This window comes from Lynx canadensis, chromosome A1, assembly GCF_007474595.2.
Source record: "Lynx canadensis isolate LIC74 chromosome A1, mLynCan4.pri.v2, whole genome shotgun sequence".
Classification (NCBI taxonomy): Eukaryota; Metazoa; Chordata; class Mammalia; order Carnivora; family Felidae; genus Lynx; species Lynx canadensis.
This window is the reverse complement of record NC_044303.2, coordinates 25,370,435-25,658,792: the sequence shown is the minus strand read 5'-3', so window position 1 is coordinate 25,658,792 and position 288,358 is coordinate 25,370,435. Positions and strand designations below refer to the sequence as shown.

At 41.1% G+C, this 288,358-nt stretch overlaps 3 protein-coding genes, 1 long non-coding RNA gene and 2 other non-coding genes across 6 annotated transcripts; 1 reads left to right on the top strand and 5 right to left on the bottom strand.

Annotated features, from left to right (window-relative positions):
- The first annotated feature begins 77,186 nt into the window (after nucleotides 1–77,186).
- GTF2F2 (general transcription factor IIF subunit 2) lies at nucleotides 77,187–233,100 on the top strand. Its single transcript, XM_030311128.1, has 8 exons — nucleotides 77,187–77,402; nucleotides 91,013–91,086; nucleotides 101,312–101,330; nucleotides 102,682–102,826; nucleotides 162,471–162,552; nucleotides 204,154–204,253; nucleotides 217,093–217,236; nucleotides 232,429–233,100. Exons 1-8 carry the CDS (start codon nucleotides 77,337–77,339, stop codon nucleotides 232,546–232,548), a joined length of 750 nt encoding a protein of 249 aa, XP_030166988.1. The 5' UTR covers nucleotides 77,187–77,336; the 3' UTR covers nucleotides 232,549–233,100.
- KCTD4 (potassium channel tetramerization domain containing 4) lies at nucleotides 144,379–145,932 on the bottom strand. The gene has a single exon (XM_030311121.1). It carries the CDS (start codon nucleotides 145,806–145,808, stop codon nucleotides 145,029–145,031), a length of 780 nt encoding a protein of 259 aa, XP_030166981.1. The 5' UTR covers nucleotides 145,809–145,932; the 3' UTR covers nucleotides 144,379–145,028.
- A 6,047-nt stretch (nucleotides 233,101–239,147) lies between the features above and the next one.
- Nucleotides 239,148–246,445, bottom strand: LOC115510819. The gene is made up of 3 exons (XR_003967847.1): nucleotides 246,381–246,445; nucleotides 241,114–241,210; nucleotides 239,148–239,195 (listed from the first exon to the last, which is right to left on the bottom strand). It is a non-coding gene; the product is annotated as an uncharacterized LOC115510819 (long non-coding RNA).
- A 29,621-nt stretch (nucleotides 246,446–276,066) lies between these two features.
- Nucleotides 276,067–276,200, bottom strand: LOC115526849. The gene has a single exon (XR_003972779.1). It is a non-coding gene; the product is annotated as a small nucleolar RNA SNORA31 (small nucleolar RNA).
- A 781-nt stretch (nucleotides 276,201–276,981) lies between these two features.
- TPT1 (tumor protein, translationally-controlled 1) lies at nucleotides 276,982–280,820 on the bottom strand. Its single transcript, XM_030311053.2, has 6 exons — nucleotides 280,638–280,820; nucleotides 280,302–280,375; nucleotides 279,563–279,753; nucleotides 279,038–279,143; nucleotides 278,176–278,292; nucleotides 276,982–277,189 (listed from the first exon to the last, which is right to left on the bottom strand). The coding sequence occupies exons 1-6, from the start codon at nucleotides 280,663–280,665 to the stop codon at nucleotides 277,187–277,189; spliced, it is 519 nt and encodes a 172-aa protein (XP_030166913.1). The 5' UTR covers nucleotides 280,666–280,820; the 3' UTR covers nucleotides 276,982–277,186.
- On the bottom strand, nucleotides 277,261–277,390 carry LOC115526845. Its single transcript, XR_003972777.1, has one exon. It is a non-coding gene; the product is annotated as a small nucleolar RNA SNORA31 (small nucleolar RNA).
- Nucleotides 280,821–288,358: the final 7,538 nt, after the last annotated feature.

Below are 288,358 nucleotides of genomic sequence, written 5' to 3'. Positions count from 1 at the left end.
GAAACAGACACAAATACAAAGAAGGCATTTCAAGTCAGTGAGAAGGAAAATAGATTACTCAGTAAGTGATGTTGAGACTCCTGGGTAGACATGTAGGGGGAGAATTGGGTTAGATCTCTGTCTCTCACTGTAGATCAAAACAAATTCCAGACAGATCACATATTTTATAATGTCAAAAAAATGAAACCATAAAAGTACTGGAAGAAAATGTGAGAGAATTTACTTTTATAATCTCAGAATTGGATTGCCAAAAAATAAGTTAACACCCAGAAGCCTTAAAATAAAGCATTGATAAATGGAACAATATTAAAAAAAAATTCTGTATAGAAAGCAGTCAAAAGACATATGAATATTTGCAACTCACATCATAGGCAAAAGCATAATTTCCTTAGCATTTGAATAACGGACAGAAGTCGGTAAGAAACTCAACAATGGGGCACCTGGGTGGCTCAGTCAGTTAAGCATTGGACTTCAGCTCGGTCATGATCTCATGGTTCGTGAGTTCGAGCCCCACTTCTCTCTCTCCCTCTCTGCCCCTCATGGGATTCTCTCTCTCTCCATCTCTCTCTCTGCCCCTTGCTCACTTGCACCCTCTCTCTCAAAAAAAAGTAATTCAACAACAACAAAAAATCAACAAGCCAACAGATAAATGGGCAACAAATATGAACACAATTCATAGAAATAAAATAGTTTAAGCTTAAATATATGAAGAGAAACTCAACCTTGCTCATAAAAAAGAAATGCAAACTAAAACTACGGTAAGAAGTCGCTTTTCAATTAATAGATTCGCAAAAGTAAAAAATATTAAAATACCCTGTTGGCAAGAGTGGTAGGAAGTGTGTTCTCCACATTGCTAGAAGGATGTAAAGTGGTGTGGCCTTTTTGACAACTTGTGAATATTCATAAAAATTACATACAACAGAGGGACACAGTCGGTTAAGCGTCTGACTCTTGATTTCCGCTCAGGTCATGATCTCATGGTTCCTGAGATTGATCCCCAAATAGGGCTCTGCACCGTCAGTGCTTGAGATTCTCTCTCTCCCTCACTCTCTGCCCCTCCTCTGCTTGCTCTCTAAATAAATAAATGAACATTAAAATTTTTTTTAATTTTTTTTATTTTTTTTTAATGTTTATTTATTTTTGAGAGCATGACAGAGCATGAGCAGGGAAGGAGCAGAGAGAGAGGAAGACACAGAACCCGAAGCAGGCTCCAGGCTCTGAGCTGTCAGCACAGAGCCAGATGAGGGGCTCAAACCCACAAACCGAGATCATGACCTGAGCCATAGACGCATAACCGACTGAACCACCCAGAAACCCATATCCTTTTACTTCTGTGACCCTATTCCCTAGCTTTGCCTCCTACTGGTTATGCTTCATCTAAGTCACTCTATAGTATTAGGATGCAGCAAAGGTCAGAAGCCCAATTCAAATTAAGAGGCGTTTGTGGGAGACACTCCCCATCATTCAGAAGTAAACGCAGAGCTCAGGAAGGGTGAGGGTGCCTGCAATCAGCATCTCCAGCCCTGCGGACTCTTTCTTTTCTAAGTCTGCTCCCCTATGAGTTCCTGTGTCATCAACCTCAGGCCCCACAGGCTGATCTTCTCCATGTGGAGAAGAGCGTGGCCATTAACAGTTTTGAATTGGACATCTCACAGCTTTAGCCACACCAAGAACACTGCCTCCTTCTTTCGTTTCAGCACGCAAATTGCCAGGGAGGACAAACTGGCTCTCCCCCATCTCCACTCCAGGCCCTGGCTACTGGAGCAGTTCATCACGGCTGGTGCCATGCTCTAGGCCGCGGCTGTGACTCACGTCAACCGCCTCCTCTCCCGTGACCCACAGGTGTCACACGAAGGGAGATGGCCTGCGGGACCGTGCTGCAGAAATTGCCTGCCGGCAGGTGAGCATCTCAGGTAACATCTCCTCCATATAAGCTTCCCAGGTCCACCTCTTGAAAGGCTTTGAGCCGTGCAAAACCTCAGTGCCCCCCGTGCATCAACACCTCCAGAAACTGACCCCAAGTGTGCTCCAAGATGGGGCGTCAGAGACCTAGTACGCTTGCTACATTTGGAAAGATGATTGTATTCTCCTGGGGTTCACCAACAGACCTGCCTGCTTTGCCAGACAGAAGGTCTTTGTGTCTTAAGGGTGGACAGGAGACAAAGGAGCAGAAGGCTTGCCTTCCTGGTTGAAGGTTGTTTGAGCTTCGAGGGAGAGTGAGCCCTCATATTTGGATCCTGATGTCGAAAGCTCAGGATCTGGGCCTTCTGATGGTCTTTACTGGGGGGGTGAAGGGTGACTCAGCTATCTACCCTCTCCTTGGGGACAGGGAAAACTGAGTACTCCCCACCCTGTCCCCAGGCCAGGGTATATGAATGCTAGAGCTGGGTATTGAAATTAAAAGAAAAAATTTTTTTAATGTTTACTTATTTTTGACACAAAGAGAGCATGAGCAGGGGAGGGGCAGAGAGAGAGGGGGGACGGGGATCCCAAGTGAGCTCCGCACTGACAGCAGCGAGCCGGACGCGAGTCTCGAACTCACGAACCGCGAGATTATGACCTGAGCGGAAGTCGGTTGCTCAACTGACTGAGCCACCCAGGAGCCCCTGAAATTTAAAAATGTTTTATCTCCTAAAAAATAATAATTTCTAGGGAGGACTCAAGCTTGGCTTGGGTCAGCAGCCCACCCCTGGATCAATGAGCTGTAGCTGGAATGGAGGAGACACTTCTTTCTGTTCTAATCTGTGTTAGGAGCTCACTAGGCTGGATTGGTTTGAGGATGTCAATTCAAAACAACATGGCAGCTTCTTCAATAAACATGGGGGGGGGGGCAGTTGTAGAAGAAGGACCAGTGTTGAACAGTCAGTCCCATATGTCCACTACAGGCCTTCACAGGTGTCTTTTTGTCTACTTCCCCCTTAAATACGGTTGTTCCTCATAGTTGTCCTCTCTTCCCATTCTGCTTATTCTCCTATGATTTTGCTTTTTGTCTAGATACCCATGACCCTCAACGCTAAATCTCCAGGCAGACTGCTTTCTTTAATTCAAAATCCTCTGCTTGCTGGACATATCCATGTGATGCCCCTAGGCCCTACATGACCAAATAGAATTCACTATTGGCTTTAAATTGAAATATGCTTGTAGAAGCAAAGAATATCTCTGGGAGAATACACAAGAGACCAGTAGGTGTAGCTTCCATGCTCCGACCTCTCCTAGATTCCCTCTTTTTTTTTTTTTTTTTTTTTTTCTGGAAAGAGAGAGAGAGAGCAGAAGAAAGGGAGAGAGAGAACCCCAAGCAGGCTCCTCACTGTCAGCATAGAGTCTGATGCGGGGCTCGAATTCACAAACTGTGAGATCATGACCTGAGTGGAAATGAAGAGTTGGACACTTAACTGACTGAGCCACCCAGGGACCCCTAGATTCCCTCTTTCTGTGAACAGGCACCACCATCAATGAAGTCTCCCGATCCAGACCCCAGGAGTCATTCTTGAACTTAGTTATGAACACAACACCATTAGAACAACCTTTGTAATTCATAAATTGGATTATGTTTCTCCCCTACTTAAAGTCTTTCAATGACTCCATAGCCTTCAGACTCAAGTGCCCTGTCTTCGGACTAGCTCACGAAGCCTCTGCTGCAGGTGGGGGTATGTCTGTACCTCCCTCCCAGCCTCTTTTTGTGCATCTCTGCTTACTCACACACCCCACCTTCTGCCCAGGGAACAACCTGGTCCTTCCAAGAGGTGCCTACCAACTCAGCCAATGGTGCTGTGCTGGATTGACTCTACTACTGACACCTTCTCAGGTTTTCCCACCAGCACTGTCTTTGTACCTGCTTCTGACCACAGAGTAGCAAGCATATGAGCCCAGATAAAGGTGGGTGTTACTGAATTTTGTACTCCAGTTTATTTTGAAGACAGAATCCCCTGCTTAATGGAATATTGTCTTTATTTCATCCTTCATCTTGAGGGACCGGTTTTTTGAACATCCAGCTCAAAAAGGCGCTTCAGTTTCCAGCTTCCCCGGCTTCCCCAGCTGGTGGGTCCCTCCCTCTGTCATGGTCCCATTTGCTTTTTTATTACCGGGAGCTATTCACCTGTTTTGCCCCTTCCCCACACCGCGTGGTGAACTCTGTGAAGGCAATATCCTCTTCTTTCTTAGTACTATTTCTAGGGCCTAGCCAAAACGTAATGGATACCCTGTAACTTTGTGAGAAGGAAGGAGAGAAGGATGGATACGTGAATCCATGGAGAAAGACAATTTTTCCTTCCTAGATACTAACAGGAAAACATTGGGGGGTGGCGGGGGGAGCAGTTCCTACAGGATAAGGTAGAGCTAGAAATGTTAGAGATGCCACAAGGAGGCACTAGAATTCCACCTGGGCTCCCTCTGTCAAGAAAAGCCAGCTCCAATGACAGTGTCTTGACCTGGACTGGTGCCTTGTAACAGATGCCTGCCTGGTTGAGCCAAAATGGTCCAAGAGAGATGATTCGAAATGAGGAGCATGGGGGAAATCAACACAAGAAGGCTACAGCGCTGTCATGGCAGAGAGATGAATTGGTCACTCTAAAGGGACTCTAATGTGGAAGAATTCCCCCTCCACCTCTGGCCAACATCCCCTCTGCCCCCAGGGAGCCAGATCCAGACAAGAGCGTATTGTTCCCTTACCTCAGTTCTCCTCCTCCACTAATTAAGCAAAATGCTCAGGCTCATAATATAGGGATATCTTTCTACCGCCACAATAGGTCCCCATTGAATCCTTTCTTCCTCATTCAATGATAGATTGCAACTGTCACAAATATTATTACCATTTCCCCCTTTCCTTCCCAAGAGGTCACTGAAACTTTCATCTCAGACCTTCGGACCCTAGATTTCTGTGTAGGCTGGCGGGAGAGGGAAAAAAAAAAAAAATCCTTTGAAATTTCACATATATCTAACTCCTGCAAGGGACTGGGAAATGTAACCATGGAAACCAGAGCATGCCTGTAACCATAGAGACCCATTTAAACCAGCTGGGCCATTACCGGCTAGAAGCTGGTGGGGCTTGGCTGTTAGAAGGATAGTTAATATGGTCGAGTGATTTCAATTGTTTAGGTGAGAATTTTACAGAAATTTTAAGCAATTTCTAGGTAGTGCCAATACTTTAAAATGTTCGAGAAAAAGCCTCTGTTAGACTAATTTCTAAAGGATCCTCCAAATATCTTCTCCGCCCTCTTACCACACCTCCAGAGCCATCACTTAATCAGACATCCATTCAGCAAACACATGCTAATCACCATGGTGTGCTGGGCACTCTGCTGGATCCCACCATATATGTGTCCCAGATAATATACTCTGTCTGTTCCATCAGCTTTAATGCTGAGCCAAGTCCTTGAATAAAGGGTCTATTTATCAAAAGCCTTCTTTACCACAATGCATCAGAATTTGGCTTTGTGGGAAGGCTGGGTGGCTCAGTCAGTTAAGCACCAGAGTTCAGCTCAGGTCATGATCTCAAGGTTCGTGGGTTTGAGCCCCGCATCAGGCTCTCTGCTTTCAGCGCTGAGCGCACTTCCTATCCTCTCTGTCCCTTGCTCGCTTTCTCTCTCTCAAAAATAAATGAACATTGGGCGCCTGGGTGGCCCAGTCGGTTAAGTGTCTGACCTCGGCTCAGGTCATGACCTCACAGTTCGTGAGTTTGAGCCCTGCGTTGGGCTGTCTGCTGTCAGCACGGACCCCACTTCCGACCGATCCTCTGTCCCCCCTCTCTCCGCCCCTTCCCCACTTGCCCTCCCCCATAAATAAATAAATAAACAAACAAACAAGCATTGTGTTTCCAGTGAGATGTGAACTAGCCTTTTGTCACTTGGAGGAAACTTCCACTAGCCATTGTCACAGAAGTGCTTCACAAAGCCAGATCCTTCTGTCTGTCCTATGTCTTTTGTTCTTGCCCTGCACCACAGATAACCCCATCGCTGCCTGGCAACCACAGCTTCTAGTTTGGTTTGTGAGCTGCTTCGTGGTGTGTTTTGTACCCCATTGTGGTTAAAAGACAGAGCTGGAGTCAAATCACTTGTTCCTGCCAGCTTACCAGTGTGTGACCCTAGGCAAGTCACTGGAATTCTCTGAACCTCAAGTGTCCTCTCTAGGAACAGAAAACAAAGCCTGTCCCTTTAGGTTGTTTGGGGACAAGGTCACACAGGCTAACAGTTTTATCTCCTGGTCTTAGCTGCATCCCCCAGTATCACTCAGCAAACTTTTAAACTTTCACGTTCTTTGGTCCCTATTTTACTCAACAGACGGTCCACATCTTTACAACCTCCAACCGTGCACCAGAGACCTTTTGGCTCAGCAGATAGCGATGGTGACAATGACAGCAGTAACAACAGCTGTTACACGCCGCCTGTTGTACACCTGTTCTAAGCCCTTCGCATATTGTAACTCATTTGATTCTCACAGCAATCCATTGCGGATTCTTGTCCTATCCGTTAGGCAGATGAGGAAACTGAGGCACATGGTGTTTGGGCGTTTGCTTCTCAGGGTCATAAGCTAGTGAACGGCAGGAAGAGAACGTGAACTCCAGCCGTGCCTCCAGAGTCTGCCCTCTCCACCATTATGTGGTAGCTGCCCTCTCTCCAGTGACTGTGTCAGGCCCTGGCTCACTGGGAATAGAGTCCATGGGCACAGAGCTCAGATGTCTCCTGTTCAACCCCTGCACTCGCCACACTACCCACATCTTCCTCAGCACCTGTCCCGACAGCCTTCCTCAATGTTTCTGAGGAAAGGATCAGCCTTCCTCTAATCGTCCACCCGCCCCGCCTCAAGTTCCTTGCTCCCCTGATTATTCCCCTTTTCCTGACCCCCAATCCTTCCTCTCATCTGGCGCTTGCCTCTCAGTGGGTGGGTCAGTCCAAGGCTCTCTTATCTTATTAACAAAAAAAGAAAATGTATCTCTCTCTGCTTGTCATCCTCTCCTTATACAGCCAAGCTCCTGGAAAGTTTCTACCTCGTCTAGGCTTCCTGACTCAACGCTCTACTGAAACTGCTCTCCCAGTGGCCCCTCAAACTTCTAGAATAAAGCATCTTGTTAAGGTGCTGATCCTGTTCATCCCTTGTTATATTCCTTACATCTGGAGGTCTTTAACCTCTGTCACCTCTCTCTGGGGACTGTCCATGTCATGTCTGTATATGTAGCCGTAACTTTTTCTGAATCTCAGAGCAGTTAATGAAAATGAAGGTGGATCATTGTGACCTAGAGGATCCTCAGGCTCCTCATGGTCGACGGCCCACTGCCATCCACCCAGGAGGCCATCCCCAAACCGGAAGTCGTCCTCCAGTCCTCGCCTCTCACCCATCTCACCAGGACCTCTTACATGTATATCTTAAATATCTCTTCTTTCTGTTCCTCATCTCATCCCCTCCACCATTGCCTTGGGCCGGGTCCTCATCCTTCACCGCTATATTAAAATTTTTTTTTTCAACGTTTATTTATTTTTGGGACAGAGAGAGACAGAGCATGAACAGGCGAGGGGCAGAGAGAGAGGGAGACACAGAATCGGAAACAGGCTCCAGGCTCTGAGCCATCAGCCCAGAGCCTGACGCGGGGCTCGAACTCGCAGACCGCGAGATCGTGACCTGGCTGAAGTCGGACGCTTAACTGACTGCGCCACCCAGGCGCCCCTTTCGCTGCTATATTAAAGTCACCTCCTTACCTTATGCCTCAAGTATAATGATATCAGCAAGGTCTTTCTAATATCAATCCATTGCTCAAAGTTCCTCAAGGATCCTCAATGACAACGTAATGAAAACGAATTCCTTATGCCTAACAAGGGAGGCCCTTCATGACCCTTCCTCTCTCCAATCTCATCGGTTGTCTCTCTGCGCCCCTAACCTCTGCCTTTCTAGCTCTGTGACTACAATGCTGAACTCCAAATGTAGTAATGGCCCCAGGCATTTCACGCACACTTCCTTGCTTGGCGCATTCCACCCCTTCTTTCTAGAACTGCTTTTTCAATTTGTTTATCACCACCATCAACATGAGAAAGCACCTGCCAAATGCTGTCAATAACTGAACAAAAAGAGTTGACCATGCAGCAGACTAGCGCCACAGGGATGCATTAGTACAGATACCCATGTGTATGACCTAACCCAGTGGCACAGAGACATCCCCAATTCACACACCAGGTGACGGGTTGTACTAGGTGATTTCTAGGGTCTCATCAAATTCTGACATTCTGTGAACAAAGGCACGAAACCAAGACATCCAGTCAAATCAACCACCACACGAGCGCCTATTATGTGCAAGTTATTTCACTAAATGCTATCATAAGTGGGTAAGAATAAACCCCAGTATTTAGATCAAAGATAAATCTAATTAAAGGCCATTTACATGTGAGATCGGGGTGGTCAAATAGGGAAAGACAAAGGAGGGAGCTCATTCCAGTGTTCGGCTAACACTTGTGAGGGCCCAGCTCCGCCAAGTTCCATGTCGGGAACTGGGGCATAACAACAAAACCATGTGCTTGCTGCCCTCAGTGCCTGGCCTGGTGAGGCAGACAGACATCCAGCCATCAAACGCAAAAGGCAGGGGGGAAATGGTGTGATTGCTTCTTCCTAGAGAGAGAGAGAGAGAGAACACGGGATGGGGCATAGACCGGGTATAAATTTCCCAGGCGTGGCATTTGGTATGGCTCTTAAGGGGCTAATGAGTTTTTTCAAGTGGGGAAGGGAGAGTTCCACAGCGAGAGAACAGAATGAACAGAAGAAGCACATAGAGTTCGCAGCTGTGGCGCCTTGGAAACCATTGATTTTCTCCAGGACGTGCACAGCAACAGCTGAGCAACTTGCTCCGAACTCCAGGGGCTCCTCCGGGGCCCGAGTGGAGGGGTAGCGTGTAGTCCTGTGTGGCTGGAGAACACAACATTGGTTGCAAAGCAGAGAAATACAGCAGGGTCACAAAAAAGCCAACACAAATTTCTCCGGTATGCAGAAGGAAAAGCAATTTTGAATTTAATCTCTCACTGATCTAGCCTTCCTTCTCTGCCCTACCCACACCTTTGCCAAGAACAGAAGTAACTAAGTAGCTAATACAATAATTTCACCATCCATGTAGGTAACATGTGTCTCTCAGTAGCTCACCTTGCCCTCTGCTTCTCTATCCAACAGAGCGCTGAGGGCTATGGTTTTTACAACCCCATGGTGTCCAAAAAGAGTTGGGGTCTTTTTTTTTTAATTTTTTGATACATTGATTTATTTTTGAGAGACAGAGAGAGATAGAACACAAGTGAGGGAGGGGCAGAGAGAGAAGGAGACACAGAATCCGAAGCAGGCTCCAGGCTCTGAGCTGTCAGCACAGAGCCCGACGCGGGGCTCGAACCCACAAACTGCAAGATCATGACCTGAGCTGAAGTCGGACGCTCAACTGACTGAGCCACCCTGGCGCCCCAAGAGTTGGGGTCTTAAGAAGCTATGATAGCACCTCTTTCACCTTGGGTGCTGCCTGCCATGCTGGCATTTGAGGCTGAAAGTCCCTGGTTACTCTGGTCTAACTTAGCCGGACCCAGCCAGCCAGTAGCACTCTCGACTCTGGGCCCCCCCCACTCAGAGGTCTGGGATTTCCAATCAAGTCTGGCTTGGGTGCTCTTCCCTACACAGGTCTTCGCTGTAGAACAACCTCCTCACCACATCTTGAGCTCCTCAGCTGAACTCTACATTTCACCTGTGCCACACTGGAATCAAGGACATCTCTGGCCATTAACCCTCAGAGATCCCCTCTCCTTAAGCAAGATGAATAGTTGCACCCAGGAGCAATTCAAAATATTTACATTTCTTAAATGTTTATTTACTTATTTTGAGAGAGAGAGAGAGAGCATGAGCAGGGGAGGGGCAGAGAGAGAGAGGAAGAGAGAGAATCCCAAGGAGAGATGTCAACACAGAGCCGGATGCGGGGCTCAATCCCACGAACCACGAGATCATGACCTGAGCCAAAACCAAGAGTCAGACGCTCAAGTGACTGAGCCACACAGGCACCCCGCAACTCAAAATATTTCAAAGCCCTTGAAGAGATATCTGCACCCTCATGTTCATAGCGTTTTTCACTACAGCCAAGATGTGGAAGGGACCCAAGTGTCCATGGATGGATGAATGAATAAGGAAAATGTGGTATGTACATACAATGGCATGTTATTCAGCCTTTAAAAGGAAGAAGATCCTGTCAGGTGCTGCAAAATGAATAAACATTTAGGGTATCGTGCTAAGTAAGACAAATGCAAAAGGACAAATACTCTAGGTTTCTACTTACACGAGCTCTCTAGAGCAGTCAGATTCACAGAAACAGAAAGGGGCTGGAGGAAGGAGGAAAAGGGGAGTTTTCTTTAATACATACAGAGTTTCAGATTTGCAAGACTAGTAAATTCTGGAGATCTGCTGTACAACGATGTGAGTACTTAATACTATGGAACTACATTTAAAAAGGTTAAGATGCTAGGGGCACCTGGGTGGCTCAGTCGGTTAAGTGTCCGACTTCAGCTCAGGTCATGATCTTGCGGTTTGTGAGTTCAAGCCCCACGTCGGGCTCTGTGCTGACACCTCAGAGCCTGGAGCCTGCTTCCGATTCTGTGTCTCCCTCTCTCTCTGCTCCTCCCCTGTTTGCCCTCTGTCTCTCAATAATAAATAAACGTTAAAAAAATTTTTTTTTTTAAAAGGCTAAGATGCTAAATTTTATGTTATGTGGGTTTTTTTTTACCACAATAAAAAAACCCCAAAATATTTTTTAAAAATTTAATGTTTATTTATTTTTGAGAGAGAGACACACACAAAGCACAAATGGGGGAGGGGTAGAGAGAGAGAGAGAGGGAGACACAGAATCCCCAAGCAGGCTTTACCAGGAACGGTGAGATCATGACCTGAGCCAAAGTCGGATGCTTAACCGACTGAGCCATGCAGGTGCCCTCAAACCAAAACATTTTAAAAACCAGTAAAGCATAAACACCACACAATCCAAATGGACACTGGTGTTTACTAACCGGATCAGGCAATCAGAATGGGCTGTGAACCACCAGGACAGCTCCACCAGCGCAGACTGGCACAGGAGCACCCTCGAAGGCCTCCGGCCCCCGCAACTTACCTACATTCCATCTCCTGTCCAAACCCATTCCCGCCCACCCTCCTCTCCTATCTCCCGCTCCTCTTGTTCTCCTCTCCATAATTTCTCATGCCTAGGAAGACTTTTCTTTCATTTATCGCTCATAGTTTTCAGGTGCAAGGCACAGAACCAACTCTGGCAGAGTGAAGGGGCAAAGGGACTCATCAGAAGGCACTGGAGAGCCGGCAGGATCCCTGGGAGAGCCAGAACCAGGCGCCGAGGCTCTGCAGTGGGGAACAACGCTCACAACAAGGCTTTAGAAACACTGCTGTTGCTATGGACACTGGACCCCGCAGGTTCCTCCACTGACAACACTGGACACCGTATGCAGCCAAGGTCCCTGTCATCACCCAACACCAGAACACCTGCTTCTTCGAAGTCCCAGCTTCCTAATCAATGTCAAGGTACATGTATATATCTGACTGGCACATGCCTCACTTATATTCAAGGGAAGCTAGGAAAGCAAGTATCTGTGATAGTCTCGTTTCTTTTTTTAAAGTTTATTTATTTATTTTGGAGAGACACAGAGAGAGCACAAGCAGGGGAGGGGCAGAGACAGAGGGGGACAGAGGATCCGAAGCAGGCCTCCGCTCTCTGACAGCAGAGAGCCCAGTGCAGCGCTTGAACCCACAAACCGTGAGATCATGACCTGAGCTGAAGTCAGAGGCTTAACCAACTGAGTCACCCAGGCGCCCTGTGTCTGATATTTTCTGATTCCATAGCGGGTGTGGTCTCTGGTCAAAGAGAGAAAAGGGCTTCAAAGTTTGTACAGTCAGTATGACTATCATGCTATAGACTCCCTCACATCTTATTTTCCTACTTTATGGTATTATTTGCCTCTCTGCCCTGGAAATTAGGCTTGCCAGGCTTAGCAAATAAAAATACAAGATGCCCAGTTAAATTTGAATTTCAGACAAACAAATAATTTTTTAGTGTCAGTATGTCCCGTACAGTATTTGGAACACATTTATGTTTAAAAACTTTTCGGGGTGCCTGGGTGGCTCAGTCAGTTAAGCGGCCGACTTTGTCTCAGGTCACGATCTCGAGGTCCGTGAGTTCGAGCCCCACGTCGGGCTCTGGGCTGATGGCTCAGAGCCTGGAGCCTGCTTCCGATTCTGTGTCTCCCTCTCTCTCTGCCCCTCCCCCGTTCATGTTCTGTCTCTCTCTGTCTCAAAAATAAATAAAACGTTAAAAAAAATAAAAAAAAAAAACTTTTCATCGTTTGCCTGAAATTTAACAGGGCAACCTGCATTTTATCTAGCAACTCTCCTTGGGCTTCTTTTCTATATGACGCTACACTTTTCTACACTATACCAGGGCCTGGTTCCTAGGTACGCTAAAGATGTTAACGTGCAAAATCCATATTCAAGACAGGCCTGACTGCCTAATCCTGGTTTTAAATGCCAAAAAATGGAAATTACCCAGCCTTTCCCTTTGCACCCATAACAGATTTTCATCTCCTTCAAATCAGATACATGCCTAGAACCAACTAAGGGGAAAATTATGTCCTTGGGAAAGCAAAGGAGAGAAGCACATTAATATTCTAAAAACAATCACCCTGTTGCAGTAAGAAAAGGTGGAGTAAGCAATGCAGAAAGATGGGCTCTCTCAAATTCTAGGACCTCAAGTTGACGCTGACTCACATTTAACAGGGCTTTAATAGGAGGTGAAACTATAACGTAATGAAACTGGTCTTCATGTGCTGTGTATGGAAATGAGTCTTGTGACTCAATGATTACTGCAGCTCTCACCTCCCACGTGGCAAGGTGGATCCGTTACCCAACTGTCAATTTGTTCCTTTGATGTGAAAAGGCAAATGATTTTCAAAGCCACCACATTTCCATTTCCATATATTCCAGAAAATTACGGGACGATTTTGTAACGTTACCTAAAATCATAGATAACGCAAATAAGGGGCACAACTTTGTCAAATTCTTCTAAAGCAACACACACAAAGCTCATTCACTTGGGTCTCACTGAAAGAAAAAATTAGACCTTCCCAAACCAATGTCAGCTTTCTCTGGGCTGCCAGCTGAACCACAGTGGGATAGTTCCAAGCCCCCCAAAAATAAATGGTGTGTCTGAGGGCTGATGCACATGTTACAATATATTTTACTAGCCAGCCTGGGTCCTTGGGAAGAGAACTGATTTACGTATTTGCTTAAATTAAACCTTTTTGCGATTCCTCTATTTCGGAGGTTTTTTGCACGTTGTTCCCTCCTCCTAGAACCCTCTTCCTTGCTTCTTCTAGTGAATCCCTTAGACCTCTGCCTCGGGAAAAAGTCAATCTTCTGACCCCTCAGACCGGATCAGGACTCCTCTTTATAGTTTCCCAGTTTGCTCTACCATTGTATCACAGTTTATTAGGATATAGTTCTGAGAGTTGGGGGGTAGTGTCTTATCTCCTTGTCTTCCTCAGCAATGACAGTTTTAGCTGCTCATATACCAGCCCCAGACCATTTTTCCCAGCCTCCCTTGCAGCTAGGTGTGGCCATGTGACTAGCGTCTAAGCTAATAGGAAAAGTTCACCTTCGAGTGAAGTCTCCCCTTTCCTTTTTCTCTCTCTCACAGGCTGGAAGGCAAGTAGGTGAATGGTCTTCACCTTTGCAGGGATAAAGGGATGAAAAGAACTTGAGTCTCCATCACCAAGAGCCATCAGACCAGCCCTCGACTGACGGTCAGGATTATTACTTGAGAAGTTAAACTATTTTCTTATTTAAGTCACTGTTTTGTGTCTCTTATTAAAGCAGCTAGCTATAACCAGCAAATGCAGAGTTGAACCCAGGGCCACTTGACCCCAGAGACCAAAACCTGAACCACCACAATATGATGTTTTTTGTTTTTTTCTTTAAATGTTTATTTAGTTTTGAAAGAGAGAGAGCACACACGCATGAGCAGGGAGGGGCAGAGAGAAAGGGGGACAGAGGATCCAAAGCAGGCCCCCCGCTGACAGCAGTGAGCCCAATGCGGGGCTCAAACTCACAAACTGTGAGATCATGACCCGAGCCAAAGTCTGCTCAACGGACTGAGCCACCCAGGTACCACAACAACATGGTGTTTTTCCACACCACCCATATACCTTATAATCATCTATCATACACCTTATGTTATATATCACAGATGATATAGTGGAACACTTTGACAGAGGTGGTTCTCACTTCCTGAATTTATATTAGATCCCAAAGTGAATAAAAGATGGTACTTTATATATTTTTTAATGTTTTTATTTATTTTTGAGACAGAGACAGACAGGGCATGAGCAGGGGAGGGGCAGAGAGAGAGGGAGACACAGAATCCGAAGCAGGCTCCAGGCTCTGAGCTGTCAGCACAGAGCCCGACGCGGGGCTTGAACTCACGGACCGCGAGATCATGACCTGAGCCGAAGTCAGACGCTTAACCGACTGAGCCACCCAGGCGCCCCAAAAGATGGTACTTTAAAAGACTATAGATAAGCAATTTGGCTCCCCACATGCCAGGCAGCAGGCCATTCCTCCAGTTAGGAGAGACGGGAAAGCCATCCACGACCAAGAGTCATCATGTCTCTTACGGGTCAATATTGCCTAAGGCTGTCTTGTCCCTCTGCCATTAACATGAGTTGATGGCCTCAGAGGTGAAGAACCCTTACCCAGGGAGGAGACTAGTTAGCTTTGACTGCATAATTTTGAACTTAATTTTTTTTCTACGCCACACATAATTTTATGTATATGCAAATCGTATGTGCTTTTATCATCTCTACTTTGTTTCCTCCTTCCTGTCTTCTTCTTCTTGCTCCCCTCCGACACCAGACAGTCCCACAACAACTCACCCGACAACTATGCGTGCTCTCATATTTTCCTCCATGCTCACAAAATTGGAAATAGAGATTTGAAGGGCTTTTTAACTCTTTTTTTTTTTCCTTGCAAAAGTGGAATATATGTGTGTACATTATAGACACTTTTCTGCACCGTTCTCTTCTCACTCAACAACACTTCATGGAAATCTCTCCAAGTCCGTTGATTTAGATTTAATTCAGCCTTGTTAATGCCTGGATAATAACCGATGGTGTTGTATACTATAAATTATTCAGTCACGGGCTTTGTTTCCAGCTTTTTGTCACAGCAAGGAATGCTGCAATAGCATCCATGTACATGTGTCTCCATGAACTCGTGGTTTTGCCTCTGTGGGATATTCCCAGGTATAGGCTTTCAAAAGATATATGAATTTTTAATTTTAATGAGTATTGTTTTCAGTTGCAATTGCTCGCTTGCCTAGAGCCATCTTTTTTTTCCCTCCCCTCCCTACAGGTGTCTTTCCCCACTTGCCTGTTATATCCTTCCTTTCTTTTATTTTCTGTAACTAAAAGGCTGATGTGTTTATTTTAGGTCAAATCTAATAGGCTAAAATGTAAACTACTTGTGCTAAACTACGAAAATACAATAAGTATTATTTCTAAAATTCATCAGCATATTAAAAGGCTCAAAAGGGAGAATCCCTCCTCTGCAAGGGACAGAGTGATTAAGAATGTAGCTATAAAGGGGCGCCTGGGTGGCGCAGTCGGTTAAGCATCCGACTTCAGCCAGGTCACGATCTCACGGTCCGTGAGTTCGAGCCCCGCGTCAGGCTCTGGGCTGATGGCTCAGAGCCTGGAGCCTGTTTCCGATTCTGTGTCTCCCTCTCTCTCTGCCCCTCCCCCGTTCATGCTCTGTCTCTCTCTGTCCCAAAAATAAATAAACGTTGAAAAAAAAATTAAAAAAAAAAAAAAAAGAATGTAGCTATAGGTATGGGCCGCCTGGGTGGCTCAGTTGGTTGGCTGAGCATCTGACTCTTGATTTTGGCTCAGTTGGTTGGTTGAGCATCTGACTCTTGATTTTGGCTCAGGTCATGAGATAGAGGCTTGAATCAGACTCCACCCTGAATGTGAAGCCTGCTTGGGATTCCCTCTCTCCCTCTCTCTCTGCCCCCCGCCCCCCCTTTCTCTCTCTCTCAAAATAAATAAATAAGCATTAAAAAAAAGAATGTGGCTCTAGGTATGTAACGTGATACTCATTTTTCCTCTCTTTCTATATTTAATCAAGATACGTGTTCACAAATGCCCAAGTACTATGACAACTAAATATTATCGATAGCAAACTACGCAATAATCTGCCAATGTTTCTTAGGTAATTCGTTATATGGGGTATTGCTTTCCTAAGGCATAACCTGCCCCCCAAATCCCACTCCCAGGACTATTAATGCCTTTGACAAGTATTTGTGAAGTTACTGCTACATGCTAGGCACTGTGCTAAATCATGGGCACATAGCAGTGAATAAGATCCTACTGGGACAAGATCCCACTCTTACAGAGCTTATCTTCTAGCTGAAGAGAAAGATGTTAAACAACTAATTACACATGTGTTTGGATAATATTTTTTTGAGTTTTTATTTATTCATTTAAGTAATCTCTACACCCAATGTGGGGCTCGAACTCACAACCCCAAGATCAAGGGTCGCATGCTCTTCCCATTGAGCCAGCCAGGGGCCCCTGAATAATATTTTTATTCTGATAAAATATACATAACATAAAAATTATTTAAGCCCCTATATTGTGGCTCGTATTAAAGTTGCCTGTATCCAATGAATACAGATTTAAACATTTTTAAGTATACAGTTCAGTGGCATTAGGTACATCCACATGGCTGTGCAACCGTCAGCAACTTCCAGCTCCAAGTAACTCTTTTCATCTTGCAAGACTGTAACTCTGTACCCATTAACTACTAACCCCATCCCCTCCTCCCCAGCCCTTGGCAACCACCATCCTGCTTTTTGTCTCTATGAATTTGAGCGCACTAGTGTAAGTGCATCATACAGTGTGTCTTTTTTGTGACTGGCTTACTTCACTTATTATAATCCTGTCAAGGTTCATCTAGGTTGTAGCATGTGACAGAATTGCCGTTTTTTTTTTAAGGCTAAACAAATCTTATTCTCTGTACAGACCATATTGTGTTTATCTGTTCAGTAGTGGACACCTGTGTTTCTTCCACCTTTGGATACTTTTAAACTTTCTTTTCTTGTCTTCTCTTTTTAAACTTTCCTTTCCCCTCTCCTTTCCTTTCCTTTCCTTTCCTTTCCTTTCCTTTCCTTTCCTTTCCTTTCCTTTCCCCTTTCTTTTCCTTTCCCTTTCCTTTTTTTTTCTTTTCTTTTCTTTTCCTTTTCTTTCCCTTTTCCTTTCCTTTCCTTTCCTTTCCTTTCCTTTCCTTTAAGAAGCTTAAGCTTCTCACTAGACTGGTAAAGATTGGAAAATTATTTCTCCCACATAACTTTCACTACTCATTCCCAGACGGAGTAAATATGTGTGTGTGTGTGTGTGTGTGTGTGTGTGTGTGTGTGTGTGAATACTATTTTAAAAATATTAACCAGGGGGCACCTGGGTGGCTCAGTCAGTTAAGTGTCCGACTCTTTGTTTTGGCTCAGGTCATGATCTCACAGTTCATGAGTTTGAGCCCCACGTCAGCTCTGTGCTGACGGCTCAGAGCCTGGAGCCTGCTAAGGATTCTGTGTCTCCCTCTCTCTCTGCCCGTCCCCTGCTGTCACTCTGTCTCTCTCCATCTCTCAAAAATGAATAAACATTAAAAAAAATAACAATAAAAGAAATAAAATCGTGAAACTGTGTTCATTGTCCCAGAGGAGGTGTGGCAGGGCCAAAAGCTTTTCCAAGGGTTTCTCTGGTTGCTGTTGCCCAAGAACCTAGGTACTTAAGGAAATAGAACCAGATAGGACTCTAGGTATCTTAATAGTCAGCTTCATGGACAGATAACATTAAGACAAAATGGTCACCCTCTAATAACTTCTTTTCCTCCTCTTCTCCCTTCAACTACAGAAACTTACTCCTGGGGGGCCTGGGTGGCTCAGTCGGTTAGGCATCCGACTTCGGCTCAGGTCACGATCTCACGGTTTGTGGGTTTGAGCCTCATGTCGGGCTCTGTGCTGACAGCTCAGAGCCTGGGGCCTGCTTCGGATTCTGTCTCTCTCTTCAGATTCTGTTCCTCCCCCACTCATGCTCTGTCTCTCAAAAATAAATAAACGTTTAAAAAAAATTTTTTAAAGAGAAACTTAATCCTACATCTCTATAGAACCCTTTGCAACCCCAAATTGACTGAAATTATATTTCTACCACCATGGTTGAATGTATAAATTAAATTACATTTCTTGCTTAGGCAGAGAGAAAGGGAGACACAGAATCCGAAGCAGGCTCCAGGCACTGAGCTGTCAGCACAGAGCCCAACGCGGGGCCTGAACTCACGGTCTGTGAGATCATGACCTGAGCCAAAGTCGGACGCCCAACCAACTGAGCCACCCAGGCGCCCCTTTAGGAGCTTTATATTGAGAATTCTCTAGACATTTTAAGATACTATCTTAGTGATCTTTGCAGCTTATCTTCGGAACATCTGAGCATTCTTCGTACAGCACAGGCATTATCAGCTCACATGTGTTTTTCCTAGCAATCTTCATATTCAATCCTAACACTCTATCCCTTATCAGAGAACCGTCATGTTGAGAAGCAAATAAAAGAAAACTATTTTTCCCCACATCATTAATTACTCCATTTTTAAGCAGACACAAACACTTTTCCTCTTTGGATTTGGGAACAGCTACTATGGTGGCCAGCTGGGACTCCTGGGGGCTTTAAGAGCGTTGATCATCACCAGACTAAAGCTTTGTTCTTTTTTAGACTTTTCATAAGACCAAATTAAAGGCCCACTCAGATATCTTTCCCCTAGTTAGAATAGGCACAAAATTTGGTGACGAATTTCTCATATACCCACCAGTGATTCTTTTTTCCAGTTACTTTAATTTTAGTCAATTTCTACTGAAATATAAGCAAATTACAATTTATTTAGTCTAAATCTATTTTCTAGCTCCAAACTCATAACCAATTATCTATTACATCTCCCTTAAATATCTCACGGGCATCTAAAGAGGAAAAAAAGGGGCACGTGGGGGGGCTCAGTCAGTTGAGCGTCCAACTTCGGCTCAGGTCATTATCTCGTGGTCGGTGAGTTCCAACCCCGTGTCAGGCTCTGTGCTGACAGCTCAGAGCCTGGAGCCCACTTTGGATTCTGCGTCACTGTCTTTCTCTGCCCCTTCCCTGCTCGCCCTCGGTCTCTCTCTCTCTTTCAAAAATAAATAAATGTTAAAAAAAATTTTTTTTAATTAAAAGGAAACAACATTTCTACACTCAGGATTCTGACACCAAATGCGTGGGGTTTTCTCCACACCCAGAACTTTCCTAATTCTCTATGGACACCAGCTAAGTGTCCTACAACTCAGTTCAGATCTGACACTCTCTATCCAGAGTGAGCCTCCGATGCCACAGGTTAAGGGCTGCCCCACAAGACTCTCCCTCCTCAGACACCAAACAAAAGTTCTAGGCTGCTACCTGTACTTCTGACTGAGGGATTCTCCTGACCCTCTTCTCAGGTTTGATGACCGGCCAGAATGGTTTGCGGAACTCAGAGAGACATTTCACTGTTCGCTGTTACTGGCTTGGTATGGAGGGATACAACCCAGGAACAGCCAAAGGAACAAGATGCATAGGACATGGTGTGGGGGAAGAATGTATGGGGGCAGAGGTTCGGGGCCCTCTCTGGGCATGCCAGCCTCTGAGTATCTCCCTGTACTTACTCACCAGCCCAGAAGCTCTCCGAATCCTGTTGTTCAGGGTTTTTTGTGGAGGCCTCATTGCATTGGCGTGATTGATTAATTCTTTTTTTTTTTTCGGGGGTGTACGGGGAGCTTTGAAAGTTCCAACCCTCTGGCAATCAGCCCCCGTCCTCTAAGTGTTATTGTGAATAACCTCCTCTCACCCTATGACTCGGGAAGCTACAAGGGTTTTAGAAGCTCTGTGCCAGGAACTGGGAGGAGACACCAAATGTGTATTTCTTTTTATGTCACAACATCTCAAGGTAATCATGTCCCAAACTGAAGATTCGTGATCTTTCTCCCAAAATTGTTTTTAAATGTTTATTTGTTTTGAGAGAGAGAGGGAGCGCACATCATTGGGGCAGAGAGAGGGGGAAGGAGGATCTGAAGTGGGCTCTGTGATGGGTGCCTGGGTGGCTCAGTCGGTTAAGTGGCCGACTTCGGCTCAGGTCATGATCTCGCGGTCCGTGAGTTCGAGCCCCGCGTCAGGCTCTGTGCTGACAGCTCAGAGCCTGGAGCCTGTTTCAGATTCTGTGTCTCCTCTCTCTGACCCTCCCCCATTCATGCTCTGTCTCTCTCTGTCTCAAAAATAAATAAATGTTTAAAAAAAATTTTTTTTTAAATTGAAGTGGGCTCTGTGCTGACAGCAGAGAGCCCAGTGCGGAGCCTGAACTCAGGAACCGTGAGATCATGACCTGAGACAAAGTCAGATGCTTAACCCACTGAGCCACCCAGGGGCCCCTCTTTCTCCCCAAATTACTCAATATTGTCAATATCCACCCACCCACCCAGTATTATCTGGACCCTGGGAGGCATTTACACACGCCATCCTCCTGGTCTAGAATGCTTCTCCCTACTCAATACGTGATTGGCTTCCCCTCATCTTTCAGACTTCAGCTGAAATGTCACTGTGTCAAAGAAGCCTGCCCTTTCCCGATCTAAAGACCCTTTCCCAGTCTAAATGATATTCTCACATGTTCCCTACACTTCTTGATAGTACTTATCTCAGTTTTTAATAATGTTTGATGATGATTTGTTTATTCTCTGGCTCCACAGCTAGTACGAAGTTGTGAAGAAACCGTGGTTCTGACTCTTCCTATGAGTGCCCAGCACAGCACCTGCTGCTAAGTGGCCACCCTGTGTTTGCTGGAAAAATGAGTAAGTTGTCTATATATATATATATATATATATCTGTATTTTAAAAAAAATTTTTTTTAATGTTTATTTATTTTTGAGAGGGAGAGACAGAGCATGAGCGGGGAAGAGGCAGAGAGAGAGGGAGACACAGAATCTGAAGCAGGCTCCAGGCTCCGAGCTGTCAGCACAGAGCCCAACACGGGGCTCGAACCCACAAACCGTGAGATCATGACCTGAGCCAAAGTCAGACGCTTAACCAACTGAGCCACCCACGCGCCCCTATATCTGTGTTTTTTAAAGTAAACTCCCCAGAAATTGTTCTCCTAGATGATAATATATGTTTCCTCCCAGAATGGTTGTGTGGTCAAATAAGTTTGATAAATAATGAGTTAACGTTAAGCAGGTTTCTATACTGCAGGATTTCACAGAGTCTATAACTTTTACACAACATTATGAATATAGTACTTCAGAGGGGAAATGAATATGAGGTTTCTCCAACAAGTCAAATTATAGAACCCTTATTTCACAGACTGTCTTCCAAGATGAGTGTTCTGTGGGCCATATCAGGGGAAGTTCTAGCAAACAGTAATTTACCTTAATAAATATTCTTTTTAGGGGCACCTGGGTGGCTCAATCAGTTAAGCATCCGACTTCAGCTCAAGTCATGATCTCACTGTTCGTGAGTTCGAGCCCACGTTGGGCTCTACACTGAAAGCATGGAGTCTCCTTGTGATTTCTCTCTCCCTCCCTCTCTCTCTGCCCCTCCCCAGCTTGCTCTCTCTCTCTCTCTCTCAAAAAATAAACATTAAAAAAAATTTTAGTAATAAAAATAAATAAAATAAATATTCTCTTTAAAAAGTATAGAACTGGGGCGCCTGGGTGGCGCAGTCGGTTGGGCGTCCGACTTCAGCCAGGTCACGATCTCGCGCTCCGTGAGTTCGAGCCCCACGTCAGGCTCTGGGCTGATGGCTCAGAGCCTGGAGCCTGTTTCCGATTCTGTGTCTCCCTCTCTCTCTGCCCCTCCCCCGTTCATGCTCTGTCTCTCTCTGTCCCAAAAATAAATAAACGTTGAAAAAAAAAATTAAAAAAAAAAATAATAATAATAAAAAATAAAAAGTATAGAACTGTGAGCTCATAAATGAAGGTTGTTTTAAGTTGCTAGGTTTGTGCTAATTTGTTACATAGCAATAGAAAACTATTACATGCATGAAAAGGGAATAATAATAATACCAGAAAGCTTTCATGTCAGACATGCTGCTGGGTTGCATGTGGAGCTACATCTGTCTCCACGTCAAGGTATTTTTATATGTGCAGATAATGTGGAAGATTCTGGAAGAGTCTGTAATATTGCATAGTAAAGAGCTCAGTTTGGAAATTTAAGTGACCAGATTTAAATCATGACTCCACTTCTTACAAGTTGTTTGATATTCCATAAATTACGTAACATCTGGGGACATTGTGAAAAGTAAATGGAATATACATACCTATTAGAATGGCCAAAACCCGGAACACGGATAAAACCGAACATTGGCAAGGATTTGGAGCAACAAGAGCTCTCCTTCATTGCTAGTGGAAATGCAAAATGGTACAGCCACTTTGGAAGACAGTTTGATTGTTTCTTACAAAACGAAACATTTTTACCATGCAATCCAGTATCTACACAAAAGAATCGAAAATGTCTACACAAAAACCTGTACATGGATGTTTTTAGCAGCTCTATTTGTATTGCTGAAACTGAGAAGCAAGGTGTCCTTCAGTAAGGTGACTGGGCAAATAAACTGGGGTCCATCCAGATACTGGAATACTGGCCAGCACTAAAAATAAATGAGCTATCAAGCCATGAAAAGACATGGAGGAACCTTAAATATATATTACTGGGTGGACAAAGCCAATCCGAAGAGGCTACATACTGTATGATTCCAACTATATGATATTCTGGACAAGGCAATATTGTGGAGACAATAAAAAGATCAGTGGCTGCCAGAGTTGAGAGTGTGGGAATTGATGAATATACAGAGCAGAGAGGATGTTTAGAGCAATAAAAATACTCTGCTCTCTGGGACGCCCAGGTGCTCAGTCAGTTGAGCATGTGACTCTTGATTTCGGCTCAGGTCATCATCCCAGGGTCATGAAATCGAGCCCCGTGTTGGGCTCCTTGCTGAGCATAGAACCTTCTTAAGATTCTCGCTCTCCCTCTGCCTCTCTCCCTCACTTGTGCTCTCTCTCTCTCTCTCAAAATAAAAAAAAGCAAATAAATACTCTGCACTGTATGATACTATAACAATAGATATATGTCATTATACATTTGTCTAAACCCATAGAAAGTACAATAGACTGGAGCAAGGTGGACATCTTCAGTACCATTCTGATTCTTGGCTCTATTTTTGTCCTGCTGAGGAATAACAAAGAACGTTAACATTTAGTGGGTTAGTGGAAGAAGAGGAGTCCATGAAAGTATCTGAATAGGAATAAACAGAGGAAAAGCGGTTAAAATTTTTTTTTAACTTTGGAAGAGAGAATTTTATTTTAAAAAAAAAATTTTTTTTAACGTTTATTTATTTTTGAGACAGAGAGAGGCAGAGCATGAACAGGGGAGGGGCAGAGAGAGAGGGAGACACAGAATCCGAAACAGGCTCCAGGCTCTGAGCTGTCAGCACAGAGCCCGACGCGGGGCTCGAACTCACGGACCACGAGATCATGACCTGAGCCGAAGTCGGACGTTTAACCGACCGAGCCACCCAGGTGCCCCGGAAGAGAGAATTTTAAAGAAGGAGTAATTACTATGTCTAGCACTACACTGAGTGCACCTAATGTGTCCTTTGCATTTGGAAATTGCAGCATTACTTTCAGTAAGAGGAAATCACAAAGAGATTAGAAAATACTTAGAGATAAATGAAAATGAAAACAAATTTGAGCTTGCATATTTGTTGCAAGGGGAATTAATAGCTTTAAACACCTTTTAGAAAGAAGAAACCTAATAAGCTAGGCTTTCACCTCATGACACTGGGAAAAGAAGGGCAAATTAAACCCAAAACAAGCAGAGAAAGGAAATGATCAGAATTAGAACAGAAACTAATTAAGTAGACAATAGAAAAACAATAGAGAAAAGCAATGAACTCAAAAATTGGTTCTTTGAAAACATCAACATAATTGACAAATCTTTAGCTAGAGTGGCCAAGGGAAAAGAATGGAGATTCAAATTACTCGAATCAGAAATGAGAGCGCTTGGGTGGTTCAATCAGTTAAGCTTCCAACTCTCGATTTCAGCTCAGGTCATTATCTCCTGGTTGTGAGATAGAGCCCCATGTTGGTGCTTGAGATTCTCTCTCTCCCTGTTCCTCTGCCACTCCCCAGCTTGCACTCAAGAAAGAGAGAGAGAAAGAGGAAGGAAGGAAGGAAGGAAGGAAGGAAGGAAGGAAGGAAGGAAGGAAATGAAAGAAAAAAAGAAAGAAAGAAAGGCATTATGGGGCACCTGGTTACCTTCGTCAGAAGATCCTGCAACCCTTGATCTCAGGGTTGTGAGTTCAAGCTTCACGTTGGGCATAGAGCTTACTTTAAAATAAATAAATAAATAAATAAATAAATAAATAAATAAATAAATAAAAAGACTGACATTTAAAATTAAAAAAGAAGGGGCGCCTGGGTGGCGCAGTCGGTTAAGCGTCCGACTTCAGCCAGGTCACGATCTCGCGGTCCGTGGGTTCGAGCCCCGCATCGGGCTCTGGGCTGATGGCTCGGAGCCTGGAGCCTGTTTCCGATTCTGTGTGTCCCTCTCTCTCTGCCCCTCCCCCATTCATGCTCTGTCTCTCTCTGTCCCAAAAATAAATAAACGTTGAAAAAAAAAAATTTTTTTAAATTAAAAAAGAAGAACAAGAAAGAAGGGACTTTGCTATTGACCCTCCAGAAATGAAAGGATTGTAAGAGTCAACAAATTAGATAACTCAGGATAGTCAAATTCCTAGAGACAGAAAAGATCAAAACTGACTCAAGAAGAGCCAGCCGTGAGGCTAAAAGCCTGATGGGTGTCAGGAAGGTGAGGAAGGGCAGATGCTCAAGGACTATTCTTTGAAGAAGGTTGGCTCTGAAGGGAAAGAGACAGATGTGGTTACTAAAGTGGGGTGTGGCCCACAGAGTCAGGGTTTCTTTCTTTCTTTCTTTCTTTCTTTCTTTCTTTCTTTCTTTCTTTCTTTCTCCTTCCTTCCTTCCTTCCTTCCTTCCTTCCTTCCTTCCTTCCTTCCTCTTTCTTTCTTTCTTTCTTTCTTTCTTTCTTTCTTTCTTTCTTTCTTTCTTTCTTTTGGTTCTAAGACCAGGTTGCAGAAACTAACATCCTTCCTTCCTTCCTTCCTTCCTTCCTTCCTTCCTTCCTTCCTTCTTTTCTTCCTTTCTTTTTTCTTTCTTACTTTCTTTTCATTTTAAGTGGGCTCCACACCCAACGTGGGGCTTGAACACGCAACGCAGAGATCAAGAGTTACATGCTCTGCCGACTGAGCCAGCCAGGCGCCCCTAGGATGCAGAAACTTGAACATAGTTGGATAATAAAAGACCAATGGAGAGGAGAGGTTGAGGACATAAGAGGAGAAAGAGGAACAGGAGGTGGCATGGGGTGGGATGGTATCCAGAAGGAAAAGTCAATGCCCTGCCTGCCCTCAGCCACAAGGACCAGCTGCTGGAAGACAAATGGCCTCTACCTGGAAGGTCCACAGGGAGGCCACGTCTCCAGGAAGAGTCAGGTTTCTGGTAAGGCAAGAAGGTGCCGGGCGTACAGACTGAGACTGTGTTTTCAGATAAATAGATGTCTCAGAGGACATAGAGAGAATGATTAAAACAGAGGCCAGGAGTAGTAGCAGGTGGACGTACACTTGGGTCTCGGTCATCATCGAAGCCAAACAGAGCTATAATTCATGTCCACTCTGGGCAGAGTGCTATTCTCCACATCTTTCTCTTTCCCCGATACTCCAGACTAGGTTGAGTGACCCTGGCCTACACATATACTACCCTGCGATATTTCTATGATAGAGCTTAATCACATTGTATCATAGTTGCATGTTTACTTTCTTATCTCCCCTACTAGACCATGACAGTAATTAGTATAATCTTTACATAACGGCTTTTGTAGTTTTCTTTTCTCGCTTATTTTTTTAGATCTCCAGGTCAGTAATTATAAAGAAGAACTTTTAAAAAGCTCTTACTGTAGAAAATTTTAAATATACACAAAAGTATAGGGAATAGTATAATGACCCTTCTCATCACCCCGATTCAACAATGATCAATTCATGACCATTCTGCCTTCATTTATGCTCTCATCCACTCCCCTACCCTGATTATTTGAAGCGTATCAGGGACGTCGTATTTCTTCTGAAATGTTTTAGTGTCTGTTTCTAAAAGATAATTCTCTTTTTAAAAACATAACCACATGGGGGCGCCTGGGTGGCTCAGTCCGTTGAGCCTTGACGCTGGATTTCCGCTCAGGTCATGATCCCAGGGTTGTGGGATTGAGCCTCGCGTGGAGCTCCTCACTGAGCATGGAGTCTGCTTAATATTCTTTCTCTCTCTCTCCCTCTGACCCTCTACCCTGCTCATGCTCTATCTCTCTCTAAAATAAAATAAAATAAAATAAAATAAAATAAAATAAAATAATAAACATAACCAAATGTTATTACTATATATATTTTAAAATTAGTAAGTTCTTAACTTCACCAAATATCAGATGAATGTTTGAATTTCCTCATTTGACTCATAAAAAATTGTAAACTTTAAAAAAATCTGTATTTATTTGTTTTAAAATATGACTACCTCATTTTTTTTTTAATGTTTATTTGTGGGGTGCCTGGGTGGCTCAGTTGGTTGAGCGACCGACTTTGGCTCAGGTCGTGATCTCGCAGTTCATGGGTTCAAGCCCTGCGTCGGGCTCTGTGCTGACAGCTCAGAGCCTGGAGCCTGCTTCTGATTCTGTGTCTCCCTCTCTCTCTGCCCCTCCCTCTTCACGCTTGCTCTCTCTCTCTCTCTCGGTCTCAAAAGTGAATAAAGATTTTAAAAACATTCTATAAATGCTTATTCATTTTTGAGAGAGAAAGAGTGAGAGAGAGCACACACTCACGAGTGGGGGAGGGGCAGAGAGAGGGAAACAGAGGCTCCAAAGCAGGCAGCAGAGAGCCTGATGCAGGGCTTGAACTCATGAACACTAGATCATGACTCTAGCTGAAGTCGGGTGCTTAGCTGACTGAGCCACCATTTTATGGTATAAAAAATACCTGTATTTTTATTTATTATTATTATTTTTTAAGATTTTATTTTTAAGTAACCTCTACACCCAATGTGAGGCTCAAACCCACTACCCTGAGACCAAAACTCGCATGCTCCACCGACTGAGCCATCCAGGCACCCCTTAAGCATCTTTTTAATATAGAAATTCCCTCTCCCTCTGCTTACTTCTCCATGCAATTTATCTTTTGAAAATATTGGACAATTTATCCTAAAGCGTTTCCCACATTACGGATTTTGCTTATTGCATTTCCATGGTGTTTTACATATTCCTAAAGAGGATTTTTTTAAAACATAGTTTACCCTGTTAAAATACACAGCTTAATTCTCATATTCAGTTGTAAACATGTTATTTTAGAACTGTGTGTCTACAAATAATGAGAACCAACCCAAGCTGTCCTAAGCAAAAAGATGGGACTTTGAAAGTAGCAAACTAGCAAAGGCTGCTGGCTCCCTCTCCTCCTCTGGCCCTGCCCTAATACAACTGGGTTATGACAATGACTGAACAATTTCATACATTTGCTAAAATTTAAAAGGCTTAAGTTCTAGGAGGAGTGCCTGGGTGGTTCAGTCGATTAAGAGTCCAACTCTTGATTTCAGCTCAGGTAATGATCTCATAGTTTGAGGGATCAAGTCCCACGTGGGGCTCTGCACTGACAACAGAGGAGCCTGCTTGGGATTCCCTCTCCCTTTCTCTCTGCCCTTCCCCGACCCCTCTTTCTCAAAATAAAGAAATAAACTTTAAAAAAATAAAAAATAAATCAAAGGCTTACATTCTAACAGGGAAAGAGAAATAATAAGTAAAATATATAGAATGTTTGATGGTAAAAATGCTACAAAAAAAGTGTATGAATCTGGATATTACAAAGGCTATGGAAGAGAGCTCTTTTCCTCATCTCTTTCAGAGAGAAAGGGATTGTGATCTGGTGCTGGGGGCAGACTGCAGGGGGGCTCTTTTCTTTCTTCCTGTGATTAAAATCTAGAGCTAAGCCAAGATGATTCCTAGCATGTTGAGAAAGGGAAGCAGGGTTGGCCAGAAACCAACCAGAGGTCAATGAGGATATACTTATACTTGTCTTATGTGGGGAGAAGATAAAGATCTAATTCATGTAAGAAAGTGATACAACTCAACAGTAAAAAAAAAAAAAACAAAACAATCCAACTTAAAAAATGGGCAGAAAAATAACAGATAATAAAGAATAACATGTTCTAGATATGATGATGATTGAACAGTTCTATAAATTAACTAAAACTAAAAGAACTCACATGATAATGCAGGGAAATAGGCAATAAAAAATAAAGAATATGTTTGATGGTAATAAATATGCTATATTTATTATAGCTATAGCTATTATTAATGCTATAGAGGAAAATAAAAATAAAGCAGGGAGAGGAATGGAGAGGGTTTGGAGAAGCTACAAGTTTCGAGGGTGTGGGCAGGAGCCGTTGGAAGAGGAGGACTGGCTTTGTGGAACTGAGGGAAGATTATTCCAAGCAAAAAATAAGAAAACAACCCAACAAGCAAAAACCAAAATACTATAAACAAATGAGCTGAAGAAATCAGAAAACAAGCAACAGGTCATACCCAAGGAAACCCAAAGAAAGCAATAAAAATAAAAGCAGAAATTAAGCAGAGAAGATCAACGAATCACACAGTAGAGAATATCAATGAAGCTAAAACCTGTTTTTTAAAAAATAACTGGAGGGGCGCCTGGGTGGCTCAGTCGGTTGGGCGTCCAACTTCCGCTCAGGTCATGAACTCGCGGTTCGTGAGTTCGAGCCCCGTGTCGGGCTCTGTGCTGACAGCTCAGAGCCTTCCTGGAGCCTGTTTCAGATTCTGTGTCTCCCTCTCTCTCTGACCCTCCCCCATTCATGCTCTGTCTCTTTCTGTCTCAAAAATAAATAAACGTTTAAAAAAATAAATAAGTAACTGGAAAAACTAATGAAGAAAACATCAGACAAGAAATAATTACAGACTAGAAAACAATAATAGAGTTTAAAGTAATAAAAAAATAAAATGAGTATTGGCAACCTGGATAAAAGAGATACATTCTGAAAAAAAAAAAAAAACATAAAATGCCAAAATGGATACAAGAAGGAAAAGAAACACAGAGACTACTAATAAAGAAATTGACATGATTATTAAGGACATCCTCAACCTTGCCTCCAACAAAAAGGCCCCGCTCCTAATGATTTTACTATTGAGTTTTGACAATTCTCAAGGAACAGAAAACAACTATACAAATCATGCCAGAAAACAGAATTAGAGGGATAACCTCATTTCTTGAAGCTGGTGTTTCTTTGACTTCAAACCCAAACAGTGTCAGGACAAGAAAAAGAAATTATGAGCCTTTTCACTTCTGAGTATGAATGCAAAAATCTAAAGAGACTATTAACTATCTGAACCTACCAGTATATTACAAATAAGAATCATCATGACCAAGTATTTATCCTAAGAAGGCAAAAACAGGGCAACATTAAACTATCAGTGAGTGACTACCTGGCATATCATAATGCTTTGTAAATATTAGTTATTTTTTGGCTATTAATGACGGTGCGCATATGAACTTGTACAATTGTTGTCAGGTGAACTGGGGAGATCCTGGGCCCTGGGGCCTCTAGCCAGAGAGAGCCAAAGGACTTGCGGACGGTTTTTGGTCAAGGGAACCGATTCAAGGACAAACACGCAGCACAGCGCATGAGTGACACAAGCAGGCAAGTTCATTAAAGCAAAAAAGCACACTCTCGAGATACGAGAGCCGGCGAACTAGAGAGGGAGGCGGGAAGGACCGAGGGAGACCTAGCGAGCGTGCGCAGGTGCGCAGGCGCGCAAGCGGGCGGAAGAGCATGAGCGAGCTGCACGCAAGGTGGGGATGTTTCTATCTTTTATTGACAGTTGTTAACTAGCGAGTGGAATACGTATTACTTGGGCGGCAAGCAGCGTTTCAAGCTTTTTCCTCCTAATTTGGTCAGAGGTTGCTTGTCGTGGCACCTGCCATCTTAGTTCTGCCTGGGTAGATCCGGCTTCTTGAGGAGAGCTGTCAGGACCCGCCTCTGACCTTCCCGATAGCTGGCCGTGACTTCCTCGTGCTGGCCTCCAGGTATCGTGTTAGAACCTAACTGCCTACTCTAACACAATGACTTTAGAAAACGATTTGATATTGTCTTGTAAAGTTGAACATGTGTAGTGGGTAACTTCCAGCTCTGCAGTTCCACTCCCAAGAAATACACCCTAAGGATCGTTACTTATACGCAGTTGTAGATATATATAATATTCTTTGTGGGTTTTTTTGTGAAATATTGAAAAAGAAAGAAAAAAAAAAGGAAGCAACTTACGCCTCTATCCATAGGAAAAGAGATAAATCACTTGTGCAGTAATCACACGATGGCCTGCTATTCAGCTGTGGCTTGGAGGTAAGCAAACGGAGGTGGAAGGGTTGAAGATGAAAGAGAAAAGTAGTCACAACTGTAACCAAACCAACGCGTGTTGGCTCCTTGGTGAGTCATAGAAACTGCACCAGGTCAGTTGTCCCTTACAGGAAACTTTATTTGCAGCAAATAAGGAGTCCAAGCTTCCAAATAAGGTTTTCCTTGTGCGACAACTCACTTGGTGCAGTTTCTGTGACTCACCAAGGCGTAAACGCCTGTTGGTTCGGTTACAAATTTGGTGACCCAGATGGGACAGCTGTCCTGAGGTTCTGCCCTCCAGTCAGGCAGTGGAAGCTTGCTTGGGCTAAACGGTTCAAGCTATCAGGACCAGGGGCAGATTCCTTGGAGGAGATTCACCCTTTCTTGGTGCTTGTGACCACTGGCGTGCCATTCTGTCCTCATTTGAAATCCAGATCTCATTTGAAACCCTGATTATATTTACCCGAAGGATTTCTGTTGGGATAAATTATGCCAGGTCCGTGGCAGAGATCTTAGAAGTAAAACTAAAGCTCTCTCACAAAGTCTGGGCAAGACAGCAGAACAGTCAGAATACACTGGGTAAACAGGGCCTTTCTGGTAAACACTCTGGGAGGTTGAACACTGATTAGGGTCCAGTGTTGAGTCTAGACATCCCCAAGTGACAAAGGATCACACGACCCAGCCATTCGGAGGGTTGGATGCTCCAGCCTGGCGAAACGGGAGTGATCTAACAGACTGATCTAGGATCTGGGAGATTGAAGAAATCACTCTCCCACTTGGTTGTTTGGTTTGTTTGTTGTTGTTCTGTTTGTTGTTGTTCCCTGTTTAAATCCACCCTGGGGGCGCCTGGGTGGCTTAATCCGTTAAGCAGTTAAGTGGTTAACGGCAGACTCTTGATTTTGGCTCAGGTCATGATCTCACAGTTCGTGAGTTCAAGTTCCGCATCTGGCTCTGTGCTGGCCGTGCAGAGGCTGCTTGGGATTCTCTCTCATTCCCTCTATCTGCCCCTTCCCCGCTCATGTGCATGCACGCTCTCTCAAAATGAATAAATAAAATTTTAAAAATTATTGGGCCAAGTTTGTTAAAACTGGACTTGTTTTCCAAACACATTAATACTCGTTTGGGCTATCTCTGATGGAAATGAGGGTGATTTTAGAGAAAAATTATGTTCCAATAATATATCTTTGTGGATGTTAGATTTAATTCTGATTGTCTTAGTGTTTGTTGTTTGCCTATAAACCTGGATCCTGAATTCTGGTTTCCTTGAATATCTGACTATGGCTCTCCAAACGAAGATTTCCGGTTTTCTTTGATTCTCTTGACTTGGAATCAAGTCAAGACTTGGACTAAAACTGTCCCCCCCCCCCCCTTTTTTCCTGAAGCCCTGCAAACTGAAGCTAGGCAAGTAAAGCCCTATTTATGAAGCTCCAGCCTTAGCATTCCCTGATTTTGACAAGCTGTTTGATTTGTCTGTACATGAAAGGCAAGGAATAGCTGTAGGGGTTTTATCCCAAATGCTGGGGCCCTTAAAGAGAATGGTAGCTTCTTTTTCTGAACAATTGGACATGGTGGCCAAGAGGAGCTGTGGCAGCCAGTGCCTCTTGATAAAAGAAGCGAAACAAACAAACAAAAACTCCCCTAGAAGTCAGCCTATGCCTGTTTGGACCATGTTTCCAGGGTTTGTTTTTTTTTTTTAACCTAGGAACTATCCCAAAACAAAATGTTATAATCTCAGGCCATGCTGACAGATAGATACTCCCAGATACAGCTGCCACCCTACCCCCCAACCAGGAAGTACTTGATCAGATTCACTCTGGCTACAAAGATCTCCAGAGTGAACCTCTGTCCACTGCAGAGGAAATCTGACTTCTAGACAGCAGCGGTGTTGTGGATAATGGACTAGGAAAGGCAAGATATGCTGTCGTATTCCTAAAGGCTCTCATGGAGGCCAAAAGACTGGGCCCACACACCTCAACCCAAAAGGCAGAAATAATTGCACCAACCAGAGCATTAGAATTGAGTGAAACAGGGGCGCTTGAGTGGTTCAGTTGGTTGAGTGTCCGACTTTTGACTTTGGCTCAGGTCACAAATCTTATGGTTTGTGAGTCCGAGCCTCTCATTGGGCTCTGTGCTGACAGTGCAGAGTCTGCTTGGGATTCTCTCTCTCCCTCTTTCTCTGCCCCTCTCCCCCCGCTCAAAGTAAGTAAATAAACTTTAAAAAAAAATAAAAGAAAGGAACTGAAATTAAGGTCAGCCAAGCCTCCAGGTATCTTTCTCCATCTGTCTGTCACCTCTGCTTCTCCATATGGATTTGTTATACGCTTCTCTCTCCGTGGACTTCATTCCTCTGCATCCTCTGCAGGTTCACAGTGAAAATGGCTGCCTCACAGTTGTTAAACTTACAAGTTGCAGTTCCAGACACATAATGAATATGACCTAATTCTTCCTGGGTCCCAATTAAAAATTTCCAGAAAAGAGAATTTTACAGGGTGTCAAACACTAGCTCTAAAATCTGTGGATCCTGTGATACAAATACAGCTGCCAGAGGTCCATTTTTGTGTCCACCAAGAAAAAAAATCACTGAAAATTTAATCAAACGGGCATTTAAAAAAATTTTGTTTTTGAGAGAGAGAGAGAGAGAGCTTGAGTGGAGGGGGCACAGAGAGAGAAGGGCCAGAGGGTAAGAAGCAGGTTCTGTGCTGACAGCAGTGAGCTCAAACTCACGAACTGAGCCGTGAGATCATGGCTTGAGCCAAGGTCAAATGCTCAACCAGCTGAGCCACCCAGGCACCCTGAATCAGATAGCCTTTTAGTTAGGCGGTTAGGATTGCAACTCTGGAGACAAAGATGTAGGTGGGAACCTGACTCTTTTTCTGAGGAGGACAGAGAGGGGCAGGGTTATAAAGGCAAAAGTTCACAAGTGCAGTTGTCATTTAGGCCCTCTATGCAGAACACAGATGGAAAATATGTGACCTGGGATTGACTGAGTTAACATTCAAACGAGGGATTGAAATTTGTCGAATCCTCTTGGCTCCTTTTGGAGTGAAGAATGCTAACAATTCAGGTGTCCTGGTGAGGAGGAGTTAAGTCCAGGCTGAGGGCTTGCAGCTGGCACAACATTTATGGTTCCTCCGATGAGGGTGGGCATAAATTCTTCTTGGTTTATGGCCTCCCGACCGTTTTTGTAAAGAAACTCTCTTATGTAGGCTTGCTTCCTCCTTTTACGCCCGAGACAGGTGGATCAAGGTGGCAGTTCCCAAAAGAGGGGAATCCTTGTGAGCTGGGCAGGTGTCTACTTGCAAATGACCAATGTTAGAATCAAACCAACATTCACGTACAGGTCAAAGGACAAGGACACTCTGACTCCCAAAACCTGGGTTTCCAAGCAGAGTCATTTTTTCTACAGCCCCATCCAATTTGTTATTTAAAGTGATCCAGAAAAATTTGCCAGGGAGAGTGTAGGGAGAGCAGTCTCAATGGAAGAAACAACATTGTTAGAAATAAGGAGGCATTGGGGCGCCTGGGTGGCTCAGTCGGTTGAGCGGCCGACTTCGGCTCGGGTCATGATCTCGCGGTCCGTGGGTTCGAGCCCCGCGTCGGGCTCTGTGCTGACAGCTCAGAGCCTGGAGCCTGCTTCAGATTCTGTGTCTCCCTCTCTCTGACCCTCCCCCGTTCATGCTCTGTCTCTCTCTGTCTCAAAAATAAATAAACGTTAAAAAAAAAAAAAAAAGAAATAAGGAGGCATTAACATGGGCATAAGTTATATGGACTGGCAGGCCCCTGTTGTGGCTGTTACGTGGCTTCCATATCAAGATCCCAAATGGGGGAAGAAAAGCAGGCAGAGTAGGTGGTATTAGATTGTGAAAAGCTTTGTGTGCCAGACCTTTGAATTTTATCTTGAAAACAGAGGGAGCCACTGAAGGTTCTAGAACACATGATGTCATGTGTCATCTACAGCTTAGAAAAATAAATGCAGAGGGTGAAGCCTTAGCGTTGTTACTAATGCTAAACTACTGAAAACAATCATGGTTGCTGATGGAAATTATTTCTTGAATTTATTCTGGTTTTCAATTTAATGTATATGTATCCGCAAGTATCTCCAGGATAAACCAGAGAATTTGTTAAGCAGTCGCTGACCTCGGCCAGTAAATATGCAGTTTATTCACAGAATCCTCCTCCTCACCACCTGCAGAACAGAAGGCACAACACTGCACCTTCACCCTCAGCGTGGTTGGAGGACATTATAAATAAAGATCCCATGGAGAAGGTTCATCGTATCCCCCAGGAAGTCAGCGTATTGTGAATTCCAGGCAGCCGATTTATGGACTATGAGTAGGAGATGCTCTGAAAGTAAGTGATATTAATGTGAAAATGTTGGGGTTTGGCGTGAACAGTAAAGAAAGAATTCTTGAGGCATCTTTGGTGCAAAAGGGTGGTTTTTTTTTTTTTTAATGTTTATTTATTTTTGAGACAGAGAGAGACAGAGCATGAATGGGGGAGGGGCAGAGAGAGAGGGAGACACAGAATCGGAAGCAGGCTCCAGGCTCTGAGCCATCAGCCCAGAGCCTGACTCGGGGCTCGAACTCACGAACCGTGAGATCGTGACCTGAGCCGAAGTCGGACGCTCAACCGACTGAGCCACCCAGGCACCCCAAGGGTGGTTTTATTAAAGCACAGGGACATGACCCTTGGACAGAAAGAGCTGCACTGGGGTTGTGAGGAGTGGCTGGTTATGTACTTCCAAGTTGGGAGGGGGTTAGGGATAGCGTAAGTCTCTGAAGAATTTGAAAGTAAGGTTTCCAGGACCTTGAGGGGGTTAGCTATTATTGTTAGGAAAAGGTCACTTACTACTGTCTAGTAAAACCTGAGTCAAGAGACCCTTCAGATGTCTATCAGGGAACCATATACTTGGGGGATGATTGCTCACCTGTATCTCAGGGAGTAGAGATAAAGGAAGTTTCCAAAGGAATTTTTATATGTTAAAGGAGATTTACAGGATCCTGGAGGTTGGGCTAATCTTAAGCTAAGTTTGCCTTTTGACTTTAGCAAAGTCTTAACATGAAGGCAGTTGAGTTCCCAGGAGATCACTCTGCCTGTCTCAGAACTTGTCAAACGGCTGTAAGTTGTAAGGACGTTTAATTCTTTTTATCTTTGTTCTCCCCATCAATATGAACGAGCCATACCGCAAATGAGATGTTCTTTCTAACTGTGCTTTACTTCTCTCTGAATGCCAGTATTTCATCCTAATCCATTTATGAAGGCAAGCTGTTCTCTCTCTGCTGCTCATCTTCCCACACTTCCGTATTTAACTAACATCTGGTTTCAGTAAGGTTTCACAGCCCATTGACTTTTGACTGGTTGATCACGCTCCCATAGGGATAATACTGCCCATTGTAGGTATGAACTCTTCTTATAGTTTATTCTTATTTCAACTAATATCACAATTTATGTGCAGCCGGTTGCCCAAGCAGAACTTGATTTAATTGTGTGATTCTAAGTAGCTGATGCGTAGCCAAGGTTCATCAAAGGGAAAATAACCAGAGCAAAGCCAACACATTGGTGGTTGGCGGACAAATAGGGCAATTAAGACCCCTCTATGCCGTTTTGCCACTTCTGCGTGTGAAGCCGGGAATGCACCTCTTACTTCTCTTTCCTGGTTCCCATATTTCCTCCCGTCGTAGGCAGGAGGGCAGCTTATGGCCCCTGCGTAGTGAAGACAGTCAAGACATGCAGATGTATTTTACAAATAGAAATAATAACAGCCCTCCTTCCCTCCTCACTGAGTTATTGTGAAGATCCACTGAGAAGTCGTTACAATTCCTTTGTAAGCTGTAAGGGGCAAAACTCTGCTGCCGCAGCCTTGCCTAAAACCCTCCAATCTCTCCCCCTCAGGACCTTGAAATGAAGTCCAGAGTCTGTACGTACATGGCTTAAAGATTCTTCCTGAGCGGGCTCACCTCTGCAGCTGCCCCCTGTCTCTGAGCCACCTCCTGCTCTAGGCTTCACCCTGTTCAGATCCCCCACTGGCTGTGCCCCACAGGCCTTCACTCAGGCCGCACTCTTTCTTCCCTGCTGCTCCCTTTCACCCTCATGTGGGCTGGTGCACCTCCCTTTAGCAACATCGGCTTCTGCAAGGAAGCATTTCTTTTTTTTTTTTTTTAAACGTTTATTTATTTTTGAGACAGAGAGAGACAGAGCATGAACGGGGGAGGGTCAGAGAGAGAGAGGGAGACACAGAATCTGAAACAGGCTCCAGGCTCTGAGCTGTCAGCACAGAGCCCGACGCGGGGCTTGAACTCACGAACCGCAAGATCATGACCTGAGCCGAAGTCGGACGCTTAACCGACTGAGCCACCCAGGCGCCCCTCCAAGGAAGCATTTCTCAACAGCAGCACAATTGACAACCGGGCCGAATAATTTTTATCGTGGGGGGCTGTCTTTAACCATCATAGGGTGGTTGGCTGCAGGGATGGCCTCTATCCGCTAGATGCCAGTAGCACCCCCCCTCAAGTTATGACAACCAAAAATGTCTCCAGACACTGCCACATGTCTCCCTGGGAAACAAAACTGAACCTGAAAAATCTCCACTCCAAGGTGTTGCTTTTAATGGGGCCAATTATACTGTAGATACATCCAGATGCTACAAGAATCACAAGAACAAGAAGAAGAAGAAGAAAGCTTTCTTTATTTGCTAATGGTGGTCTCATCTTGGGCTCAAGCCACCATCACCCTCCTGAGGGATAACACTTGATCTTGCTAATTAAAAGTACCCTAGTCTCTTCTGGCTTAAAACCATCTCTTTCATTGTCCTCCCACCGCGTGAAGGGTGAAACATTCTCAGAAATCTGATTCCATGCTTACTCATGACTAGCAGCGGCTCACAAGTTCTTCACTTACTGAGTAAATCATAAGTTCGCTTCTGAACAAATAAATATCCTGAAGGTTTCTTTTGTCTTGTGCCTCAGAAGAAGAAAGTGGGACCAAATGAGCTGGCTGTGGATAAGATTGCAGACAGCAGAGCTGAGCAGGAGTGGGGGAGGAGGGACGGGGATGCTGTCTCTGATCCTCCCTCTGCCTAGATCCACAGTTTCCTGCCTCAGCTGGGTAGGGGCTGGATTTCGCATTCTTTTAAGGACACTTGAAAATTTCCCAGTATTTACCCATAGAAAAAAGGAGCAATGTCCCCTTACTCTAAAATCTCCCCCAAATTTCTTTTTTTTTTTTAATGTTTATTTATTATTGAGAGACAGACACAGAGGGTGAGCAGGGGAGGGGCACAGAGAGGGGGAGACACAGAATCCAAAGCAGGCTCCAGGCTCCGAACTGTCAGTACAGAGCCCGATGTGGGCTCGAACCCACAAACTGAAATCATGACCTGAGCCGAAGTCAGTTGCCTAACCAACTGAGCCACCCAGGTGCCCCACCCCCCAAACTTTCTGGTTATTTAAAACCTCCCTCCTCTCCCAACTTGGGGGGAGTACCCATGGTACATCATCCCCTCTTTCTTCTTCCTCTGCCTTTCCTCTTAGAAGCAAATGGACTTTTGTTTTCCCTTCCCTCCTTACCTGGAAGGGATTCCCCCCTTGCCCTCCCCCACTCATGTCCTCCTCCTTCCCACATTCTCTGTTTCCCCTTCCCAGCAGGCATCGTGGCAGCAGACCTGCAGTTGAAGAATCCTGCTCGTGATGGAGTGGCAGAAGCACTTAAGTCAAGCACTTAATTCAAAGTACTTAACTCAAACGTACTACTCCTTTATTCGTTCGTCAGATAATAGTTAGTTGTCTATTTCCTTGTTTGTGTTCCTAGAGGGCAGGGTTGTGCTTGCCTTGTGAACCATTGCATCCCCAGCACTCAGCATGATGCTGCGTAACATATTACCTGGAATATAATGGCTTAAAATAATGCACATTTATTATCTCACAGTTTCCACGGATCAGGACTCCTGGCGTGGCATAGCTGGCTCCTCTGCCGAGGGTCTCACAAAGCTGCAACCACAGTGGCACCGCCATGAGATGGGGTCTCATTTGAGGCTCCAGGTTCTCTTCGGACCTTCTATGGTTGTTGGCAGAATTCATTTCCTTGCAGTTCTAGAACTCCTAATGACCTGCTTCCAAGCCAGCAAGAGACTGTTGCTGACACTTTCAGGGCCACCCAGGATAATTTCCTTTTTGCTTAACTCAAAATCAACGGATTTGCAAAATCCTTTCAACTTTGCCACAATACACAACTTCAGCACAGGAGTAACATGCATCATAGTCACAGATCCTGCCCACCTTCAAAGGGAAGGATTACACAAGGGTATGGGTCATTGGAGGTTATCTTAGAATTTTGCCCAAATCTTGCACTCCAAAATATTGGTTGAGTGAGTGTGTGAAAGAAGGAGGGCAGGCAGGCATCCTGTTTGTCTTCACAATAACTCTGGGTGTAGGTATTATCGCCTTTACCTTATGGAGAAAGACATTCAATTCAGAGGCAGCAAATGATTTGCCTTCGTTCAAAGACATGAAATTGCAGGATGAGGCTCCAGACTGAAGCCTGTCTGAGTCCTTACCCTTTATGCAGCAAAACACTCTCTGAAATCTCAGTCCTGCCACCCTGTCTCTGGCCAGAGCCCTGACACCAGCAGGGCCAACCTCTCTGCTTCTATTCACCTGGCAAGAGCAGGCCATGAGGTGGAGACAGAGGCCCACGGGGCCAGGACACTTCCCGTCCTTGCCATAGAAGGATTCCCTGGGCATCCGTCAGCCCAACAGACTCCAGAGGCCAGTGTGGGCCACGCCAGGGGTTCTGTGCACTGAGGGAGAGCAAAGATCAGTTTACTCCTACCCAGAGGTTTTGGCCCCAGTCCATGCCCAGACCTTGGCACGTGTAGGTTCTTTTTGTTCCAGCATTCTCCAGGGGCGGAGAATGGGAAGCTGGTGAGGGATGTTTTCTGCACTGCCTCCTCCCTCTCAGAGGCCTAGTAAGCTGTTCCCCTTGCTCTAGTGGGAACGGAGTGTGAACAGTGATGTCCAGACCACAGAGGACAAGAATCCGGGGAATCCCTGGGAGAAGCTATGGGGTTAGTTCAGACAGCAACGATATACAGTGTTTTATACAAGTGAAGAATTTGTGCAGTGTGTGGCTGGCTCAGTTAAAAGAACATGCGACCCTTGACCTTGGGTTGTGAACTTGAGCCCCCTGTTGGGTGTAGAGATTAAACAAACGTAAAACTTGTTAGAAAACAGCAACATAGGGGCGCCTGGGTGGCGCAGTCGGTTAAGCGTCCGACTTCAGCCAGGTCACGATCTCGCGGTCCGTGAGTTCGAGCCCCGCGTCGGGCTCTGGGCTGATGGCTCAGAGCCTGGAGCCTGTTTCCGATTCTGTGTCTCCCTCTCTCTCTGCCCCTCGCCCGTTCATGCTCTGTCTCTCTCTGTCCCAAAAATAAATAAACGTTGAAAAAAAAAAAAAAAAGAAAACAGCAACATATTAGGCTTCTCTTTTCATCTGCTTCCCATTCACTCCTTTGCCCTTTCCCTCTGACTGTGCACCAGATATTCAATACCTTCTCTGTGTCAGGGCCACCGTGGCTTATTTTCTTCCCTGCCTCTTAATTTTTCCTAGTCTACTTGTGATCTTTAATAAGCAGTACCCTTTCATCTGTCTTTGTGTCGCCAGACTTCACATTTTTACCACATGGAAACACCGTATTATAAAGTCTCTGCACTATAGTAAAATCTGCATAATGCATAGGCAATCATATCCCGCCTTGTGGAACCTCACAGCACGCCAGGAATAAATCCAAGGTGGGAGATGTTTGTTTGTATATTTTCATAATCCACTTTAGGCTTTAATTACAATGAGACAATAAAAGAAAGATAGGAAGGCATTGATCTTGTGGCTGGCACCTTTGTTATTCACTTCATGTTGACAATTCCCATTGAAATTCGAGCATTCCTCCTCCTTAGCCACTGTGCCTCAGTCTACGGAGAGCATTCAAAACAAATTATCTGCAACCTTATGAATATCCAGCTCATTCTGTCCCACTTCCTTCTCCTGAGACACAAAACAAAATAAACCTTTAGGATATTTATGTGCTCAGAGGCAAGTTTATAATTTACTCAAAGGTGAACAACTTTTGCAAGCAGCTGCTACTCATGAGTAAACATGAAATCAAATTTCAGAGAGGAAATTTTTACATTCCACACAAATAAACCTCCTAACTGCCACTTACATAAAGCCAGACAGAATGGTAAAGGGGCTTCCCGAACAGAGCTGGGTAGTCCAAAAGAAGCTTTTATTGATGAAATACAAACATTTGGAGCCAGAGAGCCTGTTTGTCCTATCCAATAAACCTATTTCCAACCACCGCTCCATCCTACTGATTTCCTTCCACCATCCAACTTGATTAAAACTGAAAGGGGGAGCTGCATATACAAAAGCATGGAGGCCTGGAAAACCTTTCATTTGTGGAAGTGAAAGCAATTAATTCCACCTTTGAAAGATGGTGGGGACACCATTATCAAAGGCCTTCCGTTAAGAAGTTTGCTCTCTCCCAGGGGCACGTGGGTGGCTCAGTCGGTTGAACGTATGACTTTGGCTCAGGTCATGGTCTCACGATTCGTGAGTTAGAGCCCCACATCGGGCTCTGTGCTGACCACTCAGAGCCTGGAGCCTGTTTCAGATTCTGTGTCTCCCTCTCTCTGCCCCTCCCCTGCTCATTCTCTCTCTCTCTCTCTCTCTCTCTCTCTCTCTCTCTCTCTCTTTCTCAAAAATAAATAAAAACATTAAAAAGAAGAAAGAAGAACAAGAAGTTTGCTTTCTCCCAGAGACCCTCTGAATGGGTTCAATGGTAGATCTCCAAAAAGATATGCTCACACCCTAACCCCTAGAATCTATGAATGCTATCCTATTTAAAAAGACAAGGGACTCGGGTGCCTAGGTTGTTCAGTCAGTTAAGCCTCTGACTTCGGCTTAGGTCATGATCTCACAGTTTGTGAGTTCGAGCCCTGCATCAGGCTCTCTCTTTGCTGTCAGCAAGGAGCCAGCTTTGGAATCTCTGTCTCCTTCTTTCTGCCTCTCCCCCGTCTTTGCATGCTAGGAAGTTCAGGGGCGCCTGGGTGGCTTAGTTGGTTAAGCGCCCAATTTTGGCTCAGGTCAAGATTTTACTGCTCGTGATTTCGATTCCTTCATCAGGCTCTGTGCTGACAGCTCGGAGCTCAGAGCCTGAAGCCTGCTTAGGATTCTGTCTTCCTCTCTCTCTGCCCCTCCCCTGCTCATGCTCATGCTCATGCTCTGTCTCTCTCTCGCTCTCTCCAAAGTAAATAAACATGAAAAAAAGAAAGATAAGGGGCACCTAGGTGGCTCAGTGGGTTAAGCATCAAAGTCTTGATTTTGGCAGGTCATGATCTCACAGTTTCCTGAGTTCGAGCCCCACACGGGGCTCTGTGCTGACCTTGCGGGGACTGCTTGGGGATTCTCCTTCGCTCTCTGCCCCTCCCCCACCTGCACTGTCTCTCACAAGATAAACTTAAAAAAAAAGTCTTTGCCACTATAATTGGTTTAAGTATCTTGAGGTGAGATCATGCTGTGTCATCCAGGTGGGGTCTAAATCCGAAGACTTGTGTCCTTAAAAGCCACAAAAGAGGAGAGGGCCGCGTGAAAGTGAAAGCAGAGGTTGGGATGGTGTGGCACAGGCCAAGGGAGCCGGCAGTCATCGGAAGGAGGAAGAAGCAAGGAATGGTGTCTCCCCAGAACCTCCAGGTGGTGTGCCAACACCTTGAGGTCTTCCGGCCTCCAGAACTGTGAGAGAATACATATCTGTCGTTGTAAGCCACCCGGCTTCGGGTCACTTGTTACTTCAGCCTAGGACAGATACACCTGTCCACACCTTGGGCTGCGTGGAGATCTACTCTTCGCCCTTCAGACTTAGTTCAGGTGCTGTGCTGTCTGTGGAGGCTCCCCTGGCCGGCCCGGGTAGAGTCAGGCCCTCCCTGCCCTCAGCTCGCGGCTGTCACCTTCTGCCTGGTGTTTCTCCTGTTGCTCTTGTGTCACTGCCTGGTGACACCCAGCCGTCCTTGGCCTGCTCTTCACGACACCGAAACCCTTCAGGGACAAGTCACCCCTCACCCCTTTCACTTGCTCACATGGGTCTTGAAGTGAGAGTAAAACGGATTTAGATCTGTTACCTAAAACGGCACCTAGAGCAAGCCCCTCGGCCGTGCTTCGTCATCCGTCCGCGGCAGCCTCCCCTCACCTTCTCCCGCTCTGGCCGTCAGAAACGGGCTTCCCTGGTTTCTCTTCACTGTGTTGAAACAACTCACGGGAGCTGTGCAGCCGCCTTCCTGGGAGAAAGGCCAGAACTAATTGACTCACAACATCTCTAATAAGAGGTTAAACACATATTCTGAGGCACAATTAAAACAAAGGGGAATTTTGTGAACTCTAGGAAATGGTACATTCGTTTCCAAAATCCCTTTCTACTTGCACTGCGTCTGGCATTTAGCTCCCTGTCCTTCCCCATCCCAGGCTTGTCGTCACTGGCTTCTGGGTCTTCCTGTCGGGCTCCCCATCCCACCCACCAACTTGTAGCTCTCCCCTCTGTAGTGCAGAAGGTTCCGGTCCGTGTCAGGGCTTATTCTGAAACATGGGCTCAGCGAAGCCAGAAGCCCATCCTCTCTGGAGAGTTACTCACCTGAACATCATGTCAGACGATAATCGCCCCTCACCAGAAGCAGCCATCCATGTACATGAATCAAACACCCACAGTGCCTTCCTTAATAGGTCAAGTGAAAGACATTTTCTCCATCTCCCAAAACATGTCAATTTCATAATCAGAAAAATAACCAACAAAAACTAGATAACGTGTGTCAAAGCGTGAATATCCTACTCAGAAAGAAATCAGTGTGCTTAAGAGACGAGCTGACTGTCTCTCTTTTAGGGAGTTTGCCACGATCTGTCAGTATTTGAATATGCTTTCTCTTAGACCTAGAAATCCTCCTCCTAAGACTGCCACAGAAAAATCTCTCCGAAGTGTACTTGGGCACATGTTCAAGATGCTGGTGTAATAGCAAAATACCTGGGAGAGATTGTTTACCAAATATTAAATAAGGAAATAGTTAAATATACAGCACAGGGAAGATAGTCAGTGGTATTGTAATAGCATTGTACGGTGACGGATGGTAGCTATCACGTAATGTACAAAGTTGTCACATCATCATGTTGTACACCTGAAACGAATGCAACATTTTGTGTCAGCCATACTTCAATAAGAAAGAAAGAAAGAAAGAAAGAAAGAAAGAAAGAAAGAAAGGACGAATGACAGTACACATACAAAGAGGGCAGCAGCTGTTACAAAGAATGCCTTAGGTGGGTATATTCTGACCCTAAAGGATGTTTAAGGTACATTGTGGAGCGTTTGGTTTTTCTTCACTCATCAGGCTTGTGAATTCACCTACACTACACTCAGGTGTATAAATAGAGTGTTATATTATTATATCCCATTATAGATCTGATCTGATGAGCTCTCATCATTTGGGGTAGCAAGGGTAAAAATTTAGTCCAAAACCACAATTGTAACCCAATCCAGTGATACCTTTACTCTTTAGTTACTCTTTCTCTGCTTGGGTAACTCAGGCAAATGCTCAGACCTACTTCTCTCCAAGGGGAGTCTGGGTCTATGGGGAGGGATGAGGGTCCTGGCATGAGGGTCAAGGGGCCTGGCTTCTTGGTGGCTCTCGTGGGGTCTCATAGAGTGTTTGCAGAGGTGTGGTGTGTTCATTCCTAATCCCTGGACCCTCTTCGGGCATCAAACCCCTTCCTTCCAATTTGTACCTTCATTGCAGCCACATTGATCTTTCCACAACTACAAGTCTAATTTTGCCATCTCTTTGTATAGGAAAACTTAACCACCGCCCTCCCGTTGCCTTAGGAGAAAGACACAAACCTGAACACCATCTAAGAGCCCTTGCATGTGTCACCTCTCACTCTCCTGCCTCAACCGGTACAACCCCCCACCCCCACCCCAGTGCGCATGAGCCTTCTTTCAGTTCCTTGAATATGTAAGGCCTTTGTACCTGCCATTTTCCCTTCTCTTTGTTAATTCCTATCATTCCTTCAGATCCTTTCCTGAGATTCATCTTCCTTGAACTCCTTGATGTCCTCAATTCTCTGGCTTATGTGCCACAGTACCTCTCTCTGCAAAGCCCTGATCACAATTGTGATTTTATATTTGTGACACGTATGGTACCTAAAACACATCAGACGCTCTATCAATATTAGTTTCTCCTCTTTCCTGATTTATAATTTAGGCCTACACACCAGGTTGGTGCTCCCTGAGGGAAGACCTGTTATCCTGCCAGACATTTCTTATTGTAGATGAATAAATTGAAATCTGAGTTTATAAAACAGTTTGTGAATTTTGGTTAGAATGAATCAGCTTCCCAAAGCTCAGTTGCACATGAGACTGCAATGTCGTGGTAGTATCCTGGGGCCGTGTAGCAAATTACCACACACTTGGATGCTTAAAACAACAGAAATTTATTCTCTCACAGTTCTGGAGGCCAGAAGACCAACATCAGTGTATCAGCAGGGCATGCTTTCCCTGGAGGCTTTAAGGGAGGATTCTTCCTTGCCCCCTCCCAGCTTCTTATAGTTCTGGGCTTGAAGGCACATCACTACAATCTCTACCCCCATCATCACATGGTGTTCTCCTGGTGGGTCTGTGTCCAAACTTCCATTTTCTTATAAGGACATCAGTCATTAGATTACCACAATCCATAATCACCATAATCCAGATGACTTCACTTTGATTTAACTAATTATGTCTGCAAAGACCTTATTTCCCAATAAGGTCACATTCTGAGGTTCTGTGTGAATCTGATTTAGAAGACACTATTCAACCCAGTACACACATCCATATGTCTCATTTTTAGGCTTTTTAACATGCTTAAAACCAAAGGAGTAAAGATTCCTTTCCCTAGGCCCAGCACATGTGAGATAATAGGAAATAATAAAGTCATATAATAAACCCCCAAACAAACTTAACTCTTCTTTAATAATTAAAAAAAATTTTTTTTTTTATTTGAGAGAGAGAGCAGGAAAGGGGCAGGGAGAGAGATACAATCTAAAGATACTATCGCTTTAGATACAACTTTTTACGACAAGCATATGTGTATTTAATATTTTATATTTGATCAATGATAAGCTTTTTCTTACAAACCCCTGAGACTAGTATTTTCTTACTTGCATTGCTAAAGAGAAAATCAAAGCACAGAGAGGTGGTGTAGCTTGGGTAGAGCTTGGCTAGAGTGATCTACCTGAACAGCCAGTCACTTGTCTCGCTCTACAGAGGTGAGGGCTCTTACTGCTGACATAAGAATGACTTCTGGACCCTTGAAACTTCAACCAAATCTTCTTCTTCTTCTTCTTTTAATTTTTTTTAATGTTTATTTATTTTTTAGAGAGAGAAAGAGTGTGAGTGGGGGAGGGGCACAGAGAGAGGGAGGCACAGAATCCGAAGCAGGCTCCAGGCTGTCAGCACAGAGCCTGACGCGGGGCTTGAACTCACAAACTGTGAGATCATGACCTGAGCCGAAGTCAGACGCTTAACCGACTGAGCCACCCAGGCACCCCAATATTTCTTCTTAACAGACTCCTAAGGACAATTTTAAAGCCTGGTGTTTTCTTAGCGCACTGTTTCTTATCATTCTTATTATTCAACTGCTCAAGATAAAAGGAGAGTTATGGGACATACCAAGCAGTAACAAAGGTCTGATTCTAGATTGAATCTTGGTATGGAGAAATTAACTGTAAAGGGCATATCTGGAATAATTAGGGGAATCTGAATGTGGACTGGGTGTTAGGTAATGTTAAGGAATTGTTATTATTTTTAAGGTGCTGATGTTATTTCAGCCACATAGGAAAATGTTCTTAAACTTTTAGCAATGTATACTGAAATTAAGAAATTATTTTTATTCATTTTTTTTTTATTTTAAGGCTCCATACCCAATGTGGGGCTTGAACTCATGACCCTCAGATCAAGAGTCATGAGCTGTAGCAACTGAGCCAGCCAGGTGCCCCAGAAATAATTTTTTCCTCCTTTTTTTTTTTTTTTTTTAAAGTAAGCTGTAGGCCCAACCTGGGTTTGATCTCACAACCTCAAGATCAAGAGTCACATGCTCTATTGACTGAGCCAGCTAGGCACCCCACAAAGAAATTATTTTTAAGCAACATTTTGAAGTTAAAACTTAACTGTTAACAATTGCTACGCTTAAGGAGTTGGAGAAGAGGCAAATTTTACCTATACTTTTATGTACTTCTCAGTTTGAATTCTTTGCAACATATGTGATACATATGTAAAACTATTCCCTCAAGAAACATCCAAATAAATCTAGATTGACATTTTATTTTATTTTATTTTATTTTGATGCTTTTTTTAAATTTATTTTTGAGACAGAGAGAGACAGAGCATGAGCAGGGGAGGGGCAGAGAGAGAGGGAGACACAGAATCTGAAGCAGGCTCCAGGCTCTGAGCTGTCAGCCCAGAGCCCGACGCGGGACTCCAACTCACAGACCGTGAGATCATGACCTGAGCTGAAGTCAGACGCTTAACCGATTGAGCCACCCAGGCACCCCTAGATTGACATTTTAAAAACAACTGGCTTGTATCCTTCGAAAATGTTGAGGTTATGGAAGATAAAAGACAGACTGAGGAGCTATTCCAGTTAAGGGAGACTAAATTGGTTTGACAACTAAATGCAACTTGTGAGTCTGAATTACATCCAGACCAGAAAAAAATATATTTTTAGTTTACTATTGAAAAAACGTTATTGGGGGGTCGCCTGGGTGGCTCAGTTGGTTAAGCATCCGGCTTCAGCTCAGGTCATGGTTTCATGGTTTGTGAGTTCGAGCCCCACATTGGGCTCTCTGCAGTCGACATGGAGCCTGCTTCGGATCCTGTCCTCTTCTCTCTGCCCTGACTCCACTTGTTCCTTCCTCTCTCTCTTTCTCTCTCAAAATAAATTAAACTTAAAAAAAAAAAAAAACATTATTGGAACAATAGGAAAAAGACAAAGTCTGTAGATTAGAGGATAGTGTGGTATCAGTTTCAAATTTCCAACTCTGATCATTGTACTGTAATTGTGTAAGTAATGTCCTTGTTCTTCGAAGATACACATCAAAGGGGCATCATGTCGGCAACTTACTCTTTAATGGATCAGAGAAAAAAAATTGTGTGGAGAGAGGGGTTACAGAGAGAGAAAGAGACACAGGAAGGGATAAAAGATAAAGCAAATGTGGTAAAATTTTAACAACTGGGGGTCTAGATAAAGAATACACCAGAATTCTTTGTTCCATTACTGTGACTTTCTGTGATTAAAAACGTTACCCCCAATTTTCCTTCTCTACCTTCAGAAAAGATTGGAAAGTCGCTTCCTCATCTGGTAATAGATATAAATAATAGTAATTATTTCTTGGCCATGTGATGATTAAATTAGGTAATGTACGTAAAGGGCCTAGGATGTTACAAGACAAAAATTGAACTTCTGAAGTAGTTAAGAATAGAATCCTCTCTAACTAGTTTAAGTACAAACAGATTTATTGAGGGGTGGAAAGAGCTCCCAGAACTGTTGAGAGGGGAAATACAAAACCAAACCCAAAAAACCAAAAAACCTAGACCCACAAACCAAACCACACTAACCAAAGAACTGGTCTGCCAAGATGGCTGCTACTCCTGCGGCCATTAGGAAGCTGCAACTTAGGGGCGCCTGGTGGCTCAGTCGGTTAAGTGTCCAACTCTTGGTTTCAGCTCAGGTCATGATCTCATGGTTTCGTGAGTTTGAGCCCTGAGTTGGGTCCAGGCTGACAGCACGGAGCCTGCTTGAGACTCTTTCTCTCCCTCTCTCTCTGCCCCTCCCCTGCTCTCACTCCCTCTCTAAATACATACATACATGCATACATACATACATACATACATACATACATAAAAGCTGCAAGCTCATGAAGCTACAGGCACAGCTGCTGTCTGACTATACTGCATCCACTATCATTCAAACCAGCCAAGAGATGATTCATAGCCTGCCTCTTTCTCCATGGTCTTCATTCCAAGTGAACATTTTATTTGTGTTCATCTGATTAGGGAAGCCTAAAATGTATCTAGATCCTAACTGCAAAGGATTCTGGGAATATGGTTCTTTGTTTCCCAGGCTTGTGGTATAGACAGCCATACCAGCAGTTGGTTGGAATGGGTGTGGAAAGTACAACTGAAGCTACCTAACTAACCTCTGAAACTTCTCATTCTTGAATTTCCACACCACAAAATACCTGCATAACCTAACTCTGTCTCCTTCTCCCTCTAGTTAGAAGCCCAAAGCCACATGAGTCCCTGCATCTATCTCTAGAGGATTTTTATTCTTCTCCTAGTTTAATCACATACCATCTTGATATCCTGTAACCCGGGAACTAAATTAAAATTCAATCAGGGCAGCTGGGTGGCTCAGTCATTGAGCATCTGACTTCATCTCAGGTCATGATCTCACAGTTCATGAGTTCAAGCCCCATGTCGGGTGAGCTCATGCCCCACTTCGGGTGAGGCATGCTTTCTCTCTCTCTCTCTCTCTCTCATTCTCTCTCATTCTCTCTGCCCCTTGCTCATTTGCACCCTCTCTCTCTCAAAAATAAAATAAAATAAAATAAAATAAAATAAAATAAAATAAAATAAAATAAAATAAAATAAAAATTTAACCCAAACCAAAACATTTATAAAGCAAAAAGGGAAATTGGTGGCAGGAGAGGAAGTGGGACAGGACAGTGGAGGGAAAACCATGTTAACAGGTATGAAAATATATACCTAACAGATAGAGTTAACAGATAAACTGGCTGAATGCTTAGTGGCCAAATGTTAAAATAAATACTTTGACAAAGGCAAGACCAAAGCTAAATATTACCAGCATAGGATGGACTTCTTGGACATAAGAATCAATCTGAAATATTATCAACATGTTTATTTTTATAAACTTTGGTGGCCCTCTTGAGAGTTATCACAGGGCAGAACAACATTCTCAGGTCCTGGGTACCTCTCATGGTCACCATACGCACATTAGGAATAGTAACTCATCACTTGCTTTCTCAACAATAGCCAAACTACGGAAAGAGCCCAAGTGTCCATTCACTGATGAACGGATAAAGATGTAGTGTGTATATATATATATATATATATATATATATATATATACACGATTGGATATTACTAACCATCAAAAAGAATGAAATCTTGGGGCATCTGGGTGACTCAGTCAGTTAAGCCTCCGACTTCTGCTCAGATCACAATATTGTGGTTCATGAGTTCGAGCCCCATATCTGGCTGTTTGCTGTCAGCACAGAGCCTGCAGCGCTTTGGATCCTCTATCTCCCTCTCTCTCTGCCCCTCCCCTACTCGCAATCTCTCTCTCTCTCCCTCAAAAATAAACATTAAAAAAAACGAAATCTTGCCATTTGCAATGATGTGGATGGAGCTAGGGTATATTAGGCCAAGAGGAATAGTCAGAGAAAGACAAATACCATATGATTTCACTCACATGTGGAATTTAGGAAACAAAACAGATGAGCATATGGGAAGGGAAAAAAGGAGAGAGAGAGAAGCAAACCAGAGGGAACAAACTGAGGGTTGATGGAGGGAGGTGGGTGGGGTGGGGGAGGACTAAATGGGTGATGGGCACTAAAGAGGGCACTTGTTGGGATGAGCACTGGGTGTTGTATGGAAGTGATGAATCACTGAATTCTACTCCTGAAACCAATGTTACACTACATGTTAATTAACTAGAATTTGAATAAAAATTTGGAAGGGAAAAAATAAATCGTCACTTGCTTTCAACTGTAGTCGGAAGAGCAGCAAGAATCTTTTCTAGCTTTACCAGTAATCTTTGCCTGATGGGATATTACCACTGAAGTGGAAGCTGTCCTTCTCTAATCACAATTGACTCAAGTAAAGACTTCTTTGCAACTCCTGGTCTTGAAGCACAGTAGATCATGACAATGCACTTTGCCTAAAGCAGCCTCACAAACTGAAGTCCTGTGTACTGTTTGGATATGCTTTCTGCATCTTTTTAGAAGTAGAATTAAGATTGTAGTGGTGATTTATGCTCTTCTGTTTCTAATATTTCAGTACGCACTTTCAGCTTCAAACAATCCCTTGAGAAAATTCTGTCCTTAAATATTGGAAGTAGAAATTTTTTAGTGGAAAGTATAGTTCATTTGAATAATGAGAACAAAATGTGTTTTCTCCACCCACCTTCTTCTCTTCCTCATACTTTTTCTGTTCTTTATTATTCATGGATCACAAATGATTGTCATGCTCCATGTGATTTTGGAGTTTTTTTGCTGGTGAAATTTTGAGGTGGCAAAGTTGATATTCTATTTTAAAATTAAAATGCAAAGGGTGCCTGGATGGCTCAGTCGGTTAAGCATCCTACTCTTGACATCAGCTCAAGTCATGATCTCGTGGTCATGAGATTGGGCCCGAGATGGGCTCTGCACTGAATGTGGAATCTGCTTGGGATTTTCTCTCTCTCTCTCTCTGTGTCTCTCTTCCACTCCCCCATTCTCTCTCTTTTTCTCTGTCTTTCACAATAAGTAAATAAATATTGAAAAATAAAATTAAAATGCAGCCTCACAAAATGTGAAGAAATCTCTAGTAGAACTTAAAGCAAACAAACAAGAACCATGGCCTAAACTTAATTAAATACAAAAAAAATGATATACATTCTTAAAGGAAACACATCCTACTGCCTGCCATTATGCATCAGCCCATTATAAGGGGAACGTGAGAAAGTGGCAGTAAAGACAGAAGACAGTGAGACAGGTGTGGGAGTGGCAGATGGCCAGACATCTATTCATGGGGAACTAGATGCTGGGGAGCAGTGAGGTGCTGAGCTTGCACTTGAGAGTGCCTCCTTCAGTTTTGAGCCCTGAGCCCCTTGCTTGCCTCACCCTAAGTTAGCACTCTCGAGTGTCCATTAGTATGAAGCAGCAAGGACATAAGTTGTGAGACGGTGGTCCTCTGTGGAGTTGTTGTGGGCCACGGTGACCCTACAGCCGAGGCTCAGGATGCACTACCGGGAAGGTGTGTAGAACAAAGGACTTTGCAGAAATTCAGGGACTGAGAAGGTGGAGTGAGCCAAGGCTCCCCAAGAGCAGGTATTTCTCTTATTATTCCTTCTAGCAGCTCTGCACCTTCTGCTCCCGTACGGACTAGTCTGAAGCCACATGTAGAGTTGTCACTGTGTGATTTTCAACACCCTCTCTCCTGTGTTGGGCCCCTTCTATCTCATGGGTTTCTTCTTATTGGTGTACTACTAGAGAATTTTAGAGAATATCCTCTAATAGCTTTCTGAGAAAAGGTGCATGGCAGGTTCCTTTCTGAGACTTTATACGGCTGAAATGTGTTTTATTTCATCATGAAGTCGTATTAATCATTTGGCTGGGAATAGAACTCTGTATTAAAAATCATGTCCTAGGGGCACCTGGGTGGCTCAGTCAGTTAAGCATCTGACTTCAGCGCACGTCATGATCTCCCAGTTCGTGGGTTCAAGCCCCACATTGGGCTCTCTGCTGTCAGCACAGCAGATCCTCTGTCCACCCTCTCTTTCTGCCCCTCCCCCACTGGTTCTCTCTCTCTCACAAAATAAATAACAAATAAACTTTAACAAATAAAATAAAATACAAATTATGTCCCCCCAAAAAGAAAAGAAAAGAATGTCCTTACGGTATGTTGAAAGCAATGCTCTTCTGTTTCCAATGTGGTTGTTGAAAAGCCAGAAAGCATTTTTGTGTCTTATGTTTTATTTCTGGCCTATTCTCCATCCCAGCTATTCTCCAGAATCTATTATTATTTTTTGTTAGAATTTACTCTTGATATGTACCATTTCATATTTACTTTGCTGTCCTCTTTAAAAAAAAGTTACTTGTTTAAGTCTGTTTTTCATGTTGGAGACTTTAATCAAATACTTGGTAATCCCAAGGTATCCATTCGTGATAAAGAGTGGAGCACTAAAAATCTGACTGCCTTCATTCTGGCCACAATGCGGTGACAGTGACCAGGGTTACTCTTTTACTTGAAACAAAGACTCGCATACAAATGTTCATACCACTTTATTTTTTAAATGTTTTTTATTATTATTTTTTTTGAGGGAGAGACAGAGCACAAGCGGGGGAGGGGCAGAGGGAGAGGGAGACGCAGAATCTGAAGCAGGCTCCAGGCTGAGCTGTCAGCACAGAGCCTGACGGGGGGGGGGGGGGGCAGAACTCGTGAACTTCGAGATCATGACCTGAGCCGAAGTGTGATGCTCAACCGACTGAGCCACCCAGGTGCCCCTAGCACTTTATTTTTAATATCCCAAATGTCCATCAGTCAGTACATGGATAAACAAATTGTGGTATATCCATATATGATAATGGGATCCTACTTGGAGATATAACAGGGCAAATTAGTAATATATGCAACAATTTTGATGAATCTCAAAATTATTATCATGAATGAAAGAAGTGAGATGAAACCTGTCAGAATGGCGAAAATTAACAACTCAGGCAACAACAGATGTTGGCGAGGATGTGGAGAAAGGGGAACCCTCTTGCACCGCTGGTAGGAATGCAAACTGGTGCAGTCACTCTGGAAACCAGTGTGGAGGTTCCTCAAAAAGTTAAAAATAGAACTATCCTACCACCCAGCAAGTGCACTACTAGGGATTTATCCAAAGGATACAAAAATGTTGATTGCACTCCAAACATTTGCACTCCAATGTTTATAGCAGTGCTATTGGTAATAGCCAAAGTATGGAAAGAGCCTAAATCCAAAGTATGGAAAGAGCCTGTCCATGGACTGATAAGTGGATAAAGAAGATGTGGTATATATACAGCCCAGATCCATATATAATATATATATAATGGAATATTACTCAGCGATCAAAAAGAATGAAATCTTGCCATTTCCAACAAGGTGGTTGGAACAGAGTGTATTATGCTAAGCTAAATAAATGAGAGAAAGATAAGTATCATATGATTTCACTCATATGTGGAATTTAAGATACAAAACAGATGAACATAAGGGAAAGGGAGCAAAAATAGTATAAAAACAGAGAGATAAATCATAAGAGACTCTTAAATACAGAGAACAAGCTGAGGATGCTGGAGGGATGTTGGGTGGGGGGATGGGCTAATGGGGTGATGGACATTAAGGAGGGCACTTGTTGGGATGAGCACTGGGTGTTATATGTAGGGGATGAATCACTAAATTCTATTCCTGAAGGTATATATATAATTAAATAAATCAAAAAAAGAAAAAGAAAGAAAGAAGTGAGACTGGAAAAAGTACATATTATGTAATTCCAAGTATATAAAATTCTACAAAGTACAAATTAATGGAGTGGGAATTTGGGAGAAGAAATAGGAAACCTGTAGTTTGATTAGTATATGATTAGTCCTTCAGTAAAGCTCCCTGCTCCTAGTGTTCCCCACCTGGTCTATATTCTAGTTTTAGAAACCTTTCTAAAAAAAAATCTTGGGGCGCCTGTGGGGGGCTCAGTTGGTTGGGCGTCCAACTTTATCTCGGGTCATGATCTCAGGGTTCCTGAGTTCGAGCCCCATGTCGGGCTCTGCGCTGACAGCTCAAAGCCTGGAGCCTGCTTCAGATTCTGTGTCGCCTCTCTCTGCCCCTCCCCCACTCATGCTCTGTCTCTCTCTCTCTCTGTCTCTCTCTCAAAAATAAACATTAAAAAAAATTTTTTTTAATCTTTCTAAATTACAAATTTTACCATGGTTCTCATGTACTTATGTTATGCCCAGAATTCGTGATCCCCAAAGACCAGTAGGGAGCCGAGTCTGATGCAAAAGCAAAAGAGCCTTTATTCGAGCTAGCTCGAGCTCAATCCCCTACCTGCACCAAAGCAGCGGTGAGATACCAGGGAGAGAGAGCGAGTTTCAAAAGGACAAAGGTTTTATTGGGGCCTAGGGGCAGTTGGTGAGATAATGGCTATGGCCTCAGCCGATTGGCTGGGGAAGGGTCCGAGTCCTGTTAGGCAGGTGAGGGGGGGGGTTACTCAAGGGGAGGAGGTGTGGTTAAGGTGAAGGACACAGAACAAGATGGAGTCGACCGACCGGCGTAGGCCCGCCCTTTTTCACTTAAATCCATTTGTTTTTGTTACAACGCAAAAGAGTAATTGTGAGTAGCCCTAAGACTTGAAAATAAGAGCTTACCTCCACATGGAATGGATGTGATTAGCAATTTGTTCTAGGATCCTCATATATTGCCCTGAGAGGAAGAACGAGCCCATCATCTCAGAGTGCCCACCTTTAGAAAATCACAGGTGCAGCAAGCCACCTTGGCTAATAGATGTGTTTTGTAACCCTGGATATATTGCAGATGAAAAGGTGAGTAGCAATCACTGTTTAAAGCGATTTGTGCAAAAGGGGAGAGGAGTGGAACCAAGAAGAGGTGAACAAGTGACATGTGAGGTCAGGAATGAGCTTGTTTTTTCACATGACAGAAAACAGCTGGACAGAGTGAGGTTTTTCAGTAGCGAAGAGTGAAAGGTAATAATAGTGATTGTACTGTTCACTGTGATGTGTACCAGAGACAGCCTCAAGCTAATTAGTTCCTTCAAGAATTACCTGAGCTGTGTAGAAAAAGGTCATGCACCTTCTTGGGGCAGCCCAGATCCAGTAACTGACAAAGGGTATCTTAGCCTGGACTGTTATAACAAATGCCGTAGACTGTGGGGGCTTGAACAACAGACGATTATCTTCTCATAGTTCTGGAAGTCGAAGTCCAAGGTCAGTGTGCCACCACAGGTGCTTGGTGAGAGCTCTCATCCTCACTTGTACATGACTGCCTTCTCGTGTGTCAGTGGGGAAGGAAAGAGCTGTGGTCTTTTCTTCTTTTTATAAAGACACACTAATCCCATCATGGGGCCCCACCCTTGTGACCACATCTAAACCTAATTGCCTCCCAAAGCCTCAGCTCCAAATACCATGCAATGCTGGCGATCTAGGCTTCGACGTAGGAATTTGGGGAGGACACAAACACTCAATCCGTAAGGGGTTGGGGGGAAGGCCTGGCCATGCCAGCCCTGTTTGGGACGATCCTGGAGCGCCACGCTAGCCTGGGAATTCATCTGAGGGCTGGCTGCAGTCGTTGTTGGAGCGCATCTATTCACAACTAGATTTCTCCCTGTACTCAGCCTGCTTTCTTCTGCAGGTGCTGATCCTAAGGGCTCCTTAATAGACAAGCTGGCAGTGAAACTCCTAAAGTTGGCCTGGGGGAACCTCCCCTGGGTCATGAACTTAGCCCTGCTTTGCAATTTACATGTTTTCATGATCTCCTCTAATCCTCATGAACAACATTATGAGGTATCACTATTTTTCTGCTTTAAGGATAAGGAAACTGAGGGTCAGAGAGCGGACTTGCCCAGGGTCAGATGTTAGAAACAGGGCTGGAAAATAAGCGTGGTCTACCGACTCTGACGTTTAACAGGGTAAGTTGCTCTGCAAGGAAGGAAGGAAGGAAGGAAGGAAGGAAGGAAGGAAGGAAGGAAGGAAGGAAGGAAGGAAGGAAGGGGGGGGGGGGAGGAGGGAAGGAAGGGAGGAAGGCAGGAGGGGAGGAAGGGAGGGAGGGAGGGAGGGAGGGAAGGGAGGAGGAAAAAGAGGGAGGAAGGAAGGAAGCAAGGAAAAAGAAGGAATAAACAACAAAACAGGCCTTTGTCACAGGCCAGGTCAGAGACTTTGGTACCCACAGCCTAACTATTCATGGTATTTTCTATAACAAAGCTGCACTGTCATTTCTGAGGCTGTACTCATTTAGATGCCAACATGTTCACAAGTTACGCTCCAGGGCCAAAGGCACTCCAAACATTAAAGAGACCAGTAGAATCTTAAAATGTTGGCTGCCTTAATGAGTTTTCAGGTTTTCTCTCTGGGAAAGTAACAGGCAAAACTGATGTAATTCTTTCCAAGCAATATGGTACCTAGGACATAGAGATGCCAGTAGTCTCCTTAGCAACCAGGAGTTGCTAGAAGATGAAATCCTGATCTTTATTCATGCAGCAGATCACATGGGGTCAGGTACTATTTATCGCTCCAGCAGAAACCACAAGTCACTGGGATTTTAATTGCATCCTTAAGATCAGTAAGAAAAGAAGTAAATGGGAGAAATGAGAAGAGTTACTAATGAGCATGTAGTGAACATAAAACATTCAGTTAGCTTCTTTGAAGCATGTGCTTTTGTTAAGTGTGCTTCAGAAGCCATTGCTTACACACACACACACACACACACACACACACACACAGGCTTTAGGGCTTCAAACACTGCCTTCTCTTCATTAAAATTCTAAACTCACAAACTGAGCTCATTATGTGAATGTTTGGTTTGGGAGGATTTTCCAGCTACATACCACTTGACCATTATATGTTTGCCTCATCTAGCATTGCTTTTAACAAACTTGCCTCCCAAAAGACCATAATATTGAGCAATCCTGGAGCCGAACTGCAGCTAAAGGATACAAATCAATGTTATCCCTTTTCATTAAAATAGCCTTGTTGAGGTAGCAGGTGGTGACTGGTCATAAAACCAACTGCTGAGTCCTTGACAGATGGGGTCTAAATTACATTTTTCGTTGTCTTTCTGAGTTCAATTCCATGTATTTATTTAACAAATATTTATTGCTGTGTTCTTGATATTAATATGTATCAGGCACTCATTAAGACTTAAAAGTACTATACACAACGGCATAATTAGCTTACCAAAATTTCTCCAAACGAGCCCTATTGATTAATCACGTTTATGTAAATTTACAGGACTAGAGAGGTTACAGCAGAATAGCACCCTGTTTCTCATATGCATAAAAGGAGTAATAGTATTTTCAAGAGTCCCAGAGAGAGCGATTTTATAAAGTTGACGAAGTATCTTGTCTTACAAATCAATTTTTCCCTTCAACCTTTGAAAGGAGCCGCTTTTGAAATCTGACCTCTGAAGGAAAGGAAATGACATTTAAAAATAATAGCTGTAGCTTTTTCTTTACTGGCTGCTAAATGAAGGAGCCAGACCAAAGGCAGGCAGCCTAAGGCACCAAGGACCACTGAACAGGAATAGGAGGTTAGTCCTAATGGTACTATACTTCTCTCTTTCCTCTTCTTTTCCTTTTATATATTCTTTTATTTACTTCCCCCATTTTCTTTTCTCCTGGCCAAGTTCCTATTAATGGAATTTAAAAGATAAAAATCCTTCTAGCTCCATGGCCAGTGGCAAATATCATTTTAGACAACCTCTGTCACCTTTTCTAGCATGCCCCATAGGTTATTGTTACAGATGCAACGTGGGAAGACACAATAGTGGGTGCTTGACATGCTGTCAGAATCTCACTGTTTCCAAAACACTGTGAAATTTCCCAGGGATTTGTGGAGCAATTTTGAAAGTCAAGTCAGAGAACCTTGGAATTCGTATGCAGGCAATTTGTACCAAGTTGTCAGCACCAGCAGTGGATGTTTTAATGTATGTGCACATAATTCTCCCATTTTAGGTAAGTAAAGTTCTGATCTTAAAGGAATATTCCCCCCATTCTCTCTGGCACCTGTCTTCCTGTTTGAATGATTCTGTAACTACTATCGCATAATGATAGCAGAGAAGCCAGAGAAAAATAATTCTACCTGTCAAGGAATTAGATTTTAAAAATATAAAGCTCCAGAGCTGGAAGGGAATTGCAAGTTATTCACTGTTGTATTCCCAGTGCAATGCATATTCAAGGAATATTTATTGAAGAACTGAATGTATGAATTAACCATCCCCACTCCCACCCCCATCCTCAGAGTTTCATGTGCATATGAATCACCTGGAGATGTGAAAGTGCAGATTCTGATTCAGTAGGCCTGGGGTGGGGCTCTAAATTCTGCGTTTTTTGTTTTTTTTTTTTAATTTAAGATTTTATTTCTGAGTCATCTCTACACCTAGCGTGGAGCTCAAACTTGCTCTACCAACTGAGCCGGCCAGGTGCCCCTAAATTCTGCATTTCTAACAAAGCTCTTAAGTGATGTGACCTTGTTCTTTGGAGGGCCACTTTGATTAGCCAGGTTCTAAACCCTAGATTTCAAACTTCCCCTTGGTTTTTCCATCTTAAAACATAGACAACTGATTTTTCCTTCAGTAGCAGCTATTTTGTTTTTTAGACTGGCAATGTAAACATTGGATTGTGCTATAATTGGCCTGGTTGCACTACACATGAGCATTTTGGGGACTGTAAACGAAATAAACAGACTTCTCTAGTTGCTAAGAAGCACGGTGAAGAGTTTGTCATCGCTTCCATTCATGAAGTTGTCATTTCTTTCATACTCAACAAAATCATGGCTGATTTAGGTTTCCCTAGGCGCCTACTGCTAGAGGCACACTTATTTTCCCAGCTATGACCTCGTTCGCATTTTGGGTGTTAAGAAGGGATCCGGAAGGGAGCACGGGGCTGTGGGTGTTTTTACCAACACCCATGCATCTGCACGTTGAGAGGAGGAGCCTGTATTAGTGATCTATTGCTGTTTGCCTCTGCTTAATGGTATCTGGGGCCGCAGCTGGAGGATGCAAAGACCTGGAGGCTGAAACCATCTACAGGCCTGATGGAGGTGGGAGGAGCCGCCTCAGGGAGGCTCACTCGGGCTGCTGGCTACTTGGTGTCGCTGCACCTGAGCCTCTTTATACAGGAGCATGTCGACCCGGGACACATTCACCAGGCTGCTGGAGCGTCAACATGGCGCTTAGCTTCCCCCGGAATGAGGTTGCTGACCGAGATAAACGCAGACCTCTCCCCCTTTTCCTGAACCTGCCAACAAGGCAGGCCCTCCAACATGATCCTTCGACTTCCTATTCTTTGCCTCATATTTGATTAGGTAAAATTAGAACTGCTTTGTTCCTTTGTAAGCAGCTCACCAGAAAAAAACTTTTCCTCTTTGGATAACTGACTGAGGCTTCTGCTGGCAAATAAACCACACCCAGACTGTAAATCTGTAACTTGTTACCCCTCCGTATAAAAGTCTAAGATAAAACCATCCTGCTGAGACGCTCCCGGTCTTCAGCTTTAGTTTCCACTATTGCAATAGCCTGAATAAAATAATTGGGAAAGAGAGAGGGAGAGGGAGGAGCAGGTGGAAGGCTATTCTTGTTATGACCTAGTCATGGAAATCATAGAACTACTTCACTTCCACCACATTCTATTTGTTTGAAGTGAGTCGATGGGTGTGGCCTATATGCTTTATGGAGGAGGAGCCTACTAGGCTTCACATTTTGTAGGAAGGAATATCAAAGAATTGGAATATAAGAAAGAAAAAGAAAAGGAAGGAAGGAAGGAAGGGAGGGAGGGAGGGAGGGAGGAAGGAAGATGTATTTTAAAACCACCCCAGAAAAAGAAAAGGAAGGAAGGAAGGAAGGAAGGAAGGAAGGAAGGAAGGAAGATGTATTTTAAAACCACCCCAGAAAAAGAAAAGGAAGGAAGGAAGGAAGGAAGGAAGGAAGGAAGGAAGGAAGGAAGGAAGATGTATTTTAAAACCACCCCAGAAAAAGAAAAGGAAGGAAGGAAGGAAGGAAGGAAGGAAGGAAGGAAGGAAGGAAGGAAAATGTATTTTAAAACCACCCCAGAAAAAGAAAAGGAAGGAAGGAAGGAAGGAAGGAAGGAAGGAAGGAAGGAAGATGTATTTTAAAACCACCCCAGAATATCAAAGAATTGGAATATAAGAAAAGGAAGGAAGGGAGGGAGGGAGGAAGGAAGGAAGGAAGGAAGGAAGGAAGGAAGGATGTATTTTAAAACCACCCCAGAGTTGTAGCCAATGGCAGCAGTGGGAGTTGTCCAAGAAGGTAGGTAGTAACTCACACCGAATAGTAGGTTAGTCAGGGATTCTCTCAATGTAAGTTACAGTTTTAACTTTTCTTGCCTGATGGAACTTAAATAACACATAGAAAGTTCATCTAAATTCAAATCGTACTATAGCAGGTGCAACACATTTGTTCTAGTCTGCCGCTTCACACAAGAGGATATTGGTTACATCTGTCTGGATATGGAAAGGAATTTTTATCCTAGCATTTGTCTCTCCACCACCTGCCAACCCCACCACCACAACCAATACAGAAAGTCAGGACTGTTAAGTGCATTCTGTAAATCATCAGTGACCCACACTTTATACTGACAAGAGAGAGAAGGGTTTTAGTCATTGAAGAAACATTTGTTGGAACTGAAGACTCACATAGTTAACCAACATAATGAATAAGCTGAATCAAAAGATTTGCAGTAATTATTTCATTTAGAAGATGTCAGAAGAAGAGAAAAAAAATCTACTGAAAACAAATTTGCTTTAGAGTTAAATAAATGCTCAATTATAACTCTTGTAATACTAATGGTCAATTCTTCTTCTGGGTTCTTAATGGCTATTGGATTTGTGATTTACAGAGAGAATGTCTGACCCCAGGGAAAGCAGTTAACATCCCTTTCACCACAAAGTATTCATTGCTTAAGGTTTCTGAAAACTGAATGGAATTGTAAATGGATCACTATAATAAAATCAATTTTAAAATGTGATTTACATAATACCCTTTGGATTCAGGCAGTAGGCAAATTCTGATTATCTCATTAATGAGAGATACATAGAAACAAAAGAATATACAATGATAAGTAACTGCTAAGGGTTTTTTTTTCCCCAGCTGTAGTTAAATCTAAGCATTGAAGCCGGAAAAATAGATAGCAATGGAACAGAAATATCACTACCTACAGTCTCCTCTCAGAAGTCATTCCATATTGATCAGTTCTGTCCTCCCAAGTATAGTTTGTTTACCAATCCTGAGGAATTACGGAAATGTGTCCACATGGGCCAGCTAGTTACAGAACAAAGACTTGCGACCCAGCCTCCTGTATCCCCACACAGAGCTGAACTTGTGTGCACCCCAAATGGGCACTTAATTCTCTTAGTTTAGCAATCAGAGAAGAAAGGTGGTGCCTTTCTTTCTGGATGCTGGACAGACAAGTTCTGTAGAAATCCATTATATCTAGGAATAAAAACAATGAGGCAATCAGCCGGTTGCAAATTTGGGGTTTCCAATTTTCATGGGCCATGTAGCTCTTCTTGACAAGTGATCAAAGGATGTTGTGGGAAAAATTAAACAACAGCAACAAAAAACTATGGCTTTGGGAATGAGAGACAAAGAGGATGTGAGCCGGGGAATCAGAGTATTGCAGATGGATTGCAAGCTGCTCTCCCTGAGGCCCTCTTCCAGTGCTCAGGATCTATTCTTTCAATCCAAATACCCATTGGCCTTTTACACATCCTTCACATGATGAAAACCTCACTCACTGGCCTTCACTCAGATCTGTGCCAGAATCAAGTTTTGATCTTTCATCTCATGGGAATGATGCTGGAATTTTTTTCCAAAGAATAAATGACAAGATTTGAATATAACAATTTTGTAATCCTAATGAAATGCTGGGTCTACGAATAATCAATCATCAATGGCTGCCAACATCACAGAAAGAAAGAAACCTAGACATGATGCATCTCATGCTGACAGTGCACAAGAGTGCATATGAAGGAAATAGTCTTCACCTCCACCAACATAGAACCTAGGTCTGATTATACTTCAAAATCTAAGTACCAATTTGTAGGAAATCAAAGGGAAGGAGGCACATCAGAAATGACACCCTGAGGATACAATCAGCAAAATACAGAATGCAGAAAAATATACAGGAAAACGAATCTAGTTTTAAAAATTTGTTTAAAGTCTATTTATTTTTTAGTACTCTGTACACCAACATGGGGCTTGAACTCATGACCCTGAGATCAAGATTCGCATGCTCTTGCTGACTAAGACAGCCAGGTGCCACCTTTTTTTTTTCTTTTTTTAATAGCAATGAGAGAGAAAGAGACAAAGTGGAAACTAGAAGATATCTCAACCAATCACAATGCGGGTGACCCTTGGATCCCAATCGGAACTATAAAATTTTTTTATTTTTTTTAATATTTTAGGTGTTTTTAAAACTTGTGGTAAAATACATATAACATAAAATTTACCCTCTTAACCATTTTCAAGTGTATATTTCAGTGACATTAAGTACATGCATATTGTTGTGCAACCATCACCACCATCCATCTCCAGGAATCTCTCATCTTGCAAATCAGATGTTCTTTGCTCATTAAACAGTAGTTCCTCATTCCCTCCTCCTTTAACCTCTGGCAACCACCATTTTACCTTTTTTTCTACCATGTTTTTATGAAGTTGACTACTCTAGATACCTCATATAAGTGGAATCACACATATTTGTCCTTTTGTGACTTGCTTATTTCACTTAATGTAATGTCCGCAAGGTTCATCCATGTTGTAGCATGTGTCAGAATTTCCTTCCTTTTTTTTAAAGCTGAATAATATTCCACTGTGTGTGTGTGTGTGTGTGTGTGTGTGTGTGTGTGTGTATACCACATTTTGTTTATCCTTTCTTCCTCCCATGGACACTTGTGTGTGTTGCTTCCACCTTTTGGCTATTGTGAATAATGTTGCTCCGGAAAAAAAAAAAAATATTTTTAAGCTCTAGACAAAAGGAGGTATAAACCTTCTTCCCCTTTCCCTTTTCCTGCTGGTTGGAACATGCAGACATCGTGGTCCACCATGTAGAAAAGGGGAGCACTTCAGTGATGGTGAAATAGTAAAATGGAAGCACCCTTGGCCCCCAGCCCCTCCATGGAACAGAGCCATTATCAACTCAGCTGTTTATATGAGACAGAAGTGAAGGTTGCATTGACAAAGCTGTGGCAAGAGCTCTCCTTACAGAAAGCAGCCTTAAACTGAACTTTTCTCAACCCTACCCACTGATGGGTGGGGGTGGGGACTGTGCTTGGTTTAGCTAACATTTTCACCTAACCCTGCCTGTGAAAATTAGCCTGCCCATGATGTTTGTGTACTGGGAGTAAAAGTCTGATGCATTAATAGGGAAACCCTTAGATTTTGCTCTCGGCAGGAATGTGGACATGATTCCTCATCGATATTCAGCACGTGTGGCTTCTCTGGCTTTGAAATCTGGGCATTAGTGAGGATCCATCTGTTTAATATGGTATTTTAGGACTTACTGTTATTTGTGATTTTTACCTGGGTCCTTTGACCAAGTATTTCCATGCTGTTTCTTAGCTACAATTTTATTTAATATATAAAATGTGATATAAAAGTTTTGGTAAATTCTATATGAAAACAAATTGGATTTCATGACAGCGACCCCAAATTAAATTTTCCAATGCTTTATTTAACACTTTATTTCCAGAGTAATCCCTAATGGACAATTCAATTGACTTACTGACAATGAGGGCTTCTTGTAGGCCACAGCAGCCATATGTTACATCATACATAAGACACTTAACAGAAGCAATTCAACTGCTTTGTGTCATCTGGTCGGGCAAAATACATCCAGAGCCTTGTCTGATCTCCCAGAAGGAATGATACTATGTGCGTGCTGACAGGTGTGTTTTGTTTCCTTGTACTGAGTTATCACTTGTCAGATGGTCCTATTCTGCTACGCAGCGAGGAATCACAAAGCCCTGTCAACTCTACCTCTTGAATCTATCTATATGTGTCCAATTCATTTACCTCTCTTCGTCTCCACTGCCACCTTCCTAATCCAAACCACTGTCCTCTTCCACTTGCATTAGTGCAATAATGTCTGAACTGGTATCTTAGTTTCCTTTCTGCCCCCCCCCCTTTTTTTTTTGCACATCTACTAGAGGAATCTTTTTTTTTTAAATGTTTATTTATTTTTGAGAGAGAAAGAGACGGAGTGTGAGCGGGGGAGGGGCAGAGAGAGAGGGAGACACAGAATCCAAAGCAGGCTCCAGACCCTGAGCTGTCAGCACAGAGCCCAACGCGGGGCTGGAACCCAAGAACGGTGAGATCATGACCTGAGCCAAAGTCGGACACCCAGCCTACTGAGCCCCCCAAGGCGCCCCTGGAGGAATGTTTTTAAACACGTAAATTGAGGAGCGTCTGGCGGGTTCAGTTGGAAGAGTATGCAACTCTTAATCTCAGGGTTGTGAGGTGGAGCCCCATGTTGAATATAGAGATTATTTTTAAAAATAAACTTGGGGTGCCTGGGTGGCTCAGTTGGTTAAGTGTCTGACTCTTGATGTTGGCTCAGGTCATGATCTCCTAATTCGTGAGTTCTACATGACTTTGAACCCAGATCAGGCTCTGCACTCATGTGGAGCCTGCTTGGGATTCTTTGTCTCTCCCTCTGTTTGCTTCTGCCCTGTTATCACTCTCTCAAATAAATAAACTTTATTTATTAAAAAAATTTTTTTTAATGTTTATTATTTTTTTTTAATTTTTTTTCAACGTTTTTACTTATTTTTGGGACAGAGAGAGACAGAGCATGAACGGGGAGGGGCAGAGAGAGAGGGAGACACAGAATCGGAAACAGGCTCCAGGCTCCGAGCCATCAGCCCAGAGCCTGATGCGGGGCTCGAACTCACGGACCGCGAGATCGTGACCTGGCTGAAGTCGGACGCTTAACCGACTGCGCCACCCAGGCGCCCCTTTAATGTTTATTTTTGAGAGGGAGAGAGAGAATGAGTGAAGGAGGGACAGAGAGAGGGAGACAGAGAATCGGAAGCAGGCTCCAGGCTGTCAGTGTAAAGACCTACCTGGGGCTTGAACCCATGAACTGTGAGATCATGATCTGAGCCGAAGTCGGAAGCTCAACCGACTGAACCATCAAAATAAATAAATAAACTTAAAAAAAAAAAAAAAACTTAAAAAAATATGTAAATCTGATTATTTTGTACTCAAGTTTTAAAATCTCTTGCCAGTTTATTTTTTCGTTTTTTAAAATATTTTTAAATGTTTTTATTTTTGAGAGAGAGAGAGAGAGAGAGAGAGAGAGAGAGAGAGAGCAGGGGAGGGGCAGAGGATCTGAAACAGGCTCTGCACTGACAGCAGAGAGCCTGATATGGAGCTCAAACTCCAAACCGTGAGATCATGACCTGGGCTGAAGTCAGCCGCTTAACCAACTGAGCCCCCCAGCTGTCCCTCTTCTGCCAATTTATATTTGATCGAAAAAAGGCCTCCGGGGCCTTGCATCATCTGTTTACCCCCCCATTGCCTCTCCAACTGATGGCACCGGCACTGCCTCCCCATTCAGTCATTGAACCCTGCCCATGGGCATCCACTCTGTTCCACAGACACAAACAGGTCCTTCTCCCTTGAGGGTTTACAGAGCTACCCCCTTTTTCCAGAGCACTAAACAATTAAATGTGTTACACACCAACCTAATAAAAACCCCAAACTCATCACTTCCTATTTTACTATCATGTATGCTCTTGAAGGTATTTACGTCTAATGAATCCATATGGTGAAATTCTGTACGATGGCATGCTTCAATGCATCTCATCCGACTCTACACTACAAATCAGGCAAACACAACCAACCGGGGCTTTTCCTGGGGGTTAGGAGAAGCCACCTGTGAAACATTCACCAGCACACCACTGCCTGTAATAAATCTTTTGTGTTTCCTTCCCATTATTTGACCCAGTATAATTAATGCAGTTACCAAATAGTTTTCACATCATAGCGTTAAATCCTTTTGATTTGTTTTCTCATTTAGTCAAGTAAGAACCTTACGAGGCAGGTATAGTCACCCCATTTTATAAGCTAGGAAATAGGTGTGGAGATGATAAAAGAAGTAGGCTACCATGCAGCAGGGCTATGACTTGAAAATATGTTTGACTCCAAAGCCGTGCTTAACAATATGGAAGCTATTTTAGGGAGTGTTTCTTTTTGATCGTGCATGACGGAAAAAAGAAGGAAGGAATCTCCCAGGGAGGAGGGGTGAACTGATGTGGGCGAGAAAACGGATGAGGCAGAGGGAAGCACCGGGGGAATTTAGAGATGGGGTTTTATAGCCTTGGTGTGAAACCAAAGCAAAATGATCTACCTATGACATCACTAACATACGGGAAATCTAATTAATTGCCACATTTCAAATTCATTTGTAAATTTTGAATGAAAAGCTTTTTAAAATAATGTTTTCTCGGTTTTTAATGTTTATTTATTTTTGAAAGTGAGAGAGCACGCACGCACACACTCGAGAGGGAGGGGCAGAGAGAGAGAGCAGGAGAGGATCCCAAGCAGGCTTCACACCATCAGCAGTGACCCTAATGCAGGGTTCAAACTCACAAACCATGAGATCATGACCTGAGCCAAAGTTGGATGTTCAACCGACTGCGCCACCTAGGTGCCCCTGAATGAAATCTTTATATTAATAACTGATATATAGTAAGTCTAGCTTTCTGAGAAGAATTCTATGGTGGTGTTCTTGCCATGCTAGAATGTTTCTGAGTATGAACAAATAGACTCTCTGGCCTAGAAAGATACTGGGCCCATGTGGGATGGCCAAGGACAAAATCTGAGAGTGGACTTATAAGCAGAAAGAGTTAGGGTCCACAGAAAAAGGAATGGAGACATCACTTTTGTGACACAAGTCATTTTAGGTCCCCAACTGTTTCTGTTATCTATGCCCTGCCGTCTCTACTTGCCCTGGCACACTTCTTGCAGAACATTCTAATAGATGTCAAAATTACAAAGAAATGCAAAAACCTCACCCAAAGCAATCTACATATTCAACGCAATCCCTATCAAAGTAACACCAGCATTCTTCACAGAGCTATAACAAATAATACTAAAATTTGTATGGAACCAGAAAAGACCCGAATAGCCAAAGCAATCTTGAAAAAGAAAACCAAAGCAGGAGGCATCACAATCCCGGACTTCAAGCTATACTACAAAGCTGTAATCATCAAGACAGTATGGTATGGGCACCAACGTATGGGCAACTAATCTTTGACAAAGCAGGAAAGAATATCCAATGGAATAAAGACAGTCTCTTCAGCAAGTGGTGCTGGGAAAACTAGACAGCGACATGCAGAAAAATGAACCTGGACCACTTTCTTACACCATACGCAAAAATAAACTCAAAGTGGGTGAAAGACCTCAATGTAAGATAGGAAGCCATCAAAATCCTCGAGGAGAAAGCAGGCAAAAACCTCTTTGATCTTGCCCGCAGCAATTTCTTGCTCAACATGTCTCTGGAGGCAAGGGAAACAAAAGCAAAAATGAACTACTGGGACCTCATCAAAATAAAAAGCTTCTGCACAACTAAGGAAACAATCAGCAAAACTAAAAGGCAACTGACAGAATGGGAGAAGATATTTGCAAATGACATAGCAGATAAAGGATGAGTACCCAAAATGTACAAAGAACTTCTCAAACTCAACACCCAAAAAACAAATAATCCAGTGAAGAAATGGGCAAAAGACATGAACAGACATTTCTCCAAAGAAGACATCCAGATGGCCAACCGATACATGAAAAAATTATCAACATCACTCATCATCAGGGAATACAAATCAAAACCACAATAAGATACCACCTTACACCTGTCAGAATGGCTAACATTAACAACTCAGGCAACAACAGATGTTGGCGAGGATGCGGAGAAAGAGGATCTTTTTTTCATTGTGGAGAAAGAGGATCTTTTTTTCATTGTTGGTGGGAATGCAAGCTGGTGCAGCCAGTATGGAGGTTTCTCAAAAAACTAAAAATAGAGCTACCCTACGACCCAGCAATTGCACTACTAGGCATTTACCCAAGGGATACAGGTATGCTATTTCGAAGGGACACATGCACCCCCATGTTTGTAGCAGCACTATCGACAATAGCCAAAGTATGGAAACAGCCCCAATGTCCATCGATGGATGATTGGATAAAGAAGATGTGGTGTATATATACAATGGAGTATTACTCGGCAATCAAAAAGAATGAAATCTTGCCATTTGCAACTACGTGGATGGAACTGGAGGGTATTATGCTAAGTGAAATTAGTCAGAGAAAGACAAAAATCATATGACTTCACTCATATGAGGACTTTAAGAGACAAAACAGATGAACATAAGGGAAGGGGAACAAAAATAATATAAAAACAGGGAGGGGGACAAAACAAAAGAGACTCATAAAAATGGAGAACAAACTGAGGGTTGCTGGAGGGGTTGTGGGAGGGGAGATGGGCTAAACGGGTAAGGGACATTAAGGAATTTACTCCTGAAATCATTGCTTCACTATATACTAACTAATTTGGATGTAAATCTTAAAAAATAAAAAAATAAAGTTAAATTATAAAAAAAAAAAGAAATGCAAAAACCTCAGTAGTTAAGAATTTTAATGTAACAAAACAAATGTAAAAAATGAACAGTCTCTACAGAGCCAGGAAATAGCCTAACCACACGAATGACAACTAATCGATGGTAAAACTCCCAGTGCTGTTTCAAAAATAAGTAAGGCCCTGCATTCCTTGTCTGAGAAAAGGAGTCCAAGACCCCCATCCAGTTTATACTGCTCTCAGAGCGTGTCCATAGCCCCAGGGTTTCCTCTGCTTCATTAAAATGTTAAAGTCTCCGCCCAAGGAGGAACACAAGCTCTATTGTCATTAACACAGGATGCTCAGGTACGCCTGCACAAGCTAATGCCTGCCTTTACAAATCTCCCCTTTCTGAATGAATATTCATCCCGAACCTAAATAAAAAGACCCTGCTCACCCCTCCCCGCCCCCACTTGGGGAGTCACGGCTTTGAAAGTTACTCTCCTTGATCATCATATTTGTTGCAAATAGAGCACTTTGTGTGAAAACTCCACCTGATACGGTGTCTACCTCTAACTCATCAAGGCGCTCAGGATAGTTTGGTTACAAAACTCAGCTACAGTTAATATTCTCATTCCCTCAACCCACTCGTTGCATCTCCTCTAATGACTATGCTGCTTATACTCCAGCGGCTACAAGATAGAATTGTGGTGTTCTGAATTACAAGCCCTGGGGGAGTTTCCTGCTGACTTCTTGGAAAAATTTCAACCAGCAGTGAGTTGAGTCCTCTCTCCTTGGCTTGCATCTGTGCCTTAAAAGATTTAATGAGACCTTGATGAGTCAATGATCTGCGAGAGCAGCGAATTTTGGAGTTAAGGGTACCTGGGTGGCTTAATCGGTTAAGGGTCCGACTCTTGGTTTGGGTTCAGGTCATAATCTCATAGTTTGTGAGAACGAGCTGTTAGTGTACAGCCTGCTTGGGATTCTCTCTCTCCTTCTTTCTCTTTGCTCCTACCCTGCTCAAGAGTATGCTCTTTCTCTCTCTCTCGCAAACAAATAAATAAACTTAAAAAAAAAAGTTATCTTTTGGGGCACTGTATACAGAACCCTGTATCTATGATGGTCAGGTTTTTTTTTTTTTTTTAAGATTTATTTTATTTATTTATTTTTAAAGTTTATTTTATTTATCTTGAGGGAGAGTGTGTGCCTGTGAGTTGGGGAGGGGCACAGAGAGAAGGAGAGAGAATCTCAAGCAGGCTCTGTGCTGTCAGTGCAGAGCCGGACCCAGGGACTGGATCTCACCAACCGCAAAATCATGACCTGAACCGAGGTTGAGTCAGATGCTCAACCAGCTGAGCCACCCAGGCGCCCCTTAGGATTTTATTTCTAAGTAATCTCTACGCCCAAGGTGGGGTTCAAGCTCACAACCCCAAGATCAAGAGTCACAAGCTCGGGCGCCTGGGCGGCTCAGTTGGTCAGGCGTCGACTCTTGATTTCACTCAGCTCAGGTCTTGGTCTCGGGGTTGTGAGCTTGAGCCCTTCCTTGGGCTCTGCGTTGGGCGTGAAGCCCACTTAAAAAAACAAAGTCACACACTCCACTGACTGAGACAACCAGGCGCCCCTGTGATGGTCAGTTTTATGTGTCAACTTGACTGGGCCTCGCGTTGCCCAGATGTCTGGTCGAACGTTATTCTGGGGGTGTCTGTCAGGATGTTATTGAATGGATTCACATTTGAAACAGTAGACCATGTAAAATACATTGTCCTTCCCCTGTGAGTGGGCCTGATCCAATCCACTGATGGCCTAAATTAAAAAAAAAAGATCAGGAGGGGAGAATTCTCTTTCTCTGCCTGTCTTCAAGCTGGGACATTAGACGCAGACTGGTACTTACACCATCAGTCCTCCTGTCTCTCAGGCCTTTGGTCTCAGACTGGAAGTTTACCATCCACTCTGCTCATTTCCAGCTTGCCAGCTGCAGGTCTTAGAACTTCTCAGCTGCATAATCACATGTGCTGATTCTGTAGAGTGGGTCTCTGTCTCTCTCTGCATTTAAAAAAAATTTTTTTTTGAATGTTTATTTAGTTTTGACAGAGAGAGACAGAGCATGAGTGGAGGGTGGGCAGAGAGAGAGGGAGACAATGAATCCGAAGCAAGCTCCAGGCTCTAAGCTGTCAGCACAGAGCCCAACGCGGGGCTCGAACTCAAGGACCGCGAGATCATGACCTGAGGTGAAGTCGGACAATTAACCGACTGAGCCACCCAGGTGCCCCTCTCTCTGCATTTATATAATTCAAATAAAATTGCAGGCCCGAGATGGAGTCACTTTGCCAGGCCAAGTTATCAAACCAGGGTTTAATACACAACCTAACTGCAGTTTCGACCTCCCTCAGAAATGTAGTTTTAACTGATCAGTCAGGAATTTTTTGGTTGGCACCAACGAGGTAACTGTGGTGTCTAAATGGTGTCTCTTGATCAATTGGATGGTGGCCCCCACATGTGAGGCAACGATCGATCAGGTGGAAACCAGTGAGATGGGAGGTCAAGAATTCCCCTGAAACCCAACAAAGGAGATAGAATACACCAGAAGGGAGGGCGGACAGGACAGCAGAGGAGAGGCTGTCTACAAGGAGGCAGTGGGAGGGGGTGGAGAAGGAAGGAAGGTGAAGAGGCTTGGCGACCCGAATGGAATTTTCCCTGTTTGGGTGACTGTGCCTGGTTTAAGTAGCCCATTGGTCAGTTAGGGCCTATGGATCTTTTGGGGTGGGTTGCCTGATGGGCGTGTCTGTATTCAGCCAGGTGGTCATTCTGGCTCCTTCCACATTCCATTGCTCAAGCCTGTTTGCCTAAAAGTGGCCTCCACAGCAATCTCTCTGTCCCCCAAAGGAGGATCAGGTCTTCACTTAATAAGACCTCCTGCGCTTCCCTCTAAGGAGAAGTGAACTTGCCTGGAACAACTCTTTTTTTCTTTTGCCAAAAACGTCCTTGTTCTACCCTCCTTCCTATAAAAACCTTCCATTTTGTGCAACTCCTGAGAGCTCTTCTCTACTTGCTAGATGTGATGCTGCTCATGCTGAATTCATGAATTGCTTAGTAAAGCCAACTGACTTTTCTCAGCTGAATTTTTTTTTTTTTAAACCATGTGTGTGTGCACCCTTGTGTGTTTCTCTGGAAAACCTCGACTAATACAGATTTTGGTATTGAGAGTGGTTCAAGAGGAACTGTATGTTAAGGATGAATTTTCTTTCTTTTTTTTTTTTTAATTCAAATCCAAGTTAGTTAACATATAGTGTAATAATGATTTCAAGAATAGAATTTAGGGATTCATCACTTACATATAACACCCAGTGCTCATCCCAGCAAGTGCCCTCCTTAATGCCCATCACCCATTTAGCCCCTCCCCCACCCCAAACCCCACCAGAAACCCTCAGTTTGTTCTCTGTGTTTAAGAGTCTCTTATGGTTTGTCTCCCTCTCTGTTCTTATATTAGTTTTGCTTCCCTTCCTTTATGTTCATCTGTTTTGTACCTTGAATTCCACATATGAGTGATATCATGATATTTATCTTTCTCTGATGGATTTATTTTGCTTAGCATTATTCACTCTAGTTCCATCCACGTTATTGCAAATGGCAAGATTTCATTCTTTTTGATTGCCGAGTAATATACATATGTATATATACCACAATCTTCTTTATCCATTCATCGGTGAATGGACTTTTGGGCTCTTTCCATAATTTGGCTATTGTTGATAGTGCTGCTCTAAACGTTGTGGTCCATGTGCCCCTTCGAATCAGCACTCCTGTAAGGGATGAATTTTCTGAATTGGTTCTGGGTTTCCGGAATTGGGTCTCTAATCTGATTAGATTTAAAGATGCTAATGACTCTATTCACAGTAGTAAAGAGAGCACTGATAGTCCATTGTGTCACTGGGCTATGTTGATACATAAAATAGCTGCCTGTGCTATACCTAACTGACCACTTATAAGAAGCAAGGATCTGGGCGACTGTGACTTTTGGAAAAGTAGCAAACATAAAGAGATTCGCTGGCTGCTCCTAATGTTGCTGGACAAAGTGGTGATAGAAAAGGGCAAGCAAGCTCAGGGATTTGAACTCTCTCAGCTCAAGCACTGCATACATAACCCGAAAGCTAAAAAGTTAAAGACCTTTATCTCCTGTAGCTGCTGGGCTAAGATGGCTAGAAATCAAACACAGATGCTCCTTCTGGGACTCAGTTACAGCACAGGTTGAACTCCCAGCCTCAAAGGGTGTCTACTGTTAAAGTAAGGGCATTGGTTGGGAAAAAATGAAATTCTGTGTGTTGGAATGGGGATGTGTGGGAAAACCCTGATGAAGCTGGGAACGTTGAAGTCCTAAATTCTGCTGAATCTTTGTTGTCAGTAGAAGTGGCCTTCCCCCCCCACTCCCCGTAGAAACAACCCCCCAATCTCAAGTGGTAGAATGCCCTAAATTCCCTAACCTCCTCTGAGAAAACTAAGGAAGAAATTCTAATAGCTTTGCGTAAGGCAGTTGTCTTGCTCCACAATCCTAATTCTCCTCCACTCACCACCTCTCTTTGCTCCCAGACCTGTAACTAGACACAAGTTTCAAAAGACCCCAAGGGTGAGGAACAAAATGTGACTGAGGAGGAAGTGCACTATACTTCAAAAGAACTACTTAAGTTTTTTTTTTAATGTTTATTTTATTTTTGAGAGAAAGAGAGAGAGAGAGAGTGACAAAGCACGAGCAGGGGAGGGGCAGAGAGAGAAGGAGACACAGAATTTGAGGAGGAAGTGCACTATACTTCAAAAGAACTACTTAAGTTTTTTTTTTAAATGTTTATTTTATTTTTGAAAGAGAGAGAGAGAGAGAGAGAAAGCATGAGCAGGGGAGGGGCAGAGAAAGAGGGAGACACAGAATTTGAAGCAGGCTCCAGGTTCTGAGCTGTCAGGACAGAGCCCGATGTGGGGCTTGAACTCACAGACTGCAAGATCTGAGCCGAAGTTGGCTGCTTAACCGACTAAGCCGCAGAGACACCACAAACTACTTACGTCTTACAGACACCGCAAACTACTTACGTTTTATACAAGTAGAAATCCAGGGCACATGTGTGTTTGAGAGTGGATATTAAGGATGTGGGATCATGATGGAAGGAGCACAAAGTTAGATCAGGCCAAAATTATTGCTGTCTGGCATATAATGGGCCCTCAGGAGGGAGAAAAATCTCACTGTGATACCTAATACCCTGCTGGTCACCACAGTGAATCTGTGAATCTGGTTCGCAGTGTTAGAGGCAGTTAGTTAGGTTCTAACAGGATGGCTGGAGGCCAGCAAAGGGGGAGTCAGGGTCGTTATCATGAAAATCAGATACCTTTCCTGACAGCACTCTCTAAAACAAAACCACAGGGGCACCTGGGTGTCTTGAGTTGGTTAAGCATCTGACTCTTGATTTCAGCTCAGGTCACAATCTCACGGGTTTGTGAATTTGCAGTTCTGTGCTGACAGCACAGAGCTTGCTTGGGATTCTCTCTCTCTCCCTCTCTCTCTGCCCCTCCCCACACTGGTGCACGCTCTTGTGCGTGTGTGCTCTCTCTCTTTCTCTCTTCCTAAAATAAATAAACATTAAAATAAAAAAAACAGAGCCACACGAAGCCGAATCAACCAGACAGGCCTGAGAGGAGGAAGACCAGAGACCCTAATCAAGTAAGGGAGAAAAGGTGCAAAACCCTGCTCCCAAAGAAGTCCATCCCCTTGGTAATATTCCATCCCCTTGGTAACAACTGTCAATGAAAGATAGGGACCCAAATCCCAGGGCACACGGCTCTCCCTTGAGCTCCCCTGCTCTCACATCTCGAGAGTGGACTCTCATTTTATTTATTTTTAAAGTTTATTTATTTATTTTGAGAGAGAGACAGAGTGAGATCATGAGAGGGGGAGAGGTAGTCAGAGAGAGGGAGAGAGAAGGAGAAAGAGGGAGAGAGAGAGAGAGAGAGGGAGAGAGAGAGGGAGAGAGAGAGAGAGAGAGAGAGAGAGAGAGAGAGAGAGAGAGAGAGAGTGCCAAGCAGGCTCCTCGTCAGCAAAGAGCTTGACTTGGGGCTGGATCTCATGAACCATGAACTCAAATCAAGAGTCGGATGCTTAGCCAACTGAGCCTCAGCAGGTGCTCCTGGACTCTCTAATCAACTCTTCATTTGCACAATTCAACTACTGTTTCTGGTCTGGTCCTGATTTCTTTCCTGCAAAGAGACTAAGAGCCTCCAACAACATCCCAGGGACAGGCTGGAGGGGAGGCTTCAGTGCCTGGTGATCTCCCCAGTCCACCTGGCAATGACAGAGCCCATGTCCTCCTTTTCTCTCACAGCTCATCAGCATCCCTTTTCAAGCTGGGAGTTTGAAAAGGAGAGATGAAACTTTAATCCTTGGGGATGCCTGAGTGGCTCAGTCAGTTAAGTGTCCAACTCTTGACTTTGGCTCAGGTTGTGATCTCACACCTGGTAGGATTGAGCCCCCCATAGGGCTCGGCACTGACAGTGCGGAGCCTATTTGGGATTCTCTCTCTCTCTCTCTCTCTCTCTCTCTCCCTCTGCTCCTCCCTCTCTTTCTGCCCCTTCCTCTCTCTCTGCCCCTTCTTCTTTCTCTCAAAATAAATAAACTTAAAGAAAAAAAAGTTTATTTCTTGTTCAACACTGTATGGGGATGGGGTGCTAAATAGTTTTTTTTACCCTTCCCTATGTAATCACTTGTTTGTTTGTTTGTTTGTTTGTTTGTTTAGCTCTACACACAACCTGGGGCTTGCGCTCACAACCCAGAGATCAAGAGTTGCATGCCCTACTGATTGAGCCAGGCAGGTGCCCCGCCCTATGTAATCATTTCAAATTCTTGCACTTTTTTCTTCTCTCGCCATTTCTTCTTTTCCCATTTGTTCTCCCTCATTCCCTGTACATGCACCCATCCACACACACACACTCATATTAAGTCTTCCTGTGACCCATAGATCAAGGTCTTAATCCTTTTAAGTCCATTACTAGGGTGCTCCAGGCTCCATTTTCTCATGGTCTCATATCTCAATCTATTCCTTCTATTTGATCAAGATCAAAGCTCAAAGCAGGTCTCTTGACCCTTTATATGTTTTAAGACCCTTTTGTAAGCTGTGACACAAGAATGTAACCTTCCTTCTCAACCCATGCCTGGTCTCCCATCTTTCCTATTAGTTTTCCCAGCTGATTACAGAAACCTGATAACTTTTCCTGGCTCTGTGCTGCACAGACACAGAATTTCCTCAATTGTGCACATGGCTCTGATGCATGATTCAATATATTACTTGCCATTCTTACAGTGTTTTACTGTTTGTTTCTCTTCCAGAAAATGTTCATTCAGCTAAAGCCTATTGAAATCTGACAATGTGTCAGGCACTATGTTAGCTGTTGTGGATATAAAATGAATAAAACATTATTTCCACCTAGGAGGAGTTCATAGTCTAGAAAGCAAAGGCAGCATGTAAACATGTATACATAGTGCAGGGTGATAAGTATCACACTGTGATGTGAAGAAAAACCAACTTCCTCTGGGGAAGTTAATAAAAGGTTTCATAGGAAGTGACATTTCCATAAGTCTTGAAACCCAAGTAGGAGTTTGCCAATCAGAGGACACTGGTGAGAATGAGGGTAAGGGAAGAATAGAGCATCTATTTATGAGTAAAGGGCATTCAGTGTGCAGAGGCTATGAATAGTTGAGGAAGAAGATCCTGACCTGTTTGGAAGGTCTGATGGTTGCATGTGGTTGGATGTGTGATAGATCGAGTGGCAGAGATCAAATAAGGAGGGCCTTCATAAAGAGGATTGAATTTTATGCTAGAGGCGAGAAGACAGAGAGGAAACTTTTTAAGCTGGGTATTTAACAATCAGGTTTATCTTACATGTCTACTGTAACTGACCTAATTATATAGACTCGGGGTTTTGAAATCTAAAAGGGCCGCTCTCTGCTTGTTTAATTGGAAGTGCTCAGGGTAGCCTCTCACTTGAGACACTCTTACTTTATTTTATTTTTTGCGGGTGTACAAACAATGTTTTCAGTATACCCAAGGCTACACAGTCCGATCACAGTGCCTACGTGTGCTAATTAACTTATTCTTTTTATTACTCTGACCCTGGCCTCCAAAAGTGTTTCTTTTTCCTTGACCAGGGTTGGACATAAATTTACAGCCTTTGTCTCTTTGAACCCCATTTTTCTGTTTTGATGCTGTCTTTTTTCACTTATGCTGACCTGGTCTTCAAATGTATTGTGGACATTTTGTCTCCTCCCACCCTGTGTCTTCATCATTCAGACACAACCAGCTACCATAACCACGCCCACTCAAGAAGGTGCCTAACCAGGAAGTTTGTCCACACCGGCGCGCCGTATTGGCGGTGGCAGTGCGCAGGCGCAGTTCCCGCCTCCCAGCGGCGTATTTCTCTTTCCGGGGATTCCCAATATCCTGGCGGGTGGACTCGGCTTCTTCAGTCAGCCTCTGGCCGCAGCGTACCGGGTTCTCCAGTCCTTCGTGCCGCAGGACCCCAGCTTCCCGGGCCGCTGCTCTGGCCGGTTCGCCTCTGCAGTCAACAGACCCATGGCCGAACGTGGGGAACTCGATTTGACCGGCGCCAAACAGAACACCGGAGTGTGGCTCGTCAAGGTGTGTGCGCGCGGCTCCGGCTTGCGCTCCTGCTAGTTTAAGTAGTTTAAATAACTTGAGACTGTCCCACTCCGTGCGCCTTTTAAAGTTCTCTACAGCCGTCTCGTTAGAGCCACACACATCTTCGGAGGCAGGAGTCGTTGTGCTAGTTTGCAGACGAGGAAGTTAATTGAGGGACTTTTTCAGTGTCTTTGCGACTTTGGAGTCCGAACCTGCCTGGTACGGATTCCTTTTCCCACCATGTCGTTTTTATGGGGTCCTGTCCTGGTGTTCTCCGACTTGAGTGGTGTATTGTACCCCAGACTGAAGAATTTCTGTATCTTCTTTGGGTGAAAGTGATTTTAGTCACGAGTCTGCATAGAGAGGTTGAGTGAAAGCTTCTGTACAGTTTTCTCGTCCAGAAAGTAGAACGGGTCCCTGTTGGCCCTTAACGTGTTCTTTTAGGTTGATGGCCCTTATTGGAGTTCCCAGGAGAGCTGAGAGAGCTCTGAACTCACGGAAGCAGAGGCCATTGGAGTGTTCTTCTAGAGCACCGCCGTCAATAAGTGTTTTGGTTTTTTTTTTTAACAGCAGTCTTGATTAGCCCCGAGTGAGCACAGTATTTGTGCTTTCCTTTTCCTTTTTTTTTTTTTTTTTTTTTAAGATTATTTATTTTGAGAGAGCGAGAGCGCGCGTGCAAGCAGGGGAGGGGCAGAGAGAGTGGGAGAGAAAGAATCCCAAGCAGGCTCGGGGCTGTCAAGCGCAGAGCCGGTGGCAGGGCTGGAACTCAGGAACCGAGAGATCAGGACCTGATCTGAAATCCAGAGTCCGGCGCTGAACCGACTGAGTCACCTAGGCGCCTCCCAAAGTTTATTTCTTTGCTTTACTTTTACGTATTGAAGAGTGTTGCCTCTTAGGGGAGCTTTAGACACATGTATGTTCAAAATGTGATAATGATGGTCTTTGAAGTGTAGGACCTTTGGTTTAATTTTTTTTAACTTTTATCACATGGCTGGGTATTCATCAGTTAAATCAGGCGGTTCCTGTCCACCTCTCGAAAATAGCTCCCTTATGATCAGTTGGTAGCATGTCAGACCTGTACTATATTTTTCAAAGCACTTGTCACAGCCTAAAGTGATTGTGTACTCATGTGTTCGGTGTTGGTTACCTCCTTCTCTCTAGTGCCGGTGCAGGGTGCACTCACACAGTGACATTCCATGAAAACGGAATCTTTTCTTGTCTCAACCAGAATTGTGTTTGGCACATGGAATTGCTCAACATATATGTAATGAATGAATGAACAGTCTCTTAGTTTTTTTTCCTCAACTCCAGCTTTACTCTCTGGTGCTCATTTGATCTCACAGCTATATCAGTATGACCTAAAAGGCCTGGGTAAATTTCTCCTATTGTATTTCTCCTGTTGCATGCCCAATGGAGGAGAATCATTAAGGAGGAAATCTCCCTTGCAGACTGAAAGAGCTTGAAAAAATAGTGGAACTTGAGATGATGCATTAGTTCTTGGAGCACAGTAAATGCTCAGTGAATATTGTTTGCCTTACACGATTTGGATGGGTGGCCTGAGGCATTAACATAGTATATTACGGAGAGTGGAACAGAAGTGCAAGACTGAAAATGCATGTTAACATGGTGTGTCCTGTAAAACAAAGGAGATTATTATGCCTAGACAAGAGGGTTTGTGTAAAGAAAGTTGGGACCATATACTTATCCTATTGTGAAATGGGGATGTCTTAACTTTAGTCTACAGGAAGTGAGGAACCTTTTGGAGGGTTTTGAGTAAGGCAAAGATGCAGATAATTCAGGGGGGCAGGGGAAGCTTGAGAGGAAGATTAGCAGAGTCAAAATTTTAAAAAATCACATGGGGCGCCTGGGTGGCCCAGTTGGTTAGGTGTCCAACTTCGGCTCAGGTCATGATCTCATGGTTTGTGAGTTTGAGCCCCACGTTGGGCTCTGTACTGACAGCTCAGAGCCTGGAACCTGCTTCAGATTCTGTGTGTCTGTCTGTCTCTCTCTCTCTCTCTCTCTCTCTCTCTCTCTCTCTGCCCCTCCCCCACTCATGCTCTGTCTCTGTCTCTCAAGAATGAATAAACTTTCAAAATAAAATTAAAAAAATAAAAATTATCACGGCATCATAGGTATGTGATAAATCTGAGGAGTTAGGGAAACTTTTTCAGTAAAAATTGTCGGGATATGGTGACTGACTAAATGAAGATGTGAAAGAATACAGTCTAAAATGAAATTTAAAAAACAGTATTTTCTCATGTATGGGTATTTGAATACCTTTTATCTGTTTAAAAAGAACTCAACAATTTGTACTTCTTTTTTTTTTTTAATTTTTTTAGCGTTTATTTATTTTTGAGACAGAGAGAGTCAGAGCATGAATGGGGGAGGGTCAGAGAGAGAGGGAGACACAGAATCCGAAACAGGCTCCAGGCTCTGAGCGGTCAGCACAGAGCCTGGTGCGGGGCTCGAACTCACAGACCGCGAGATCATGACCTGAGCTGAAGTCAGACGCTTAATCAACTGAGCCACCCAGGCGCCCCTCTTTTTTTTTTTTTTTTTAAATGTTTATTTATTTTTGAGAGACAGAAAGAGCACGAGCTGGGGAGGAGCAGAGACAGAGAGGGAGACAGAATCTGAAGCAGGCTCCAGGCTCTGAGCTGTCAGCACAGAGCCTGACATGAGGCTCGAACTCACAGACTGCAGTCATGATCTGAGCCGAAGTTGGATGCTCAACCGACTAAGCCATCCAGCCATCCCTGTTCTTGTTTTGTAAAGTTAGTTGTTACATTACTTATTGTTTGCAGTATCACAATTTCTTCCTGTCAACTTGGCATACAGTATATCTTCTTTTTCTAATCTTATATATTAAAGAAAATAACAGGCTTGCACATAGGTCTTTCCAGGGTGTGAAAGGACTTTCTTGCCAGTTCTTGTCCTTTACAAATTTATCTCTGAAAGATGATGAGAATTGGTAGCAAATGCTTTCTGCGCTATAGTCTACTCATGTTCTTTCTTTGACAATTTTTTTTAAAAAAAATATTTTTTTATTTTGAGAGAGAGAGAAAGCAAGCAGGGGAGAGACAGAGAGAGAGGGAGACAGAGAATCTTGACCAGGCTCTACACTGCCAGTGCGGAGCCTGAAATGGGGCTCGAACTCACGAACCATGAGATCATGACCTGAGCCGAAATCGGGAGTCAGACGCTTAACTGACTGAGCCACTCAGACACCCCCTTTGACAGCTTTTGTTTCTGCTCCATTAAAGGAGACCCAGTAGACAGTGGGGTTTGATTTGAACAGCTCTCAGGTATTTTGAACTTGTTTCATTTGCCCCGGCCTTAGTATCCAGTGTGATTTTCATGCCCATACTTGAGCATACTTGGATTTTCATCTCTGAATTATAGGAATAAATTATATGACTACATCAAATTGTAACGGTCAGTTTCATTTTCAGCTTTCCTTGTGTGATATTAAAATATAACGTATTGATTAGAAAGCGTGTCTTTGTTTTTATCCAGTCAGAATTTGTGAATAGAATTACACACCAATTTCAGGTCTGAGGTGCCTGGGTGGATCAGTTGGTTACGTGTCTGACTCTTTTTTTTGTTTGTTTTTTTTACTGTTTTTTTTTTTTTAACGTTTATTTATTTTTGCGAGACAGAGACAGAGTGTGAGTGGGGGAGGGGCAGAGAGCTAGAGAGAGAGACAGACAGACGGACAGACAGTATCCAGAATGGGCTCCAGGCTCTGGACTGTCAGCATAGAGCCCATTGCAGGGCTCGAACCCATGAACCGTGAGATCATGACCTGAGCTGAAGTCAGCTGCTTAACTGATTGAGCCACCCAGGTCCCCCGAGCGTCCAACTCTTGATTGTGGCTCAGGTCATGATCTCACGGTCATGGGATTGAGCCCTGTGTCATCAGGCTCTGCACTGACAAGGCAAAGCCTACTTGGGATTCTCCCCCCTGACCTTTCCCCACTCATTCTCTGTCACTTGCTCGCGCGCTCTCTCTCTCTCTCTCTCTCTCTCACTCTCACTCACTAAAAATAAACTTAAACGATTTCGGGTCTTTTCTCTTTATGTTAATATTTTCACTATAAGTAATACTTTGAGTTCTGTTCTTTGAGGATCATTTGTTGCAAGATATGTAAATTTCTTTCTAGAGGGTCTCAAAGTTTATGGGCCATCTTGTACCTATTAATTCCATCACTAGAAAGGCATAAAACAGGATAAATACAGTAAGGTATATACACCTAAGATCTGTGACAGTTTTGAGCAGGAAAATAGTTGTTTTTCTGGCTGGAACAGGGGAGGCTTCATGGGGAAGTTTACATTTAAGAAGAGCTTATGAAATTGATAAGTTTAGGAAAAACTTCCCAACACTGCTGGGGAGAACTAGAGTGTGTTCCGGAAAAAGCAAATGTAGTAGAATGTGTCCCAGAATATCCAGTACCTGTACTGTTCTGGCTTCATGAAATGCCATTTCTGGGAGCTTTGAAAATCTTCAAAGACTGATGATCCAAACAGGTTTTGATAGGTAATAGACACGATTGAATTTAACTTTATGATAGATGTCATCTGCTAAAACATAAAGTCACAGTTTTTACCTTGTCAGGAAGCTAGTCCTTTGTAGTTTGCATTACCCTGTTCCTGTTGCCCAGTCTGTGCTACTGTTAGGTTGGCAACTGGTCACAACACTGTTACACACCTTATACCAAACCATGATTTAAAAATCATAGGATGTTTAAAAATATTTTAGCCTAGTTGTTTGGCTTCCATATTTAGACTTCTGGAAAAATCATCTCTAGTTATGGTTGGCTGGAGGGTAAGGTACATGATGGGAAAAAAGGAGATAAAGCTAGCAAGGTTATTAGGAGTGGTGGGATTTTCATAAGTAGTGAATATCATACCGAGACCTGAGTTATAACAAATGCTACCTCTTTTTGGGGGAAGAACAAGTGGAGGTATTTAGAAAGTTTGCAGTAGGTCTAAGCAACAGCTTTCTAGCCAGGAAAAAGATGTGTTTCTAGCACAATCAGTCTTCCTCTTTTAGGCATTTTGACTCATGTTTGTTGGAGAAGAGGATCAGGACAGAAGGGATGGACATCATCCCCAGTGAATATTATGTCCTTCATTCAACAACTGAAATGCCAGCAAGTACAGCTTCTGTTTTTTTCATAGATAGGTAAACCATTGGACATTAGTGGCCAGAGAGAAAGCTGTATACCAGAGAGAGATGCTACTGGAATGGGTGATACCCCTAACCCTTGCAGGAGTAAAAGGAACTTACCTTTCATATATGCCTAATATTTTATACAAAGCAAACCTGGGAAGTAGATACTTACTGTGTGTTTTTCAGACGATGAAATTGAAGCTTAGGGAGGTTATTTTACTCAACCATGGTATAGTGATTTAAATTTAGAGATCTGTTGGGGTGCCTGGGTGGCTCAGTTGGTTAAGCAGCTGGCTTTTGATTTCGGTTCAGGTGATGATGCGGTTTGTGAGATTGTGTGTGGAGCCAGTTTGAGATGCTCTCTCTCCCTTCCTCCCTGCCCCTCCCCCACGCACTCTCGTGTGCGTGTGCACTCTCCATCTCAAAATAAATAAATCAACCTAAAAACACAAACAAATTTAGGTCTCTTTATATGCTAAGATGGGAAATGTCCTTTTTACAACTTAGGGCTCTTTTATGCGTTATCTCCCTGGGGAATAGAGGTGATGTGGGGATTTCATATCTGTGACCTTGGGTCTTGTCAGCTCCTTATGGTGATCTTCAAAAAACATGGGAGTAAAAGCTGCCTGTCATAGATTGGATTTCCTGGGAAGCTGATTCCAAAATGATTAGGTTTAATAGGGAGTGCTCTTGGGATCATCACCTGTGGAAGGAAAAAAAAACAGAATTGGGCACAGGGTATAATGCAGTCTGTAGGAGAGCTGAGGAGGATTCCATAGGGAGCCCTCCAGGTGTCATGAGTTGGGGTGAGGTATACCCTGTATTGACCAATCATTGCATGTGGTTTGTCCCAGGAAGAGTGCATGAATTTGGCAAAAGGGCCTCTCTTCAGTGAAGGCAATGTGAAAGAGGGCTAACAGCTAAGGGCTAACTTGTGGCCACACTCCCAGTAGCTAGGAGGATAAGGCCTTTGGTCCTAAATGGGGAAATGGTTGTACTTACAGTGTCCATTGCAATGCCCTTAATTTGCTTGTATTCTGGGAGAAACAGGGTTTGGAGACTAGTAGTTGGGGAACTGGACATTTGCTGAAGCAAAGTTGGTAGAGAAGCTTAGGGGAGTAATGTCTATACATGTCACCTTAGCACCTTGGCTCCAAAGTCATGGTTGACCTTAGTACTCTGCCTGCCAGGACTGAACCGGTGGGTGAGTATATTCATCCCACAAGCTTTGATTGCTGGCCATTGTGCCAGGCTCCGAGTCTTTTATGGTGAGCAGAAAAAGACATGGCCCGTGCTCTGTGAACTAGGATTTATAGTCTACCGCAGGAGACACACATCAATCAAATATTAGTCCTAATGAAAACAGTTACAGACAGATAAGGACACCGAAGCCCCGAATACTGTTCTGTCGGTGTGGATAATAAAGGAATTTGACTTAAAGGGTCAAGGGAAATTTCCCTGAGGAATTATTGCTTAAGTGAACCATTTTCTGTCGCTGTTTTTGGAAATCGGAGAAAACATTTCCTTTTGTGCCTATTATCTTGTCTCCATCTAATTATCTTTAATGAATGTGGAGACGGTGGAAACAACACATATCTCATACGTGACATGTTGACAAGAGTGTTTTGGGAAAATGTACAAGAGAGTAGAATTCGGGTGTTCTTATAAAAGAATTATGTGAGGACATGATATGTTAATTAGCTTGACTCTAGTAACCAGTTCACTATGCATATCAAATAATCATGTTGTATACCTTAAATATATACAATTTTGTTAAAACATAAAAGAAAAGAAAATGTTTTAAAACTTCAACCCTTCAAAAAAAAAGTTTTTTTAGAGGCTTGGGACCATATCAGTTTTTCTTCCCCGTCTCCCTCCCTTTTTTCCAGACTTAATGCTGATGGGCTGGAACTCCTGGGAAGCTCATTTCCATAAGTTCTTGCTTTTGAGTTATGTGTATATGATTGACATACTATCCTCATTGTGTTCTGTTTTTCATCAAAAGGGTATAGAATTTTGGCAATCTTTTGAATTAAATAAGCTGGTGGGGTTCCCTGGGAATTTACAATTTTATTATAATGTTGACAATGTAGTATGTGTTCCAAACTTATTTTTATCAATTAACTTCTGAAGCATATTCTTTTTTTAAGTTGTCAGTTGCTTCGTATTAGATACAATGTATTGTAGTGAATTTGATTTCTTTAAGAGAGAGAGTGATGCAAATGGGGTAGAGGCAAAAGGGGAGAGAGAGAGAGAGAGAGAGAGAGAGAGGGAGAGAGAAAGAGCATATCTCTAGCAGGTTCCACCATGCTCAGCGTAACCCTGGGATCATGACCTGGGCAAAAATCAAGAGTCGGATGGTCAACTGACTGAGCCACCCAGTCACCCCTGAATTTGATTCTTAATTTGTTTTAGTGTATGATGTATATTGTACTTAGAACTTCTGGTTGTTTGGTGGCCTAAATTGTCATCTTTAGCAGTTTGATCAGAGACTCTTCTGACCTGGTTAATGTAGTAAAGAAGTGTGGTCCCCTCAGGTGTTTCTGTGCTCTAAAATATTTTTGTCTTTTCTTTATCTTAATAGCATTTCAGAGAACCAGCAATAAGGGACAGAGGCAAACTGGAAAATGATGTACTTCACTATTGGTGTCTTTCTTCCTTCCCCTTATTCTAAGGTAGATCTCTGAAATAGGTTTCTCTCTGAGAATGCCGTGAGGTATATTAAAATTAAATTCTGTATTGTAGATGTATCCCAGTAATGCCACCATTGTTAACTGCTGTCATTTTTATTACATTAACATTAGCTCATGTTTCTTCAATATTCAGTTATTAAAATAACTCCTTCTGCAAAATGCCAGGCTATTCTAGCTGCTAGGGATATAGCAGTAAACAAACAGACAAAATATCTGCCTTCTGTAGATTACATTCTAATGGGGAGGGAGAAGAGATGGTAAACATACATATATAGCAGGTGATAAGTGCTCTGAAGAAAAATAAATAAGGTAAAATGTATAGAAAGTAGCTGGGGGTGCTGTTTTAAATAGGGTGGGGAAAGGGCCTCACTGATAAGGTGGTCTGTGATCAGAGACCTAAAGGATATTATGGGGGCATGCCCTCCAGATATCTGGGGGAAGAGTTTTCCAGAGATAACAGCAATTCAAAGGCCTGCAGACACGAGGTGCTGGTCCGTGTGGTTAGAGTCAAGCGAGTGAGAGAAAGTAGAAGGAGATGAGGCCATGGGCTAGCGGGGGCCTGAAACATGCAAGACGTTATAGGATTTTTACTCTGAGTGACATGGGGAGCCAGTAGCCGTAGAGCTGGCAACGTGGCACGGTGATTATGGAGCTAGACTGCCTAGGTTAGAATCCTGGCTTCACTAGTAATTGTGAGAACCTTGGCAAATAATAACTCTCTGGTCTCATTTTCTTTATCTGCAAAGATGGGATAATAATAGAGTTGTTCTGAGGATTAAGTGAAGTAACATTTGTAAAGTGATTAGAAAAGTACCTGGCTTGTAGTAGGCACTATGTACATGTCTATTAAATAATTGAAAAGCTTTGAGCAGAACAGTATCATTTTACTTAATGTTTTAAGATGATGACTCTGGCTGCTGTATTGAGAATAAACTAGGTGTGGACAAGAGTGGAAGGTAGGAAATTGGATAGGAGGCCAGTGTGATTATATAAAAAGTGATGGTGGCTTGCATTAGGATGGTAAGCCTGGAATTGGTGAGAAGGGGCTGGAGTCCTAATACAATTTGAAGGTATTGCTGACTGGATATGTCATTCAGTTGGATGTGGAATGTGAGATAAAAGGAGCTATTCGGAGTAACTCCACGGAGTTTCAGCCTGAGTACCTGGAAGAATGGAGCTTTTGCTGAGACATGGAAAACTGCATGAGGAACACGTTTATGATGGAGAAATTAGAGTTCTGGTATGGATATTTTAAGTTTGAAATGTCTAGTGAATATTCAGATGGAGAGTTTGAGTAGGCAGTTAGATATATAAGTTGGGATTTGGGGGGAGAGCCTGGATTTGCTCTAAATTTGGGAGTTGTCATACAGATGGTATTTAAAGTCACGAGACTGGATAAGATTACATAAAGTTGAGTGTGGGTAGAGAAGAGGAGTGGTCTGAGGACTGAAACCAGAGCCTTTTAAAGGTGAGAGGCCAGGGAGATGAGAATCTAGATGTGTCGGGACCTAAAAGGAGAGGCCAGAGAAGTATGAGGAAAATCAAGAGAGGTTGTGGTGACTTGAAGCCAAGTGAAGAAAGTGTTTGAAGGAGGAGGAAACAGTTCTCAAATATTGTTGAGTGGCGTTAAAGATGAGGATTAAACATTGACTTGGCAGTGTGGAGATACTTGGTCAGTAGGGTCATCAGTTTCAGTGGAGTGGTAGAGAGTAGAGCCTGTCTATAGTAAAACAAAATGGCAAGGGGGGAACTGTAGTCAGCCAGCAGAGACAATGCTTTCAAAGCGCTTTGCTGAAAAGAGAGGCAGAAAAATGGGACAGTGTGTAGAAAGAATTATAGATTCTGTTCTTAATAGATGTGTGATCTTGAAATTAGCAAATTTGCTCATCTTCCTGTGCCTCAGTTACCTCATTTGCAAAATGACTCTGTGGGTCAGGAGTCTTGGCAGGGCTTAATTGGGTCTCCTGCTTCAGAGTCTCTCCCAGGTTACAGGCAAGGTGTCAGCCAGGGCTGGAGTCTCATCTGAAGTAGTAACTGTGGAGAGATTGTTTCCGAGTTTTTCTCTGGTTGGCAGAATTCAGATCCTCCAAGGTTATTGGTCCAAGCATTTATGTTTCCTGCCTGCCTGTTGGCTGGAGCCTCTCCTTAGTTTTTTGCCACCTGGGCCTCTCCAGCTTGGCAACTTACTTCATCAAAGTGTGCAGACTAAAAAAACAAGGAGAGAAGCAACACAGAAGTCACCATCTTATGTAACCTAATCACAGAAGTAATGTCCCATGTAGAGAAAAATGAATCCTCTTGCACTGTTGGTGGGAGTGGCCACTTTGCAAAACAGTATGGAGGTTTCTCAAAAAGTTAAAAGTAGAACTACCCTATGACCCAGTAGTCATGCTACTGGGTATTTACCCAAACAATACAAAAACACTATTCAGAGGGATACATGCACCCCTTTGGTTACGGCAGCATTATTTATAATAGCCAAGATATGGAAGCAACCCAAGTGTCTATTGATTGATGAATGGGTAAAGATGTAGTATTTATATACACAATTCAATATTATTCAGCTATAAAAAAAGAATGAAATTTTGCCATATGCAATGAGTGACATGGATGGAGCTAGAGAGTATAATACTAAGTGAAACAAATCAGTCAGAGAAAGACAAATACCCTATGATTTCAGTCTATGTGGAATTAAGAAACAAAACAAATGAGCAAATGGTGGGGGGGGGGGGTGGAGAGATAAACCAAGAAACAGACTCTTAACTATAGAGAATAAACTGATGGTTACCCAGAGGGGAGGTGAGTTGGAGATAGAGGTGATGGGGATTAAGAAGTGCACTTGTTTTGATGAGTCACTGGGTGACTCTTGATCTCAGGGTTGTGAGTTCAGGTCCCATACCGGGTGTGGAGCCTACTTAAAAAAAAAAAAAAATAGACATGAACAAATTTTGTAGCCAAAAAAATAAAAATGAATGGAAACAATTAATTAAATAAAAGAATAAAGGTATCCTAGCCAAAGGGGAAGGGGAGTAACATCCCATCACCTTTGCTATATTGTATTGATTAGAAACAAGTCACAGGACCCCTTATCACTCAACAAGAGGTGATTACACAATGGTGTGAAGGTCAGGAAGTGAGTATCATTGGGGGACATCTTAAGAGTGTTCCTGCCACATGTGGTAAGCACTCTAGTGTCAACGGTCATCGTCGTCGTCATCATTCTGATGGGGGGATGATTAGAGGAGAGAGGAAAGAGAGGGTAGAATTGAAGGAAAGATGTCCTTGATCAGACTACAGGGGAAGAAATTCAGGGCACAAGTGGAGGGATTGGCCATTGTTCATGTATTGTTTTTAGAGGGGAAGTCAGGATAAACGGCTCCTGCTTTGGCTACCTGGTAGATTTAGAGGTGCTCTGGATCCTCTTTCCCAGTTGGTAGAGGAAGTCAGGTTATCAGCACAGAGGGAGAAGGAAGGGAGGGAGAGGTGTTGTGGGTTTAAGAGTGAAGAGAACCTGTGACTCATCTGCGGTGGGAGAGTGAACTGACTAGGCAGATGGAGTTATTAAATTGCCAAGCATCTTGAAGGGCTAACTTGATGTTAGTGGCCATATATTGCAAGTGAGACTATTTGGCATCACTGTGTTTTTTTCCAGTTGCTCAGGTGCAGTGTGGAGAAGTAACACAAATCAAATCAATAAATTAATTAATAAAATAAGTAGCAGATAGATTGGCTTTAATGAGGATTAAGTTTCTGCCAGGCCAGTATGATGGAGGAGATAGGGGCAAGGAAATGATTGTAATGATGGGCTGTAAGTCCTTTAAGGAGCGAAGACAGGACATAGGCAGCTGAGGAACAGTGTTTAGAGTCAGTGATTTGAAGGGATGAAAGAACTGTTGAAGTACTGAGGAGAGAGCCAGGAAGATAGGAGATAGTGATTAGAGTGATTGCTTGAAATACAGATTGTGGAAGGGACACTATTACGGTCAGGGAGGAGGTCTTATGGCATCTATATATGTAGAGGGCTCATTTGAACCAGGAACTTGGAATATGATGGAGAAAAGACACCAGCTTTCTCCTGTGGACTTTATTAAAGAATATGGCTAGTCTTCGATAAATTTTGGTGTAAAGAATGCATTCATAATTGAAGAAGTACCATTAGGATCTTCTTTTGACCCTTTTGTTTCTGATTTTTTTCTACTGTATATCCAAACAAAGCACTATAATTTGCTTGATAGTTAAGTGGTTCTCTTTGCAAATGAAATCTTGGTAAATAGAATTTTTTTTCCTTTCTTGTTTGGAAGCTCTGACTCAGTTATGCATTGACGTTCGTTCGTGTTATCATTCCAAGATTACTGGGGGAGATAACAGTTGACACCTGACACTCATTGAGTACTTGCTTTGTGTGAGGTATTATGCTTCATGTGGTATCTCATTCCTCACAGCAGGCTAACCTTGAAGGTGTGTACTGATTCCAGAGTTTAAATTACCTCTTAGAAGAAATAGTAATGATTCTAAAAAAAAAAAAAAAAAAAAGGGGGCCGCCTGGGTGGCTCAGTTGGTTAGGTGTCCAACTTTGGCTCAGGTCAGGATGTTGCAGTCTGTGACTTCCAGCCCCACATCGGGCTCTGTTCTGACAGCTCAGAACCTGGAGCCTGCTTCAGATTCTGTCTCCCCACCACCGCCCCTCCCCCACTCCTGCTCTCTCAAAAATGAATAAATGTTAAAAAAAAATTTTTTTTAGAAATAGTAGTGATTCAGCATGTATTCTCTTAACCTTTTTGGGAATTAACCCCCCCTCCCTTTTTTTAAAATTATGTTTATTTATTTATTTTGAGAGGCCAAGAGCGAGCGCATGCATGTGAGCACAAGCAGGGGAAGGGCAGAGAGAAGGAGGGACAGAATCCCAAGCAGGTTCTGTGCTGTCAGTGAGTGCAAAGCCTGATTCAGGGCTTGAACTCACAAACCTCGAGATCATGACCTGAGCTGAAACCAAGAGTCAGACACTTAACCAACTGAGCCACACAGGTCCCTGGGAGTTAAATATATATCTAGTTACAAATAGATGCTGGATCCAGACTGCCTGGGTTTGAATCCTGACTCCATCATTTACTAATTATATAACCTTGGCTAATTTATATAATCCCTGGGTGTCCCAGATTCATACTCTGTGAAATGAGGGTAATTAACAGTACCTACCTTATAGAGACATGAGGATTAAATGTGTAAAGGTATGGAAAATGCTTATAACAGTGTCAGGAAAGTAGTAAGTATTATATAAATGTTAGTCGTGATATTTAATCATTTATTTCAGCAGATCCTTTATCTTTGGTCAGAGTTATAGTCTTAAGCACAATAAAATTTGATTTTTGAACTCATCTTGAACTTGGTGGTATCTCTGAATAATATCATGTTAGAGTGTTATGCCCCTCTGAGAAACATTTTCTGGTGTAGCCTTTCTCATGTCTGAACTTTAGGACTTACTTGGGAACATAAGTTAGCACTTTGTTTTGTTAAGTTTTTTGACTAGCTTTAGTTTTGTGTCACCAGCTTGACTGACTTCAAGCTCTTTGAGAATTAAGATGATTTCTTAGTATCCCTTATAGTGCAAAATGTATGAGAGTGTGATACTTAATGATCAGTTATTACAGGCAGAAAGTAACATAGAAACATTATATCATTTTATGTTTAAGAAGTTTGTTAGCATCTAAAACATAGTCTTATTAGTGTTTTACTTATTTTTGTAGGTTCCTAAATATTTGTCCCAGCAATGGGCTAAAGCCCCTGGAAGAGGTGAAGTTGGGAAACTGCGGATTGCTAAGTAAGTTATTTATTTTTGACATCTTAAAACGCTGGTTTTTGAAATTTTTATAAATGCTTTTACAAGTCATAACAGTTCTTTTTCAGATGGGGAATTTACCTGGAAAATGAGAATGAGCACATCAAGGATTGTCAAGAGATGGTTAGGTGCGCTGTGAGGAGTTGTGTGTGCACATGTGTATTTGTGTGCATGTGTATAGATGTGTGTGCACGCACACACACACACCCCTCTCTAGTGATAGGTGTAAATATAAAGTCAGATTTATTGGTAAAACTTACTGGCAGTGAAGCAGCAGAGTATGTAGTTCCCTCATCCCTCCATCTTCTCCACATCTTGTGAAGATGGATGCTTGGGTTGGGCATAACTAGATGTACCCAGTAAGTGCTTCAGTAGAAAGACTTTGCCATGGTGTCACCATGTCTATCTATAGAGGTATTGGAAGAGGGTAGGGAACACCTGGAAAACAATGTAAAGGTTTAGTTTCCTGATTAAAGAAATGACCTTGTTAGAAAGGGAAGCCTCTTTCAAAGCTCAGCTGGTGTCAGCCAGAGGCCTTGCATTCCACTCTGTTCATTCAGTCTTAACTCTAATCAGATTTTCCTGCCTACTACTCCATTGGAAGAGCTCTAGTTGGTCTCCAGTGCCTTCCTGTTAGTTAGTTAGTTAGTTAGTTAAGTTAGTTTTTGCTTCACTACAAATCACCCCCAAATTTAGTGGCCTAGAACAAAAACCTTATTATTTGCTTATAATTCTGTGGAGCATTTCTGTTTGGGACTGACCTGGCCTTCCTGGCTAGAATGGCTTCACTCATGTGTCTAGTGGTTGGCTTGCTCTCAGCTGGGACAGTGGCCGTGTGTGTTTTATCTGCAGCGTGCTCATTCACATGATGGTGAAAACTCCTAGAACGAAAGAGAGAGAAGTCCCAATACACAAGCACTTAGCAAACCTGTGTTGGCATCATGTTTGCCAGAGTCCTCAGGATGCAACTCATAGCCAAGCCCAGGTTCATGGGGAGAGCAATACAGTCTACCTCCTGGTGGGGGTCACTGCGAAGGAGTTGTAGTCCTTTTTTGCAATCTGGCACATCTATCTTCCTAAATCTAAGAGTCACCTGTCAGCCTTCTTAATTGTCCTTCAACAGAATTTTGACACAGTGATTATTCCAATCCTCCAACCCTTTTTTTTCATTTCACTTCTGGGACACCACTCCTGATTGTCGTCCATAGGGGACTGTTCCTTCTCAGTCTAATGCTGGCTTCTTCTCTTCATCTTCTCAATCTCTAAATGTTATTTGACCCCAGGGTTTTCTTCCTAGTTTTTTTTTTTCTTCCTTACCTTTGTTCTGACAGATCTTTTAACCCTTCATTTTGTTTCAACAAGATGTTGATTGGAAACAGGCATGGTTTTATATCCAAAGTTCTAAAGTTAGGTAAGGACAAGTAATATCTTATTTTCTCAAGAGATGGTTACACATTTAATAGCAGAACGAGGGGCGCCTGGGTGGCGCAGTCGGTTAAGCGTCCGACTTCAGCCAGGTCACGATCTCGCGGTCCGTGAGTTCGAGCCCCGCGTCGGGCTCTGGGCTGATGGCTCAGAGCCTGGAGCCTGCTTCCGATTCTGTGTCTCCCTCTCTCTCTGCCCCTCCCCCGTTCATGCTCTGTCTCTCTCTGTCCCAAAAAATAAATAAATGTTGAAAAAAAAAATTAAAAAAAAAAAAATAGCAGAACGAGGCTTGAATTCAGGCCTTGAATTGTAAGAAAACTCCAGTAGGTTTCTGTTGTGGCTCTGTCACTTACTATCAGTGCGATTGTACAGGCCACTTAATCTTTTGAGTTTAGGTTCCTTATGCCTAAAGTTGCCTGTTTTGCAAGGCTTTTTTATGAATCCAGTGAGATAGTATGGAAATAGTTGTCATTTATTTGCATATATAACTAGAAAATTAACATATTTCTGGAAAGTTGTAGATAAATAACATTTTTTGGTGAGTTATCATACTTTTATTGAAAGTATAAGGGAATGCAGACTTTGCATACTTTTAATTGAAATCTGGGGTGATCTTTTTTCTTTTTCAACATGGAATCCCTTGTAACGCAGATAATTACCTACTATTTCAGTTGTGGACTTCAGAATTTCTTATAATTGGCTTTACTGAAAATGGGAGCCACTATCAAGATTAAATCTTAGCAATATGTCACTGAAGAAAGGCAGACTACAGGAAAATGTATTTTAATGGTGAACCATGTTGTTTTATGTAATAACTATACTAGAGCTCAAGACCTGGGTTCTAGTCCTTACTGGCTATTGATAATTATTTGGCCTTAGCTATCTAAACCGTAGCTTTTTTGTTTGTAAAATATGGATAATAATGCCTTACCAACCCATAGAGTGTTTTTGAGCAAAAACAGCTTAGGGTTTGTTAAAATGTTTTGTAAACTCAAATGTTGTCCTTTTTCTGCCGTGAATATTGTGTTCCTCAAAACCTCTGTGGGAAGAAAATACCTGGTTGAAGAATGTACATTTTTTGGGGGGGGGCGGTGCAGGGAAGAAGGGACTAGTATGGGAAATGGGATAAAAGCTGAGGTTCAGGAAACCTCTGCGAGCTCTTTGCTCCCTGAAGTAAAGGCAGCATGCTAAATCAGCAACGGTGGGTATGTTGCAGTTTTATCAACCTTTGCTGGGGAGAAAATTTCAAGATCTGCATGGTGCGGTTGTTCATTCATTCCTTAATTTAAAGCAGACAGTTTACACAGTTGCATCTAGTATAGGGTGGCCATACCCCTGGGTTTGCCTGGAATAGTCCCAGTTTACATGTTTTCCCTATGCAGTTATTAAGTGTCCCCGCTTTCACTCTCTTGAGTATCCTGGTCTTGACAATAAACTCTTTGCTTTTAATGTTATCAGGTGTGCATGTATTTTTTTATGTTAGCTAAAGGACCTGGCAGATCATCTACCTAACATGAAATATAATCAGTCTTGTCTTATAGAGCTAAATCCTTTTAATGATAAGAACAGCTTTATGGTAATTACTAACATTGCTATAGAAATGCTTAAAAACAGCTTGTTCCATGGTAGGTCTCCTGGCTGGCTGTCTTGTTTGTGCTATTAATTCTCTTAGTTTTCATTCCTTATACTGAGTTACTAAATTCACTATTAAATGTAGGGTGATGAGGAATGGCTTTGCAGTGCCTGTGACTAGGTTCTCAGGATTTTAATTGGTTTAAAGTAGATATGAGTCATAGGGTTATGTGGCTATAAACAAAAGGCTCCCTTAGTAGATGTTTGTTGTTTAGGATGAAGTGGGATGATAATCTCACTCTTCTCTTTGCCACTTAGCATATGGTGCAAATATTAAGTTCAGTTCTAGTGCTGTACTTAGAGACATGGACAGATAAGTTCCTTTAGTAGAGTGAGACAAGGACAAAGAAAAAACTAAAAAACTCAGTGTCCTTTGAGGAATATTTGAAGGTACTATGGCTGTTGAGAGAAGATTTAAGGCAGACCAGGTGAAACCATCTTCAAATATTTTTAAGGCTAGGAGATACATAGTCAAGTATGGATTCTTAGAGGAAGACTAACCAGTTTATGGATGATCTGTGTGACAAAAAAAAAAAAAAAAAGTATATTTGGGTAAAGCATGAAAACAAGGTTTTAAAGAGCCAGTGTGACATATGGCTATGAGTATGGACTCAGGAGTCATTCAGCTCTGGGCTTTATCTAGACCTTGTTAACTTACTAGCTGTGTGACTTTCGGTAAGTTGCTTACCCTCTCTGTTTCCTCATCTATTAAAAGGTTGTGGTATTAATACTTCAGGGGTTCAATGCATGTAAAATAGCCAGTAGTGTTTACCTACTGTTGTGCCACATACTGCATAGTACAGACTCTGTGTTGTGTATGATGTGTGGGTAGGGACCTCCCTTCCCCGGCACATCTCCCAAAGGTAAGCAGCAGCAGTTTGCAGTGCCTTAGATAGGCCAGAAGCCAGGAAGGTCTGTGTGGTGCGGTTGTTCATTCCAGCAGAGACAGGGCTGTGGAGTAGAGGAGTTGGGAGAGGCAGAGGACGGGGAGAAGACATGCAGGTGGGAGTGCAGCTCTCCCCAAATTGGTTCCGTTTACACCTGAAAACAGGAGAATCCAGCCTGTTGTAACAGCTGGTGACATTTGGGCCATTTCTCTTAGGCAGTGTATGCAATGTTTCTAAAGCATTGCACTTGGATTATTTTTATACCTTTGGACGTGTGATGTGTACTGCGTTTCAGTTAGCTTACGGTTTTACTTTAGGTTAAGTTTTATTTGTTTTTTTTTTAATTTAAAAACTTTTTTTAATGTTTATTTTTGATAGAGAGAGAGGGAGAGGGAGTGTGAGTGGTGCAGGGGCAAAGAGAGAGGGAGACAGAATCTGAAGCAGGCTCCAGGCTCTTGAGTTCTAGCTTTATTTCTAAACACATTTAACAGGGTCATATGGGGGCCCACTAATAAAAAATATGTGGACAAAAAAATCAATGAGATAGAATTTTCCTGTTATAAAATTGACTAAATTTAGAAACCCTTACTGTTGATAGGAGTTTAAATAGGTGCAAACTTTCTGAAGGCCAGCCTGGCAACATATATATGTGTACACATACATATATGACACACTCACATGTATTCACACACACATTACTGCCCAGAACAAAGTAGAATAATAATCCTGCTGTTTTCTCTGCCAGTTAGCTACAGTGCCAACAGTTCAGTTCTTGGTGCTGCCCTTATAGAAAGACATGGACAAACTCATCCAGCAGTGTGGGACTGGGATAATGAGAAGGCTAGAAATATTAATAATAAAATATTCATGCCCTTGACCCAGCATTTTCATGGCACTTAGCTTCTAAAAGAAATGTTAGTGATGCAGAGATTGAGGATATTCATTTCATCATTGTTATAGAGAAAAATTAGTAACATTCTCAAATTCTGTAGCAAGGAATTAATGAAGTAAACTGGGGACATTTTGAAATTATTTAATACTTTTTTTTAATTTAAAAACTTTTTATTTAAAAAAATTTTTTTTAATGTTCATTTATTTTTATTTAAAAAAAATTTTTTTTTTTTTAATTTTTTTTTTTTCAACGTTTATTTATTTTTGGGACAGAGAGAGACAGAGCATGAACGGGGGAGGGGCAGAGAGAGAGGGAGACACAGAATCAGAAACAGGCTCCAGGCTCTGAGCCATCAGCCCAGAGCCTGACGCGGGGCTCGAACTCACGGACTGCGAGATCGTGACCTGGCCGAAGTCGGACGCCCAACCGACTGCGCCACCCAGGCGCCCCTAAAAAAATTTTTTAATGTTTGTTTATTTTTGAGACAGAGAGAGAGAGAGTGCAAGTGGGGGAGGGGCAGAGAGAGGGAGACACAGAATCTGAAACAGGCTTCAGGCTCTGAGCTGTCAGCACAGAGCCCGACGCGGGGCTTGAACCCACGGACCGCGAGATCATGAGCTGAGCTGAAGTTGGACACTCAACCGATGGAGCCACCCAGGCACCCCTAATGTTTATTTATTTTTGAGAGCGGGACACAGAGTGTGAGTGCGGGAGGGTCAGAGAGACAGGGAGACAGAATCTGAAGCAGGCTCCAGGCTCTGGGCCGGCCACACAGACACCAACGCGGAGCTTGAACTCACAAACGGTGAGATCAGACCTGAGCCGAAGTCGGATGCTTAACCGACTGAGCCACCGCCCCCAAAAACTTTTTCATTAAAAAAATATTTATTTTAATTTTTAAGTAGGCCTATGCCCGGTGTGGGTCTTGGACTCATGACCCCGAGATCAAGAGTCCTGTATGTTCCACCGACTGAGCCAGCCAGGCACCCCAGTATTTTCATTTTAAAACAATGTCAAGCTACAGAAAAGTTAGTTAGAAGAACAGTATAAAGAACTTTTGTGGTTCTTTGGTGACTACAAAAAGGACATTCTCCTACAACAATCACAGCACACCCCTCCAAATCAGTAGGTTAACATCATATGGTACTGCCTAATCCTTAGACTTTATTCAGGGTTTGCCACTTATCTCCAGACTGTTTTATAGCAAAAGGATCCAGTCCACAACGTTGAATTACATTCTGTTGTCCGTTCTCTCAGTTTCCTTAAATCTAGAACATTTGGAAGTCTTTGATTGACTTGTATACTGTATAAGTGTCAACATGCTTGATGTTTACAAGGCTGTTATTTTATGTAATTTGAGTTTGATGTTTCTTCATGATTAGATTGGGGTTGTATACCAGGTGAAACTGGGTTCTTACTGTATTTTAGCAAGGTTTATGTGTTTTCATTTTGTCCCATTACTGGTAGTGGTAACTTTGATCACTTGATTAAGGAGCGTCTTCTATGCTTTTTCACTGTAAGTTTACTCTTTTCCCTTTTATAATTAATATTCTGTGAGGTGGTACTTGGAGACTATGTATATATTCCATGTCTTTTTTTTAATGTTTATTTATTTATTTATTTATTTTTTTAAAATTTTTTTTTTAACGTTTATTTATTTTTTTGAGACAGGGAGAGACAGAGCATGAACGGGGGAGGGTCAGAGAGAGGGAGACACAGAATCTGAAACAGGCTCCAGGCTCTGAGCTGTCAGCACAGAGCCCGATGCGGGGCTCGAACTCACAGAGTGCAAGATCGTGACCTGAGCCGAAGTCGGACGCTCAACCGACTGAGCCACCCAGGCGCCCCAATGTTTATTTATTTTTGAGAGAGAGAGACAGAGTGCAAGTGGGAGAGGGGCAGAGAGAGAGAGAGAATGAGAGAGACAGACAGAGTAGAATCCAAAGCAGGCTTCAGTCTCCAAGCTGTCAGCACAGAGCCCGATGTGGGGCTCGAACTCACAGACTGCAAGATCATGACCTGAGCCAAAGTTGGACACCTAACCAACTGAGCCACCCAGGCGCCCCTATGTATTCCTTTCTCATCAGATTTTCCACTTTATTAATTTAGCTATGTTAGTGTGAACTCATGGATTCCAGTTTTAGTCAGTGAGTCACAGTTTGTTACTATCATCATTTATTCTCATGTTCAAATTGTCCAAAATGCAGCCACTGGAAGCTCCTCCTAGCCCGGTTCCCATGTCCCTTTGTACAGGTGCAGTTCAGTAGTGCAGCCCCATGGCCTTTTGGCATGTCTTCATCATTCTTTGAGCACTTACTTTTTGTCATAGAAAAATGGTTTTGGACTCACCTTGCGTATTTCTGTCAGAGCCTGGAGTCAGGCATTTCTCCATGGAGTCCTAATTCTTCTTCTTCTTCTTTAATGTTTATTTATTTATTTTGAGGGGTGGGAGGCGGGGAAAGAGGGAGAGAGGGAGAATGAGAATATCCCAAGCAGGCTCCACGCTGTCAGCACAGAACCTGACTTGGGGCTCCATCTCACGAACTGTGAGATCATGACCTGAGTGGAAATCGAGAGTCAGATGCTTAACCCACTGAGCCACCCAGGCACCCCCCCACACCCCTTTATTTCCTGACCCCGCTAGGTTCTGACACACTTCTTGTTGAAGCATTCCTCTATAGGGATGCCTTCCTTACCCTCCTGGGTGCTGACACCTCGCCCCAGGCTATCCCCTCAGCCCCAGGCACTTGCTTTCCATCCCATTCGGGTTATGCTGCCTCTTCTCAACCCAGTCTTCAGATACCCACCTTCCTTGGCTCCATCTAATGGTTTTTGAGCTGGCTTTTCAAGAAGGGAATGTATGAATAGGAATTAAAACAAAACCAACAAAAAATCCTGGAGCACAGTTAAAGACTTGGTATTATTTGGTTGATTTTTTTAACCTTCAAAAAGGGGGTGTTTTATTGGCTGTCAGTAATTAGTGAAAAGTCTCCTCCCATTGATGTCAAATCTGAGAAGTATTTAAAAAGTGTAAGAAAAAGACAATTTTCTAGAAAGGCCAGAGGAACTGGATTGGAGTGTGAAGAAATAGTGGCGGGGTATTGAGAAGTGGACTCAGAGTGATGAAGGACTGACTGCACAGCATTGTGAGGCATTCAGTGAAAGGGTGGGCTACATGTTCACTGCGTTCATTTCTGAGGATATTACCGTGTTTTACAGTAGTTGATGTTTATAATTTTAACCACAGGTTATCATGAAAAAGATATACTTTATTGGTAATATTGAATGACAAAAGGTCGTGTATACTTCATACATTTATATGCCAAGAGAAAATATCTAATCCTTTAAAAATAAGTCTTAAGTCTTTTTTATTCTAGAAAATTAACTCATCCAGAGTTCATCAATCTCTTATCATTCCAGCCAAGATGATGTTATAAATAAATATATGAAAATAAAATTGTCATCCCCTGTTGTGTTCTCTAATTGCATCTGGGTGATTTTCTATCCCCCAGACTGGAAATGTCAGCATGATCTTTAATCAGTCCTTTTCCCCTTGCTGCCTACTTCCAATCATTTCTTCTTCTGTCAGTTCTGACAGCTCAGATATCCTGCCACACACTCCTCCTCTTTGCATTCTGCCATTGCCTGGTTAAAGCCTTCATTACTTTTTTGTGAGTTTTTGCATTAACCTCAATTCAATTCAGTAAACATTCTGCAAGTGCTTTCCCTGCATCTTTGCCTTTATTTTGATTGCGGCACCTCTGTCTGAAAGGTTAGCTTAATTAAATGTCCCTAGAAGCCAGGTCCAGGAGTAATGGGGAAGGGACTGCAATGAATTCATTGCCTGTCTGTGCATGTCAAAGGGATTATTGTCATACTGAATTGAGGGGTGGGTGAGGGCACTATCGATGCCAAATCTTCCAGTCTTTTGAGAGGAGCTGCAAATGCATATTTTTACATGAAATCTTAGAATTTTTTTACTTCTCTTTTAGGTGCTTCCCAACAAAAGGGTGATCAACATTGCATTTTAATATGTGAAAGACTCTGAGGAGTCCTGCAGTAAACAAATCTGTTTAAGATTCTGGATTCCTTAGTCTGGCCCAAGAGGCTCTTTACCACTTGACTCAAGCCTACCATTCACTGATGTTAGAAAGAATGTGCTAGATCTTCTCACTTCTGTGTTTAATTGGATTACTCTCTTAACCTGGAATGCCTCTGTGTTGTTGACCTCATCTCTCATTTAATTTGTCTTTTGCTAGCTTTCTCATCTGCATTTTCCTGACAGCACGTTGTACCTGTCATAAAGTTATTATCCTGTTTATGGTGTTCATGGATCGAATCGTTTTGCATTAAACTAGGACCTTTGAGGACAAAGACCTGTATTCATACTGTATACCATGCACTTGGCACAATGCCTAATGTTTGTAGACACTTCATCACAGAATGAGTGGTTGAGCCTCTGAGTGAAGGCAGGTTGGAACTCAGTCTGGTGTTAGGGAGAAACAGTAGTTTTCTAACTGGTCTTCATATCCATTTTATATATATTTTCTGGTGCAAGTTTCTAGGAGCATATTTTATACTGTATTCTTTTGTTCATGCAATACATGTGGCTCTCCATTGCCTAAGGAATAAAGTCCATGCTCTGCACTGTGATATTCAAGATACTCTGTGGTCTAGCCTCAGTTCTCCTTTATAGTTCATCTCCCACTATTCCTTAGTTTGTACTCTCCGAGCCAAATGTGACTACATTTTCATGATCAGACTCTTTGTGGCTTTGCTCAGCTGATACGTCTGATACTATTTTCCTGTCTCAGACTGTTGAAATCCCAGTACCCTTCAAGACTTAGCTCAGGCTTTCTCTTTTGTTAAGCCATTCCTCAACTCCTAGAATGGAAGAAATGGTCTCCTATCTGATCCTGGCACATTGGGATTCTCTTAAACATTAATTAAAATTTATCTCTTGTAGTTATGGATATAGCTTTTATATCTTCTGGCTGGGAAGAGATATTACATCCAGTACTTTGCTTAGAGTAGATATTTAATACATGGTTTTTAAAATTAGACTATTATATAGTATGCAGAAATAAAGGTAACAGTAACAAGATCATTACTTGGATAAACTGTTATTAGGACAGGTTGCAATAGTGTTAAGTGATATAAACTTATAACATGTACACAGGGGATTAATGTGGTTTTTATTTTTACCAAATGATTACAAGTAGGTTAGTTGAGGAGAGCCAAGGGTAAATATTAGTTGATCTATGTAAATGCTATATTTTATGTAAATATGAAATAGTGTTATTTCTTTTAGTTCTTAACATACATTTGAAGAAAACATGAAATCTAAATAAAATTCTTTCCTTTCTTTTAGGAATCAAGGAAGGACTGAGGTAAGATTATTTCTATGAATATTTTATTGAAAACGTGAGATTATTTTACCATGTATTAGTAATAGTAAAGAGAAGGTGGTGTTTGCATTCTGGAAAACTACATCAAAACACTGGCTGATGGTGAGGAACACGTAACAGTATAAATGTCACTTTTGTGTGAATGAATGGACTCCTTTCTAGTCGTTCATTCTTAGCATTTTTCTGCTTTGACCCAAAATATCCCTTCACTGGGTACTATGAGGCTTATTCTTGCTTCAGTATTACTCGAATATTATTTCAGTGTGGCAAAGGCATTTGGTCTGGATTTTTCAGGGCTTTAGGTTTTGACCCATTAAGTCCAGGACATAATTGTGGTACCTATCACATACTAGAGAAGTATTTATTAAATGCTTTATGGCCTTTCCTTTGTGGTTGGGAGATTAGTATTTTATGTTTATAAATCCCTTTGATATAAAATGTGAGGTTCCTTTGGGGAGAGCTGGTATGTAGTAAAAATCTTTGTGAAAAAACGTCTACTACGTCTTTTTTATTCTAAACCTCAATATTGAATTGCCTTTGTAAGTATTTATTTGTATTTGTTAAAGTATTCAAAAATAAAACAGCACCATGTACTCCTACAGCAGTCATTAAGACCTAAAAAAGAAATACATCCCCTGCTTATGGGAATGTTTAAGCTTTCTAGTAATAGCTCACTTTTTCCCCCTTTAAGTACAGTCACCTTTTAAATACTCTTGTAATACTCATTCATTAAGCAAATACTGTTTTCCTTCTATGTGCCAGGCCCTTTGCTATATATTTATTTATATTATATATTTAAGTATATACATTTGTAAGGATATAAATGTAAGAAGATAAAATCCCTTGACTTCAGAGACCGTAGGGAAAAAAATTTATTCCTGTTTTGGAGCTAGAGTTTCTTCAGCCATAAACCAGAGAAAAACATTTGAAAGCTGTCACCCATCTTTATAATGGTAGATTAGCCCCATTATTCTGACAAATGGGAATAGATTCTCTTTTTATGACTAAGTATTAAGGATTTTTTGATAAAGTTTTAGAAAAATGTTGAATAAAACTGAGGGCTGATGGGAGGTGGGAGGGAGGGGAGGGTGGGTGATGGGTATTGAGGAGGGCACCTGTTGGGATGAGCACTGGATGTTGTATGGAAACCAATTTGACAGTAAATTTCGTATATTAAAAAAATAATAAAATAAAAGAAAAATGTTGAATAAAATGACTAGAAATTGAGGTTCATATTTTTAAAAAGGTATTTGATTTATAATCAGAATTTCTGTGAAAGATACTTTGAATACATAAGTCTGTTGTAATAAGCTTTTGTTAATGTGTCTGTTAGGTGTCATTTACTTTGAATGAGGATCTTGCAAATATTCACGATATTGGCGGAAAACCAGCTTCTGTCAGCACCCCTAGAGAACATCCATTTGTCTTACAAAGTGTTGGAGGACAGACATTAACAGTCTTTACTGAGAGCTCATCAGGTAAGTGGGAATAGAATTATTTAATGTGATTCCAGTACTTGTTATATAGATGCTGTGTCTCAAATTACACTTTAAGGTCATTATCAAGGCTGCTTTACCTGTTGTTCTGTCTACCTCTATTATTCATTTCATGCTATTTGTTTCTCTACTTTCCTGTGATTAATGAAATTTTGGCTGTTACTCGAAGGGTTTAATTTCCATTTGGGGCATGAAGAAATAGAACAAAGCAGATGGAAGAGTCTGGTGCATCAAGCTGTCTTCTAGGATGTTGAAGAAACAGTATTCTGAGTTTTGCCAAGATAAGGTCATACTTTCCTGTTTTGGTAAATTCATATTCAGCAACTATAAGTTGTGTTTAAAAAAATACTGCTTAATATTAGGGAATATTTTAGTCTGAATTTTTGCCTTTGTAGGTTTCAGTTCTAAGAGAGCCTTTTTAGTACTGAGATTTGAACTGTTTTTACTTGGTTTTGACACTCAAGAAGCTCTGTGTTAAGTACAGTTTGTAAATTTTGTGTGTTTGCTCTGATATTCTACCAGTTCAGTAAATCAGGAGCAAGTGTTTCAGTTTGTGCATTAGAGAGGGAGATTTTTTTGCAGCATATGTATATGTTTATTTTCATTGTTTCTTGATTTTTAACCTTCTCTGAATGTAGAATATTACTATTAATGTAGCAGGGCAACTCATTTTAATGGAGCTAATTTCCTATATCTAATTTAAAAAGTTTGTTGGTTGTGTAAGGAAAATGATTTGTGATTTTGTCATATCTGCATTAAACATTACAAAGAAGGCTATAAGAAATTATAGTATGTTAAGGATGTTACTGTTATAAAAAAAGAATATGTTCAGATAAATTTTTTGTGATGTCTTAGAATACCAGTAGCTATAAAAACTGATCTAAAAAATATTAGTATTTTCCCCCACTTTTAATGTAGAATGTAACACAGGGGTAAAATAACTTTTCTGCATGTGGTTTAGGGTAAAAGTTTTGTTTTATTGCATTATTCTGATGCTACAATAATATTGATACTATAATAATGTGTAGTATTATGGGAGGTAGAAAGTGTTAAATACTTGCATTTTCTCTTGGAGAGGATTCAGTCATTCAACAAATATTTATTGTATGCCATGCAGGGCATAGCGCAGGTGCATCCAAGGAATCTGGTGCTTGTCTTGTGATTGATAGGATTTAATAATACCTATTGAACCTGTGGGTTTTTTCTACTTTTGTGTTGTCCCTGGAGTAGAAGAGGCATAGTACCAAGATCGTAAATAGGAGGCAGAACTGTGAAAAAGTTTGAGGTAGGAAAATTTTGAACTACTTTTGTAGAAAAAGGTATCCTATTTCAGCCTTTTTACATTTTACTAAATTGCTAATTTTTTCAACATGTGATTTATTACTTATATAAAAGACAGTGATTTAGCAGGCTCTGTGCTGACAGCTCAGAGCCTAGAGCCTGTTTGGATTCTGTGTCTCCCTCTCTCTCTCCCCCTACCCCACTAGTGCTCTGTCTCTGTCTCTCTCAAAAATAAATAAAACATTAAAAAAAATGAAAGTTTTAAAAGACAGTGATTTAGAACGATAAGGTTTGTTATCCTCAAAATTTATCTTCCATTAAAAAAATTTTTTTTTTAATGTTTATTTATTTTTGAGAGAGAGAGAGAGAGAGAGTAAGCATGTGCAGGCAGGGGAGGGGCAGAGAGAGAGGGAGACACAGAATTCGAAGCAGGCTCCAGGCTCCGAGCTGTCAGCACAGAGCCTTATGTGGGGCTCGAACTCACAAACTGCGAGATCATGACCTGAGCCGAAGTTGGACACTTAACCGACTGAGCCACCCAGGCACCCCTTTATCTTCCATTTTTAATCTCGTAAATTCTTTAGTTAGTATTGTTCTCTTTTTGAACATTTTGTGTTCACATTTCTGGTTACAGTGTACTCCAAAGTGAATATGGTATTATAAGGATTATCTTGGCAGGGATATGGAAGTGGATCAAGATTGTCATCCTTCTTCTGGAGTTTGGACAATATGTTCTTGCTTTGTAGAGCTGTGGTAATACAAATGCAAGTCTAAGTTGCTGCTAGATGCTGCACACTATAAGGAAACTTTTTTCTTATTAATAGCAGTCATTTCGGTTTAAGTCATTGTTCCTTGGTTCTCCTTGCACTTTTCTGGGCTTTGTTTTCCTTATTTGTGAAATGGGATAATAATCATTTATGTTTATGTATAAATAGGAATATATTTAAAACACAACAACACTCTACATAATAAATGGTCAGTGACTATTAACTGTTATTATTAGATTTTTTTTTCTTTTCTTTTTTTTTTTTAGCTCTAGCTATCTATAGATGTATATATTTTTTTAAGTAAGCTCTGGGCCCAATATGTGACTTGAACTCAGCCATGACCCCAAGATCAGGTGTTGCATACTCTACTGACTGAGCCAGCCAGGTGCCCCTATATTAGATCTTGTTTTTAAACACTTTAGGTTTCAAGTTTATTTTAAGCCATGTGCTTGCAGTTTAGCTGTCTGTGTGTATACCATTTGATGAACTTCAGCCAATAGAGATTTTTATTTATTTATTTATTTATTTATTTATTTATTTTTTTTACTGCTTTATTTATTTATTTATTTATGAGAGAGAGTGAGCGAGTGCACATGTGTGTGCAAGAGCATGAACAAGGGAGAGGCAGAGAGTGAGGGAGACACAGAATCTGAAGCAGGCTCCAGGCTCTGAGCTGTCAGCACAGAGCCTGACACGGGGCTCGAACTCGTGTATCGCGAGATCATGACCAGAGCTGAAGTCGGATGCTTAATCGACTGAGTCACCCAGGTGCCCCCGTTCAGTATTTTTGGATTGCCTCAATGACCGAGGGGGGAAAAAAAAAACAACTCCATAGAGTTTTTTTTTGTTTGTTTGTTTGTTTTTTCAACGTTTATTTATTTTTGGGACAGAGAGAGACAGAGCATGAACAGGCGAGGGGCAGAGAGAGAGGGAGACACAGAATCGGAAACAGGCTCCAGGCTCCGAGCCGTCAACCCAGAGCCCGACGCGGGGCTCGAACTCATGGACCGCGAGATCGTGACCTGGCTGCAGTCGGACGCTCAACCGACTGCGCCACCCAGGCGCCCCCCATAGAGTTTTTTAATGAACCACTGTTTTTAATGATTCAATTTTATATGTTAGAGTTTTTTTGTGAGGATGGAATTAGAGGGGACTGATATGTTTTACATTGTCTTCTTAATTAAACCATTCTGCATTTCTTGAGTGTTCTGTGACCACAATTTGTTTCTAGTTGAGTATTCCTGTCTGAGGGAACATGTTTTATTTTTAAGACTATTTGGGATTTGACTCTTTTTCTGCCTTCACATTTCTCTGTGAAATTCTAAATCTATTTCTCTATTAAATATATTTTTAGCTAGTCTTCTTATCTCTGTACCAGTATCTAGAGAGAAATGCCTGTGTTCAGTCTTCACTTTTTCCTGCTTGGATCTTTGGTTTAGTGTTTTTATCTACTATTTGTTGGAAATTAAATAACTTATGTTTCTTTTATAATTTACGCCCTTATGTTTGTTCGAACTTAGGTTTTATTCTTTATAATTGCAAATCCTAGACTAAAAGTTGCTATTCATTCATCTGTTCAGTAGATATTTAATTCTAAGCTCTGTTAGAGTAAGACTAGACTTTTGTTCAGTTGGGCAACTGGTATGTGGAAAAAATAAGTGTTACAGAAAGTACTGTCATGGAGCTATGTATAAAGAAGGAAAAAGAGTATGCACTTTAATTGAAGGAACTGGGAAAGACTTCAAAAATGGAGATAATATTTGAGCTGTACCTTAAAAGTATATGAATACTTATATGAATAAGTGTGCCTTGAATAGGAGGAGGGAAAGTAAAGATAAAAAGCATTTTTCTTGCCTTCAGATACCCTATTCTTCTTCACTTTGCTTTCTCCTCCCTGTCATACTTTGTCATAATCTATCTAAAATCCATTAAATAGTCCTTGTTGGATCAAAGCAAAAAACTAAGTTGTGGACCTGATAGTCTAGTTTACAGACAAAAAAGTTTGAACTGGTGCCGCGGGAGTGGAAAAGAATATCCTCTTCGAGAGATAACAGAGGTAATTTTGACAGCTTTTGGTGATGAATTGACTCGGACAATTGGATGAGTGAGAAGTCTAGAATGGTTTCTAGGCTTTTTTGGCTTGAGCATCCGGATAAATGGTGAGATCATTACGGAGATAGAAAATATTGGAAGAAATGGGTAGGATTAGAGCTGATAGAACCACGGTGGCATTTGGTGTTCTAAGTTTTCATTACCTTTGACCCTTCTGCAGCAGTTCATTAATTCAACAAACTGATGTTTGTACCTGTTGTTTGCAGGACCTCTTTTATTTAGAGTTGGGGTACTTCAGTGAGCAAAATCCCAGCCTTTATGGTGCTTACATTTTAAGTAAGAGGAAATAGCAACAAATAATAAACATAATGAGTAAATTGTATCTTAGTCTAGAAGGTGGTAAATTATCTGAGAAAAAGGCAGAGTGGTGTCAGGAGTACTGGGTTGAGGGTGGGGCTTGCAAATTTAGTGTGGTCAGTGTGGGTCCATTGAGAAGATGGGATTTGAACAGCCTTGAACTCCGTCCGGAAGACGTAGCCATGTGGTGTTAGTAAGCCAGCTAGGAGTTCTCAAGGCAGAAGCAACAACACATTTGCCCTGAGGTGGGAGCAAGCCTAGCATGTTCCAGGAGTAGCAAGGAGGTCAGTGTAGGGTGGAATAGATGGGCCAACGGGAAGAGTAGTGGGCTAGTGGTAGTAGGAAGCTGGAGCAGAAGGGAGTTGGCAGTGACCGGTCATAAAGGAACTTGTAAACTAGTAACAGTTTTGGATTTTATTCTGAGAAAAGTGGGGAGCCACTGGATGGTTTTGAACAGAATAGAGATTTGATCTGATTTACATTTTAAAGAATGACTCTGGCCAGCAAGTAGAGAAGAGACTCTGAGGGCAAGCGTGGGAGCTGGAGGCTACTGCAGTAATCAGGGGAGAAATGACAGAGGACTTGGACCTCTCAGTGGTAGCCGTGACAAAGGTCTGGGCTCTCATCTGATGTCCAATCCCATCTTTTTTTTTTTTTTTTTTTAGTTTTTTTTTTTTTTTAAATGTTTATTTATTTTTGAGAGTCAAAGCATGAGTGGGGGATAGGCAGAGAGAGAGAGGGAGACATAATCCAAAGCAGGCTCCAGGGTCTGAGCTGTCATCGCAGAGCTCAGTGCTGGGCTCGAACCCACAAACCATGATATCCTGACCTGAGGAGAAGTCGGACACTTAACCGACTGAGCCACCCATCTTTAGTTGTCTGAACAGATAATCCACTTGGATTTTTTGTTAACAAAAGTCATATTGATTTTTCCATTCGTTTATTCTCCAGATATTCATATTTCTGTCAGTGATAACATCATCAGTCTTTTATTCTCTTGGCCATGATAATTCTTAGACTCCTTTTACTCACACATTTAGTCAGGTGTCTCGTTTCATCATTTCTGTTGGAAAAATCCCATGTAAATGTTTGTGTGGTCCCCTGAAGCAGTCCTGTGAAAGCTTCACCCATCCTCTCTACCCTCTCTGGTTCAGTCTGCTGGAATCCCTTTTACAGTAGCTTCCTGGCACCTGCCCCTGCTTATCCCCTTTGTGTCCCCCCTCCCCTCCCCACCAAGGATTTGTTTGCCTTTTTTAGTTGAAGCCACCTTCCTTCGGTGCTCTAGTCTTGCTTGATTCTTCTTTCTTGGTAGTAAGGTTTGTTTTACTCATTTTGCCCCTGAATTAAACCTTGTGGGTAGGATACTGTGTCTCATGCTTATCTCCATAGTGTCTGGGCTAGGATCGAGCAATATAGTGGGTGAGCAAAGGTGCTAAAATCATTTATTTTCTCTTAAGAATTACTACTCCAAAGGTACATTTTAGAATAGTTTTTAAGGGAGATGACTTATTAGTGACAAAGGATGGGCTTTCTTCTTCAGAGTTTCTTAAGACGTTTGAGGTTCAAAACTGAATATTAAATTCCTTTGTTTCTCACTTTATTTCTTGCTCGTTATATTTTAATTTTGGCACAGCTGATTCTTTTACTTTTTTTTTTTTTTTTTTGCTAATCAGAGTAGTTCAGCACTGTGTGCTGTAACACTTGGTTAACCACTGCACACATTATAATGAGACCTATTCCCTGGATAATATAGCAGCTGAGATAATTGGAAGTATGAGAATTTACTTGGTGGTGGCTTGCCTTATTTTAAGCTTGAGTTTGGTAACATACACCAACACATATTTATCTTAGAATGTATTTGAATTTGAAGTAAAATGTATATCTGTGGGAATGCTCCTTGAAGATGGAGAATTACTAGTCATGTTGGAAATACTGTAGGATTTATAATCTGCCTTATATGGACTGTCCCGCAAGTATGGTAAATGAAGCCCTAATATAGGTAATCTTTTTATTTCAAGTTGAATTTTTGACTGTTAATGAGAAACATTAACTTGGTGCATTTCCCCCATTTGTTGAGGATGGGATATTGTATAATTTTCAGAGGTGTGAATTAAGCTTTATATATGTGTATATGTGGTTGTTAGCACTCAAACTACAGCTCTTTTTTGTTGAATTTTTTTCTCATCACTGCTTTTAAACATGACTTACACTGTGTTGCCTAAATCATCACCATATGCATATTACTGATTGCCATGCAATGGGACTCTGAGGTTTTATTTAGCCTTATCTGTCATAATTGTAATGATTTTATATCACTTTAGTGCAGTGGTTCTTGAACTTTTTGGTCTTAGAGCTCCTTTATACATTATGTGTTAACATAAATCACATATATATGTGAAAAAGCCTTGTTTTCAAAAAAAAAATAGGGTGAAATGTGGCATTTTGTAAATCACATTAATATCTGGCTTAAAAGACTAGCTGTATTCTCCTGCCCACTTCTGCATTCAGTCTAGAGCGGTATGTTGATTTTGGTTAAGTATCTGAAGAAAATCTGACCTCTGACAAATTATGCAGTTAGAAAACAGAGGAGTAATTAATGACATTTTCAGATAATTGTGAATATTCTTTTGATACTACACCAAAATTTTACTAAGTGGTAGTTTCTTAAAGGTTTGTTGCAGCATAGAATTTGAAATCGGATCAGTAAACTTTTTATAGTCTGTTACATTGAAATCCACAAGGTTTATTCAGTAGTTTGAATGGATCTTTTACCTATGCATGATTTTGTAACATCACATGTGCATCATTTTGAGAATGTTGGTTCACTGAGTTGTGCACTTCTTCCTCATGTTGCCATGTTTCCTTACTCAATATTGAAATTTTGCATTCATTAACATCACTGTGTTAATCAGAAGATCTTTAGGTATTAGAGTGCTGTCAAATTTATGGTGATGGGTATAAGTTTTTAACAAGGGCTAATTTTCATTTTAAAGGTTGAATTTTAATTCTTAAAAATTTTTAATATTTATTTTTGAGAGAGAGACAGAGCACAAGTGGGGAGGGGCAGAGACACAGGGAGGCACAGAATCCGAAGCAGGCTGCAGGCTCTGAGCTGTCAGCACAGAGCCCGACATGGGGCTCAAACTCACGAGTCATGAGATCACGAGCCGTGAGATCATGACCTGAGCCAGGACTGGACGCTCAACTGACTGAGCTACCCAGGTGCCCCTGAATTTTATTAATGGTATCAGACACTCTCAGTTGTTTCTTTGAAAGGATGGGCTTATTCCATTCATTTTTGAGAATTTCTTCCAGATACTTGGAGCCTGATAACCAGAGTTTGTGTGGCAGCCACCTCTAAGTGTCGTCCGCTTTAGCAAGTGCACCGGGCTTTCCACTCTTCCAGTGAGTTATGTGCAAAGACGCCGGTGGCAGAAGTCGGGAAGCCTTATTTTCTCCTTACTCTTGAGTAATGGCCATGCTACTGAACATTTGGGATCATATCAGTTTCTGGCACTTTTATACTTGTCAGGAAGAACAAACTGAAGCCAAAATGTATGACCTTAGTGTTTTGTATATTTCCCGAGCTGCCACCAAGGTTTGTGGCTGACTGCAGAGGTTCAGCTTTGAGATTTCTGCCAACTGCCTGAGTTAGGCCTACTCTCTGGAAAGTTAAACCTAATAGCAGAAAATGTTCCTTTATTCAGTGGTTGGAAAAGAGAGTAAAAGGCATGTTTATACTCTTTTCATGTTCAGGTATTCATGTATAGATACATGGTTGTTACATAGTGTGGATTTCATAATTTGGGGATGAGGGTGAGGAGGAGAAAAAGGAAAACTTGTAAGAATAACATTAAGGTTTGGAATCACAAGCTAAATCCATTAAAGCTGATTTATTTTTTTAATGAAATATTTCAAGCCTGTAGTAAAGTGTAGAGAATAGCGTAACTTGTGTGCAACATCTCTATTTCATAACTTGATATTTGCCATATTTTTTAAGGATATAAAACATTTTAGATACAGTTGACATCCCATTTTCTTTTTCCTGGTCCCATTCTACCTTCCTTTCCAGAAGTAACCATTGTCCTGGAGTTAGTGTATATTATTGTGAGAGTTTGCAATTCCTTACGACAAATTCTTCACAATATTAATGAAGAAAACAAAATTCTTTAGAGATGGTTTAAGCAGTGTCATCTGAATTTCTAACAATTAGGGAAATTCAGTGTTTAGATTGAATAGAGATTTTTTAGTGTAGAGTATTTCTTGACAAGCCTTTTTTTTGTTCTTTTGTTTCTTTACTGCATGAATTTTTTAAATTTCCTAGAATTTAACATAAGTTATGTGATCAAGGGGCACCTGGTTGGCTCAGTCGGTTGAGCATCTGACTTCGGCTCAGGTCACGATCTCACAGTTTGTGGCTTCAAGCCCCACGTCGGGCTTTGTGCTGACAGCTCGAGCCTGGAGCCTACTTCAGATTCTGTGTCTCCTCTCTCTGCCCTTCCCTGCACGCTTTGTCTCACTCTGTTTCTCAAAAATAAATAAATGTAAAAAAAATTTTTTTTTAAATTATGTGATCAAAAGTAATTATTAATGAGAAACTTAAAAACTCAATCCCATGTTTTCTGGTGAGAAATACTGATTGATTGGTGAAAACTATGAGGATAAAAGAAAATATTTGAATTTTGTGTTAGCCTTGCCACTCATGCATTTTTTATTTTGGTAATGCAGTCTTCTGTATCTGTATTGTGATAAGCACACTGTCAGTGTTTTGAGTATGAGTTAGGTAATATAGTATTATTTCTCAGAAGAATTGATGTATAATTTATGCTAGGAATATCGGCATGTTGGTTTTTTGTCAGTTTTAGTCATTGCTATGAATTTGTTAAAGTAACCTAACTTTAGAAAGCATCTTCAAGTTTTTATCTTTATTGTATGTTGTGTTTACTCTTCCTAAAATTCTGTGATGCTCAGTTTTTATCCTCAAACCTCTCATTTCCTTTTGGTAAAGCAGCTGAGAAGAACTTGGAAGGTTTTTATTATGCCTGGATGTACTGATAGGCTATACAAACATGTTTCTCCTTTTTCCTTTTAATTTTCTATAGCTTCCAGGTTATAAAGTTGGTTCTTTGTTTTGATTCATGTATACTTAGGAAGAACCTGGCTTCTTTACAGACATAGTAAAATCAGTTTTACAGTGCATATTATATTACTTTAAGTATTAAAACTAGGTCTTGAAACAGTGTTAATTTAAAACTACCAATGTTTTTCAAAAAAAGTAAAACCATCTTAATTTTTTAAAAAATCATTTTCTTTGGGTGTTTCAAATAACTTTATTGCCATTTAGTACAAGCAGGGGAGGTGCAGAGAGAGAGGGAGACACAGAATCTGAAGCAGGCTCTAGGCTCTGAGCTGTCAGCACAGAGCCTGGCATGGGGCTTGAACTCATGGACCGTGAGATCATGACCTGAGCAGAAGTCAGATGCTCAACCGACTGAGCCACCCAGGAGTCTCTATTGCTATTAGTTTTTTAAACCTTATGCAAGACTGTTGCTCACAGACATGGTTTTGTCTCTGGTTCTTTGAGCATAAGTGTATTATTCTTATATCAATATTTAAAATGGAGAAAATGCCTTACAACTGATTTTTCTTTTTCTGCCACACAGCCTTTCATTATGGAAAGAGAAGACACATTACTTGGTTGGCTTTATACTTTGAGTGCTTAAAAGATAGTACTAATACAGTAATTCCTTACAGAAAAAAAGAAGCTAAGACTTTAAATTTGGTTTATTACTTTAAAAAGCAATTCATACTCTATTTTATTTTATTTTATTTTAATTTAATTTTAATTTTAATTTTAATTTAATTATTTTTTAAGTAGGCTCCATATCCAGTGTGGGGCTCAACCTCATGACCCCGAGATCAAGAGTCCCATGTAGTACCAACTGAGCCAGCCAGGCACTCTTCATGTTCTTTTTTTAAATTTTATTTATTTATTTTTTATGTTTAATTATTTTTGAGAGAGACACAGAAAGACAGAGTGTGAGTAGAGGAGAGAGAGAGGGGACACAGAATTTGAAGCAGGCTCCAGGCTCTGAGCTGTCAGCACAGAGCCCAGCACGGGGCTCGAACTCATGAACTGTGAGATTATGACCTGAGCCGAAGTCGGCTGCTTAACCGACTAAGCCACCCAGGCACCCCTCACATTCTTTATTTATTTGTTTTTTAATTTAAAAAATTAATGTTTATTTCTTTTTTGAGAGAGAGAGACAGAGTGCAAGTTGGGGAGAGGCAGAGAGAGAGAGACACACACAGAATCTGAAGCAGGCTCCAGGCTCCTAGCTGTTAGCACGGAGCCCAATATGGGGCTCAAACCCACGAACTGGGAGATCGTGACCTGAGCCGAAGTCAGATGCTTAACTGACTGAGCCGCCCAGTCGCCCCCACATTCTTTATTTTATAAAACGTGCATGGGGCACCTGTCTGGCTCAATCAGTAGAGCATGGGACTCTTGATCTTTGGTTTGTAAATTTGAGCTCCACAGTGGGTGTAGAATCTTTAAAGTGCTGTCCAATAGAAATAAAATGCAAGTCACATACATATTTAAAAAAATTTTTAAAGATGCATAGGACACCAAAGGCTTTCATGTAAAAAAGTAACAGCCACTTCTCCCACGGCCTCACTAGTCCCACTTATAGGATACCAGCCCTGGTAAAAAGCTACATCACAACAGAATAGGAAGGGCTACCAAAATGAATTTGAAACCTACATTTGAACTATATTCTTTTTTTTGTTTTTGTTTTTGTTTTAATGTTTATTTATTTTTGAGACAGGGAGAGACAGAGCATGAACAGGGGAGGGTCAGAGAGAGAGGGAGACAGAATCTGAAACAGGCTCCAGGCTCTGAGCTGTCAGCACAGAGCCCGATGCGGAGCTCGAACTCACGGACCGCGAGATCATGACCTGAGCTGAAGTTGGACGCTTAACCGACTGAGCCACCCAGGCGCCCCTGAACTATATTCTTGACTACACAGGTTGTGATGCAAAGTGCCTTGTGTCATTTTATATTCTTGTAACTATTTGGTCTGGAAGAATTGAAGGAGGTTTTTATTAAGGCATAAATATTTACAACATTTACATCTTTCTTACCATTAAGCAGTGAAAGGTAACAGAAATAGGTAATCTCCAAGCACGTATTTTGTTGACTATGGTGAGCACTTTACATGAATTATTTCCTTTATTTCATGCAGCAAGCCTGAGGTAGGTACCATTGTTATTTTATTTGATTGATGAGAGAAATGGGCTTTACATAGGATATAGCTTGACTAATATCATGCAGCTTATAAGCTTGTGCCCTTAATCCTCATACTAGTGGTTTTCACCGTGACCGCAAGATCAGTTTCCTGATTAAAAGGTAACATTAAAAAAAGAAAGGGAGAAATAGAATAGAAGAGATTTAACTTTTTATTTTGTATTTCACACATACACTGATGTAGAATAATAAAAAGAATCCTGTATATCTTCACCCACTTTTAGGGATTTATGGTGCATTTTGTAACATGCTGTCTGTGAAAAGAGCTACTTCTATAAACAGGTATAAGTTGACTTTATTCATACACATTTGCACTCCTGCCCCATCATTGCCCTGCTGAATTTTACCTCCCAAAGTTCTATAAGGCTCTATACCGCTGCTTTTGTTTTGGTTTTTTATCACAGTGATAGTTTTACTTGTTGTAAACCTCAGTTCCTTCTTCAATTCCCTATTGGATTTGCCTTGCAGAATCAAAAATAACCTGTCTGATCATCGTCTGTAGATTATGAATATATTTTTAACCTGCCACCTCCAGGTATATATCTTTAATAACTATCTAGTGCAGTGGTTCCTACCTGGGGACAACTTTGGCAGCTTTTAGAGATGTGTTTGGTTGTCACAGTTGACTTGTTACTGGCATCTAATGAGCAGGAATGCCACCAGATATCCTACTGTGCACAGGACAGCCCCTTGCAACAAATAACTACTGAGCCCAAAATGTCAGTTAGTGCCAAGGACAAGAAATCATGGTCTCATAAGAGAAACTGTTATTTTCAGCAGACAAGCTATTTGATATAGCTAATGATGATACTGAGGTCATGAAATAATTTTTTTTTTTTTTTTGAAGGAGCCAGCAGCAGTGACCAAAACCTGTTCACCTCCCTGTAGTTGCTTTTGTTCTCTGCTTTCCCTCCTCCTCCTGCTGCTCCTCCTGCTGCTTTTCTTCTGTTGTGTCAGAAGAAATTTGTGTGCTTTTAGGGGACTGCCCTTGAGGTTTTAGCTTTATATGGATGTTTAAGAATTTCCTATTTTGTCCTTAAATTTTTTTTTTAAAGTTTATTGTTTTGAGAGAGGGAGAGTGCCCGAGCCTGATGGGGGGAGGGGCAGAGAGAAAGGGAGAGCGAGAATTCTAAGCAGGGTCCACCCAGTCAGCACAGAGCCCTAGATGGGGCTTGATTTCAGGAATCAGGAGATCAGGACCTGAGCCAAAATTGAGTTGGATGCTTAACCTGCTGACCTACCCAGGTAACCCCAAAATATCTACTCTTAAGCACCATATTTTTTTCATTAGCCATTGTTTATCAGATTACTTCTTTAAAACACTTTCGGGTATTTACTGTGACCACAAAAGTACATTTTTCTTTGTGTAAGTTCTAACTGATGAAGGATCGTAGAGCAAAAAAACATGGTGATTTAAACATGGCTTTTTATTGCCCCTGAAAAAATTCTTACATTTAAAGGGTTGTCACCTTCTGCCTCATCCACTCTAATTCAAGCTTGATTTAATTCTAAATTTTTTTTTTTTAACGTTTATTTATTTTTGAGACAGGGAGAGACAGAGCATGAACAGGGGAGGGTCAGAGAGAGGGAGACACAGAATCTGAAGTAGGCTTCAGGCTCTGAGCTGTCAGCATAGAGCTTGATGCGGGGCTAGAACTCACGGACCGCGAGATCATGACCTGAGCCGAAGTCGGCCGCTTAACCGACTGAGCCACCCAGATGCCCCTCAAGCTTGATTTAATTCTTAAATTTCAAGCTTGAAAGTTTAGGTTTAGGAAGGAGAAAAAAGCAGTACAAAGTTGAAATGTGGCAGATTTCTCACTTATATATCAGTGTATTAGTAGAGAAGAATTATCTATAGGGCTTTTCATGATAAAAACTTACCAGGAAAGAAAACTAAACTTGTTTTTCTCTTCCCCACCCCCATATTTTCTTTAACTTTTCATTGTGGAAAAATTTTAAGCATATACAAAAGGAGAGAAATAGTATAGTCAGTCTTGTTTCAGCTGTACTACAGCCACTGCCCTTTGTACCTCACAGGACTATTTTATTTATTATTTTTATTTTTTTAATGTTTATTTTTGAGAGAGAGAGAGAGTCAGAGCACGAGCTGGGGAGAGGCAGAGAGAGGGAGACTCAGAATCTGAAGCAGACTCCAGGCTCTGGGCTGACAGCACAGAGCCCAATGTGGGGTCGAACCCATGAACCGTGAGATCATGACCTGAGCCAAAGTCAGATGTTTAACCAACTGAGCCACCCAGGCACTCCAATGTTTATTTATTTTTGAGAGAGAGAGTCAGAGCACGAGCGGGGGAGAGGTAGAGAGAGAGGGAGACACAGAATCTGAAGCAGGCTCCAGGCTCTGGGCTGTCAGCACAGAGCCTGATGTGGGGCTCAAACCCACAAACCATGAGATCATGACCTGAGTCGGAGTTGGAGTCGGACTCTTAACTGCCTGAGCCACCCAAGCACCCCAGGAGTATTTTAAAGAAAATCTCACACAGTATATTATTCTCTCCTAAAATTCTTCAGTATGTATCTCCATGAGGATTCCTTTTTTTGTAAATAAATAACCACAACATTATTAGGATACCTAAAAAAAAAAAAAAAACCAACAAAAACCCAAAAAACAGTAATTCCAATATCATTATAGATCTAGTCATTGGGAGCTATAATGCTCAAATTCCAATGTTTCCTGATTTTTCTCCTCTTCTGATACATGGTTCAGTTCTATCTGAAGGCACAGTGATTTGCATCTGCACAGCTCACAGTGTTCACTTGTAAAGGTACCACTGGAGAAAATATAATTCATCAAGTCATTTATATTACTGTGAAGGCATGAAGCACTCTCTGTAGAACTGTCTAAGGAATTTGGCTGATAAAGAAGTGACAGAACATTGTGTGTCAACTAAAATAAAAAGAAATGACAGAAAAGAAATCATTCTAAGTTGTACTGAGGTACTGATGTCTAACTTGCGACATTGTTGCTGGGGGGTATACTTAAGCAGTGTTTATTGAATGTGTTTGGGTTATTTTCAGATTGTATATGGTTAAAGTTACATACAGTTAACCAGATACATTTAGGAAGAAGGAAATCTTAATTCAGTCTGCCCAAACTCTAAAGAAAGAGGGCTTTTAAAACAAAGGTTAACACTAAAATAGGGGTGCCTGGGTGGCTCAGTTGGTTAAGCGTCCAACTCTGGATCTCGGCTCAGGTCATGATTTCACGGTTCATGAGTTCAGGCTCTGCATCAGGCTCTGTGCTGATGATGCAGAGCCTGCTTGGGATTCTCTCTTTCCCTCTCTCTCTGCCCCTTCCCCTGTTCATGCTCTCTCTCCCTCAAAGTAAATGAATAAACTTAAACACACACACACACACACACACACACACACACACACACAAAATAAAAGCAGGTGGTATAAGAATTTATGTGATGAATGGAATAAAAAAATATTCGTTAATTTACTACATATAATATGGATAGGGAGTGTATCCCTATCTGTCAATATAAACAATGGGGATATTATATTCAGTTTGTATATAAACCTTGATTTAGAATATTTCTTGCAATATAAAAGAGATTGATGAGGAACAGAGAAACCTATTTCCTTTAAGTTGAATTTAAGTTTAAAATCTCTTGAAAGTAACTTGAATTTATGTGTCTTTAATGCAAAACAACTCAGTAAGACGTTTTTAAGTTCTGAAATAGAAACTCCTTCCTCTGTGTTCTTACCAACTGTTAGAACTCGACAGCTGTGGCCTGGCCAGAGGTGAAACACTGATAGAGAGCCAGCATGCTCTAAAAACTGCTGTGTTTGAAAAGACATGTAGCTGGTGATTATTATTTTTTTAAGAACTCTATGTGTATTGGTCCACAATTTCTTGCTTACACTGTACCATTAGCTCTTCCAGAAGAAAAAGGGGGGGAAACCCTACGGACACATTCAGTGTTCACATTTTCCCCCCTTCCCCCTCTAAAAGAGTCCATCTTTCTTGAGACTATTTTATGGTTAGAAGTTGTAGCCTTCTCTGCTCATACAGAAAAACAGCACAGTGCGCAGGATTGTTTACAGCTTCGGTTTCGTTTTCATAACTGAGGCAAACCTTAATGACTGTGAGGATCTTGCAGGTTTTTCCTTACTGTGTCACTTGTCATGTACCATAGCTCAACAGTTTCTTGAGAGGAACACCTATACTGTTTAGCAAAGGAAAATGTCTGGTGATTTAGAGCAGTGCACAGTCCTTTTTCTGCAGCTTCTAGGTGAAGGGTGATTTTTCTTACATTCCCAAATTAGGGACAGTGTCCCACGGATTGGGGATTATGGCATAAATACCATGATGCTCAGTGCTTGCCCGTAGTCTTTCTTCCCTTGCCATTTCTGTGCACACTGGCCAACTTCTAGATCTCAACATCTGTGTGTCTTCCTGAATGTTTTCTCTACTGCCAGCCACTCTGCCTTCATGGAGGGCTAGTCAGAAATGCTAGGGTGTTAACACTCACTCTGAGAACCGCTCTCAGCCAGTATCTGACAGGAACTGGTGGGTAAATACCCAACTCCCTTAACCCTCAAGTGGGGTAACTCTGGACACATGTCCTACAATGTCTGTAGCAAGATTAAACAAGTTTTCCACAGTGATACGTAGTTGGTACCAATTTTCTAGACTCATCTCTTAAGTAATTTCTTTCCTCTTCCTGTCTCTTTTCCCCAGCCATCTTTCACAGTTTCTTGGGATCATCTCACAAATAAGTTACCGGAACTTTAAAACCGTGTCTTAGAGTCAGCTTCTGGAAGAATCCAAATCAGGATTGAGAGAATAAACTGTAGCTTTACCTTTATTTAGAAATTGGAAATTGTGTCTTTATAGAGATGACCTTGACATATACCCCACCTTTGAAAAAATCATGGACCAAATGTGGTATTACAATTTTTATTAAGTTACTTAGTGCCATACTTCACAACTTGCTGTATAACTGTAACTGTAGAAGTGTAACTCACTAGTATAACTGGAGCTGATGTGTTCTTTGACCCTCGGCTTTTTGAGTGTCTGTGCGCCCAAATGGCTTTAAACCCTACTGTGATTCCTAGGGATACTGCACATAAAGCATACTTTAATAGACCCAAATATCCTAAGACTGAGGTTCAGGAAGATGTAAAGGAGGAAGCCGAGATGTACTTTTAGAACACATTGTTGTTTTTCATGCTGTGTCCTTGCAGACATTTTCTCTCCCCTCCTCATTGCCTGTTTCTGCTGCCCTCTCAGTCAGCTGCCTATTCCCATTCTGACCGACCGTCTTCCTCACCTACCTCTGCTCCCACCCGGTATGACTGACTCTGCTTCACTAGGCTTTCATTAGTTCCCCTAATGGGACTCAATCTCGCTGTGTGATAAACACGTCCTTCCCATCCCTACCCTTCTATTCATTTGGACGTCTCCAGTGCCTCCGTGAACTGTTGTTACGACCTCAAGAAGATGCTCTCGGATGCCACCTCTGATTCTTTTTCTGACTTCAGCCCCTAGTCTTTTAGATATGCACATTCTCTGTTTCCAGCTTTTGGAAATAACTACTTCAAAGTCATAGAACTGTCCCATTGAATATACTTTATTCAAGAAGACAGTTGCAAGGGGAAAATATGTATACACAGTACCTCATTAGCTGAAGAAACTATCATTTGTGAGAAACTGTCTTATTCCAAGACTATAAAATTCATGAAGATTAATTCACATAAATTAACTGCATCACTGATTCAGCTGACATTCACCTTCCAGCAAAGCTTTTACTTGCTTCTAAGTCTTGTCAGAAAAAAAAATATTAAAATGTTAAGTGGGAGAAAGAAAAACTAATTGGAAACTGTGTAATGGTAAGTTTACCAGACTGTCTCACAGAGATAACTGTAGTCTCTTTGTGTTAAAGAAAAATCAGTAAAATCTTCAGTGCTAGAACCATGATTCTGGTTTGCTTGTTTTTAACATATTAGTCCTTATGAAGTTTAGTATTTCTAATACTGCAGTATTTCTAGATGGGTTATGTCCACAGTAAGACTTATGCTTGAAAGTTAAACAATTCTATTAGAAAGGAAACAGTGTCACTCATGATATGTAAGAGATTGTATAGCAAATTCTGTAATGAATGTATGAATTCAGAATCAAAGCACAGCTTTCAGTGTTCTACATTTTGATCTGAGCAGTGGTTATAGGAATGTGTTCACTTTGTGAAAATTCATCAAAGCTATAAACTTATGACTCGTGTACTTTTTTAAAATTTAGGTTATATTTCAGTAAAGTTTTTATTAAAGCAAAGCACAAGAAGAAAACACATTTTTCTTTTTCTTTTTTCTTTGAGAGAGTGTGTTTGCGAGCAGGGGAGAGGGGCAGAGGGAGAGAGAGAGAGAATCCCAAGCAGGCTCCATGCTGTCCCACAACCTTTGGATCATGACCTGAGCTAAAATCAAGAGTTGAACACTCAACCGACTGCGCCATCCACGCACCCTGAAAGCACATTTTTGTAAAAATCTGTGAACCAGATCTCCTAGTTGGTTCAGAAAATTAAATTACAGGTATTAAATCACATTGTGTGAGTTTGTTAGGGTGCCCTAACAAAAAGGACAGACTGAGTGGCCTAAAGAACACATTTATTTTCTCACTGTTCTGGAGCCTAGAAGTCTAACATCAAGGTGCCAAGGTGCCTGAGTGGCTCAGTCGGTTAAGCATCCGATTCTTGGTTTTGGCTCAGGTCTTGATCTTATGGTTTGTGAGATTGACCTCGGGCATGGAGCCTGCTTGGGATTGTTTCTCTCTCTCTCTGCCCATTACCTCCTCATGCTCACATTCTTTCTCTCTCTCTCTGTGTGTCTCTCTCTCAATGAATGAATGAATGAATCTTGAAAAAAGTAAAATGAAAGTGGCAGCATGATGGTTTCTTCTGAGGCCTCTCTCTGTAGTGTGCAGATGGCCACCATCTTGCTGCTGCTTCACGTGGTTGATCCTCTGTGCACAGACGCCCCTGGTGTGTGGTTCTGTGACCAAGTTTCTTCTTAGAAGATCACCAGTCATTTTGGATTAGGGTCTACCCTGCCTGTAGAGTACAGTAAAACTGTAGAGTTAACATCTTACTATCTCTGATTTGATTTGGATTTCCCTAGAAGCTTACCATGTGATATTTGATTGGGAACCTGAGATTGACTCTGTAGCACAAGATGTGTCTGTCCTGTGGTTTACATATCATTGGAGAGTGGTACATCCATGGCTACTTCAACCAGTAGAATCATCTTGGCTAAATTTACAGAATTAGAAGGAGTGCTGTTTAAATAGTAATTTGCTGACATTAGTGGAGGAGACTTGCCTTTTGACCCAGACCATTTCCAAATAGGAGGATTATATGTGTGTGTGTGTGTGTGTGTGTGTGTGTGTGTGTGTGTGTGTGTGTGTTGTAGGATATTGATCGGAAGAGAACTCATTTTACTAATAATGGTAACTCAGACACTAAAGATAGTGACTGTGCTGCACAGATAAAAGGAGAGTATATTGGGAAAATAAAAGAGTCATAGACTGTTGGTGGAGTTTAAGTACTAGACCAAAGATGTTTTAGGACAAAATATTCAAAGTTACTGGTTCATTATTCAGAGTAAAATAGGGGCTGGCAAACTCTGTTCTATTGAAAATGATCTCTCCCAGTTGTAGTGTTCTCTAATTTGGAAAACATGGCTCTTATGGTTCTTTTCTTTGAGTTTAATTTTAAAGGTAGAGGAAGTGCTTAAGCGTTACTGAGTTCAGGGGTGAATTCAGCAGTATAACACAAGAGTTTATGTGTGTTATAGCTCCTAAAATAGTGCTGGGGTAAGAAACTGAATCCAACCTGTAGGCCTTTTTTATTTGCTTGCTTTCTGTTTTGTTTTTAATTTTTTTTTTCAACGTTTATTTATTTTCGGGACAGAGAGAGACAGAGCATGAACGGGGGAGGGTCAGAGAGAGAGGGAGACACAGAATCGGAAACAGGCTCCAGGCTCTGAGCCATCAGCCCAGAGCCCAACGCGGGGCTCGAACTCACGGACCGCGAGATCGTGACCTGGCTGAAGTCGGACGCTTAACCGACTGCGCCACCCAGGCGCCCCACTTTCTGTTTTGTTTTTAATGAACTTTGATGATTTTAAGCAGGGCAATCATTCTCAGGATGGTTGGACTGGTAGCCATTATTCCTTATTTCGTACTCACTTGTTTCACATGCTTCTCTTACCTGCCCCACACCTGACAACTTGTGGGTTTGAGATAGTTTCCTTTTTCTGAGGTAACAGATTACTTTGAATGATTTTGAGAAATAGAACCAGAGACCAGTTTCTTTACTTCACGCCCATGTCTTTCCTGCGATGGTAAGAATAGCAAAAAAGTGAAGAGGTGAGTAAAAAGACAAGTTATGTATCTTTGGACACAGGACAGAATGATAATGGGCTCTGTAGTTCTTGCTTTAGGAGTCTAGACGAAACTAAAAGAAATAATTGTAAGTAATTTGGCGGTCCTGAATGACTGTTGCAAAGCATTCTGATATTGTGTACCTCTTAAGCAAATTATAAGGAACCACTTTGGAACACTGTAGATTTTCCTATCCATTTGAAGTTAGAGGAAATTAAAAAAAAAAAAAAATTCCCAGATGGAGAACCTTAATATTCCTGAAGGTTACCATACCCATCTTAGGAATGGAATCTCATAGCTTATTTGGTTAGGGAATTAAGAAATTAAGTGGTAGAGGGGCACCTGGGTGGTTCAGTCGGTTAAGTGTCTGACTGTTGGTTGCGGCTCAGGTCATGATCTCGCTGTTTTGTGTTTGAGCCCCGCTTTGGGCTATGCACTGTCAGTGCAGAGCCTGCTTGGGATTCTCTCTCTCCCTCTCTCTCCCTGTCTCTCCATCTCTCTCCCTCTCTCTCCCTGTCTCTCCCTCTCCCTCTCTCTGCCTCTCTCTCCCTCTCTCTCCGTCCCTCCCCCGTTTGCACTCTTTCTCTCTCTCAGAATAAATAAATAAACTTAAAAAAATTAAAAAAAAAATTCAATGGTAGAGACCAGTGGGGTGTTTGTTTTTTTTCAACTATAGTTTCAGATAAAAAGCAGTGGTTTACTGTCTGAAAGATAAGTTTAGCCTATAAAAGCATCATTTGCACAGTGCTTTACGAAATACTTTCTGAATAAACTATCACGTGATCCTCAAAAATTCTGGGAGGAAAAATAGGTACCATGATGTGGGGTGAGCAGATTTAATTTGACCACCCTCTATGAGATCGCTATTACCCCCGTGTCCTGAGAACCAACTGTTTTGAAAAGATACAGTTCCCATCCTCAAAGAGTTAGTGTCTAAAAATTGGGTGGGAGGGGGAAGAGGTTCCATGGGAGCAAGAGAGGAAGCAGCCATATTATCTTGAATGAGACGGAAGCTTCACTGAGAACCTAGCGTCTGAGTTAGCACCTGAAGTATTAGTGTGGGTATGCACAAGCAAGCACAGCATGCCTGTTGCGTGCTGAAGCAGCCTGTGCAGAGGCCGAGAGCATGATGGATCTGGAACACTGCCAGAGTGGAAAGGCTGAGGCACGGAGCGAGGAGACATGGCACTAGATACAGGTACGCATTGGAGAGTGGATCAAGCTGTGATGATGACTGCTTTCTGCTACTTTGATAAAGGAAAATGGTAGCTCTTGAAAGTGTGTCAATCTCGGTGAACACGCTTTGGGAGTGTTGAAGGGTGGCAGCGTCTTCACAGTCTAGGAGGTAGGGGCTGCTGTACAGGGCGTCTCAAAGACTGACAGTGCTATTAGAATGAAGGTTTGGAAAAAGAAGGGGAGAAAAGTACTCCCTTGGAGTTACTTCCAGTAACCCTTGGAATCTGCCAGGCCCTCATGCTTTTTTGGGCTACCATGTTCTCATAAGAGACTCAGTTTCATTTTGAAGTTGTCATGCAGCTATAAATATTTTATATACATTTTTATTTCATCTTTTATTGCTCATACTGAAGAATGAGGAATGTTTTGATCTCTTTTGGGTATAGTATTTTTCGAAAGACGGCTATTAGCTTTGTTCACTCTAGCAGGCAAGTACCTCATTCGCTACTAGTGACTGTTTTATATTCTCTCCCGTTACTTTTATTCACACAATACACAGTACTTCTCATATCTTAGCACTTAAATATTTGTCATTTAATTTAAACTTAATTTGCTTTGAATACGTTTGTGGAGGATTTTTTGCATTTTAAGATCACTGTTCCATGCGGTTACTCTTAAGTGAAAAGAATTAGCTTTAATAGTGTTTATAATTCTGTATCAGTTCCTTTCAGTTGTATTAATTAGTAGCCCTTACTTGGAGTCAGTTTTTAATTGTCTTGGTATATTGTCTGATTGACTATGCAGATTTTTTTTTAAAGTTTATTTATTTATTTTGAGAGAGACAGAGAAAGCATTAGGGGAGGGACAGAAAGAGAGAGAATCCCAAGCAGGCTCCACACCATCAGAGCACAACCTGATGTGGTGCTCGAACCAATGAAACCGTGAGATCATGACCCAAGCCGAAACTGAGAGTCGGACGGCTTAACTGACTGAGCCACCCAGGTGCCCTGACGGTGCAGATTGTTACCTGAGTGTAGTGATGTTTTATAAATAGTAAGAAACAAATCTTAGTCTGTTTTAGATTTAATCAGACAGTGCATATTTGATACAAATTGTTAAGAATTTCCATTATAAAGTGCACTGCCTTATTTTGAGGGATACTCTGGTGCTGTGTAAGGTCTTCAGAAAATCAGATTTATTAGAAAATTGATTTTTATGCCATTTCTGTAGAACCATAGATATCTTTGTAAAACTGATTTTCTAATATTTTAAATAATTATTTGTCTGGAAGTTTGGTTCTTAAGGTTATACTTTTAATTTCTTTAATGGAAAATTTCAAACACAGTAGAGAGAATAGTATATGAATCTCTATATACCTTTTACTCCCTTTTCTACCTTCTTTATCAACTGCTGGATTCCTTTAAAGCAAATTCCACGTCTATTACTTCATCTGTGCATACCTTAGTATGGTTCTTAGATCCTACTCTCTCTTTATGGATTGCTCTTTTCTCTCCCATTAAAAAAATAATAATATAAAATAAAAGCTCCAAAATGAAAACTGTCTGTTTTCTGCTTAAGCATAATATTTCTGAATTTTTCATAATTTCCTATTTCATCTGTAAGTAAACTTAATATTATTTGTCTTAAAAATGAAAAGGAGTATTTTCATTATATTGTCTTTGTTTATATAACAGCTTTATTGAGGTATAATTCATATACCATACAACTTACCCATTTATTTTTTATTTTTTATTTTTTTAAAATTTTTTTTTCCACGTTTATTTATTTTTGGGACAGAGAGAGACAGAGCATGAACGGGGGAGGGGCAGAGAGAGAGGGAGACAGAATCAGAAACAGGCTCCAGGCTCTGAGCCATCAGCCCAGAGCCTGACGCGGGGCTCGAACTCCCGGACCGCGAGATCGTGACCTGGCTGAAGTCGGACGCTTAACCGACTGCGCCACCCAGGTGCCCCAACAACTTACCCATTTAAAGTCAGTGTTTTTTGGTATATTCAGAGACATGTACCCAGCACCACAGTCTTTTTAAGAACATTTTTATCACCCCCAAAAGAAACCCCATATATAAGCAGTCACCTGTTATTCTCACTCCAGTCCCCTAAGCCAAGGCAAACACTAACCTACTTTCTGTCTTGCTATATTTAACTGTTCTGGACAGTTCACATAAATGGAATCATACAATACGTATTTGGTCTTTTGTGACTGGCATTGTTCACTTAGCATAATATTTCCAGGTTTCATCCATGATTTACCATTAATGCTTCAGTTTTTTATTGCTGAATAATATTCCATCATATGGATATGCCATATTTTATTTATCCATTCATTAGTTGATGGGCATTTGGATTGTTTCCACTTTGGGGCTATTATGAATAATGCTGCTTCAGAGCGTTTGTGTACAGGTTTTTTATGAACTTATGTTTTTGGATCTCTTGAGTATATACCTAGGAGTAGAATGCTAGGTCATATAGTAACGTTATGTTAAACCTTTTGAAGAACTGCCAGACTTTTCCATGGCAACTGCGCCATTTTTCATTCCCACTAGCAGTGTATGAGGGTTCTGATTTCTCTACCTCTTCACCAACACTTGATAGAGTCTGTCCTTTTTATTACAGCCATCCTAGTGAGTGTGAAATAGTCTCATTGTGGGTTTGATTTGTATTTCCCTGATAGCTAATTCCATTTCTATAATTTTATCATTTAAAAAATTATGTAAGTACTTTTTTTTCCCGCTTAAATTCCCTGGAGATTCATCCAAGGTTTTACACGCTTCAGTAGTTCATTTCTTTCTTTCACTGGGTGTTCCATGGTATGGATGCACCACAATTTAGTCACTCATTGAAGGACATCTGTGTTGTTTCCAGTTTTTTGCTACTACAAATAAAGCTGCTATGAACATTTGTGTATAGATTTTTGCGTAAGCATAAGTTTTCATTTCTCTGGGATAAACACCCAAGAGTGCATTTGCTGGGTCGTATGGTAATTACGTGTTAAATTTCATAAGAAACTGCCAAAATTTTCCTGAGTGGCTATTTCTAAAAATAAGAATATAGATAATTTAACAAACATTAGAAAAAGCAAACACTAACACATGCAGAAAAGATACATTAACATAAACAGTTGGAATAGAACAAGACCAGTTCTTCAGAAGCTGCTGGGTATCCTTCCTCCATCATAGTACACTCCTTCCTCCACAGAGGTATCCGTTATCATTGACATTTATGATAATCAGTTTGATTTTCTTTCATGATTTTAGCATTTAAGTCTTCATCCCTATTCTGTATATTTTACTTTGTTTATGATCGTTAAAAAGGAATCCTACAATATGCACTCTTTTTTAGTTTGGCTTTTGTCACTGAACATTGTTTTCTAAGACTGATCTACATTGTATATATATATAGCAGTAGCCCCCCTCTCTCTCTCTTTCCCTCCCTCTCCATATATATATATATATATATATATATATATATATATATATATATATATATATATATATATATATTTAGTGTGTGTGTGTGTGCGCGCGCGCGCGCATCCTGTATTCCAAAGTATATATTTAACGCAGTTTATCCATTTTTACTATTAGTGGATATTTGCCGTGTTTGTAGTTTGTGGCTCATTATCAGTGCTATCATATTTTTGTATAATTGCCCTGGTGCATACATTTTTAAAAGGCATATTCGGAAGTGTGGACTCTGTTTGGTCACAGGGTATATTTATTTTTTCTTCTAGTTGATAAGCCCAAACTGTTTTTCAAAGGAGTCATACCAGTTTATATTCCTGTCAGCAATGTACGTGAGTTCTTTTTGTTTCAACTCTTCTCCAATAGCATTGTCTAATTTTTGTTTTTAATGTTAACTGTTACAATGAATGTGTAGTAATTTCTCATTGTGGGTTGATTTGACATTTCCCTGATTTCTTTTCTTAAGTTTATTTTGAGAGATCATGCACACTTGTGAGAATGCAAATAGGGGACAGGCAAAGAGAGGGAGAGAGAGAGAATCCCAAGGTTAGCACAGACCTGTATGTTGGGCTCATGAACCCTGAGATACATGAGCTGAAATCAAGAGTCTGACACTTAAGTGACTGAGCCACCCAGGGACCCCAACGTTTCCCTGATGTCTAGTGGAGTCCTTTTCACGTGTCTGTTGTCCATTTGGATTTCCTGTTTTATGAAATGCTTGTTTAGATTGCTTACCTAGTTTTTACTGGGTTGACTTTTTGTTTTTTGAGTTGTAGTTCTTTATATGCCCTCAGTTATATGGGTTACAAGTGCCTTTTATTCTGTGGCTCCCCTTTTCATTCCCTTAAATGTGTCTTTTGATGAGCAGAAGTTGTTATCTTTGGTACATTCCACTTTATTAGTCTTTTATGGTTTGTGCTTTTTGTGTCCCATTGCAGTATCCAAGATCATGAAGGTATTTTTGTATCACTTTCCAGAAGCTTTTCTGTCTTGTCTTTCACATTTAGATCTACAGCTTACCTGGAATTGTTTTTTTCTCTATGGTGTGAGATAGTGGTCAAATTTTATCTTTCCTCCATATGGAATATCGTGTACCTTTTAAAAGACTATGAGTTTTTGGGGCACCTGGGTGGCTCAGTTGGTTGACTGTCCAACTCTTGATTTCGGCTCAGATCGTGAATTCACAGTGTGTGAGTTCAAGCCCTATGTTGGGCTTTGTGCTGACAGTGCCTGGTGAAGATTCTCTCTCTCCCTTTGTATCTGCCCCCCCCCCCCCCATCAATAAATAAAAATTTAAAAAAAAAAAAAAATATCATTTTCTCAACTGTTATGCCATGTCACCTTTGCCATAAGTTATTTATTGAAGCAGTCTGTTTTTAGACTCCGTATCTGTTCCATTAGTTGATTCATTTATCTTTGTGCTTTACTGAACAACTTTCTTACCCTATCATATAGTAAGTCTTGATATCTAGGAGAGCCAGCCCCTTCCCCCCTTGTTCTTCAGGAGTATCTTAGTTATTCTTGGCCCTTCTGCATTACTATGTAAATTTTAAAATCAGCTTGAAATCTTCCATAAACACTTGACTGATTTATTTTTTTTATTGGAATTGTATTGAATCTGTATAGCAACTTAAGAAAAATTAATGTCTTAAAAATGACTCTTGCAATATATGAATATTTGTGAGGCCTTTAATTTTTCTTGAAAATTTTTATAGTTTTCTCTATAGATATCTTATATATTTTTATTATTTCTAGATATTTGATTATTTTTGACACTACTGTGTTATGTATCTCTTTAAAAAGATTGTCATCACTTTGTTTCTGGTATATAGAAATACAGTTGAATTTTAATGTTGACCTTGTATTCATCAACCTTGCTCAACTGCCTTATTCATTCTAATAGCTTATCTATAGATTTACAAAATTTTTATATCTACATTATCATAAAAATCTGTGAGTAAAACCTCGGTTTTGTGTCCTTCCAAATATCATACCTTTTATTTCTTTTTCTTGCCTTATTGTACTAGTTGGGGGTAGTAATGGGGTCATGTCTATTTAACATTTCATTTTTAGGTATGTTTGCTGTAGGTTCTAGATAGTTTGTTGTTTTGGGTAGGTAGTCTTCATCAGATAAGGGAAATTCCTGTTTCTTCCTAGTTTTGCTCAGTGTGTCAATGAATGAATGATGAATTTTATCAAATATTTTTTCTGTATTGAGAGCTAATGAAATTATAAAATTTATCTTATTTGGAAAACTGTGTTGATTTTTAAAATTGCTCTTTCATTCCTGAAATAATTCTAACTTGGCTTTGATTTATTATACTTTTAAATATTGCTAGATTCAGTTTGCTTATCTTTTGTTCCATATTTTTACATTTGTATTCATGAATGAAATTGGCCCATAAATTTCCTTTCTCCTAATGTTTTTATTAGGTTTTGGTATCAAGGTTACACTGTCATCATAAAATGAGTCAGGAAAGTGATCTTTCTTTATTCTTGTAACCAAGAAGATTTTTTGTAAGACTATAAGATTTTTTTTTTTATCCTTAAATATTTAGTGGAATTTGCCAATTTGTCTAACTAAGAAATGGAATTTTTTTGGTGGGCAAATTAAAAAAAAATTTTTTTTTAACATTTATTTATTTTTGAGAGAGAGAGAGAGAGAATGAGCACGGGAGGGACAGAGAGAGGGAGACACAGAATCTGAAGCAGGCTCCAGGCTCTGAGCTGTCATCACAGAGCCCGACATGGGGCTCAAACCCGTGAGCCGTGAGATCATGACCTGAGCCAAAGTTGGATGCTTAACTGACTGAACCACCCAGGTGCTCCTGTGGGCAAATTTTTGATTATGGAGTTGAAAGCAATTCTTTATAGCATTTCTACATATCATGTGATCGTTCTTGTCTTAGGCTATCCTTTTAAGGATGTTTGTATAACAAAAAGCCTTGAAATCCAGAAATAGGGTCTCCCTACAGGGCAAAGGTTTGTTAGGTTTGCTGGCAGCCTCCATGAGATCGGTGATTTTCTAAGCTTGGGGTTCCTCAGCGGTGACACAGACCCTCTGTGTGCATATTATCCACCTGAGCCTCTTGTAGGTTGCTGCCATGTGCAGATAGCAGGGATAAAAGCAACTGATAAAAAGTAAGAACCATGCTGTTTTGTGGTTAATAATAAAGTCCTTTTCCCTTGGCCTAAGAATGTCCCCCTGCTAGCATCTATGAAACTGTGGCAGGATAACTTGTTAGTTTGCAAGTAATTTGGGTGAAATGTCAAACCCTTCTCAGTTCTCGACATGAAGTCAGTTTATTTGTTTGTAGGACTTTTGGGATCTCCTATATCTTCTTGTGTCATTTTGGTCAGTTTTGACTTTCTTCATTTTATCTAAATTGTCAAATTTATTTACATAAATTTCCACTTGTTTTCTTTTAAAATGTCTATAAATTTGTAATAATGCCTTCATTTTCATTCCCGATACTGGTAACTTGTGTTTTTGCTGAGTATAGAATTATAGGTTGGCAGATACTTTCACTCAACCATCAAAGATAGTTGACAGCCTTGAGTTGTTTTTGTCATGGAGAATTCTGCTTAGTTTTACTGCAGCTTCTTTGAAGGTAATCTTTTTGTTCTCTGTGGCTACTTAACATTTTTTCTTTACATTTAATTTCTAAAGTTTTAATATATATCTAAGTCCCAATTTCTTTTTATATAAGGTACCTGAGATTCATTGAGACTCTTGTATCTACTGATTGCTAGTTTTCTTCTGTTAAAAAATTTCAGACACCATCCCTTTAAATGTTGCCTTTGTTCCATTTCTTTTTTTCCCCTCCTTCTGAGATACGGATTGCACTACTAATATTTTAAACATATGCTCAGCCTTTCGCTCTACATTGTATATCCCTCTTCTGATTTTTCCACCTGTATTCTTTTCATGCTATGTTGTGGAAAGTCTATTTTTCTTATATTTCAACTCACTAAAGTTTTCTTCAGTTGTGTCTAGTCTGCTGTTTAAACTCATCCAGTGAGGTTTAAATTTTACTTATTGTATTTTTTGTTTCTAGATATCCTATTTGGTTCTTGTTGTTGAATCTATAAGAATTTTCCTTATTCAGAGATGGAGGACTTGATGTCATCTTCAGAGACAGTCCACTACAGCCACTCTTACACCGTGTTTAATTAAGCCTTGACATTTTTTGATAGGGTAGCCAGAGGATTGAAACTAGAGCATCGTTAGGGTGACCATGTAACATACCATCCACCTGGAGCATTTTTGATAGTAAATACAAGTGTCATAAACGAGAATGTCTTTGGGAAACTAGGACTTGGGGGTCATCCTGGTTGTGGTTCATCATGGATTTTTCCACATCCTGTTTACCCTCTCCTTGAGGGTATGGTCCTTTGGAATTTTAATTTTTTTATGGTAAGAGACCCCTGTTAGGCTTTCCACCTTGTGCAGCTCTGGGTTTTGATTTCTGTTCCTTCCTCCTGCTGCTTTCTTTTGGCGATTATCTAAACACAAGGTTTCATTTTTTTCTCTGGATTGACCCATAACCTCATGGATTCTGATTTTCCCTATATTTGGAGATTACCTATTATCTTGTGGTCTTTTTGATACTTTTAAGATTTTATTCAGCTTTTATAGTTGTTTTCAGTGGGGGCTTTGATTTAGCCCATGATTATAGGGAGTAAGAACAAGTATAGTTAACTTACTTGAAGTGAGAGAAGAAAGAGAATGGAAAGAACTATTGAATGTCAAATAAATGCTTCTTTCCCATAAAAAATCAGAGTTCCCGAGAGCTGCTTCTATAGTTGGAGGGTGGGGCTGTAGATTTGAGAAGGGAGGACCTCGGGGATTGGAGTCATTGTGTTTGTTTGTTTCAACTCCAGGTTCCACTTTTTGACAAACTTGTTAATTCTCTTTTATGAAGAATTAGAAAGTTATTTTTCTCAAAACACAATTTCTCAGTATTTAGTGGTTAATTTTCATTTTATTGAGGCTTTAAAGGTTAACATTCTGTTTTACAGCTAATTCCCCTGCTGTTTAACCTTAGTATTAGTTGTAAAATCCATTATGTTTTTTTCTAGTTTTCTGATCATGCCATCTTATTCCTGAATTATTTTTCAGTTATCTCTATATTGTCTAGATTTCTACATTAGAGCCCTTTATTTTTTTTAATGTTAATGTATTTATTTTGAGAGAGAAAAAGAGAGAGACAGAATCCTAAGCAGGCTCCATGCTCAGTGTGGAGCCCGAACGTGGGTCTCAGTCCCACAACTCTGGGATCATGACCTGAGCTGAAATCTAAGAGTCGGACACTTAACCACCTGAGCCACCCAGGTGCCCCAGAGCCCTTTATTTTTAAAACTGGTTCATGGGTGACTTTTACAAAATACGCAGGTTTTTTTTTTTTTTCAGTTTCATTGTAGAATGTTTGTCTCTATTTTAGACTCAAGATTATGTGTCTATTTTAGGTGTATAGCTAAAATTTTATATATGTAGAAATATATATATGTTTTATTCCTCAAAAAGTTCTAGGCAATTGATGAATGTTTATTTTTAAGCTGGCTACATACTTATGTGGAAGAATTGATCTACATATTGAACCACACTTTTCTCTCCATGCTTCTTTATTTCCTTTGATGTTGAAATCTAATTTTTTTGAAATCTAATTTTTAATAAGTACATTTTCTCTTAATGATACACTGATTTAATTTAGTCAGTATGGTTTATTTCCTGTGAAAAGTGGCCATTTTAGTTGGTTTTTTTGTGTGGGTTTTTTTTTTTGTTTTTTAGTTTTGTATGTTTGTAGTGAAGTGGATTGAATTGTTATTTTGTATGTGTGTATTACTGAGGCCTATTAACTTTTTTAATGTACTACTTGAACAAATTTTTATTCAATAAAATTATTCAATTATTTTCACATGTCTTAATATTTTCTTTAGAAGGATATAGTTACATGCAGAAAACATGACTTTTTTTTTTAGAAATACATTTTTGTATTGGTGGATTGTCAGTCTCTTCAGTGATCCTTGCCATGGATAGTCATCAAAAAATTAAAATGATATGACATCAGTTCTCTTTATGTACCTCCCTCCCTTCTTGCTGGCTGCCTCAAAAAGGAAAGGGTCACACGTTTCATCTAAAGGCAGCTTGGAATTTATTTTCTTATTCATAGTGGTTTTAAGAAAAGTCATTATTATTCAAAATAAGAAATCAGAGGAAAAAAACTTGGAGGTTTTTGGGGAATCTTTGAATGAATAGCTGAAGAAGTTTTAGATGTATCAATTACTTACATATATAAACATTTTGTCCTACTGTTTCTTAAAAAAAAAAACATTTTCAGGTAAGTTAAACACTTTACCTCTGAATCACATTCATATTATAAGGTTGTTTGATGAACACTTTCTCACAGATGGAGGGGAAAAAACAATTTTCCAACTTTTCAAAATGGATTGAAAAGAGAAATAGAGATTGACAATGTTAGGTTGTATTAGTTGAGAGTGGGTTCTGGAACCTGGCTGTTCAGTTAAAACCCTCCTCAGTCTCCTGTTAGGAGCTCTGAAACCTTAGGCATACTTTGCCAAACTTCAGTTTTTCCATTTGTAAATTAGATACAACAGTAAGAAAAGTGCCTGGCACAAGTTAATGCTTAGTAAACATTAGTGACTTTTCATTCTTCTTTATTTTATTTTTTTATTTTTAGGTTTATTATTTACCATTATTATCATTTTTTATTTGTAATATGAGCCAGTAATTGTGTGGGCTAGGATTTTGAAAAGAGATGAGCAGTAGACTTAAAGGTGAGGGTCTTAGGCTACAGAGACGATTTTAAATAAACGTCTGTTGCAAACGTGTTTTTAAAAGAAGGATCTAAGATGGCCCACAGGCACATGAAAAGATGGTTAACATCGCTCCGCATCAGGGAAATACAAATCAAAACCACATTCAGATATCACCTCACGCCAGTCAGAGTGGCCAAAATGAACAAATCAGGAGACTATAGATGCTGGATAGGATGTGGAGAAATGGGAACCCTCTTGCACTGTTGGTGGGAATGCAAACTGGTGCAGCCACTCTGGAAAACAGTGTGGAGGTTCCTCAAAAAATTAAAAATAGACCTACCCTATGACCCAGCAATAGCACTGCTAGGAATTTACCCAAGTGATACAGGGGCACTTGTACCCCAATGTTTATAGTAGCACTCTCAACAATAGCCAAATCGTGGAAAGAGCCTAAATGTCCATCAGCTGATGAATGGATAAAGAAATTGTGGTTTATATACACAATGGAGTACTATGTGGCAATGAGAAAGAATGAAATATGGCCCTTTGTAGCAACGTGGATGGAACTGGAGAGTGTGATGCTAAGTGAAATAAGCCATACAGAGAAAGACAGATACCATATGTTTTCACTCTTATGTGGATCCGGAGAAACTTAACAGAAAACCATGGGGAGGGGAAGGAAAAAAAAAAAAGAGGTTAGAGTGGGAGAGAGAGCCAAAGTATAAGAGACTCTTAAAAACTGAGAACAAACTGAGGGTTGATGGGGGGTGGGAGGGAGGGGAGGGTAGGTGATGGGCATTGGAGAGGGCATCTTTTGGGATGAGCACTGGGTGTTACATGGAAACTGATTTGACAATAAATTTCATATAATAAAATAAAAGAAAAGAATGATCTAAGAAAGTGAATTGTTTTGGTAAGTATATTGCATTTTAACTTAAAATGTAAAAGAAATGTATCATTAATGTGAAGCCAAGCAGAAGATATTATTAGCAGCTTTAGTTAGGTGTGTGTTCAATTCAGAAAGATTGACCAAGCAGTGCCATTGGTCCGATTCTTCTCTATTTGATTTTGTAAAAGATTGGTAGGAACTAGGTTAGCAGGCATCGTCCTTGAGTGCTTTAGAATAAGAACATTTCTCAATCTGTCTGCATTCTGTTTCATTACATTTAATAGCTATAAGTGACCAGAAGCTAAAAAGATGCCTGGGTTCCAGGGCAACGTTCAGGATTGTTTAACTGTATTGGTCTTAGTTAGGTGACATCTTTGACATCTTTTGCTTATCAGTTTGCCAATTTTCAAAATACTTTTCCTTTCTAATGGACAATTCCGTGTGTATTCTCATGTTTAAGTCTTCTAAGGATTTATAAGTAATTTGGCTCTCAGCTGTGTAAAATAAGGTTTTAAGCAACAGTAACTTCGTATTTTATCTTTTAAACCTGTGTAATACAAAAACACTACATATTTAGAAGTAAATGTAAAATCTAATGTGTGGATGAGTGAGTGTTGTTCTTAAAAGATCATCTGTTTCGAGTTGTATAACCAGAACAACAACAACAAAAAAACCTCACCTGTTGTCTTTTGGGTCACTTTTTATCTTATTATTAAGAAAAAAAAAAAAAAAGCATGTGAGCATTAGCATCAGTGCTCCAGTATTTTAACTTAAAGTGTAAAACAAGCCAGCAGTTGTTTTTCTTGATCCTTCTGTTGACATGTTCTTGGGGAAAGTGTCTAATTATTTGAGTAGTTTACCACAAGCTTATTAATTGGGAAAATTGAAGATAATAATACTGGCTACTTAGGAAACAATTGGCTGTCCTGCTGGTTTAGAGCCTCAGGCCCCTCTGTCTGGTGATAGCTTCTTACGTAAGGAACTCTTTCTGCATCCATGCCTTGCTTTACTAAGAAATTGGCCATGTCCATCTGCCATCTTCCACCAGTTCAGTTTTTCAGACTACATTTCTTCTTCCCAGTTTTCTTCCTCTCAGAAAACTCTAAAATGGAGCAAAGAAGATGCTTTTTGATCCTATGTATTTTTTTCGATTGTTTGATATTACTGGGAAACGGAAGAGAATTATGCTCTTTTCAGCCTACACTCTTACTCCTCCTCCACTCCCAAAGTGGAGGGCGGGGGGTATAGTACAAAAAGTTGACCATATCGGGCGCCTGCGTGGCTCAGTCGGTTGAGTGTCTGACTTTGGCTCAGGTCATGATCTCACAGTTTGTGAGTTTGAGCCCCGCGTTGGGCTCTGTGCTGACAGCTCAGAGCCTGGAGCCTGCTTCAGATTCTGTGTCTCCCTCTCTCTGCCCCTCCCCCACTCGCACTCTGTCTCTCAAAAGTGAATAAATATTTAAAAAAAATTTGTTTTTAAAGTTGACTGTGTCTCAGAAATATGTAAAGTTGTTTCTTTGTTTACTTAAAAACTTTTTTTTAACATTTATTTATTTTTGAGAGAGAGCATGAGTGGGGGAGGGGCAGAGAGAGGGGAGACACAGATCCAAAGCAGGCTCCAGGCTCTGAGCTCTCAGCACAGAGCCCGATGCGGGGCTCAAACCCACAAACGGTGAGATCATGACCTGAGCTGAAGTCAGACACTCAACCGACTGAGCTACCCAGGTGTCCCTCTTTGTTTACTTTATATGAATGCTGTCTCCCCCCCACTCCCCTCCGTTGTGTAAAGATATTCTACTTTTTCTTAGATGTTCCCTTAGAAGAATTTTTAGCAATCAGTTTGATGGTTATTCCCAGGGAGCTAGTTATTCTTCTGGATTATTTAATAATTATTCTGTACCTGAATAAGGAAAATCTCCTTGGCTCACAGAGGTTTCTTTCCTGGTTAGACATACTCTTTGACCTGTCAGTCACCCCTTTTCCTTAATGTGGTTGTGGTTCAACATGTCTCAGAAATGGATTCTCTATCCTAGTTTTTTCTTACAGCAAACTCACCAGACTGGCTGGATTCCCTTTTGGTTAACCTCGACATCTTCCAGTATTTGAAGCCAAGTCTTAGCCTACCCAAATGAGTGGAGGTACTCACCATCTTACATTATCTTGCCCATTTTCAAGTCTCTCACTGAGTTCTCTGTGTCAGGTCCGAAAGTGGTTTCGTGTAAGTGGTTAGGAGCTTGGCACTTGGAGGTTTCTTTCGAGCTGTGTACCTGCAGCAAGTTGCTTAACTCTGAGTCTTGTTTCCTCATCTGTAAAATGGGGATTGGGCCCACATCCATCTGTTAGGATTAACAGACATCCCAAAATATCAATGATTTAAACACACTTTTCTTCTTTGTAAAGGAATTCTGAGATAAAAAGTCCAGGTCTAGTATGATGGTTCCATGGTCATTATCAACCATCTGCTATCATTAGTTCGTGGCTTCCATCCTCCGCATGATCCAGAATGACTTCTGCACTTATAGCCACCACGTCTGTATCCCAGGAAGCAAAATGGGGTCAATAGGGCAAGCCTAAAGGTTCACCTGACTTTGTAACCCTTTAGAAGACATTATCCAAAAGGTTTTTTTTGCTTACATTGCTTACAAGTTTTGCTTACATTCCATCGGTCAGAACTTTATAGCTTGTACACACCCAGCAGCAGCCACAGAACACTGGAAAATACAGCCTTTGTCTGGGTACAGTTGTCATCCTGAATCAGGACTTGATTACTAACAGAAAGAAAGAGTGGGTATTGGGGACATAAGTAGCAATCTTTGCATTATGTTTTAAAGGAGACAATGCACATAAAGTACTTAGAACTGTACCTTATACTTGGAATTTTATTTATTTGTGTGTTTATTCTTTACTTCGAATTTTAAATCCTCAACTGCTCTTCTACTGTCTTGAACCCCCAAAGACCAGTGTTTGATACATGCTCATTATTTAAAAGTTAAAAGGGATTAAAAGTAATTCTACTTTAAAATACTTTATTACATCCTTTAGTTAAATGGAAAGTCTCAGGGTGAGATTGGGAATGAGTTTACTTAATGCATAGCCTATGGTGTCGCTAAATATGTCAGTGTTAACTGCCTAAATTATTTTTTTAATTTTTTTAAATGTTTATTTATTATTGAGAGACAGAGAGAGACAGTGTGATCAGGGGAGGGGCAGAGAGAGAGAGGGAGACACAGAATCTGAAGCAGGCTCCAGGCTCCGAGGTGTCAGCGCAGAACCCAACGCGGGGCTTGAACTCACAAACCATGAGCCAAAGTCAGACACTTGACCGACTGAGCCACCCACGCGCCCCTTAACTGCCAAAATTAAAAAAAAAAAAAAAATTTTTTTTTAATGTTTATTTTTGTGAGAGAGAAAGAGAAAGCGTGAGAAGGTGAGGGACAGAGAGAGAGGGAGACACAGAATCCAAAGCAGGCCCCAGGCTCTGAGATGTCAGCACAGAGCCTGATGTGGGGCTTTAACTCATGGACTGCAAGATCATGACCTGAATTGAAGTCGGACGCTTAACCAACTGAGCTACCCAAGTGCCCCTTAACTGCCAAATTTTTATATCAAGCTTTGTTAGTTTTCTACAAACTCATTATCTTGTGAGTTTTACAACATAAAAAATTTTTGTTCTAAAATAGTAAGAGACACAGTACCCCATTTTCTTGCCTCTTGTAAGTATGATCTGCCTTATATCCAAATAATTTAAATTTGATAAGGTAGAAAGAAGAGGGGAGGGAAATATAGCTGGCAATCAAAATGGCATTTTAATAAAGCCTGCTTCCAGTTTTCAAGGTAGCTGTATATTTACATACTGAATCCCAATGTGTTCTTTTTGGGCTGCGTTGTAACAAGTAAAGGGGTATGTATCATAAGTGCAAGTGCCTGTGGTTGTATAATTTGATTTTGTTGTTTTATAGATTAATCACCTATGACTTTTAGATTCTTTTGTTTTGTGTTTCTCTCCAGTAATCACCCAACGTTTACTAATAATTTATTCCTGCACGTAGCTATATATAATAGTCTTTCCTTTTTCTTTCTACGTGGGTTTCTTTAAAAATATATATGGATAGAAAAAATATGCAACAGTCAAAACAGATATGAGATCATGGGTATCTGCATTCATACTTATTTTTAATGTTTTTTAAAAATGAATAACAATTCAGCAAATGATCTATCTAAAGTAAATGCTAAATAGTCTCATTTTTTGGTAAAACCTCATTAAGTCACAGAAGGTTATTAAATTTAAATAACCACTGAGATTAAAGTTAATATCGTTCAGTAATTCTTAAGAACCTTAAAAATTAGTTAATATCTGTTATAACAAGACAAAATCAGTGGAGTGGAATTAAGAAGAAATCAGGGGGCGCCTGGGTGGCGCAGTCAGGTTGGGCGTCCGACTTCAGCCAGGTCACAATCTTGCGGTCCGTGAGTTCGAGCCCCGCGTCAGGCTCTGGGCTGATGGCTCGGAGCCTGGAGCCTGTTTCCGATTCTGTGTCTCCCTCTCTCTCTGCCCCTCCCCGTTCATGCTCTGTCTCTCTCTGTCCCAAAAATAAATAAACGTTGAAAAAAAAAAAAAAAAGAAATCAGACTTGTTCAATTTTACACTAATGATGTAGAATATATGTCTAAACATCCTTGAAGATAGTAAGCAGAATTACTTTTTGAAAAGTTGAACCTGTCTTCAAAACGGAATTTTCCACAGTTAATGAGATCTTTAAAAAAAAAAGAAAAGAAAAGAAACCAAACTACTAAATGTTGCTTTTAAATGTACCTAAATACTCTGGAATCTTGGGTTTGGAAAAACTCGTTGTGCTACTAGGTTGACTGTTATATTTTATGCTAGGGAACAGTTTTTTTAAAGACCTACAATTATTTCACTCTTTCATATCCAATTCAGTATTTTTTCTAAAATAATTAGTGATTAAAATTAAACTAGAGTTTCCACATTTTATATACAAAATCCTTAACATTGCACATTTTTTTTGCATTGTTGGAAAATTTTAATTAAATGGAGGTCATTTATAGTAGCTTATGTGGTGCATATCAGTGATTTTTGTTTGATAGAAACTTTTACTCTTGTGCATTTTTTAAATATATATGGATGAGTGATTTATTATATAGTTGTCTGTATTTATTATTTTAAATGTTTATTTTGAGACACACACACACACACACACACACACAGTAGTGCAGGGGAGGGGCAGAGAGAGAGGGGGAGGGGCAGAGAGAGAGAGGGGGAGAGAGAATCCTAAGCAGGCTCTGTGCTGTCGGTGCAGAGCCCTATGCAAGGCTCAAACTCACAAACCATGAGATCATGACCTGAGCTGAAACTAACTGAGCCACCAGGCACCCCCTATTGTATATTTTGTTCAAGAAGTAGAAACATAGTCACCTTTTCATAAATTATTTTAGGTAAATTTAAAATTTCATCTTAGATATTTCCCTCTGCCTGGCACACCTCCCTTTATCACCACTCCCTTGGTGCTTGTTCACTGAAGCAAATTAATTTTAATACTAGCTTAAGCAAAATATGATTAAGAAGATCAGTCAGCTACAGAAGTAGCCATATATATTTCAAAGCTAAATACAAATAATTTCTAAGTTGCATGCTCTCTGGGATAGTCCATACTACACTTCTGCTTTGTTAGCAAGGATAATTATGATTCAGATGCTCTGATTTTAACCTTGACTGACATCATTGTAGTTTAAGACATTTAACCAGAATTTATTAGATGCGGGTATCTCTGGGATTGTGTTATCACATATATTACTGCTGACTGGTTTTATACTGCTGATGAAACAGCTGCAATGATTATTTGGTTCTCGTAGATTTTGTACATGAAGGTAGAATATAAAAGTCCCAAGAAACTCGTATGTATTTTTAAACTAATACCAATGAAAACTATGTTTGCCGGTAGCAATTTAAAGTATATTCTTGTATCTTATAGCATTCATCAAAGTATTAGGCATTGCATTTGTTAAAAGTTCTGCATTCTGTTTATGTCTAGGTTGAAAGCCTAATAATTGTAAACGTACATTTTTGTGCATGTTATTCATGGTTGTGTCATGAAGATATCTTTACACTGGATAAGATAATAACCAGTGCTTATTGAAAGTCTACAGTGGGTGAGGCCCTTTACATGTAATTTAATTTAAGCCTTATAAAGGGTCTATCAACTAATCATTATCTCCATTTTGCTCAGAGAATATTGAAGTTCAAAGAAGTGAAGAATCTTGCTTACATTATGTAGGCAAGTTAGTGGAGGTTAATTGGATTTGAATCCAAGTCTGACTTCAGAGCTCATGTGCGCTATATTTTTTCTTCATAATATGTCAGTTCTGTGGACTGTACAGGTCATAAAAAGTTAATCTCCTTTTCCACAAACCTGATATGTGAAGATCCAGATTTGTCAATAGACAAATTTAGGCTATCCTTTATTGTTGTGAGATGATTGATCTCAAGTTCTTTAAATGACCCAACGTGACATTAAAAATTTTATTTGCTTTCCCATTAGTTCAGTTTTTCACTCATTTTACAAGAACCTGCATTGTGAGATTTTTTATCAAGTGAGGCAAACCTGTATTTTGGTATTCTATGTTGAGCCCATACTTCAGGAATGCCTGTTTTATGCCAGGTTTTAAGTGTTAGAGATGTAAGTGGCCGGCAAAAGCACACACAGTTCCTGGGCTCTGAAGTTAATGTACCTGGCCGGTTTTGAATCCGGCCTTTGATTCAGGTTTTGAATCCTCTTTTACCTCTTAATAACTATATGATTGTGAAAGAATGATGGTACCTTCCTCAATGTCATTGTGAGGATTAATTAAGATAATGCATGTTCATAGTGCAGTATCAGGCATGTAATAAAACAGTAAGGGTTATCTTTTATTATCTTTAAAATAGAATTGAACTGTAATTAATTTTCTTTAAAAAATAACAAGTTTCATTAGTATCATTACCCTCAGTCTGAGTTGGTAGTCATCTTTCATCATTTGAAAAGTCTCATTAAGTGTTTCATTCGCTCTGCACACAGCCATATACATTTTAGAAGTATAGTACACTATAAGCTGTGTTTTTATTTTTCACATTTTAAGGACAGTGCTAGAAGCATTGTGTGGGTTAATTCCAAATATGGGACTATCTATGTTTGGCTTGCAGCAAGTATAGTAACCTATTTTTTTTTATTACCTGTCTTCTGAAAAAGAAGATAAAGCGTCACTTTGTGACTTACTCTGTGGAGCAGTGAGAAAAACAAGAATTTTTTTGTGAAAAATTTGAGGAAGAAATTCTTCATTGACTGCAAACAAAAATATGATATCACCCTGACTTATGATTGGCATTTTGTATGATTTCTTGAGTTTTTTTTAATGGGAGGCATTTCTAAATATTTTAAGAAATGGTGAAATTGAAAATGATATTACAACACATTATTTATGCACTTGATGTATAAACCCAAGTGCAACTGGCTGAATTTAAAAAGCTACACTTCTAAAAAGTTACACAAGAATAATCAATCTGGTCAAATATCCTTCCAGATTATTAAATCGTTTTACAATATCATGGTTTATCAAAAGTTTGAGGATGAGTTAAATGCATCCAGATACAATTATTTTAGAGACATTTATCAAAATGATTAATAGATTTATTTAAGTACTGGTTTCCATCAGTAATGATTTGTTGTAACAGTTAAATTCTCTTTTTGTGAATTCATGCAAAAACTTATAATACTTCTAAGGAGATTTGTTCAGTGATATCTCCTGTAATAAGATATGTCAAGGCTGTATTCATTATCTGTAATGAAATCTTGTTAGAGAAAATCTTGCTTTGACATTAAGTCACTATCATTTTTTTCATTACCAAAGTCCAAATGCCAAGGAAAAGTCAACTCATAAGCTGGAGACGCATGTAAACAGTTCAATTATAGTAACAGCTAAAATAGATTTTACTGTATTTTTCTGTTTTCATAGTTCCTTTAACTCTTAATTAAGCCATGTTAAAGTATGTAAGAGATAATTTGATGTTTTATTAGAAGCATCTTTTTTCTTGTTATATATAAAAAGATTGTGTGGTTGATATGGAGTTTTAAGGTGTTTTTTTTTTATGTGCATTTTTTAAAGGACTTTTTTGTATGATAGATTTTAAAGTATTTCCCTTAGTATGTACAGCCAACTTTTGCATTACCTTTGATTTTATAACTGGAAATCAGAGTTCTAAGAATGAATTAGCTTTGCTGCTAATTCCAAGTTTTTATGTTTAAGCAAACTTTTGGCATTTATGTTAATTTATGTAACCTCAGTCAAGGTTTTCAGAAATTTTTGTTGAATTTTATTAAAATCAAGATTTAGTTACCTGTTTTAATGGTTAAATTTGTTTAATAATGGTTAAATTTTAAAGGGGCAAATTTAAGATCTAATTTGTTCTTAGAAGCCAAAGGAAATGAGAGGCATATTAATGATTTAGCTGTTCTTTGGGAGGAAAAATGCACTCTAACTTAGCACTTAGAGCTAAGTTTCTGCATTATCTCATTGAGACAGCCATATATGAAACTTAATTTAAAAAAATAACTTCAGCATGAGGTTAAAGAAATTAACACAATTCAGTGAATCTGAGATTTAGCATCAAAATAGGTACTGAAATGAATAAAGTTCTTTCATAAGAATAATGTCTAGTGATGCTCATTTAATATTTTTGAGCTTGAAGAATGAATAGACAGGGTGGTTCTGAAAATGAACTCCTGTATTATTTTGATACCACATATTCTGTTGAGGCTAAGTTATGCAGGTTGTGTTGGAACCCAGCCTGCAAAGAAATGAATTTGCTGATTTTTGTCACTTGGAAGACCAGCCAGGGTTACTGTAGCCTGCCAGTTGACTACATCAATAGGTAATATTGTGTGAAATCATCAAGTGGTACACTTTGTTTTGAAAGTGACACATATAACTTTTTATTATAATTATTAATACAAACAAAGAAGCTAATAGTGCTTTTATTTATTTTTTATTGTCATCAAGCAGTTTTCTAGGAATGTTCAGCAATATGTCAATTCAGCTATAATTCTAGTATAAAATACAGGAACTATGAATAAGCTTTTAGTGCCTGCCGTTAAAATTAAGTCAGTAGCTTTAATACCTTATTACAGTTACATTTGGTTTCACTGTAGCTCTGTTTTAGTACATCTGCACATCTCTTTTTCTCTCAATGTTTAATTTTACCAGTTCAGTTTCTTTGTAGATTGGTAGAAAGGATTTTAAATCTTACAGCCCCTTAGAATATTGTATTACCATTTACTTAAATGAATGCTAGATAATGTACATGCTTGTTCATTGTGCAAGTACCAAAGACATTCTGATTGAAAGACAGTTTACGGAGAAATAAACAAATAGCAAAAGCATTCAGTCTTTATTTATAATATATAGAACATCACTGTTTTCATTTTAAGTATAAGAGTCTGATCAGCAGGAACACCCTTGAGAAGGACATCTTTAGCGATAGAATTTACATACCGTTAGCTCACAGTAATTGATTAGCAGCAGGGCTCTGAGTACAGAGCTGACTGGGCACACGTTATTTGGGATGCCTTTGATGCCGTGGTTTTCCGAAGCTTGCTGGCTGCATGCTTGTTGCCTTTGTTCGTGACACAGGTAATTACTTGATAAAATGAAGTGCATCGCTGTGAACAATTGACCCTTTGGAACAATCCAGGCTGGTCAGCAGTCTAAAGCCACACTTTAAAGCCATCATTATAGCTTCAAACTTAAGAGTTTCCAGGGTACAGACAAAGGTGTTGTCTTCCTTTAGTACAAGTCGAGTGCCATTTTCAGATTTTATGAAGTATTTAAATTGAATGATGTTTGATGATATTGAAAACTCCTCTGGAAATCCATCCAGCCTGCTTTTGGACACCAGAACAATGCGAGATTTTATTTTTGATATGAAATCAGGAGCATTACAGAAAATTCTCAGTCCTTGGGAGCGATCATGGTTATCTGTTATTTCCAAGAAAGTAGTCTCTCTGGGTGTTAGCTGTTCTTTTTCCCACCTGGCTTTCACTTCCTCCGCCAGTCCCTTGAGCTGAAAGAATTCTGCTTCTTGTGCAAGAAGTTGATTTTCTCGAAAGCCTTCGGGCAGTAGAAGTTCTCCATTTCGTAGGAAGTTCAGGACATGCCTGAAGAGGAGTCCATCCCTGTCTATGAAATAATGCCCATCAGCATCAAACGGGCAGAGGATTTTTCCATTTACTATACCTTCAAGGAAAGTGTCTGGGTACTTGGTCAGTGTTTGTTTTTGAGTAATGTATAAATATCCACCAACGTTGAGGGTCATCAGTGTGGATTTGCAGTTCTTTCCTTGGTCAGCGTCTTCCAAGCTGTTGTGTTTCCCTTCATACTCCTTTTCTTTTTCTCTTCTGTTTATTTTACGCTCCATTTTTGAAAATGCTATTTCAGCCTGTTCTTCTTGGCTCTGAGATTTTTAAAAAAGAAACACTACCACACAAGCACGCCTTTATTCAGCCCCAGCCTGGTGATGGAATGGAAATGCTGGCAGCGCCGCCTGCTCTGTCAGCTCGGTTTTGCAGTAGGTGGCGCATCAGCTATGCGTGCGGGAGATTTCTGGAGTAAGAAGACAGGGAAAAAAAAGATAATTTGCATTTAACTGTATCAGGGAAGGAATTTGTTGTTTAAGATTTTCATGTGTGTTCTTTGAAGTAATAAAAGTTCCTCAAGTTACTCAGTAAATTGAATTTCCTCTTAGCAGTTAAGCAGTTACAAATATTTAATTCTCCAGCTAAGTTGAGTATGTTTCCATTTCTAAATGTCTTTTAAGTTATTGCTCACACAGGCAAGCTTAATATTGAATAATATTTTTAGTTTTTGAAAAATGCATATTGAATCTGTGTCATTTTTTAAAGCAAATCATAAACAGGAAACCAAAAGAGAAGGGAAGAAGGTGTATAGAATCTTTTCTCCTGTAAAACACACGTTTCACAGTGGTGAAGTCATTTTTAAAGACCCAAATGAGAACATTTAAACCTGTTGTTTATGATGTGGCACTTGAATTTAGTTTGATTTGCATGTGATTGTGATTTAGAGATATTTAGCACAAGAGAAGAAATTTTCTTAATGCTCTTAATGCTTAACGAAAGGTTCTATTATTTTATTTTATTTGGGTTTATTTGTTTGTTTTACCCTAAGGTAAAGCGTCAAACGTACAGGCTTTCAGTAGTCGTTTACATGTCTTTTTGGTTAAGATATCCTATGAAAAATTCATAAGCTTGTTCTATCCCAAACCCGCTCCATGTGGAACAAAGACTTGGGCTGCTGTAGAAAATACTATAACTGTGTGTGTGTGCGCGCATGTTCACATACCCACGTGCACGTGTTTCGGAAGATAAAAGATTCAGAATACCTGCTATAGAATAGTGCCATGGTAAATTTCACTGTTTTTTTAATGGTCCCCCCCCCCCCAGTGTACACAAAAGGCAAAAGGGCCAAAGACAACTTTTTATTTTATTTTTTGGTAACTTGGGAACTGGAACAGTGTTGAGTCTGGTGTCCCCTCCACCCCCGCCCCTTTTTTCTTCTTCCCCTCTAACTTGCCTTCCAAGGCATTTTAGAGATCTGAGCTTTCATTTCTAGAGTTTAAAGGCCCAGGGGTAAGAAATGTGAACATTGTCCCCAGTACACTATTACTTGACTGGTCTGTCTGCTAAATTATTCTGAGGAGCACATTATTCTCAGAGTTAAATTAGATTTAGATTTAATATTGAATTGATTTATATTTCTATTACATTAAAGGCATTTTTTAATTATTCAACTGTATGTTGGCGGAAACATTGGAGCAGAGTCTTCTAAAAATGCTTACCTTGGGGCGCCTGGGTGGCGCAGTCGGTTAAGCGTCCGACTTCAGCCAGGTCATGATCTCGCGGTCCGGGAGTTCGAGCCCCGCATCAGGCTCTGGGCTGATGGCTCAGAGCCTGGAGCCTGTTTCCGATTCTGTGTCTCCCTCTCTCTCTGCCCCTCCCCCGTTCATGCTCTGTCTCTCTCTGTCCCAAAAATAAATAAACGTTGAAAAAAAAAAATTTAAAATGCTTACCTTGTATTTTCTCTAAGCAATGTTAGATTTTCTTCAGATATAAAAAATTATATCTTTAATTATAGCAGATAACATGTATTAATACTTAGATTATCAAAAGTCCATTGAAATTAAACTAGAAATCTAATGCATAACATTTTTAGAGCTGAGTTTTTGCTTAGAGACCATAAAATTCAACCTCCTCATTTTACCAAAAATAAAATTACATTCTGGGGAATTTTTTTAAATGTTTGTTTATTTTTGAGAGAGAGAAAGAAAGCGAGAACGAGTGGGGGAGGGGCAGATAGAGAGGGAGACACTTTAAAGAGGCTGTAGGCTGTGAGCTGTCAGCACAGTGCCCGACGCAGGGCTCGAACCCACGAACCATGAGATCATGACCTGAGCCAAAGTTGGACGCTTAACCGACTGAGCCACCCACGCGCCCCTAGGGAGCTTTTAACAGTGTTTTACCTAGAACTTTACAGCTTGTTAATAAGCCAACACTTGAACTAAAGCTTCCTCTTAGTCCTGTATCATTTAAGAAGAGTTTACTCTTATATTCTAACAATTTCATGTCTGTGTTGATTTTGTTGTTTTAGAATCAAGTCTTGTCTATGGATCTGACTTTTTAAGAAATATAGAGGTGCCTGGGTGGCTGAGTCAGTTAAGCATCTGGTCATGATCTTTCGGTCGATGGGCTTGAGCCCCTCATTGGGCTCTGTGCTGAGAGCTTAGAACCCAGAGCCTGCTTCACCTTCTGTGTCTCCCTTTCTGTCCCTCCCCCACTTGTGCTTGCTCACTGGCTCTCGCTCGCTCGCTCTCTCTCAAATAAACATTAAAAAAATTAAAAAAATATATTTAATAGATTTCTTTAGCACAACTTTGGAAATGTATTCATGGGATTCATATGTTTGTAGTCACTGTATGCTAGTAGCACCATGTAATAAGCAGAATCCGCAAAGACGTGATAATTTCGTTGCTGGGTCTGGTCCTCTTTAAATGAACTTTATGGGACATCAGAAGCAGCAGAACAGAACTGTAGTGTAGTGATGGAACCTGGGTTTTATGATTAAATGGAGTGACATAGGAGATGATCACGTAATCCTAGGCCTTCTTCCCTACAGCCTGTTTGGCCCATTTGTAGATGCCTTCATGGGGAAATGAAGCACGTGCTGCTAGAAGGTGGGCTTCCTCAGGATGGCAAGGTGAGGCGGGGCTGCCTCTTCAGCCAGCGCACCGGGGCCCCGTTACACTTGCCAACTCACTTCTGTTTCTGCTGCCTGGGTTTTAAGACTATTTGTGTTCTTTGTTTCTGCTGGCTTGCCTTGACAGACTCTGAACCCACCCCAATATGTGCCTCTGACCCTCGGTCGCTATTTTTTCACTCTTGACTTCACACCGGCGTTCTTGGCTTCTGCACACCTGCCATGCATGATTTGCTTGCCACCCGTGGCCTGGCAACAATAGTGTGACGGAAGCTTTGTCTTAGTGCCTGACTAGAAGTTGATATGAATCCATAGCACTTTTCTTTTGTGTCCTGCTGCCCCCAACTTGCAGTCTTGGAAAAGAAAAATGGCTCCCGGTAGGCCTCACTTTATCCCCATTACACCACATTATCCCCTTTAAAGTAACATGATTGCGTTTTACAGACGTTGCAGGGGGTTGTAGATCATTGCTGCCTGTTGTGGCACACCTGCCCCTTACGAGACAGCCAGGTTGTTTTCTTCTTTCTGTTCTATTCTAAGTTTGTATTTGCCTGCTTGGGTGGGTGGAGGGTGGGGAAAGCTTGTCCTGGATAGTGTCAGTCAGGTCCACACAACCCTAAAAGTATAAAAGTGGTGCTTCGTATGCCAAGAAAAATATGGTGTGATTCTATTTCTCCACCTCACTGCAGATATAAACTGCAGTTCAACAATTTCAGCAAAAAGCTTAACCCACATGTCAAAGATTAGCTTACTTAGATCCACTTGATCACTAGATTTGAGGATTTCATCTCCTTTGCAGACAGAATGATTTTTTTAAGGTAGGGGCCCTGTTTACTACTCATTACCCTAACCTTTATTAGAGTTAGATCACCTCTGTCTTAGACATCTGTACTCACACATATAAAAGAGCCCTTTAGCCAACTTTTAGGATTTAATTTTTTTTTTAACGTTTATTTATTTTTGAGACAGAGAGAGACAGAGCACGAATGGGGGAGGGTCAGAGAGAGGGAGGCACAGAATCTGAAACAGGCTCCAGGCTCTGCGCTATTCAACACAGAGCCCGACGCAGGGCTTGAACTCAAGAACCGCGAGATCGTGACCTGAGCCGAAGTCGGCCGCTTAACCTACTGAGCCACCCAGGTGCCCCAACTTTTAGGATTTAGACAGTGCCATGTTAGGTTCTTGGTATAGGTATATCCATTAGTTAGGCCCAGTGCCTAATCAAATTCTAGCAAAACCTCCCACTAATATGATGATGCTAATCTTCCAATATCTGCATTAGGCAGAACTTCTTCCAGGCCAGTGGGAGGAGTTCCCATCTTACCTACTAGTTCCTGAGGGAAAATGAGGTCATTGTCGTCGCCATGATTGACACGGGATGTCATCATAATATATGCTTGCTCTATTTATGTGCCATGGAAGGAAGTAGAACCTCACCAAGAAGGTATCTCTTTTGGTTGGAAGATAGAAGATTTGATAATTCCCCCAAACTGACCATATCACTCTGTGAAATTCAAACACTCCTTTTCAAGGAAAAAGGTAGGTTTTAGGAGCTGCCTTTAAAATAAGAAAGAACACTGCTTCTGTCTCCACCTATACGAGATCTTTTTGGTTGTTTTTACCTCCATGTTTCTGCCTGTCTTTACAAAAACAAAACAAAACAAAATAAAACAAAGATGAGTTCCCATTACCTTAGAAAGAAGGTAAAAGCAACTGTCGATTTTTACTTGAATCTGGCACTCGGTCTTAGCTCCGGACTTGCCACATTTTTTCAAGCTTCTTGATCTGTTTCCCTCACTTGAATTTGATGCCCACCTACCTGACTCCATAATGATAGCTTTATCTGTTCATTTTCTCAAATCTGGCTAACCCTTGGCCATCTTACTTTTATGTCTTCTGATGTCTCTACTTTGAACCGTGTCTTTTGCAAGCTAAAGTTTTCTCTCTCTTTTAAGTTTAATTATTTATTTTTGAGAGCGAGAAAGAGAGAGAGAGCGTGCATGTGAACAGGGGTGGGGCAGAGAGAAAGGGAGTAAGAGAATCCCAAGCAGGCTCTGCACTGTCAGCATGGAGCACAATGTGGGGCTCGAATTCACAAACTGTGAGATTATGACCTGGGCCGAAATCAATAGGATGTTTAACTGACTGAGCCACTCAGGTGCCCCAAGTTTCTCTTTTTTAATGTGTGGTTTATCTCTTCTTTGTAGCCTCCTGTTAATAGCATTTAATGTGAGAAACATTCATTTTGATATTCAGCTATGACTAATTTACTCTAGCCTCTGTGTTAAAAAATAAAAATAGGGGTGCTGTGTGGCTCAGTCAGTTAAGCATCTGACTCTTGATTTCAGCTCAGGTCGTGATCTCAGGGTGGTGATATTGAGCCCTGCATGGGGCTCCATCCTAAGCGTGGAACCTGCTTGGGATTCTTTCCCTCTTTCTCTGCCCCTCCCCAGCTCTCTTGGGTGTATGCTTGTTCTCTCAAAAAAAATAAAAATAAATTACACAATGTAACGTATTAATATAAGAATCAAGTATTTTTCCATGCTAATCTAATTCTGTTTGAATGTCAAACCTTTAGTTTTGACGTATAAAATTCATCTGCATTAAGTGTTGTCTGGTACTGGGATTGTACTAACACAAATACTGCCCCAGCTACCTTATGCTGCTGATTGGCCACAGTATCTAACCAACTATGTAGAATGCTTGAATCCTAGGACTCACTGGATGTATCCTCTGGTAGGAAGGTGATGTGGATGGGTGCTTCCAGTCAGGTGAATGTGTTTGAGAATGTTTTGCAGTGTTGAACTGAGTCTTCAGAGAAGCCCAGGAATCTTTGCTATATTGGCAAACTTAAGGCTTATTTGAGGAGTGTAGAAAAGAATAAAGCACTGTGTATTAAAAGGAGCACAAATAAAAATGACAGATTAAATGAGAACTTCAAGCAAAATTCCATTCCGCATTCTTTGCTTTTCATTAATTATACAGTTGACTGTGAAAACAATTTACAAATCATATTAATTCATATTTTAAATATACTTTGGGAGATGAGTGCTTCAGGGAAAGCAGTGTTTTATAATTCTGTGAGAAGTCATTTATGTTTTTTAAAATGAATTTTCTCTTTTTTGAATTGTAGCCTATGCATTATTATTCACTGGAAAATTCTATTGTAACCAGATGAGCAAAGCACTTTCATGAGCCATCAAATGAACATTGAAATTATATTATTATATAGAACTCATTTTTATAGTGCTATTTGGCAAAATGGAATTTTGCCTTCTCTTTGGGAAGAAGATATTTTTAAAATGTTAATAATCATTATGTACAATCTCAAAATGAGGGACATGGCTTTGAAAACTTGTAAAGGTAATATTATTATGAAATCAGTGATGAAAAAAAATCTTTGCTCTTAAGTACTGTCCCCCACCACTGGTCCTTCTGTCATCCTCTTTTCTTTAGATCCTCTTGTGTCCTTCCTTAGTGGTGACATGGTGTGGAGGAAAGAGAAGGGAGCCTGAACAGCAGGACAGGATATATGATGGTTCATAGGAGCAAATGCTGTTTCTTAGTATATTGATTGTAAATTAGGGACGGAGGACTCTTTCATGTTGCACATTTTTCACATTAAACAGTTCTGAAATCAGGGTATGTCTTAAAATCATGGTAGTGTTCTGTCTTAATGGCTTATAAGATGATGTATGTTATAGTTGATGCTGTCTCAGATTTGATGAAATATTTGAGCAGTTCTGTGAGCTGCTACCTTCATACCACCAGAAAATAAAATTAACAGAGATACAGGGAGGAAGAAAGGGAGCCTGGGGTGAGGAGCCATATTATGCAGCAGTTTTAAGCTCTGGCTACTGCATATTAGAATGATCTATTGAAGTTATAAAGATACCACCATCTCTTGCCCCCATAAGCCACATCGAGTAGAATCTCTGGCTTTGGGCCCAGTAGTTTTTGTTGTTGTTGTCTTAATTAAAAAAATTTTTTTTTGTTTATTTTTGACAGAGAGGGAGAGACAGAGCATGAGTGGGGAGGGGCAGAGAGAGAGGGAGATACAGAAACCCAAGCAGGCTCCAGGCTCTGAGCTGTCAGCACAGAGCCCAACGCAGGGCTTGAACTCACAGACTGCGAGATCATGACCTGAGCCAAAGTTGGACGCTTAACTGACTGAGCCACCCGGGCGCCCCTGGGCCCAGTAGTTTTTAAAAAGCTCCCCAGGTGATTATTCTAATGATCAAGCAGAATTGAAAAACCACCTATGAAGGTAATTCGTGAGTTCAGGAAAGGGAACTTATCTCAGAGGAGTTCTTAATGATGCAGACATAACTTCTACCCTGTAGTTGTGGAGATAACTTTGTTAAATTATCTTGAAAATCATAAAGAACTAGTGTATGGCATCCACCGCTGTTACCAATTAAACATGGTGAAGAGAACAGGAGGTACTGAAGATGAAGTTAATGAAATACTTGAATCCTATTGACTTGATTTGAAAATAGGTGCCGTTGGATTGTCTATAAGTATTTCATTAATATTGTATTCCTCAACCCTGTTGCAGTCTTTTCTATGTGCAATGGTCTGTATTTTTCTTCCTTGGTATCACTCATCATATCAAGCACAGTGTTTGGCACTATTTAATAATACTATAGCATTGTAGTGAAAGTCTGTTCTCTAGGAGACTTAATCTTTCCTGGAAGGATTTGTTTTTTGTTTTAATTCATTTAATTACCTTTGCTATTGTTTTTTTTAATGTTTATTTATTTATTTATTAGTGTTTATTTTTGAGAGAGAGAGAGAGAGAGAGAGAGCCAGCAGGGGAGGGGCCGAGAGAGAGGGAGACACAGAATCTGAAGCAGGCTCCAGGCTCCAGGCTGTCAGCACGGAGCCCGATGCAGGGCTTGAACTCACAAACCATGAGATCATGACCTGAGCCAAAGTCGGACGCTTCACCAGCTGAGCGACCCAGGTGCTCTGCTTTTCCTATTGTTTTTAAGTCATTTCTAATTTCAAGTGCAGCAGCCAAAGCTGGATTGCACCCTTTGATGAAGGTCTAACTAAAACAAACGATTATTATATTATTAGGATTTTCCTGCCTTATTTCATTTATTGTTAAACATAGCATTACTTTATGTTTTTTATAAAGCTGTGTTTTATTTCTGGGTTTTATCCAGCCTCTTATTCTTGAAAGCAGCTTTGAGGTTAGAAATTATGTCTGTTTACAAGTCAAAACATCATGCCCACATCTGTATTCAAGAGGCTTTTATATTGGCTAATTACATATATGATGTAACAAGCATAAAAGAGACTGTAGTCTGAAGCATAGGAGGAATAATAACTTGTGGACTTCATTTGTAAACATTAAAACATACAAATATTTGTTTTTAAAAAGCTCATTCACTAAGTTACTTCTTTGATCTAAAGTCTGTTATGGCTCTCGACTGATAGAACAATCCAGATTCCTTTGTGCCTTTAGGCCTCCATCTTTGATTTTTGTACTTTAGCTAGCTACTTTTCTTTATATTCCTGGGCAACCATTCTTGTCATTCACAGATGCTATTTGATCATCGTTACAGTGTCCTTTTTTTTTCTTTAAAGTTTATTTATTTTGAGAGATAGAGAGTGTGGGAGAGGGGCAGAGAGTCGGGGGGAGAGAGAGAGAGAGAGAAAATCCCAAGCTGACTTGGGGCTCAAACTCACGAACTGTGAGATCATGACTTGAGCCAAAATCTAGAGGCAGATGCTTAACCAACTGAGCCACCCAGGTGCCCCTCAGTTTCCCTTTTGTAGGAATGTATATACAGCCTTCTTTCTTACAGTCCATAGGTGAACAGTTGAAGAGCAGTGCTATGCATCAGGAGGTTGAGGTGTTTTCTAAATCTTTGGTCTAGTCCTCAAATCTTGTTTCAGTATTTGTTTAAAATTGGGAATTTCCAGTGCATTAGGTGTATTTGTAATTTGAATATTATATGAAAACATATTACATAAATAGATAACTTTGGGGAATATTTATATTACTGCTCCTTTGTTACTTTTGAGGTAAATAATCAAATGCTAACTCTGTAGGTTTACTGAAATCTGAACATGATCTTTCATTCCTAAAATTTTTGAAGGTTAGAGATCAGAACATCCGTTGCCAAATTTGAATAGAATAAGGATCACTTTCTTAATAATATAGAGATTGCAAGTTTGCCTAACTGGTTTGTTAAGATACCAAGTAGTTTATATTGATTTGCCTTACCCTGTGAACCACAGGCAAAAAACTTCCATGAAAAGATTTTAAATGAGAACAATGGAAATTAATAGGAATATTAAAAATGGTTTACCTTTTAAATTCACCAGCTCTGTGAAAATATTTTTTCTTCAGTCCTCTTCTGATGGTAGACACAGATGTGATATAAATAAGAATCAGGAAAATAGCTTCAGAAGTCATAGGAACAGTCCAAAATCTTGGTTCTGGCTCACTTACCTGTGTTTTAACTGGAATTGGAAGTGCTCTTAAAGGCCTCCACACTGAAGTGGATCTGGAGTGGCCTTGTGGAAATGAATGCCTATAACTTCCTGATGCCTAGCATCTTCCTAATATACCTGGTATCATTAATTACATGCCAATGCTAATAAGCACCCTTCCTGCTTATTACTGTAACTTGTTTAAACTAGGTATGCCCTTAACTTGTAAAAAGTGCCTGTCGGTTTTCTTGAGTTCTTTAACATAGAGTCTATCTCAGTTGAGATAAAGAGCCGGAAGGTCTTGGTTAGAGCTGAAATTTCTCAACATTTTGTTGTTGTTTCAAGAAAGTTTCTAATTTCTCCTCAAAGAAAATTTGATTATATCTAGGTCTTAATAGAAAGTTAACAGGGGCGCCTGGGTGGCGCAGTCGGTTAAGCGTCCGACTTCAGCCAGGTCACGATCTCGCGGTCCGTGAGTTCGAGCCCCGCGTCAGACTCTGGGCTGATGGCTCAGAGCCTGGAGCCTGTTTCCGATTCTGTGTCTCCCTCTCTCTCTGCCCCTCGCCCGTTCATGCTCTGTCTCTCTCTGTCCCAAAAATAAATAAACGTTGAAAAAAAAATTAAAAAAAAAGAAAGTTAACAGTGCAGGGGCACCTGGGTGGCTCACTCGGTTATGCGTCTTACTTTGGCTCAGGTCATGATGTCACGATTTGTTTTGTGGGTTCGAACACTGTGTCAGGCTCTGTGCTGACAGCTCCGAGCCTGGGGCTTGCTTCAGATTGTGTCTCCCTCTCTCTCTGACCCTTCCCGTGCTCGAGCTCTCTCTTTCACTCTCTCTCTAAAAAGAAAAAGGGAGGAAGGAAGGAAGGAAGGAAGGAAAGAAAAGAAAAGAAAAGAAAAGAAAAGAAAAGAAAAGAAAAGAAAAGAAGAAAGAAAGAGAATCAGCCCACACAAAAGAAACACTAATGAAATAATAAAACATCCCCAGTTGGAAGTGAAGGCCAGTTGTTGTTGTTTTTTTTTCTTTGTTTATTAAGTGAAAGAGAATTGGAACTAGATCTCAGAGATCCTCGTCACTTCATTATGTACATGCTGAGGCCCAGAGATGTGAAGTAGTCTTGCCAAAGTGACATCACTATTTACTGACAGAATCAGAACTGGAACTCTTCAGTTCTTCTTTATGGCATATGTTTTATATATTTACCCTTTAAATTTTTCTTAATTTTTTCTTATTTATTCATTTATTTTAATTCTTATTTTTGAGAGAGAGAGAGAGACAGAGTGCGAGCAGGGGAGGAGCAGGGAGAGATGGAGACACAGATCCAAAGCAGGCTCCAGTTCTGAGCTGTCAGCACAGAGCCTGACGCGGGGCTTGAACTCGTGAACCACAAGATCATGACCTGAACTGAAGTCAGACACTTAACCGACTGAGCCTTCCAGGCGCCTCTTTCTCAATTTTTTTCTGAAACTAGGTGGTAGGATATAGATAAATAAAACTATTATCAAAGTTGTGTGTTCATATTCTTTAAGATTCTTTTGGTCACAAGTAACAGAAACCAGGAAGTAAATGGATCTTGCAAAAAAGGACGGGGGATAGGTGATGAGGAGAAAATATAGGAAGGATTCTGGAATATTACCCAGTATCCAATTCTGGTGTGGGTCCCTTGGTTTGAAATTCAGAGAGAGACAAAAACACACACAGGGAGAAAGAGAAAGAGGAAGGAGATGAAAGCCATTGTTCACTCTATTCCTACCACCTTCAGTGTCTTTCTGCCTTACCTCCTGTCTAAATTCCACCTGTTTTTCAAGATCCAACATAAACAGGGTGCCTGGGTGGCTCAGTCAGTTAAGCGTCCGACTTGAGCTCAGGTCATGATCTCACAGTTCATGAGTTCAAGCCCTCATGTCGGGCTCTGTGCTGACAGCTTGAGGCCTGTAGTCTGTTTTGGATTCTGTGTCTCCCTCTCTCTCTCTCTCTCTCTCTGCCCTTTCCCTGCTTGGGCTCTGTCTCTTTCTCTCTAAAAAATAAACATTAAAAAAAAAATCCAACATAAACATCGTTTTCTCTATCAAACCTTTTCTTGAACCTCAGCTAGGCATAATCTCTTTGTGTGTTTTAGTCTCTGTATTCTGTGTGTATCTGTCTTATAACTGTTAAAAAAATTCTGCATTGTGCAGTAGAGTCCCATAGTCCATAGGGAAGGACCGGTAGTCTGTCAGGTAAATTCAAAGGTAGGGAACCATAATGTGCATTCCTAGTGCCTTAAACATTTTACCTTAAGGGTTAAAATGTACATTTAGCTACCAGTGTACATGTAGGACAAGGCCTTTGATTACAGTATAGTATGCTGATTGAGCATCTGCTCTCTGTTTCTTGGGAAAATTCAACTCATAATCTAGTTTAGATTTACAATTTTGGCTTCTTAGAAAAGAGCAAGAACTTAGACACTGAAACAGTAGGAATGCAGAATCCTTCTAGACTTGCATGTTTCTCTTCTAGTCTCCTATTAATTTCTCCAGTGTCTACTTTGACAGTAGTTTTTTTAGCAACTTACTTTTATATCATGCCTTGCCAAGGCACTAAACCTGGTTTTCATAGAAACATCTCCTTCCCCCATACTCATAATTAATAGGATTATATAATATATAATCAAATTGCATAATTACTAACAGTAACACTAGCATAAACAACTTCTAATATAGTTAGAACAGAAGTGTGTGGGAGTACCAGAGATGAACCTAACTGCCCACTATGGGCAAGCTATGGGCATCTGTCACTGTATTTAAAAGAGGGGACTTGAGAGCCTTGGTAATCTAGAAGTGGGTTAAGTGGAGGTCTATTAAAAGTGATTCTGGTGTTGGGGTGCCTGAGTGGCTCATTCGGTTGAGTGTGCAACTCTTGGTTTTGGCTCAGGTCATGATCTCATGGTTTGTGGGTTCAAGCCCTGTGTCAGGCTTTGTGGAGCCTGCTTGGGATAAGTGATTCTGGTGTATTCAAAATGATTTATATACCTGTCTTAGATTCCCACTAGACCAGCAACTCTCAAAATGTGATCTGGAAACTTTTGGGTAGAGGGATTCCGGAAACCTTTTCAAAGGGCCTGTGAAATCAAAACAATTATTCATAATAATACCAAGGCTTTTTGTCTTTTTCAATTCTGATTTTCTAAACATTTCTTAGTTTAATTTCTAATATCAATAGCAATAGATAAAACCCACATCAAAGCTCTTTGGGGGTTCCTCAGTACATTTTAAAAAATATATGCCACAGAATCATTTGAATGGCTGCACTAGACTCTACTCCTTGAGGACAGGAGTCATGTTTTATTTATTTTTGTTATTCCTGATGCATTGCAAGTATTTATGGTCTTTTAAATTGGTTTTGTTTTGTATTTTTTTAGAAAGGGAGAGGGAGAGTGCGCTGAGCTGTGTGGAGGGGCAGAGGGAGAGAGAATCCCAAGCAGGCTCCCTGCCCAATCTCTCAAACTCGCAAACCGTGAGATCATGATCTGAAGAAACAAAATCAAGAGTCAGTCACTTAACTAACTGAGCCACCCCTCACCCCCAACAAAGTGGTTTCAAGTAATGAATGAAAATGATCTGTAATAAACAACAGTGGTGTGCAAGTAGGTGCTTTCAAATGCCTTTAAAATATAATGCAATATTTAAAGCATGGTTAGTGAAAAGAATATGAAAACATTTTCCTGTGAGGCTTTAAAATGTGTGTGAAGGCTTTAAATCCTGCTTAGGAGGCTTTCTCATAAGTAATTGGCTTTTTAAAATTTATTTAAGAAGAGAAGGGGAATGAGCTAACAGAGATGTGGGGTTATTTAAGAGCAGCCAATCAGTGGGAAAATTCATTGCTGATGATTAAGACTTTTCTTTCATTTGAGAATCATTGGAAAGCTATTTTAGGTTTGAAAAGGGGATATGATGGACAGGAAATTATGGTTTGGGAAGTGAATTTTGTTGCTTTATGAGAATGACCTTGATTGAAGAATAGTGATGAGAGTAGTGGCCAAGGTGAAATGGGCAGGTGCTTTGGATGCTTCTTACCCTTTCAAGTATTATATGGAGAACACGGACAGCAGAATCCTTTAAAAATTAAATTCACCCTGTCTACGTGGTATAGATACTGCTAGACACGTGGGGAACATTAACAGATGGTATTAACAGGTAGCTCCTTTAGTATTCAACATTAATAGACGCATGGATATAAAAGTAAATTATTTTCAGGAGTCATGTGGTATTCTAAATTTGTTTTTTAAAAAGGATTGATTTATGTTTCAATAGAGGACTTTCTCATGCACTTAAGATACTTTATACATAGGAATTTCCCAAATCTTGTTCTTGTTATGACAGTAATTGTTCTAGATAGACTATTCATCTTCAGTGGAGAGGCAAACTCAAACATAAGATTTGGGAAATTCAGATTTTTAATCTCAATCTTACTAAACTGATTAACAAGAAGAAATTATTTCTAGACATTTAAATTTCATATAAAATATTTATGGCTTTATTTCCTTCCTGACATATTTTGATGTAAGGTAGGCATGCTTCTCATCATTGCTTTTTACAGACATCTGTTAGTCTGTACTTGAGATTTGTTGTGTATCTCACAAGCATTGAGGGACTCTTCAACTACTGAATTACGCATGTGTTCACAGGTTAGGGACTACAGTAAGGAGTCTTCTGGAGTTTGGAGACAAAATCAAGAAAAGTCACCATAAAGAAGATTTTCTAATATAAATCATGTGGGTGTGGTACTATCTGCACCCTACATTTTGGTCAGTTTTTCTGCCCCCCCCCCCCCTCCCGTGAACTGTGTGTCTCTTGAAAAGAATACCATATCTTTTGTTGTGTTTTTTTCACATTTTAAATTATTTTTTAAATTAAATTTTATTTTTTAAAATTTATATCCAATTTAGCATAGAGTGCAACAGTGATTTCAGGGGTAGATTCCTTAATTCCCCTTAACCATTTAGCTCATCCCCCCCCCCCCCCACACACACACAACCCCTCTAGTAACCCTCTGTTTGTTCTCCATATTTATGAGTCTGTTATGTTTGTCCCCCTCCCTTTTTTTTAATGTTATTTTTGTTTCCCTTCCCTTGTGTTCATCTGTTCTGTGTCTTAAAGTCCTCATATGAGTGAAGTCATATGATATTTGTCTTTCTCTTGACTAATTTCGCTTAGCATAATACCCTCTAGTTCCATCCACGTAGTTGCAAATGGCAAGATTTCATTCTTTTTTTGATTGCCAAGTAATACTCCATTGTGTATATATATATATATATCACATCTTTATCCATTCATCTATCGATGGACATTTGAGCTCTTTACATACTTTGGCTATTATTGATAGTGCTGCTATAAACACTGGGGTACATGTGCCCCTTCGAAACAGCATACCTGTAGCCCTTGGATAAATACCTAGTAGTGCAATTGGTGGGTTGTAGGGTAGTTCTGTTTTTAATTGAGGAACCTCCATACTGTTTTCCAGAGTGGCTGCACCAGTTTGCATTCCTGCCAGCAGTGCAAAAGAGATCCTCTTTCTCTGCATCCTTGCCAACATCTGTTGTTGCCTGAGTTAACATTAGCCATTCTGACTGGTGTGAGGTGGTATCTCATTGTGGTTTTGATTTGTATTTCCCTGGTGATGAGTGAGTGATGGTGAGCATTTTTTCATGTGTTGGTTGGCCATCTGGATGTCTTTGGAAAAATGGGCCCATTTCTTTTGCCCATTTCTTCACTGGATTATTTTTTGGGTGTTGAGTTTGATAAGTTTTTTATAGACTTTGGATACTAACCCTTTATCTGATGTGTCATTTGCAAATATCTTCTCCCATTCTGTCAGTTGCCTTTAGTTTTGCTGATTGTTTCCTTCACTATGCAGAATCTTTTTATCTTGATGTGGTCCCAGTAGTTCATTTTTGCTTTTGTTTCCCTTGCCTCTGGAGACTTGTTGAGTAAGAAGTTCCTGCAGCCAAGATCAAAGAGGTTTTTGCCTGCTTTCTCCTTGAGGATTTTGATGGCTTCCTGTCTTACATTTAGGTCTTTCATTCATTTTGAGTTTATTTTTGTGTGTGGTATAAGAAAGTGGTCCAGGTTCATTCTTCTGCATGTCGCTGTCCAATTTTCCCAGCACCACTTGCTAAAGAGACTGTCTTAATTCCGTTGGATAGTCTTTCCTGCTTTGTCAAAGATTAGTTGGCCATATGTTTGTGGGTCCATTTCTGGGTTCTCTATTCTGTTCCATTGATCTAAGTGTCTGTTTTTGTGCCAGAAAATAGTACTGTATCTTAATCATCTTTGATTCCAAATGCCTAGATGGTGCCCTTTACCTAGTACGCACTTAGTTCATATTAGTGGAATGCATGAAGTCATTCACCCTGATGAGATGAATCATAAATACATTGCTGATGAGCCAAAGGATTTCCTGAATTTCTTCTCAAAACCCGGGTGAATTTGCATGGAAATAAGACTGAACCATAACTTCCTAACTATAGACATAAATCTTTTCAGACCATAGGAAAGCTAGTGCCATCATGGGACAGTCATATATGTGCTATCAAATAAAATAACGTCTGTAAAGTGACTTCACAGCAATGTTTGGTGCCTGGTAGTCATGTTGGAAGTGCTAACTTTTGTTTACTTTTTAAGTTTCTCTCAAATTTTGTGTCAGGGTCACCATAAGAATTCTTACTAATGGTAGGAAAAATTGCCCTTTTGTTTGAACAGATGTCCATAGCAGTTAAAGCTCTTATTTGGACACACCCAAGTTAATAATTCTGCTTGAAAATAGAAGTCAGAGCAACTGGCAGGCAGAACTGGTACACAGCATAGCCTAGACAATGATCTGTTCAATTTCACAGTTTTCCAGTCATAGTGTATTCTAGAATTTTATTTGCCTACATGTATGTGTGAGTGTGCACACCCACACATGCAAATATATATTATCTTTGATTTTAGTGGTTTAGACTAGCTGAGTTTTTAGAAGTTACTTCTCTGCCAAAGATGAGATAGCCTCCACACCCTTCAGATTTTTTAAATTTGATTTTATGCCCTTACATTTAAGCCACCCTCTCTAGAAAAAATAAATAGAAGTTGTTATTGGCAAGCAGCTGCAGCAGCCCAGTAAACCTGACAAGCTCAGTTTTTCACTAGCCAAGAGTAAGGTTTTTCTCTATTCTGACTAATGATGGTACTATAAACTTACCAGTATTCCTTTTGTTTCATTGATTTTTATTATTATATTTGATGCTGATCATTATTACTGTGGTTAGGATGTCAAAGTAAAATCTTAAAAATAATCCGTGTAATCTCTGAATACATTTGTTAATTTTTTTTCTTTCCATTCAAGATAAACTTTCATTGGAAGGAATAGTCGTACAAAGAGCTGAATGCCGACCTGCTGCCAGTGAAAACTACATGAGATTAAAGAGGTTGGTGTTTTTTAACTTTAAAATAATACCTGATATTTCCTCTTGGGGATTGAAATACATAGATTACTTATTGACTGCATGAAGACTACAGTTATGTTAAAAGTGTTTTCTTCAAAGGCTGTTTGGTTTTAAACCTAAGAACAAACTTCTAGTTATAAAATAAGTCCTGGGGATATAATGTACAGCATGGTGACTATAGTTAGTATTGCTATTTTGCATATTTGAAAATTGCTAAGAGATCTTAAAAGTTCTCACCACAAGAAAACCTGTAAATATGATGAACAGTTAACTAGGCTCATTGTGGTGATCATTTTATAATGCCTGTAAAGTTTGAATCATTATGTTGTATACTTGAAACTAATATAATGTTATATGTCAATTATATTTCAATTAAGGAAAAAAAAACCCAGGTAAGAGTTTCTTTGGTAAGAGAACTTTCACAACTTGGGCTATTTGGGATGTTTTAAGCTACTCTCTTAATATAACCTGAAATCACACTTTTTATGCTTCTTTTTTCTAGTCATCTTTATAGATTTTGATTCTCTAAAGATATGTAATAAGATATTTGTACTATTTTATTTTCAAAGGCTGTAATTTTCCCATAATGAACATGTCTAAAATACTATACAGGATAAAGCAAGTAGAGCTGCTAGAATATCATCCTTTTCTCTTGATTACAGAGAACTTTTTGTAAACTTACTCCTCGTTAGAGATTTTTCGTAAGGTCTTCCCCACTGTTGTATATGGTTAACATTTTATAATATTGGAAGATAACTGCAAATTCTCGATAGTCCAAATTTTGACTTCCAAAGAGCAATTTTTTAAATGCTGAGAAGTGGAATATACTTGCTTTAAACTTTCTAAAACATTTTTTATTTTAAGTAAACTCCATGCCACCCGTGAGACTCGAACTCACAACCCTGAGACCAAGAGTTGCATGCCCTACCAACTGAGCCAGCCAGGAGCCCCTTGGTTTATACTTTTTGTTGAATATATTTCAGCTCCATGTAGTTTAGAATTATAACTTTGTTCATTCATTCAGCACTTACCGTGTGAAAGGGTAGTGAACAAAACAGGTAAAACTCTCTGTCCTCATGGAACTTCTATTTCAGCCAATGATAGCTGTACACAGCTCATAACGGGGAGCACACTGTTCAGGCCATAGCGACAACCTCTCTGAAAATAAGTGTTCTCATGCTTTAAAGTGGCTGCTTGAGCCACATCCTCTCTAATGTCATGTCATCTTTTTAATTTCCCCACCTTCTCAGTTAAATTATTGTGTGTCTCTAGGGAATGAGACAAAAAGACTTATTTTTTTTGTGTCCAATAATTCTTCTCATTTAAATGCCTCCCCAGGGCAAGTAAAAGGATGACAACCAAAATGAAGACTTTTTATAACAGAAAATAACTTTCATAACAAAGTAACTTTGGAGAGGTGTTTCTCTCTTTGGGTGTAGCCTATAAAGTTGATCATACAATGCAAGTCTTTTTTGTAGACTTCTCTTCTTCAAGTACTGAAATGGAAGAATGCAAAATCTGGTTATTGAGCGGCCTGACAAGATCTTTTTTTGTGGTTCTAATTTTCTTTAAAGGTTTCTAAACCTTTCTAATGATGTGACTAGGCAAGTCACCTGTTGTGTTAATGAAATGTCTGCTTTTTTCTGACCAAAAAAGATAGGAAAATTGTTTAGCCTTTTGACTCTTGCTAAAAGACCAGCCATTACATATTTCAGTTACTTACATGACTTAAGGACACAGAGTGATTCAGGAGATGATAATCATGTGAGTTTCATAAAATAGGCGATACATGACGCGTCTTGAATACTGAGATTGTTTTGACCAAGTAGAAAAAGAGAGGAGTAAGAACACCCTCAGCAGAGAGACATGCATGCATAAAGACTTGAGGCCTCTTTCACACCTCAGATCCAAAGTGTCAGAAAAATTTTATTGACCGTTCCTTCAAAATATTACACATCTGCATTCTGACCATCCCCCCCCCACCCCCATGATGTGTTGTCATCTCTCACCTGGATCACTGCAGTAGCCTCCTATAGCAGACTTCCTGCTTCTGTCCTTGCCCCACTGTGATCTGCACAGCTGTCAGACCAGTTCTCAGATCTGTTAAGTCATGCCATTCCTTTGCTCCTGGGTCACTTGCAGTGTGTCCTTTATTACTCAGAATAAAATTTGAGTCCTTGGAATCATCTGCAAGGATCTACATGATCACCCTCCTACTCCTTCCCACTTCTCCCTATCCTTTGATCCTCCCCCTCACTCCCCTCACTCTGCTTTCAGTACCCTGACCTCCTCTAACAGTCATGAGTACTCTACATACTTCCATATTAGGGCCTTTACACCAGATTTTCTTTCCTGCCTGGAATGTCCTTTCTGCAGATAGCAGCATGGCTCACTCCTTGCCTCTTTCAAGTCTCTTCTCAGATTCTACTTTTCCAATAGGGCCTACCCTGACCAGCCTACTTCTTTCTATACTTGTATTTTCTTATAGACCATATCACCTCCTAATATACTGTATAATTTATTTATATTTATTGCCATCTTCGCCCTTGTGTGATTTAAACTTCCCTGGTTGGTTCTTTGGTGTGTGGGCGTGCACACACACGAGCACACAATCATCTATTTTGCTCACTTATACACACGTATACCCAAGTGCTTAGAACAGTTCATGACATGTAGTAGGTAGTAAATATCTGTTCAGTGAATAAATGGCAGAAGATGAGGTTTAAAATGTTAAATACCTTTACGTTCTTGCTAAATTATTTGTTAAAGAGTCTCTGTTGTGGTAAGAAATTTGGACTTTGTGCTGTGGCTATTAGGGAGGCACTGAAGAATTCTAAGCAGCGTGGAAAGCAAAGTTTTGGATAAGCCTTTCTGTCCACAATATAAGACTGAAAGCAGGGAGATAAGCTAGAGGCAGATGTGATAGCCCAGGTACAAAACGTCTGAATGACTAAATGTTAAAGTGGTTCTAGCCGGAAGGGAGATGAAAGACTAGGTTTTGAGGATATTTGGAGGTAGAGTCGATAGGATTTAATGAACTCATCTCCTACTTAAGTGGTTGCGGGACAGGAGATTTCACTAGAACCAGACTGATGGTGGCCTGGGTGCACTTCTGCTACGAGTCCTCAGACTGATTCCATGCCAACCTGTGTGTGGCACAGGATGGGCAACACTGATGAGAGGGAGGGGTGAGGCTTTATAGACCCCATGTCCGTTTTACTTTAAATCCTGGTTGACAGTTTACATAAAAACTTAAAAGAGCAGAAAGTACTTAAACTGCAAGAAGAGGACTGATGGGTAGATTATCAAAATAGGAAAGTAATGCGAGTCATAAGTTGTATCTCATGTACAGTTGACACTTGAACAATGAGAGGGTTGGGGTGCTGACCCTTTGCAGAGTTGAAAATCTGTGTAGAACTTTTGACTTTCTCCAAACTACCAATAGCCGACCATTGACTGGCAGCCTCACCAATAACGTAAACAGTTGATTAAACATATTTTGTATGGTCTGTGTATTATTACTGTATTCTTATGATAAAGTAAGCCATAGAAAAGAAAATGTTAAGAAAATCATAAGGAAGAGAAAATACATTTACAGTGCTGTACTGTAAAGTATCCATGTATAAGTGGACCTGTACACCTGAGACTAGTGCTGTTCAAGGGTCAACCTGTACTTTGTTTATCGCCATTCAACATTTTCAAATGCCAAATGTGATCACTGAGGTAAGGCTCAGTTTAAAGAAAATCAGTAGATACTCTTCTTGCTCCAGAGAATTTACAGTTTGTGAACCTGAAGGAACACACACACACACACACACACACACACACAAGATTATCTAAAACATGATATAGTAGGAGGCAGAGAATGTGGTGGTGCTGGGGCGCCTGGATGGCTCAGTCGGCTAAGTGTCCAACTCTTGATTTCGGGTCAGGTTATGATCTCACGGTTTGTGAGATCAAACCCTGGGTCATGCTATGCACTGACAGCACAGAGCCTGGTTGGGATTGTCTCTTTCTGTCCATGTAGAACTTTTGACTTCCCCCAAAACTACTCTCTCTTTCTCTGTCTCTCTCTGTCACACACACACACACACACACACACACACACACACACACACACAGAGAAAAAGAAAAGAAAAGAAATGTGGTGGAGATCAAATGGAAAGGCAGATTTCTAGATGTAGGTGACATCAAAGTAGAACTGTTTGAGAGCAGACCTGGCAGTCCAGTACCTAAGATACACTATCCCTCATATTTCACACATATGCTCAAAGTTTTTCAGGGCCTACTGACCGCTTGGTCCTTAATGACATTCAAGTTTGTGGATAATCTGGCTTTGGTTTTAGCTGTTTTCCTTTTGGCAGACATCAGCTAGTTCTGCCACACTACACATGGTTACTCTGGATGTGCTGGGCACTTTTAAGTTTTTATGCCTTTGTTACATGCTGTGTCCTATACCTAGAATGCCTCATCTATCTTCTGCCAAGATCCTCTGAGCTCTTACATCCAACCCAGGTGTCACTTACTCAGTGAAGCCTTCTCATGTCTTCCATTCCCCACTCCAGTTAGGATCTGCCATACCCTTTTCCACATTCCCACATACTTACTTATTCTTTTTTAATGGTGTGTATGAATGTCTATGTGTTCTTTTTTCTTTCTTTTTTTTTTTAATGTTTATTCATTTTTGAGAGAGAGTGCGAGCTGGGGAGGGGCAGAGAGAGAGAGAGAGAGAGGGAGACCCAGAATCTGAAAGAGACTCCAGGCTCTGAGCTGTCAGCACAGAGCCTGACGCGGGGTTGGAATCCACAAACAGTGAGATCATGACCTGAGCTGAAGTCGGACGCCTAACCAACTGAGCCACCCAGACGCCCCATAAATGTCTCTGTTTTCTGCTGTTTACATGTGCATGGTTGCATCTTCTACAAGATTATGAACTTCATAAGAACAGGGGTTGTAGGTTTTATCTTCTTTCTTTCTCAGTCTCTCTCTCCCTTCCTTTTTTTATTCTGAGCACTTAGTGTAGTGCATTACAAATACTAAATACCCAGAAGTATTTGTTGAGTTGAAATAAAAAGGAATGGCAAAACTAGGTGCAGAAACTTAGGAATCAACAGCATCCAGCTTTAATTTTTTTTTACTCAGAACTGCACTTGAAACCTGGACTTGATTTTTTAGTTAATTACACATGCGTAAGTGGACCTGCACACATACATACGTATCTTCCTTTCAAAAGGGGAAAGTGATGATAAAGCAAATATAGAAGCATTTCATCAACAACAAAAGGTTTTCAAAATATAAAGTAAGAATTAAATAGTTTTCCATTTGCAGAGGACTGGAAGAGAAAGCCTTTTTATCAAAGAAGACCTTTCCTTAAGTCAGTGAGGTTTTTTCTTTAACCATGCATTTTTACTGTATTATATTTGCAAATAGTGGCTGAACTACACTTTTAGTAACATAAATAGATATATTACAAAGTATATTTTAGATTTACATATAATACTCTTTAAGAATGATCAGTGCTACTTTAGTGGGAATTTAGTTTTAGTAATAAAATTAAATTTTAGTCGATAAATTAGCTACATGTGATGAGAATTACAATTGCCATATTAATCACATGTAAGCAAGATTCTGTCAGTTTGTAAGATGCTGTCAATTCATTTAGATAAAGGTGGAGATAAATATTTTTACTATTTATTTATTTTGCGTGAGAGAGAGAGCATCCCAAGCAAGCTCTGCACTGTCAGTGCACAGCCCGACGTGGGGCTTGATCTCACAAACTGAGCTTATGACCTAAGCCAAAATCAAGAGCCAGATGCTCAACTGACTGAGCTACTCAGGCACCCCATGGTGGAAATAAGTATTGCAGTAAACCCAAGGAATATGGGAACCCCTCCAGTCAATAAAATTCAAGCCAAGGAAGAAAAATTCATCCTGTGCTGTAATTTTCTTTTGTCCAGTCCCATCACATAATATAAAATTCTGCGAGCATCCATTTAGCCACCAAGAAAACACAAAAGGGAAAAAGAATTCCACTGCTTCTATTACTTTCTGTTTATCTGACATAAATTTGGATGGATCTAAGTGATATTTTATTAGGAGGAAGTTTATTTTGAATTAGTAAATGTGAATATATTTGATATCAGTTCACATTTGGTTTACTAATTTAAACTTAAATTGTGTTTTATTAAGTATAACTTTAATGATCGTGAGGCTTTTTAAAAAAACTAATCTCTGTGCCCAATGTGGAACTTGAACTCATGACCCCAAAGTCAAGAGTTACATGCTTCACTGACTGAGCCAGGCAGGCACCCCTTAAGGCTTTTTAAATAATCAAATGATAAATTAATACATTCACCCTGCTTATAATTCATGTTGTACTTTTTAAAATATAATGGGGACATAAAGATAAGGCAGTCACCCTAGTGGGTGTTTTCTTGTAGGAAAGTCATAGTAATAGGAAAATATGTGGCTTTTTAACTTGTGCATGTTTATGTCACCAATTCATCTAAAAATACTTGTCTCAAAAGTTTTTATTTTTAATTCTTTCAGTGTTTGTGGGCTTTCTTCAAAAACCTAAGAAAAGCCTTTCTCTTTGGGAACAGAACATTGGCTGTGGAGAGGTGGAAAAGAGAAAAATCAGAGTCTTTTTCTGTGCTAAGATACCAGATAGTAGAAAGCAAGTTGTGATTCTCTTTCTTTCCTGGGGAGAGGTTACCAGGCTGTAGCTGCCTAGATTCCTGATGTCTCATATTATGATAAAAGATGTCTTAGAATGTCTTATTATAAGGGAGGAAGAAAAGTACCCCCTCACTCAGTAAACCTTTATGTAATTTGTGGGTGATGTGATTCATATGGGTGAACTAGATTCATGCCTGAAGAAGTTTCTGCAAATAAAATTTTTGCTCAATGCAATAATAACACCGAAGCATTTTCTTTTCTTTTCATTTAAACTAGTATGTGGATATATTTAGTACTTGTAATTTTGACTCTTCTCCATAGATAAATTTCATAAAGAATAATTACTTTGTAAGTGGTTTTTCTTACATATTAGGATGATTATCTTATAGCTGTGTCCCTTTATATTTAAAAAAGAAATACAAGGTGAATTATAAATACAAGGTGAATTATCACATCATTTATCATTCAAAACAGGATACTTTTGAGAGTGAAAGCAGGCACTAACCAGAGAAGATGCCACACTGGGACATAGAAGTGTAAACTGCCAGATAAAATTGGGATATAAGGTCACCCTTATTATGAATAGCCCAGATACACTGAAATGCTAACCTTTTAAAATGAGAACTAAACGGTAAGAGTCAAATAATGAAAGTGCCAGCAGTTAGGAAATGTATACAGTACCAGATGTCCTAGACTAGGTAAAACTGCTATGACTGAATGTAAACCTTGTGCGCTCCTCAGTAGCCACAGCAAGTTGGGCATACCATAGTGCTGGGTTAATGTCTCCATGTAAATTTTTATATGAAGTTTATTAAAACAGCAAAATCAGTAATCATTTTTCTATTAATCCTCAATAAAATTTGAAGTCATAACAGCAGCTCAGAATTCTATAAAGATAACTTTATGTCCAGGGAAACGTAGTATTAGATTTTAGCTTTATGATAGTCTCATTTGAAACACAATTTTTGGTGAACGTTGAGGTTAATGATTAATATATTTATATCTGTTACGATAACTTTCATTTGCTGGTATCAGAAAACCCAGGGCAGACTGGCTTAAAAATCAAAGAAACTCATTGACTCACATAAATAAAACACAGTGGTATTGTGGGCTTTAGCCATGCTTTATCTAGAAGTTCTCCACATCATCAGTGCTTGAGCTGTCCTTCTAATTTTCTTGGGTCTTTCTTCAGCTTGACTGTCTTCAGGCTGGTATTTCTCCTGGTAGCAAGATGGCCACCTGCAGCTGCCAGGATTATCTACCTCTTTATTCATATGAAGCCCCCGAGAGTTAAGTGACCTTGTCTTTAACCAATGGTTAAACAGATAGACCCTTCACTTCCTTCTTTGGGCCAGCGTGGGTTCTGAGTCTATCCCTGAATCAATAAATGCAACGGTGAAGATGGAATATGTGGATTAACAGTTGGGAACCACCTGTGGAAATGTGTAGGTGGTGGGGTCAGTTCCATCTAAAACATGCTCCTCAGTAGGGAGGTGGTAAAGTGGATGCTAGGGAGACAATCATGAGGTCCACAGTCAAACCATTTTTATCAGAAAGCATCTTAGGGACCGGAAACATTTGCCAAAGACATTCTCATGCTTGATTGCTTCCTTTGAGGAATGACCATTTTATCCCCTAAAGAGGATCGAGAGTTTTATTAGAAAGCAAATCTGTATCTATGAAGATAATAGGGTCAGGTAGTTAAGAGGTTGGACTCTAGAGTCAGACAACCTGGGTTTAAAAACTGGCTTTGCCATTTACTGGCTGTGTGACCTTTCTGTGCCTTTGTTTCTTCATCTGTAAAATGGGATAGTGGCATTTATCTGTTATGATAAAGACAAAATTATATAGTATGTGAGGTGTCTGCCACAGAGTAGGTACTTGGTAAATATTAACTCTTACACTGACAATAATTACCTGAGTAAGAACTCTTGCCCTAAAACTCTGCTGGAGATACTTCCAACCCTATCCAGTCTGTCTTAGTTCTCATGATAAGAGACTTGCAACAAGGATTCTTTTTGAATCCCTACCTTGAGGTAGATCAGTTACTTCAATCAAGTGTAAATTAGAAATAGAGCAGAAAGAGAACTGTTGCTGAGAGAAAGAATCTGAAGATTTTGTTATAGAGTCCATGATAATCTCTTTTCAAAATAATCCTAAAGTGGTAGTTTAGAACTATCTAGATATTAACCAGATTCAGACACAGGGAACTGCGTTAACTCTCTCTTCATAGTCTTTTCATCTACTTTTTTCTCTGTCCTCAGGGAGTCCTTAATGTGGCCGCCATAAATTACATGTGTATATTAGAAACCCTTGGGTTTTTAGTTTATAAATCTGGATATTCAGAATCTTCGTGAACAGCGTGAGGGGTAATAATCCTGACATTTTCCCGAGGTTTCTTTGGAAACAGTCCTGTCCTCCTCTCCTGCAGTGATGCTTGGGCTAAAGACTCTCCTAAGGTACCCAAATGTAGGATTTTTAAAATGTGGAACTATAAATCTTTTTTAATCAAAGATATTTTTTAAGTGCCAGGGAACAGGAAGTCCTTCTGAAGAGCTAATACAAGAAGGTAGCTGGCCTTCTTTGCCTTAAGCATGCTGTTGTTCTCACATCCTTTCCCCTGTACTGCTCCTTTTTAGTTATCACTTTAAGTGAAGGAGCTGATGTATAAGGAGCTAGTGTCATCATTAAAATACAATTTTTAATGTATTATAAGTAGTGTAGTAAAAGTACAAAAATATCAGTGGGATAAAACTACCATAAGAAACTAGGCAAGGTGTTTTACTTAGAATTTTTAAAAAGACTAAAACAGCCCCTCATAGGGAATGCTATTTGGTGCAAGGAAGACATCTTAGTCCATGATAAGAATTGTCTTTTATTATTTTTTTTTATAGATTTATTTATCTATTTTGAGAGAGAGAGAAGAGCTCAAGTCCCAAGCAGGCTCTGTGCTGTCAGTCCAGAGCCTGTCTCAGGGCTCACATTCACAAACCATAAGTTCATGATCTTAGCTGAAAATCCAGAGTTAGATGCTTAACTGATTGAGCCACCCAGGCACCCCAACAATCCTTTTTTCAAAAAAAAAAAAATCTTAGGGACATTGATGGTGAGGATGCCACCATTTCCTCTGAAGAGCCATAGCAAGCTGTCCTCCATAGCTCTTGAGCTATAGACTACACCTGAAGATTTGATATTTTGATGAAAGAATGGTTTCTAAAGGATTGTAAAAAGCTATTGGGAATATATATATGTAAAGAATTAAAGTGGGGTGCCTGGGTGGCTCCGTCAGTTAAGTGTCTGACTCTTGATCTCAGCTCAGGTCTTGATCTCAGGGTCGTGACTTCAAGCCCGGTGTTGGGCTCCTCACTGGAGCACTGGCATAATTATCAACCAAGTTTTCATTATGATTTCCTTCTTCGGAGTTCTCTGATATTTTTACTGTAAGATAGGAATAGGAGAGGAACTTTTTGACTACTTGGGAACTGTCTCAACCTAAGCGGCTCTCGTCTTTGGAGTTTCACACCTCCTCTGCCCTTTCTCTTGGTCTTCCTTGGGGTTCCATCCCCTTCTTATTATACTGCCAATTCCGACTCAATTGTGCACTGTATCAAAACCGGTCACTTTCACTCTTCCCAGGTGTGTCATGTCATAGCCCTCTGCTTGCTGTGCTCTGTTCTTGGGTTTCTGCTTGCCAGAATCCCTGTTAATCCTTTAAGATTCGCTTCAAATGTCAAATGTAGCCAGCTATTTTTCTCCACACAGGATAATCACCATCATCACCAAGCTCCTGCTACACTTTTTCTAATAAACTGCTAATCACATTTTTCTTTTTAGTTTGTTTTTTATTACTTTTGTTTATCTCTACTAGATCGATAGTGAGCTTCTTGAGGTCAGGGAATAGATCTAGTTCATCTTTGTGCTAACAGCTTTATGTTCAGTAAATTCTCATAATTGGCCAAAACCCAGCATTTTGAAGTTAAGGATTTATAGTTCTAGTATGATTAATGAATCTCTTCAGGATTAATACACCTTTAACAATGCACTTAGCTGTGTCTAAATTTAAATTAGAAGTCCAAAGAAGCCGTACTGGCATGTGGTGGTGTTTCTACAAAGCCTCACAGCTTTGTAGGATAAAAATACTTCAGTATACAATTTCTCTTTGTTCACTCACAGTTGAAAATCAACAGGGCTAACCTTAGGTAAAACTGTGAAGTACGGAAAGTTTATCTTTATTATCCAGGCATCTCCTTTTTTCACCCCTTTCCCCCTTAGTAATGTCTATCTTTAGGCATCTACTTTTTATCATGTTCTGATCTTTTCTGTTCTCTCAATTCTGAATACACTCCGAGAATGAATAGGTATAAGTCAAAGTGGGTATTTGATTTTAGACCATTTATTACCACATGTGAAATAATAGCCATTAGATTACCTGTTCAAGGTATTTGAGTAGGCAGATTTTTTTTTTTTTTTTTTTTTTTATGGGAGAGGAAGGAAAGTCATTGAAATTACACTGAATAGGTTGGCCCTAAACACAATATTGAGTAGTCCTTTTTGTTTGTGGTGAGACTTGTCACCAGGACAACCATCTCTGCTTCCTGGGCCGAGTGGGTAGATCTGGCCTGCCTGCATTTGTTGGAGGTATCTTCTGAGAGTTGAAAACTTACTGCTGAATGTGAGCCACAGAAATGGCCAAGTTGCCTTATGCAGGATCAGGACCATCACTAGTCCATATAGTGTCTTTGTACAAATTTGTAAAAGGTGATCCTTCGTTAAGTGTTTTTATTTTATCGGTCAGAAAATTATGGAAGTTTACATATTTTGTTAAATGACGTTATTGTCATCTGCCAGAAGTCATAATAATCATACAAATCTTTGCTGTTTCTTTGAATGTGCCCCTTCAGTGGGACCCTACAGTGCGCTGCGAACTGAGCAAACCTGGGGATGCGCCGCACTCTGTCTGGTTTGCTGCAGGCCCACATGTCCTGTTTACTTACCAATTGGCTTAAAGTGTAAGTTGCTTGTCTGGTCCTTGTAGGCACTGAAATTTTTGACCCTTAGGCTGTGATTTCCTGAAGTACTTAAGGAAAGATCATATGTTCCTTCATTAGGGAACAAGGGTCCCATTTACCATTTAGTACGTTGAATCAGCAGTAACGATGATAATCAATAGTCTCTAACTTACTACCAGGAGGGACTGATGTAGACTTTGGAATGATCAGGTATTAAGTACAAGAAGACCTTACTCATAAACATCTTACAGACTATCCCTCTTGCTTGAGACTAATGAACTTGCCATCAGATAGATTGTAAACAAAACTTGAATTTTAAGCAAGAATCCTAGATAAGATGAGAAAGAGAAGATAATGTTTAAAAAAACATTTAAAGTCTGCCTAGGAGAATTGATTTTCAGGCCAGACAGCTTAGCTTAGCCCACATGGTAGGTCATGTACTCTTAAATGGCTTCATATTATATGAAATGTTCATTTTAGTTACTTTTTTAAAAAATCTTGTTTCCATTTTCACAAATGAAAAAATTGAGTTGTAGTTAAGTGATTTGCCCAGGCTCAATTTTGTAAATGGCAAAACTGAAATTTGAACCCACATTCTGTTGATTCCAGTGCATTAGATGACAGGATACCTCTTCTGGCCGTAGTGTTTTCAGTGTTATAGTGTTGGCTTATCAGTAGGAAAAGGGAAGGGAGTTTGTTCTCTTTTTCTTCTCTCTTGTATAGGATGATCTTCACCCTAATGCCTTATGATTTACACTAATACTGTTAGTATTGTGGGTCTGTTACATTATAAAATAAATAGTAGGATAACATTTATAGGATTTATACAAGCTATGTAACTGCTTCATTGTTTCATTTTAGAATGCTTATCTAATTTCAGATCCTACGACTTAAAAATGAACTTTGATAACTTAATTGAATTTCAAAGCTCCATATATCTGCAGGGGAGAGATAGAATATTAAATAATTTTACATGTCTGTGAAGATTATTATTTTACTTCTGTGAAGTTTATGTGAAATCTTTAATGCTTTGGGTAGTTTTGATGCACTTAGTAGTTACGCTGTTTTGAAGATGTGCTTCTCTATAATATATGTGGTATGTGACATATATAATATATGGTATGTGACAGTTGTCACATACCATGTACTGATTTTTTTTTTTTTACAACATTGAAGGCCTACGAATGTGTAAAACCCTTTTCGTATAATGTGTTATATATTCGAGAAAAACTGAAAGCATGGAATTACTACTACTACTACTAATGTTCAGGCAAAAACTTCTCAAACTGAAAAATAGTAGGCATGTAGGGAAAACAGGAGAGGAAAGTGCGGGCTTAATAAGCTTATGCAAAACATAACATGCCAGCGCATAGTATTTCCACTAAAATGTCGCTCCATGAGGGCAGGACCTTTTGTCTACTTTATTGGATGGTGTATCTCTAATAACTGGAACGGTGCCTGGCACCTAGTAGGTGCGCAATAAATACTTGTTGAATGAAGAAGGAATGAAAGGTATGGGACTTAGCCTTTTGTCTCGCAGGCTGCCCAGGACTTAGATCATAATGAGTCATTTCTTTTTAAACTGTTACATGCCAGGTTGATTTATCTACTTCTGTTACTTCCCCATATTTCATAGCTTCAAGGTGTTATTTATTACTCATTTGTTCAACAGATGTATATTAAGCATCTGATGTATACTACACAATATAACATTAAAAGTGAACTAGAGCTTATCTGTTTTGGGAAATGGATCATAGACATGTATTAAATAATAATTTAGGGTAGTATATTATTATATGCAACATAGGAGGCTGACACAGGTATTAAATACTGAGTTTCTGAAGATGCTGATTTGGTGAAGTCAGGGAAAAGAATCATGGGCTTTGAATAGATAAAGAGTGGGAGGGAGAGATTCTAGGAGGAACGGGCACATCACAATCTGGGGTACCTCAATAGGAGTGCTTGAGGAAACATAGTAGATCATCCTGGTAGGTTGAGTAGACAAAGGGCTGATTATAGTGTATTGCAGTGTTGGGTTGAACAGGTAGATGAACCAGTGTGTCACAGATTGAGCATGTTTCACTTTGAAGGAGGTTATTAGGTATCCTTCAGGGCTCTGTCCTTAGCACATTCTCTTTCCTTGGTTACTGTGACCCTCTTTAATTTTCCTCTGGCCCTCATAGTCTCTGTAGCTTCTGCTTATGTCTTGAACTCTATCCCTCCTATGTTGCAAAGTGATCCCATCCACGTTAAGAATATATACACAACGACTCTGGAATTTGTATCTCCAGCTCAAAACCTCTTTTTGGGCTTTCATACCCATATATTTACAACAGTTTGCTTGAAAGCTCCCTTTGGATGTCTGAAAGGCCTCTTAACTTCACATTCCTAAAATTGAATTCTTGGTTGTTACCCACCTTCCCACCCTTAATGCAGTTCTTTCTCCAGTCTTCCCCATTTTCACTCACTCAGGCAAAACAAAAACAACCTAGGAGTTTTCCGTGATTCCTCTTTTCTTGACAAGATACATCCAAACCATCTTCAGGTTCTGTCAGCTGTACCAACACTATAGATGCTGCCCTACTTATCACTCCTGCCACTCTACAGGTCTAAGCTGTCTGTATATTTAGTCACCTATATTTAAGACCAACCACATAATTCGTAGGGCCTGTTGCAAAACAAAATTCTACAGCCCCTTATTGATAAATGAAGAATTTCAAAACAGCGACAGCATTGCATTAAATCAAGTGTAAGACCCTTCTGAGTGCAGGACCAGTGCACTGGAGAGAGCTCCTGCCCCTGCAGCTACTACTACAACCGCCTAGTAGTAACTGGTGGCCGCCTGCTAACCCCTGTGGGCCATTCTTCACATAGCGGTCATTAGCCTGGATGACGTCATACTACTCCCGTACTTAGAATGTACAGATCCTGTATGACCTACCTTCTGAGCTTTATGTGCTCTGACCCTGAAGCTTCCTCATCCTCCTCTCCCACCACACTCCTGTTCTCATGCACTAGTCGACAGCCAAAATGGCCCCTTCTTTGTCCCTCAGAACAAGTCCGATCTTTCAGTGTAAGCATGAGTCTTTCAGGAGGTCTTAGTCAGCCTCCTTTCCATCAGGCAGTCCTCAGGCCATATGCCACCTTTTCAGACAGGCCTCTCCTGACCACTCGTGAATGAAATAACGTAGCCATCTACCCACCACCACTAGTTGCTTGTCATGCCATTACTCAGTTTTATCGTATTTTTAGCACTTACTACTGTGTGGCACTATCTTTCTCGTATTGACTTATCACCTAGCATGGTGCCTGTCATTTGATAATGATCCAATAAATGTTTCATGAATTAATGTTTTTTTATAATTCTTTGAGCCTCTTACATTTTGGAGATTTATCTGAAGAGTAACGGGTTTATTTTTCCTTTGTTAAAGTTCAATAATCTTTTATTTGTTGAATTCTCATAAAATTGAATTACTTATGTTTAATTTACAAACATTCCAAAGTTAATTTAAAATATCAAGTTATTTTCTCTTTAAAATGGCACATTTTTGGTGTGACACATACTTACATGTATTGTACTTGGACAAAGACTTACAGATGCTATTGCTCACTGAAACTGAAGTTAAAAAATACCTGGGAATAGGGGCGCCTGGGTGGCTCAGTCATTTGGGCGTCTGACTTCAGCCCAGGTCATGACCTCATGGTTCATGAGTTCGGGTCCTATGTCAGGCTCTGTGCTGACAGCTCAGAGCCTGGAGCCTGCTTGGGATTCTGTGTCTCCATCTCTCTCTCTCTGCCCCTCCCCTGCTCACGCTCTGCCTCTCTCTGTCTCAAAATAAATAAACAGTAAAAAAATAAAAATTAGAAAAATACCTAGGAATAAACCTAACCAAAGAGGTGAAAAATGTATACACTGAAAACTATAGAAAGCTTATGCAAGAAATTGAAGAAGACACAAAAAAAATGGAAAAATATTCCATGCTTCTGGATTGGAAGAACAAATATTAAAATGTTGTTACTACCCAAGCAGTCTACATATTCAGTGCAATCCCTATCAAAATAACACCAGCATTCTTCACAGAGTTCGAACAAACAATCCTAAAATTTGTATGGAACCAGCAAGAGACCTGAATAGCCAAAGCAATCCTGAAAAAGAAAGCCAAAGCTGGAGGCCTCACAATTCCAGACTTTTAGGATGTATTACAAAGCTGTAATCATCAAGACAGTATGGTACTCGCACAAAAACAGACACTTAGATCAATGGAACAGAATAGAGAACCCAGAAATGGACCCACAAACGTATGACCAGATAATTTTTGACAAAGCAGGAAAAGTATCTAGTGGAGAATAAAGGACAGTCTCTTCAGCAACTGGTATTGGGAAAACTGGACAGTGACATGCAGAAGATTGAACCTGGACCACTTTCTTATACCATACAAAAATAAACTCAAAATGGATGAAAGACCTAAACGTAAGACAGGAAGCCATCAAAATCCTTGAGGAGAAAGCAGGCAAAAACCTCTTTGACCTCACAGCAACTTCTTATTCAACATGTCTCCAGAGGCAAGGGAAACAAAAGCAAAAATGAACTCTTGGGACCTCATCAAGATAAAAAGCTTCTGCATGGTGAAGGAAACAATCATCAAAACTAAAAGGCAATCAACAGAATGGGAGAAGATATTTGCAAGTGATATATCAGATAAAGAGTTAGTATCCAAAATCTATAAAGAACTTTCAACACCCAAAAAACAATCCAGTGAAGAAATGGGCAAAAGACACGAATAGACTTTTTTCCAAAGAAGACATCCAGATGGCTAACAGACACATGAAAAGATGCTCAACATCGCTCCTCACCAGGGAAATACAAATCAAAACCACAATGCGATACCACCTCACACCTGTCAGAATGGCTAACATTAACAACTCAGGCAACAACAGATGTGGGTGAGGATGCAGAGAAAGAAGAACCCTTTTGCATTGCTGGTGGGAATGCAAATTGGTGCAGCTACTCTGGAAAACAGTATGGAGGGTCCTCAAAAAATAAAAATAGAACTACCCTACAACCCAGCAATTGCACTACTAGGTATTTAAATCAAAGGTTACAGTTGTGCTGTTTTGCACCCCATTGTTTATATCAGCACTATTGGCAATAGCCCAAGTATGGAAAGAGCCTAAATGTCCATTGACAGATGAATGGATAAAGATGTGGGTTGTGTGTGTGTATATACATATATATATATATGTATGTATATGTGTATGTATATGTGTATATATATACACACACACATACATACAATGGAGTATTACTCAACAATCAAAAAGAATGAAATCTTGCCATTTCCAACAACGTGGATAGATCTAGAGTGTATTATGCTAAGCAAAGTTAGAGACAAATATGATATGACTCCACTCATGTGGAATTTAAGATACAAAACAGATGAACATAAGGAAGGGAAGCAAAAATAATATAAAAACAGGGAGGGGGACAAAATATAAGAGCCTCTTTTTGAGAACAAACTGAGGGTTGCTGGAGGTGTTGTGGGTGGGAGGATGGCTAAATGGGCAAGGAGCATTAAGGAGAACACTTGTTGGGATGAGCACTGGGTGTTATATGTAGGGGATGAATCACTGGATTCTATTCCAGAAATCATTATTGCACTATATGCTAACAAACTTGGATGTAAAATAAATAAATAGAAAAGAAAGAAAGAAAGAAAGAAAGAAAGAAAGAAAGAAAGAAAGAAGAAAAGGAAGGAAAGGAAGGAGAAAGAAAGAAAAGGAAAGAAGGAAAAAGAGAGAAAGAGAAGGAAAGAAAGAAACTGAAGTTAATACTATGGAGTGGGCAGAGTTCCCCCACCCCCATCAGTATTTTACACCATAATACCAAAGGCTCACAACCCAAGCTTCACGAATGTATGTAAACCTATTCATTCAGTAGACTGGGAGTACCTATTATGTACCCCACACTCAGGAACAAAGGATGAATAAGATGTTTTTCCTGCCCTTGAGTTAGTTGCTCACTGTAGATAATATGTTCTTTGATATGCAGCATTCTGTGTAGTTTTGAAAAATACTAAGTCGGCTTCATACACTATATGTGATCTGCTAGCTTTTAAAACTTTAATGCACAACTCAAAATAATGCACTTGTTATGGGAGTATCACTCACACACATATACACTTTATGAGGCTAACATGAATGTGAAATATTTAAAATTACTTTACAAATCTGTTGTTTACCAGTACTGTCTGGTACACACACCAGTTTTGGAGAGGGTGGGTGTGGTGATGGCCAAATGCTATTGTTCACAGAATTTGCAATGCTTATTATATAATTACATTGAATGCCATATGGCGTTTTATTGCAGCTCATTAAATTACTAGGAGTTTATACTTCTATTTGCGTTATCTTTAGTGACTTTCAGTACTGCTGTTTTTTCTTTTTTTTTTTTTGCAGATTTATTTATTTATTTTTAAATATATGAAATTTATTGTCAAATTGGTTTCCATACAACACCCAGTGCTCATCCCAAAACGTGCCCTCTTCAATACCCATCACCCACCCTCCCCTCCCTCCCACCCCCCATCAGCCCTCAGTTTTGTTTTTTCTAGTATATACTGTAGATATCCTTTTTATTTATTTTTTTTAATGTTTATTTCTGAGACAGAGAGAGACAGAGCATGAATGGGGCAGGGGCAGAGAGAGAGGGAGACACAGAATCAGAAGCAGGCTCCAGCTCTGAGCTGTCAGCACAGAGCTCGACGCGGGGCTCGAACTCACAAACCGTGAGATCGTGACCTGAGCCGAAGTCGGTCACTCAACCGACTGAGCCACCCAGGCACCCCTAGATATCCTTTTTAAAATCATAAAAAATTATCTTTCAGAATGAACATAATTTATAGAATACAGCACCATGACTTTTCCAGAAATAATCCCCAGGTGGATTCTAATGGTGACTGAGTGGCAGTGTATGTGCTATATATACACTGTCACTCAGTCACCATTAGAATACAGAAAATAAGAATATTGCTAGCCACATCAACAAAGGTAACTGAAATTACTTTTTTCAAGAACATATTGTTTTGAAAATTACCTCTTATTGGTTTGGTACATTAGTGTCTTTTTCCTTCCTGGAACTCTAGAGGAATGAGTTTTTTCTAATAGTTCAGTTTTCCAAAAAGCTGTTACTCAATTCTTTTTTAAAGTTTGTAGCTTTAAACAATTTTTAATTAACTTTAATGAATGAAAATCTTTCTGAAATGTTACCTATTATGCCTGCATCCATACCTCATATACAGAGTTTATTGGGATCGTAATTTAGCCTTCTCTCTAACTTAATTTTTCTTTTGAACACGTGTTTTTGAGTTATACTATAGGAGATGCCTTCAGATCCCATGAAAGAGAGTAGGGTTATTTACCCTTTCATAAGAGGGCCACAGAGTATTAGGCTTTTTGGGTTCTTTTGGTTATTTTATATAGTTCTTCACTCCCCTGTTAACAGCTTTCATTTTGTCGTGTTGATGGTGTTACTATCTCTTGCAGCCCCTCTCTTCATTCTGATTTAGTGTTTTTAATTTCCTGTGAGCTAGGAAACCGGTTTTAAAATTCTATTAAAATGAATAATGTGTGCAAAAGTAGACTGAATAGACTCTGAGTGAAGGTCTAATGGGCTTGCCTGTGAGTCAAGTGCCCAAAGCTGTCATGCTTGGCCTTGTGACATCTGTTTTGGTTGCTGAGATGTTCTTTTTTGCTTCTTTCCTAGTTCTGCTTAGGGCAGATGTCACTACTTAGAAAATATGTGGAATATCTCATTTTGTAATCTTTCCTTTGGGTCACTCGGTCCTTGTTAACCTGATACACTTGTAACATCGGTTTCAAACTCAGATATATAATAAAGTATTGCTAATTAAATTCCCTGACATCTTTCCGAGTGCTTTGCTATGAAACTGAGTCATGCAACTAAATGAACTCTATTTAAGCTGTTGATTGCCAAAGCTTGTTTCTCTGCTCTTTATTCAAATTTCTGTCATCGATGAAGCATACAGTTTCAAAATCAGTTGAGTGTTAATAACAGAGTGAGGTATTCTGCAGTCAGTCCCAACGTACACTGATTAAATCTTCACCATATATTCTGGGATACTTTCTTTGTCAGGCATTGTGCTAGGCACTGTGCCTACAATGAATAAGAAGGACAGGGTTTTGGGGTGCCTGGGTGGCTCTGTCGGTTGAGCGTCCCAACTTTGGCTCAGGTCATGATCTCACAGTTCGTGGGTTCGAGCCCGTGTCTGGCTCTGTGTCATCAGCTCAGAGCCTGCTTCACATTCTGTGTCTCCCTCTCTCTCTGCTTCTCCCCTGCTCACACTCTGTCTCTCAAAAATAAATAAAGATTAAAAAAAAATTAAAAAATAAAAAAGACAGGGTTTCTGTGGTTATGGCTTTAAATAGTACCCAGTGTTGTTATTATTGTTATTATTTTATTTTTTAATGTGTACTTATTATTTTTGAGAGAGAGAGAGAGAGCACGCGCACATGCGAGCAAAGGAGGGAGGGGGGGCGTGGAGAGAGGGTCCACACAGCAGAGACCCCAACACAGGGCTTGAACCCACAAACCACAAGATCATGACCCAAGCCGAAGTTGGACGCTTAACTGACTGAGCCACGCAGGCACCCTATTTTTATTTTAAAAGAGAGAGCGAGCGAGCAAGAGGGTGAGTAGGGGAGAGGGGCAGAGGGAGAGAGAGAGAATCCCAAGCAGGTTCTGCACTCAGTGCTGAGCCTGATGCCAGTGCTTGATCCCATGATCCTGGGATCATGACCTGAGCCAAAATCAAGAGTTATTCACTCAACCTACTGAGCCACTAGGCACCCCAGTACCTAGTCTTTCTTAAATTTTAACATGTATGTAGATCACCTGAGAACTTCATTAAAAATGTTGGGCCTAGCCCCAGAGTTTTTGACTTCGTAAGTTTTGAGTTAGGATTAGAAATAAGCACTAACAGGCAACCTGATGATTCTGATGTAAGGGTCCTCAGAACACATTCTGAGAAATTCTAGTTTGGCAGATAAGAACCTTTTCAAATAACATGGATAAAAACAGTATAATGCTATATTTAACCTGATTGCTATTTCATCTGTAAACTGTCTCAAAAGTAGTTTTTAAATCATTGGATTCTGTTTCTACTTATTACCTTTATGTTGAGATGAAAGGACTGGAAACTGTGATTAATAAGCATCGTAATTTATTATCTCTTAAATAACCCACCAACAAATTACTCTTTTCCATAAGAATAACATTGCCCTATGGCAAGCTGTCTCTAAGACGGCGGTTATTTGACAGCTAGAGCAAAGGCAAAACATTTCCTCTCAACAACTTCTTTAAAAATGAAATGTCATCGAATGCACACGAAATCATTGTCAGAGGTTGCCTCCAGAGAGAAAGATCTAGATGTCTGGAGGAGACTTACTTTTAATCATGTATGCTTTTGCACCTTAACAGTTTTTATACCATGTGACTGCATTACCTAATCCAAAATAAATTTGAGAAGTTATGCTGTTACCTTAGGTCTAAAAGTATACTACTCTTGGTTACTATTTCACTATAGAAATCTCTTTTTGACAGCTTTCCCGGTTATTATATACTAGAGGGTGGAGCTTTTCCTCTGCTAAAGCGCTTCATTTGAGTAACTCTTCCCTTCTTCAGAAGTTTGTGAAACCACTTTATCATAAACTTCATTTCTACACATCACAGAGTCTGTTTCTACTTCATTGTTGTAGTTTTATATCAGAAAGGTGCCATTTTAATTATTGTGCCTTAGTAATATAAGTTAATGCCTAGAATATCACGAGCTGCATTGTTGTTCTTTAAGAAATTTTTCTGAATTCTTAACTCATGTGTTCTTTCTTGTTAATTTTAGAACTTTTTTCCCAAGCTCAAAAAATTCCAGTAAAGAGTTTTTTATTTTAAACCTGTTATTTGGGAAGAATCAGCTTCTTAGCATAGTTAATCTTCCTGTTCAGAAACACAGTTATCTTCTCCATTCATTCAAACCTTCTTTTATATCTTTCAGTAATAATTTTTAGTTTTCTTCATAGAAGTTTGAACATTTTTGGTGAGGGTTGCCCTGTGTATTTATATTTTTGTTGCTATGGTAAATGCTGCTTCTTTAAAAAATGTTATGTGTCTGGGGCGCCTGGCTGGCTCATTCGGTGGAGCATGAGACTCTTGATCTCAGGGTCGTGAGTTTGAGCCCTGCGTTGGGAGTAGGGCTTACTCAAAATAGAAATCTTATAAAAAATGTTACATAGCTACAATATAGGAAAGCTACTTTTGTAGCTTGCACTGTTTCTAGTCTGTCATTGTTGAGTTTTTCCTTTTTTTTTAAAGTATATAATTATATTGTTTGCAAATGTATACTGACATTTAAAAAAGTAATTAGCATATGAAATTTAGAAGTGTATTCTATAAATGGACTTATCCATAGTTGTTATTCTATTAAAAATGTAAAATAAAACTTATGTGTCTTTAAGTTCCTGAGATTATTGATCAGAGACAGACAATAACTTCTAAAAAAAATATATCCAGTTTCAGTTTGTTGATTCTTTCATGGAAAAAACAAAATTGAGCATTGAAGAACCCAGGTTGTAAGGTTGGGCAGTTTTCCTTTCTTTCTTTTTTAAATGTTTATTTTTGAGAGAGAGAGAGCGCACAGCAGGGGGCAGGGGAAGGGGGGGGTGACAGAGGAGCCAAAATGGGCTCTGTGCTGACAGCAGAGAGCCCACTGAAGGGCTTGAACTCAGTGAGCCATGAGATCATGACCTGAGCCAAAATCAGACATTTAACCGACTGAGCCACTCAAGCACACCATGCTGAGCAGTTTTTAAAAACAAGTATCACACAGTTGCATAGGCATATGCATTTGTGAAAACTTAACATCTAGGGGTGGCTAGATGGCTCAGTTGTTTAAGTGACCAACTCTTTTCGGCTCAGTACATGATCTCACAGTTGTGAGATCAAACCCCACGTTGGGCTTTGTGCTGGGATTCTCTCTCTCTCTCTCTCTCTCTCTCTCTCAAACAAACAAAAAACTGATCAAACTGTACATGATAAAGATCAGCTTCTTTTATATCAGTTATACCCCGGTAAAACTGTTTTTAAAAAACAGATAATCAGGGAGCCTGGGTGGCTCAGTCTTTTAAGTGTCTGACTTCAGCTCAGGTCATGATCTCAGTTCATGGCTTCGAGCCCCGCCTTGGGCTCTCTGCGGTTAACATGGAACCTGTTTCAGATCCTGTCTCCCTCCCTCCCTCCCTCCCTCCCTCCCTCCCTCCCTCTCTCTCTCTCTCTCTCTCTGCCCTTCCCCCACTCATGCTCTCTCTCTCTCGCTCTCTCAAAAAATAAACTCTGTCTGCATATACATAAAACTTTTGCTTGAGTTAGGTTTCCTGTGTGATAGTCTTGCCTTTGTTTGCTTTCATTGAAGATTTCTTTAATAGTTTCTGCTAGTAGACTAGATCATTAGTTAACATAGTCCCTGACAGGTCATACATAGACACTCTGAATGTATTAGATGGACTGTAATTGAGTACCATTGGGTTGTTTTCCTTCTTGAACACCACGACGCTTGCAGCACTGGCTTTAGCTAGCTGTGGGAGTACTGGAGTCTAGTGAGAGTTGCCAGAGAGTGGGGAGTAAAGGATGAGGGAAATGGAGCGACCACTCATTTCAGTACTAAGGGGTTGCTCTGCTTGGGAGAGGATAGCCCAGGGAGGAGTTTGCCAGGCAAACTGGGAGTGAAGGGTTGAAAAAAAGGTGATAAACTCCAGGAATAGTGAGGAATCCTTGGAAGTTCAAGAAGCTCTTTTGTTTGGGTATTTGTCTTGCCCACTCCAGCAGCTTGTAGCTTTTTCATGTTGGTTTCTCCTGGCTTGTATTAGGTCTCCAGAACTCTCTGGAATTCAGCATCAAATGTGTACCTACTGAATTCACATACTATTCTGCCTGTCCACTCACTCGTATGTGTAGCTTCTCTTCATCCCTTGTTTATTGTTCTCCCCGACATCTCTGTCTCCTTATCCTGATTCATTCTCCTTATTGTGGTCAGAGTTAATTTTCATTTTATTTTGTTTTATTTTTTAATGAAGAAGATGTGTTTATTTATTTTTATAAGCAATTATTTTTCTTTTTTTTCTTTTCTTCTTTTTTTTTTTTTTTTACTGTTTGTTTATTTTTGAGAGGCAGAGAGACACGGAGCACAGGGAGGGGCAGAAAGAGAGGGGGAGACACAGAATCTGAATCAGGCTCCAGGCTCCGAACTGTCAGCACAGAGCTCAACGCAGGGCTCAAACTCATGAACCACAAGATCGTGACCTGAGCTAAAGTCAGACGCTCAACCGACTCAGCCACCCAGGTGCCCCGAGTTAATTTTCATTTTAAAGTGAGCCCTTTCCTGGGGTGCCTGGGTGACTCAGTCAGTTAAGCGTCCAACTTCAGCTCAGGGTATGATCTCGCGGTTTGTAAGTTCGAGCCCCACGTCAGGCTCTGTGCTGACAGCTTGGATCCTGGAACTTCCTTTGGATTCTCTTTCTGCCCCTCCTCCGCTCATGCTTTGTCTCTGTCTCTCAAAAATAAGTAAATGTTAAAAAATAATAATAATAAAAATAAATAAAGTGAGCCCTTTCCTGTAGTTCCCTGTTTCAACAAATGACTAACAGCTAAGTTTGGTTAGAAGAGCTTCTGTAGCCTGACCTAACAACCTTTAAACACTTATTTTTCACCTCTTTTCCCCTCCCTCCCTCCCTTCTTTCCCCTTTCTGCCTTCCCTCCTTCTTCTCCCTCCATTATTTCCTCTTTCTCCCTCCCCCCCCCCCATTCTTGGAATTTGCCACCTTCTTTCTGTCCCACTTTGTACAACAAACTCCTAACTAGGCCTTCACCTCCCCAGAAAAGCCTTCCTCTACCCCTCCAGGCAATTGCCCCATCTTCCCCATGTACTTTACTCATCTCTCCATTGCAGCTTTTCCTGTACACTGTTATTTACCTCTTTGTATGTTTGTCTTCTCTGTTAATTAAGAACAGGCACTTGTGGGATACAGCGTGACTTGCCTCTGACAGTCTGTTGAGAGATGGTAGAGATGTGATATCCCTTTGAAATAGTGGCTTTTGTTGGGGTTGGAAGGTGGCTGGTGAGAAGATAGTGTAAACATACATATTTAGAAGAAGCTGGAGGTACTGTTTATAATACAGTGTGAGGAAGAATGAAGATGGGGTGAGAAAGAGATTTATGTGTAAACATCAAAATGTTGAAGGTGAGATGTTTTGAGAGCTGTTGGCAGAAAGGAACCTGGTCAGAAGAGCAAACATAGTGATGTATGGAATTTTTTTTGGTCATCTCTTTGTTTTGGAAATAGAACAGGGCATCTGGGTAGCTCTCAGTCAGTTAAGTATCTAGCTCTTGACTTCGACTCAGGTCATGATCTCATGGTTCACAACTTTGAGCCCCACATCAGACTCTCTGCTGTCAGCACAGAGCCTGCTTCGGATCCTCCGTCTCCCTCTCTCTGCCCTTTCCCCGCTTGTGCTCACTCACTCTCTCAAAAATAGAGAAAACATTTAAGAAAAAATAGGAATAGAACACGTAATTAAGTACTGTTTTGAACTGTACATTTTGACAAGGAAGGTAAGATAGATACATTAATAAATTGTAGTAAAAGTTTAATAATGGCAATGTGTGTGTGGTTGGGTGCTTGAGTATGGTAGGAGAGGTAATTCTAATATGCATTTGTATGTCTTAAGCAGTGCTGATGAGAAAGCCTTTCAGATACAAGGGAAGAGTCTATTGTGTAGTGTGCCCAAGTCCCGAGGATTAGAAGATCCTAATAGAAATTTGGGAAGACAAGTTGAGGTGCTTAGTAAGTACGGCTTTTACACACTGATGTTTATACTGATCAAAGCAAGACAGAAACAAGCATCGCATTTAATATTTTTTTTTAATTTTTTTTTCAACGTTTTTATTTATTTTTGGGACAGAGAGAGAGAGAGAGAGAGAGAGCATGAACGGGGGAGGGGCAGAGAGAGAGGGAGACACAGAATCGGAAACAGGCTCCAGGCTCCAAGCCATCAGCCCAGAGCCTGACGCGGGGCTCGAACTCACGGACCGCGAGATCGTGACCTGGCTGAAGTCGGACGCTTAACCGACTGCGCCCCCCAGGTGCCCCGCATTTAATATTTAATAGAAGTCAGACAGTTTTGTATATTGCTTTTTTACTCGTAATGGTAGTTTTGCTTTAAAAAAAAAAAAACAAAAGCAAAAAACTAAACTAACTTGAGCCAGTATTGCCAATGTACTTGTTCGTCTTAAGCTGCTATAATTGTTCATAACAATGTGCTATACATAATTAGCTAAATGTCTTACAATTGTAATACCTTACTTTGAACTAGGACTTTTTTTTTTTTTTTTAATTTTTTTTTTTCAACGTTTATTTATTTTTGGGACAGAGAGAGACAGAGCATGAACGGGGGAGGGGCAGAGAGAGAGGGAGACACAGAATCGGAAACAGGCTCCAGGCTCCGAGCCATCATCCCAGAGCCTGACGCGGGGCTCGAACTCCCAGACCGCGAGATCGTGACCTGGCTGAAGTCGGACGCTTAACCGACTGCGCCACCCAGGCGCCCCTAGGACTTTTTTTTTTTGAATGTTTATTTGTTTTGAGAGAGAACAGGAGTGGGGCAGAGAGAAACGGAGAGAGTCTCAGGCAGGCTCTGTGCCATTAGCACAGAGCCTGACACGAGGGTTGATCTCATGAGATCATGACCTGAGCCGAAATCAAGAGTCAGACACTCAACCAACTAGGACTTTATTTTTGTGGTAATGTGTCATCAGAAGATCATAATGTGGAGCATGCACACATGCTCTCTCTCAAGATAAATAAATACAAGTTTTCAAAAAAGGTCACAGTGTAACTAGCATCATTTATATAACTAATGTGATTATGTACCATAACTGACATTTTTATAACAAGATGATATCAACATAACTAATAACATTCAGTAGATACTAAAATATAAGCATATATTTGGTTAGTCCATATATAGTTAGTGTTAACTAAACGTTCTTAGTGGAGGTGTAAATTTATGAGGGGAGGAAAAAGCATTTGGGGTTTTTTTAGTTTATAGCCTTTGTTTTCATGAGGTTGGAGTAAGAGTAGTTTGAATTCTTCCAAGTTGAAGCATGTGCAGAATTCTTTCAACCCCTCTATTCATCCTCTTGATGGAGAGAAAGTGAGACCATATGGCCTGCAACCCCATTCACAGTGGAAAGTCTCCTAGAGTGAATCAATAGGGAGTCCTTCTTTCTCGCTTTGCTGTCCTAAAGGACAGTCTAAATGACTCGCAGTCTCTAATATCAATATCCGCATCACAGCAGCTGGTCCTAAATGGAGCACTCTCCCTTGAGCCTTACCACTCCTAATGTAATCCGCACCCCCCCCCCCGCCCCAGCTTGATTTGGTTTTAATTAGCACCAGAATATCTCTTCTTAATTTTTTGAAAGTTGCTAAAATAGCGTATTGAAATTTACTTTATCTTTTCAAAAATTCTGAGTCTCAGCACACATTGGTGGCCACATACAGTCAGACATTTCCCATCTATTATTCCAGCATTTATAGTTTCATGGAGTCGCTAATGAAGTAGCCATTTGCTATATTTGCTTAGTCACCATAGCAACAGTGTTTTGGTTAGTGTATGCCTGGGTAGTTTCCTACAGCTTGACGTGATACGCAGCTAATAATGCTGATTTCTACTTAGAGGCAACTGAAATTTTGCAGAATGGAATTTTTAAATTTGCTGAATAGAAGTTGTTTGATCCCACTGGTGTATTCTGTTGGCACTCATCACGTAGTCATAGGATCATAGAAATTTTAATTTGGAAGAATGATTCATACTTGCAGTATATATCACAGTGACTGGCTAGAGAAACATTGCTTCTATCACCATAAGCAGCTTATTTAATCCCTAACCTAAATATTTTTAGGAGTCAAAGGAATTGATCTGAAGGTTAGCAGTTGGGGCTGCTTGATAATCTTGGGTGCTTAGCTTTAAACTATTTTAAATAATTCTGGTTATAAGCCTTAAATTTATAGTATAACAAATATGAAAACTGGAAAGGACTTCTTGTCCCAATCATTTTTTCCCATCTTTTATTGTCTGATTTCTGTTAGGTCAGCCTCTTTGAACTACATTACTTCATTCATTTCCCCTTCTACACATCCACTTTAAGTTCCTTTAGTCACTACTTAAAGTAACAGTTACATAAATTTATTTTCATTTTTAAAATGTGTTTCCTTCAGGGGCGCCTGGGTGGCTCAGTCGGTTAAGTGTCCGACTTCAGCTCAGGTCACGATCTCGCAGTCCGTGAGTTCGAGCCCTGCCTCAGGCTCTGGGCTGATGGCTCAGAGCCTGGAGCCTGCTTCTGATTCTGTGTCTCCCTCTCTCTCTCTGCCCCCCCCCCCCCAATTCATGCTCTGTCTCTCTCCGTCACAAAAATAAATAAACGTTAAAAAAAGTGTTTCCTTCAGAAATCACGTAGTATTAACTTGCACCTTACAGAAAATACACATTATCTAATATATGTTATTTGGAGAAAATAGTGTAGCTTGTTCGTGGCGATAGAGTTCATAGTTTCAAGAATCTGACTTAATCTTAAATGATGTAAAGATTGTTGCTGTACCATCTGTTATAAAAGATGTAAAGGCTCACTTAAACTACCAAGTTCATTTCACATCTAAATTGCTTTTATCAAACATACTCCATACTTTAACCCCTACTTCGTGTATGAATTAAACCCACAGACGCCTACTTCCCTTTAGTCATCTATAGTCTCATTTTGATCTGTATAAAAATACAGCAAGCTCAGATCCTATTAATTTCTTTCTTGGCTCTAAATATTGAGCTGGGAGGAATATAACATGGGTGTGTTTTAAAATGTGTTCATCCAAATATGTATGTACATATATGTACATACCTACATATTTTTTCATTTGTTCCTGCCTAACACAGTGCTAGGAAACCAAAGTCATAGGATTGGTTGCCATTTGAGTGTGTTACCTTGGACTGTTCCATGGACACAGCTGGCTTTCAGATAGCAACACTAGAGGGAACTGGGGAAAACAGCTTGTATAGAACCATTACCACAAAGGAAAGAATAATATAGATAGGAGTTTATGATTTCTTACTGGTATTCATCCTCATCATCCTTTTACTGATATTCCCCCTCACCAAAGAGGTCTACCAAAGTGACATTTACAAAGATAAATTGCCCAGCTTATCATATCAAAAGAAGTGGATTTTGTGCATCACTCTCAAATAAGCATCATGGCCTGTGTAGTAATTTGTATCATCTCTGCACGTTGATGATGCAGAAAATGTTTTTATATATTTGTTTTGGGCCCATAATAGCAGTCGTTCTGTGACTAACCAGAGCTACATGAAGAATATCCTGATATCCCTAATATTTTGTGGGAATTATAGGCTATTAAATAGGTGACTATAAGATGAAGCTGCTTTCAAGTAGAGCTAACAGTGCAAATAAAATAACACAGAGTCTAAATCCATAAAGCATCAGGACTGTTTTCACTCCCATGTTGTTTAGAAACCCTTTTCCTGTATGCAAGTGTGTTGTCTTTGTACTGAGACCAGTTATAAAAATCCTAGGTATAAATTGAACCGGGTGGTATTTTATGTATTTAGAAAAACCAGATTAAAACATTTCTATAATGCTTTCCTCCCTCTATTAATAGCAAGAAAAAATTTGTGTTATACTCATAAAATGATAGACTCGGTTCTTAGTAAATCTGTCCATCGGTTTTATGTAAAAGAAAATTTGCATTATGGACAGGGAACTTTCTGTCTATTGTAGAATTCCCCACCAAATAATACCAAACCCGAATCCTATTTATCAGTCAGTGGATAAGCAGTTTGGGGAGCTTTCAAAATAGTAGATGGAGTTGAATGTCTACTTGAGAGGACTGGCAACATGAACAGATAAAGTTGTGAAAAGAGAAAATCTTAGTGTAATAATTATTCCCAGCACTTTATCAAAATGGTGAACATAAAAGCGTTATTAGTTTTTCTGTTATGAAACGGAGTTGCTTTTATTATATTAATGGCAATTTCTAACAATTTTTCTTTTAGTTTTTTGTCTTTTTTTTTTTTATATACAGGCCTCTGTAACTACTGCCTTTTTTTTTTTTTTTAAAGCTTATTCATTTTATTTTTATTTTTTTTTTCAATGTTTTTATTTATTTTTGGGACAGAGAGAGACAGAGCATGAATGGGGGAGGGGCAGAGAGAGAGGGAGACACAGAATCGGAAACAGGCTCCAGGCTCTGAGCCATCAGCCCAGAGCCTGACGCGGGGCTCGAACTCCCGGACCGCGAGATCGTGACCTGGCTGAAGTCGGACGCTTAACCGACTGCGCCACCCAGGCGCCCCTAAAGCTTATTCATTTTAAAAGAGAGAGCACACACATGTGCGTGAGCAGGGGTATGGGCAGAGGTTGGCGGGGAGAGAAGCCGAAGCAGGCTTCATGCTGTCTGCACAGAACCTAACGCAGGGCTCAGTCTCCTAAACCATGAGATCATGACCTGAGCTGAAATCAAGAGTTGGAGGCTTGACCATCTGAGCCACCCAGGTGCCCCTTTCTTTTAGTTTTTAAAGAATTTTATCCACAAAAGTAAAACCTATGTGAGACTTGAAGCTCTTAAAATCACACTGTAGCCTTAAATTAATAAATACATTTCAGTCTTTAGTGAAAAGAGAGAACTTTTGTATCCTATTAAATACTTTCTTTTTAAATATTTTCAATCAAGATGTGTGTGATGTGGAGCACCTGGGTGGCTCAGTCAGTTAAGCATCCGACTTCGGCTCAGGTCATGGTCTCACGGTTTGTGAGTTCAAGCCCCGCATCAGGCTCTCTGCTGACAGCTCAGAGTCTGGAGCCTGCTTGGATTCTGTGTCTCCCTCTCTTCCTCTGCCTCTCCCCCGCTCACGCTGTGACTCTGTCTCTCAAAAATGAATAAATGTTTAAAAAAAAAAAAAGACGTGTATGATGTGATTCGAGAATATTCAAGGGCTTGGCAGTTCCCTAGTATATCACACTGAACTGCCATGGTGACTGCTTGGCCTACAGCTCTCTCATCCAGTCATTCCTCTGAGTCATTCAACTCTGTACGTGGGGAATCTGCAGGGAAGCAGAAGGCTGAAGTCTGTTACTTAGCTGGTAGGGGGAGCCTTTAAGCAGCAGGACTCTCTAGAACTAGTACTTAGGCAAAATTCATGTTCTGTTTTCCTAAGTAATCTGGGAGAAGAAATAGATGGTGAAACCCGAGTTGCATGAGTAAAATGGTGGTGTCAAGAAGATTGCTAAATGCTAAATTAACCCACTGCATGCACAGAAGTGTATGAGGGTCATTATAGGTAAGTGTTGGGCACAGCATTCTTTCAGATATGAAAATCTAAATGAATCCTTAGGGGTTACAGGGTAGAAAGGGGCCTAAGTGTTATTGCTTAATATTTCCTGAAGCATTTGCCTCTTTGGTCATTGGGGTAAAATAATGTATTTGAAATAATAATCTCTAGATAGAAGATAGAAAACCAACTAAAAAGGTCAAGCAGGAAAAACAGGGACACCAGCCAAAGTAAAATAGACACAATGAAGGGAAGGTGAGGAATAAAACAGTTACTCCATGCATTTGTACCCACCTTGCAGTTTTTCTAAAGATGGCCCTGTCCTCTGGGAGGAAAATTATAAAACCTCCTTGAATCATATTTTAATATGATGAGGAAGACAGGGAAAGATAATTTTTGAGACTTAGTTTAAGAATGGTTATGAATTTTCTGTATAACTTAAAGCGATGTTCTGCTCAAATGTAGTTTTCTACTTTTGTTCAACTTAGATACATGTTCTAGTCACTACTGGTTGGAAGTCATATATGAGACATTGATTTGAGTGCCCTAAAGATGAAATCCAAAAATATTTGACTACATCTAATAATTCAGTGAATCTTAATAGTTTTTTTTTTTTAGTGTTTTTATTTATTTTTGAGAGAGAGACAAAGCATGAGCAGGGGCAGAGAGAGAGACACAGAATCTGAAGCAGGCTCCAGGCTCTGAGCTGTCAGCACAGAGCCCGACTGAGGGCTTGAACTCACGGACTGTGAGATCATGACCTGAGCTGAAGTCGGACACTTAACCAACTGAACCACCCAGGCGCCCCTAATTCAGTGAATTTTAAAAATCAGATGCATAGTTACCCAAAACTGTAAGCTACAATATTTTTATGTCTTTTGATGCTGTGGTTAGGTTATAGTTTTTTATTTTTTTATTTTTATTTTTCAAACGTTTATTTCTTTTGAGAGAGAGAGAAAGAGAGAAAGAATCCCAAGCAGGCTCTGTGCTGTCAGCTCAGAGCCAGATGCAGGGCTCAAACTCAGGAAGCATGAGATCATGACCTGAGCTGAAGCCAAGAGTCAGATACTTAACCGACTGAGCCACCAAGCACTCCTAATTAGTTTTTTTAATTAGCACTTCTGTGAGCATTACATATGTTACCTGCAGCCGAATGGCATTTAGGAAGAAATTTTCTTATCCTTGAAAACATCAGAGGAGATCAAAGAAAGTGCTTTTAATCTGATGTAGCCAAATGTCTCCTATTAGAATAAATAAAGGATAAACACAGATTCCCTAAGTCTTGGCTTTAAATTCAAATTGGTAAATCAGATAATTATTAAAAGTTGTCTTCAAATAACTCCCATACATTTCTGTTCAGTGTAGTTACTTGAGTAATAACAGTAATTACAATAATAGCTACCATGTACTGAATGCATACTGTGGCATGGCTATTCAAAGTGTTTTGTAAAGATTATCTCCCTTATTTCTGTTGTTATAATCCTCAGTTTTTCCCCACAAAGTCACAAAGGTGTCAAAGAGGTTGACTAACTTGTCCTAGCTCCGACCTGGTGGTAGGACTAGAACTTAAAATCAGAGTCTGGTTTCAGATCTTACCATATCATGCGTGGTATGGTACATTCTTTTTAGGCTAAGCATTGTTCAAGGTCTTGCAAATGCCAAAGATTTGATTTTATTCTCAAAAATTTTTTTAATGCAAGATATTTGTATGAATCTGAATACAAAAGATAGTTCTTTGTTGCTGTTTTGAATATTGAGTTATAAATATTAGTGGACCTTTTGATAGATAAGCTTTTGACCACACCCCTGGGAACTGTACCAAATTATTTAGGCTTTTTACGTTCACTGGAGTTGGAAGAAGGGAAATACAATGAAAAGTTTTGGGTTTTTTTAATGTTTATTTATTTTGAGAGAGAGAAAGAAAGAGATGCAGAGAGAGGGGGAGAGAGAAAATTGCAAGCTGGCTGCACACTATCAGCACAGAACCCAGTGTAGGTCTCCATCCCACAAACCATGAGATGCGACCTGAGCCAAGATCAAGAGTTGGATGCTTAACCAACTGAGCCACACAAGCGCCCCTAAAATGAAAAGTTCTTTTTAAAAAAAAAAAATTTTTTTTTAATGTTTATTTATTTCTGAGATAGAGACAGAGCATGAGCAGGGGAAGGGCAGAAAGAGAGGGAGACACAGAATCCGGAGCAGGCAGCATAGAGTCCAACGTGGGGCTCGAACTCACAAACCATGAGATCATGACCTGAGCTGAAGTCGGTCACTCAACCGACTGAGCCACCCAGGCGCCCCTAAAATGAAAAGTTTGTCACTTACCATCCATTGAAGTTTAGGATAATTTCACTTCTAACATAGGAAGAGTAGCTAGTTTTTGATCTTGTATTGAGAAGTAATAAATGGTCCCTGCTTAGGTAAGCTTTTCTTTTCCCCTCATATATTTCTACTTTTTGCCTGTACTAAAATAGTGACTAGAGTATATGATTAAAAGGAAAAGTATAAGCAGGGGCACCTGGGTGGCTCAGTCAGTTAAGCGCTGACTTTGGCTCGGGTCATGATCTGGTGGCTCATGGGTTCAGGCCCTGCATCGGGCTCTGTGCTGAGAGCATGGAGCCTGGAGCCTGCTTTGGGTTCTGTGTCTCCGTCTCTCTGCCCCTCCCCCACTCGCACTCTGTGTGTGTCTTTCTCTCAAAAATAAATAATCATTAAAAAAAAAAAAGTATAAGTAGCAGAGGATTTCTCCCAATAAAAGCTATCCTCCCTTCTGTCCCCTCTTTCCTTTCTGCCTGCTTCCTGCTTCCCTATCACATGCTTAAATTGAAATCCAAACTTTCCACGGTGAAAAGAAATTTACTTTCATGAGATGGTATTAAAAAAGCATGCCTAACTTAGACTAAAGGAAAAAAAAATTATAATGGATAAGTTGCAAGTGACCATAATTTATAATTATTTGAACAAAATCTTCAAGCAATGCAAACCTTAGACATCCTATTGTTTTCTAGACTCATAAGAAGTTGTTGTTGTTGTTGTTGTGTGCGCTGTCTTCCTGGCCCCCTTCCTACAACAGTTTGGGTGTCTTTTGTACTTGCATTCAACCAGAGCTCTGGTGACTTAGAAGTAATGCTACTGCTTAAGTTAAAGGTATCCCCTGGATGAACTTGCCTTCAAGTTTAAGATAATAAATATATTACATAAGGAAAGAATATGAAAGGATAAACTATGTAAGATAGTGGAAATGTTTTGGCAGGAGGCAAGATATTTATATTTTGGACTGTCGAGTGGAGACTTTGTACTGTTTAGCAGCGATAGATACTCTCTGAAATGCTGGTGACACACTCTTCCTGGAGCAGTGAAAATTTGATAATAGATTGACAGTCTTTTAGTGTTTCAGTGAAAAATAGAAATCAGGCAGTAATTTAGAAAACAAGAACAAGACCCTTACAAAATGTCTTCATTACACTAACAGTCGTTTATTTTACCTTACTCAACACATACCAAAAGCTTGTCAGTGACTGTTGTTTCTAACCAGAATCTAGGAGAAAACAAAGTCCAAGTGTGAGTCATCATTCCTTGAGGAGTGTAGGCCCCTTCTGAGTACCTTGCTAGCTAATGTAATGGACATATTTTGGGACATAGGATATTTTCTCAAATAGCTATAAACATTTTAAATTGGGACAGTATATGCTTATCAACTCGAAAAGACATCTGGGTTGTTTCATTATATTTAAGATGTAATTGTGATACAGGTGAAGAGCCCTGGACAAGGTATCATACATTCCCCCCTACCCCCCGCCCTGCTTCTGACAAACTGTATGATCATGGGTAAGTCACCATTATGCTGGGACTTAATTAGTGATTTGAATTCTTTTCTCGTGTAAAAGAATTCAACTCAGTGTTAAGCCTGTCATTTAGCAGGAGCGGTTAGGTTGAATCATATGAAATTGCTAGTTTTATAAAGAGCCGAAAACTGTCTAATTTCTGTATTGTTTAGGAGATATTTTTCGATTGTTAGTCTGCTTACTGGCTGGAATGCACTCCCTTAGCAACAATCTAGGAGAGCATCTCAGCCAGCTCACGGATTCTCCTTAGGATAGGGGCGTGGGATTGGAGGTGGAGGGAATGGCTGGTCCTTCAACAAAACTGGTGTCTTTATGCAAGTGGTTATTACTTGTGTCATGACTTTCCGGCTTCTAGTAAAGAATTCTTAATTCTTTGCTGCTGCTTTGCTTCCAGAAAGCAAACAAAACCCCTGGAATATAGATGTTTGAGGGCTGCTAACTAGTGGCCTGGTAGAGCTAGTATATGTGTTTTTTGGTATTGAGAGTTTTGTTTTCGTTTGGGGAGGGGAAGGGTTTGCCCTTTATAAAAATTGAATTAGTTGGCACTGTTTAATAAATGCTTTCACTTAAAAATCTGACTGCGTTTTCTTGAGTAATTGGAAGATCTGGTAATACTCTGCTTGTATTCCTACAGACTAATAAGTAAGTGCTAAGGACTTACTGCCCACTGAGGATGGAGCATGTGCTCTATTTCCAGTTCACCACAGCCCCTAGCTCTCACTGGTGCTTCCTACTCCACTGGACAAGCTCCTGTAGAGATTTGACTTTGTGATTCTCCAGTTGAACTTTCTGCCATGATAGAAGTGTTCTGTCTCTATGTTGTCCACTATGTAGGCCAACAGCCACATGTACCTATTGAGTGCTTAAAATGTGGTTGGTGTGCCTGGGGAGCTAAGTTTTAATTTAAATTAATTTAAATAATTGTATTTTGCTAGTGGCTACTATATTAGACAGTGTAAGTAGATATGGAGTGTCTGTTTCCTACAGAGTGAAAATTAAACCTATTAAGCCTATTCTCTTAAATGTCAGATCTAAATGTTAGATATATTCCTGCAAATCTCATGATTTGACAACCAGATTACCATTCCTGATTGAATGCAGCCTAAAACTTTTATTCTCATCTTTTATCTTCTCACTTATTATTCAACACAATTATCCTGCAGGCCTATTCTAGGCCCTAGGAACACAAGGAAGGTTTGTGTTTTCATAAAGCTTACAAATAGTAAATATTTGTAAGGGACACTTAAATTATTTAATTTCATATTTACTCTCTTTAATCCTTTGAACAGCCCTGCCAGGTAACGATATAACTCCATTACTCTGGTCCTCCAAGAAGCTCTCCCTCTCCTATTCTCAGAATATTTAAAACTTCCTATAAGTGGACTGTGTTAAATGTCACCAGAACCTTTCATATTAGTAAATCAGCTCAGTGTGCACCTGGTTATTACCTCACCTGGCCTTTCTCCCAGCCTTCTGTTTGCCTGTTCCCAAGCTGGGCTTTCTTCTGAAACTTCCCTTTGGTTATCTGACTTTGGGCCAAATGTATGTGCTCTCGCTCATAGACGCTTCTGGTGCTCCACTGCTATTCCTGCTTCTCCTTGCCTTGAGATCTTTCTTTCTCTCACCCTGCAAATGTCAGCCTCCTTCTCCCCCCTTAGAGGCACTGTTTACCTCTTTCACTGCTTACTTTCTCCTTTTATTTTATTTTATTAAAAAAAAATTTTAATCTTTATTTTTGAGAGAGAGAGAGACAGAGTGTAAGCTGGGGAGGAACAGAGAGAGAGGGAGACACAGAATCCAAAGCAGGCTCCAGGCTCTGAGCCAACAGCAGAGTCCAATGTGGGGCTCGAACTCACAGACTGCGAGATCATGACCTGAACCAAAGTCGGATGCTCGACCGACTGAACCACCCCGGCACCCCTTACTTTCTCCTTTTAAAAATGAAATAAAAATCTTAGGAAATACACCTCCTTTTATGAAACCTGTCATTTTAAGAATAGCATAAGTTGCAATCAAATACAGCTGTAACACAAATGACTCCTACATTGGCAGCTGCTGGTGGAAACACTTGTTCAGTGTTTGGTATTTTTTTCCTTTTTTTTTTGTAGTTGTTTAATTCTACAGTTGATAACCAGATTAGCCAAGGTGGTGTTACTTAGGGTTTTCCACTTAGTCATGAAAATAGTCTGCATGTATCAAATCAAGCATTAATGTGGGATTTCTTAATGTGGTTCTTGCCCTGCATGATCTAACTGTCCAATAATGGTGTCATTTCTTCATTTGCTTAACAAATATTTATTGTTACTTTAATAAGGGAAGCACTGTACTTCCCAAGGAGAGTGAATAGAAGATCTGTTGACTAAAATTTATAGACTTCTCTTCCCCAATCTGCCAGTGTTCATCTTTTAAATTATTTTGGAGATGCTTATGCTACTATTCTTATTTTTTTAACATGGATTTTATATTTCAGAAATACACTAAATAATGTGAAAATCGATCCCCAGCATAGTACATAAATCTATATAAAGTATAATGAAGGAGATCTTTAAGTGATTTTGATAAGGGTGATTGATTATGAACCATGATTGTAGCTTAATGACTTGTGACATTAACTTAATAGGAGTCTTTTTTTCAGTGTTGAAAAGGAGCATGTGCTCGTGTATGTGTGTGTGTGTGTGCGTGTGCGTGTGTGTGTGTGTGTGTGTGTGTGTGTGTGTGTGTGTGAGATTGGGCTTGTTGCAGGCAGGTTGATGAGTGTCAAGGAGAATTACTTATTTTGAACTAAACTCAACAAAATTTTAATTAGAGATTTTATTCTGCTATCTGGCCTTTTGGGAGACTGTATAGAAGGGACTGTATACTGTGAGGGACTATAAATTAACTGCTTGAAACCTGGAGTAAAAGAAAAAAAAGGATCTGAGTTCCAGTTCTATTTTTGCATACTATGAAGAAACAGTGAGATAGAGGTGATGTAGATAAAGCTTTTAACACTGTTTCCAGTGCGTAGTAAGCGCCTTTTAGGTGTTTATTATTACTTGTTATAGTTATTACTGTTTTGTTAGTATTTCAGCTCTTAGGTCATGTGGCCTTTGACCTTTTAATTTGATGGGAAGAAGTAAGAGATAAAACTGGCTCTTTAGCTAATAATTCCAGAAAGACTAGTAATTGAGCTTTCTAAGAATGGAAGTACTATATTCAAAATTGTCCTGAAGTGGTGATAGTAATTAGCACTAATAAGTATTTTTTTAATGGTTTATAAAACAAAAGTAAAACAAGTCTGCCTGCATCTAAATGATCACAGGATATGCTTTTTCTGTTACAGTTTCTTTAAAATAACACCATATTTAAAATTTTCCTGAAAAAAGTTAACACCCATTTTTTTTAAGTCTCTAGGACATTGAAGCTCTTACTTTGCTCTCAGTCCAGCCCACAACCTCTATGTGTACTTTGCTGTTCAGCCTTGCAAACCAAATATTTCCAAATTATGTTATTTTGTGCAAACCCAGATAAACCAAGACTTTGAAGGCATGTTGAGGTCCCTGGTGTTTAATTAAGTGCATTGTTCAGTGGTGAAATGGAGTTGCAAATTGTTTCAACACTTCATGAGATAATATTAGATGAATTTATGTTAGGTAAAGAACCTGCCAACCTATTTTAAACTATTCGGGTTTATTAAAGTATTTTAAGACTTAGTTCTTTAAAAATATGTTATATTTTCAGTGTCTAGATTAACATTTTGAGTCTTAAATCATAAGATACCCCCTTTTAGTTAAAACCCTTGAAGTTGACATTTTAAATACATAATAGGAAGGTTAAGTTTTTATATGAGTTCTTTATTTTTAAAAAGTTAATTCACTGTTTTCCTTTCTATATTTAAGAGATGAAATACTTTGAGGATAAAAACAGCATGACCCTCTGTGGATGACAGCATTGGCTTTTAGAGCTGTTGCACTAGAATTGAAAGGAAAGTATGCCACCTGAACCTGAATCAGAATGCAGTGCCTGCAAATAAATTCAAGTGTAAGAGTATGACAGGAATAAGTTACCACTTATAAAGACACACTTACCTAAACAAACTGAAACCCCAAGGAATTTTCAAATTGTGAAGTAATGGGAACAATCATTTAATGTGGGAGGAAGGAGCTAGTACATGCCTCCCTCCTTGAATTTCTCATAAGATCAAATTATGGAGTGCAATGATGGAAACAGGGAAGACAATTTAGTGGCAGCATAACAGATAGATTACCATTTAACAGAGGTCAAACTCCTGAGAACTGATTCCGGTAAGGATAGGGCTAGGATTAGAACACAAAGGTTTTCAGAAACAGGCTGCTACTTGATTTTTTTACCACCCCCCCCCCCCAAGGGGTAGTACATGCCTAGTTCTAACCCTTTGTAAACATCCCTACACCTGTCTTCAATCATTTTTTTCTCTTAGTCACTTCGAGACATCTTCTCTGCTCGGAGGAGTCATTTCCACCCAGTCTTTTTGCCTCACCTCTTTTTTTTTTTTTTTTTTTTTTTAAGGTTTATTTTTGAAGGAGAGAGAGACTGAGTGTGAACAGGGGAAGGGCAGAGAGAGAGCGAGACACAGAAACCAAAGCAGGCTCCGGGCTCTAGGCTCTGAGCTGTCAGCACAGAGCCTGACATGGGACTTGAACTCAAGAGCCATGAAATCATGACCTGAGCCGAAGTTGGATGCTCAACCGACTGAGCCACTCAAGTGCCCCTTGCCTCACCTCTCAAAAGCATGAGGAGTCCTGCTCTAGTTTACCCTCAAGTGTACACACTGGGGTTAATATTTACTTCATAGCATCATGCAATCAGCTGTCATAATACCAGTCCCCTGCTCCATTTTAGTACTGCAGTTAATGAGTTATAGGTAAGCATTTGTTCAATGCTGGTCTTCCACTGTAGTAAGTCTGTTCTTTACTGCAGCATTCCCAACCTCTAACCCGGTGCCTGGCAGAGATAGGCACCCAGTAAACACTTGCTGAGTGATTGCCAGCCAGAGGCTTCTACTAAAATCTTGTCATGGCACAGCTGCATGCTGTCAGATGCAGATGTGAGAGAATGTGGATAAAGCTGGAGAGATAAGCAGGGACTAGATCCCAGAGGGACATGAACTCCTATGAAGGAGCTGGTGCTTTGTCCAAGAGCAGTTGAGAGGCTACTGAAGGAATAGAAGTCCAAGTCCATCTTTGGATGGACACCCCCCTTCTAGACTTCTAGCTAGTACTTTCTTCCTGGTTCATAGAAAGTATATTTGGCTCATGAAAAGCAAAGTAACATTGTATGTATGATTTATGGTTACATATACAGTAAGTTTCTAAAGATATTTCTAGAGTACTTTTCTTACGCTTCATAAAATAATCATTTTGGGGTGCTTGAGTGGCTCAGTGGGTTAAGCATCTGACTTTTGATCTCAGCTCAGGTCTTTTTTTGTTTTTTATTTTAGAGCACGCAAGCTGGGGAGAAGGGCAGAGGGAGAGAGAAGGAATCTTAAGCAGATTCCGTGCCCAGTGTGGAGACTGACACAGGGCTTGATCCCATGACCCTGGAATCATGACCTGAGCCAAAATCATGAGTCAGATGCTCAACTGACTGAGCCACCCAGGTACCCCTCAACTCAGGTCTTGATCCCAGTGTCATGAGTTCAAGCTCCACATTGGGCTCTATGCTCCATGCTGGGATTTATAAATAACTGGTAGAATTTAAATATGTGTGTTTGGACACAGGAATTACTATATCGAATTCGGGAATCACGGTAAAATCAAAACCTGTAATATTTATAACTTTTCCATTTAAAAAAGCAACTGGTACATATCTAAATTCCTCTGAGTAATTAGGTGTTACATACCTAAAACAGGCAGAAGCAAAGAAATAAAATAATAAGAATTTTATAAAAATACGTACTTTTTATACTGTGAGTTGTGTTTTTAAAGATATTTTAAATGAAAATTATTTTTAGTTCCTGCTCTATTAAACAAGAGTATTTATTTAAAGTCATATGTTTATAGCTTTTCCCAAAAGTGGTATTTTGAGTTATGTTTTAATTTAGATGGAGGTCTGCATTCTATACCAGTGTTGTCAAAGAGAAGTTTCTTTGATGGCGAAATGTTCTATATCTTGCTGTCTAATAAAGCAATCATTAGACCTTAGTGTCAACATATTATCTTTCTATTTATCTTTATCTTTTATCGAGTGAATAGAATTTTGAATTAATCACTTGATTAGTTTAATGCCATATAATTAAGATAGTTCGTTTTTACAGGTAGATTTTTTTCCCCAGAAATTTAAAGCTGGTTAGTTTCTTTGGTTTTCGTAGTTAAGACTTGACTATACAGTGTAAAATTAGAAGCAAATTGTAGAATTATGAGATGGTTTATATGTTTAGCCTATGTTCAGGTTTCTGCATTATTGTCATACACATTCAGTGTGTTTTTGAAGTATTATATTAAGGCTTAGTACATCTTCTGAGGTTACTTTTTAATATATTAAGTATTCTTGAGTAAGAAGAATTGTAGAAATAACTCTTCAGGTTTCCCTCTAATAAATAAGTTTGTTGACAATGTCTTCTTTTTTTCAGATTGCAAATAGAAGAATCTTCCAAACCTGTAAGGCTATCACAGCAACTGGACAAAGTGGTAACAACTAATTATAAGCCTGTTGCTAATCATCAATACAATGTAAGTCTTCATGTCTATCTACATTCTGTTATATCTTTGTTCTTAAGTTTTGTAGACTCTTAGGTTTTAAAAGGACATTAGGAGTCATGTACCTGCTATTAGGTGCTTGAGTTATCTAGACTGAGGAAAGAATATGACAGTTTGGCAAACATGGAGAAGATGTTCACTGTGTATCCTAAGTTAAACAATGAGAAGAAGGCAACCACTGTTCAAAATACTCTTGATAAATTTTTCAAAGAAATAAAACACTTCATTTTTCAGTGTTTCCAATGTTTTAAATTACAGTGTACTTAATATTAGTTTGATTTTTCCCACTTTTCTATACCTTTATGGGACTTTTTAATGTATCGAGAAGAAATTTTAAGTTTGCAACAATGGTAATTCCTGCCATTGATTATTAAGATTACTTTGCATAGTTTCCGGGAGCCTGGGTGGTTCAGTTGGTTAAGCGTCCAACTCTCAACTTGAGCTCAGATCATAATCTTGTGGTTTGTGGGTTCAAGCCCCGCGTCAGGCTCTGTGCTGGCAGTGCGGAGCCTGCTTGGGATTCTGTCTCCCTCTCTCTCTGCCCCTCCCCTGCTTCTTCTCTCTCTCTCTCTCTCAAATAAAAATAAACTTAAAAAAATTTTTTTTAAAAAAGATTGCTTTGCATAGTTTCAACTTTTATGGGCATTTTTATGGTCTCACACTACATGGAAAGTGAGGACTGCCTGTATATGTTTTTAAACCATTTATATTGAAGTATATCTTGTGTATACTATATATATCATGTTATGTTATGCTATGCTATGCTGTGCTATGCTATATACAGACATGTAATATGCATATTGTGTACCAGGCGCTGTTCTGAGTGCTTCGTAATAACGCATTCGGTCTTCATACCTGCCCTAGAAAGTAATTACTGCTGTTGTCCTCATTTTAGTTGAAGTAACTAATACAAGCTGAGAGGTTAGCTTACTTGAGGTCACACAAGTCACTAATTAACCAGTTCAGGTGTTGAACCCAGGTAGTCTGGTTTGGGAGCCATGCTGTTAAATGTTGTTGCAGGTCATTAACAATACTAAAAGGGCTAAGGATTTTGGGTCTTGAAATACTGGAGATGTAAGGGAAAATATAATGATTTTCTGAAAATACAGTGAAGCCTAAGTTAAGCGCAGTGATACTTAACAGTTGATATCTTGTGTCCTACTTTGTTGCTTAACATTTGTCTAGATATACAGTATTTAGGAAGAAAGAATCCCTTTTTAAGACTGGCCTTAAGTATACAGATTTAGGTGTCACAGATTAGTATCTGTCAAACCATTACTTTATGATATTTGAGTTATTTTACATGAGAGGTAGCAAATGCCTACAGAGCCAACTAGGCATCTTCAGTGAGCAGAATGCTGAAATTGAAGGTGAAATGGTAGGGACTGTGATGAACTGGAGTGCACATGCCTCTTCTTAAAGACATTCAGACTTTAAAAATTGCTACACTATGTGGATTAAGTAAAGCAAGTCAAAGTTCATTTGCATCCAGCCAGGCTTTCATTTCACAGCCTCTGGTTATGCTTTAGGGGAAACGTAAATTAAAAGAAGAGAACAGGCTGAATCAGTGTCTGATAATCCAAGAGGGATATTTTATGTTGTCTCTTGATTGAGACACGTAAATAAAAGTCTACTTTTCTGGCTTCTTCTTTATCACAGTAAGGACAACAAAAGACCATACTTTCCATAAGCTATAAGGAGATCTAACCTTTCTGGAGAGAAGTTTGATAATTTGTGTAAAAGGATATATTGTGTATAAAGGATATATCCTTTGACCCAGCAGTCTTGTATCTAAGGATATATCATAGAAACCCAAAGCTAGATATACAGTAGTGTTTCTCTCTATTGTTTAAGACAGGCAAAGGTTGGAAACCAGTGTCCAATCTTAAGATTAAATGCTTTAACAGTTGTTATTTTTGGACGGTAGGAGCTAGAATGATTTTATTCTAATTTTCTTCTGTATAAAGTCTTTTTGAATTGTTGGAATCATCATAATGAGTGTGAATTGATTGAATTGTTACAGTGGGCAGTAAAGCTTTTCATTGGAATAAAGGAAAGTAAGAAAGCTAGGAAGGAGTGTTAGTACCTAGCCATGATGATCTCCTACCAAAAGAAAAATCAATCAGAGCTGGCACTTTGCTAGATTCAAAGTTCATATTCTTAGCAGCATTGGCACTATATCCACCTGGTAGGTATAGAAGACATATTCCTAATTTCATGTTTTTAGGATGTTTTTATATTATTTTCTTTTTAGTACAAGTATGAATACATTGTATTCTGAACTTCTTATTGGGACATAATGATAACATCTACTTTAAGACTTTTTAACATTAAGTGGCAGTTCATGGTGTCAACCTTCATTAAGGTTGTCATAGCATTGGTGAGTCATTGTACTAATGTAGTTATAGTAATGAGCCATATAGTAATCTTTGGAAAGATTTTGTTCATATAAAAATAAAGATTGACTATAATCTATCACATTGCATTATTTGAATATTTAGTAATTCTTTTCCCCCATGGGAGTATATCAGATTGAATGGAGGCACCTATGTAGATTTTAAAAACATCCTCAGTATTATAGTATAAGATCAACTATAGGAGTATAAAGCTTTTGTCGGGCACCTGGGTGGCTCAGTCAGTAAAGCATCTGACTCTTGCTTTTTGGCTCAGGTCATGATCTCACCATTTGTGAGAGTGAGCCCCTAATGGGGCTCTCTGCTAACAGCTCAGAGGCTGCTTGGGATTCTCTGTCCCTCTCTCGCTGCCCTTCTCCCCTACTTGTGCTCTGTCTCTCAAAATAAATAAATAAACTTGAAAGAGTGTAAAGCTTTTGTTATTTTTATTAGAAGGAGACTTTGACTTTTTAGAAGATTGAGAAACATTAACATAATTCAACAAGAATGACTTAGAGGGTATATAATCAAGACATTCAATAAAAATTTTAAATTCAGTATAATGTTGAAATGTTTTCAAACATTTCAAGCATAGTGAACTACATAAACATGAAGTCTGGTATTTCATTGTAACAGTTGAGGATCTTTGAATAAAATTTTAAAGATAAATATAAGGAAAAAATTTGCTACAAAACTGAAAAAGAGGTTGGAAAATGACATAGATATTTTTAAAACTATATTACTGCATTTGATCAGAAAGAACCCACCTTGCATTTACCCCTGGAACCTTTTCCACCCACCTATGGCACATAGATAAATTTACAAATACAGTTGACTTTTGAACAATGTGGGGATTAGGGGCACTGACTTCTCCCCCCACCTCACCCTCCACACTCAAATCCATGTATAACTTTTGACTCCCCAAAAACTCAACCTACTGTTTATTGGAAGCCTTCCTGATCATATAAACAGTCAATTAACACATATTTTGAATGTTATATGTATTATACACTATATTCTTACAATAAAGTAAGCTAGACAAAGGAAAATGTTATTATGAAAATAGTTTCTCTTTTATAAGGAAGAGAAATACATTTACAGTATTGTATTTATTGAAAACATCCATGTAGTCCGAACCTGGTCAACTGTATGTAGAACACATACGTAATCATTTTTTTTTTTAATATAATTTATTGTCAAGTTGGCTAACATACAGTATTATACAGTGTGCTCTCAGTTTTGGGGGTAGATTCCCCTCATTTCCAAATATTTGAGCTCCCACTTTGTACATGGAGCTATTCTAAGCATTAAATTCAAATTTATTTCTTTAGTTCACAAACTATCTGGGATATAATACCTACCATACTTGCCATTCAGGAAGCATTTACTGAGCCAAAAAGAATATATGATTAGAATTATAATTTAGAATGTTCCTTCCTTGAAAGACTTGGCCCTGAGAACTCTTGCCTTACCTGTAAGGTATGACTTGTTAGGTTTCACTATAAGTGGTTTTCTTGTACCTTACATCTTCATTACATTTCTGAAACTTGAAACCAGTTCATGTGGGTCAACATTTTTCAAAGTTTTGAAACACCAATTTTGTGAGAGTCTTCTGGGGGAAAAAAAAGAGTTGTGTAAAATGATTCTGTGTTAAAAGAACTTGTAGATTCTGATTATGTTATCCTCTTCAAAATGGACACTGTAATATATTAAAATTAGGGACCTTGGAATTGGTTTAAGTCTATATTTTGTATGCATTTGAACATTAAATTTATCTTCCCCCATCCTCTGAAGTGTTTGTAAAAGCAAACTTTGGGAAATAATGGCTTGTCAAAGTAGGATTTACGGGAGGGCCCATTGAGTGAGGGGAGAAATATTGGAGCTTGTATTTATCTTGTTTTTCATGTAATAAAGGAAAGAAATTGAGCTTTAGAAATACTGTGGATTGACCCTAGCACTCTCACACAGTCCCTGTGCTAGTCATTTTTCAGCAGAAGAGTAGGAATTTTATAACACTGATGGTTTGACAGTGGTACTTCCAAGCACCTCACATTTTCATTTGCTTTCAGCTTTTTAGGGTTGGTGCTAAATTCAGAGGTTTATATTATAGTACCTATTATTAGTTAAACTCAGTCTTAAAAAATGAACAAATGCTTTTAAAGTTACCTGTAAAGATAATATACTAATAAAGCACATATATGTGAACAAGAAAGTGAAAAAACTGATGCTTCTATCTAAAATGACCTCTTTATCAGTCACTGTGTGAGGTAGAAACAATGATGATGTAATCTGACGTGACAAGAACTTGGCCCTGGAATTCCAAAAAGGAAATTAGCAGTATCATTTTAAATGTGACTTGTCATCCCGGTCTTCAGTGATGATTCAGTTAGTGTCTATCACGGAAACAAAAACAACTCCAGATATTCCAGCAGGAAGGGATTTAAAGTGGGGAATTGGTTACAGATGGTTTACCAAGACAACGTGGAAGGGCTGGAGTTGGAAAAGGGGGAGGGGCGTCGGTTACCAGAGACGAGGAAGCTGCTGCTGCTGGAGGTGTACAAAATGCACACAAAAAAGCAAAAATCTCCCCTCCTCCTCCTTTCATTCTCCCATTGGCAGGGCCCCAGCTGGAAACCAGCTGGCAGGGGACTCTTGGAAGTGTAACCTGTAGGTCCCCTGCTGCCACCACCCCTGAGGCCTGGGGCTGAAGGCTTGTTGAAGATAGCTGACATAGTGATCCTTACCTTTGCGTGTGTATTGGACCTTAAGTTGTATTAGCTATTGCTGGTACAAAGCTACTATTTAAAAGAAAAAACAAGTATAATTTGGAATTCACCTAAAAACAAGCATCCAGAATGTGAAGACTGAATAGTATATTTTCAGAACAAAACCAAAATGTATTTTACAATTTTGACAAATTAAAGCTTACTCTTAAAATAATGCTTGTTTTTATTTCATGTCCTTAAGTTTTTTTATTTGTGTATGCTTTAAAATATCCATGCATACTAATATAATAGTACATTTTACAATTTACAGATTGACATACATAGAATGAGTCGATATGTTAGATTCCTTCCAGCTCCCTCCATCTCTGCAAGTAAGGATGCTTCTGTATGTGGTTTTGTTGGCTTTGTGGACATCATCTAGCATGTGTAAATTTCACAGCCTTCTCACATGTAGTCTACACTTTTCGGCCCTTTCTCATAAGGAATTCTGTCTTCTGTTGTCTAGATAATAGTTCTCAGTGCTAGCTGTACACTAGAATCCCCTGGGAAGCTTTTTAAAAAGAAAATTACCTCCAGAGATTGATTTTAATTGATCTATGGTGGAGGCCAACTATCTTAAAATTTTTCAGGTTTCCTTGGTAATTGTAGCATGCAGCCACCAACTCAGAGAGACAGGAACTTCATAGTTTTGTCTGCCATCTACCCTGTTGGGGGTAGGGCCAAAAATAATACCTGAGAGGAGACCAGGAAGTCTCTTTCCAGCAAACCTAAGGTTTTTAAAAAGAATTAATATTTTCTTGTCTTTATCATCCTCTCTGGCCCCCAGCTTCAAAAAATATTTTTCTTTCCCTTCTTTTTCTCGGCGACAACTCTTGGTCAGAAAGTGATAGAAAATTAGAAAAACTTAACTAAAGAATCATTGTTGGAGGGAGTTGAATGATTACATAAGATTTTGAGGTCAATCCCCAGGAACTAGGAAGAAAATTTATTTTTATGCACATTCTGTTTCCTTCAGTGTGGCAACTAACTATGTTACGGTTGTTGGGTTTGTTTTTGTTGTAGTGGTTTTGGTTTTTTAGTTTTATGTATAAATTTGGAATTTCGCTAAATGAATAATAGATAATTGTAGGACCGTATCATAAAGGCTTATCAGCAGTATTTGCCTAGTATTAGTATAAGTATGCTACATGCTTTGTCCATTTGAATTTGCATACCAAGAACTCACGGACTCTAAAGAATTAATTTCCTCCCAAGAGATAAAAACACACTCTGCAAAAATAGAAGCATTAGGGGTGAGGAGGATCTTTGTAAGAATTTAAATGCAAACCATGATATTCAAGGCTGTCATGCTCAACTTCAAAAGTTAAAAGCTTCCACAAAGACTGCCTTGACAAAGCAATCAAAGTATTTCTGCAAACAACAATCTAGAAATTTACAGACATCTGTATTATAGTATTTTAATTGGCAGTGGGTGGCTTTTATAATTGTTGTCAGTGATTAAGGTTTCAGTAATCATGGTTGAGTATCTCTATACCATACCACAATGGATTTTCTACACGTGGTTGCATTTTAGTCTTGAATAATTTGTTTTCTGTTGTGAAAGAAAAATTGTGTATAATAGATTTGTTTGGATTATAAAATGTTCAATTGGAGACTACGTTTAAAGTCCTTTATGAATTGACATTTATTTCCATGCAGCTGGTTGTGCATTGATCTATGGCCACTGGAGCAGATATAATATCGGTAATTAAAATGCACATAATAGCCATTTCTGGTCCAGTAACTATCCCACCAGTATATTGTGGTGGCTGCTAACAAGTTAGATATGCGACTATTTTGAGTGTCACCATTTTCTTACAGTGCCGGTGTGCCAGTATGAAACAAAATGCCCAAAGAGAAAAGAGCTAAAAAGAGAAGAAATAACATTATGTTAACATTATAGTCTTCTCCTTAATAGACTAGTTCATATCATTTGTCGTTTATTTGTAGAATTAATTGTATCTGTACAACATACAACATTGTGAGTACTACAATATTAAGATTGCCATTTCTGTGCTGTTCAGTTTTAAAAAGAAAAGTTACCTCAGGACCTTAGTTTTGTCCTGGGTATAAGGTTAGTCATTAATAACTTAATGACCATGGGAATCATTTCAGTCCCTTTTTATAATTTTACATACATCCACTGGAACTACGTGCTACCACAGAGTAAAATTTAGATTATAAGCCTGTCTTGGAAATTACCAAGCAGAGATCTAACTAATGCTATAGTACAAAAATTTTGTTTCAAAACAGTCTTTTTCTATAAGTTATCCCACAGTACAGACCCTGAGGACATTAAAGGCATGTTCTGTTTTGCTTTTTGTGTTTAAATAAATTAAATTTCTGTTATTTTAGTTTCTCTGATAAGGATTAATATTGCCAATTTGTTGCTGTTATTATTTTATATGCCTGGGTTCTCAGATTGCAATTTTAAGTGTTTTTATTTCACTAAAGTTCGGTCGCACTGCCCATAGATACTGAGCCATCAGTAGACACCATTAACACAGCACATTTCTAGTCTCTTTTCCCCCAGATCTAAAGTAGGAAAGCACCAGTGCTGAATACAGTAATTTTGAGGTTGAAGCATGTAAATCAAGATTTTCAAAACGATCTGTGTAGAATTTGGTACTTTTCTCACTACTCATTAACATTGAACCACAACTTAATTTGACCCTTACTCTGATTCTAGTATTGATTTTAAAGTTCTTTTCCAACTTACTCTAAATTCTTACCTTTGATTCAGGCTCTCTTGGATCTGTCATGTGGCTCTGGGGTTGGAACAACTTTGATGACAAACATGTACGAGGTTTTTCTCTCTGCTACCAATTAGAGTATGTGCCCTCTCTGAAGTGGACCATCTTGCTTTATCAGCAGGTTTCTTTTATAGCTCTTCCTCAATTTTTGATGGGGTTTCAGTCCAAACTGAAAATACGTTTAATACGCCTAACCTACCAACACCATAGTGTAGGCTAGCCTACCTTAAATGTGGTGAGAACACTCGCATTAGCCTCCCTGCATTTGGGCAGAATCCTCTACCGCCAAATCATAATGAACTGTCGACCATCTCGCGTAATGTATTGAGTACCATACTGTGGCTGTGGGGGTAGGGGTTCTTCACTCTGGTGATGGCGTGGCTGACCTGGAGCTCCAGCTGGCTGCCGCTGCGCAGCACCGAGAAAGAGCGTTGCACAGCATGTTGCTAGCCCGGGAAAGGATCCAAATTCAAAACTCCACTTACAGTGTCTACTGCATGCATATTGCTTTCACACCATCATTAAGTTGAAAAATAAGTCAAACCATCGTTAAGTTGGGGATTGTCTGTATTTGAAAACATTTTTCCTGTTAATCTTCCTCGCTTCTCCAGGCATTTCACACAAGGAAGAGTCTCCTAAGGGTGGAAGCTGAATGTACCATCGCTTATTTTTACTGTCTCCTGAATTTAACTCTTCCACCTTCTCGGCATAAATTAAAGCTGGGACAGGAGGGCACACAGAATATCATGCAACTGTGGCTGCACGCAGAGAGTACCGAAGCCAACACTGGACCTTCACTCAGTCCTCACTTCCTTGGTAGTATTTTTCTTGAGGACCTGTGGCCTCCAGCTAAATGAAATCCCACATCCCACTCAAGCCTATGAGAAGGCAGTAGGCTTTCCTCACCCTTTCTTAATCTGATTATGTCTCCCTTTATTTTTCTAGATCCAAGTTAAGCTTTTTTTATCCCACGCTTGACTAGAGTAAAGGATTATAACAACTTCATCTCCTAGCCCAGACTTTTCTTTCTTTTTTTTTTTTTTAAGTGTTTATTTTGAGAGAGACAGAGACAGCACAAGTGGGGGAGGGGCAGAGAGAGAGAGAGTATCCTAAGCAGGCTCCGCACTGCCAACGCAGAGCGGGACCCGGGACTCAAACTCACAAAACTGTGAGATCATGACCTGAGCTGAAATCAAGAGTCGGACATTTAACCGACTGAGCCACCCAGATGCCCCTGGATTGTTCATCTTAATACAAAACATAAAACCATTCAAATGAGGTGCAAGAGTGGAAGGGGGTTTCAGGATGCAAACTAAGTACAATTGTAAACAGGGAACATAATATATTTTAGACATTGCTCAACAAAGCAGGACTTAAAATAGTAATCCCTTAAGGCATTCCATGATATTTCTCTATTTGACCCAAAGACACTCCTGCTTGGATTTGTGTGTTTTGTCCTGGTGTGTCACGCTTACTTTCTCCATGATGTGCCTATTCTCTTGCTTCTATCCTTCTTTTTCTTTTGTTAAGTAAGCTCTACACCCAAGGTGGGACTTGAACTCATGACCCCGAGTTCAAAGGCTGCGTGTTCGACCAACTGAGCCAACCAGGCACCCCACTTTTGTCCTCCTTTTGATCCTAGAGAGAGAAAATTTTTGAAGGGACCTCAGGTCCATCCCTTTGGGGCTTTGCTGTCTGTTCATCTCCCACTGAATTGGGACATACACTGTATTTCTGCCTTTGCCCTTAAATGCATGTTTTCATCCGTTTTTTACATTTTCCCCATATTGGGAAGACTTGGATCTTCTCCTTGGTCATATGTGGCTGTGGTCTATATCTTCTCCAGTCTTGCTTCTGACTCTTCTAGTCACACTGCTCTTCTCTATTTCACATCAATAGAAACTAAGTTTTATCTCTCTTATAACAAATCTCTATTGTAAAATATAGAGAGTAAGCCTAACTATATGAGGGTGGCATTTATGCAGTAATTTAGCTGTAGGTTTTGAAATAAGTTTCTTCCTTCCTTCCTTCCTTCCTTCCTTCCTTCCTTCCTTCCTTCCTTCCTTCCTTCCTTCCTTCCTTCCTTCCTCTTACATTAATTCCAGTTGATGCACAGGAGAATGTTCTCTGCCAGCTTTCATCGAGCCTGCCTTTGTTTACTAGGTGGGCTGCTATATATGTATATATATATATATATTTCCTTTAATATGCTTTATGCTTTATCACAATGCCTTATTAAAATGAAATGTTTCTTTAAAAAATTAAAAGCTTGGTCGTCTGGGTGGCTCAGTGGGTTAAGCGTCCAACTCTTTCTTGATTTTGGCTCAGGTCTGATCTCACAATTTGTGAGATTAAGCCCTCTGCCGGGCTCTGTGCTGACAGCATGGAGCATGCTTGAGATTCTCTCTCTCTCCCTCTCTCTCAAAATAAATAAGCTTATTTTAAAAATAAAAAATAATTAGAAATTAAAAGCTTAACCAGCTGAAACGAGTGAATATAAGTTGCATGTTTTCAATGAAGAATACGTTTTTAAAAATTCTTTTGAGTACAGCTGACACACAATGCGATTAGTTTCAGGTGTATAGTTTGATAGTGATCCCACTTCTGTGGACATTGTGCTGTGCTCACCACAAGCATAGCTACCATGTCACCATACAGCACTATTACAGTATCATTGACTGTGTTTCCTGTGTCCCACCTTTTTATATATATATAAATGTTCACTTACTCATTTTGAGAGAACAGGTGGGGAAGGGGCAGAGAGAGAGACAGAATCTCAAGCAGTCCCCTCAGTATCAGCACAAAGCCCGACTCAGGGCTCAAACCCACAAACTGTGAGATAGTGACCTGAACTGAAACCAAGAGTCGGACCCTTAACCTGTTGAGTCACCCAGGCAGCCCCCCATGTTATACCTTTTATTCCCGTGACTTACTCATTCCATAACTGGAAGCCTCTTATCTCCCACTCTCCTTCATTCATTTTGCACATCTCCTTCCCCTCTTCCTTCTGGCATGTCTAGGTCTGATTCTTTTTGTTTACTCATTTGTTTTTTTAGATTCCATATAAGCAAAATTACATGGTATTTGTCTTTCCAGTCTGACTTATTTCACTTAGGATAATACCCTCTAGATCCATCCATATGGCACGATCTCATCATGCATAATGATGTGACTTGGTGACTGCATAATATTCCGTTGTGTATATATTTTTCTTCTTACCATTTGTCTGTTGATGGACTCTTAGGTTGCTTCCATATCTTGGCTAATTGTAAATAATGTTGCGGCAAACATAGGGATGCATATATCTTTTTGATTTAGTGTTTTTCTTTGGGTAAACAATAGTGGAATTATTGGATCATGCAGTACTTCTATTTTTAATTTTTTTGAGGAACCTCCATACTGTTTTTCACGGTGTACCAATTTACATTCCCATCAGCAGTGCATTAGAGTTCCCTTTTCTCTGCATTCTTGCCAACACTTGTTGTTTCTTGTCTTTCTGATTTTAGCCATTCTGACAGGTGTAAGGTGATATCTCATTGTGGTTTTAGTTTGTATTTCGCTAATGATTAGTGGTTTGAGCATCTTTTCATGTATTTGTTGGCCATGTGTATGTCTTTGGAATAAATGTCTGTTCAGATCTGCTTCCCATTTTTTGATCAGATTGGGGGTTTGGGGGATTATTTAAATTTTTTTTTTGGTGTTTTAAAAGTTCATTATATGTTTTGGATATTAACTCCCTATCTAATATATCAGTTTCAAGTATCTTCTCCCATTGGGTAGTTTGCCTAATAAAAAGTAATTTTGGTGGCCCAGTTAGTTAAGCCTCCTACTTCATCTCAGGTCATGATCTCATGGTTTGTGAGTTCCAGCCCCACGTCGGGCTCACTGCTGTCAGCACAGAGCCTGCTTTGGATCCTCTGTCTTCCTCTCTCTCTCTGCCCCTCCCCCACTTGCACTCTCTCAAAAATAAATAATACATTTAAAAAAATTTTTTAAGTAATTTTTTTTTTTTTTTTTTTTTTTTACAACTGATGAAATCTCTAGAGGATAACACGAGGAGAAAGTTTGTACCTTCTCTTAGTGCCACTGCTTTCAATCTAGCATGAATAAAGGTACATAGAACTACAGGACAAACACACCATTTGATCCTAGAGTGTCATTTTTATTTGAATGAGAGGTATTTTATTTTTATGTTACAAATGAAGGTGTATTATACAGCTGAATTTAGAGTTCACATGAATTAAGATAAAATGGGGATTTGGGGAAAATAGTTTGCTTGTGCTTTGACTACTGAGTATGTATTATTACCATTTTCTGTTAGTAAGCTTACTTCATTTTATGTGTTCAAGGAGGTCACGCAGTGTCGGAAGGAGAAAAGGCCTCCTGTCACTGCCTACATTCTTTTCTCTTTACCACTGCTTTTCAAACTTTTCACTTCCTAGAGAACCTCTTCATAATATGCCTGCTTTTTAATCTTCTGTCTGTCCCAAAAAACCTCAATTTTGAAAGATGTTACCTACCGAACTGTTTCTATTAGATAAACTATTTTACTGTATTTTGGGTAATAAAAACAAAGGAACTGCAAGTTGGACTTTCTGATCACCATGAGCAAATCAGTAGCCACACTGATTTCTAATTTGGCACAGAAAGGCTATTTGGGGGCAGATGGAGGCATTATATAAAGCTTTTGGAAATAATGAAAGTGGTTTACAGATAGCATGTTGATACCTCTTAGAGCCTTCAAGTTCTGGGGCGCCCCAGGAGCAGTCTGAACTGCTCTTTAAACTGTAGCCTTACAGCTTGAAATTAATCATATTTTTGGGTGATAAAAAGAGAATGCCTATATTTCAGAGTGAGAATGTTGGATTGATGCCTTTATTACTTTTGCTTTTTGCACCTAGATTGAATATGAAAGGAAAAAGAAAGAAGATGGAAAACGAGCTCGAGCTGATAAACAACACGTTTTAGACATGCTATTTTCAGCATTTGAGAAACATCAGTATTACAATCTTAAGGACTTGGTGGACATCACAAAACAACCTGTGGTATGTATATGCTCACACTGATCCTTTAAATATGTCCTGCTTCATTTAGATGACGTTTCTGAAGAGAAGGGTATCATATATGAAGAAGTTCACGTGCACCTGTGCTAATGTCGGGGTTTATTTCAACACTCAGGAAAGATGTCTTAATACAGGTTATTTTTTGGTGACATCAGCTTCATTATTTTAGATTTCAAATACATTAATGTTGATAGTTCCATATGAAGATAAAGTAGATATACCCTTCTTTTGACTGATCCCTTGACATCAAGCCTAGTCTTTCATTTGTTCCCCTGCCTCCCTCCAAAAGCGCTCAGCTTCTTTCATATATTTGAAAATGTGCCTTCTAGAAGAACTGCATTACTTTAAGAGCCATACTGATTTGTCATGATGAGGGTATTCATCTCTGTCTTGCGGGTTGTTTTTTTTTTTTTAATCAAAATTTACCTAGCACTAACATTAGGTCCTTTTACACTTGAGCTGTGTACTACCCCAGTGTTGGTTGAGGTTGTGGTTGGGTTGGTCTGTTCTCCATTTTTAAGGAAAAATTTATTAAGTTAATGTTTTAGAAAGTTTGTACTACAAATAATCATTTTTCTATCCCTGCTCCAGACTTGTGCCTATTTGCTAACAATTTGTATTTCTAATCCATTAAAACACTGGTAACAAATAAGGAATCCAAATCCCTTTTCTCTAGTCTTTGAGTCACATTTCCTGCTGTTTCACTTTCTTACACCTAACATTAGCAAAGCAGAGAATTGAATTGTAACGGTATTTATTTATAGGGTTTTAAAAATTAAATGGGATCTCTTTTATTTTCTGTCCTTTTACACTCTGACTTATTCAAAGCTTTAGGAAATAACTTAGGAAATTTCAATATTGATGGTAGTTTTCCCATTTCTGCAGATTTCACTGTTACATTTCAATCTTTCACTTTTTTATTAAGAAATTAAATTCCAAAAGATCTAAATACTTTTTTTTAATAGGAGGCAAGTGCTCATGCTGCCATTATCAGCTCCTCTTAACCACTTCACTCCCTTCACCATCAAAGCCTTAGACACAGCATTTCAAACTAGATTTTTAAAAATTGAAATAGAATAATTCATTAGCTAAGCTGTGTTTTTTCTACATTTAATGAAGTTTATCCTTGTGTCATATATATATATATATACACATACATACATACACACACAAAAAGGCCATTCCAGAAGCTGAATGCAGACAGTATATTCTCATGGAATAACACACACACACACACACACACACACACACACTAGATATAGGAAAATAAGCATTTGTATGTAGAAGGACATTTAGATGATACTAGAGAAAACAATTTCTTTGCTTCCCAATTTCTTAACGTGAAACAACATACTGTTTTTTTTTATCTTTTTTACTTTTTTTTTTTTTTTTTAATTTTTTTTTTTCAACGTTTATTTATTTTTGGGACAGAGAGAGACAGAGCATGAACAGGGGAGGGGCAGAGAGAGAGGGAGACACAGAATCAGAAACAGGCTCCAGGCTCTGAGCCATCAGCCCAGAGCCTGACGCGGGGCTCGAACTCGCGGACCGCGAGATCGTGACCTGGCTGAAGTCGGCCGCTTAACCGACTGTGCCACCCAGGCGCCCCTCTTTTTTACTTTTTTTAATGTGTATTTATTTTTGAGAGAGACAGAGGGTACGAGTGGGGGAGGGGCAAGAGAGAGAGAGGCAGACACAGAACCTGAAACAGGCTCCAGGCTCCAAGCTGTCAGCACAGAGCCCGATGCAGGGCTCGAACCCATGAACTGTGAGAGCATGATCTGAGCCAAAGTGGAACTCTTAACCAGCTGACTCACCCAGGGGCCCCAACGTACTATTTTTAAAATTCATTTTGTGTCAGAGAAAAGGAATAACTAGTATTTCTCTCAGTTTTGGTGTTTCAGATAATTTTTATGTAGAGGTGCTCAGTGAATCTCTTAAAATAGAACTACTTAGGGGTGTCTGGATGGCTCAGTTGGTTAAGCGTCTCTTTGTTTTGGCTCAGGTCATGATCTCGTGGTTCGTGAGTTCCAGCCCCATGTCGGGCTCTGTGCTGACAGCTGCAGAGCCTGCTTGGGATTCTCTGTCTTTCTCTGCCCTCCTCCACTCACTCACTCTCTCAAAAATAAACAAATATAAAAAGAAAGTGAGAGAAAGAGAGAAAGAAGAAGAAAGAAAGGGAAGGGAAGGGAGAGGAAAAGGAAGGAATGAGCTGCTTACCTCATGGTCAGTAGATGGGCTTTAGGAGATCCAGCAGTCTTCTGAATATGTGCAAAAATATGTGGGTTTTTCTGGGGAGCAGATCATAGTTAATATCAGATTCTCATAGAAGGTCTGGGAACCTCAAAGAGCTTGTGAACCACCGATCTAGAAACTAAATTATTTTATAATTGTCTTATTGTTTAGAGGCAATTTGCCTCAGCAAGCATAAGGTTCTTAAAGGAGGGTTGTGTATTAGTCATATCCCTAAATATTCATATGTTCTACAATGTAAACATAGTAGAAATCCAGTAAATATTAGATGAATTGGTGGATTCAGATGGATTCGACAGGCCTCATGTCATTTTTGGCAAGAGAAGGAAGACAGAGAGCCAGTCTCAACTAAGTGTAGAACGCCAGGGTTTTAGTTATCTCCGCCTAGAGGAGGGGGCAGGAAGGGGTCAGCTTGGGTTGGGTTCTGCTATTTACCTACTACCCACTGGGATCTGGGGGAGTTACTTCCTTTCCTAAAATTGAGGAACACTGGATAGTCACTGTTCTCCCTTCCAACCCGATATCTGTGACTCTCTCTCTCTCTCTGTCTCCTATTTTGTCTCCTCTCCACCTCCCTCTCGTATTTGAATTGAATTAGCAAATCCCATTGACCTGCGAAGTGGCCCAAGTTCAGCTTTCCTCTGTATAGATAACTATCCCCTTTAAAAGGTTCACCGGACATAAGTGAGTCTGTACTCATGGTCATCAGTATACCCTTACTAATTTGATCTTAATCTGAGCAATTCCAGAAGAATGAAAGAACCCAGTATAGCATGAAGATTAGTGATCCAGGAAAGGGGCTTCCTGGTATGATGGAAATAGTGGTGGATTTGGATTTGGAGTAATGGCATCTCAGTTCAAGTCCCAGCTCTGCCATTTAGCCTGGACAGGGTACTTAAATACATTTGATGTTTAACACAAACCAATTTTTGAGTCCCTGTGTAAAAGAGGAGAAAAGAGATCTTGTTTGTGTTAATCACCTCTTTAGTATATGCATTTAATGACTTTCTCTCATTTTCTGATGGCCCCCAGTGCCCCCTTTGATAACAGATTTCCAGCCATGAACTCTATTACTTTAACACATCCTCTATTTCATTAACACTGCTACCATATTCTTAAGTTCCCATCTGCTTTCTGACCTTCAGAGTGTAATTTTTGACACATTGAGTGGACCCGAGATATTGTTCTTGTTTTTGCAGTTCTTACTCTCTGTATTCTTCTTCCTAAAAACTTTCACTTCCATGAGCAAAATTATTGATCAGAGAAACTGTCCTTATGGCCAGACCTTTTCTGTCATTGGCTGGCATGCGACGTGCATGAACAATCAAGGAGTTAAAGTTACTCATCAAGGGTAAATAAGCCAATTTTAAAAGGCCAAGCTCTGGTAATTGATGTAAAGTCAGAAACATGATATCCATTTAAAGGGATGTTTTTATATGATTTAAATTTGGGCTTTAATGTGAAATACCAGAGGAAGCCTATTATTTCTCCCATGCAGTATTTGATCTTTCACCTTGAATTTGTTATGTCTAGCCTTTCTTCCTATCTTATTATATCTGTAAAATAGAAATACACAGCATTTCCTTCAAAATTTAAACCATTCAGAGCTGTACCTAATTGCTCCCTTTGAAACACCAAACTGCCAAGACCGTTTTGAGCCTTGACAGTGTGTTCTCTCTAGCATAGCAGCCATTTACCAGTGTTCCTTGAATCGTACTTTTCTGCCAAAAGTATCCTTGGAAATCAGCTCTGGTTATAACCAAACCTCTTTAATTTTCTTGTTCTGTATCCACCCAATTTCCAGGCATGATCTAGGGAAGTTGATCTTTAATTATTGATGATTCCTTCTGAATCAGCAGTCCCCAGTCATGTCAGTCCAGCAGACCATTGTTTAATTATACAATTTGCATGCTTTTTACTAAAGTAAGCTCAAATTCACAGGAAAATCTAGGAAAACATTTGTATGGCTTTGACTTTGAAGGAATTTGGTGCCCATATTTCAAGGTCCCAGCACTAAACATTGCTCAGCAGGCAGTTGCTTATTCGCACAAAGTGGGCTTTCAATAAACAAAGCCATTGCAGCAATAAGGCAATGTTAACCTAATCCTCAGAATTTGTTTCTAGATAGACTTAAAGTAAAAGTGTGAACAGAAGTAATTGAAGCAAAATTTGGATACAAGAAGGTAGGCTTTTTTTTAAGGGTAAAATGTCTGGAAAGTATGACCTGAGTATTTCTCCTGTCAAACAAATTTATTTAGTTATTTATTTTTTAAATTTTTTTTTTAACGTTTATTTATTTTTGAGACAGAGACAGAGCACGAATGGGGGAGGGTCAGAGAGAGGGAGACACAGAATCTGAAACAGGCTCCAGGCTCTGAGCTGTCAGCACAGAGCCCGACGCGGGGCTCGAACTCACGGACCACGAGATCATGACCTGAGCCGAAGTCGGCCGCTTAACCGACTGAGCCACCCAGGTGCCCCCAAATTTTTTTATTTATAAGTATATGCTGTTATAGGGGCACCCACCTGGCTCATTCGGTGGAGTATGTGACTCTTGTTCTTGGGATCTTGAGTTCAAGCCACATGTTGGGTATAGAGCTTACTTAAAATAAAGAGTTTGTATATGCTATTGTAGATATGTGAATTAGTTGAGACTCTTCTAGTTGCAGAGAATAGAAACTCAGCTCAAGGGGCGCCTGGGTGTCTCAGTTGGTTAAGTGTCTGACTTCGTCTCAGGTAATGATCTCACGGTTTGTGAGTTCGAGCCCTGCATTGGACTCTGCGCTGACAGCTCGGAGCCTGCTTGGGATTCTCCTCTTCCTCTTCCTCTCTCTCTTTCTCTCTCTCTCTCTCTCTCTCTCTCTCAAAAATAAATAGACTTTAAAGAAAAAAATAGAAACTCAACTCAAACTAACTTAAACAAAAATAGAATTTATTGGCTCATGTAGCTGGGAAGTTCAGGAATGCATCTAGCTTTAGACATTACTGGCTACAGCCACTAATATTAGTTAGAACTTTAGAACTGTCCCTTCCCATCTTTCCACATTTGTGCCCTCATTATTCTTTCTTATGTGTTATCTTTACTCTTAGGCGGGATCTTGCCATATGATAGCCAAAATGGCCTCCTCAAACACCTCACAGCTAGCAACCTCTAAGAAAAAAAGGAATATTTGGCCTAATTATTTTAATAAAAGCCCCAGGGAAGATGTTAATTGATCTTTTGGGGGTTGTGTGCCCATTCCTGAACCAAGAGGATGGAGTTATGAGTACTCTGCCAGCCAGAGCCCACTACCTTTCTCACCCTTGTCCCACATCACCTGGTATGAAGTTAGCACCCAGTCAATGTTAATCATTTCATTATCTCACATTTGGGATGTTCAAAACAGAACTCTTGATTTATTTTCTCTTCTGTCTTCCCCATTTCAGTAATTGACACCACTATTCCCTAAATTGTTCAAGCCAGACGACAGTATTCGTGTTTCCTCTTGATGACATATAAATCTTATAAATTATGATACATATATACCATATAAATTATCTACATATATACATATACAGATGTCGGTGTGTGTGTGTGTGTGTGTGTGTGTGTGTATCTGACTCAGGACCTTAAAGGTAAAAATGATCTTAGAGATTATCTAGTCTCTCTCACTTGTAGACCCAGAGAATGAGTTCCCTAGTGGCTTGAACCCAATTGCCCTGACTTCAGTCTAGGAATATCTCTTACCATGTTGCCTCTTCTGTATTCAGACATGTGCTTGTATATGTAGATAAGCAAGGAAAATATTTTTCTCACAATAGTAACCCCCTTTTTTAATGGGGGGAAAAACACTAATGTCTCTCTCAGTCAGGCTTTGTCATTACTGTATTATTAAGAATCATCATCATTGATCTAAGCCAGGTACATAGAGAATGGGATCTAAACTTTATCTTAGCTCATTCAGTTCCTAATCCAAAATAAAAATAGGTATTTTTAATGTCTGAAGCATATTCCCAAATTTACTACTTAATAAGTGGTGTTTTTATTACAGTGTTTTGTTCTGAATATACTTTCCTTTTTTTTACTTTTTTTTTTCTGAAATCTTTATCATTTCCTTTCTGTTCACATGTTCCCTTTTAGTTCATTTTTCCTATAAATGGAAGTGTTTATTTTTGAATGATACTACTAAAAAAAGGCCACTAGGGCACCTGGGTGACCTAGTCTGTCAAGTGTCCGACTTTGGCTCAGGTCATGATCTCGTGGTTCTTGAGTTCAAGCCCGGCATTGGGTTCTGTGCTGACAGCTCAGAGCCTGGAGACTGCTTCAGATTCTGTGTCTCCCTCTCTCTCTGCCACTCCCCCACTCACACTCTTGTCTCTCTCTCTCCTTCTCAAAAAATAAACATTAATAAAATTAAAAATAAATAAAGACCACCAATTTCTTAAAAGAGCATGTTAATAACAGCCTTTTTTGAGACTTCTGTTTTAAAAAATAATTATTTGCTAATTAATGATGTAGAACCTAATATATTTTAAGCTTTAGAATATGAAATGTCATACTAAAATAAATCAACTATTTGAATTGTATTGAATATAAATGGATGAAATTTAAACACATTTATGAAATTTTAATATTTATTTGTAGAAGATTTTAATAACTTCTGGATCTACCAGAAAGTTTATCATAGGTAATAGCATTTTCTCCTTTAACTTATATGCTTTGTTTCACTCCCCGCCCCCCCTATTTTTTACCATATTTCTGAATGAGGTAAAATTCGGGGTGAATTTACTAACATAACCAATTGAGTCCATATTTTACATGAAATATTATGTAGATAAAAGCAGTATTTAACACAAGCACCCAGTAAAGAGAATTGGGCATTTTTTATATGCAAAATTTACATAGAATTTTTAATTAAGCAATGGACTTTAAAATTTATATTTAATCTGAAAAATATCATTACTTATAAAATCTCCTTCCCCACCCTTCAGCACCATTTGATTTGAAGGGAAGTTAAAGTAAGTTTTTAAGCTTATTAACTGCCTTCTACTGATTTCTTTATTTAGTCTCTGAACAAGCTAGAAGGATTTGCTTTTAGGCTTATGGTCCTTATGGAAATTATCTCAGGAAAGGAATTTCACTGGTCTTTAGATTGGTCTTAGCATTAGAGAGAGCATGACTCTGTGGATTTAGATAAGTGTTCACAGCCTCCCAGTTTCTCTATCTGACAGGAGAATTGAGATACCAGAGGATAAGCCTGTTGGCAGAAGACCTTGTAGTGTCAGTTCTGTATTGCAGCTTTGTAGAGCCATTCCTTCTACAGTGTCCCAAGACCAATATTCTGATGCCATCATATTTTCCAGTACATACGGACTAATGCACAGAGCTAGCTACTGTTGATTGGCAGTGTTACTGTACTCATCATAATTTGGTAATAAAAATGGTGTTCTCTTAATTTGTTGTTATGAGCTAGATAGCTCACTCGCCCCCCACCCCAATTTAAAACCTTTATTTTCAGTACAAATTATATTTGTATTGTTTTCAATTACAGTTCAGTGGATTTTAATGTATTCACAGACTTGTGTGACCTTCACTACAATTAATTTTAGAACATTTTCTTCATCCCAAAGGGAAATCCCATACCTATTAGCAGTCACTCCCCTTTACCCCACCTTCACCCCCCACCCCCCAGGCAAACACTGGTCTATTTTCTATCTATCTGTATAGATTTGCCTACTCTGGACATTTAATACACATGGAATCATATAATATGTGATCTCTTATCACTGGCTTCTTTCATTTAGGCATAATATTTTCAGGTTTCATCCATGTTGTGGCTTGTATCAGTATTTCCTTGCTTTTTATTGCCAACTAGTATACCATTATATAGATCTACAACATTTTGTTGTTTCTGCTTTTGGCTATTATGAATACAGCTACTGTAAACATTTATGTACAGGTTTGTGCATGACCATATGATTTTATTTCTTTTGGGAGTGGAATTGTTGAGGCACTTCATAGCTTTGATAACCTGAGGAACTAACTGCCAAATTTTCATCAATCCTTTTTTAATCTTTAGCCAGCAAAAACTTCTATCTCCTATTGCCCTTAAGTACAACTTTACTCTCTATTCCAGATATCTTAAGGGTGAATAATACTTCATGGTTGCAAGTGCTAGCTAATGTACCAAAAATTCTCTGTTGGTAAAATATATACCTATAGTCTCTTTGCTTGTCATTTAATTTCTAGCAGTATTTTCAAATAGACTAAAAATAACTATGCCAATTGATACCTTCTTATATTCTGTACATTTGAAACTGCACTTCACACTAAATGCACTAATAGATAGGTTCTAAAATGCAAGAATTCATATTTAAATTTCAAAAGGAATTTTAGTTTTTGCTACTTTGTTAAGTTTTGGATTTTTTTCTTTTATTTTTTTCTCTCTTCTCTTCTCTTCTCTTCTCTTCTCTTCTCTTCTCTTCTCTTCTCTTCTCTTCTCTTCACATTTTATTTATTTACATAATCTCTACACCCAACATGGGGCTCAGATTCACAGTCCTAAGATCTAGAGTTGCACACTCCCCTGACTGAGCCAGCCAAGTGCATCTGTATATTTCTGATTATATTTTCCTAATTAACTATAACCTAACATTAACTATATAAGTATACATTTTTTTCCAATTGGAAACCATCACTTCTCAGCCTTGGAATACCTTGCAGTCAGTATTCAAGGTTAAGTTATGTTTAGCGTACAAATAAACAAATACAGTTTAGAAAGCACATCTTGAAACACATAGTTAAATTTAAAAGTTTTGGCCCAAAGGAGGTAAACTTTGTTTATTTGAAATATGCAAACATGTGAATCATTTGCTAGTGCCGGGCACATGAAGTGTTACTAAGTTGATTTATGGGAATGCAAGCTGGTGCAGCCACTCTGGAAAACAGTATGGAGGTTTCTCAAAAAACTAAAAATAGAACTATCCTATGACCCAGCAATTGCACTACTAGACATTTATCCAGTGGATACAGGTGTGCTGTTTCGAAGGGACACAGGCACCCCAATGTTTATAGCAGCACTATCAGCAATAGCCCAAGTATGGAAAGAGCCCAAATGTCCATCAATGGATGAATGGATAAAGAAGATGTGGGGTGTGTGTGTGTGTGTGTGTGTGTGTATACTCGGCAATCAAAAGAATGAAATCTTGCCATTTGCAACTGTGTGGATGGAACTGGAGGGTATTATGCTAAGTGAAATTAGAGAAAGACAAATATATGACTTCACTCATATGAGGACTTTAAGAGACAAAACAGAAAAACATAAGGGAAGGGAAACAAAAATAATATAAAAACAGGGAGGGGGACAAAACGTAACAGATTCATAAATATGGAGAACAGAGGGTTACTGGAGGGGTTGTGGGAAGGGGGGACAGGCTAAATGGGTAAGGGGCTAAGGAATCTACTCTTGAAATCATTGTTGCACTATATGCTAACTAATTTGGGTATAAATTTTTAAAAAAATAAAATTTAAAAAAAGAAGAAAAGTGAGTTGGTTCACCAGCACACAAATATTCATGCAATAATAAAGTTGCTTTTCCAGAATTTGGGTTAATCCATAAGGTAGTGCTGAGGTGGGATAGGGCTTGTGCCTTGGCCACTTTATTATGCATCATGTACAAAGGGAGGAATGCAGCCTGTGTGACCTGAGAGGAAGACAAGGGAGGGGAGTGTCTAGTAGGAAAGTGGGGATGAAACCAGAAGGAAAAGAGGATAAAAATACTGACATGGCCCATGTCCCCGAGAATTTGCAGCATCACCTTCCCAATCCTGTTTACAGTTTTCTCTATGTAAAGGAGGGAAAACATATGTTGCCTTCATTCACAGCTTATGCCTAATGTGTTGTGTGTTTTTTTAATCAAACAATTTTGTGCCTTGGAGCCACTAACATCTTCATCAGTAAGCCCTCTGATTTATCACACAAATCATTTGAAATGATACTTTGAAATTATCATAGAACTGATAATGTCCCTCTTGCCTTGGATCACTTTGTAAAAAGTATATAATGATTTTCCGTGGCTGTCTGCATTAACCAGTACCATCTTTGGTATAGACTGCATATTGGATATTCATTCCAACCTTTCTGGGAAGATTTTGTGACCAAAAGTCTAATAGGGTCATATTATTTGCTTACCTAAAGCATTAATTCTTGGTGATCAGCTCTTTGTTAAAGATACATGTTCTTGACCAATTTCTAGAAATTTAGATATAGTTAATTTATTATTATATATGTAATGTTTAACTGAAATTCCTGGTTTGGGATTGGTTCGCAGAGCAGTAGAGGAAAAGATGGTATGAGAAATGAAGGGGGGGGGTGGGAAGAGGGACAGAAGGAGGAAGAGACTGCAATAGTAGGCTCCTGTGCCTTGCAACTCCACATCAGTTTGTCTTGATGTGGGGGAAAATAGGAATTTGGTCTGTGGGTTTCTGTCTTTTGGCCTACCACAGTGTTATCTTGACCCACAGATATGCAAACCACATCCTAATCACTTGACCCCCTCCCCTTTTTAAAAAAAAAAAAAACTTCTAAGTGTTTATTTTTGAGAGACAGAGCTCAAGTGGGGGAAGGGCATAGAGAAAGGGAGACTGAATCCATAGCAGGCTCAAGGCTCCAAGCTGTCAGCACAGAGTCAGACAGGGCTTGAACTCACGAGCCTCGAGATAATGACCTGAGCTGAAGTCCGATGCTTAACCAACTGAGCCACCCAGGTGCCCCATCACCTAACCTCTTTGGTCCAGTATTTGCTTTGCCTTTTCCTTCCAAGGAAGCTGTAATGTTCTATCCCTTTTTTCTCTGCAGTTCAGACTTCCTGTAAATAGTCTCCCACACATCCCTTTGATGAAAAGTTTCTAGATCTGAGCCAGTTTATTTCAAATCTTGTTTTGTAGCACTGCACATAGCAGTAATGAGAAATCTCTCCAATCCTGTGTGACATAAAGGTGATCTACTGAGTTCTAGAATACTTTGCTTAAAATTAAGGGGATCAGGCAAAAGATTAAATTGGAAAGTCAGTGTTTAGTATAAGAGGAGAAGAATTAGTATCTTTTGATCTGGGCCCAGAATTGCCATTTAATTCAAAGGATCAAATACACATCCTCAAAACCTAAGATCATGACTCAAGCTGGGCTGAGTGCCCTTCTCAGTGCTCCCATAATATCCTGTATATATGTCTTTCTTACTATGCTTTAACTTACGATTGTCTGCTTCTATGCCTTTGTGTCCCCATTCACATACCCTAATCTTTTTTTTTTTTAATTTTTTTTTTAATGTTTTTATTTATTTTTGCGACAGAGAGAGACAGAGCATGAGCAGGGGAGGGGCAGAAAGAGAGGGAGACACAGAATTGGAAGCAGGCTCCAGGCTCTGAGCTGTCAGCACAGAGCCCGATGCGGGGCTCGAACCCACAGACTGTAAGATCACGACCTGAGCTGAAGTCGGACACTTAACTGACTGAGCCACCCAGGCGCCCCCACATACCCTAATCTTAAACTGTGAACTCTTGGGGATGAAAATGACTCTGTTGCCATTCTTCCTGTCACATAGGAGGTCTAAAATAAATATTTGTGCAAATACATGAATTTTTATAAAAGGAGAGTTAGATTGCCAATTGATCTTCAGTCCTGTTAGAACTTTTAAAATTTCCCTCAGATGGCTTTGTCCCCATCTTATAATACAAAGGTTAGTAATAAATATAATTCAAATTCAGGTAATACAATTTAATCAGTCAACTTGTATTTCTCAAACCTGGTCATAACCCTATAAGTTAATTAGAGCCTGAGTTCTAAAAATGAAAAAGAAGTAGAGTTAGCATAGTTTTAGTCCATAGGACCTTCTAAATGATCTCACCTCAAACACCCCACCCCTGCCCAAATCGTTGTTCCCTTATTTCCTTTTTTTTTCTCCCTGAGAGAGAGAGGGGGCATGAGGGAGGGGCAGAGAGAGAAGGAGAGAATCCCTAGATCTCTCCAACTATGAGAACATGACCCGAGCCCAAATCAAGAGTAGGACGCTTAACCAGGCACCCGAATAGTTCCCTTGTTTACTCTTAAGCACTGCCTATTCATTTGCACCACTAGTGGTTTGATGGGAGAGAGATCTAGAAGTAAAGGGTTATAACGTGGTATGAGGGCGATCACTGAGGTACATACAGTGTGAAATGTAAACCTAAGAGTAGGTGCCAAGTCTTCAAGGCTGAGGAGTTCAGATTTGAGGGAAGGGGGTAAGTATGATGGGGAAAGGAAACAGCATATGGAGAAAACTAGAAGCATGTAGACACACAAATGGTAAGTATGTGTTCAGGGAATTCTTAGAAGATGAGGCCAAAGGGAAAAGGCAGGCCTGAATGGATGCCTGTGAAGGGGTTTAGAATTTAACCTGTAGACCAAAAGGGAAGTCACTGAAAATTTTTCAGCAGAGGAAGGACGTGATCTCGCTGTTCCCTACCTGTGTCTTTCCTTCAGCGACTCTTGTGACCTGTGTTCCCCTATCAGTACTGTTACTTTCTTTACTAATAGGTTGTGGCCAAGTTAATTCATTTGGTTAGAGTAAAATAGCTTTAGGTTGTAGTTTAGAACATTCTAAAGCTCCAGAAATAGGCTCTTTCCCACCTTCCACCAAAACAGAATTCTGTACCAGGGCTAGATATTGTGATCCTAAATCAGGAAAGCTTCTGTCTCACAACTGTAGCGCTCCTAGCAATTGCTCTCTTCATTTTGGACCCATTGCAGTGCATCCACATTTGTCTTATTGTTTGTGTGCAGGTTCGTAGCCAGTATCACAATAAATCATTCTTTGGAATTTTACAAAGATGTCGTCCTTGGCATCTAAGCTGAAAATCATTTATGCCCAGCACATCAGTTTCCCTTTGTGAATACTGTCTAATTAGAAAGTAGTTTATGAACAGTGTCTCCTTTTAAAAATGTAATTTGAAGTAGCAGATAGCAGATGTGCATGTTACCTGGATGTCTCAAGCCTTTATGCTTACTCATTTGCACAGATCGTTCAGTGGAGGCAGCTGCAGAAAGTGTGGGAGGCAAGCAGTCTCCTTCCTGGGGAAATCCAGGCCTCATTTGATTCATTGCTGCCACCTGCTGGGGCCTGGCTGCTGGAATGGGAAGGCCACACTGGTAGTAGAGCTACGTCATCCAGGGCCACATAAAGAGCCGTATGTAGTTCCAGTGCTAATCAGCCACTGTTTCTAGGGGACGACCTACCCCTAAGTGAAAGGATCTTATAAGCAGAACATTATACCAGTCAGTGTAAGGTGGTGTTTGATTATGTTGGTTAACACATCTCCAGCAATTGTGAGGCTCAGAGAACTAAGCAATACTTGGAGGACTCAAGATCCTAAAGTGTTAGAGCTGGGAGAGTCCTTCCCACAGATATTGTGGAGCTTTAGTGTAGTTAAACCAGTCTCCTAGAGGCATGTGAAAATGCAGATTCCCAGGCCTGGCCCCAAAGATTGCAATTCACTAGGCCTAAGATGAGGCTTCTTTAACAGGTTTCCCATAAAGTTCTGATGAAAGTGGCCCAGGACCATACTCCGGAAAGGCACTGCCTTAAACATGATCTATGTAGGAGCTTCTCAACCATTTTTCAAATCAGTGCCTCATTTCACTTTTAAAAAAATTACATCTATCCACAGGGTGAGTTACTAATACTGTAGCAGGTTCTTTGAAGCATATACACAAAATATTATGGGATTGGTTCTGCAGGCGAGAAAAACACTTTTAAATAATCAACTTTCCTCTCTTACTCCAAGAGACAAGTACTCTAACTTAGGTTGGTCCTTTTATAATGGAGTGTTTTTTGGCCTTGGGCATTGGCACATAAAGGTGGTGTTTGGTATTATATTTATCACAGCCACCAATTCCCTGAATATAGTAATCATTTGGTTAACGTGTATTAAATTTTCAGGGACCTAAAATAACATAAGACGGAGTTCTGCCCTGCATCATTGTTACCTCTGTCCTTTGGAGGAGCCAAGCACAAGAGAGCTGCAGGCCCGGGCGTTTAGCATGTCTTATTATCGCTTTGTAGGCCTTACATTGCCTTGGCAAGCTTGGCCAAGATACAAACAATACTAATCACAAATAATAACTTTCCTTATCACAGAGGAGGAAAAATAAGTGGCCTGTAGCACATATGAAGAGTCACTTAGAACCGAGAATTCTGGATGCCTGAATATTTGTTATTTTTTTTTTTATATATGCTACTGCTTCTGAAATGCTGATTGTAATCCAAGAATAACCCTATCCAGCTGTGAACTGAGTGAGGCCACTGAACTCGAGGGAAAATTACATTTGGTATACTGCATCATCTTAGTAAACATTGAGACTAGTAACATTCTAGTGTATCTTCATCCAGACATCTTTTCTTTTTTTTTTTTTATTTTTATTTTTTTTAATTTTTTTTTTCAACGTTTATTTATTTTTGGGACAGAGAGAGACAGAGCATGAACGGGGGAGGGGCAGAGAGAGAGGGAGACACAGAATCGGAAACAGGCTCCAGGCTCCGAGCCATCAGCCCAGAGCCTGACGCGGGGCTCGAACTCCCGGACCGCGAGATCGTGACCTGGCTGAAGTCGGACGCTTAACCGACTGCGCCACCCAGGCGCCCCTTTTCTTTTTTTTTTTTAAGCTCTCAGGTTGTTGGCATTCCGGACTTCCAATCCCTTAATGCAAATGATCTTACATTTAACACAGTTATCGTGTATTGCATAAATAGAACCAAAAGGCGGTTTATTAAACCTCTTTATAGAGAAATCTTGTTGTGCTTTCAAAATCGTAATTTTTATTAGTTGTGAATGTAGTTTGATGTGTGGTTTTATTTTAAATTTTGTTTCTTGCCTTCATAATCTCATCTTGGGGATTTTTGTTTTTAGGGCTACCTAAAGGAAATCTTAAAAGAAATTGGTGTGCAGAACGTAAAAGGAACCCACAAAAACACATGGGAGCTGAAGCCAGAGTATAGACATTATCAAGGAGAAGAAAAGAGTGATTAAGAAGACTTTCAACCAGCATGCTAACAGAACAACTAAAGGGTGATGTGCTAAGGAAACACCATTGATGCTCAAATACTTGAGGTCCATCTGTTATAGGGGTAAAATGACTGGAACTGTAATTTCCCTATGTAAATTTTTTAAACAATAATTCTTGTAAAGTTACTTAAGTGTTTTTTGACGAACGAAATTATTTATAGGCTTGTATTAAACTAGATTATTCAGGAGCAGGTGTGGGATTGGGGCGGTTAATAAGGTTTTTCTCTTTAAATATTGACTTTTAAAATGTAAAATTAGGAAATGATTTCTAAATAAGGACTCTCTGTCCTTGTCTTATGTCTGAGGAGCTGAGGTAATGCAAATCCAAAGTGAGTGGCAAAGCAAGAAAAAAGTCAACGACAGAAAGTCTTCAAAGCAATAAAAAACCAAAGTTCCTTTTTCTGAAATTGTCAAAAACCAAAGCTGTCTTTATTTTATTTTATTATTTTACAGATGACCATGTTTCATATTCACACCCATTAATAAAAAAAGAGAGCATTTATTTTGTACCTAAGATAGCAGTTTTCACCATTGGCTTGCTTATTTTACCCTAGTGTTAGAGATATGAAAAAATGCAAAAAAAAAAAAAAAAAATCCTGGCCGATGGGTATTATTTCTTTTATTTGCTTTTAAAAGAATTAGAAATTAAATATTTTTCCAACAATTCAAGATATGTCTCCCCCATCCAGATTATAAACTTCTCAGAAACTGACTTTGCCCTAGAATTTTATCACACACCCATCAGGGAGGTATTGACTATCCTACGACCAGTGATGTTGGGGGTGAGGCTGGTGTGTGTTAGGCAGTCACAAAAACAAACATACTCACAAACAAGACTACCAAAACAAAAGAAGCTTTAACAAATTAAACACAAGAAAAAGTTGCTTTTTACTTGTTCATTTTGTCAGCTGCATCTGTGTGCCGGCAACCAAGAAGTAGCAAATGCCAACAATTTAAGAAAATGTTACATAATTAAAGCAAATCAAGGGAAAACCTGTCCATGGAAATGAATATTTTTCTGTGTTTGATATTCAGCAGGAGAACACCAGCATGCTGAGGCCGAGTACTACCGCACTGAGAAAATGTTTATCTCTGCATTCCCACTGTCAAATAAAATTCTGATGAGGGAGGGTGGTCCCGTTCCCTGCCTCACCTCTAGTTGTCTTATCCTACTGTGTTCTGGTGCAGGAACCAGGTAGATCCCCATTACCTTCCAGTTTCTGATTACTTGAGCCTCAGCGTCAGGAAGCAGACGGATTACGGTGTGAGGAGTCTGTATAGCACTGAGAATTCTGGATGCCGGTCATGTGCTTGCTTCATAGCACCTGTCTTCCCCCAAACCTTGTCTTTATTTCACATTTGGTCTGCCCTGAAACAGACCTGTGTCTCCTCTACCTCTGTCTTTCGTTTTTATGGTGATAGTGGCTGCCACATAGAACTTTGTAGCTGCTGATAGAGCTTCCAGGCAAGAGTTGAGTCTCATCTGAAGCTATGCTTTGGTATTTCTGCAAAACTGGTTTCCTCAGCTTATCTTAGTTACCTTTTACCTCATCACACCTGTCTGTATCTGCTTGCATCTCTTAAACACTTGTCATCTGTTCAGTGCTATAGCTAATCTAGGCAGCAGACTGGTACCATTGTGATTAGTTTTTTTTTAATTGCTTTAATACTAAAATGTGGCTACTGATAATGGAGGAGACTCTCCCTGGGTTCATTTTTTTATTTCAGGACTCTCTCGCTCTATAAACATGCTTTTGACAGTCAAAAATCAGGAAGTAGGAATCCTAAGCCCTTACAACCACTGGGAGATTGAGAGACAGGAAGGCTAATAAGAGATATATATACATCTGGTAAGATACCACATCGTAAGAGCACAGGGGGCACCTGTGTGGCTCAGTCGGTTAAGCATCTGACTTCAGCTCAGGTCATGATCTCACAGTTTGTGGGTTCAGGCCCCGTGTCGGGCTCTGTGCTCACAGCTCGGAGCCTGGAGCCTGCTTCGGATTCTGTGTCTCCTTCTCTCTGCCCCTCCCCTGCTCACACTCTGCTCTCTCTCTCTCAAAAATAAACAAACAAAACAACACAGGAAGGCCGTGTTTAATAGATGACTTAGTTAAACTCAGCTAGTACACACACTTAAGGGATGTTTTAACTGACAAAATGTAATAAGTATATTTTGGTTGCTGGGCATTGGAAAGATTTGAAATTACATGTTGCCACAGTAACTTCTAAGGAAGAGATCTTAAAAAAGAAAACCATTTTTGCTCTGTTGTATCATAAGCAGCCCTAAAAGAGTTTAGCAGAGTTGCAGTTGTTCCCAATGGTCTGTGAACAAATTTTCTTTGAAGCTTATTTTCGTCATCTTTGGTACTTATCAGTGAAATAAGAGTAAACATCGTGCCCTTATGTGCCTGGCAGTGTGTTAAGTACCTAAAATACCTCATTTAATCCTCAGAAATAGTTCTCTTAAGTAGATAATGTCCATTTCACAGAACCATTTCCTGCCCAACACGCTGTGATGAGTCCTGATCCCTCTTTCAGGGGAATTCTGCCCTTGGGGCAAAGTGAATACCAGAGTGTACTTTTCTAAAAACCTTCCCCCCACCCACAATCTTCCCTGCAGGACAATGGTACAGACCCCAGAAAAAGCTGTGTGAGAGATTGAGAGTTTGTCTTTGGCATCCCCACTTTAATACAAACACGCAACCTCCCTACTGATGGGATGAAAACTGAACTCCCTCCTTTAAATATTTTTTAAATTTGGGGCGCCTGGGTGGCTCAGTCGGTTGAGCGTCCGACTTCAGCTCAGGTCACGATCTCACGGTTCGTGAGTTCGAGCCTCGCGTCAGGCTCTGGGCTGATGGCTCAGAGCCTGGAGCCTGCTTCCGATTCTGTGTCTCCCTCTCTCTCTGACCCTCCCCCGTTCATGCTCTGTCTCTCTCTGTCTCAAAAATAAATAAACATTAAAAAAAATTAAAATAAAATAAAATAAATATTTTTTTAATTTATTTTTTTTAAGTTTTTTTTTTTGTTTTTTTTTTTTTTTTTTTTTCAACGTTTATTTATTTTTGGGACAGAGAGAGACAGAGCATGAACGGGGGAGGGGCAGAGAGAGAGGGAGACACAGAATCGGAAACAGGTTCCAGGCTCTGAGCCATCAGCCCAGAGCCTGACGCGGGGCTCGAACTCCCGGACCGCGAGATCGTGACCTGGCTGAAGTCGGACGCTTAACCGACTGCGCCACCCAGGCGCCCCTTTTAAGTTTTTTAAAAATATTTTTATTTATTTTTGAGACAGACACAGAGCATGAGGAGGAGAGGGGCAGAGAGAAGGGAAGACACAGAATCTGAAGTGGGCTCCAGGCTCTGAGCTGTCAGCAGCTCGAATTCACAGAGTGTGAGAGATCATGACCTGAGCCGAAGTTGGACGCTTAACCGACTGAGCCGCCCAGATGCCCCTTTAATTTATTTATCTTGAGAGAGAGTGCAGAGAGAAGGAGAGACAGAATCCCAAGCAGGCTCTGTGCCGTCAGCACAGAGCCTGATGCGGGGCTCGAACTCACAAACCATGAGATCATGACCTGAGCTGAGGTCAAGAGTCTGATGCTTAACAATTGAGCCAACCAAGGCATGCTTGAACTCTCTCCTTTAAATTTTTTTTTTTTATGTTTATTCATTTTTGAAAGAGACAGAGCACAAGCAGGGGTGGGGCGGAGAGAGAGGGGGACACAGATTCCAAAGCAGGCTCCAGGCTCTGAGCTGTCAGCACAGAGCCCGACGCGGGGCTCGAACTCACGAACCTCGAGATCATGACCTGAGCCGAAGCCGGACACTCAACCGACTGAGCCACCCAGGCGCCCCTGAACTCTCTCCTTTAAAGTCAAGATCCTCTTGCTAAGATTTTATTCCCTGCTGCACTTCTACTACTCAGGTAGGGGGCAGAGCTTTGGAGTGGACTCTCTTAGACAGTAGGAGTTAAGAGCCCCCATGGAATGTGACAGGAGGCTGGGGCACTGACTGAAGGGGCACCACCTTATGTTCCGACTCCACCTGCCGTGCACCCACCTTTCGCCCCAGCACACCGGCCATTTTCCCTGGCATTGGCGTAAGAGTCCAGGAGATGATGAGCTGGTCTTTTTGGGGTTTTTTTTTTTTTTTCAACGTTTTTATTTATTTTTGGGACAGAGAGAGACAGAGCATGAACGGGGGAGGGTCAGAGAGAGAGGGAGACACAGAATCGGAAACAGGCTCCAGGCTCCAAGCCATCAGCCCAGAGCCTGACGCGGGGCTCCAACTCACAGACCGCGAGATCGTGACCTGGCTGAAGTCGGACGCTTAACCGACTGCGCCACCCACGCGCCCCTAGAGCTGGTCTTTTTGACTTAGTTTTCTTTCTGACATGAGTACAGAGCAGACTCCTGGGCCTAATATTTTCATAATGTGTAAAAGGAGGAATCAGAGATTGCTTTTTAATCTTCCTTTTCTTCACGTACTCCCATCTTTTCTTCTTCCTACTTCCTTGTCTTTGAGCAAGTGTCACCATTCACAGTACAATAGTATGATGTCAATCTTCCAGACAGCAGTATGAGCCTTTAATAGTTTATTATAAGAAAATTAACAGTTTTTATTGGACTTTGTTGGAAATCTAAATTAAAAGGCACATAGATTCTGTCGCATCATTTAAATTTTAGAGTTTTAAAGAAATGATTTAGAATGTACTGTATTTTTAAATGTTGAAATTTATATTTAAAAATCTTAAAGACATGAGGTTTTGATTGTTTTATGGAGATGTAGGTACACCAAAAGAATATGTTCCCAGGCTAAACGTTTTACTGTGGTGTGCTCACGGAGCACAGTGGCTGTTATTGGCAAGTATGTCCTGACCATGATTATATCCCCAGCACAGTGGATACTAAAGTGCTAGACGTAAGAGGCGTTCACAGTCTAGTGAGAAATAGAGAATGTAGACGGATACAACAGCGTGTGGGTAGAGAAGTGTGAACTAAGTGTTGCAATCAATCAGAATATTCCAGTTAATTCATTGTTGCCATTTTTGCTCTACAATGATTTCCAATTTTTAAAGCGTTTGAATGCAGTAATATATACTTAATTTTAAAACTGCTTTGAATGTAATTTAACCATTGAAAATTCCTAAAACACAAGAGGATTTATACAATATCTAAGGATCATTATTATGAACACATACGGTGGATGTCTGTAACACGTCGATCTTGTTAGTAGAATGCTAAATTGATGGGTTTACTGGGTTAGTCCTCGTGACATTTAAGCCTTATTTCTGATTGCCATTCTAGTTTCTCTCCTTGAACAAAAGCCTGGGAAGCACTTGGGCCATTCATTCATTCATTCAGTGAAAACCCACTAAATGCCGACTGTGTGCCAGGCACCAGGAGCAAAGGTGATGGCTGTAATAATGTGCCTTCCATGCCAGTCGTTCTCAGCCTGTGTTACTGAAGAAGCAGGAAGGTAAAAGGTTCTGTTTATTGCACCCTTCCTGTGTGCCGGGCACTGTGGTATAAGCATTTGGTTCATCACTCATTTAATCCTCCCAACAACCCTAAAACATGGGTTCTCTTTTTAAGCCTTGTTTTATGGATGTGGAATGTCAGGCACCGAGAGGTTGAAGAACCTAACCAAGGTCATAGAGTAGACTGGGGCAGAGCCACATTCAAATTTCAGGTAGCACTGGGCAGCGTAGGCTCTTAGTTACTATTCTGTGTATTAACTGTGCTTTTATGGGTGCTATGCTGTTGATTGCCCACAGCTGTAATTCACTGGCCCAGAATCTTCCATTTGGTTTTTTGTTGTTTGTATTATTGTTATTAATACTATTGGGGTGTAATTGACGTATAACTCTTTTGTGTTTGACCTTGCACTAATGGGCCGCAAAATCTCAAGAGTTATCTTTTCTGAATCAAAAAGAGTTAATTCTGGATTCTGTCTGAGTTGTTTTGCCTTTAAAAAGATTTAGTTTCCAATTTTTGTTGAGGTTCTGGAGTTTCTTGTGGAGTGACGTTCCTTTTTTTTGGCTCTAGATTCAGATGAGGTATTTCCCAGGGATGATTGCAGATGGCCAATGTACTTCATTTGCTTACATCCTAGGCCACCCAGTGAATGTTCAGTTCCAGGCTTATTTAGAAAGTTGGTGACTTGGCTGGTCACAGTTGAGGGTCTCTGTCATGGCCTGGTAAGCACAAAGGAGGCCCATCAGCTTGGACTGCCATGTAATGGGGATACAGAGCTGAACAAAGATGAACAGGTCCTTGCTTTCAGAAGCTCACAGTATTGAAGAGGACTTGGAAACAAACTGCAAAATAGCGCGTTAAGTGCAGCAGTATAAATACGTGGCAGAATGTTTCCAGAGCTATGTGGGTTCAAAGCAGGTCACTTAGAGCAAGTTGTTTGCTTTCTGTGCCTCTGTTTCCTCATCTGTGAAACAGATATAGTAAGAGTACCTACCGGAGAGTTGTGGTGAAACTTAAATGAGTCAATATATCAGCACTTTATTTCCCACATTCTTGGTTACACTGTAGAGTGCAGAAAAATTGCTGGTTCTTTCCGTGGCACGGCTGATTTTGTGCCATTCTGCTGTTGCTGTATGGAGTTAAGAAACATAACTATTTTTAAAAAGTCAATATGTGTAAAGCACTTGAAACACTATATGATATCATATCCAAAAGATGTAAAGATGTAAAATACAAAATGTGTATCCTATACAAAAGATGTAAAATATGGAAGTGGCACAGAGAGAATTACATCCTTGGGGGGGGAGTGAGGAAAGCCTTCCTGGAGCAGCTCCTGAAGTGGGTTTTGAAGGGGTTTAGGAGTTCAGTAACACTCGCAGCCTTACTTCACAAGGTGATTGGAGTGAGAACCCACACACACCTTCAGTGTACTAACAGATACAGCTTGGTAGTGAGGGAGTGTGGCTCGACACACTGAGTCCAGTCTTGGTCTGATAGAAGAACGTGGAGGTCACATCATCTCTCCCTGGGATCGGGTGCGATGGATGAGCAGCCAGGCAGGACTAGCCTGCTTCAGGTGTACCCCCAAGTTCAAAATGGTGCACACAACCTAATTACTCCCATATGTGCAGCATGCTTTTCCACTTTGACTCATCCCTGAACACATTTCTTTAATTTGGTCCTACTGAAATGGCAGTTGAAACCAACCATAATGAATTCTATCATAGAGGTTTGAGATCTCAATCCTTTATCTTTCCACCACTGCAATAAAGATAAATAGGGAGCGGGAGCTAAATAGGGTCAAATGATTCACTTAAGTAATGGAGGCCCAGTAACTCCTAGCTGGACTAGAGGACCTAGACAAGAGCTGAGGCTAAAGAGAGAGTCCCTTATCCTTGTCCTCTGTTGGTGATGACTGGATGGCCACTGGTGGGTGGGTGGCCTGACTTAGCATTCGCAGGTGGAATCTGGAGCAACTGGAAGAAGACGTCCGAATGGCCAGCAGGTACATGAGAAGATACTAAGCATCACTAATCGTCAGGGAAATGCAAATCAAAACCACAATGAGATCCCACCTCACACCTGTTAGAATGGCTAAGCTCAAGAAGAGAAGAGATAACAAGTGTTGGCAAGGATGTGGAGATAAGGGAACCCCTGGACACTATTTACGGAAATGTGACTGTTTTAGTCGATATGGCAAACAGTATGGAGTTCTCTCAAAAATTAAAAATAGGGGCAGCTGGCTTGCTCGATGGAGCGTGTGACACTTGATCTCAGGGTCATGGGTTCAAGCCCCTGTTGGTCATGGAGACTACTTTAAAAAAAGAAAACACACCATGCAAAACAAAACAGAACAGATCTACCTTATGATCTAGCACTTCCACCTTTGGGTACAGACCCAAAGGAAATGAAAACAGGATATCAAAGAGGTATATGCATGCCCATGTTATTGCAACATTATTTACGGTAGCTAAGATATGGAAACATCCCGAGTACCCATCAACAGATGAATGGATAAAGAGATGGGATCTATATATGAAATAAATTTTCAGGAATTATTGAGCCATGAGAAAGAAAAAAATCCTGCCACTCGCAACAACATGTATGGACCTTGAAGTCCACATGCTAAGTGAGATAAGTCAGGGAGAAAAATACAAATAGTCTTAAATGTGGAATTCACTTTCACGTGGAATCAAAAAGGTCAGATTCATAAAAAGCAGAGAGCAAAATGGTGATCACCAGGGACTGGGGGAAGGGAGGGGTAGAAGAGATGCTGTTTAAGGGTACAAACTTAAAAGTGGTAGTAAGTAAGTCCTAGAGATTTAATGCATAGTGTAACATTATAGACAACAGTATAATAGTCATCAAATTTGCTAAGACACTGAATCTTAATTATGCCAGCCACAAAAATGATGCAGTAGAGGTGCTAACTGATGCTACACTGACAGTCATCTCACAATATAGTAATATATCAAATCAGCATGTTGGATACCTTAAATTAACATTTAGGTGTCAAACGTGTCGCAGTTAATAGTAAAATTATTTACCAAAGGTGGATCTCCAAAGAGACACCAGTACAGCATGGAACTACTTCAGAAATGATGATCTCTTATCAGTGATGTTGAAAGGGAGCCTTTAAACATCCTACGGAAGAAAAGATACTTATCAAACACATATAATGGACTTGTATCTAGACTGTATAAAGATCTCTCCTATTTCAGTAACAGCACGACAAGCCAATTTAAAAATGAGCAGCAAATGTACACATACACCTCACCAAGAAGATACGGATGGTCAGATAAACACGCAGAAAGCTACTCCACATCACTGGTTGAAGGAAATGAAATTAAAACCACATGGGATAATGTTACATACCTACTAGAGTGGCTAAAATTTCAGCAGGCTGACAGTTCCATGTGCTGACAAGCATGCAGCACAGCCTGAACTCATGTTGCTCGTGAGAGTACGAGGTTGAAAACAGCTGGGTAGCTTTTAGTAAACTCGAATATACCACCGTACAACATAGCAAACCCAAGAGAAATGAAAATAACATGCGGACACAAAAACCTATACACAAATATTTATAACAGCTTTAATCCTAATTGCCAAAAACTAGAAACCACCCACATGTCCACCAGCTTGTGACTCCGTACAACTATGGTGTGGTCTTGCGCTAGAATACTACTCAGTAATGAAAATGGAAGGACCATTTGGATGAATCGCCTATGCATCGTGCCAGGTGAAAGAAGCCAGACTCCTGGAGCTACATACTGTATGCTTCCTCTGTAGGACATTACAGAAATGGCAACACTCTAGGGGTAAATACACAGGTCAGTATTTGCCTGGGGTTGAGGGGGTGTAGAGGGGCTGACCACAGAGACCGGGGAACGTCGTACAGCCCAGGAGTCTTCAGAGAGCTCCAGTCTGGGAAGGTCGGAAGCTGGTCGGGACCTGTTGGCAGTGTTAGAGGTCTGCTGTGTTACCCTGACGAATTCTCCAGGCATTAACAAAGGTAAATTCCATCTCCCAAAGGGAAGAAAATGCCTAGTGTGTACGATGCTAGAGGCCTTGAATTAAATCCACTGGGAGAGGGTCCTCAAAAAGCCAGCAATGGACTGAGTCATTTATATACCCACAATAAATTTGAGAAAGGAGTGTCACTGGGGGATGAGAAACCCATCACTTCTTTGATTTGCTGAATGTTTGAGAAAGCAAGTTTGAGCAATGATTTCTTACTGTAGTAGGGGAGGTAAGAAATGTGTTGTTTTTAAAGCAGAGAAAACCAAGATGAGTTCATAACCGTGTGACAGCAGAACTGTGGAAAAGCTGAGGCTAGAACTCAAGTCAGCTGAAGCTGAAGCTTTTGCTGATGTCGCTAGCCCCACCATGTCCCTGGTCTCGACCTCATGCCTTTGGATGAGGAGTCTTACTCCTCATGGAGCCAAGGATCAGAGAAGAGGTCAAGCATGTCTTTCCCTTGCCGTGTGCTCTGCCGGGCATGGGCCAGCCTCGCACTGAACTCAGGCAAATGGACCTTTTCAGTTGCAGCTTCTGGAGGTAGTGTGTCCTTGCCACTCATCGAGCTTTACATCCTCTTAGAAAATAAAACTCTTAATCACCTTCAGCCAGCACTGTCAAGTGAAACCTTAAGGGCGTCAGTCATCTCAGATCACATTCTGTTAACCACCTACACAGACTCATCTGTAAGCCCACAAACCTGAGCCTGCAAGCTTAGTCCGTTGAAATGAAAACATCTCTGCATGAGGTCTCCAGTTGCATGCCGGTGCCAATGGGTACCAAGTAATCAACTGAGAAAGGGCAGAAAAGAAAGATCTTTTTTTTTTTTTTAACGTTTATTTATTTTTGAAACAGAGACAGAGCATGAACGGGGGAGGGTCAGAGAGAGGGAGACACAGAATCTGAAGCAGGCTCCAGGCTCTGAGCTGTCAGCACAGAACCCGACGCGGGGCTTGAACTCACGGACCGCGAGATCATGACCTGAGCTGAAGTCGGACAATTAACTGAAGCCACCCAGGCGCCCCAAGAAAGATCTATTTAAACAACTTTCTGGAAAAACCCTTCAGTTGGGCCCAGCTGGTTGATTTCCTCATGAAAAAATCGAGTATGTCCATCCGGCAAGGGCATCACATGTGTTAGAACTGAGTTTGGTATTCCCTGGCATACCCGATACCTAATTTTGCTGGGTCTTTTTAGGTAGTTGGCTGTCACCAGTGATCCGGGATGGAGAAATTTGTGGTCTAGAGGAAGTGGCTGCCGAGAGGCTGGGCAGCAGAAAAGAGTATCTGTACTTAGAGGTTGGCAAAGATGAACGCTAACATCCTTTCTGGTTTTAAGATTATGTAATATAGGGGTGCCTGGGTGGCTCAGTCGGTTAAGCGGCCGACTTTGACTCAGGTCATGATCTCACAGTCCGTGGGTTTGAGCCCTGCCTCGAGCTCTGGGCTGACGGCTCAGAGCCTGGAGCCTGCTTCGGATTCTGTGTCTCCCTCTCTCTCTGCCCCTCCCCTGTTCATGCTCTGTCTCTCTCTGTCTCAAAAATAAATAAACGTTAAAAAAATTTTTTTAAAAAGATTATGTAATATATAACATTATATATAAGTTGATAGATAATTTTTTTTTTTTAAGATTCTGTAATATGTAATGTAAGCCGTGGGCCTGACAAGGCTTGCTCCCAAGACCGGAAAGGGGTTTGCTTCACTGTTCTCACTCAGAGCTTCTGCACCTGGCACAGACCCAGCTACGACACACACGCCGAGTTGTACACAGAAGCTTCCCGCTGTGGACGGGCTGGCGGCCCCAGACAGGCGTGTGTGCTCTGCGGAAAGACCATTCGGTACTCGGCTTCCCAGCATCACCTGCTCCCTGCTGCAGGCCCACTTGATTGTATACACACTCTTGCCTGCACCCAGAAATACTTGTCTAGCACCCAGTTCTCGTTCAGCTCCATCCTACTAAGGGCTCTTCCAGTTGTAAGAAGGAGAAAGCCACTTAAGTCTGCTTAAAGGCAGAAAAGACAGCCCTCCAAGGGACTGGCCCTTCTTCCCTTCCTCTCTCAGAGATCCGTACTGTTGGCCTGCCTCTGTGCCTCTGCTCCACCCTGTTCTCTGCAGATTGGCTTCCCTAGTTCCACAAGGTCATGTTCCCCTGGAACTTCGGCATGCACTTTGCTCTGCCTTGACACAGTGCCGGCTCTGGCCTCAATTCGACATGACTTTTCACGTCAGCTTCTTACAGCTGACTGACTCTAATCCTGGGTCCCATTTCTGGATTTCCCAGAAGAATGTGAGGGCTGCCTGTTTTGGTCAGGCGTCCACCCCTAATCTGATCGGTGGGGAGAAGCCTGAAGGGCCACAGAGGCCCCCTCCAATGGCAGCCATAGTTGCAGGGACAGGAGGGTTCCGGCGGAAGGGCTTATGTGTAGCTGAGCGCTCCAGAAAGCAACCACAGTACCCTCAACCGAGTCAGTTATTCGGGAATGCACATCTGGGAATAGAAGATCCTGAGGTCTTGGAGTGCCTGGATGGCTCAGTCGGTTGAGTGACGACTCTTGATTTTGGCTCAGGTCATGATCCACAGTTTGGCGGTTCGTGGGATCAAGCCCCATGTCAGGTTCCGGGCTGACGGCACGGAGTCTACTTGGGATTCTCTTCCTCTCTCTCTCTCTCTCTCTCTCTCTCTCTCTCTGCCCCTCCCCCACTCGTGCACATGTGCTCGCTCTCTCTCAAAATAAATAAACTTTAAAAAAGAATCCTGAGGTCATTGTTTCATTGTTATTTCTGTAAGATTGTGTGCCCTGAGTTCCACAACTAAAGAAAGAAGAGCCCTGGGGGGGAAAGCTCCACCAGTGAATTTAAAGGTAATGGTGAAAATTAGGAGGAAAAGGCCCTTCAAGTTCTAAAATTCCTAGGATTCACGTGTAAAGATAGAAAACTCAACCTATGGAAGAAACAACGTGTATAGTGTGCTTACACACAAACCCGGCTGTATAAAGGACTCCTCTATCGAGTGCATGAGAAGAGGGAAAAACCAACATGGCGGTGGGAGCAACGTGACCTACACTTTACACATGGCATCAGCAACACATCAGAAAGCTTTGATCTCCAGTTCTGAGAAAGTTAACGTGACGCTTGTACTTCTTGTGCTTCCACGTTGCTAGTGAGCACTGAAGAAACACCCTCAGCATCTCGAAGAATTCAACAGCTATTTCTGCCCCCATTCTACAGACACAGAAACAAAGGCACAGAAAGGTAAACGCCACACCGCAGGGCCCGACAGTGACGGAGCTTGGGGCCAGTGTGCCCTCGCTGCCAGTGCCACAACCTCTCTCCAGCCCCAGGATTCTCGAACCTACCTAGTCATCAGAAACAAGGGGGAGCAGGGGAGTAAAAATATGGATGGCAGGCATTACCTGCGAGGACTGAAACCTATCCCTCGGGGAGGGGGCCCTAGCTCTGTATTTTTATAAAGCTCCACGGTTACTGCTGATGACCAACCAGGTCTGGAAATAGCCGCACTCATCAAAATTTTCAACTACAAAATTAATTAAAAGGGTGGTGGTGTTTTCCTGGGCGTAAACAGCTTGTAGGAAGGGTTCAGGCTTTCCTGTGTTTCAGGAAGCTCGGTGGTATCTACCTATCACGCATCACACCCCACAGCCTACCCTGAGAACCTGAGAGTGACTCCACGCTGAGTGTGACCAGACGCCTTGTGAGACCACCCTGCTGTCACCTGAAGCCTGGGGGTGAGGATGCCTGTTCCCAGCAGGGGCTGAGAGGGTTAAGTGAGAAGCGTTTGTAAAGCAGCATGGTGCCTGCCACATAGTATATGTTCAATAAACGTTTTTGTTGAAAATGTTTCCAGAGCTGCTGTCGCTGAATGGTAAAAGTAACCTGCGTTTCACATCTTTCATTTCTAGCCATCTCACGGGAAATGGCCAAAAGCTGCTAACAGGGATGAAAGGCTGAGGACATAGGAAAACCAACGCCAGTTGTTTTTATCCAGCAGACCAAACGGTAACTCCAGTTTGGGAAAAAAAACAGAGAAATATTGACCGGCCCCTCCAGCCCTTGAACCACTTCAGACCTTGGTTCAGGTGCCCCAAGACCAGGTTTCCACCTGCCCCCGGGGCCACCAGAGCTGGCAAGCAGTTCCATCCTGCCAACGCCTAGCCAGCCCTGGATTCCCTCCCCTCCTGTCAGTTTTCCTGGTTAGGTTCCTCCTTAGGCTGAGTGTCCGGATGTAGACAATGAGAGGAGGACACAAGCACTTGTCGCCCCAGTGTGCGTAAACTCACCGTTCGAAACAGCGGCTCAGTCACTTGGGATTTCAGTCTTCTCTTCAGTGTCTACTCTGATTTCCTTGCCCTGCTTGGTCTGGCTACTACATCTGAGGAGATAAGAGCGCTAAGAATAGGTTCAGAAAATGCCTCTTTATGGTCACTCCTTGGAAGGCAGACACTTCCAATCACACCCTTGAGGCCTACGCGCTCTGGGGTACCGAGTGGTAAAAAATAGAACAGGATGTGACGCTCAGAATTCCTACTGGGTTTGTGCCTTAATTAGCTTCCATGACACACAAGGAGATGTAGACATCTTTGAACCGGTGAGCCCCTCGCGTTGTTGGGTAACAAGGAGTCTGGGCACATTTTTGTTTTGGGGCAACAGTTGGTTTTCTCATACCTAGAGCCAGCTTGATGGGAGACCTCGTTCCAGGTCTCTTCAAATGATGAATCAACCTTATTTTGAAAACAGCTATTCGCTGCCTTACATCCTCAGATAAAATGAGTGCACAACTCTGTCATTTATCAAAGTGGAGGCTACACCTACACACAGGATCTACTTTTGGGCTCGGAGAGGGTGGAAATGCCACAGCTCACCAAGTCTCCCTTGCCAAGTTAACTTAAATTGGGTTGAATAGCAGTTCTCGCACGCTGGCTGAAAACACTGGGACTGACCTCAGCGTTCAGGTTGGTGAAAAAGAGCGTTATATGGTCGAAAGCAAGCAGTGGGACCAGCCCGGGGGACTGTCTTCTTCAGCATATTTTTCAAGGACCTGACAGAGGAAATTTAGCTCTGTCAGTCAGACCTGCAGGAATGTCATGTAGCTGTCCGGGCACCTGGCGCTGTCCCCTCACTTGGCTGCAGAGAGACTTGATAATTGATGAAGAAATAACTCCTTCCTTAGAGTGGGAAAGGAGAAAGAGGAGGGAGGGAGGGATGTGCTGAGCTGAGAAGCGTATTATTATTACCTTAAGGCTTTTCACCACTTGCATTAAGGAAAGTCTGAGGTCTTGCAAAATTACTTCAGGCCCCATTGTCTAGAATTTGAAAGAAATTAGAAGCACCTAAAGAAGAAATCAGACTATGGGTGTAATTGAAATTAACAAGTATTGCAAACAACTCCTAATCGCGTTCCTTCCATTTATCATGTATAAACAATGTGAACCACGCCCATTCTCAGACAGTCTGAGATCACTTAAAACGTCCCGTGCAGAGGCAGGGAGTTTGATTGGAAGGAGCATAGGTTTTTTGGCAGGAACGTAGGTTCAAACAGCTGTTTGGGAATAGCCTCTGTTTCTCTGCATTTTCTGGAGGGTATGACCAAAGTGCCTGCCTTGCTTTGTTTATCGTGAAGGTAAACTTTATCCCCTGTAAAATGATATGCAAATGTTATTTTATTACCCTGGGCCCTTTGAGTTATAAATGACAGAACCGGCTGAAGCAAAAAATTGAATGAATCAGTCCCATGGACCCTAAGACAAGGGAGAAAAGTGCAGTGGTGTAATGATGTGGTTTATAGGTCCATCTCTTTGAGTACTCACTCCAGCGTTCTGCTTTATGAGAGCTCATCCATCAGGAACTAAGCTCATGCTCTGCAGAAGATCACATTCTGAGACTCACTCAGTACAAGTACTGAGCTTACAAAACCTGCAGAACTAGTGAATATCGTGTCCTTTTCATTGTCTTTCAAATGTCCAGGCTTTAGGAGCTCTGTCCTCATTGGTGTCACTCCACTAATATGATTGAAGGGACCTGTGAGCGTTTTTCTTGCTGATATTTTAAGTTTCCTTTTTTTTTTTTTTTTAATTTTTTTTTTTCAACGTTTATTTATTTTTGGGACAGAGAGAGACAGAGCATGAACGGGGGAGGGGCAGAGAGAGAGGGAGACACAGAATCGGAAACAGGCTCCAGGCTCCGAGCCATCAGCCCAGAGCCTGACTCGGGGCTCGAACTCCCGGACCGCGAGATCGTGACCTGGCCGAAGTCGGACGCTTAACCGACTGCGCCACCCACGCGCCCCAAGTTTCCTTTTTTAAGAAGTGTGCTACTAACGTGGGGCGCCTGGGTGGCTCCGTCAGTTGTCTGGTTCTAGATTTCAGCTCAGGACATGACCTCATGGTTCATGGGCTCAAGCCCCGCCTCGGGCTCTACACTGACAGTACGGAGCCTGCTTGGAATTCTCTCTCTCCCCCTCTCTCTCTGCCCTCCCCCTGCCCGTGCGTGCTCTCTCTCTCAACATAAACTTTAAAAAAAAAAATTAAAAAAGAAATGTGCTAGAGTAACAATTTATAGGAAATGTAAAAATTATGCAGGAGAGGCACTACTAAGACTCCTAGACCCTTGGGAAGAATTTGTGTGGTCGGAACCGCTCCTGAAGCTCAGACTGCCTGGCCTGGCTGGTCAGCAGTGGGTGCCAGAGGCAGGGGGTGTGGAGGGGGGCTGGCGAGGGACACCCCATGCTGCCGTGCATGAAGGCCACAGTCTCGCACTCCTCCCGCCAAACTGAAATTTGCGATTGGTGTTTGACTCTTTGTCCGGCATAGTGCTTGGCACACGAGAGACATTTAATAACTATTTGTTAAGTGAATAAACTGATAAACAACAAAGTTGAGAACTAGGATGGAAACGGACAAGAAGTTCTGGACATGTTCTGAAGAAAGAAAGAACCAGAGTTAGCAACGGATTTGGGGAGTGAAGGAGAAGATCCAAGATGGACTGATGACAATGGCTTTGTATTTATTTGCTATAGACTGATGCAGCAAAGAGCATTGACAATTCCCATTTGGACTTGAGGAGTGTGAACTGCAGTCGGGACACTGAAATTAAAGATGTGGAACTAGAGACTGGAGGTGTGGAGATGGGAGTTGGGAGCATGGAGGTGATGGTTCTTGGAACTGAGGGAGATGAGCCAGAGGAGTTAAGATTGGAAGAGTTTGGCAGTAAATCCAAACCGTCAGATATCCTCAGTTAGGTGGATGATGATGATGATGATGATGATGATGATGGTGATGGTGTGTAGAGCTGAAGGAAGCCTGGGCAGGGCGGAAATGGAGTGGAAACATCCCCCTACCTGCCTTCTGAAGCTGCGCCCTGGGATCACTGCTCCTGCGTGCCGACCTGCCAGAACTCTGCACAGGAGTGATGGGCACCACTACCACCTTCAGCCCTGGCACACTCCAGATGGTTTCTGGGAGGAGCAGACTTTTGTCTTCCTGAATTCAGCTTGAGGAATGGGAGCCTGCTCTGTTTCCTGGGTGAGGAGTCTTGAGAGTCTTGGGAAGGTTACAATTTTTAAACCCCGTTGAGCTGTTGTCCGCGTGCCCAGCAGCTCTTGTCGAAGGTTAATTCTTCCCTGTGTTGAGGAAACTGAGGCCGTCCAGAGGGAGATGAGTTTTCCCCAGCTCTGCCCATCCGTCCCCGAACTGAAGGAATCCAGCCAGCGCTAGTGGACAGAGAGCCCAGGGCAAAGGTGCCCAGCGAGGCATCAGCAGCCACCGGCTATGATCCAGCATCGTGCTGGACCCAGGGCTGGGACAAAGGCCCTTCCTCTCTCCCTCTCCTCCCTCCTTGGCCCCTGTGTCTCTTTCCAGTCTCCAACTTCTACTTTTCCCCTGCCTTAGTGTCCCTCCCTGCACCCCCACCTTCCTGCAGATCCTGGCTCCTCCCCTAGCATCACCTTAGTTCCTGTGCTCACCTGCATGGAGAAACTTCCCACCCAGAACCTCCCTTGACTGGGATATGATTTGTTAAATTCGATTCCCACCCCTGACAATGAAGAATGTGTGTCCCTTATAGAAAATTGGGAAAGTATAGAATAGTGGGGGTGGGGGGGTGGGGGGAGGTCATTCGTGGGGTAAGTAAGTAGTTAAGCCTCTTCGTAGAAATTAGCATTTGATCTCTGATTCTGAGCGTTGCTTCTTACTATGGCTGTGTGACCTGAGGCTAGTTACCTGCCCTCTCTAAGCCTGCCTGCCTAATAATTACATCTGCATCTATCTTTTAGCTTTGTCCCAGGATAAAATGAGCTAATACTTGTAACACACAGTAGGGCTTAACGGATGACAGACATTAGTATCAACTAAGAGGTTGCTGTTAACTGTGATTAGACGCTCAATGCATGAGAGCTCTGACTGTCATCCACGGCCAGCCCAGCACCCCGCTCACGCCCCTCCACCCACCGCCTTGGAAGGTCTCTCTGGTAGTGTCACTGAGCTGCCGGTGCTGGTCACAGCGCCTCTGGATTTGAACAAGCTCCCAGTGGAAGGTGGACAAGTAGGGTTGGGTCCCACCAGACACATTGGTCCTGGGGATCCTTTCTCAACTGCGCATCCTCACTAACCACTGTGCTTCACATCCAGTCCGCTGATTCTTTCTGGTCCACCCCTCCCCCCCCCAGCCCTCCCGGCTTTTTAACCTTGCCTTGTTGCTTTCTCGACTTCCATCTTCACTCCCCAGAGAAGCCGATGAGAAAAGTAAGAGGCCTCATGCATTTTACTTTACTAACTAGGGTTTTTAAAAATTATATAGGTACATTTTGCAGCACGTATAGATCCGTATGTTTAATAGGCCCATAGTATGTATACTCTTCTGCAAGTTGCCTCTGTTGCTTAATACATGATGGACATCTTTCCGTATTAGTTAATACAGCCCAGCCTTCTCCTTTGAACAGCTTTGTAGGACTTATGATATGGATGTACCATAATTTTTATTTAAATGGCCCACTAATAACATACATTTAGGGTGTTGCCAGGCCTGGGTTTTGTTTTCTTCGGCTTTGGAAACAGTGCTGCCCGGAGCATCCTAGCCCATAGATCTCTGTGCTCTGAGCAACCACACCGGGTCAGGGGCCGCTGGCCTTGAGGGAGGGGCTGGCGTCTTGTTTATGAGCATCAAGCAGCAGCAGTCGTGCTGTGTCCAGGCCTGACTTCCACCCTGATTTCCCTCATGCTTCAGGATCTGATGTGCAAACAGTGTGCAAATCTGCCGGGAAAGCCACGTTTGCATAACTACTAGGGAACACCAGCCCCTCCAACCCCTGTGTACCCACCTTTGTTTCTAATTTTTTTTTTCAACGTTTATTTATTTTTGGGACAGAGAGAGACAGAGCATGAACGGGGGAGGGGCAGAGAGAGAGGGAGACACAGAATCGGAAACAGGCTCCAGGCTCCGAGCCATCAGCCCAGAGCCTGACGCGGGGCTCGAACTCACGGACCGCGAGATCGTGACCTGGCTGAAGTCGGACGCTTAACCGACTGCGCCACCCAGGCGCCCCTACCCACCTTTTTTTCAAATAGACACACGGTGAACTTTCTCTACCTTGACTGAATAGGTTTATTTCTACCGAATCAAGGTTGGATTCCTACTTTGTAAATTTTCTTCGCAGAGTTTAAATGTACTCAAAGCATTCGTGTTCCTAGCTGCCTATTCATGTTTTTGTTTTGATTCAGAATCTTGCTGTAGAATCAACTCCTGCATGAAGGAATCAGCTTCTCCTTATTTCAACCCACTCAGCTATGGACGCTGAACTCCTTAAAAAGATTATACCTGGGGCGCCTGGGTGGCGCAGTCGGTTAAGCGTCCGACTTCAGCCAGGTCACGATCTCGCGGTCCGTGAGTTCGAGCCCCGCGTCAGGCTCCGGGCTGATGGCTCGGAGCCTGGAGACTGTTTCCGATTCTGTGTCTCCCTCTCACTCTGCCCCTCCCCCGTTCATGCTCTGTCTCTCTCTGTCCCAAAAATAAATAAACATTGAAAAAAAAAAAAAAATTTAAAAAAAAAAAAAAAAAAAAGATTATACCTAGATATAGATATAAATATTGTCATCAAAGCACCGTGTCTGTGACTAACAGATCAACCAGCACAGAGGACTTAGGAGGAAAAGCAACAGTACCTAAGCCATGTCTGCCTCCTACTTCCAGTCTCTTTTCATCTAGACCATGACCTTCTTCTAGAGCTTTTTGTTTTCCCGGAGTTTTTTTTTTTTTAATGATTTATTTTATTTTTTATTTTTAAGTAATCTCTACACCCAACATGGGGCTTGAACTTACAACCCCAAGATCAAGAGTCACACACTCTACTGACTACGCCAGCCAGGCACCCCTCCTGGAGTTTAAACGTACCTTTTTTCTTCCCCTCTGTATCTTTATCTAGCCATACATTTATTTATACATTTATCTAGCTGTACATATATTTGCTGGCTGTGTGTACACTCAAGTTTAATACTAGCAACTCCGTAGAGTTCCTCTTTCCTCTCCGGAACCTTCAGTCATCTTTCTTTAAACTGAATCTCTGTCATTCTGGGGAGTCCTCTTACTACTCTTCGTTGTTGTTGTTGTTGTTGTTGTTGTTGTTGTTGTTGTTGTTTTCTCCCTCATTTTTGAGGATTACATCCTCAAAATAGCTTGCTAAAAAAAGGTATATAGGAAGCAAGTGTTCTCCATCTGAACTGCCTGAAAATGTCTTTATTCTCCCTCCTCCCTCATTGATAATTTGGCTGGGTATAGAATTCCAGGCTGAAATCATTTTCTTCAGAAATACTGAGGCATTGAGCCATTCTATTTAGCATCCCGTATGGCTGGAGAAGGCTGCACCTCCCTCGTGGGGGTGAAGTGTTGCGAGGGTGTGTGTGTAGTGGTTAAGGGAGTGGGCCCTGCCAGTAGACTGGCGAGTTTCCACCTTGGCTCTTTCACTGTTTGCTGACTCTGTGACTTCAGTTTCCTTGTCTGTGAAGCAGGAATGATGATAGCTTCTACTCATAGGGCTGTTGTTAACAATTCAATGATTTAATAGAGTAGTGCTTTGAAGAATTCCTGGTACTTAGCGTATAGTTCCTGGGACTGATATTAATATTTTTCTTTATTGGGGTGTTTTAGTTTTCTTTATCTTCAGCATTCTGACGTCTTACTAAATGTGACCCATGCTAAGACACATTGTCTTTTCTGGTATGTAATAGTGAAATACCTGAGGTGTCCTACAATGGGACTTTTTACATTTACTGGGCTCAACACTCAATATAGCATTTAGCTTGAAGACATCCCTTCGTCTCAGGGAAATTATTTGTTATATTTCTTTCATAATTTCCTCTCCTCCATTTTCTCCGTTCTCTGTCTTTTGAGCTACTGTCAATCAGAGCTTGGTTCCTAGACTGATTCTTTAAGTGTCTAATCTTTTCAATTTTTTATTTTGTTGTATAAGAAAATTTGTTCTGCAAAATGTCCCCATTTTATTTTCCAATCCTTCAATTTATAAGGTTTTTAATTAAAATTGTTCCATCTCCAAGAGCTCTGTTTATTTTTTGTTAATTTCATGTCATCCTTTATAGCTATTCTGCCTTTGTGAATTTCTCTGAGGATGTTAATTAGAGGGTATTGTTTGTTGTTGTTCTTTTCTGTCTCCTGAATTATTTCTGTTTTCTGTTTGTTGTGAATTATCTCTTTCTCTTTTGTGCTGCAGGCTTTCTTTATGATTCTTGCTTATTTGTTCACATTTTTTAAATAAGGGACTTGGCTGTTTGATTAGGAGCTTTATGTGTGGGCAGGATGTGTGAACTAACAGACTTTGCTTTGTGGTGAGCAGGTGGGAACCTGGCCATGATTCTGGGGATCCTGAAATGCCAGCATGTGGAGGACCTAAATTTGGGACATCACATATTCTCACTGCCCTAATTTTTCCCAGAGTTTATTCATTTTTTTGAGAAAAATCCTATGTAATATCATGTTGGATTTTAGAGAGATAGATAGATAGATAGATCTATCACATCACAACTGCCCAGGAAGATAAATATAATTTTCTTCATATTCCACAGATAATATAATTGTCTTTATGTTCCATATAATTATATTCATATTCATATCCTCAATTCCAAATTGAGCCTTAGAGAGATTAAATACAGCGCCCAGGGTCACATAGCCAATGAGAAGTGACAGAATTTATATTCAAGTCTCTCTACCTCCAAAAGCCATATGTTCCTAATAACTAAGATAAACTGTCCTAGAATGGGTACCAAGGTGGATGGTTTGGGTGGAACTTGGCTTACTTCCATCCCCCACAGAATATCTTTGTTACTAGTCTTTTTTTTTTAACTTAAAAAAAAAATTTGGGGGGGGGGGTTGCCTGGGTGGCTCAGTTAATTAAGCTTCCGACTTCAGCTCAGGTCATGATCTCGTGGTTTGTGGGTTCAAGCCCCGGGTCAGGTTCTGTGCTGATGGCTCAGAGCCTGGAGCCTGCTTCGGATTCTGTGTTTCCCTCTCTCTCTCTCTGCCCCTCCCCCATTCATGCTCGCTCGCTCTCTCAAAAATAAACATTAATTTTTTTTTATTTTTTTATGTTTATTTTTGAAAGAAAGAGCATGAGCGGGGGAGGGGCAGGGAGGGAGACAGAGGATCTGAAGCAGGTCTCAAATGATGTGGGTCTCAAATTCACTAATGGGGAGATCATGACTGAGCCCAAGGTGGACACTTAATCGACTGAGCCACCCAGACACCCCTAATTTTTTTTATTAGGGAACCTCTACTGCCAACATAGAGCTCAAACTCACAACCCCAAGATGAAGAGTCTCATGCTTCACTGACTAAGCCAGCCAGGCGCCCCTGTATAGAAGATGTGGAGACCTAGTGTTGAGAAGAAAGAAGAAAAAGAAGAAACAACCAGATTCCCCGGATGTTCGTTAAGCTTGACTTTCTCGGCACAAAGAAAATCTCTTGGCCTGGGTTACCCTTTCAGGTCCTTTCCCCCTAAAGGTCATTGCGAAGGGCATTGCACACAGGTATGTTTCTGAAGCCAAGGGACACTGTTGGAACTGTCGCAGCATCCATCCTGTGTGGGGATCAATGGCATAGCTCTTTGATGCCTGGGCACTGTCTCTGCTGTGACAGAAGTGGAGGCTGTTTTCTGAGCGAGAGTCAGTCTCCTATTAACTTTTTAATGGCATCCAAGGTCATTGTGGGTCTCCAATCCTGAAGTTGCCTAAAGCTGCTCTGCCTTAGAGCCCTTATTTGTGAAAAGAGAATATAAGAATCATCCCGGGTACCATTCACAGACGGCTAGTGTCAGGCCATACAAAAAAATTCTTGGGATTATTATGAAGCAAAGTGACCCAGTACCTCCCTGAATAACCTTTATTGAATTTTATTAATTTGTCATTTGCTAGAAAGTCTGAATGTTGAAACCAGAGCATTCCCTACCAGACAACTTCTCCCTAACACATCGGTTTTTATAGTTGTGAGATATCATATGTGCACTGTATTATTACAGGACACACACACATTCCCCAACACACACCTCTTTAGAAATTGTTTTCTGATCGGCGGGAGGAGGGAGGCCTTTGTACTCATAGGGAAGTAAACTTCCGGTATACGTTTAAAAAGTGGCTCAAGTACACATTTTCCAAACAGGAAGAATAACAGTAAACAAGGTAAAATGTCCATTTGAAAGACACTTGGATCTGCATTCGGAAAACAAGGCCAGTTGTAGACAGCATCCAAGAGGGTCTTGGAGGACCCCCTACTTCCTTATACTCACACCCCTGGGTAGTCTGCTCCCTCCCACGCTGAATATGGCTGGTGTTGAGGGAATGATGGTGTGTGACTTCCGAAGCGAGGTCATGAAGGATGCTGTGCCTTCTACCTTGCTGTCTATTGGCTCTCTCCCTCTGGGGAATACCAGCTTCCTATCACCGGGCCACTCAAAACAGCCCTAGGATGAGGTCCACGGGGTGAGAAATTGAGGCCTCCTACCTGCGCACATGTGAATGAGCTTCTCGGAAGTGCCCAACCCCCCCCCCCCCCCCCCCGCCCCCAGCCCGGCCGGATTCAGATGATTACAGACGCGGCTTAACATTCGGACAGCTTCACGAGAAAGGTCCCAAGCTAAATCACGCCTGAACTCCTGACCTATAGAAGCTGCAAGATAAGCAGTGTTTATTATTGTTTTAAAACACAAAAACTGGGGGGGGGGGGGGGTGCTTGGGTGACTCAGTCGGTTACGCCTCCCACTCTCGATTTCGGCTCAGGTCGTGAGCTCACAGTACTCTAGATTTCGGCTCAGGTCATGATTTCATGGTTAGTGAATTTGAGACCATATCCGGCTCTCTGCTGACAGTGGGGGAGCCTGCTTGGAGTTCTCTCTCTCTCTCTCTCTCTCTCTCGCTCTCGCTCTCGCTCTCGCTCCCTCTCTCCCTCCACATACACACACACACTCTCTCTCAAAATAAATAAACATTAAAAAAAAACCCACTAAATTTGGGTGTTATTTGTAACAGCAATAAATAATACAGTGAGTCACAGTAAACAAGGCTAAAAAGATTCAGATGTGTATTTGAATATAAAAGGATAGGTATTCAGATATGTATTTGAAAATAAAAGGAATTCCAGTTTATTCAGAACGTTAAATTTTAGAACACATGACAAAGTTCTTTTGATTATGTAGAACTGATTTCACTCATTTGTGGGTGGACGCCCCCTCCCATTCATACCTACCTATTCATTAGGCTGTAATTACACTTTTCCAGGTAGTGCTGTCGATCAGCAGCACCGGAAGAGCCCTTGCAGGTGGATAAGCTGGGAGAGAGGGGAGAAGGAACTTCCTCCTCCTCAGCAGCAAACCACAACAGAAAACAAGATCCAAGACTGTCTAAGCCAGCAGCGGGCATTAGCCCGGACGTCTTCGAGTTCACATCAGTGGGCCTAGGGTTACCAGCCCTGCATGTCCTGCCACCTTCCAGGAAGGAGACGGCCAAGCGTTGAAACAGTCACGGGCTGAGTCTCACGGAGCCTTTTGAACTACAACTTGTTTTGTAGGAACCAAACCTGCGCGCCATCTGGTGGCCTGCTAAGAAATTACACCACGCAAACATTACTGGTCCCATTAAGTACATATAGGAGTTTAATTTAGTGAAGTCCCTTTTCTATATATATACTACGGATGCAACAGCTGGGCATTTTGATTTTCAAAAAGAATATACCTACATACTTTTTTTTTTACCGTGTTGCATATATTTTTCATTCTTTCCTACACGTATCTATACCTTAGTGGTGCAACTAATGGTTTATGGCTATTGGTTGTACCAATTTTAATAACATCATAACAATTCCACCATCCAGTCCAATTCTCCTGGCAAGTCTTGGAGAAATGCTTGCAAAGTTTGTTAAATTTTTCTGGAGAGCTAGAATAGCAATGATGAACTCAGCTGCTCTTATATTTTAATTTTTCCTGGTTCCAAAAGACCCTGGGGCAAGATTTCAATATTATCAGTTTGTTTACCCTCCCCACAATGTCATCGTTTTCCCTGCCTTTGCCTTTCTTTGAGTTAGGAAAGGGCAGGAATAGAGGAAAAATAGTCACAAAACGATACAAAAAGCTGATAGATGTGTGCATGAAGAGCTTTATAGTACTTAATATCTTTGGAAAGAATAAATTCATAAAAGATCAAGGCTAACCACTTTGGCCGTCTTAGAATGCCCACACCACAAATTAATAACAGAATTAGACTGAACTTAATGTACCAACAGCATCATTTCCATTCATTCCCAAGAGAATGTTTGGTATCTTCCTGCAAAGACATATCTAGAAGCAATACTCTCTCCTTCTCTCCTCTCTCCTCTCTCCTCTCTTCTCTCTCTCTCTCCATTTAGCCATCAAGCATTTCAATAATGGGACGCAGCAGTATCCCTGGACTTTGGTATCACCTGTCTTTTATTGTGCGTTTTCACTTAATGGTTTTATGAACACTTTATGTTGCTAAGCAAAGAGCCGAGTCTGGGCTCTTCTCCCTGAGGCTCTGTAAATGTCTGCTTCGTCCTGGTTCTGAAGGGAACTTCACTACACCTAAAAGGTACATCTTCATGAGTGTTTTCTCCCGACCTTGCTTTCTCTTTCCTTGGGCCGCTCCCAGGACGGTCCCAGCCGCGCAGCAGGCGCCCCCTCCAGGCGACGTTTCCTTCGGTGGACGCACCGAGAGAGGCCCCAGGCAAGACCCTTCAGCTGTTTGTGCTGCAAACCAGTTGTCAATTAGGCTTCACTTTCGCGCTCCCTAAAGGGAGCGAGCAGCCGCTCGGTCTGTCCAGTGGCTGCAACCGGCGAATCCGGAACGGCTGCTTCTCGTCTTAGTCCCTGGAAAACAGGATTGAGGGGGAGGCGGAGAGGGGTCACGCCGAGGAGTTGCTGGGGCTTATTGTTCGATTTGGGCAAGTTCGAGGGCATCCTGCTAGGCAAAGGCAGGTCGGGAGAGGCTGGGAAGATGGAGGCGCCCCCTGTCCCCCTCCCCCCCGGCCCCCAGGCACCAGTTGCCCTCTGGCGAACAGCAAGCGCACCGGGCGGGCTGCGGGCCCCGGCGGCCTCGCGCTCCCGGCGTCTCGGGGCGAGGCGAGGCTGGCGCCGAGCCGTGTCCTCTCCCGGGGAGTGCTCGGTCCCACCCCACCCCCACCCCCACCCCGGCCCCTGCTCCCGGAGCCGGCCCCCCTGTCCTCGCCGCTGTGGGCAGGGGTGGCGCGGGCGGGGGGCCCGGGGCGGGGAGGGCGGCCGCGCGCCGGGGACTCTCGGACGCCCGGGAGCGGACGGAGGCGGGGGAGGGCCGGCGGGTCGTGGGTCTGTGGCTGCCGCACTTCCGAGGGGGCGCCCAGCCGTCTCCGGCAGACAGAAATCTGTCCTCCTCTCTAGGGCTGTGGGTGTGGTTCTGAACGGTGGGTCTTTGATTTTTCCCTAGGATGGTCCGCAGGGGTCCACATCACAAGCCCCTCCAAAAAGTCTGTGTGTCCATTGAATGTCCCCAGAAGATTTGGCGCTACACCAAAAGCAGAGAGGTAAACACCTTTAAATGTCACCATAATAATGGCGATTTTCCGGACAAATATCTTGACATGTGGCCCTACGAGGGGCAAGCAGCGGTGGGCAGGCAAATGGCCCTTGAGGCCTTTGACTCTGTTTAAAAAGTGAGAGATGGGGTGGTGGGGGGTGGGGGCAGGGGGTACAATCTGCTTTCCAGAAACGTGAATTTTAGGCCTTTTCCTGGCATTTCTTCTTTCCACGCAGAATTTTGCTCAATGTCAACACGCTTGTTAGACTTTAAGCTCATATTCTTTTCTGCGCTGAGTTCTTGTTTTGTCAATTATTCAGCAAATATCTACAAAGCGCCCGGTGTAAAGTATTCTAGACACTAAAACTAAAAAAAAAAAAAAAAAAGAAAGAAAGAAAGAAAAACAAAAAGCAAAAAACACATGGCCCTGACATGTCCCTGTTTTCGTGGAACTTCCATTCTAATGGGTGCAGGGAGAGGGATAAACAGTAGCCGGGAAATATATAATGTATCAGGAGGTAATACCGTATCCAGAAGGGTTGCTCTGTTAGGTGGTTGGTTAGGAAAGGTCTTCCTTTCTGATAGGAGAGCAGAGACCTTAAGAAATGAGAAGAAATGTAAGCCACGTGGACATCCCCGGGAAGAAGAAAGCCAGGAGTGTGTGTGTGTGTGGGGGGATATTTGAGTGAGGGGGGTTGCTGGAGATGAAATCACAGGGCAGGGGACCACCTCACGGTGGGCCTCCTCCAGGGACCCGGGAAGCTGTGGGAGGGTGTGTTGGAGGCCTTACAGAAGGGACTGAGGTTGTTAAAGCTCACCCACCTGCGGGTGAAGGGAGAATAGACCGGGTCCAGGGCAGAGCAGTTAGCCAGCCTGTGGACAGTGGCAGATGAAAAATGACGGTGGCTTGGCCCTGTGTTCCCTGTGAAGATGATGAGAAGTGGTCATTGCGCGGGTTTATTTTGAAGATCCAGGTGTTATAGGGCCCCCTATAACTGAGGGCCCCTATAACTGAGATATAACTGAGGAGGCCCCACTTAAGGAAATAAACATAAAATTATGACTCCAGAGTTAGGTATGAGAGTGGCTGTTGTAAGGCGTTCTTACCTTGGGGTCCATGGACACCTTTTCACACCCTCCTATGGAGGTATGCACTTGGGTAGAAAAAAGTACATCTTTATTTTCTTTAACCTGTAACTGAAAATTAGTATATTTTTCAATTATAAATGCAAGCAACACACTACAGTAGTAAGAACATTACCTTTGACCTTGTCACTAATACAGTACTTTGACTTTATCAAATACTAATAACCATACTTTATACTAATAATAATACTTTGATTTTGTCACATATGACAATGCAGTTGTACAGATAGTTCAGAATATCCTTTAATGCTCATCATTATTTTTTTAAGTTTACTTATTTATTTTGATAGAGGAGGGGGGAGGGGCAGAGAGAGAGAGAGAGAGGGAGAGAGAGAATCCCAAGCAGGCTGTCAGTGCAGAGACCGATGTGGGGCTGGATCCCATGAACCATGATCATGATCTGAGCCGAAATCAAGAGTCAGATGCTTAACGGACCGAGCCACCCAGGTGCCCCGTCCATCATGACTTTAATATTTCAGTAGTTATTAGGTCTGCCAGTGAATCTTCGTATTTAATGCATGCAGAAGCAAATATGACGATATTATAAATGGGTTCATTTAATATTGTGAAAACTATTTCAGTGGTGTCCTTTGTAATCATATATACTTTATTTTATACATTTAAAAACATTACTCTGTGGTGCCTGGCTGGCTCAGTTCGTAGGGCATGCAACTCTTGATCTCAGGGTAATGAGTTCGAGCCCCAGGTTGGGCATGGAGCCTACTTAAAAATAAAAATTAAAAAAAAAAATTAAAACAACAACAACAAAACATTATTTTGAGAAGAGGTTAATAGGCTGCTTCAGACTGCCACAGAGGGCCATAGGGAAAAAGGCTAAAAACCCATGGGTTAGAATGAAAAAAAAAATTTCAAATTTCTAATTTTAAGAAGCTGATACTTAAAAAGTAACAATATTTTAATGAGTTGCCTCTCAATTTCAATATCTTCCATATATATTGCAAAAAATATATTTTTTTATTGGCCACCATTTCATTCCGCAGATATCTCCAAAACATATGGGCCTCTGATTACTCTTGAAAAAAATCAAAAGATCTGACAGTGCTGGACTCTTATGCCTCTATTTGTATAAAATATAACATAATTTTATAGAGAGTTTTATTCATCTAAGAAGTGTATGACTTTTCCATAGACTTGTTTCTGGCTCCATTCATTGTATGCCATGTTACTTTTTCCCCACCTACATGTTTCCAATGTTGGTCACTCAGGGTTTATATCGTACCACCTCTTGGGGCACCTGGGTGGCTCAGTCGGTTGAGTGTCCAACTCTTCGGCTCCGTTCATGACCTCATGGCGGCTCGTGAGTTCGAGCCCCGTGTTGGGTTCCAGCTAGAGCCTGCTTCGGATTCTATGTCTCCCTTTCTCTCCGTCCCTCCCCACACTGGTACTTTTTCTCTCTTAAAATAAATGATTAAACTTAAAAAAAAAAAAAAGTATATATCATACCACCTCTCACCTCTGTCTTTTCATCTTTAAGTAACACATCACAGTTCTAGGTGAATTGTCCAGTGGGTGGTAGAATTTCTGGAAGTTATTCCTAGGCCAGCATGGTAGTAACTGAATTATACATGTAAACGGCCGCCAACCATGATTAAATACATCCCACTAAACACACCCCCAAGTCAACTTCCCTCTACTACACTTGGATTCCAGAAATGTCTACATCCACTCCAGTGCCACCCACTTTTAGAGGGAGAATGACATAAAGGAAAGCCAAGTAGAAGGAGACAGCAGCCTTAACTGATTACAGACACAGTATCTTATTTTTGCAAGTTTTATACAACATTTGGGCCCTGGAAGGAGCCTATGCAAGAGGAGATGCCTAGATTTTCTTGAAAAATCCAAAGGCCTGGGGCGCCTGGGTGGCTCAGTCGGTTAAGCGGCCGACTTCGGCTCAGGTCATGATCTCGCGGTCCGTGAGTTCGAGCCCCGCGTCGGGCTCTGTGCTGACTGCTGAGAGCCTGGAGCCTGTTTCAGATTCTGTGTCTCCCTCTCTCTCTGACCCTCCCCCGTTCATGCTCTGTCTCTTTTTGTCTCAAAAATAAATAAACGTTAAAAAAAAAAAAGAAAAATCAGAAGGCCTGACAATATTGGGCCCTCGTGCCCCGGGGCCCACAGCCCACTGAGCTAGGTGGTTAAACACCTTTCAGCAAGGGCACGGGCTCTCCGTTTTGCTAGTCTCTCCTCAGCCTGCCTCCCTCAGACACATAACCTGTCAGCACCTGTAGCTGTTTGAGTTTGCAGGGATCCACACCATTAAACCTGAGTACCGCCTGCTTAACTCCGGCTAAAGGACAGGCCTTAACCTTGCCTCTCAACGAAGGTGGTCTCACCCTGCTGAGATTAGATAGATTAACCAAAAGAGCTAATCCACCCAAAATATCTATTGTGATTTAAACTGGAGAAGAAGGTGGAATTCTCCATTACAATGTAACACGACGTGCTGAGTGTCTGGAGACAGCAGTTTGATCAAAGCTCCTAGGTGCGCATCAAGGGTGCGGTGATATGTTCTGATGGAGGAGAATGACGGGGCGCTGGGAGAAAGCGACACTGGTCTGAATCTTTCAAGATTGGCGGGGTCAGCCAGTAGGGGATGGAAGAGGGAGCATTCCGGCAGACAGAATGGCACGAACAGGAGATAGGTGCAAGAAGGTGGAGGGTGTGGGGGGACTGGCTGGGCGTCAATGAGGGGGGAGCTAGAGAAGGGGGGGGCTGAGGTGGTAAAAGGCAGGGCTGAGGAGGGTGAACATTTCACGTCAGCTATTAGAAACGTCAAGGGCTAAGATGTGAATAATTTATCATTTGTTAACGTGTTAACCTACTGGGAACGACTTACCTTTTTAAAAAAAGCCTTTTGAGGGGCGCCTGGGTGGCACAGTCGGTTAAGCGTCCGACTTCAGCCAGGTCACGATCTCGCGGTCCGGGAGTTCGAGCCCCGCGTCAGGCTCTGGGCTGATGGCTCAGAGCCTGGAGCCTGTTTCCGATTCTGTGTCTCCCTCTCTCTCTGCCCCTCCCCTGTTCATGCTCTGTCTCTCTCTGTCCCAAAAATAAATAAACGTTGAAAAAAAAAAAAATTTAAAAAAAAAGCCTTTTGAGCCCCCCAAAAGTTGACCCAAAGGGAGCATTTTTATGTTTTTAATTCTTGATTATGGAAATTTCAATAATATATCAAACCTTCATGTACCCATCATCCAGCTGCTTAATTATCAACTCATTGCCAATCATCTCTATCACTGTCCACTTCTCCCTTTCTCTATAATGTTCTCTAAAAGATTAAGACTCTTAAAAAAAAAAAAGGCATAATATCATCAATGTCATAATTCTTTTTGTTTTTTACAATTTATTTTTCAATCAGGATCCAAATAAGGTCCATAAATTACAATTGCCTACTCTATCTTTTTAGTTTCTTAATCTATAGCTTGCCTCTTTCTTTTTTCTTTCAATTTATTTAAATTTTTAATGTTTTTATGTATTTTTTGAGACAGAGAGAGACAGAGCATGAACAGGGGAGGGGCAGAGAGAGAGGGAGATACAGAATCCGAAGCAGGCTCCAGGCTCTGAGTTGTCAGCACAGAGCATGACACGGGGCTCGAACTCACGGACTGTGCGATCATGACCTGAGCTGAAGTTGGACGCTTAACCGACTGAGCCACCCAGGCGCCCCTTACTTTATTTGTTTAAAAGAAAAAACCCAGTTATTTGTTCTTTAGAATCCACCCTTCCCGCCCCCCCCACCCCCTCAGGATTTTGGTGATGGCATCTCTGTAATGGAGTTTAATACATTCTGTTCCTGAAGATGCAGTACTTTGGTCAAGTTGCACGTCAACCAGATTCAGATTTGCTCTTTTTCACAAGACCGTTTCATAGGTGGTATTGTGTTCTTTCATCAGGAGGCACTTTATGCCTGCTTGTCTCTTTTTTTGTGATATTACCAATTGTTGCTACTCGATCCTAGATAGGAATGGATCTTTAATGATGCAATTTCAGATATGCAAGCAGGTCAATTGGGGGAGGGAGAACCGGAATATTTCGTCACCCTTTGAATAAATCCTCACATCACGTAAGGTAGATAAGTATTTATTTAGTCTTTTTTCAAATGAGGTTGTCGTGGGGTGCCTGGGTGGCTCAGTCAGTTAAGTTTCCATCTTAAGCTTGGGTCATGATCTCACAGTCTGTGGGTTCCGAGTTGGGCTCTGGGCTGACAGCTCAGAGCCTGGAGCCTGCTTCAGGTTCTGTGTCTCCCTCTCTCTCTGCCACTCCCTCGCATTGTCTCTGTCTCTCAAAAAAATGAATAAATGTTTAAAAAAATATATACACATATATACACACACACATATATATATATACACACACACATACATATACATATATATACATATACATATATATACATATAAACATATATATACACATATATATATACACACACACGTATATATATATACACACACACATATATACCTCAAATAATGTCACAAAGGAGCTATTGTAACCTCCATTAGCTTTCTTCTCTCCAAGTAATTTACTTATTCCTTTTTCTCAAATACCATATATACTGGCCCTTTCCATGCTTCACTAATTATGTTCCTTAATTCAGCAGAGGTTTACCGAATGCCTACCCTATGTAAAGAACTGAACCTGGCCCTGTGGGGGGTGGGAAGCTTCCAGACTGGACCCCACTATCAGGGATACTTAGAATCTAGTGCAGGAGGCAAGCTCTGAGAAAGGTATAGTTCTGCGGGCTTTCCCAGAGGGGAGCAGTCACCTCTAACTGAGAGGAAGAAAGAGAACTTTGTGGAGTTGGTGCTTGAACCCAACTAAGGTAGATGGAATGATATGGAAAGGGATGTTGTAGGCCAAAGGAGTAACCTGAAGAATGGTGACGAGAAAGGAGATCTTGACCCGTCTGAGAAAAAGAAAGTAGTTCAGTATGGCTCAACGGTGGGTAGGAGGGAAGGTAGGAAATAGAAATTGTGAGAAAAAGAGGTGTGGAGTTCAACATTCACCTATCGTACGTACAGCCTGGCCATTCCACTCCTAGGTATTCACCCAAGAGAAGTGAAACATAGGCCCACTCGCAGGCCAACACATGGATGCTCGTAGTGGCCTTATTCACAGTAACCAAAAACTAGAAACATCAGCAGGCTCCAACTGGAACGCCACTATAAAGGAAAAAATTGCTGATACATCCACAGCATGGATGAATCTCAGAGTCATTAAAGCGAATGAAAGGAAATTTCATTCCTTAGGCAAAACTAACCTCTACTTACAGAAGCAGTGTGAGTTTGGCCCTTGAACTGTGGCCAAATGGACTACAAAGGGGCGCGAGGCATATCTTTGGGGTAACAGAGATACTTTGTAGCAGGATTGTGGTGGTGATGAGGTTTTGGGGTAGTGAGGGAGTGCGGAGCTGATGACCAAGAATGAATTCTTGGAGACGTCTTTGGGGCAAAAAGGTGATTTTATCACAGCACAGGACAGGACCCGTGGGCAGAAAGAGCTGCACTGGGGTTGTGAAAAGTGGCTGGTTATATATATAGGTTACTGGAGGCCCAGCTATTAGCAAGCTAAGCTTGTTTTTCCCTCTAGCAAAACATTAAGACAGTAGGGAGTTCCTGGACTTTAGGCTATTTATAAGATTGCCCTTTTCTTGAAATATTACTAAGATATTTGTAAACTGATGGAGATGATATGAGTTTAACCATTTGTTTTCTGTCCTTTGTTCTGGCGCAGCCGGGAGTGCCTGCGGAATATCACATTCCCACCTGGTTGGGTGGGGGGGTGGGGGGCAGAGTGTGCGCACTTGTACTTTGTCCTCAGCTTGCCTTATGCTCCCTCATCAGTGGTGGTTTCGAGGGTAGACACATCCATCAAAATTCATCAAATCGTACGTACACTTGAAATGGATACCGTGGCTTGTGTATACATGATACAGCAACAAAGTGTGGTGTTTTAAAAGTACGCGCGGGACACATTGTGTAGGTTTTTGAAAGACACGCTGACGTGTGTAGTGTGTGAAAACAAGGGTTGGTGTGCTTGGATGGCAATGGTCAGGACTCCACACCAGGCACTATTCAGGCCAGCACAGTTACTCAACATGTGGTCCACAGCCTGAAGCAGAGGTTGAGATGAAAGATAAACCGAGGCATATTAAAAAAAAAAAAAAAATCAGAGTTTATGAGCAAAAAATGATTTGACTCGGGCACCACCAGACCAGAAATGTTTGGGGGGATTCCAGCAACAAGAGCTCAGGGAAAGACTTGCCTATGGAAAGGCGGAAACAAAGCAGGGAAATTATTTGATTGGCTGCAGCTTCCGGGGTTGCAGGCTTTGGGAAAGCCTAGGGGTTGTTTCTGATTGGTTGTCCTTAGCTTTTGGTTTCTTAGCCTTAGGCACTTTGGTCTGCTCTCACAGGCTGCTAAGGTATTAGGGCCACCTCAGTCTACTGGCCTCTTGGTTTAGTTCATTTAACAGGACTTTTTAAGGCAATTTAACAGAATAATTTTGTTTGTTGGGTATGAAAATATAACCTAAAGGGGAGCCTGGGTGGCTCAGTTGGTTAGGCGTCCGACTTCGGCTCGGGTCATGATCTCAGTTTGTGAGTTCGAGCCTCGCGTCAGGCTTTGTGCTGACAGCTCAGAGCCTGGAGCCTGCTTCGGATTTGGTCTCCTTCTCTCTCTGACCTTCCCCACTTGTGCTCTCTCTCTCAAAAATAAATAAATGAAAAAAAAATTAAAAATATAACCTCAATATCTAATAAACAAGAGTTTAGAGCTGTAGTATCTATACTTTTGTATTTTCTTTCCATGATATTGTGGTTCATAATAAGCAACAGATATTTCTGTCTTCTCCTGGGTTCCCAGCACTTAGCACTTTAAGCCTTTGTAATTTCCTAAGCCCTAAGCGATAAGAGCTATAAGGGCCTCTTTTGTTCCCGGGATCTCGAAATAGCTCCCAAAGATAGAAGTGAAGTGTGTGTTTTTTTTTGTATCTAACGAGTCCCTTTCAGTGACATCTGATTCATGTTAACGGAGTGACTTTTGGAAAGTCCTACTGTGTACCTGGGCTGGTTGCCAGGGGAACCCGCTGAGTGATGAAAGGGTTGGAACTTTCAGCCCCATACCTCCTGGGAGGGGAGAGGGGAGGGTTGGAGACTGACTTCAGTTACCAACGGCCAATGATTTAGTCAATGATGCTTATGTAACGAAGCCTCCCGGTTCTGAGAGCTTCTGGGTTGGGAACATATCTACACGCTGGGAGGGTGACAAGCTTGGAGAGGGTGCGGAAGCCCTGCACCCCTTCCCCCATGCCTTGCCTGTGCGTCTCTTCCAGCTGGCTGTCCCCCTGAGTCCTATCCTTTTATGGTAAACTGGCAGTCTAGTAAGTAAAATGTCTTGAGGTCTGTGAACCACTCTAGCAAATTAATCCAACCTGAGGAGGCGTGGGAATCTCCCAATTTCTAGGAGCAAAGGTGACCTGGATTTAGGATTGGCATCTGAAGGGGGGGGGGTGGGGGCAATCGTGTAGGACCGATTCCTTAACGTGGGATCTGATGCTCTCTCCAGGTAGACCGAGTCAGATTTGTATTAGATTGTGGGACACCCAGCTGGTGTCATGGAATGGCTTGGTGACTGGGAAAACCTGCACACATTTGGTGACCAAAAGTGCGTGTCAGAAGTGAAGAGTATCTATTTTTTTTTAATTTTTTTAATGTTTATTTATTTTTGAGACAGAGAGAGACAGAGCGTGAACAGGGGAGGTGCAGAGAGAGAGGGAGACACAGAACCTGAAGCAGGCTCCAGGCTCTAAGCGGTCAGCACAGAGCCCGACACGGGGCTCGAACTCACGGAGCGCGAGATCATGACCTGAGCCGAAGTCGGACGCTTAACCGACCGAGCCACCCAGCGCCCCAGAAGTGAAGAGTATCTAAAGCCCCACACAGAAGTGTTTTTCCTTTAGATTTCCTGGTTCACTTTTCCAGTAACTCGTATTTATTGTGTTTTCCAAAAGTTACCAGTCCACAACGGATTGAAATGTAAAGAAAATCATCCTTTTACCACAGATAGTTTGGGCAGAGCCGCACTAGAGTCAGGACAATGCAAGGCAAGATCCTTCTTCGGTAGTTGAGGTTAGATTTTTGGGAAAGAGAGAGCATATGTGTATACTAATTAAAAGTTGGGGGGCGCCTGGGTGGCTCAGTCGGTTAAGCGTCCGACTTCGGCTCAGGTCATGATCTCGCGGTTCGTGAGTTCGAGCCCCGCGTTGTGCTCTGTGCTGACAGCTCAGAACCTGGAGCCTGTTTCAGATTCTGTGTCTCCCCCTCTCTCTCTGACCCTCCCCCCATTCATGCTCTGTCTCTTTATGTCTCAAAAATAAATAAACGTTAAAAAAAAAATTAAAAAAAAAAAAAAAAGTTGGCTGTTAAGAAACTTGTGGTTTGCCCAAGGCATGGAAATAAGGAAGGAGTGTGACCAGCCACAGTAAGCAGGATTTAAAGTGGCAATTTAGGGGCACCTGGGTGGCTCAGTCAGTTAAGCGCCTGACTCTTGATTTTGGCTCAGGTAATGATCTCATGGTTTAGGAGTTCGAGCCCTGCATCAGGCCCTGCACTGACAGGGCAACGGGATTCTCTCTCTCTGCTTCTCCCCTGCTCGCATGCTCTCTCTCTCTCTCTCTCTCAAAATAAACAAACATTAAGAAAAAAAAAGTGGCAATTTAATGACAGCACTATTGGTTTCAGACTCCTAGTGATGAGGGAACATGGGCCAAGATGCAGGCTAACAGCACCCCCGTCCCCCAGGTGGGATGTGTATGATATTCCTTGGACACTCCCAGCTACCCCAAAACAGGAAAGGACAAAACAACAACAACAACAACAACAACAACAACAACAACAAAAATGGTTAAACTGATGACAGTCTCCACCAGTTTACCAGAAAAAGGCAATCCCATCATAGCCTCAAGTCCAGGAACTCCCTACTGTCTGGAAGTTAATGCTTTGTTGGGGGGGGGGGGGGAACAACCTGAGCTTGACAATAGCTAGGCCTCCACTAAGTCTTTAGCATGTGAAAGTCTCTGTGGAAACTCCCTCTAGACTTTATCTCCGCCCCCCCCCCCATTGACTGCATAAAATGGTCACCCTCCACGCTTAAGAGTGCAGCTCTTTGCCTGTGGATCCTGGCCCCTTGCTTTAGTAAAAAATCACCTTTTTGCACCAAAGATATCAAGACCTCTTTCTTGGCCGTCGACTCTGGACCCCACGAACCTTCCCATCACCCCAAAACTTCATCACTAGAGTGCTCGCAGAACCTTAGACTGTATTCAGATTTAAGTCTAGGCTGCTATTAGATAAATGAAGAACAAAATAATGGGGGGGGGGGTTGGAATTGAAGCTTTCCTCTTCTTTTGCTAACCTCCTATAACCTGGAAGCTTATAGCTACTTTCACATTTTTAAAATAAGTTATTTATACATAAGGGAAATGTAAAGAAATCCAAGTAAGGGGCACCTGGGTGGCTTAGTCGGTTAAACATCCGACTTCAGCTCAGATCAGGATCTCGCGGTTTGAGTTAGAGCCCCACGTCGGGCTCTGTGCTGACAGCTCAGAGCCTGGAGCCTGCTTCGGATTCTGTGTCTCCCTCTCTTTCTGCCCCTAGCCCACTGGCACTGTTTCTCTCTCAAAAATAAACATTAAAAAAAAGAAAAGTCTAAAAAAATCTAACCTTACAAGATACTGCAGGTAAAAGTCACGTGTAATAGCTCCCATGTCGTGTGGGGACACACTTGGGCTTCCTGCTTAACAATGCACCACATTTTTCATACTCCCTCCTTCTAGGCCTCACCACTTACACAGAAATTCACTGCCTAATCTAGAAGTCCATACTTAGCCAAATTATCGATCATGTAGAGAATAAGGGTATTTTATGCAAGCAAAATCACACAAAAAAATGCCTAACCTCTCAATAAGCTATTAGAGAGCTGCTTCACCAAGATAGAAAGGAAACTTGGGATTTAGGCAAACTGTAGTCTGAGACTGAGGCACTCCCTGACGGCCATGTGACCACAGGGCAGCAAGGTGGCAAAGCCTCCGTGAGGGAGCTCTCCAGGAAATTAGACACTGGGTCCACTAGGTTCCTGGAGCACTTCCAAGTTAAAAAAAAAAAAAAAAATTACATTTTGCAATGTTGTGATTTATAATAAGACAAATATTTGATCTTTGTCCCCATTTCTGGCAAAGGTCCTAAAACCTTTGGGATTTCCTGTGATGAAGGCAATAAAAGGGGTCTCTTGTTTTGAGGTCATTCCTGGAAGGCACCTAAAGATGGAGGCAGAGTGCCAGTGGACCCAACAGTGTGTGTGATTGAAGGGTTGAAAATTTCAGTTTTACCCCATCTCTTCCTGGGCTGGGGGAGGGGCGGGAGATTGAGTCCAATCACCAATGGCCAGTGATTTAATCAGTTGTGCCTAGGTACTAAAGCCTTCATAAAAACTCAAAAGGACAGGGTTCTGAGAGCTTCTGGGTTAGGAACAGATCTATTTGCTGGAGGGTGACGTGCTCTGACACAGTCTACCTGGGACAGCGTCAGATCCCACGGTAGGAATCCGTCCTACAGGACTGTCCCCCTCCTCCTCCACTTCAGATGCCAATGGCAAGTCCAGGTCACCTGTGCTGCTAGAAATTGGGGATTCCCCTGCCCCTTTAGGTTGGATTAATTTGCTACAGCGGCTCGTAGACCTCAGGAAAACACTTTGCTTACTAGATTACCGGTCTGCCATAAAAGGAGAGGACTCAGGAAGAGCCAGACGGAAGAGACGCACAGGGCAAGGTATGGGGGGGAGGGGTATACGGCTTCCATACCCTCTCCAAGCTTGTCACCCTCCATAAAGTCCAAAGGTAATACCTAAACTCTGAAACTGAAAAATCAAGAAGTAATCGTTGAAGCAAGGTATTTAGAAAGAAGAAAAAAAAAAAAAGACAGAAAATATGCAGATTGTGTCTTGGGACAGTAAAAATAGCCTAGCAGGAATGAAAGCGGGGCAAGGGAGTGATGTTTTTCGCTACAGTCACTAAATTCCGCAGGTTGGGACGTGAAACATTTTCCTTAAAGAAAGCATATCCAGGTGAAACCCGGCAGTGTTGCGTAGCTATCTCCCATCATTCTTTCAATCCTGTGACACACACACACTGAGCACCTATGTGCTAAATGCCGGGCACTGTCCTGAACATTGAGGAGATGGCACTGAGCCTTAAAGCCAAGCCCTTCTGGAGCCTGCATGAGTTGGGGTAGAGACAGATAAGCCAGCAAGCAAGTAAAATACATAGTATGTTAGATGGTGAGAAGTGCCATGGAGGAAACCAAAGCAAAGGGACTGGGTGGTGGGGCCGTGGGCTTAAATGGCATGGTCAGAAGGCCTCTCTTGTCCTTGACAAGATGGCCTCTGAGTAGACTGAAAGGTTGTCAGGGAGTCACGTGCTCCCTGGGAAAAGAGTCTGCGTGGAGCGAACAGTGGGAGGAAAGCCTGCGAAGTGGAAGCCTGCCAGAGAAAATGCAGGTGCAGGGAGGGCTTTCAGATACGGGCAACCCGAGGGCTTAGAAAGCAGCAAAACCACAGGATATTGGTAGGGGAAGCGAAGCATCAGTTGGGAGTTTTGCACAGCTTCCACACCCTATAAACCATGGGGTTTAGTAACTACCTTGGAAAAGTAGTCCTCCACATGGCTCTTGGGATGCTAAACCCAGCGGCTCACATTCATACCCAGCCCTCCTCCTTCGTGGAACAGTTTGCACATTACTTAACCAATTTCCAAAAGCTTAGTCACTTTTGCTTTTAATAGATGCCAGCAGTTGGTATTTACCGTCCTGCTGGTATGATGGCAGTCGCCAGGGGTGGGGCCACCCGGCCCATGTTCCATTTGACAAAACCCATCAATGTGGGCTGCCCTCATGTTAATATGGGGGAGGAGACTTAAGAGGGATGGGGAGAAAGACCGAGTGTATACTTGCCATCTGTTGAGCTCCATTATTCCACATCGATAAGGTAGCCAAAATAGGTGTTAATGTTGTTATTTCCTCCTTTTACTTGCTGATTCCCACCTCCACTCCAGGATGAATATTAGTTTGGACATGTGACTCACAAAACAAATCAGCAGTTCTTGAGGGAGACTTCCAAATTCCTGTACTTAAGAAAATTACATGCATAGCTGTTTTGAATACATGCCCACAAAATACCAACTTTCTCTGTGACTTACCAGAGCTCTACCAGCTGCTTAGGGAATGGCACATTTAATACTCTGGGTACAGTCCCCTTATAATCCTGTGCTCCAGGTGAGGCCGTGGGCAAACAGCACTTGAAGATAAACTAGAACTTCTCTGCCATCTTTACACATGAAGAAAATTACCAAGTATAAGACGAGATTTCTAGTGTCACACTTAGAATCTCAGGACTGAAGGTCTAGCATAGCTCTACAAAACTACTGGAAAAGTGCTGCAGTCTTGGCTAGCCAACTGTGGTTCCGGGTCCTCTCCCACAGAGGACCCAAGTGAGTCATCTGATGTCTCACTTCTCCGTGTCAAATTTTGATGCATTAATGCAAAAGCACTCCATAAGGTCCCCCCATCTCCATGCTTCCTGCTTTACCTCCAGCTCAGAAGAGTACTACACATATAAACGAAGGGAGATGTCCAAGTAAATCCTGGAGGGGGCGGAGGAGAGGCATCAGTAATTGAGGAAACGTCACTGAACAGTAACTTTGAAAAGAATCTTCCCCTAGGCTCAACGTTGACATTTCTCTCAATTGTATAGACTCTTGCTAACATCACATCTACTTAGGTTCTCATGGCCCAGCATACGGAGGAATCTTGTATGTGAATTTCCAGGCTGTTGTATGAAACCATGTAGAATAGCACAAATCCACAATCTATTAGCTTAGGAAATAAACTGGAATGTCCAGTAGCTAAAAACATGCCCCACAATAGTTTAAAAAAGAAAAAAGAAACAGGCTTTGGACTGCCAAACAAGCCTTATGGTCACATGTACCACTGCTGCACTTAGGGATAGATTTGGAGGAATTTAGTGGGATAAATATAAACTACCAGCCTCATTAGGATTTGTAACTTTGTATTCAAACTCCAAGCTTAAAGAACTTACCTTGTACTTCGATTGCTTCTGTCATAGCAGTTAACTATTTCAACAGAGTGGTGCATGGCATTTTTTTTTCCAGACTTATTTTTAATTAATCCCTACACCAATGTGGGGCTTGAACTCACAACCCCAGGATCGAGTTGCACGCTCTACCAACTGAGCCAGCCAGGTGCCCCAGCACCTTTTTCTTTAGTTGTGTTCTGTTAAACACTTAAGTCAGATTTTTTACCTTTGGTATGATGGAATGTTAAGTTACCCAAAGAACTAAATATCCAAAGTCAAGTCATTTTGGGGCAGCATCAAAGGAAAAGTGATTTTCACGTATGATCCATAGCCCCAGAGGATCATGGATCTGCCCCAAAACATCGGGTCGGGCACTCGGTTCTTATGGGCAGTCTCTGGAAACAGGTACCCATTGCCACAAAGCTGGAGCTCTTTTGAAGGAATAGGTTTGTGGCCCACCAGGGGGGGTGCTGTTGTGTTTTTATCATAGAAGTATGAGCTGCGGGTGCAGCAACCTAAGTACAAATTCTGGTGTGATCTCTCCTCATTCATTAACATCCTCCTGATTTAAGTTCTATTGTCATGAATATTCTGGCTGCCAGCCAAGGTCGCTCTGCCCCATGCGTATGCTCAGAACCTCAGGACACTTTTGTATCAATGTCTTTGAGTTGGTTGAGGTTCTTACTGTTAAAATTTACCGTAATTGTCATTACCAATTTAGTTTGTAGTTATTGGTTAACCCTCAAGTTCGATGATGGGAATTTAGATCAATGCAAGTTCTATTTAGAAAAAGGTCTATTGACTCAAAGGAGCCATTCACACACCTATTACTTAAGCAGATGAACAGGCAATAAAAAACACAGGGATTTAAGGCACCACCCGCCCTGTAAAAAATCTGCACACTAACCTTCGACTCCCAAATACTTAATGGCCTACTGTTGACCAGAAGCCTTGCCAACAGCACATTAAAACATATTTTGTATGTTGTATACTGTGGCCTTAGAATAAAGCTAAAGGAAAAAAAAAGCATGAACTACTTTATGGCACCGTAAAGTCTAAGTGTGCTCATGCAAGTTACACCTGTGTTGCTCAAGGGTCACCTGTTTCTACGGACAGTCATGGGCAACATGCTGGTTGTTCGTCGAGTCCATTTTTGCCAGGCTTTCTTCCCCTTCTTCAAACCAAACATTCGTCAAGTTCGCCTTCTTGGCCCTCACCTTGACTAGTTTGGCAACAGGTTAACTCTCAAACAGTCCACTGGACTTCCAGACCACTCCCATCATTTTCCTACCTCTGGGACCAGTTCCTTCTGAATCACCTTTGCCAGTTCATCACGCTGACCAATCTCAAGCTGTACGCTGGAGGGCAGAGTCTATCCTAAGTGATCTCAGGGTGTTCTGGCTTCAAAAGGTCATGCATTGAGATCTCTCAGGCTCTCTTTAAATCCTTAGACCTCCTCTTTCCCCCTCCTAAGAGTCAATTGTTTACCCAATTCATTAGGTCATATCATGTCACCCTTCTGCTTCAAAGCCGCCTATCGCCTTCTTACATTAATCTGGTTTCCTTTTTTCCTGGGTCCTCACTTTTATACCTTAACTTTTCCCCTTATCACCGTGGGTCCAACTGGCCACCGTGTCCCCAGAACATGTCAAGCACACTGCACTTCAGACTCTGCGTTTGCGTTTCTTTGCTTGGAATGTTCTGCCCCGATATCCATAGTCTACTTACTTGTTTTCAGGTTCCTATTCAAACCACATTACAGAGGCCTTCCCAGACAACACTATGAAAGTCCTTTTTCAGTTTTTCTCCATACACGTAACAAAGTCGAGGGCTTAAACGACACTAGGAACATGCCTGTTACCGATGTCAGCATCATTAAGGGACATAAAATGACAGGCCTTCTGACATATACACAAATACACATAAGCTGTTACTCTCGCACAAAGTATCTTAACCAGGCTAAAATAAGCATTCCTAGGTTTCACTGACCTGAATTGTTCACTGCCTACAAAGGCTCTGCATTGCTACTCCTGTTCTTCCGCTGGTTTCTATGGCTAGTTCACTAAATCAGGTTTCAGTACAGATGGGACCTCAAGACCTCTCCCACCATCAGGTGGCCATACTCACAGCTCAGACCACTGCCTGAAAATTCTTTCCCGTTTGAGAGGGCCACGTGGCCTCCTAGATCAGGGACTGGCACTTTTTCTAGATTTTAAGGTCATACCAAAATGCTTAAATTGCTACCAGCCTGGTTTCCAGTATTTGGGTTTACTTCTACCAATCATCAGGGGACACCTCCAACCTTGGCATGTCTCAGGTTCCGAGCCACATAATGGACTCTTAGGGCAAATGCCAGAGAGCTAAGTCACTGGACTCATCCTGGGTTCACGTGTCGAAGACCAGATGAGTCACTGGCTTGCCTTCAATTTAGTTTTAACCCCTAAGCTTTTAAAAGTGGAATTAATCAAAAGGCAAGGGTCTCTGGGCAATCATTTCCCAACACTTCTCTCACAAAACTCATTTTAGATCCTTTAGAGTAAAACAAGGTCTTCGTTGTTGACCGGGTTACTTCGGAGTTGCAGAAATTCTCTCCCACGTTTTTGTCCTGTATTCCCCCATTCAATCTTAACTGCCACGAGCAGACAGACAGAAAGCGCGAGGACACTTTTTTCTTGCATCTCTAGTGGAAACCTTAGCAGCAGATGGGAACTGCTCCAGGCCTGTCAAATAGATGCATTTCCAGTATTCTATTTCTGACACCCACAGCCCTTTTAGATACAGGACACAGCAGTTGATTTTCCTCTGCCCACCAGCTCTCCCACATTCCATCTTTCAAAGCCGGGCCTGGAAAGCCTTGTGAACGGTCACGTGGTTGTTTTAGCATCTGCAGGCCTTAAGGTCTGTCATACTCTGCTCTTACCGCGAAGAGCCCATCAGTATGTGAGCAAATGAGCACGGCAGTGGTCAAAACAAACTGGACAAATCGACATTTTCATATCCCACCAGCTATTTTCTCCCGTTTGAGAGAGAATGTAAACCACCACCTTAAAGTCACACGAAGAGGTGGCAGGACAAGCCAGTCTGCCGACCCCATTCCAGGGAGTTTGACACACGCATTCCAGGAGAGGTCTAGATTTCTCTAGAACTTGGCTCTACTTGATTTAGGATAAATAAGATCAGACAAAACTTTGCTTCCAACCGTATTAGTCTCTTTTTATTCTTTTGGTAATCTCTTCCAGAGTTAACTACTTCCGTTTGCAGGTGATGAAATGTGTGAGGAATCCACTTCAAATGTTGGCACAGCTATGAGCATGGTCTTTCCCTTTCCTTGAACTCAGAATTAAGACTTTGGGTCCTTGTTTTTTATATGGCAGTCCCAGAAGTAGTTCTCACTGTAGAAGTTATCTGCAGGCAGTCTTATGCTTTCTAGCAGTAGTCTACAACCAGGCTCTAGCTTCTCCAGGACACTACACAGGATGGATTTAAATATGTATTAAACTAAGAGGCATTCTCTCAAATGAGTTTAAATGCATTTTATTTTTAAACAACCTACATGACATGTTTTCTTAAAAACAATGCCTCCGCTCCAAATAAACCAAGGTCAAAATAAATGAAGAGCTCAAGATGACGTCAGTCCCATTCGTCTAAGTCCTGGTGTCGTGTGGATGAGTAGGAGCCAGCTAGGACGACAGGTGATACGTCCAAAGTTAAGAGCCAAATTCGTTACTGTAAAAACAAGGAAGCCTGAATTAACACTTTTAGCCAATGCGAAAATATATTTAACATTTCTAGGCTCTAGGTGTATTCCCCTATTCAATCCGGGCTGCCACAAAGACAGACAGAAAGCGCGGGGATTTTTTCCTTTCGCATCCTAGTGCAAACCAAAAGAACAACGGCCAACTGTTCGAGGTCTATCAGTGGATGCAGAGCCATCCTTACCAACTCAGAGGTAGCACATTTTCTAGATGCCTCATTCTGGAGCAAGTCCCACTCACACGTTCCACCAACAAAAACCTCAGACAAGCCTGGGATGATCCCCTCACCGAATCATCTGTACCATCCGGGGATATTTTAGTCCACTGGTGCCTCTGATCTTATTTAGTGTAGCCTAAAGTTTATCTTGCTCCTGATTTATATGGAAGCCTTGGGAGAGCTAGGATGATGAATGCTTTCATTTCTGTACTGCCTCCAGAAGTTCCATGCATAGTAGACATTCATTTAGTTTTACTAAAGCAGTGTGCGTCGGGGTCAGCAGCCAGCTCTAACTTTATTTACTAAAAGCTAGTAACGTCAAGACTTTCAATGACCAGTTGCCCGTTATCAGTAAACCAAAGTGGGAAACGTTTCGTGCCATACATGCTACTCACGCACACGTGTGGCAAAATATAAAGGGGGCCATTTCTACGGGGGAAGATTAACACAGTGCTGTTTCTCATCAGTTTAGCGTGTAAGCTAGGATTTAAGCCGCCTAAAGACAAGCTTTCTGTCTAGATAAAAAACTCTTAAGTGCCTTTCTGTGCCATTAAAAATCTCTTCCATGTAAAACACAACGCTTTTAGACCCCCAAAGAAAGAGAAAGAAGACCCAGACCTGTATCTTTCAAGAGTGTTGTAAAACCCATTCTAACCATCCCAGTGGCAGGAAACAAGGAGTCACATCTGAGATGTGTCCATTTTTACAATGCGGATCTCAACCCACTTCCTGATACTTACACATTTTTCCATTTCTAAACCGTCCTTAAAGAAGATCATATATGGGGTCACACCATCCTCGCGGTAGTCCAGCAGGGCAACCATGCCGTCCGGATTCATGTTTTCACCAATAAAGAACTCAGGAAGCAAACAAATACCCGGAATTAGACCTTTATATACACATCATACCAAAACAAACTACGATGAAACAATCAAAGGAGAATTTAGAACACCACAATTTAAAAGAGACTTTCACCAGGAGAGGGGGAAAAAAAAAAAAAAGCAAACTTCCTGTTCACCAAATGACACTAATAAATGAGCAAAGTAAGTACAGAGCAATCTAGGAACACTTTAGGCGTTCTGGAAACTTACTCTCTCATCCCCACATATACAATTCCAAACTCTGTAAAAGCCTGTTTACATCATCAAGCACAGGGAACATACAGTGAAAGAGGACATTAAACAGAAAAAAAAGAGCCAGGGTATTAAGTCTTAGAAGTAAGGCAAAGTTCTGAGTTTCCCAACAGAACAAGTTTAGAAAGAACTCCACTGGCAGTAACACACTGGACTTGTAAATTAGAAAGAAAACTGGAAGACCACTTAGGACGTTAACAAGCAATTCCAGAGAGGAAGAAATGGAAAAAGTCATCCGGGAAGCAAGTAGGGAAGAGATTCTGCAACAAGGCAAGATCTGGAAACACACTTGGGAGCAGGGAAGGCTACTTTCCACAGCCCAGATTACTGGAATTCAATCTATGAAGTATTTAAGCCGCTCACAAGACCCAGGAAATAGCCACAATCACATCAAAGGTTCATCAAGTAATTTGTTGCGCTGGCAGTTAAGATTATACAATGCTTTGATACAAACACTTAAGGTATTTACCTGGTAATTTTTGAAATTAGCAAGGATGTGCTTGATTTGTTCTGCAGCCCCTGTCATAAAAGGTTTTACTCTTTCTGGCCTCTGTTCTTCAAGCTTGCCTTTGATTCTACAACAATATTTCATTAACAGGTTAAAGTACGGAGTTCTCAGCAAAACAAACTTTTATTCACTAAAGAAACCCAAACTGAATCCAGCAACCACTGAAAGGGCAACTAGCTGTCACTGGGCAAAATTAACACGGCACAATCAAGAAACTAGTAGCTCACAAGAGGCAAGTTTCAAGACCATTCACAATTGTGGATTTCATGTTATTTCCAAAATAAGATTCTAAAAGGCTGAAACCACGCTGCATGCTCCAGTGTGCTCACACCAGTTTACTTCTAGAAAAGCAACTATCCCCACGAGCTCATCCACAGAAAAAGGTTCAGACCTTTCGCAAGTATGCCTGCTAAGAACCTCAAAGAGAGCATATTCCTAAATCCCAAGGATTCCAGACAGTAGGTGGGTTGCACCAGGTTCACTTACGATTTCATGTAATCTTTGATGTACTTCTTGTAGGCTTCCTTTGTGAAGCTGGTTTCCTGCAAGTGATGGTTCATGACAATATCCACACCAGTGATTACTGTGCTCTCGGTACCTTCGCCCTCAGGGCCTTCGGCGGAGGCATTTCCACCAATGAGCGAGTCATCAATGTTACCCTCTGTCCTACTGACCATCTACATCAAGAAAAAATAGTTGCTTCAAACACTTTTGACCTTAGCGTAAACGCGTCCCGAAGATCTATGTCAGCAGCTCATGCTTCCATCATCGTCCCCCCAGACACTTTGGACTCTTGTTAAAAAACCACTAACACATCGTCATGGAGAAAAAAGTCATGCACCGCGAAATTTCCTGAAACACCGTAACTCAACAAGAATTCTTTGTTGACTGCAACAAAAACGGGATCATTTACACCCAAGGAGAAGTTCTGTGTGGGATTTTAGGTCGATGAGCAAGTACGGATAAAGCAAATGTGGAAAGGCTTGGGGCTCCCAACTCGAGGCTACCTGTCCCGGATCGCCCGGGAGGAGGATGGGCGCCAAGCCGGCGGACCTATTTCCAGGCTCAGCTCCGCCTCCACTTTTCTAGAAAAACCCGAGCCCGGAAAAAGCGTCTCCTCCGCCAGGAGGCAGCGGAGAGGATTGCACAACTTCGGGCGGGGGTGCGGCGGAAACCCGAGCCTGCCCGGCCTTGCCTCCCCCGCGCCGCGGCCCGACCGACTCACCTTCCCCTCCACCTCCAGGCACAGCCCGTCCGCGATCTCCCGGATCTTGTAGATGTCGGAGAACATCTCATCATCTGCTCGGGGACACAAACCCGCCGGTCACGGTGCGCCCGGAGGCCTGGAACCGGCGCCATTTCCCGCGCCAGCCGGCCGCACGCGGCCCCCACCCCTCCCCGGGTGCTCGAAACCCCGACGCGCCGTGCACCGACGCCTCCTCGCTCCCGGAAAGGCCGCCAGCGTCCCCTAGGCCCACGACAGCAGGGGCGTCCGTCTCCCCCGCCCCCACCCGCACCCCTGTCCCCTGCGCGCGGCAGGAGTAGTGCAGTCACGACTCACGGCTGATGAGGTCCCGGTAGATGATCATGACGGCGGCCGGGGAGAGACGACGGCGGCGCTAGCTTAGCAGGAGCCGGGAGCTCTGAGCGAGCGCGGTGCAGCCGGAGCGGCACTCGGGGGGAGGGGGGAGCGGGCGGAAAAGGCCGACTCAGCCGCTCCCCAACCTCATATAGAGGGCACGTCCCCCTACGTCATCGCCCGCTGCGCCTCCGGAAGCGCTGCGAGCGGTGACGTGGCACGCAGAGCCGCGCTGGGGGTGGAGCCAAGGCGCGGGCCGGGGAGGAGAGGCGAGCATCCGGGGACTCGTCCCTGGTACACAATGCCGAGTACCGCCGCTCTCGTGGTGGGGGAGGGGAGCTCTGGAGGGAGGGGAAAGGGGTTTCCGGCCTCGAGTGGGGAGAGTGGGGGAAGCGGGGCCTGGGGCCCTGCCCCTACCTGCCCTGCCGGGCTGTCCTGGGAGGTGGGACCGGGTGGAGCGTAGATGAAATCTCTTCAAGCTTCCGCCCGACGCCTCTGCCCCGCAGCTCCCACCCTTTTCTGGGAACCCAAATGTCAACTGTTGTAGAGTAGTTCGTGTTTACGGAGGGTCGGGGCTGGGGGAGACCGCGAGGCTCTCCACGACGATGAGGGCAGAAGCCGGGTTTTGGCCTCCCTCCTGGGTCTCGCAAGGCCTCGGGGAACTTTTTAGCATTTGGCCCAGGCGCTTGCCCCAGCTGTAGTTTTCGGACGCCTTCGTGGGACAGGACTGAGTCCGGGTGGTGGGCTACGGGTAGTCCCGCCAGCCCTCGGATCCGTCGTGGGGGGCTGAAAGTCTGTGGGAAGGAAGGAAGGTGTCGTGGGAGTTTACATGATGGGGTTTCCATCTCCCAGTTGGGTTCCGTGTTCGAAAGCTTGCGGATTCCTGAGGCCGACTGCTGGAGAACTTTGTTTTGCACTGGGTCTTGAATTATGTCCTTGGTTTGATAAAAGGGCTATATTGTCACTTTAACATGACGTCGAAATTCTATCCTAGATACTGGAGAGTTAGAAATAGGGAGTTTCCCACCTGCTCAAATGTTATTTGGACTTTAGACCCAATTATTAGGTGTAAAGCAAAATAAACTCCTAGTGAAACAATTTCCCTTTTTGCGTGAAACCCGAGAGCTTGTTTCATTCCACGAGTATTTTTTATGCTCTGTGGGGTCCCTAGCACCGGGTTTTGCACGGACGTCCTAATTGTAAACAAGTTAAAACCAGCCCTATCCTTAACAGAAGTTTTTGTTGTAGTAGGTCAAATAATCGGGCAATTATAATACATTAACTTTTTTTTTTTTTTTCCTAAATGCGGTAATAAAGCATTCTGCCCAGTAAGAGAGCGCAGCTCTTGGGAAAGAGCAGAGCATAGGACAGTGAATTGAGATGATGGAAGACTTAAAAGGGAAAAGAGCCAGGAAATAGTATCCTCCCAGAAGTGCAGCCCAGGGCTGCCCTGGGCAGCCCAGAAGGCCCTGGGTAACTGGGAAGAAACTAACTAAAAAATGGCATGAAGGCGATTTGAAAACAAATGGACATCTGACAGATGGTCTCTGGAGGATCTTTCAAACCTCGGAATTATTTCTGGGATGTTAGGAGTGAAACAGATTATCCCAGGCGTATCATCAATTATTTTCCTCAGCTTTAACATTTTGAGTTATTTAGAAAATTCCCATTTACTGATCTAGTACGCCTAAACTGCTCCCTCCATTCCTCTCCAGTTACATGTTCAATTAAAAACATTTTTTTCAAGTTTTTAAAAAGCCACAGAGAAAAAGAGTACTGAAGTTGAAGGACCTTAGACTGAAATCTTGGCTTTATCTGTTACTAGTCCTGCAACCTTAGGAAAGCCAGGTTCCCTAAGCCCAAGCATAGAATGGAGTGTTTTCAGAGTTAAACGGTTTTGGAGGGGGTGCCTCAGTGGCTCAGATGGTTAAGCGTCTGACTTCCAAATTTGGCTCAGGTCATGATCTCAGTTTGTGAGTTGTAGCCCCACATCTAGCTCTGTGCTGTCAGCTCAGAGATTTCGGAATCTGTGTCCCATCCCCCGCCCCCCCTCCAACTCTCTGCCCCTCCCCCGCTCGCACTCTGTCTCTCACTCAAAAATAAACATTAAACAAAAAAGGGGGTTTGGGGATCTTAAATAAGGCAATGAAAAAAGCCTGGTGTCCTTAATAGGTTGTCAATAAATACTGGTTGAATTTGGATGCATAATTCTTCTCATTTTATTACTTTATAAATATTGCTGAAACTATTCCATTAATCCTCTAATTATGCTATTTGGAGATATTTTAGGGATTTAGTTGTATTAAAGACGTTCTATTTAATCATAACGTTAATTGCAAATCCCTGAAAGAATTCAACTTGTGTCATGAGATTTCTAACTCAGGTTAATGTTTGATAGCTCATGGTAATTCAGACACTTGAAATCATAAAAAAAATCTTAGGAAAATCTGATTTGAAATTTCGGATATTTTGTAAGCTCCATCCTGTTGACTGAAAAACTCTGTGCTGTACCTTGAAAATACCTACTTAGAACACCAGTAATGTAAATAGGGAAAATTATTCACTAATTGCAAGCCACTGACAAATTGGAAGGATTTGGCCTTTATCTAACTGATTAGCTTTTGCTTTGGCATCATTTGAAATTTTCTATGATATTTAATTTCTTACAATGATTTGCTCAGGGACGTATAACAAAAATCTAAGATGGTCCTAAATTTTACAGCTGAATGTGACTTGTTATCTCTCACAATTGAAGAGGTCTCAAAGACCATGACTTGCGGCCTTTTCACACAAGTCGTCACAGGAGAAAAGCACCTCATGAGAGTTCACCCATTTTATCAGTTCAGGCTTGACTACAATAGCTTCAATATAAGGGGTTATTCTCTCATATAAAAGAAATTCAGGGATATGCAGTCCAGACTGATTTGGTGGCTTCATGGGCACGAGGGGCCTAGGATCTTCCTTTCTTCTCCACCACCTACGTGGTCTACAATGGATTCTGGAACTCCAACCATCACATTCACCTTGCAGGCTGCAAGAAAAGGGGAGGACAAGAGAGATACATTCCAGCTGTGTGTTTCCCTTCTAAGGAGCTATTCCAGAAGTCCTGAAAGAGGATTTCCTCTGCCTCCATTTTGACCTCAAGCTTTCTAGTTGGATTCTTCTTTCAAGCTTGGCTCTTAGCTCAGATGGAAGATCCTGAGGGCAAAAGCATCCTCAACGGGAATCAAAACTATCCCCTCATGCCATGAGGACCGCCCTGATCCCAGAAGACACCACCCGTGATTGACTCCAAAACAATGATGAATTTGACCTTCACTGCTCACCTGCATTTACCCACCCACCTTTGCCCCACACTTTCCTTACGTAAAGCCGGAAGTATTTTCAGCACTTGGGAGACAGTCTTTGAGACCCTAGTCCTTTGCCTGTTTCACTGCCACTCATCTCTCTGCCGTTGGATTTTGTCAGCAGTGAGTGACCGAATCTGGTCTGTTTGGGACCCCCCCCCCCCAACCACCGCCGGAGCCAGGTGCCCTTGCACCCCTGTACCCTGGCCACAATCCCACCAAACAATTACATGGATACATCTACTTGCAGGGAAGGCCGCACACTGTCGTCTTCCAGCTCATGGACACTGGCTCGTTGCCACCTAAGTGAAATCAGGATTTTGTTATTAAGGAAGAATGTAGGCAACTAGTAGTCCTTTCTGTACTCACAGTGCAAAGGGTCTGGTTCGCAGCTTAGTAGTGTTCGCTTTACTCACTGGGGGTCAAGTTCAGGGAAGTTAATATTTACCAAACTCATACGAGATTGATTTGTAAAACAAGAATACCGTTAATGTAGAATGAGAAATTCCTGGCTGGTTACATATAGTATAGAAAGTCGTCGGGGCGCCTGGGTGGCGCAGTCGGTTAAGCGTCCGACTTCAGCCCGGTCACGATCTCGCGCTCCGTGAGTTCGAGCCCCGCGTCGGGCTCTGGGCTGATGGCTCAGAGCCTGGAGCCTGTTTCCAATTCTGTGTCTCCCTCTCTCTCTGCCCCTCCCCCGTTCAGCTCTGTCTCTCTCTGTCCCAAAAATAAATAAACGTTGAAAAAAAAAAAATTAAAAAAAAAAAAAAGAAAGTCGGCAAGTTACAGAAAAAGGAAGTTGCTTAATACGGAATTAGGGAGGTAGGAGTGTAGTTTATGACTGTGACAGAAGGTGATTTAGGAATGAGCCAGCTGGACTATTCCTGGCGCATGGTCTGAACCCCTTCATCCTGAGATCTGTTAATGAATTCTCTTGCTCCTTTCACCTAGGCTCTTTGTATTCTGCTAACAAATCATTACTTTAGTCAAGTTACAAGGCAAATTCTTCCCTTTAGAGCAGAGCTGTTCAAAAGAGTTTACTTTGATAACGGGAATGTTCTGTATCTGCTCTAATACAGTAGCCAATAGGCCACAAGTGGCTACTGAATACCTGAAATGTGGCTAGTGTGGCACTGGAACTGAGTATTTACTTCTATTTAATTTTGATTAATTTAAATGTAAATATCCATGGCTAGTAACTTTATTGGACAGCAGAGCCCTATAACGTAAGCTCTATGAATAGGGGACTTTGTTTTGTTAATTGCTGTACCTCAGGAGTCAGAACAGGGCCTGACTCAATCATTGTTTTTTGTTTTTGTTTTTTTAGTTTATTTATTTTGAGAGGGGGAGAGAGAAAGCTCACGTGTCTGCTTGGAGGGTGGGAGGAGGCAGAGAGAGAGAGGGAGAGAGAGAATCCCAAGCAGGCTCTGTACCAATAGCACAGAGCCCCATGTGGGGCTGGATCCCAGGAACCTTGAGAGCATGACCTCAGCTGAGATCAAGAGCCTGACACCTGACTTCCTGAGCCACCCAGGCTCCACTCAATCATTGTTGATAAATGAACGGATGAGATAAAGTTTTCTTTAATCCTCTTAATTAAATTAAGTTAAATCCATCTCAATTAATACGATTCAGCATATATTCAACCCCCGGTATAACAGTCCTTTTCAAACTGAGAGCTGAAAAACAATTCAGTGACTAGGGACCAACTTAATTAAAAAAGAAACAGTAGAAAAGAAAATAGAATCACTCGTAGTAAAGGTGAATGCTGTTTCATGAAACCTTTAGATTTACACATGTATATATGAACTGGATCCTAGCATAAGACGTATTCCTTCATGTGGATCTAGGTCAAAAAGGTTTGAAAGCCATTGACTTAGGCAAATTTTCTCTTCAGATATATTTCCTGGCACATCACCTGGACAGATTCAGTGGATTTTTTTTTTTTTTTTTTAATGTGGCCCAAGATTTGGTCAATATCTACCTTTGACTCTCTAGCCCTTTTGCACAAGGTTCACGTTTTTGTCACAAAGTAGCCGTATCTGGTGTTAATGTTCTGGGAGATTGCTTCTGCTCAAGGAGAGTACAAGGTTCCCTTTCTCTTATGTGAAACCAAGCAACATAACTAATGTGACTTCCTGTAATGTCTTTGATGACTGTAAAGTGATCGTTAGAATCTAAGATATTTTGGAGGTTAAGCTTCTGACTCTTGATATCAGCTCAGGTCATGATCTCTTGCAGTTTGTGGGACTGAGCCCAGTACTCATCCCAACAAATGCCCTCCTTAATGCCCATCACCCATCTAGCCCATCTCCCACCAGCCTCCCTTCCTGCAACTCTCAGTTTGTTCTCTAGTATTAAGAGTCCCTTGTAGTTTGTTTCTCTATAATTTATTTTAAATTATAGATAAAACATTGAAAAGTATAGAGGCATACAAACATTTTAAAAAGAGTTAGGTACCCACCAACCAGAATAAATAACTGCTAACAGTTTTCATATTTGCTTCAAGGTTCTTTTTTTTTTTTTTTAAGTTTGTTTATTTTGAGAGAGAGAGAGAAAGAGTGGGGTAGGGGCAGAAAGAGAGGGAGATAGAGAATCCCAGGCAACAGGGCTCGATCCCACAAACTGTGAGATCATCACCTGAGCCGAAGTCAAGAGTCAGATGCTCGGGGCGCCTGGGTGGCTCAGTCGGTTAAGCCTCCGACTTCGGCTCAGGTCACGATCTCGTGGTATGTGAGTTTGAGCCCCGTGTCGGGCTCTGTGCTGACTGCTTGGAGCCTGGAGCCTGTTTCAGATTCTGTGTCTCCCTCTCTCTCTGACCCTCCCCCTTTCATGCTCTGTCTCTCTCTGTCTCAAAAATAAATAAAAACATTAAAAAAAATTAAAAAAAAAAGAGTCAGATGCTCAACCAATTGAGTCACCCAGACGTCCCAAGTTGTTTTTTTTTTTTTTTTTTTTTTTTTTATGAATGAAAAAAAATGACAGATCACATTGAGGTCTACTTTACCCTCCTTTATGGACATTCAGAAGTCCATCCACCCTCCCCACAAACACCCACTCTGGTAACCACACAACACCTGTCTACATCCCAGCAAGGAAGGGATAAGCAGAAATTGGAGGGTAGGCACTAGCACCTATCACCTCTTTTTATCTTACTGCCAGAACCTAATCACAGAGCCTTTAGCTGCAAGGTGACAGGGGAATATATTCAAGGGGGCAGATGGATAGGGAGTTGTAAGAGTGAGCCTCTTCAGTCACTGCCAAATCAGTACGTCTATGGTCTGTGGCATAGGGGAGGAGAAAAAGCACAGAATTGAGGAAGAATTGAATCTAATGGCTGTGCTGTGAAGCAGTGGCCGAAATTAGCCTCAGTTTCTCCATCTTGTCTATGGAATTATTATTGGATGTATGAATACTTCATCATCATGAATGAATGAATGAATGAACATCTGAATTAATAAATATTACAGTTATCTCCATACTTATTTTATGTCCCTTCCCGATTACTAACTTGTTGACTGGCTTACTCTTCTTTTCCCTATGACCTCTCCTTTCCATCTTGTGTGTCTGCCTACCATTCCCCATCCCAGTCGTGGAAATCAGCTTATAGTAGGAACTGAATACAATTTCAGAGTATCAGAGAACATTTAGAACTTGAAATATAGAGTCTGAAGGTAATTAAATTTTTGTTATGAGAACAAAGGAAATAGAGTAATATAGATAGTATCAGCATTCCCATTTTTTTTTTTTAGGTTTAATTTATTTGAGAGAGAGAGAGAGAGAGTGAGAGTGAGGGAGGGAGGGGCAGAGAGAGAGGGAGAGAGAGAATCCCAAGCAGGTTCCGCACTGTCAGCACAGAGTCCAGCACGGGGCTCGAAGCCACAAACCATGAGATCATGACCTGAGCTGAAATCAAGAGTTGGACGCTTAACCAGACTGAGCCGCTCAGGAGCCCCTTAGGAAAAGCATATACATCTGTTTGTGTCTATGTAAAAATTCTTCAGAAGTTTCATAAATTATTAACCATGATTACTGTGGGAATAGTGATTGGGGTTAATGTGGAGAAAGGAATTAGAAAGACTTTTGGTTTTACTGTTATAACCAGCAGTACTCTGTGGAGGCAGAATTTAATTGGTCTAATTTATCTTTGAAATTTATCACACAGTTGAGGACAAACAAGGAAGAAAACAATGGCAGACTTACTCATTAAGCTGTTGGTATGGCAAGTTATTTTTCAGGGCTGCCTTAGCAGAGGTCACTGGAATGTTAACTATGGTGAAGGAAGTAATTTTTTTTTAGTTCTCATAGGGCACACTCAATGCACGGTAACTTATTACTGCTTTTACAGCAAAATTT

Excerpts from the sequence above, each read along its gene's own strand:
- TPT1 (XM_030311053.2), bottom strand. The coding sequence starts at position 280,665 with ATGATCATCTACCGGGACCTCATCAGCC. Across the intron at positions 279,144-279,562 it reads ATCAAAGATTACATGAAATC|AATCAAAGGCAAGCTTGAAG; the intron begins GTAAGTGAACCT and ends ATATTGTTGTAG. Across the intron at positions 278,293-279,037 it reads CTAATTTCAAAAATTACCAG|TTCTTTATTGGTGAAAACAT; the intron begins GTAAATACCTTA and ends TTGCTTCCTGAG.
- KCTD4 (XM_030311121.1), bottom strand. The coding sequence starts at position 145,808 with ATGGAGCGTAAAATAAACAGAAGAGAAAAAGAAAAGGAGTATGAAGGG.
- GTF2F2 (XM_030311128.1), top strand. The coding sequence starts at position 77,337 with ATGGCCGAACGTGGGGAACTCGATTTGACCGGCGCCAAACAGAACACC. Across the intron at positions 77,403-91,012 it reads CCGGAGTGTGGCTCGTCAAG|GTTCCTAAATATTTGTCCCA; the intron begins GTGTGTGCGCGC and ends TTATTTTTGTAG. Across the intron at positions 217,237-232,428 it reads ACATCACAAAACAACCTGTG|GGCTACCTAAAGGAAATCTT; the intron begins GTATGTATATGC and ends TTTTGTTTTTAG.